Below are 277,738 nucleotides of genomic sequence, written 5' to 3' on the forward strand. Positions count from 1 at the left end.
AGGTCTGTTGTGCCAGTGATGGGGGAGGCCTCAGGGCAGCCCTGCTCATCCAGCCGGGTCCTGGGGTGCCTGTTCTGTCACTTTCCAGCAGGACTGGGATCCACGTGTAACCACAGAAACGCAAAACTGAAAGCGACTAGAGTCGATTTCAAACAACACCAGCAAAACACAAGGAAAGGGATTTAAACCACAGCCCTTCTGTGTGCATTTGGCTCTCTGGGGGCTAGTCCAGGACCTGGCTCCTGGGACTGGGGGGGGAACTTCTCTCCCCAAGCTTATAAAGATGAACCTTTTTATTTTCAAAGTCCTTTCCCCCCAGATTTCTGCCCGATCCTCTCCCTGCTCTTCACCAGCCCAGGGTATTGATCTCAGCAGGGTCACCAGTAAACTTCAAAGGGACTCACACTTGCGCTGCTCGTTTAGGACCATGAATAGCACCATCTGAGCCTTATCATTTCCCATCTGCCTCCACGGGAGATAAGGGCACGGCAGGAGCCCTCCGGCCATGGTGACAGTCACACCACCCGCCAGTTATCACCTTTTCCCGTAACCATTTCTGTTTCTTCAGAGCTCACCTGCAGCACCATCCTGCACCCACTGGCCACAGGAGAGGAGGGAAAGATCATTGAGAAGAGCACTCTTTTGTCTGGAAATACCCTGATTTCATCAGGGCACATAAAATCAGAATTACTGTGACTCACCACCACTACTATGCGATTTTTCATGATGTCGCGTCATATTTGAAGTGACAAGGGGATAAGTGAAACATTAACAAGACATTATATTTCAGGCTGGTGACACCACAGCTATAAGGCACCAGGGCAGCATTTAAACAGCTGGAAAACCGAGACCCACTTTCCACTGTAATTTTCCATGCGTTAGCAATAGGTTTGGTTACACCTACTTGGTTACGAGTACCTGCACTTAGGTAAAATTTCACTCCTGTAACAACCCAGCCTCTGACCCAAACCAAATCTCCTTCTTGCCAGGCGCTGGGCAAACACAGCCATTCCAACCTCCTCACCCTGCCAGCTGCACCGCTGGGCACCGGCCTGCTGGGTGGCAATGCCTGGGTCAGGGACAATTCCTGCTCACGAGGTGTAGGTGAGTGGATGAGGAGAAGAGGAGGCTGCCCGGAGCCGGCTGCCCTGCGCTGTTTCCATGACGCTGACGGCAGAGGGGACATTCCTTTGCTCAGATGTCCCATTCCTGCCTTTGCCAGCTCCTGTGTTAGGGGACCCTCCTCACAGACAGCACCTTGGGGGTCCTAAACCATTGTCCCACGAGGAGTTCCCCCAGTCCATAACCACCCCCTGGTGGTCTCTGGACCTCTGGTGACCCAACACGTGTCTCCTCAGGGGATCCCCATCCCAGAGCCGGTGAGCAGGAGAGCTCCAGACGTCGCTGAACAAACAGGGGGGGTCCCCTTCCCTTTGCACAGCAGATCCCCAAACCACCAACACCACAGGGGATCCCCAACCCCCAAAATCCCCGCGATGGCTCTGGCCTCCAACACGTGTGTGCGGGGAATGCCCGGCTGCCGACACGCGGCCGTGCGGGTCCCGCTCCCTCCGCCGCAGGCTCCCAGCCCCGGCCCGGAGCACGGAGCTGCCCGTGCCGTACCGAGCCGAGCCGTGCCGAGCCGTCCCGCCCCGCCCACAGCCCCGCGGCCCCGGGGGCGGAGGCGACCGGGCCGTGCCCATAAGGCGGGCGGAGGTGGCCGGGCGGTACCGGCGGCGATGGCGGCAGCGCGGTGCCTGCGGGGCGCCCGGCGCCTCCTGCCCGCGGGCGCACGGCAGGAGTGCTTCGAGCTGGCCCGGCTGGCGGGGCCCGTGGTGAGACCCTGGGCGGGGTGAGGCGGGGAGGGACACGGGGGACACCCGTGGGACGCGGTGCCCTCCTGCGGGAGCGCGGGGGACACCCGGGGATCGCGGCGGGGCTCGGCTATCCGCAGCCGGGCAGCGCTGCCCGGGCGCTCCGGGATGCCGAGGAGGGAGACCTCGGGCCCTGCTGGTCCCGTGCCTCGGGGCACGGCTCTGCCACCGGAGTCACAGCGCGGTCCCTCGGCCACTCGCCGCGCCTGGTTGGCGCCCGGATCCTTATTCTTGCCCCAGGCGCTCTTGCTGCTGCCCAGCGTGGTCCCTGCTTCCCTGCAGCACCGCAGTGCTGGGCTCGGGGAGGGCGACTAAGCCATTAAACTGCTCTGTGAAATAGGGCCTGAGCCCTGGCACTGCCACCGGCACTCACCCCTTGGGTGACAAGTGGCACTTTGCTTAGTGCCAGCTCCATATCCGGCCCTTCCAGCGGGCTCTGGGTGCCCTATGCCTCGCTGTCCTGAAATCCTCCCTGGACTGGAGCTGCCGTTTGTCATTTGTCTGGACCCTCTGGAGGGAAATGACCCTTTGGGAGTTGGCACAGACAGTGCTGAGCACGTTTTACAGAGGCTTCTGCAAAGGGGAACCATGCACCACAGCCCTGGTCCTAATCACTCGTGTGTGAACGTTTGCTCTGGTTAGAGCTAAACAGCTAAATTTGTGCTTTTAGTCTTCTGCTATATCTGGTGAATAAATACCAGCTGTTAAACTTCTCAGAGGCACCATCCCTGACATCAAATCCCTGACCTGCTGTGTTCAGTCAGCAGAAGAAGTCTAGACTGGTTTCAGTTTCTGTAGATGAGCACATCAAGCCCTCTCAGTCCCCTCTACTCTCCTGCCTGCAGCACAGCCTGCTCCTCCATGTGCACAGACACCTCCAACCCAAACCTCCAGCTGCTGCTTGATGATCATTCCATGATAAACGCTGTACTGGGATGATGCTGGGGGTACAGACCCCTCCTGTGGGGATTGCTCACAGCAGTGGGTTGAACATGCCTGGACCTGCATCTGCAGGCAGCACTGGGAGGTCTGTAGAGGAGAAGGGATTGTTCTGCTCTTCCTCTGACCCCTCAGAGCTGGTTTTCCAGCTGCTCTGGGCTCTTGTCTTGCCAACTGCTGTGTGAGGAGTGTGAACAGCTCCTGGGCATGGTTTCCAGCTGTGCCCACCCCTCAGTGGGTATAAATGTCCCCAGCTCCTGCCATCTGTTTCAAGCTGTGCCATGACTCCGTGCCCTGGATGCCTGTAAGGGAGACATCCTCCTGCCAAGGGAAAATGAGGTCTGGAGTGTAATCTCTGCTGCAGCATTGTTACACACTGCTGGCAAGGAGCTCACAGACTGGCCTTGGTGTCCCTCCAGGAGGAGAGGATGTTGTGGTTTTGGAGGATAGTTTTCCACAGATGCACGCAAATGTGGAAAAGCACTGGGATGTTTTATTTTCCCTTCTCTATGCAGCCTTCATCCTGGAAAAGAGGATTTCTAGCGAAGCCCTTAAGCCTCTCTTAAATGGGGTCATCTGGCAGATTGGCTGTATAACAGCAAAATACCACAGGGCAGGTAGATGTTGGCTTTGAAAGACAAAGCTACGGAGAGCCTGCTTGAGTCCTGGAGCTGCCTCCCCTGCCCAGCAGTGCTGGCAAGCAGGGACGAGTTCCCAGGACCTCAGCAGAGCCCTGGCCTCGAGGCATGGGCAGAAGCACAGGGAAACTTGAGTGTTCATAGTCCATCTCCTGGGGGAGGGGTGGTGTTCCACAAGCCCTAACAGCTCCTCATCTCACCATCTCCTTCTCCTCTCACCCTAGTTCTTTGCCCAGCTGCTGGGGTTCCTGATCAGCGTGGTCAGCTCCATCTTCTGTGGCCACCTGGGGAAAGCTGAGCTGGATGCTGTGACCCTGGCTGTGTCTGTACGTATTGCTCCAGTTCCCCTTGGATTTCAACCACGTGAATTATGTGTCTCCAAAAAGTGAAGAACCAAAAAACCCAGACCTGTAGGAATGTATATGTGAGGGCCCTGGGTTTTTTTTTCCCCCTGAGCACAGGCAGGAGAGGGGGAGCAGTCAGTGCAAGGCCAGCACCTGAGAGCCTCTGGCCAGCTCCCTGAAGCCAGCAGAGCTGGGCATGTAGCCAGGAGCAGCACTGTTTGTTGTGGTGCTTTAGATCTTCACCCCTTGCTAGAAGATCCTTTAGTTAATGAGACTGTGTTATTCTGAGAAATAGAGAAGGACTGGAAAACTTCCCAGAAACTTGCAGCAGAACTGTCTCCCCACCCAGCTGGGAGGGAGGCAGTGCTGTGGGCCAGCTTGCCCTGTCTCTCCTCCAGGTTATCAACGTGACAGGCATCTCCATCGGTGCTGGCTTAGCCTCAGCATGTGACACGCTGATGACCCAGGTCAGTAGCAGCTCCCCCTTCCCTGTGCCTGGGGGTGTTTCCTGGTGGTGTCTCACCTCCTGTGCAGCGTGATCTGAGCACAAAGGGCAGGGCTGTGGCAGCTGCCAGACAGAACAGGGTTGGAAGCGCTCTGGCTGGAGCCTGCTCCTTCCCCAGGTAGCCCTGGGTCATGCCTGGGTGCCAAAGGATTTGCAATCTGCAAATTACACCCAGCCAGCCTGGTATCTGCAGCTGCAAGGCATGGGAAAGGCATTCAGTTGTCCTGTTGTTGCCCAGCCCCTTTGGCTCCCTGTGATGCCCACCTTGGTCCTCTCTCCTGACCCAGACCTACGGCAGCAAGAACCTGAAGCAGGTGGGCACCATCCTGCAGCAGGGCATCCTCATCCTGCTGCTGTTCTGCTTCCCTTGCTGGGCCCTCTTCATCAACACCGAGAGGATCCTCCTGCTCATCCGACAGGACCCCGAGGTCTCCAGGTCAGGGGTGAGATCCAGCCCTTCTGGATCAGGCATTTGCCATGGGGTGTTGAAATCAAGGCTCTCTGGAGCTCGAGTGCAGCGCTGTTTGGCTTGGCTCTTGCTTTGCTGGATCATTAACTGGGGAAACAACTCTCTTTCCAGGTTAACTCAGCTCTACGTGATGATCTTTATTCCAGCACTTCCTGTAAGTCTCTGCTAAAGCTGTTAGGAGCTCTGTGTACCTTAGAACACCAGGGAAAGGAGGGAAGGCCTTTGCTGTGTGCCTCACAGGGCAGCTTTAGGGTTGTACAATGTGCCCCTTGACCTTGTGCCTTATAGGATGTGCACAGGCCAGCAGCTGCTGGACCAGCAAACAGGGGCTCTCTCATCTTCCTGTGCAAAGGCTTTTGCTGTGGCCACAAAACTTGTGATGGACATTGGAACCAGGGCCTCCAGGCTCACTCTTAGCCCCAGGATAAAGGCTGGAGCTGTTCCCACACTCACAGCTGACTCCTCTGAGGCAGGGAGCAGAACCCCAGTGGGATAAGGGTCTGTAGGTTTATCCTTCCAAGCTTTCTCACGCTGATGAGGAAGGATTGGAGATTTCCCATTTGGAGTCTGATCTGTCTTCCCAAGGGGAATGGGATGTGTTTTTTGTCTCTCTTGGTTTTGGGTGCTGGCAGTGCTTCAGCTGGAGCACAGGGGTTTTGGAGGGAGGTGGAGGGGGGGTTGATCTCTCAGTGTTCAGTGGTCACAGTGTGGTGATGAACTGAATCCTGGCTTTTGCAGGCGGCGTTTCTGTACCAGCTGCTGACAAGATATTTACTGAGTCAGGTATTGTATAATTGGCCAGCTTCTGGCCATGGACTAAAGGTATTCCCAGGAACATGGATGAACTTGGGGATCTCAGTTCATCGTGTTCCAGGGAGAGCTGGGCTGGGGAATGTGAGATGAGCCAGCTCTGGCTGAGCTCACGGGAACCACTCTTAGCTGGCTCTATTTCCTACCTCCCAACTCTGTTTTATGGGTTGCACCAGCTCCTGAGCTCTGCTTGTCTCCTCCTGCATGTCTCACACAGCCCAGCCTCACCTGGAACAGGAGCTGCCTTCTTGTCTTTCTCCTTGGGCATCGCTGGAGATCTCCCTTGTGCTCACTGGATGGGGCTTGGGCTGTGTTTTGGGGAAGCAAATTCCAAAGTTCCTCCTTGGCTTCCAGGAGATCATTATGCCTCAGGTGGTGACAGGGATTGCAGCCAACATCCTCAATGCAGCCATGAACGCCTTCCTCCTCTATGCTCTGAAGCTGGGCATGGTGTAAGTGTGAGCAGGGCTGGGGACAGGCTCTCCTGGGTGCAGGGTTTGCTCGGGGCATCAGGGGGTTCCCTGCGTGCCCAATTCTGCCACCCCCTCCCTCCAGCCCTCAGTCTGCAAAGCTGAGGCTGAGGGGTCTGTCCCATATCTGCAGCAAGGTTGCTGTGGGTGCCCTCGGCTCTGTCCTGCTGTGGCTGAGGAGGTGGGCAAGGATGTCACCTGTAACCTGCCTGTCTCTCCCCAGGGGCTCTGCCTGGGCCAACATGGTTTCTCAGTACACCCAGGTCATCCTCCTCGTCCTTTACATGTGGTGGAGGAAGATCCATGTGAAGACGTGGGGAGGTACTGTTCTACCTTAACCCTTCACAATACCAGAGCCTTGACATTGTCACCAGCACGTGACAAAGGGATTGCCATCCCCTCCCAGTGGGAAGATGCTGTAGCCGTGTCCTCAAGGCTTTTACTGTAGCTCCAAACACATTCTTGTCAAATATTCTGTCTCAGGAATGCAGCATGGCACAGCAGCAGTCCTGGGCTGATGTCCTGTGAGCTGCAGGGGGGTTGTCCTCAGAATTGGGGGGTTGTCCTCAGAGAGTGGATGTGGCTCCTCTTTAGGGGAGCAGGTGGATAACTCATGTTCATTCTGCTTCACCTCCTCCTGTCAGGCTGGAGCAGGGAGTGCCTCGTGAACTGGGGCTCCTTCATCTGGCTGGCAGTGCCTGGCATGGTCATGATGTGTATTGAGTGGTGGACCTTTGAGATTGGGAGCTTCTTGGCTGGTGAGTCCAAATCCTCTTTTCCCTCTGGTTCCTGGTGGCTGCTGCTTGAGTGTGTCCCCAGAGCCCCCCTGGCAGCAGCAGCCTCCTCACCTGCAGGGAGGGTCTGCAGGACACTGCAGGTGTTCCCATCTATTCCATGGGGACAGGGGCCTCCTTTTCAGCCAGTGAAAGAGGTGGCAAATCTTTTCCAGGGCTGATCAGTGTGGTGGAGCTGGGTGCACAATCTGTCATCTACGAGCTCGCCTGTGTGGCATACATGGTAAGGGCTGGGGGTGTGAAACCCTAAACCTGGGAAGAACCCCAAAACAGTGGCCCTGTGATCAGAGCTGAGCTGGGAAGCAGGGCTTGGTAGCAGGCAGGTGATGCCTCTCCAGCCTGCACATCCAGGGTGTGCTGCAGATGGAAAATCCCTTCACTGCAGCAATGCCAGTTTGTCCCCAATTTCCCACTGGGGAAGAAGAAAATCTCTGCAGGCTCTGCTGTCACTGCAGGCTCTGTCACTCACCCCCTCTTGTCTCCTGCTTCTCAGGTGCCTCTGGGCATCAGCGTGGCTGCCAGTGTCAGAGTGGGGAATGCCTTGGGAGCAGGGAATGTGCAGCAAGCCAAGACCTCCTGCATCACTGCACTGCTGTGCACAGGTCAGTGCAGTCCTGCAGAGCAGAATAAAGGGCAATTATCAGCAAATGGTTCAGTTTCCCTCCCCCAAGGCTGGGGACCTCCCACAGGAACCCAGTCCCACTTGTTTGGACCCTTTAGGCAAGGCAAGATCCTGACTGATCTTTTCTGTTATGGGCCTGGTACAAAGGCTTTGATACTTAAAAATGCAGCTTAGTGTTCTGTCCTCACACTCCAGAGGGAGAGGAAAACAGACTTGTCCTCTGCTGCAGTATCATTTGAGGTCAGTGAAGTCCAGTCCCCACCACATGGAGTCCCTGAGGTCTAGGCCTGGTTCAGGAGCAGGATGTGCTGCCCTAGGAGAAATTTGACTATTCCTTTTTCTTTCAGGAGTTTTCGCTGTGGTGGTTGCAGCATTACTGGGGAGCCTCAGGAACGTGGTGGGATACATCTTCACCAATGACACGTGGGTTAACAGCTTTCTTTTAAGTATTATTGCCTTCTTGGAGGCTGTTATTTATACCCCAGGAGCTGCTGACAGATAAGAGTTCATATACCCCTATCTGGCAAACATTTCTCAAAGGTTCCTTCCGATTTCCCAGCATCCCTGGGCAGCACAGCTGCTCCTAACACTGGGACACTACCATGGTAGCAGACTGGGATCAGGGAACTGGGATCAGGGAACTGGGATCAGCCTTTGTGGTTGATTGAGGAAGATATGTGAGAAGCAGGGACCAGGTGGTGCTGCTTGCCCCGATCAGTCCATCCATCCATCTTCCCAACAGGGAGATTGTCACCTTGGTGTCCAGAGTGATGCTCATCTTTGGTCCGTTCCACTTGCTGGATGCCACAGCAGTGAGTATTGCAGCACGTGGGGTGACTCCTCTCTGCAGCTTGGGGTGCAAAGCTGCCTGAAGCCACTCTGGACCTGTTAAAATGATCCAGAGGTGCCAACTGAGAAACTGTCAAAGCAGCTGCTAGTGTTACCTCTGTGCTTGTGGCTGCCTTTTGGCATTGCTGCAGGCACCCCAGTTTTTCCTCCTCTTTTTCCCTGGCCACAGCTCCAGCTTTTTACTGGTTTATCAAAGCAACACAAGTGAGCAGCTGGCTCTCCAGAGATACCAGGCTCTCCCAGCACACTGGGATACTCAATAGACAGTAATTCTGTCCTGTTTCCTCCTGTCCTGTCCTGTGGGAGGCACCTGGGCACTGTGAGGAATCTCTTTGGGATCAACTCGGTGTCTGTGTCACCCCCGGGAGCGAGACGAGCCCCACAATACACACTCCAGAACATGACTTGGCTCCCTCTTGGCTCGGTGGGGCAGTGCTGTGGGTTTCCCTGTCCCCAGGGCTGTGCCATGCCCGGGAGTCCCCTGGCAGTGGCCCTGTGCCCTCTCTCCTCAGGCGACGTGTGGCGGGGTGCTGCGGGGCACGGGCCGGCAGAAGCTGGGCGCCGTGGCCAACGCCGTGGGATATTACACCATCGGCTTCCCCATCGGCATCTCCCTGATGTTTGCAGCCAAGATGGGGGTGTTAGGTACGTGTGCCCTCCAGCTGGCGTGGTTTGAGGGGTGTTGAGCAAAGGCTCAGCCCTGGAACTCATGCCCGGATCTTCCTTTGGATCGGTGGGGTCGGATTGCGCACTGCTGTGGTTGGGGTGGGCACTGAGTTGGTCCCAGTAAATCCAGGCTTACTCCCAGCTTCCCCAGGACCTGTTTCTTCCAAAGTTCATGGGCTGAAGTCCTTGGGCATTCTGGCAAAGGCCAGGTTTTCCTCAAGCCCTCCCTGAAGTAACTTCCCACTGCTGCAGGTCTGTGGGTTGGGATGATCATTTGCATCTCCGTGCAAGCCCTTTCCTTCTTGGCTTTTGTCGTCCGCATGGATTGGAGGAAAGCTGCAGAGGAGGTGAGAGTTGTGCTTTTCCTCTGGTAGTTCTTGAAGGGTGCTGAGTTAACTCCTGTTTCAGTACAACACTACAGCCCTCTAGGAGGTGGCAGAAGTGACCTGGGGTCTGTCCTTCTGTAGCAGAGGAGCAATTTGGTACTGAGAATGCTTGTCTTGGGAGAGTGGAGGGTGTTTTGGGCTGGGCAGGACACTCTTGCCCTGAGAAGAGCAACTCTTCCCTGTGTTTTTAGGCTCAAGTCCGAGCTGGAATGAAAGAACAAGTGGAAGATGTGAACTCCAATGGCACAGCTGCTAACAAAACATCTGCTGTGGGTATGTAGCTGGGCCTGACACCAGACAGGGAGCCCAAATTCTCCACCCACCCCCTTCCTTTCCTTCCCTTCCCAATTGTGACAACCGTGTCTGTCCTGGAGGTTCAAAAGGCTGGAAGGAGCACAGTGCCTGCTGCTGGCCCTGGGGTACAAGACACATCTTGCAGCTGTGTGTCCCAGTGTCCCCAAGCCTTGGGAAAGGACCCTGAGGACTGTCACAGGGGCTCGTGCAGCCTCCCTGCAGCGCTGTCTGTCCCACAGGTTACACCTCCCTTGACACGGACACCGGGGACACCACGGTGCTGCCCGAGAGCATGGTGATGGCTGAGAGGCAGCCTGCCCACGAGCTCAGCACGCAGGAGGAGCCTGCTGTTGTCCCTCTCCTTCCCCCTGTGCCATGGAGAGCCGTGATCCTCCGCCGTGTGCTGGCTGCTGCTGCTGCCATCGCTGTCCTGCTGGTGGGAATCCTGGTCCGGCTCCTGACTGGCAATGGCTAAAGCCAGGGACACTGGGGAGCTGTGCACGGAGCAGGAGGGCACGTGGCAATGTCCCAGAGGATGGGGTGGGGGAGGAATTCCCCCACAGTGCCTTACAAAAAGTCCCCTTGCACGGTTTCTGGTTAGCTCACAATGTTTTATCCCACACGTAGAGTTCTTGAAGGGGGTGAGGATGTGGCACCTGGGGAAAAAAAAAGCTGGAGAGGTGGTTCCTCTCCTGCTCTGCACTGGGGTGTCGCTTGTGAGAGGTGGGAGCGTATCCTGGGGCTGAGCCTGGAAGGAGACAGGGTCCTGGTGCTGCTGTCCTGCTCTCTGGGGACATTGGACCGTGTCATTTGCTCATGGCAGAGGCTCCTGCTGCCCACAGCACATCTCCTCACACACCAGCCTGTCCCAGCATCTTGGGGTGGCAAATGCCACTCGCAGCCACTGTGGAACAAATGGATTTTGCTGGAAGATGTCAGACTCTGCTGTTGGGTGCTGGCTGCTGGCCCTGACCCTGCTCTCCCTCTGCAGGGCGGGCACAGGGCCTAAAGCAACTCTTCTTTGCACTTTTGTAAGGTGGGATTTTGATACAATAAAGTTTTCTGAGTAAATGTTGGGCTGTTTAATATGGTGTGAGCGTGACCCTGGTCATTGGCAGGACTGTGCTGTTAAGAGGAAAGATTGTGGGTCTGGTCCTGGCCCTGAGGTTTGGGGCTGGCTCCAGGCACAGTGTTATCACTCTTCCCCTCGAGTACAAAAGCAAGATTTGTTGTTGTCACTGTGGAAGAGGGAGGTTGTGTTGCTCAACCCTACAGGGCCATCAAAGAACTGTCCTGTGTCACAATGCAGACAGCCCAGCACTGAGTCCCTCTGGGCTGTCCCGGGCTCTCACCTGCACCTGTGTGACTGTGACATGTCAGCTGCTGGGCCCTGGAAGGTCAATACCTCACACACACGTGTGGCACCTCCCCTGTCACCCCTGTCTCCTGGTGCTGGTGGCCTGTGAATGAAAAAATGTGACACCAAATTTGAACCTGCCACCATCCCCAGCAGCAGCGGGAGGACGGGGCAGATCCTGCCCTGCTCAGAATCCCGGTAGGTTTGGGCCGGCAGTGAGGGGAGAGCAGGGAGGTGTCTCACTCTGTCCCATGAGTTATCCCAGCCCACTCCGAGCAGTGGGGGCTGCACTGGCAGCATCTCCCCTCCGCCCCGGGCCAAGGACTCTGCATTCGGCCTGGGGGAGCGCTGCCAGTGAAACCCGACACGGCGGGGCTGTGCCAGGACAGCAGGAGCCAAGGGGCCGGCTTGTCCCGGCCGCTGTGATGGGAGTGGGTGAGACACAGCCCCGCCACTGCCGGCAGCAGCTCAGCACAGCCGCACACCCCACAGCCCTCCGCCGCCGCTGAGAGAGCAGCAGCAGCCTCCAGCAGAGGTAGGAAGGCTCACAGGGTGGATTTTAGGATGGTTCAGCCCCAAACCTGGCTCAGGACAGGCAGCCAGCGCTGGGCACGGTGTGTCCGGGCTCCTGAGCGCTGCCAGGACCCCGCTGGGCTCCGTGCCCTGCCCTGACCCGGTGCCCACGCTTCCCCCGGGCAGCCCCGCCGGCCCCGGCTGAAGTTCAGCCCGCCGTGGTTACACATTGCTCGCCCCCGATGGGTTTAACAGAGCGCGGAGGAAGGGGCTCGCTGCACTCCCCCGGCAGGGCAGCATGAAGCCGGAGAGCTTCCCCGAGGAGAATGGCCAGGGTAACCTCACAGCCGAGAGCTGCCAGAAGAAACGCCGCTGGATTCCGGAGAACTTTTGGGAGGACGTGAGGCAGCTGCTGGTGCTGGCGGGGCCGCTGGTAAGAGACTGCCCCCGGCACGACCACCCCGCTCACCTCCATCCCTAACCTTCAGCTCTCCTCCCTGCTTAGATCCTGATCCAGCTGCTGATCTTCCTGATCCACCTCGTCAGTTCCATATTCTGTGGCCACCTGGGCAGGGTTGAGCTGGCCTCTGTCACGCTGGCCATCGCTGTAAGCATTCCCGGGGCCGGGCACCAGCTCCCTACCTGCTGACACGGGGATGAGATATGGCAGGGGAAAAGGACAGAGGAGGTTTCACACTCCCACTTTTCCTTTCAGCCCCTGTCCCTACCTGAATGTCTTAAATGCTCACCTTCACTCCTTGCTTTTTTAACTCCCAGGTTATAAATGTCACCGCCATCTCTGTAGGTTATGGTTTGACTTCAGCGTGTGACACCTTGATATCACAGGTGGGTAGGACATGCTGGCTTGTCCTGGGGACACGGGGGGTCTCCAGCATCAACTGATGATACCCAGGCACCACACGGAGCCCTGGCTGCTCCTGCGAGCTGGGGAAGCTTCTCCCCAGGTAACAATCCCATAACGAGGAGATCCGTGCTCCAAATCCCTCCCAGGAAGTGTTCAGGGTGGTCAGGGCTGCTCCACGCTCTCCAGGGCCCCTTTTCCCCCAGCACCAGCTGATTTCACCGCTGCCCTGTCACCCTGCAGACCTACGGCAGCAAGAACCTGCTGCGCGTGGGGGTGATCCTGCAGCGTGCCACCATCATCATCCTCCTCTGCTGCTTCCCTTGCTGCGCCATCCTCATCAACGTCGAGCCGCTCATGCTGCTCATGCATCAGGATCCCGATGTCTCCAGGTTGGGTGGCCCCCTCATCCCTCCCCAGGGTGGAGGGGCTGAGAGGAGGGTGGCCATGGCCATGTCCCCCCCTGACCCCCTCTCTGTGCCCCCAGGCTGACCCAGCACTACGTGGATGCGTTTCTCCCTGCCCTCCCGGTGAGTGCCCGTGGGCACCCTGGGTGCCACCTGCACGTGGGACAGGCTGTCCCCATCCTACAGCTCAGCACTGACTCATCTCATCCAAAATTTCCTTTGCAGGCGGTTTTTTTGTATAACCTGGAGACAAGATACCTGCAGAACCAGGTGGGTCCTGAAGTCCTCACACCCACCCTGGCTCAGGGCTCCCTTCCACAGTGCATCCAGGGTTTCCATGCTCACTGTTCCCAGTGACAAGGAGCCCAGGTGTCCCAAAACGGCTCTGACCCTGTAGATTGCCCCATTCCACAGCCAGCTGTATCCATCCACCTCCCTTCACACTTCCCCACATCAGGGATTTACCTCCCTCACACTCATTTTCCAAGCAGGCGACATCACTGAAAATTTGGGTTTTTTTCTGGGAAAGGCACTGAGAGTGGGGCTGAGGGCACCTTCACACCTCCCTCCCAAAACCTTTGGGAAGACCCTCCCATCTCCTCCTCTTTGCAGATGATCATGTGGCCCTTGGTGCTGAGTGGGGTCATCGGCAACATCACCAACGCGGCTGCAAACTACGTCCTCCTCTTCGTGTTCCACCTGGGCGTCACGTGAGTGGCATCTGTGTCCCCTGGAGAGCAGAACAGGGCACCTGGCAATGGCCAGGGAACACTGAGCTCCCAGGGGTACAGCAGGATGTCTTTTTTCCACCCTGAGGGAGGCATAAGCGGGATGCCAATGAACTTTCTCACTTCCTCTGCAGGGGCTCTGCCTGGGCCAACACCATCGCTCAGTACTCACAAACCATCTTCTTGTTCCTGTACATCATATGCAGGAAGCTGCACGTGAACACCTGGGGAGGTAAGGGCATCTCCCCTGCTCCCTCTGCCTCCTGCTTGATCCAGAAGTGTCCATAAAACTTCTATCAGGTGTTCTTGATAGTAGAGGAATTCTGCTCATCCTGATGGTGAAATATTAACCCCAGCCTGCAGTGCCCCGGCTACCACAGTGCTGCTTCAGTGGCACTCGTCACGCACCAGCACTGGCAGAGCTGTGTGATCAGCACTAAACATTAATTCTGCAGAAATGAAACTTTCTGCTGAGGCTTTGGAAGGTTCAGCCCCAAAGCTGGATGAGCACAGACATAAGCAGGAGGCTGTCCTTGGACACAGCTCCAGGAGGGAAGGCTGAGGATTGTGCTGCTCTGTGGCCCATGAGGCAGCAGCACAGAGGTTGTAGGCGGACACTGAGCTGCTGGAGATCCTGTGGAGTGCTGGCTCTGAGAACAGGCCCCTCCAGCTCCCCTGGGTGCTGTGCAGGACGTAACACTTGGCCAGTCTGGTCATCCATCAGGTGTTGTTCCTCCTCTCACCAGGCTGGTCCAGCGAGTGCCTGCTGGAGTGGGACAGCTTCACCTCCCTGGCCATCCCCAGCATGCTCATGATGTGCATCGAGTGGTGGACCTACGAGATTGGGAGCTTCTTGATAGGTCAGTGGAGAGGGGAGCTGCCAGGACACGGCCAGGCCTGACCCAGAGCAGCACCCACAGCCAGCACTGACCTCTCCTGTCCCACAGGGCTGCTGAGCGTTGTCGAGCTCTCCGTCCAGTCCATCATCTATGAGGTGTCTGTTGTGGCTTTCATGGTAAGGGCTGGGTTATCACTGTACATCAGGGCTCTGTGGGGGCTGTCCTGAGACAGGCACACAGCAAAAATCTGCTCCAGAAAACCCTCACCTTCCCCTCTTCACTCGAATCTCTCCCTGCTCCTGCCTATCCCTCCTTACGGAGATGCTTTAAATCAAATCCTGAACTCCATCCTGCTCTCTGCTGGGTGGGTATCCCCCTGTCACTGTGACAGCCCCATTGTCAGACACTCGTGAGCCCTGTGCTTGCAGATCCCCCTGGGGCTGGGCACGGCTGCCAGTGTGCAGGTGGGCAACGCGCTGGGCGCCGGCAACGTCGAGGTGGCCAAGAGATCCTCCTACACCAGCCTGATCTGCACAGGTCAGCCCACAACAGCCTGGAAAGCCTCTTCCTGGCCTCCTTCCCACGGAGCAGGGAGTGTTTGCAGTCCTCTGCCTGCCTCTTTTCCCCCTGCTCTCCGGCCAGGCTGGGCTCAGCTCTGTGCTCTCTTTTCAGGAGTGTCCTCTGTAATCGTGGTGTCCATTTTAGCTGCCACAAGGAACGTGCTGGGATACATCTTCACCACGGACAAGTGAGTGTCCCCAGCTCCTGGCCTCGGTGAGTGGAGGTCAGTTCCCAAAAGTGATCCTTGGCTTTCCTCCATCCCCAGGGAAATCGTTGACTTGGTGGCGTGGGTCATGCCTATCTACGTTGTCTTCCACTTATTTGAAGCTATGACTGTAAGTCCCAGGGAATGCTGCTATTTTCCACAGGGTGCTCAGCAGCAGTGTCATGGATCAGGCAGTTGAGGATCTCTCAGGCTGCAGCTGAGCACCAGTGCCCACACCAGGACCCTGCAGACCTCCTGGGACCATCCCTTAGAAAACATCGAGCGCATAAAAGGATGGTGACCCATAGGACTGGGCAGGGACACAGAAATAATGGGCAGAGGCAGGCAGCTGGGTCATCTCCTGAACTGGGCCAAGGTGATGCTCCCTGCCCCAGCCCCTCTCCCTCTCCTGGCAGGGTGCCTGCAGTGGGCTGCTCAGAGGCATTGGGAAGCAGAAATTCGGTGCCATCATGAACGCCGTGACTTACTACGGTGTGGGCATGCCCCTGGCAGCTGTGCTGCTCTTCGTGGTCAAGATTGGTGTCATGGGTACTGACCCCTGGGCACTGCACCCCCAAACCCCCCACGGGCAGCTGCAGCTCCACTGGGGGCTCACCACAAGCCCTGTGCCTGGCTCAGTCCCTCTGCGCTCACTGGGGTGGACTGGGATGGCTCCTGCAGCTGCTGGGAGCTTTTACTGGGAAAAAGTAACCCCAAAGCAAGCACCCATGAGCACCCTGTGCTCCCCACTGACCTGGGTGACATTCCCTTTCTGCACCTGCTGTCCTGGGATGCTGGGTTGGCTCTGGCTGACGCCGTGTGCCCTCTGCAGGCCTGTGGATCTCGATGCTCGTCTGCGTCTTCATCCTCTGCACCTGCTTCCTCACCTACATCTCCCGTGTGGACTGGGAGAAGGCAGCCAAGGAGGTAATCCAGGCACTGACAGCACATCCCTGCTCTGGGGAGGGCCGCAGTGCCCTGCTGGGATGAGACAGGCTCAATCTCATGTCCAGTGCTCCAGAGCAAAACCCAGCGCTGCCATGACATCCCTGATACTCAGCTTCCCCTGCACAAGCACTCGGTGGCCTCAAGGTTTCCCCCTGCACCTGGTTGGGGACACAAAGCTCAGAGCAGATGGGGTGACCTGGGCTACCTCAGCCCTGAGCATCACCTTGTGCCTCGGCAGCTCCAGGGTGGCCCCAAGAGAGGCAGCACAGCTTTGCCAGGTGGGAATTCCCAACTAAACCCGGCACATTCCCTCGCCAGGCTCAGCGCCGCGCGGGAGTGACCCCACAGGAGCTGCCGAGCCTGGGCCCCGAAGGCTCCTGCAAGGATCTGGATGTGGGACCAGCCCCGCCGCCCCACACTTACCTCCCTGCCAGGGCGGTGCTGGGCTCTGTCGGTACGGCACGAGAGGGTTTGGTGCAGGAAGGGTCCCAAAGGGTTCAGGAACGAGCCCACAAAATGGGGAAATGTCATGGTGGTGACACCCTCAGCTGCTGGGAGAGCAGCAATTAAAAGCGTGGGCTCAGGAGGGTGACAGAGGGACATCCTGTGGGCAGTCCTCACCGGGTCCCACCTCTGGGGGCAGGACCTGGCTGAGATCTCCACTGCTCCTAAGGTGCCTTCAGCCCTGTGACAAAACCCTCAGAAAGCCCTCAGTGCCCCGCAAACCCCTCAAGCCCCGTTCTCCTTGCAGCGGGATTAGAAGTGCAGAGCGATGTTGTGCTCACGGGCATCACCAGGACAGAGGGACCCAGGTACCACCTGGAGCTGCGGGAGGCCACCCCTGCTCCTGCCACCTCCGTGGTCACCAAGCAGCTGATCTTGCGGCGCGGGCTGGCCGTGGCCGCAGCCGTGGCCGCGCTGGCCCTCGGCATCACCGTGAAGCTGCTCACCAGCACGGACTGACTCGCACCGAGGACTTTGGGGACTTGTTTTTGGGGTGAAAGCCTTTCCTGAGGGACAGGAGTACCAAGCACGGACAAGCCAGCGAGAAGAGCGAGCGCACGCCTGTCCCGCAGGAGCCGAAGGGCCTCTGTCAGCGTTCAGCAGCGTTTGTGCAGAGTTTGGTTGGGAACGGGCCCCGAGGCTGCTCTGGCACCCAAAATGCTGCTCTGAGCTGCCCAACACATGCTGAGCGTGTGGGGACCCCCCAGCCCGCGCTGTCACCACCCACTGGAGCTGAGCTCAGCCCAGCTCCCCCTGCTGCTCCGTGACAAATGCCAATAAAGAATAAATCCAGCTGGAGTGGGACTGGCTCCTTGGGGTGCAGGCTGAGGGCAGGGCTGGGGACAGAGCAGGGAACATCCACACATGGGTCTTACCCTGCCCCAGGTGGCCTTTGCAGTAGAATAAAGGCTTTATTCAGCAAGGGTCAAGGGCAGCTCTCAGTTAAAAGTTTGGAGGTAAAAGACTATCAATAAATTAACAAACCCCTAAAATTCAGTTACAGAGGAGGTGGCTGTGGCTGCTCTGCCACTCTGGCCAAGGGTGCCCGAGACCTGGGACTCCAGTTGCAGCAGTGCTCCTCTCTTTGCCCCAGTAGCTCCAAATACAGCAGCACAACAGTCTCTGGCACTTCTCAAGTCCTTGGGACAGCATGGCCACAGCTCAGGTGGATTTTGCCACACCTTGGATGGCTAAAGGTGGTTTCCCTGCAAGGAGCATCACCCGTTCAGTCATGAGGCCCTTCAAGGACGAGATGCTGCAGGTTCTTCAAGGCTCCTTTCCTCTGCTCTGGGGACAACCAGCCCGGACTGTTCCCTGCAGGAGACCCTCATTTCCCAGGCTTATCGCTGTGATGAGCAGCTTTCTCTGGGGATCAGGTGAGGCGTTACAGAGATAACAGGCTCAGTAACGACTGGCTTTGTTTAGATACCCTTGTGACAAACACTCCCACGTTCCCAGGAGTTTTTAGAGGAGCTACTGTTTACAAAGCAGGGTGGATGCTGTTTCCTTCCCTCTGCCACTCACTGATCAGGCATGATCCACTGACTAGGTCTGGATAGATTCCTGTTTCAGCAGGAGCTGGAGCCTTTAACTTGGGGTGTCTCTGCTTTGGGTGCATTTTTTTTATCTTCTACCTCTTCAGTGTATTGGCTACCTTGGAGGAAATGAAATTGCAGCAAGGAAAAGTTCAGCAGTAGGACTGCAGGGAGGGAGCAGTGGGTCCAAGGGCTGGCTGCCCACCACCCCTCTCAGTGGGGGCACAACACCTGGAAAGGCACAGAAACAGGGATGAGTCCTCCAGGGAGGGAGCAGAGCTCAGAGGAACAGGGTGATGAAGGGTTAGGAGGGGCTCAGGGGACAGAGCTGGGAGCACACACCCACAGGGACAGCAGAGCCCCAAACTCACCTTTGCCACCACGGCTTTCACAGCCGCCAGCAGGGCCGAGATGAACTGTCCCACTCTGCTCCTGTTACACTGCTTCAGCAGGAAAATCTTGGCCAAATTCATCGTCTCCACACTGCCAGGTGGGTACCTCAGCTTGTTCACAACGTCCCACCTCAGGTCCTTGATCAGGCAGGCACGGTGGTGGGAGAAGGTCTCGAAGCTGTGCCTGCCGTGGTAGGCGCCCATCCCGCTGTGGCCTGAGGGACACAGCCAGGCAGCTCACACCAGGCACAGGGACACCTGCCTCTCTCACACTCAGTTTGGCAGCCCCCAGGACACAGGGAAAGCTTGGTCATGCTCCTCCTCAGGGCAGAGGAGCAAAGAGCAGCTTTTTTAACTTTGCAGAAATCAGCCAGGACCTCCCTTGAGCTGCCTGTGTGAACCCACCCTTAAAAAGTTAATGACCCCAATTATCTCCTCCCAGGGTCAGCCCTTGCTTTTCCCACAGAATTTTCACAGGGTTTGGGGACAGGAGGAGCTGAGCCTATGATTTCAAGGAGTGGGACATGAGGAGGACACTTAGCAACACCCAAGACTTCAGCCCTGTGCCCACAGCCGGGTGATCCCTGCTACAGGAGCCTGACAGCAGCTGTGGAATCTCAACATGGACAAATTCATCCCACACCCCAGCACAGGAGAACCAGAGCTCAATTGTGTGAGCCTGGGGGTTTTCCTCTCTCACTGAGAGGCCTAACAACCAAAACACCAATGAGCCTTTTTACAAAGCAACCCACCCACACCAGAAAATTACACTAACGGGAAATGCAGCTGGAATTGCCAAACGGGCAGACAGCTCCTGGGTGGGGTCAGAGGCTGCTGCTGATCGAATGCAGGTGTGTGGGCTGGAGCAGGGACTCACCCACACCGCCGAAGGGCAGCTCGGGGAGCACGGAGTGCATGATGACATCGTTGGCTGTCATGCCACCGCTGGAGGTCTCTGCTATCACCCGTCTGATCAGCTACACACAATGGCACAGACAAATCAGGAGGAGACACAGCACCATGTACCACAGCAGGGAGGGTTCAAGGTGATGCTTCCATCCCCCTTTGTGGGGGGCACAGGCTGTGCCTTGTTCCATGAGAGAGGCCAGTTACACCACTTAAGCATAGGATCTGCCCAGTTGGAACAGCCACAAAATGAAAAGGCTTCAGGCCAAGGTGCTCCTCAGCCCTCCCACCCAAAATGCCTGGGGCTGTTGTTGCAGGGCAAAGCCCTGACCTGAATTCCTGAGCTGGCACAACAGAGCCAGGAAACGGGGGCAGGAGACAGGGCAGGAAGCAGCAGCCACCTGTGTGGTGGAGATGTACAAACCTAGAACTCTTCAGCAGGAGACTGGGAGCTTCCAGCAGCTCTGGGGACTCTCATGACCCCCAAACGCTGCAATTTACATGGAAAAGGAACTGCCACAGACCCTGCAAAATGCTGTGTCTGGGATCAGCCATGGTCAGGATCCAGCTGTGCAGAGACACTTCCAGGAGGGAGCACAGCCCAGACCCACCTGCTTGTTGTTGGAGAAGACATACAGGGCAAGAGGCTTCTCCCGAAGGTTGATGAACTCAATGGCTTCCTCCACGCTCTTCACAGTCACAATGGGCAGCACTGGTCCAAAGATTTCCTCCTCCATCACCTTGGACTCCGGGGAAACATCCGTGAGGATGGTTGGTGCTGAGGCAAATGGGAGAATGAGAACAGCATGAGCAGGACACAGACCTGGCCCAGCACAGCACCTTGGGCTGTTCAACGTAGCCCAAGTGAGGCACAGACAAACAGACCCCACAAAGCACCCACCACCACCTCCCCTCCACAGCAGCTGCCTGGAGCACCTATGAAGCAGGAGGCCTCATCAGTCTCTCCCCCATAAGCGATCTTCTGCCCTTCCAGTAAGCCCAGGATCCTCTTGAAGTGACACTGGTTGATGATCCTTTCATAGTCTGGAGACAACTTCACGTCCTCCCCATAGAATTCCTGACAAAGGGAACAGCAGAAACAAAAGTGCTCAGCACATCTTCCAACAGCCACAGCTCCAGGAAATCACAGCTGCGACAATCTCCACAGCACGAGGGACTCCTCCCTCACCTTCAGAGTCGCCTTGATGTTCTCCACCACCTTGCTCTGGATGGATGGGTCACACAGGATGTAGTCTGGGGCGATGCAGGTTTGCCCACAGTTCATGTACTTGCCCCACGTTATCCGCCTGTGACAAGGAGAAAGGGACATGCTTGCTCCATGGTCAGTCCCTTCCCCACCCCTCAGCCCAGCTGCCAGCACCTGAGCTGGGAATGCTGGCCCAGAGATGTCCCTCTGCCCTGCTGCTGATGCCCCATGCAAGAACCTGACCTGCAGGCGACAGCCAGGTCACAGTCCTTGTCGATGTAGCAGGGGCTCTTCCCCCCCAGCTCCAGGGCGACCGGGGTCAGGAGCTTGGCAGCTGCTGCCATCACAATTTTGCCCACTGCAGAGTTGCCAGTGTAGAGGATGTGATCAAATCTCTGGGTCAGCAGCTCGGTTGTCTCAGGAACTCCTCCAGTGACCACAGCATACAGATCCTGCAGGACAGGAGTGTGAGGGTCACCACAACCCAGCTCATAACTGTGGCACAGAGAAATGAGGGGACCAACCTGGGGCCACACTCACCTTGTCCAGGTACTGTGGGAGGAGCTCAGCCACCAGCCGAGCCGTGTTCTCGCTCACCTCCGACGGCTTCACCACCACGGCATTACCTGCAGGCCACACACAGCTCGGACACTGAGCCCTCAATCCTGTCCCCACACCCAGCCACCACCCCAGCAAGGCCCTGCTGGGTCCCCACCTGCTGCAATGGCCCCGATCAGGGGCTGCATCACCAGCGCAAAGGGGTAGTTCCAGGCCCCGATGATCAGCACCACGCCCAGGGGCTCGTAGCCGATGTAGGCCTCGTCCCTCAGGGTCAGCAGGTCCTTTTTGACACGATGAGGGGCTGCCCAGGATGGCAGCTTCTCCATGGTGAGGGCCAGCTCACTCTGCACTCCCAGGATCTCTTGGGTGTAGGCGTTGGGCCCACTCTGTAACAACAGGGAGTTTGGGGAAGGGATGGAAAAGGCACCCACGTCCCACAGCCACCACGGCACCCTGGGGAGTCAGAGTCATGCAATTCCACGGTGGGGGACACAACAAAAACCATTTGTCACTGCAGAGGCAGCCCTTGGCCTGCCTGCTTTGCTCAGGGTTACCCACTGTCCTGCACAGCAAAAGGGAGGGACCCCCTGACAACACAGACCTTGTTGAGATCGGCCTTGAGGGCTGCCATGATCTCCTTCTCCTTCTCCTGCACCATCCTCTCCAGGGCCTTCAGCTGCTGGATCCTGAACTCCAGCGGGCGGCTCCGGCCCGACCTGAAGGCGGCCCTGGCCCGCCCCACGATCTGCTGCATCTTCTCCATGGCTGCTCAGCACTGAGGAGACACCGGCCACCCCCAGCTCACCACAGGGCCATGGAGGGCTGCTGAGCCCTGGGAACACCTCCATGAGTGTCCCACCCCGAGCGTGGCTGGGGGATGTTGTCCTTCTTGTGAGGAGCTCCCACTCTCAAGCTGAGTGCTGAGGGCTCACAGCACCCAAGCCCTGTTCCACCGGCACAGGGCACCTCTCAGAGCAATCTGGGGTTTGCTGATTGATCCTCTTCTGAGGGTGCTTTCTCCAAGACTCAAACCCACCAGCCACACCACCCTCTGCTCACAGGGATGTTCCCAAGGAGCCAAAACACAGAGATGACCGTGGCCTGGGTGGGCAGTCAGCTGGGAACAGAGCTGTGTGCCCGGAGCCTGCCTGCACCCATAACCCTGAGGCCCTCACACATCTTCACAGAAACACAACGAAACACTGCAAATATTTCACCCTGCTTCCCAGGAGCAGCATTTCACTCTTTAGTCAGGACCAGAGATCTGGTCCTTCTTCCCTGCCCAACCAACCAAGACACCGAGATCCCCTTACGACGATTAAATCCTGCCCTTCCCAACCCACTGCCACAGCTGCGTGACACAGCCTGAGAAAGCAAGTGACTCATTAAAAAACGAAGGAAAAAAGCAAGTTACCTTCAGAGAAGCTTCTCTCTCCACCAGCCTCCTGTGGGGAGTGCAAGCAGGCACAAGCCCTTCCCCTGCCATGGCCAGGGGTGATCTCCTCCCACGGGAGAGCTGGCCCTGGCCCAAGGCTCTTGCTGGGTATGAGATGCCCTTTACCCAACGCTGTCCTGGGCTGTGGTGCCCTGGGTGGCTGCTCCCAGCCAGGGCAGTGACTCAGCCCTGGCGTGGGATGGCAGAGACCATGTGGCTTTGCCCACGCTGGCCCACGTGCCACAGCTGCTGTCGGGAAGCAACGCTCAGGCTCGGGATCTAAAGACCCCAAGCAGGCAGGTGGCAGGAAATCCAGCATGGATTTGAGAGGGGGAAACAGGCCAGCTCCTCTACTGGCTCACCTCACTCCCTGCCTGGCTCCAGGAGTGTTTTCAGTGCCCAACAGAGCTCTGGGGGATCCTTGCTAGGGTGCCAGGGACACCTCACAACACCTGTGTGCCATTCAGCCAAGCCATGGCCAGAGCTGGGACCAGCAGAGCAGGATTCCTCAGGAGACTGCAAGGACTTACCACACTCGGTTTATTATTTAAATTCTCAGTGTTTATTTAGTGGCTTGCAAAGTGTATCATCAAAAAGGCTTAGCACATGGATTTTCACCAGACATGAAGAAATCCCACTTATTGCACAGTAAATATAATTTTCTACTCTCTATTAATTGCATTTAGTAATAATTTTTCAGTTCGCTTTAACATTAATAGTTCTAAGGCTCTTTCACCTTCAATTCCTTCAGCATCCTTTCCCCAAGCTAGAACAAGCCCCACATAATCCCCCAGTGCAAGATTATAGAATTCTGAGAAGCTCAAACACGAAGGAGCACACACACCTTCCAGTAATTGTTTTCTCTTGGAGGAACCTGACAGTAACAGCTTTGTACTGGCTTTGGCTGGGATTAAGTTAATTTTCGTGTTAAGTTTCTTCATAGAAGGATGGTGTTGTTTTGGGTTTGTGACACTGGGAGTTGTGGTGTTTGTCTTCCCAAGTCACCACCAGGTGTGATGACGCCCTGCTCTTCTGGGGATGGCTGAACACCTGCCTGATGAGGGGAATTAATGAACAAATTCCTTAATTTGCTTTGATCTGCCTGCAAGCCCAGTTTTCACTTCACCTATTAAACTATTTTTATCTCAACAAACAAGTTTTCTCACTTTCTTCCAATTCTCTTTCCCATCCCACAGGGAAAAAGCAAGTGGCTGTGTGGGACTGGGCTAATCCACAAGGTATTTGTAATTTCTACTTCTCTGAACAGGCCTGGAAGTTCTTTTGCTCCAACATGAGATACTCATCAGCACAATACAGGCAGCACAGGCATCACCTTTGGAATTTTCTAACTGCTAAATAACTGTTAAAGGCACATGATGAAACACAGAACCCAGCAAGCAGCCCCTGACCAGCTGGGGATGATTCTGGATTGCAGAGATGTGAGAATGTTTCACCTCAATTAAATAGCAAGGGGAACCTCACTGGGTTTGTTCACAGCCACCACTCTTGGCCAAATGCATCGGGCAGCACAGCCTGTCTCAGGCTTGTCACCAAGAGGTTGTGTGTTCAGAACATCCCCAAAACTGCAGGGAAAACACTGTCAACCCAAGGATTGCTGAAGCTTCAGCTCCTGTTGGTCAGTGAAGGAAGGTGAGTGGTTTGGTGCAGGACACTGTGTGTCCCTGGAAGCTCTGCATGGCACGGGGTGGAGGTAGGGACTGGAACTCCTTGCTCTGCAGTCCTCCTTCGGAGAGCTTGTCCCCACTGGTCCCTTTGTTCCAGCATGGCTTTTAAGTAAACAGGAATCTGAGCCTTCTCGTGGTTAGTGCCTCTCTAAGGCTACTCTGTGTGCTCGACAGCTCACTGAAATCACCCAGAACAAAAGAAAAGAATGACTTCCCAGCTTAAGGAAACAGACACAAAGCCAGCACCCAGAGTATGACGTGCACATGGTGCCTTCTCCTCTCTTCATCAGTTAACCACCTGTGAAAGCAAAACACAACACCAACGTCCTGTGAAGGATTTGCTGAGACAAAACCAATTCCCCTTCTAGAACAGCCTGAAGCAAAGCCCCTTCAGGCAGGGGGTTCCCCAACGTGCAGCTCTCCTGCCCCTCAGCATGCACTGGTTATCTCAGATGCCAGGGAAAACATCGTGCTCTGGCTCAGCCCCACATTCACTCATCTATAAAGCTTTTCCCAATCTCAAACTAGGTCTACACACAGGAGAAGAAAAAGGCTCCTACCTCACTTTGACAGCCACAGCAGTGCTCTGAAACCTGCTCCTCCTTACCACCCACTGGGCCAGCCCAGCCTCTGCACAGCCAGCACAACCAAGAGGGCTTTTCTCTTCAGCACAGACTGGTGGCTCTGAGAAACCCAAATGATTTCAAGACGCCGTGAGTTTCCCCCCTCATTGCCCTACACTGGGCCTGCCTCCCTGGCTGCTGCCTCGAGGCCTGAGCCAGTTCTTGGCTCTTACATCTCCTCCTGGGTTATGTGAGCAGGTTATTTCCCCATGGATGTTGGGCTCCTGAGTGCCTCCTTGCAGCAGCAACTACACAGACTGAAGGGCAGAGTCCTGATCCACCCTGCCTCCTCCTGTGCCCTCAGGAGCTGCTCCCTTAAGCTCAGTAAAGCCCACGGAGCAGTCAGTGAAGGCACATGCAGTGTCTGGTTTGTCAGACATGGACAACCAGCAGTGATCACACTTAAGAGATTCAGATCTTGCTTCTCCAGCTCAGGAGGCATCCTGAGCCTCCTGCAAGCCTCTGCCTCCTGCAGAGAGGAGAGGACATCCCACCCTTCCGCACTACCCCGCTGGAAACAAGGGAGGAAATGGGAATAATTGAGCTGAGGTCAGACAGGGGCTGCAATGGGCAAGGAGGAATAAAACTTTGTCACAGACTCCCGCTTTGGGACACAGCTTCCCTCCCCCAGGGTGCCACGGCACAGACTGCAGCTCTCTGGGCTGTGAGGCAGCTCAAACGCTGCTGAAGGAAGCCGTGGAATGGAAACCACGCCTAACCAGTCCAAAACTACCAACTTCTGCCTCTGGAGGGAGCATCCCACGGGTGTCACCTACCAGGGAAGAGCAACAAGGAGTACAGCAGCCTGGAGATCTCTCCGGGGATATTCCTATTCTACAGACGGCTTGCAAGAGTGAGAAGGTAAGAATTTAAGGTGGGACAGATATTATAAACCTCAAGACAGAAAAAGAGGCCAGGCTTTATAAAAGGGCTGCAGTTGCAAAGAACAGGTCAAGTAAATTGCACATGCACTGCCATAGACAGCAAAGACCCAAAACTCACCTTAATCATCACCGCTGCCACAACCCCCAGCAGGGCCAGGACAAAGAGCCCAATTCTGGCCTTGTTAAACCGCTTCAGGAGGAAGAACTTGGCCCAGTCCACCTTCTTCTGGCTGCCAGGTGGGTACCGCATTTTGTTGGTGCTCTCCATCTTGAGGTCCTTGATCAGGCAGGCGCGGCGGTGGGAGAAGGTCTCAAAGCTGTGCTTGCCGTGGTAGGCGCCCATCCCGCTGTGGCCTGAGGGACACAGCCAGGCAGCTCACTCCTCAGGCTCAGCCAGCCTAAACTCTGCCCTCCTGAGGACAACTGAGCCTTCCCCTGCAGCACTTCTCAGTCTCTAAGGTGTCCATCTGTACGCCAACCCTCTTCTTCCTCACCTCATTTATACCAGCCACTCTGATTGCAGCTAATGGTTTTAATGCACATTTCCCAGCAGGCTGCACTAAATGCTTCAGTTTTTCCAAAAATACACCCAAAGGTTTTTCCCTCCTGGCCCCTGTCCTATTGCACTCACAGAAATTATAATTATTATGAAGATCTGCTGCACAGAGACTCTGGAGCTGTAGGAATCACAGGGATACCCAGACACAAACCATGAGTTGTTCTCTGGGGCACACTGTGTATTAAGCCCCAACTCTTAAGGAGCTCCAGTAACTTACCAACACCACCAAAAGGCAAAGTTGACAGGAAGAAATGCATAATGACATCATTTCCAGTCACACCACCACTGGAGGTTTCTGAGATGACTCTCTTGATTAACTAAAAAAAGAAAATAAATAAAACCAAAATATTAAAAAGGCTCAAAGAAGAGACCAGACCATGTAACTAAGCATACTGGGAAGGGAGCTACATTTCAACAATGGTCAGCTGCTCTGGCACAGCCCAGACCCACCTGCTTGTTGTTGGAGAAGACATACAGGGCAAGAGGCTTCTCCCGAAGGTTGATGAACTCAATGGCTTCCTCCACGCTCTTCACAGTCACAATGGGCAGCACTGGTCCAAAGATTTCCTCCTCCATCACCTTGGACTCCGGGGAAACATCCGTGAGGATGGTTGGTGCTGAGGCAAATGGGAGAATGAGAACAGCATGAGCAGGACACAGACCTGGCCCAGCACAGCACCTTGGGCTGTTCAACGTAGCCCAAGTGAGGCACAGACAAACAGACCCCACAAAGCACCCACCACCACCTCCCCTCCACAGCAGCTGCCTGGAGCACCTATGAAGCAGGAGGCCTCATCAGTCTCTCCCCCATGAGCGATCTTCTGCCCTTCCAGCAGGCTCTTGACCCTCTTGAAGTGACACTGGTTGATGATCCTTTCATAGTCTGGAGATGACTTCACGTCCTCCCCATAGAATTCCTGACAAAGGGAACAGCAGAAACAAAAGTGCTCAGCACATCTTCCAACAGCCACAGCTCCAGGAAATCACAGCTGGGACAATCTCCACAGCATGAGGGACTCCCCCCTCACCTTCAGAGTCGCCTTGATGTTCTCCACCACCTTGCTCTGGATGGATGGGTCACACAGGATGTAGTCTGGGGCGATGCAGGTTTGCCCACAGTTCATGTACTTGCCCCACGTTATCCGCCTGTGACAAGGAGAAAGGGACATGCTTGCTCCATGGTCAGTCCCTTCCCCACCCCTCAGCCCAGCTGCCAGCACCTGAGCTGGGAATGCTGGCCCAGAGATGTCCCTCTGCCCTGCTGCTGATGCCCCATGCAAGAACCTGACCTGCAGGCGACAGCCAGGTCACAGTCCTTGTCGATGTAGCAGGGGCTCTTCCCCCCCAGCTCCAGGGTGACAGGGGTCAGGTGCTTGGCAGCTGCTGCCATCACAATTTTGCCCACTGCAGTGTTGCCAGTGTAGAGGATGTGATCAAATCTCTGGGTCAGCAGCTCGGTTGTCTCAGGAACTCCTCCAGTGACCACAGCATACAGATCCTGCAGGGCAAACAAGGGCCTGAGGGTCACCTTGATTCAAAGCACATCAAGGCAGCATCTCTGCATCTGCCAGAGGGCAGACTTATTTGTGTCCTACTTCATGATAGGGACAAAATATAGTGGTATCAGAGATATGCTCTGCTCCTTCCCCTGAAATGAAGATTCGTTTCCCACTTTGTGCCACATGAACTAAAAGAAACGAAGGCTGAGGCCAGGGCTGAGTCTGGCTGTGGAGCTGTTCCCACACAGGAAGACTCAGGGCACATATGACTGCCAGGCTCTCCCAAGGGCTGCCTCCTTCCCCTCCTCCTGCCTCCCACCTAGAGAAGGCGCTAATTCCCTGGAGCAAACTCCACAGGGCCCTGTGCACTGACAGCAACAGCCTGTCTCTGCGACACAGTGCAAGGGATGACAGAACTGCCAGGCAAGAGGAGGAGGAACAACACCTCCTCCTATGAGTGCAGTTCAGCAGGACATGAAAACCCAGGACATGCTGCCATGGAACACAGAGTGCCCAGTTCTCAGGAAGAGCCAAGCACCGCCAGCATCCCACAAAACCTGTGCTGACCTAAGGGCATCCCCAGCACAGCTCCAAAAGAGCAGCCCCTGCTGTGGGAAGTACATGCACACCTCTCCATATGGTCATGGGTGTCAAAAAGGCAGTCACACTGCAGCAGCGTTATGTAAGCTCATACACAAACACAGGGAGAATTTGTCAATGTACCTTTGGACTCTAACCGCAACTCAACCCTTTCAGTGCCTCCTGCTTATGCTCCTTTGAAGGGAGCAGGCAATGGATTTGGCTTAAACCTGCAGGAGCCCTTTGGAAGCAGGACAGAGCCAGACAGTCATGTCACGCAAAGGGCCACACTCACCTTGTCCAGGTACTGTGGGAGGAGCTCAGCCACCAGCCGAGCCGTGTTCTCGCTCACCTCCGACGGCTTCACCACCACGGCATTACCTGCAGGCCACACACAGCTCGGACACTGAGCCCTCAATCCTGTCCCCACACCCAGCCACCACCCCAGCAAGGCCCTGCTGGGTCCCCACCTGCTGCGATGGCCCCGATCAGGGGCTGCATCACCAGCGCAAAGGGGTAGTTCCAGGCCCCGATGATCAGCACCACGCCCAGGGGCTCGTAGCCGATGTAGGCCTCGTCCCTCATGGTCAGCAGGTTCTTCTTCACGGGCTGGGGGGCTGCCCAGGATGGCAGCTTCTCCATGGTGAGGGCCAGCTCACTCAGCACGCCCAGGATTTCATGGCTGTAGGCGTTGTGCCCACACTGAAACAACAGGGAGTTTGGGGAAGGGATGGAAAAGGCACCCACGTCCCACAGCCACCATCACAGCTCTGCTGCTTCAAAGTGTCTGTCACTGGCAGTGACAAAGGATCCCTGGCCAAAGACGGCTGGTCTGGGTGTGTGAGGCAGAACCCAAAACCTGACAGCCAGGACTGCCTTTGCAGTTCTGCCTTAGACTAACTCCTCAGAAATGCTGGCAGCAGAACTTTGCAGGCCACACTGGGACAAGGCCAAGGGGAACAAGAGCAAAAGTCATTTAACACAGCAAAGGCAGCCCCTGCCCTTCCCACTTTCCCTTCAGGGCCAACCATTGTCCCTGCACAGCTGATGAGAGAAACTCCCCGACCCAGACCTTGTTGAGATCGGCCTTGAGGGCTGCCAGGATCTCCTTCTCCTTCTCCTGCACCATCCTCTCCAGGGCCTTCAGCTGCTGGATCCTGAACTCCAGCGGGCGGCTCCGGCCCGACCTGAAGGCGGCCCTGGCCCGCCCCACGATCTGCTGCATCTTCTCCATGGCTGCTCAGCACTGAGGAGACACCGGCCACCCCCAGCTCACCACAGGGCCCTGCCCGGGCCGCACAGCCCGGCTTGTCCCCACAAGCCCCGGGCGCCCTCCCGCCGCTCCCCCCGCCCCATCGCCGGGCAGCGAGCCCTCCGCCGCTCGTCCCTAATTCCGCCGCATCTCCCTGAAGCCTTACGTAACTCCCGAGTTAGAAAAGTTTGAGAAGCAGCGCAGGGCGTTGGTGGCAGCGTGGGGATGCCACAGAGGAAGCGGGGGCTGCTCCCGGCGGGGCGGAGCGCGCCGCGGTACCGAGCGACACCCGGCGATGAGCCGGCGGGATGGGGACCCCCCTCTATCCCCCGGGGAACCGCGGGGACCCCCGAGCGTGAGGCAATGACAACCGTGGCAGCGGCTGCGGCACGAAGCCTGCGAGCCGCCGGTTCTCCCCCCGGCCGGTGTCCTCCGCCCCGGGCAGGACCCTCCGCCCCCGCGGCCCCGCCGCCCACCGGGGTCGCCGCCGCCGCAGCCGCTTCCTCTTTCCGCTCACATGACGGAAGCGGAACGGGCGAGGCCGCGGGGCAGCCGCTCCCCCTCCCTGCCCGGTGGTCCCGGTGGGAGAGAGGAGGAGGAGGAAGCAGGGCAGGGTGAAGGACGTGTCCCCGCCGTACCGCCGCTACCTTGGCCCGCGCTCGGGGATGCTCCTGCCGTGCTCCGCGGGCTCCGCGGGTGGCAGCGGGTCTGGCGCTGCCGGGCCGGTTGTGAAACGCTGCCGGGGCGTGGGGCTGCTCTGGGGGCGGAGGGCAGAGTCCCTGCGGAGCCTTATCGGGGCAGGGAGCGGGGAAAGAGCGGGGCAGCGGCGCCCGAGGGTGGCCCTGCCCTGCCCTGCCACGGAGGGCGAGCAGAACCGGGCTGGTGCTGCTTTGGGGGAGGCAGGAGGAGCCCGGCAGGACGGTCCAGTTAACCTTGATAGAGTCGTGGCGTGGGAAGCGAGCCAGAAAAAACGCGGAGAAAGGAGCTCGGGCAAGGTTGGGCACATTCCGGTTAAAAATAGACCTGCCACAACTCGTTCTGGGAAAAGCACGGTGATTATTTAAAAATTGTGTGCGGGTTGTTACACGCTGCCTCTCGTGACACGATTTACCCAGAGCCTTCACTGCTAAAGCTCCTCGGCTGCAGCTGTACCCCACTGAAGCCATGCCTGCTGCACCTCCTTGGCACACAGGGCTGGCACCTTTTCCTGCAAAGTTTAATCCCATTTTCCCACATCAACACGGCCCTCCGAAGCTGGGAGTGCCTTTTGGCCTCAGATTGTGCAGAACCACGACTGCCCCCAACACCAAGCTTGGCTTCTGTGGTCAGTTGGCTTCACTAACACGTCCTGGGCTGTGGCTCAGCAGGAACATTTCACAAGCTGTAGCACAAATTTTGGCAGTAAACACCCCGCTGTGGAGAAGAATGACATGAGCAACTGCTAAAACTTGTGTGCAGGAGGCAACATGAGAAGGAAAAACAGGCTGGGCTTGACAGGGCCCTTCCACGTGGTGCAAGAAAAGCTGGGTTTGCATTGAAATAAACATGGGTAGAAGCAGGAATGCTCCTCACAGGACCGTTGCCTGATGGAAATGCTCCCCGTTATCCTGTCAGCATCCTTGCAGGCAGGATGGAGCTCTGTGCAAGCCCAAGGGAATTTGGATAAGGATTAACAGTGCTGCAATCAGAGGAAAAGCCTGAGCTGTCAGCATGGAGCATTACATTGTGCCTGGGGAAACGGTGCTGCATGCACCCACCCAGGCTGCACCCTCCCAGCACCAGCAGGGAGGTGGATGGATTCTCCAGAGCTTGTAAAATTCTCACCCATCAGCCCAGAGGGTTTTCATGTCACAACAGTGCTGCTTGTACTTGGCAGCACACACTGGGAGCAAATATCCCAGCTCCCAGTGATCCCAGCGGTCAGTGGGGATAAACCTTTGCAGCATCCTGGGAGAGAGTCCCTCTTGGTCCTTGTCAGGGACATCTTTTGGCCAGCTGGGGACAGGGAACAAAGCTGAGGGCTTTTTTAGCATTGCAGAGTCTCAGCTGGGTGAGACACGAGGATTTCAGGGAAGTGTGGGATCTCGAGTGAGACAGAGGAATACCCCGTGCTCCCCACGCCTGGGAGCTGGCAGTGTTTTCTATTTTAATTCAATCACTAAGAAACAATAAAGGGAGCTATTTATGGGAAAGCAATGGAACTCCAGAGGAACTGGGAGGTGAGCAGTGCTGGGGGGCCTCTAATCTGTAGTTACAGCAGCAAAAGGTGTTTTATTGAGAAGCTGAGCTCAAGATTCCCCCCTACCCTCACTCCTTATAGCCCTCACTCCCCTCTTGGAATCAATTAACAGCAATCAGACAGGCTGCCCTGCCCTGGGGAGCAGCCCTTTGTGCTTCCAAAAGCACCCAGCAGAGCCTGGGGAAAGAGGACTTTGGTTTGGAAGATAAACTGTGCAGTATTTGGTTTCAAGAGTCCACCAAATGATGCAGCTGGTCAATAAATGTCCTTTTAGCTGACACACCACACTCACAGAACTTCAAGTTTTCAGCCACAATCCTCAGTCTCTGCTTAAATGTCTGCCTAGTCTCAAATCCCAAGTGTTTTCTGGAAGTCACATAACCCAGCCAGATCCCAAACCCAAACAGCACTCGACCATAAAAGAAGATGAACAACAGGGAGAGGATTTTGAGGAACCTACAGGAATCAATGCAGCTCAGTTCATTTATGGCATCACTTGTTTTGAAAGCTGGGGCTGATCTCACATTCCCAAGAAGGAGATACTGTGTCACACACAGCCCTGGTCTGTGGGCTGCATTGTGGACAAGAGTTCAGGCCATGGAAAATGTGAAAGGGACACAAAGAAACAATGGGAATGATTGGCACAAGGACTGCAACAAGACTCAGCAGCCCCACTGGCACTCGGCTGGCTTTCAGGCAGCGAGGAGGGGGGAGCCTGCCGTGCACAAAAGCCTATTGAAAAGGTGTTTGTCCCAAGGAGCAGTGCCAAGGCTTCCTTCAGCTGGGCTCCAGCTGACTTGGAGACCTCAGGAGAGGGGTTACCCTGATGGACTCCACTCCTCTGCAAAAAGGAGGAGCTGTGGGGGCACTCTGGGAAAAGCCACAGCCAGGACCATGGCTCAGGTCAGATGGGGAAGTTCAGGATGAAAAGAGATCTGCTTAAAGACTTAAAAGGCATCCTGGACTGTGAAAAAAGATAGTGGCAAGCAGAGCTCAGAGAAGACAAAAAAGTCAAAGGATCAAAATTTAAATTAAAAAGCCCCCCAAAATAGGAGAAGAAGCAGGAATCAAAAAGGAGGTGGGTCACAAGTCAGGTCACAAGCCAGCTTATCTGAATTGCAAAGCCTCAACAAGCTTTGGAAGCAGCAGGATCCAGCTTTCCCTGCTCCAGATGAAAAACAACTTTCCCTTTTTGGTGTAGCTGGGACATGGGTGAATCACAAGTTATTGCCTCTGAACCCTGAGATGATGTGATAATAACTGGATGTAGCTGTACAAGATAACATCAAGAACTATGCAAAACACAGGCAGTCCCAGGAACAGCTCCCTCCTCAAAATGCTCCTTGGAATAACTTGTAGCACCTTAGTTGCAAGTTAAATGTAATGCAACGTAAATTAACAGGAATTCCTCCTCTGTGTCAGAGGAAGGGTTGAGAGTTCAACGTCTTGCTTATGAAAAGCAGCAAATGTCAGAATCAAAAAGTGTTGTAGATTCCTCAGCTGACATTTTGTAAAGTGGACAGAGTGGAGCAAGTGCAGAACACTCAAGGAGATGCAGGAGAGCTGAGCTAGAAAAGCTCAGCAAATCTCTCAAGTTCTGTCTTTCAAAGGCTGGAGAAAAAGAAGTATTTATAAAAACAAGCACCTGCTGTTCAGCACGGAGAGCCAAAGACAGAGGACAGCTTCAGGATCTTTGGGGAATGAGTTTATGCAGAAAGACAGGCCATGAACATTGGTCTCCTCCTCCTGAAAACAGCCAGCAAGAATAGCCCTTTTCTTCTCCTCCTGTTTGTGCAGCTGTAGCCTTGCTGGCAAGAGGGGAAGGAGAATGAGCTTGAATCCTGAAAGGGAAGAAAGAAAACCAACAAAACCCAGTGAGTTCCTGAGAAAAGCAGCCTATCTCCTAGACTTGTGCATTAAAGCTGCTGCTTTGTTCCTAGATTCGGGCTCAGACATCATTAGCATTCCCAGCTCACTCCTTCCTCATCCTCTTTATGTGCCACTCACAAGTGGAGGGGTTTTTAATAATAAATTGGGGAAAATTTGATAGTATAACTCAAAAATACAATATCCACACAGCAGCTACCACAGCATATCTCAGCTGGGCAGAGGGTACAGGCTGTGAGGTGAACAAAGCCCATTTTTTGGATAGAAATTGTAACTTCCTGCCAGCTTTTGTCAATTAGCTCTGTATATGCTGTTCTGGCAGCCCCAACAGCTCCCCTTTGCTAGAGGCAACAAATAAGCACCTTGTTGAAAGATCATACAGCTGTTACCCAGGATCCTACTTAGCATTTTTGTCTTCCAATCCAAGTTTAAAAAAAATTGGGGAAAAAAAAAAAAAAGCAGCAGAGTAAATTGTCTTGCTAAAGCCAGGGAAAAACAAACTCAGGGACACTTTGTTCCAGAGCTATCCAGAGATCATGAACTCAAGGATGCTGCCCCATCCTGCCCTGCTGAGGGGAACATTCAGCAACTTCTTTACCCAGGCAAATAGAGAATTTTTCCTAAATTTAACACCTCTGATCACAGAGACACAGCAACTCAGTTGTACCATAGAAACACTTCTAGTGTCAGTATTTATTTTTACCTTAATATACATTTATACAGGCCATAATAAAAAGGCTATTACGCAACAGTTCAGTGAGTTATTACCTAGTTCCAAGAATAATGCATGCAATTACAAAGGAGAGGTAGAAACACCGTATTAAAGACCTAAAAATACAAACATTATATAAACAAACACTTTGAAATTAACTGTTGGAATTTCATACAGATAAATAAGGTAAAAAGTACATTACTCTGTCAAAGTAAAGGAAACACATGGTTATCCCAACACTGAAACAATATTTTGATGTGTAAGCCCTGTACAACTTTGTCAAATAGTTCAGACCACTGTGTTTAAGAGGATTAAAATGATTTTGTCCTGGAGAATGGTTTATTCAAGTATTCAAGCAGTTGAGTAACAAAAAAAGTCCCAAAAACAAAGTATAGGAACCATTTCCAGAGAAGCTGATCTGCCCAAATACTTTGCAAATTGCTGTCCTGATGATCTCATGGGATGCTTGAAATGACAATGCCTATAAGGCTAAATGAAGCTTCCCACCTCTCCCCCAAAATGCACACAAAATAATCCTGATTTTTCACACACTCTATATGTAGAGATTCTACATCATTTTATCAGCATCTCAAACCACAACATTATTTTCTGGTTTGTTTTTTTTAATTTTTTTTTTTTTTTGCATGGTTCCTTGCAGAACCTTTCAGTTTACAGTATTTATTGTAATACTGCCCAAGAAACAAACTACAGAGAACTGTCATTACACCCCTAAAGACTGCAGGCATTAATGCACATATTGCATGCACAACAAAAGATGCAACCAAATCTATAGAAAAAGCAAACAACCAGCAACTCAACATTGCTATTACTGAGAAAGTCCAGAGCAGTAGTTACTCAAGTATTAGACAAATAGGTATAAAATGGAAAGGTTCACATGAATACAAGTTTTTACACAGTTTGTTTGAAAGTCTTCTAGAAGCTACATTTGAAATTCTGAAAAGAATTTTATGTACACTGAAATGGAATTCAGCCAAGTCCATTGTGCCTTCTTTCTCTAGATTTTTTTTTTAATATAGTTCTTCAAAAATGAATATACAGTTGCTTTAGTAAATTAGTGCAAAACAAAATATTTTGGAAGAAGATCATCAAATAGTATCCACATCAGCTGAAAACCCCCTGGGGATTTTGCACAGATGGAGAGAATTTCTTCCATCCCCATTTCTCCCCTGGGGTCAGAGCGTGTTTGCCATCCCTTCATATGACAACCTGAGCCATGTGTACAACAGGTGAGCTCCAGACAAGGCAGCTGAGCCCCAAAAAGCTTCAAGCAGCACTTGCACATGGTTAGGGTTTCCCAAATTCACTCAGCCACATTTTACTGAACAGCTTAAAAACTCTTGAGGGAATCTTCTGAGGGAAATGTCTTTTTTGTACCTGATGCAGAAGGATCCGCTCTCTAAAAACCTCACGAGGGAAAAACAACAAACCCTGATCATTCGAGTTCAAAGCACACACACGGGGATCAGTTTGAAATGTGAAGAGAGATTCTTTTAAATTCTGTTGCTAGGAAGGAAAAGGAGCTGCTGGATTGGTAAGGCAAGTGTACTTTTGGAATTTCTCCTCTTTGAATATGCTGCTGTTTCTTTGGTAGTCACCACAGAAATGTAAGAATCATCTTCCACATGGGGCAGAACAAGGACAACAATGAAGCTGTAGTGAAAAAAGTGCAGTATCACTGATGTGGTCCCTTATGTTCACACCATCTGGTCCTCAGGATATTCCTACTGCTCATACACAGCCACTGTGCTGTAGCAGAGTGCAGAAAGCCTTCGCTCGATGCTGGATTTATCTGCAGAGAGAGGCACAGGACAGATGATGACCAGATTGATTTTACAATGAATTAATCCCATGTAATTTTCATTATTCAGCTGAACTTACACTTGTGTACATTTTCTATATCTGCAGGGTCTTGCAGTATTTTAGTCAGTCCCTCCAGCAGCAGGGCTGCCTTGTGGTATCGATATGTGATATCTTCAGTTTGCTGGAACATCTCATCCAGAGCTGCTGACTGCACCTGCAATCAGTCAGGTTCAGAAACTCCATTAGGCAAGTAGCAAAATGAAAAATTCAGAATTAATCACCTAAAGGTGTCGTTATGAAAGTCTTTTTCAGCTTTTATTTAGCTGATGTGTTGTTGTAACTAAGACAACAAAATGAAGGTGGAACTAGATGATCTTTAAGGTCTCTTCTAAATCATTCTGTGATTCTGAGAGGACAAAGCACCTGTACTATGAGAATATTCTGCATAAAAAAAATCTATAAAAGCATTTTTTTATATGAATAAATATGCTCATTCTTACACCTGCATTCTCTTGTAAAGAAACAAATTAATTGTGCACAACACCACAATTACCAGGGTTAAGCACAACATTTGCCAGAAACTTTTGTGTGACACAAGAATCCCCTCCCATCACTAAAGCAGTTAACCTTCTATCTCATCCAGAATCTTTTGTGTGACACAAGAATCCCCTCCCATCACTAAAGCAGTTAACTTTCCTTTGTGGTGACTGAAAATATCAATTCTATTTTTTGGTTATGTAGAAGAGATCTGTGAGAGAAGGCAGCAATTCCTACAGTTCAGGGAAGAGGAGGGACTCACCATTTCCACAGCACAGTTGTAGATGAGTTTCTCTGCAGTTACACTGTTGATTTCATCAATGAACCTCTGCTTGTCCAAAAAGAAACGATTCAACTTTTCTGTCAGTTTTTTGCACATTCCAATACAGAATTTGTATCTCTCATTGAGGCTTTTCACAACTGGGAGAAAGGTAAGAAAAAATTTTAAAAAAACCCCAACAAAACCCAAATAACTCAGCCTAAGTTCAGCTTTGCAAAGTAAACTTGTTTGAACTTGTAGTTTTAGTGTTTATTTACTCCACTACTTCTATGACTTGAGTATCTATCAAATAATTTCCATTTCAAGTTAATGAATACCCATTTCCCAACTGTTTCTGGCTGTTTACTATGAGAGTTGTGCAATTGTACATATCTACAGTTCTCCTGCAGAGAAGAAAAACAAAACAAAGGTTGCAACCTCAGCTTTCTGAGTGATGTATCAGCAAAGAAAATTCACAAGCAAAGCAAATTAGATGATGTTGCATCTACCTTGCTTAACAGCAGTGGATGGGTTCAGTTTGCCAGATTTGACCTGTGCTTTGGCAAGATGCAGAGAAGATGCCAGTAACTGGGCAGCTTTCATATACAACACCAGCTGCTCCACTTGTCTAGAGAGAAGAGGGGAAAAAAATGTAATTTATGCATCAAAATACTTTTTTTGAACAAATTCAAGTTGGGGCAGACATCACTTTTTAATCACAACAGCCCACAGGACCCAGCAACAGCAGAAAAGGAAGACAGATGTTTAAAATGCAGCTCCACCCCTCCCCTCCCTTCCCTTCACAAACATTCTGTCATGGGTGAGGGGACATCTGCTCATTTAGGAGCTGCAGCAGCAAAGACAAACTGCTTTAAATGCAGACATTTGAAAAAGGAGCACTTACTTGTGGGGACTCTCTGCCCGAGGTCAGTGTCTCACCACAAGTGACAGGGTGTACTTCTCATTTCCTATCCCCCTGCAATTCTCAGTTGTGAAAAGCAAACACTTTACAAGGGTTTTCTGTTGGGTTTTTATTACTTCAGGAAGAAGGCAGGAAGTAGAACTGCCCTTTCCCACCACTTCAAACTTCTCATATTTTTCCTTGCTTTTGATTTTATATTAGGGCTGATTGACTGTTTTTTCCAGTGAAACCAAATTTGGACACTTCTCCCCTCCCAACCTCCACCTCAGGGCTTCAGTCAACAGGAAGGGATGAGGGCTCAGGTCTGCCAGGAGCTGGTACACAAATTTCCATGCTCAGAAATGCACTGCTGCACCTCAAGCCTGAACTCAACACTTTCCTCAGAAAAGTGGCAGGCCAGAAAAAAAAAAAAAAAATCTTTTGTCTTTGCTCTTTCTGATCTGTCTTCAGTTGTTAAAAAAATAATTCCTATAAAGATTCTCTACAGGAAAAGAATGACTCCCAGCAAAAAGGGCAGAGTTGCAATACATTTTGATGTGTTGGATCTTGACTAATTCTCTCTCTGACTGCATACTCACCCCCACTCTTTGCTGAGCTGGCTGATCTGATCCACAACGATGCTCTCCTGGATCTGGTACAGTGACACAGCAGAAGTGCACAGGTCTGGGTTTCCTCCCCTCGCTGCTGTCAGATCCAGAACACACTCTGTGAATGTCAGCATCATGTTTAGGTGACGCAGTGTGTCTGTGTGCTCTCTCTGTCAGAGGGAAAGATAACAGCAATTTAAGCACTCTAAGCCATCAGCCACATTTAAAACTCTTGTTAATCACTTAAAGATTTCTTGCTATGTCAGTTCTGTGCAGGAATCACATTGTGGTAGAGGCAGCATTAGGAATGACAGAACCAAATGGGCCCCCACAGATCTGAACTCGTTCCCTTCTTTGTTAATGAATTCAAGATATTGTAGCTTATACTTAAGAGTCTTTCAACAAAGCCAAAGGAATTGGTACATGGAGTTCTGTGTTGAAACCTGAGGAACTAAAAATCACAAGTGGGACAAATTACTTATTTTATTATCAGCAACACAAAAGTATGTTTGGCACTTGTGTGAGGAGCCAGGAAGAACATTTGGCTTTTATTATGTAATAGACTTAATACCTACAAAAGAACTGATCTTCCTCACTCTAATTTACACTTGGTTCTGGAATTAAATTGTGTTAAAAGGTGGCTGTTACCAAAGTTTACACTTCAGACTAAAATCTTCAATTGGAGTGAACAACTCAGCGCTGCTCTGTCAGTAAAACACACAGTACACATGCAAAGTTTCTCCTCCAAAAGAATCCTTCAAAACTAATCAAACGTATCTTAGCAATGTTTATAATATTTTCATTAATAATACATGGTCTAAATACATTTAAAATTCTATTCTTCCTGTGGGAAGAATACAGTACTGGTAAGCATTCATGCTATAAGAGATATTCAATAGGGACCCAAATACCTTCCAGCAAGATGTGAATGAGAAACCAGAACAGCATCTGTCTTGACAAACGTACACTCCAAGAATAGCATTCTGGTGAAAGACCACCCCAATTTGTGTTTTTAAAGTGTCACTCCCCCACACATCTTAAAAAAATATAGGACAGTCTTCCCACAAGTAGGATTGGACGTCATTCCCTGACTGTGAGGAGCAATGAAATGCCCAGAGGGGCTTTGTTACTGTCAGCACCCACATCCACTGGCATGAACAGAGGCCTCTCTGCGAGGCTCTGGTGGGCAAAAGCAGTCATGTTCCTCTGGTTACCTATTCAAACATATGAAATGCCAGCAAGAACTATCAAAGAGAACCTGGCAACTACTGATACAGCAATATATTCAAGATCCTAAACAAAAAAAAAAAAAACCACAACAAGTGAGACAGCATAGAGGAAACTACAAAGCACACAGAGCAATCCTGCATTTACCACATCTGTACCAGCACCATCACACATTAGAAAACGTGAAATTATTGTTTTCATACCTCCATTAAAGTTTCCTCAGGCAATTCAGGAGCTTCAAAAGTGATAAAGCCCTCTAGGCTGGGAGGGGAAGTGCCATAAGGGATGTACTTGAGACTCGGAGCCGCCTCGGCCCCCGGAGGAGAGGAGCCCATGTAAATACCAGGAGGAGAGCCCATATAAACACGGCCACTGGTGGAGCACAGAGACCCTCCAGAGCTGTTTGATCCCACTACAAGACAAATAACACACACATTCAGTCTGATTCAGCACTGGGGCTGTGGGTGACAGCAAGTGACACGAGGAGCCAGCACAGAGAGCCCATGGCAGGCTCTCCCACTGCTCCTTGCGTGGCTCTGCAGGGAGTGCAGAGGCTGAACTGTAACAACAGTGACAATTCCTAAGAGTTCTGGGATTCATGGCTGACAAGGACTGCAGTTTGTGCTGTGATTCACACTGCCCACCTGAAGCCCTTAACCTTGGGGTCTTTGATATTTGGCAGCACAGCTGACTTTTGCCAAACTGCAGGCAGCTCCCAGCCCTGGTGTGCTGTTTCTGGGACAACGCATGGCAGCAGGCAAAAATCAGAATTCTGACTTCTCCTCTCCACCTTTGCCATAGAGATCACACTCCCAGTGAGGGAGTAAAGCTGTGTACACAGGAGTTACTCACTGCTGGGTTGTAAATCTGTGCCTCTGACCCTCTTTAGGGGGGAAAAGGCAGAAACCATCTGATATTTATCTCTACTTTCTCTACACTTTCACTGCAGACCCTGTGCAAGGCAGCAATCAGGCCCAAGAAGTGGACAAGCCCAAGTGCTCCCTTTGAGAAATGTCCACACAACTGCCAGGAAATTCTTACCTGAGGTGGTTCTGGTTCTGAGGACCATGTGGGTGCAGGTGGGAGGGGTGGCACTGCTTGGAGGGGACCCCACAGTGAACATGACAGCCCGAGAACTTGCCCCACTTGCCATGGATGGAGTTGCCATTGCAATTCCATAGGCTCCTGCTGGAGCTGAGAGAACATTTCAGCAGGTTAGTCCTTATTCCATATAATCACACCAAGAAGTAATTATATGCAGCAAATTGGAGCACTGCAACACAATGTGCTTTAATGTAAAATCCAAGCCCTGGACTAGTTAGAAGTTCTCACAGGATATAAAAGAAGCTGAGTGGACAGTCTTGGTGAGACACAAGCAGTCAAGGTGCAGCTTAATGTATATTTTTACTTTCAGTATCTTAATATTCTACTCTCATCCAGAAAAGAGCAACAGAGACTCCCTGAGAGCCTGAAGATGTCAGTTTTGCAGCAAAAGATACAGCAGAAAAATTCTAAAGGCAGATTGTGACAGGTCTGGAGGCTAAAGACCAGCCCTGTCTGCAGAACTCCTTCCAACTGCTCAGAAGGGAGAACTTCTGATGGCAAGGGACAAGCTCAGGGAGGAGGAGAAAAAAACCAAACCAACCAAACACCCAGAGTTAACCAGAGTTACATAGATTGGCTTTCATATAAAATCAAGGTGGAAAATGAAAAGCCACAAATGCTAAATTAAAAATAAAACCAAACCAGAAAATCCCAAACCCCTCCAGTCAGCACAGGCAGTCAAGATATTTCTGTGTTTAGCACAGAAATAAGCATTTTCCTGTCTCAGTTATTTTTAAAGCTATGCTAAAGAAATGGAACAGATCCCCTAAAACATTAAAAAAGCCTTCTGTGCTGAGGCTAAAAATTGTCAGAACCAATTCTCCAAGTTGGAAGCAGAACTGTGATCCAGCTGGCATTCCATAAAAACCCAGGCACGAGGAAACAGCTTGGATGTATCACTCTGATCCTCACCTGTATCCATTGGCCTCTCTGTGTTGAGACTGTCTGTACTGCCTTGGTACAACTGGCCCCCAAGGGTGGTCTTTACTTGTTGGTCTGACAGCTTCCCAGTACTAACAGACCTGGACAGGAAAACACATGAATTTCCCAAAAAAAAAGGTTATTCAGGGATATCATCCAACTTGCAATTAAGGATAACTAAAATTCTTGGTATTTACTACAGAGAATTTTTCAGAGAATTTTTGACATCTTGCTTGTTATCATGGATCTTTTAAAACAGAGCAAAACAAAAATAAAGAAACATTTTTCTCTTGAAAAATTTATGTTGCAAATTTTGTCATAGAGATTTTCAAGCAAAAACTCCACAGGTTCTACAGAGTCAATGAAATTCCAGATTCAGTTAATGAAAACAAAAGGGAACTAGACAGCAACACAAAGTGCTCCAGGAAGTCCCTGCTATATTTATAGCCAGTACAAAATGTTTCTGTTGCACACACCAAACCTCAGCATCCCCTCACAGCTTTTTCACCCTCTGAGAGTTGCTGTGTGCAGTTCTGCTGCCCAGCTGCCTCCCCCAGGGATGCAAAGTTTCTCCTAAAGCAAAGGGGAGACTCTCCAAGGGAGACCTCATCACTTAAACAGAGAGCTTTGGGGAAATATCTCCTATAAACACCTACTTGGGAGAGCTCCAAGTTATCACTTAAACAGAGAGCTTTGGGGAAATATCTCCTATAAACACCTACTCAAAGATGCCCCTTCCTCTTTCAAAATTAGGCCTGAAATTTGATGAAATGTTCTGTTCCTGGCAGTGCCTACCTGCCAAAGGTGGTTTTGCTGTGCTCTCCTGCCTGTTTGTCAGCTGCCTGGCTGGAGTGGAAGTGTGTGAAGTCCCTTGGGTCAGTGATATCTTTAGGCTGCAGCGGCGTTTCAGCCAAGCCCTGACGATTTGCCAGGGCCAGCAAGTTGGAGGATGCTTGAGTTTTAGGTATTTTGAAAGGAGCTGTTGCCTTTAAGAATCGAGAACACACAAAAAACCCAAGTTAGAACCCCAAATATTCTTGGTTTCAGGCACTGTGCTACTGAGAATTGCAAATTTAACACACCTTAGTGGGAGAGCCGATGATTGTTGGCAGAGGGGTTTTGAAGAGCCAGTCTGAGCTCCTGGGAGAGGATCCCATGTGCTTGGTAGGGGATGTTCCCAGGCTTCCTGGCCTGCTTGGCTGTGGAGAATGACTGTATCCATACCCAGCATAGGATGGGCAAACTGGGTCTGAATGCTGCTTTCTGAGCTTCTGCTTGTTTTGGTAGATATCTGTGAGAGTAGGAGCACTCTGCAACCTCGCTCCCATCAGAAGTGACTGTGGGGACTGAGATGGTGGTATAGGAGAACCTGTGGAGATGACAAATAAGGTAAAATTCTACTTGCAGTGCTTGCAAAATACATTGATAAAGCCCAAAATTCCAGAGAACAACATTACACTGCAAATATCGAGATGTGTTTGATCATTAGCTCACTAGACAGCAAGGAGAATGGATTTAACCCATGGATTATTTGAATTATTGCTACACCACACTGATAAGACCTGCAAGCTGCCAAACAGGCACCATTTCAGGCTGACAGCTGTCCTGGCAGCTGCAGTACAGCTGGCAACCTGCACCAGGACAAATAAAATGGTTGGATTCAGCAGGAATGGCACAACCAGCACTGAAATCCCAAGATGAATAGAGGTTCTCAAGACCTGGAATGATCTTCTTGCAAACAAGAGGACATTGCATGTTAATGACTTGTTCTGTGTGTAATGGCTTCATTTACAGACAAAGGCAGCTCATGTTCCTGCAAGAAAACTAGGAACTAAAAAGAACCAAATTATTCAGATGGAACACTTTGGGGACATGACTTTGAGCAGTTGTTTACTTTTTAGTCTGTCAGAATGAATCTTTTTTCAAAAGCTGACAGAGGAAGTCCACACTTAGGTATGAGTACAGCTTCTCCTAAAGCAAATGGGAGAGCTCTAAGTTAGCATTTAAACAGAGAGCTTTGGGGAAATAACTCTTATAAATACCTCACCTACTTAAAGATGAACCTTCTCTTTCAAAATTAGGTCTGAAATTTGATGAAATGTTCTGTTCCTGGTGTATGTTTTTATGTCTCATGATAAGGAACTGTGCAAAGTTACAAACAGTACATCAGACTTCAGCATTGTGGCCACAGCTTCCCAGAGAAAATGCCTGCCTGTAACCTCCAAGAACTGACACTGAAGTGAGTCTCACTCATGTTTTAATTAAAAAAAAAAAAAAAAAGAAAGAGGGAAAAACTGAACCATACAACTAGAGAAGGTTTTTAAAAGCTGGCCATGAGAATCTTCTGAGAGAGGCTTCATTTCATGAATGTCTGCTGAAAAAAACCACCCCAAACTTCTTGCAGCATGCTCAGCAAAGTGCCCAGCTGTTACAACACATCTTTCAGCCTTCTTGAGCCCATGTTTTTGCTAGCTGAATTTTGAATATGAGCTACTTCACCTTGATTTCATTCCACTCCATTAGGCAGTATGTTTCAGAACAGTCTGTCTGCCTGCAGCTCTAGCAGAGGGATCAAGTCTATTTCTCATTAATTTTCCAACCAAAAATTTGCTTGCCTGAAATCCCTCTGCTTGTCTCACAGCACTGGGAAGTCTTCACCTGTTGTTATAGAACCAGCCTGAAATCCCACTGGTTACTGTTCCAGTGTTGTTGCCACCCCAGGGAAGGCTTCTGAATTAAAAGTGTGTCCTCTGCTGCCACTGGCAGCAAGAACAGCTCAATTAGTTCAGAAGCTACATTACGAAAGACATCTTAGGTCCTTAGAAAAATCTCAGTTCAGATGACCTCACCTCACCCAAAGCAAAAAACTGCTTCCCATACCCACTGAAATGCTGAGAAGCAGACTTGCTGCAATTTGTGGTATTGTACAAACAGAAATACCACTGCAGACATTTCAAATTAAGAAGTGAAACTAAGGAGGAAAAGAATGCAGAAAACATATGAAGAAATGAAACATTAAAACCCCTGCCAGCCATAAAAACAGTGCTGTGGTGTGTTACAAGTCAGTTTGATACTGGCAAAAGGCACTAAACCAACAGCCTGGCAAAACTCTATCCAAAGTAAAGTTGCAACAAGAAAAGCAAACACAGTTCTTTGTATTCTCTTCACACACACCCCTTTTTACTTTTTAAGAGACCATTTCATATCTAAAGATTCACTCATTCCTTTTGTTGAGCCAGCCACTGGCATAGCAATTATCAAGGCAATTTTTGAAACACATCATAGAACTTATTTCATGTGGATGGAACCATTCCCAGACCTGGCTACTCCAAGAAGTGAAGGCTCTACCATGCCCAGATGGTTTTGGACAAGTGTTTAAATAGGAGAAAAACTCACAATGCAGTTTCAATATCACACCATAAAAAGCCAAAATAAAAAGCATAACTAGTATTTTAGCCAGAGAAGAAAATGCACCCAAAATGTGCACAGAGCAGAAGAAGTTGTTGCTGAATTGCATATTCTTATACCCAATCCTTCTGGCATTACAGTGCAATTCCATCTTTAACAGTCTCAGAACATCTTCAAGTCCTACTTCTTCCTGATCTTTTTTTTTTTCCCTGCTGGCATGCCATAATGATTTATGACTTGCAAAGCTTGCTGACTGCTTAGCAACAGGAACATCAGATCCCAGCTGATCTCCCAAGGGAATGACGAAAATGTGTTGCACGCTGTGCACTGGCAGCTCTGCCTCCCTTTTCTGAGAACTGGCATGACAGAGCTGGTCTATCAAAACCAGATTCTCAGAAGCATGTTACTACCATTCATTATAAACCAGCCCTGGTTAAAGACAGGCTTCATCAGAGTTGTTGTTCCATCTTGAGAACAAGCAATTTCTTGTTGCTGTCTTACTGTGTAGGGAATTAGTTATGGGCAAAGGTGTCACCCAGGCCACAAATGGGCTGTTTCTACAAAAACTCAGTGTCTCCTATTAACCCATTCTAATGTGTGTTGGCTCTCCTACCCCTTCACAAAATGCTCTAGAAGCTCTATCAAAATAATGCTGATTGCACAGTCCAAAGTCACTCACCTGAGAAGTTTCTACTCCTTGATTCATGTCCTTGGAGCTGTCCACAACAACAGTGCCCAAGCTGCTCAGGTATGGTTCCAACTATGCAAACAAAACCAAAACGTGGATTTACACTTCCTACTTCACTTACAAAGAGAAAACAAGTGAAAACCTAGTTAGTTTACTTCTGTGAGCCATTTAGCAGAAATTATTTCTGCACACGTGACCTGGCTGGGCAGGTTGTGGTTTAAGATTAATTTCAAGCAAGAATCAGATTTCTGAACGACTGCTCCAGATAAAGCTTGACTAACTGCTGAGCATTTCTGTGCTTACCTAGTGGTGAAGGAGAGTATGGTCTGGAAGATCCTGTGGACAGCCTGCGCCCCACGCCCTGGGCAGGGTCAGCTGGCACTGGAGAGCACGAGCCCATCTTCATGAACCCCATGGGGCTGGTGTTGGAGCGCCTCACAACCCCGGCTCTGCAAGGGAAAGGGATGGTCACACTCACTCTGTGCTCACTGGCTCCTTGAGATAAGCTTCAGAATCCCCCCTGAGGAGTCTGATCAGTTAAAGGAAATACTGCTGTTTCAAGAGAAAGCTAAGAACTTAAGATTTCTATACTGACAGTAATCAAGATTTAATTCCCTTTGTTATCACAGGCTTTTAAATGTTGAATGCTGTGGCAGTCATATTTTCTGGAAAAATCCCTTTGCCCAGGATTCTTTTCCTGGGAAGCTGAGAAGCCTCAGAGAAAAAAGGAAAACAGTATTATCTCATTTGCTTCTCCTGTGTTTTGCTGCTTTGGAATATGGTTGGAGATTGTTTATCCAACAGGTGATTGTTTCATTGGTTTCTTGTGAATTGTTTTGACTCATTGGCCAGTTATGGTCAAGCTGTGTTGGGGCTCTGGAAAGAGTCACGAGTTTTATTATCTTTTAGCCTTCTGTAAGTATCCTTTCTGTATTCTTTAGTATTCTTTAATATAATATAGTATCATAAAATAATAAATTAGCCTTCTAAGAACATGAAGTTAGATTGATCATTCCTGTCTTCATCTGGGAACCACACAAATACAAGAGAATGCCACAACAGTCTGTTAACTGGAGAGCATTAAAACAGACTTCCCTTAGTACACTCTAATCTTCAAAAAACTTGATCACAATTTTTATTTTATTTCACAACCAAGTATTGCTGTAAATGCCCATTTTTTAAACAGAAAAGATTCTGACAAAAATTTTCATATTGTGTCTGAAATACAGATCAGATAACTGAAAACAGATTATTTAAGGGAGTAATTTCCCTGAATGTAGCAACTATAATCAAATCAGGGATCCTGGAAAAAATGTGCAAGAAACCCTGGGTTTTGTTTTTGTAAAGATCTCCAGAGTTCTGAGTAGTCTATTTATGAGTCTTTGACCTTCACCAGCCTGATCCTGTAGACCACAAGGCAGAGAATAAGCCTGGCTCACTAGAGCCTTGTAATGAGACAAGCTGGTTAACTGGCATGCCAAAAATTGTTTCTTTGATATTCTACAGAACAAAGCATTCATCTCATCACTACATGTGTGAAAACAAAACAGAACTTATTACTGACATTTCAGTTCATGATGTAATGCCATGCAATACACAAAGAGCAGCAAAAAAGCAAGACTTCATCTTTTTACCTTCTTGGGTTGCATTTTGAGTGAAAGAACAAGCTCAATTTGTTTTCATGAAATATTTCAAGTGCCCATCCAACAATCTTGAGATTGTCAAGGGCTTTTATTTGTTATCATTGAAACGCCTCTTTAGTGTGGAAAAAAAATGACATTAGCAAGAAAGCGGGGACATCTGCCAGGGTACAAACACAAAGCAGAACCAAGAGAAAGGAGTTAAAAAGCCTAGGCTCACCTGGGTGATCCGTGGGGGTTTGACACAGGGCTGGCAGTGGAGGAGAGGTTCTGTTCGATGCGCTGGTAGTTCCGCAGCTGGGTGGGAACCGGGATCGGCGCCGTCTCGCTGCGGGGGGACACGGAAGGCTGACAGTGCCTGAAGTTGGGAGGTGTGGAGATAGGAGATGGAAACAGGAGATGAATACAGGTAGGTAGGTCTCACTCTGTCAGAATTGTACTGTAGGAATTTGGAGAAAATCTAGGAAACAGGCAAATGAACTTCTTCCGTGCTCCCTGGGCGCGCTGCGATCTCGGCTTGTCCTAACCCGGCTCCAACGCTGCACAGAGGAGGATCAGGAACTGCTCAGGACTCCCTGCCTTCCCTGCACTGGCTGGGATCACACAGAGCTGGGAGTCAGCCCTTGGTCACACATCACTGAGATCTCCAGATCCCTTTGACTCCCTGCCAAGCCGCCCGCTGTGTTTACCACACTTGAAAATAGTGTTCTAGGAAAACCCAGGGACAGGAAGTTCAGATCAGGGCTGGAATGTGGACAAAAGCCACCGAAGCACAGGCAGAGATATCCCCAGAGACATCATGAACTTGCAGGAGGAAAACATGTTATGTAATGTAAGAACCAACCCCTGGCAGGGGGAGCCAAATCACACACCTGAACATTAATCCACAGATTCCAACTGCAGATTGCCCAAGTTCAGCTGGAGTGCCAGTGACCTGCCTCAGGGTGGCTCCTGACAAGGGACTCAAACCACTGCATGTAATCAGTAACCAACACTTTTAAAGGAAAACAGAATTCAACTGAAAGAATTTCAAACAAATGGACTGTGTGGAAGATAATAATTTTACTATCTGGTCCTTTATTGACCACGTCTTTAAAGAAAGATTACAAATTCTTAGAAGAAATGTGAAAAAAATTCTCTAGAAGACAAGATTCACTGCCTGGCTCCAGATGAACTGAAATCTGGGATTTTTTACTGTAATTGTCCTATTCTCTTTGCTACCACTTAGAATGAAATATTACTTGCTAACAGGCACAGAACTTCCTTAGCAAAAGAAAGTAAGTTGGTCCTGCTGTTGCCACCCAGTTTCTGGATCCCACAGAGTAATTTGGAAGCTGGCTGTGGACACACAGTCAGCAGAAATCCTGCAAACTTCCAGGCAGGGAGAAGAAGTCCCAAGTGGAAACCACAGGAAGGCTGTGGGCAGCCTGCCATGACTGAGCACACTCAGGGAGCCTCTCCCCAGGAGAGAGAAGCAGATGTTATTGAAACTGTGGCAGTGACACTCAGGAGACCATGAAGGCACTTCAACTTTTAAAGAACTCAGCACAGAAAATGTCTTTTCCTGCTCTCACACAGCTCTGCAGGTAAGTCCAGGCAAGCTCTTGAGCTGTGAGCTGACAGGAGGCAGCAGTGCTGTGTGAGAGGGGGGCAGGGGCACAGTGCTGGGCTCCCCAGCTCAGGCTCAAAGCTGAGCTCTGACCAGGCATCCTCCAGTCTGATGTGGTTTGTTACCAGCCAGAGAAAATGCAATACAGATGTGTGCAGAGCTGCATGAAAATCTTGTTTCTCTAAGATCCAGAGGATAAAACTGATAATAAACCACAGGAGAGTGAACCACCTCGACCTAATCTGCCCATTCTGGCTGGAGACTCTGTGAAGGCACACAGCATAAAGCAGCATAACTATGGACACAATTAATTTAGTTTCATCAGTTAATCAGAAAGATTCACTGTTTCACAGGGCATAACCTTTTGTAAAACACCAAAAAATTAAGAGAAACAGCCTACAAACAATGAAAGAACATTTTTCAGGAAATACAAAAACAAATCCCAAAACCAGCATCTTGTAGAATATCAGAAACACACTCTGCTTTCTTCAGACCATGCCCCATGCAGCCCCAAATGCAGTTACTGAATTAACTCAGCCAGTAATTAAATCAAACTATTATAGTACAGAGTGTGAACAGTAGGCACCTGTTTCTAATCACATGACCATTTAGCTCTCAGTAATGTACAGATAACACAACTGGCAGATTTTCATAACATTTCTAACTCTAAAAACCCTGCCTGACCCAACTTAAAAAAGGAAAGAACAGTGTATTTATACTACATTGCAGATGGCCAGTTCAGAGCAAATGGTCTCTACAGGCAAACCATCCCCATTATCTGCCCTTAAACATAAAACATGAGGCTAAAAGCTGTATTGACAGGGCCTGTCAGCACATTTCCCCAACTGCACAAAGATCAGCACAAAGTAACAAACTTTTCTTGTGACAAGCATTTCTAAACAAATAATGCTGACTTGCAGCCCTCTAGCACTGGCACAAGCCAAAAATGCACCCAACATAATAGCTGTATTCCCCAGTTAGCCACTCATCCTCTTTCTGTTGTACTGAAAACATCATGAAATTCATCACTTGAACAAATTCTGCTTAGATATTCCATGAGTAGTTAAACACCATAATTAAGCTTGACATTTTCCAAAGTAACAGGAAAGATTTCAGGCCCCTCTGATAAAAATCAGTTCCATTTTAAACCAGCAGAAACTGAAGCCTACAGCCATGAGGAAGAAAGGGGACTAATTACCAGTCCTGCTGATGGAAAACCTGCAATACATGTTTAGCTCCTTCATGTGACTTTGGCATCTTGTGAGACACAGCCATGAAATTCACAATAATCACTTGCACAAAAGCCACACCCAGTGACCAGACAAACCAAGCCAACCACGAGACACAAATTCACTGCAATCTGGGCTTGCAAAGTTCCTCTTCTCTCACAACCACTTTGCAAAATGTATCTGCATTCAACATCTTGACTTACTACATGAAGGCTGTGCTGTGCTTCCCAACACCAAAAAAGACAAGTCAGTTATGTCCCTAAAGTTCTGCTTTTAAACAGCTCAAAATTTAGACAGAGAATGCTCTCAGCTCCTTAAGGAAATCTTTTGGGGATGCACCAGAGAAGGCATGAAGGGTAGAGAGCCTGGAGAAAAGAGGTCTGGCTTCTATTTTAGTCCAGTTTCACAATTAAAAAAAGAAAGAAATAAAGCCAAACCCATAAAATAGCAGAGAATTTAAGGCCACATCACACACCTGTTAGCTGTACCAGAGGCAGCACTTCGAGAAGAGGCTGTGGATGGTTTCTGTACAGTTCCTGAGCTTCCAGAAATAGTTAATGGTGACTGCCTGTGGAAACAAAAACCACTGTCAAAAGACAGGTCCTCACACCAGAGAAACTCTACTTGGCAGCAAAACTTCCTGAATTCAAACTGTTTAGATACTCAAATTCAATTCTTGTTTATCTTTCAGAAAGTCCACAGAGCTATGACAACCCAAAAGCCCAGAACCCCCTTCTGCAGCTGCAGAATCAATTTTAGAAGAAGAGGTTTCTTTTGGAAGAAGCTCAGCACACCTACCCTCCACACATCAAGAACTCACTGGAAGCCCGCCTGCCAGCTGCTCCCAAAGGCATATCATCTGCAGGAGGGAACACATGGAAAACCCACGTCAGCAAGCAGAATCAGAAAAAAAAATTACATCTTCCATATTGCTGTTGTAGAGAAAAACATTTCTGTGAATGTATGGAAGTTTCCCACAAAAGGTTTTGTGTAGGAAAATATCTCAAATGTGACCCTCCCTCCCAACAAAAATGGAACTGGGGAAGGGAGTTCTTCACCAAGTTATTTTGCTGTTTGTTTGTGGGTTGTTGCCATATTAATAAGAATTTTGAAATAAACTCCATTGTGTAGGAGTACAAGGTATCAGCACTGGGATGTTTACAACAATGGATGGCAGAAACCCTTCAGGCAGTCATTTAGTCAAATATTTACCACAACTGGTGGCATCATCCAGAAATCAGCTGACTTTGTGCACTTCAGGTTGGGACCACGTCATAAATGTGCTACATCCAAGTTTTTCCTTTCTATAAGCCCAGGCTGATGTTTTACCTTTCATGTTAGAAGTGTTTTATGTTTTTACCTACACCTGCTATTTAAAGCTCTAGAGCATGAGCTCCAAATGTTCAGTGAGTCTGGAGGAAACAAAGTGCCTGCTTCCACAAAGAACTCCAAGAGAATCCTTGGGTCTTTTATCAGCAGTTGTTTACAACTGAATCTCTTCTTCTACTGCCAAGCCCCACTATTTTCCATGACTTGAAACCACCCCTCTTGCATATTTGGCTGCTCAATTGAAGATAAAAATGTCCCAGATGGACGTGCAGTATTAAAAAGTTTCCTTCCAGACAGGAATCAAACTACATAAATTAATTTCAATTTGAATTCTGACACATTTAGAGCAAAGAGAGCCAAAGAACAACAGGAGGTAGAAGTGTGTTATGAATGAAAATTGGATGGAGATGTAAAAATAAGAAAGGTTCTTACATGAATGGTCTGAAGAGATATTGTGTGGGACAAGAACAAAGTCATCTGTGTCACAAGAGGAGTTCTTGCTACTGGTACTGGCAGAGTCTTTAGAGACTTGAAGATAGTTAGGAGGACCCAGTGGAGGGGAAGACAAATTTTCTTCTTGAATGTGCTGCATGTCTGGCAGAGACTGGAGGGGGGTGGTGGGAAAAACAAAGTTACAAAAACCCACTGTAAATCCAGTGATTCACAAAGTAGAAATGCTTTTGAACTATGACATTTCAAATACTGGATAACCCTGGAGTGTCAGTTTAGACAGTTCTATACTGATCAGGCTGTGAGTTTAAACAATTGGGATTTATTCAATCATTCCTGGTGATAAAGATGTACCTGTTCCAAATGTCACACAAAATTGAAGTTACTGGCTTGTAATAAGGGGCCTTAGCCAAAAGGGCCAATTCAAAATTTATCTCTAACACTCATTACATTAGCAGAATATCTAAAAATTTGCTGCTCTAGCATTTGATATCATCATATCTCATGATATTTGTATGGGTTTTTTTTTTTACCTTAACCAAAAAGAACAACAAAACCCCTACAAGATACAACACAAGGAACAAGAGAGCACCAAAGTGTCAATGGTATTTAAGGAAAAGACAGGGGTGTTCCTTGCTCTTTGCACCTAAACATGACAGTTTACAGTGTTCAAGTATTAAAAGGTTTTAAAAATTCATGAATTCTTGGCTAAACATTACAGAAAATATTTTCTGGAGATTGTTGTGTAACACAGAACTTACTGGAGGAGAAGCAAAGCGACAAGGAGAGCTACCACAGGAACTGCCAGAGACTGAGCCTGGGTATGTGGGCACTGGTACAGGACAAGCTAGAAGAGAAAAATCCATAGGGGGAAAAAAAAAAAAAAAGGGACTAAGACTTCAAAAGGCTGAATTTCAAACAAATTTCCTCACTGCTTCTCATTCATAAGCCCTTACACAGCTTTTAAGAACAGCACATCCTCAGTCACACGAGGGTATTTAAGTTCAGTGCAAACGTCAAAAGAACAAGTAAATAAGTATCACATTTCAGTCTGGCATAATACAAGAAAGGATTCAACACTCAGGCTCATAATAGAGCACAACAACAGGCAGGCTGAGGAAAATGTCTCATAAACACTTAGTGTGATATTTGGCAGATCTTTCTCCCTCCCAGCCTGTAACATTCATCATTCACACAAATAAGTGAAAAAAAAAATTCCTAACTACTTACATTTTTTCACTGTTGAAATGTGATCCAGGAAAGGGTGGTTGAAAAATGCTTCTGTAGAACAAGAAACAAGCACCATTGTGAGTAGATGTACCAATGACAGAATTTACAGACTGTATTGCAGATGGTGATAAATGGTTGCCTTCCCAGAATCAACACTGCAGAGCCAGAGGGTGAAGAGCTTATAAAAGATTAAAGCTTTCTATGGTATGTGCTGCTATAGAGTTTGGAAAGGAAACAAGAATCAATTTAATAACTTCAAACATCAGTCAGCAAGGCAAATCAGACTGAATCACTAGAAGAAATCTTGTGACTGCACTTAAAGCCATGTACACAAGAAACCTCCCTATACTGCTGAGGGAATTATGTTCTCTGTGGTAGTAATTCAGTTTTAGTCTGCTCTTCAATACAGTGAGCATTTTTCACATCAGACACTGAAAGTATTTTCAGTTCTGCCTTTCCCAAGGATTGACATTTATTTTGAAGCTATTAATGCTACACCTTAGGTGGCAAAAAAGATCATCACAGCAGAGCCATTCTCCTTTCCACTTCCCAACAGCAGAACATGACCTGTGCAGCCAGTTCATGGCAAAAAGCAGAATTAGACACTACTTCTTTAACAATTTCCTCAGTGAACTCGCTGTTGTTACATTAGAAATACTTTGCTTTTGTTGTAAATGGATATGCTGAGGCACTTTTAATTGAGCATAACCAGTTGGCCACCAGGTTACATGGAAAAGTTTTGTTCTGCAAGGAGCAGTGTTCAGCTGGTTCAGGGAATTTGAGGATTGGTGGGAGCCAGCTGCTGAGCTGGGTGAACTTTAATGTCCTAACACTGGAGGAAAAACAATGCTGTGCCTCAGACATAAGCAAATAACAAGGAAGAAAAAAAAAAAGAGAAAGAATCTGAGGCCTGGAGTATGTCCCTTCCTTCAGCAACACTTTTCCCCATGACCCGATAAGGGAAGGAATCCAGCTGTAATGCCTGAACAATGTAATTATTCACTTGAACACAGGGATCAGGTGCTCTCCAGCTTTGGTACAACACCTGCTGTTCTACTTCATATTACTGGAAGATCAACAACATTTCCAGTGCTATTTTTACTCTAACAACAGGCGACTGGGCTCTGCTATAAACTCTCCCTTTCACTCCCTTTGCTAAGCACATTCCAGAGCAGCCCCTTTGAGGCCCTTTAAGTGGCTCAGCCAAGGAAAACATGACTTTCAGCACTGCCACTCTGCTTTCTATTTTTCTTTCGAAGCACAAACGCTTTCTCCCACCACCACAAGTGATACAGTCAATTTCCCATCTTTGAAGAAACTGTAGGGATCAGCACACCCAGAGTGCACAGTGGAATCAATTACTCACAGTCCATGTTTGTGAGGTATTATTTCTCCTACATGTAGAGATTTATATACTGAGCAAAATAATCTGTGACATTCTACCCAATTATCATGAGCTTTTCCTGGATCTGAACTAAAATTTTAAGATTAATATTTCCTGGCAGCTATGAAAAAACTGCATTAACAAGTAGTGCTATGAAATTTAAATAAGCAGCATGAATATCATGACATGCAAGATGCAGCTAAGAAGAATTAATCAAGATGTAACTGTTCAATAGTGTGTTTCCAAAGTGGGTTCTTCCAGTACATGGAAATCAGAAATGTTTGCTCCCAGTCTGATGCTAAAACACCTATTAATAAGACTTCAACATGAAATTTAAGGTATAGCAGTAAATCCTTGAAAGAAAGGGCACAATTGAAGTAATTAAACTGATTTATATTTCACTACTCAAAAACAAAGTCATGATTTATGTGCATCACTTAATACTGACAGTAGTTATCCAGTGATTTGTTTTAGCTACTCTGCCTTCTTTATGAATACAGAGAAGAAAAAACCACTTCACTTCTCATGTAATTGGCTGTGGACAAAAGGTCAAGATGATTATTCTGGTCACATGAATACAACTAACAAGGAAAGTCAGAAGAGTAAGAGGAAAAAAGAAATACATACCAAAGTCCATTCTATCCTTTTGGTTTCTCTGTAGCAAACCCAACAGCAGGTCAGCCAGGTAAGCTGATGTTTCCCTAGGAATGCTGCAAGCAAGAGGAAGTAAAACATGCATTAAATGTAATGCATGCATTGAATAATGCATAGCACATTGAATTGCAGGAAATCAGCATTCTGCCACATCCCTAAGTCATCACTACCTGTGCTTTACAGCCTTAGTCCATTTAGTTTCAGCTAGGTACAAAGCAAAGTGCAACATGATTCACAGGTATCACACTACATCCTTGCAAAGACAGCAACAGCAAATATTTTTATGAATCCCAGGCATTCCCCAAGATGAAAAAGTGTTCAATCAACAAGTGCAAGTGACAGGAAAGGCCACAGTGACATACCTAGGAATCAAATTCCTGTTCTTTTCATAAAACATTCTCAAATCTTGAGGACTATTGGCCTGTCAAATAAAAATGTACATTAATTAAAGCTCAGTTTCATGGAGGAAATAGCTTTTGTTCCCAAGCACACATACACAAAAAGGAGACTTTGCATATGGGCATTAAAGGAGAAAACACCAAGCAGAGCAGTGCCTTCAGCTCCTTATTTATGTATTTCCTCTGGATTGAACACACTCATCATGCAGACTGAGCATAAACAACTTCTCCCTTGGTATTCTCAAGCCTTTGCAGCACCAACACTCAGACATCACTTTATTCTGCTTTCCTGACTAGAAGCAAGAACCCCAGGAATGTCCTTCAGACTGAGGGAAAAGCAAAGAAAGTGCTACCTGAAAAGGTGGTTTTCCAACAAGACACTGATAAATCACAGTTCCTATGCTCCACAGATCTGCTTTAGCATCATAGTGCTGAGACATAATCACTTCAGGGGCCTGGAAAGAACAGCAAATTCTCAGAAGGGAAAACAAAAAAAGGAAAGCCACAGCAATATGAATCTACTGTCAGAGCAGTATTAACAGAGACTACTTCATTGTAAGAGAAAATTAACATTTTCATGTGCATCACACGGCTTGAGAGCTACCAGCTCCATCTAAAATGAAAGTTTCAAAACCACAAAGAAACTAGAAATGCTGATGTTCTGAAGAAAGCATCCAGCATTTGGCATGTTTGAGAAGAAGAGGGATGTGTTATTTACTTGGCTTCAGCAGTTCTTCTTCTGGACAAAGAACCACTAAGAAATGATTGATGTCTCTCTGATTATAACAATCATAGTCTCCAAATCCCAAGGAAATTTAAAAAAAGGTAGTAAAACTATGGAAAGGGGAACTGCACTCTGTCCCTCATCCTTGTAAAGAAACATGAGGCATTTGCCAATCTGCAAGCAGTCAATTATTTTGTTTTGGCAGGAGAATGTTTGAGACAAGCAAGATAATGTGAAATATCCCTTACCATGTACATAGGGGAACCACACAGAGTTGCAGCCATCATGTTGCTGTGCAGATAACGAGCAAACCCAAAGTCAGCTGTGTAAAAAACAACCTTGGTCAATGAAGAGAAAGATAATTTTCAGTTTTTTACAGTCTAGAAATCACCTGCCTCTGACTGAAATCTGCTACAATTAACGGTGGGATTGAAAAAAAGACAGGTTTAATATCTAGCAAGCAGCATGGAATAGTAGAATCTTTGTCATGCTGAAAGAATAATGTATTATCTTTCAAATGAGCAAGCCAAGAAGCAGCAGTGACATCATTTGCACAAACTGCTGCTCAGGCACCTCCCCAGCTGCAGAACAGCCTGTCTGGCATCAGCAGGAAAGGATTAAAGTCACTGGCTAAATATAAATGGCTCATTAAGAATGATGAATATACAATCTGCCTGCAGTGAAATCACATCAGGTACAAGCTGAAGAAGTCAAGTTTCAGGTGCCTGAATTTTCCATGCAGGCAAAAGCATCTGAAGCTATCAAGTAAGGACAGCAAGGGAAGAAGTTTTGTCTTCCCTGTGCAGTTTTTGAGCAAAAGCACAGGAATGAACTTGTTTAAAACCAGGTAGCTTTAAACAGACACTTAACAGACAACAAGGAGTGATTAAAACTCCTGAAGTGGCCTCTGCAGAGGAGTTTGGTAGTATCATGAATATTTGACATCTCTCCCCTGTTACAAGGCCAAACCTCCCTTCTGCCATGCCAAAAACAGGTCATAACTTTCATTTCTAAACCTCTCAAATAACCCTCAGGAGGATCTACCACTGAAAAAGAAAACAGCTGGAAATGCAATTGGAGTCTTGCATACACAGAGTTTTGAAATGGGTTAAAGGCCACTCCAAGTTTCAAAAGTTAGATTTATACCTAATTAAAATAGTTTAGTACTAGAAACATCAGCTAAATAGATCTGTCCTGCAGATTTAATCAAACAGGTCTTTATGATTCAATCTTTTTTTTATCCTGAGAATACAGCACAGCACGAAGCTCATCGTTCTTGACTTGCTGTCTGATTTGCATCAATTGAATACACTCCACATCCAAGACTTGAACTGGAGAGACATTTCTGAGGGGGAAACAAGCCAACAGTGCTGATTTTCCCTTGCAGTGAGGGAGGATGTACCTATTTTGATGCGTATGCCGCTGACGCTGGATTTCCGGCGGCTGGCGTAGGACAGCAGGATGTTCTGGGGTTTGAGGTCCCTGTGGATGATGCCTTTGCTGTGCAGGATCCTCATGGCTGCTGCAATCTGCTGCAGGAACACTCGGATGGTGTCCTCACTCAGAGTCCCCTTAGCTGGCAGTGACACACACAGGAGCAGGGGGGAGAATAAATATCAGTATATTTAGGTAAAAGCAATCAACTTCACGGTGATCAGCTGAAAACATAGTGAGTTATAATCTAATCATCGTGAATTACAATCCAGTCTTCAGTGTTTTTCTACAAACGTAAATATTTTCAACAATACAGACATCACCATAGTTTTAGAGCAGCTACACAACTCTGAATCATCAGTTTTTCCAGTAGTTTATTCAACTTGGTAGCATCGTAATTATAAAACTTCTCAATTGCCATTAAATCTCAAATTAAATCTCATTAAGTCTCAAGCTGCGTCAAGGGAAATTTAGGTTGGATATTGGGAAAAAGTTTTTTACAGAAAGGGTGATAAAGTACTGGAATGTTCTTCCCAAGGAGGTGGTGGAGTCACCATCTCTGGGTGTGTTTAACAAAGCCTGGATGTGGCACTGGGGGCCAGGGTTTAGTTGAGCTGTTTGGGCTGGGGTGGACTCAATGATCTTTAAATCAATTCCAACCCAGTGATTCTGTGAAATCCTAAACTGGCTAAAAAGGCAAAGGAAGCAAGAAAATAAAAGAATTTCACATTAAATACATCCAAAAATCATGTTAAAACCTGAAGCCATAAAATTTGTTCTTTATGGGGATGCTGAGAACCACTCTGCTCAGAAATTTCATCCATGATAAAACTTATTTTGAAAGTAAAAAAATGAGATGTACTTTTGAAAGTCTCTTCTGAAGGTATTACCTCATTCTGCAGCCTAAAAAAGCACTGCACACAGGAGCTGGATTTCACTGTCTGAGTCTTTCCAAAGGTTTTAATGGCAAGTGAATTAGGCTTTTAATACACACAGTTACCATAACAATAGCTGTGCATAGAAAAGATTCCTTCAACAGGCTGAGATACAAGGTTAAGTAGAATATTTTCATCATGAAAAATATGAAGATTAACATCTCTGCTCAAAATTTTGGTTGGAATAAGAATCCATTTGTCATGATTTAGAAATTCTGTCCTCACTTTGGGCAGAGCCATGGAAAATCTCTCCTAAGCCAGCACTACCTTTTTCCTCTTTTTCAGAGCATTATTATATAAGTAAATCAGTGTTTTTAAGTTCACATGTCAGAAAAGAAAAACAGGTGGAATCAAAACACTGGGAACAGCCCTCAAAATGTAGTTTTAGAAATAGAAACCCACACATCTTTTCAGCATGCTGCTGATGGTTAACTACAGCTTCTCCCTCATTGACAAATAAGGGAATGTTACATTCAGCTGTGGCAAAAAAATAAAAAAGCATTTTCTGTCTGTGTATTATCACATTCATTTACCCATATTTAAAGCACAAGCCAAAAAATCCCACAGAAACACCAATGGATGTGAGGAATACAGAATATAAACACATAAAGCACAATAATAGGGAAATACAATAATCAATTACCTTGTAAGTAATCTGCCAAGTCCCCACCATTGCAGTACTGTTAAAAACAAAAGGTTTTATTTAAAATACAAGCACTGAAACACCTGCTACATCATTTCTACTTTGTAATCTTTTAATGAAAATTAGATCCCTTCCAGCTGTTTGCCTTAAAATTGTTTTGTCAATTATTTGTAATTAATAATTCGAGGTGTCACACTTCATCAATACTTACAGTTTCATAACATGAAACTGAATAATTTATGGAACAAACAGTGCTGATAAATTTAATGGGGCATAGGAAATTCATAATTTACTTTTCAAAATAGTTTGTGTTAGCAAGCCACGGTTAGTTTGCAGCTGAGCAAAGGAATAGTTTTGTCTAAAAGTCTTTAAAATCAACCAGAAACATATATGTTAACACATACCTCCATGACCAAAAAGACAGAATTGGGCATTTCCTAAAAGAGGAGAAGAAAAGTGATTTAAGAATGTGTGAATACAAAGTCTGTACCTGCCTAAACCAAGTGTAACATGGGATTTTCCCATCACTGAGCTTAATGTAAGTCACTGTTTAAGAGCACAGAAAAAGTGTAGATTCTCCACTATGAAATATTTTACATTCCCAAAAATATTTTCATATGCAAAACCATAAAACCACCAGGAAATACTTGCATGAAGTGTTTCCCTGAGTGAGCCCTTGGCAGAAGCACATCCCTGCCATGCTCCTCATGGCAGAGCTGGGAGCTGTGTCCATCCTCCTCAGATTTTCCAAAGCACTGACCTCCCATGACCTCCCTGCAACCTGAATTCCCTCTCTTGTAATTGGGAAAAAGTTCCTGAAAGACAGATTGCCTAACTTCTACTGTAAATTGCCTACACACTTCACAAATCCAGTTACAAAAATAAATCTGTGCTTAAACCCGACTGTAACAAAAACATTCATCCTGTTTCCAAATATTTATTTTGTGTGAGGGAAGAAAGACCTGACCTGTCTGTGCTAATAATCAACATTGTTTTCCACAGTCTCCTGCATAAGACAGTTCTGCTGGGCCTACAAAGTTGAAGATTCTGAGACTTTTTATAAAGCAAAAGTATTTTTTTTCTCCCTCTGAGCTTATTGAGATTGAAAGGAAAGAACACAAAGAGAACTGGAAGGAAACTAAAGGAAGTGTACAGTAAACAGGATGATGCTTTTAGTTACACAGTGTGTTACCTCCCTTTCCCTTTAAAAATAAACTTAAACAAGGGCTGACAGATTGAGGGAAAATATGGTTTTTTTAAGGCAGTTGAAGGAAGAAAAGTGAGATGGCACCAGACAAGGCCAGGCACATACCCCAGTGGGAAGTGGGACTGCAGACAGTCTGACTAAATTCTGCTAAAGTGTCACAAGGAAGTCAAAAGGGACATTGCACAGCAAAATAAATGCTGTGAACTCAGGCACCTTTCTGTGTGCTTGCAATGACACTTCAGCAGATGCTCAATTTGACCACTCTGGCAAGAATCACCACCAGGGTGCCATTGTCAAAGGCTCACTAACAGCTTCTGTTAGAAAGCTTGGAAAACAGAAATAAAAGCAAAAATGAGCCCAGGCTAGAGAAAGCAATGACCCTAAACACCACACACAGCACAGAGCTCAGGGATGGCACAGCCCATCACAGACACCGACATCCAGACAACTCCAAATAATGGAAATAATTACAGTAAAAGATGAACTGGCTGGTTTAAGGTTAATTTAAGGCTGTATTAGCCTGCTTCACTTTTGGGAAGCATTTAGTCACTCATGTCTGTGTTACAGAAATGCATTTGAGGGTCTTTCCAGCCCAAAACATCAAGCACATTTTGCAGATTTGTTTACATTTGGAAATTAGCTTTGAAGAAAGCAAGTTTCTAGGAGCATGAGTCAAATCTGTTGGGAATGGCAGGCAAACTCCAACCAACATAGAATATTAAAGCAGCAGCAGATCACATTTCAGGAAGTCTCAATTGTTCAATGTTTCTGCAATAGCTGTGGCCAACATGAACCATCATTTACATTCCTATAAACACCTCAAAACCTCAGTGCATAGCAAAACAAAAAGCCCATTAGTAATTACTTGCTTTGCAAATTACTGACAATATATAATTGTTCCTTTCTGCTTTGTTCCTTTGCAACAACACCTTCCAAGACAGAGGCTGTCTTTTAGGAATCCCAAAGATGCCAAAGAGCAACTCTGAGACCCCAATTTATCAAATTGAAAATTCTGCCAACTGAGGATCACTTCACTTAAAGGACAGCTGTGATGTGGAGCAGAAGAACCCAGCTAAGCAGCAGGAGAAGCCCATCCTCCAGTGCAAGAAAGCAGCTCAGCTCCTGGATTTCCACCCCAGCTTTGCAATCCCATGAATCACAAAGATGTTCCACGGTGTCAGAGCCTCCAGTGCACAAAACCAGCAGCTTATGGCAGCATGTAATGCTCAGCTCATGACAGATATTTATTCATCACAGAACTAAGAGGATGTGTTTGCTGGATTCCCTTGGAAACAAAGTCCTCTCAAATGAACTGCTCTCTTCAGAAACAGAAAGCTGATGATTTGCCCTGTTGTACCAGTCCTCACCTGTTTAGAAAGTCATTTCTGCAGACCATACTGCATTGCCCTCAAATGGAATTATTTATATTTTTTTTAAATTTATATTCTTGATGAAAAATAACAAATCAAGTCACCAAGTAAAGTCACACTAAAAAGCAGAGCATGTTTCCTTAATGTAGCTCAGAAAATCCTTTTTTAATAAATCAGCAGAGCAGATTAGAGATCCCACAAAGACATTTTCCCATACTCAAATGTCCTCTCCAATTCACAGTGAGGAAGTAATAATTTGCACAGAACTGATACCAACCTCCCCAACCACAACTTGTCCCAAGTTGAACTCATAACCAAACACTTTTCAATATCCCACCAACACAAACTTTAGCTCAAAACAGCTGAACTTGTTCAACCCTTCAGGGCTGCTCAAATTTTGCCTTACAGTTCTTGGCCAGCCTGATTGGGAATGTGATCTCCATTTTGGGAATACATTCAGAACAGACAAGACAGTTCTGGAGACATATTTTGCCCTTCTAAATTATTTTGCTGAACAATAAAGCTCTCCCTATCAACATTCCCCAGACTTGTGATTTCTGTTGACTGGCTAAGCAGAGCAAAGTGCTCAAAAAGGAAAGATTAGAAAACCAGCATGTTTCAGATCTAACATTCAGGAATAAAGCTGATCTAGCAAGTTATTTTGAACTGTCTCTTGAAACAGATAACAAAGCTTTCAGCAATTTGTATTGATGTACAGATCACAAAATTAGCGCAGCTGGAGTTGTTCTGACCTACACTTCTACCTAGATAAATAAGTAAAACAAATATCTGCTGTGTTGCAACAATTGCCAGTTCTGCCCAGCAACACTTGTTTTGCTGCTGAAAGTTTTCTTGATAAAAACCTACTTTTGTTCCTTTTTACTCTGAATCTAAGTTTTACTTGCAAGCAAAGGCTAATTGGAAACCAACTTACAATTCTGAAATGTAAACAGATAAACCTAAGAGAAAGAAGCTAAGAGGCAACATATTTGCCAAAACTTGCTATGTTTTAATCCAAGGCTTCCACCAGTTGTCTTGGGGGATGCTAAGTTCCAACTTGAATCAGTCTCAGCACAGTAGTTCCATTTAAAAAACATTAATTGAAAAAGAAGTCAAAACATCCATGGCTACTTCCAAGAGCTGTTGCTAGATCTCTGGAGTACTGGCAGAAACATTCCCTAGATGTCATTTTGGTTCACAAGTCCTCCTTTAGAACAAGCTGAAGGTCTGCAAGGAGCCGAGTGAGCTCCCAAAGCAGAAACTGTAGCAAATAGTTACTCTCTTTTCACTTCAAGTCTGTAGATTTTATTTAATTGCAGTTTATGATGGGAGTCCCCAAAGCAGGGGAGTTAACCTGACAGCTTGTGCACTGCTGTTATCTGATTAATTTTCTGCTATGTTCATTTGTGCTATATTGGATATAATTTTTTGGCCAGAAAGATGCTTTTTTTTTTTTTTTTTGGCTTTAAATACATTTGGCAAAAATTCCAATGATATAGTAAAAAAGGACAGGTCCAGATCTTTTAAAGGCTGTTTCTCTCTGTATTCCAGATATTCTTGGTTTATTTTGTGAGTGAAACACAGCAGCAACTTTTGTGTTCGGCTCCTATCACCCCAAGGACTGAGCATTTTGTTAATTTTGACAAAATATTAAATCTCAGACTAAATGTCACTTGACATGTGCCTGTAGGATTCAAACAGGGTGCATGCTGCCAATTATTCACATAAAAGAGCAATCAGCCATGGAGAAATGCACCACAAGAACTGGATCATCCATTTGCTGTCAGTGAAATGCTGTATTTAACCAATATATGGGAGGTGAGGAAAGAGGCTGCTCTGCTGCCCAGCACCAAGGAAAGGCATAGCTGCTCTCAGCACAAAGGTTCAGCACACTTTTCTACTAAAAAAATCATGTGAAACAGTTCTGAAATTCAATTTACAGCATCCAGGCCCAGCAGGTAAACACAAGACTATGTAGTAACTCTTCTGAAACAGATCTGAAATTCAAATTGCAGGATCCAGGCACAGCAGGTAAGCTAAGGCCCGTGTGGTAACTCCAACTCTTTGGTTCTGTGTGCCACAACAAATTCTAATCCTGGTTGTCTCCAGCATTTACACTGGCATCATTCCTGCACTGTCATAACCAGCCTTGCAGCTGGCATCAGCTGCCAGGTAGCGTTTCAAAACCTTTACAGCTGCTACAGGGCAGGATTTTTCTTTTATCTGAACAGCATGTTCTCATATGATTATTTCCACACAGACACAGGGGATGGATATTGACAAACACAAAGGCCTTAAGCAAGGAGCTGAGGGGACCAAAATAAAGATATTGAGACACCCCCTGTTCTGCTGGGAGTGTGGGGGCAATGAAAGCTGTGAGACACCGAGATCAGGAGCACACACAGGATGCCTGGAGCAAATATCTCAAGAAACACATGCAATAGTACCAGACCAAGTGGAGTCCTTGGGTAAACCAAGGTATTTAATTCCTGCTGCTAAAACAACAGTTCCTCCCCTCAGCACCCCTAGGAAGAACTCCTGGGCTCTCTGTGTACAACAAAGCTGAGCTGTAGGTCCCAGAAGGATTTCTGGCTCCATTCCCAATGGCTTTCTCTGCTTCCAAGGACAGCAGAAGCAGCTGCAGGTTTTTTGTCTGCTCTGTACCAACAAGCTAAGACAAGAAACAATTTTTATCCAGATACTGTTTCTCCAATAACACTCTAGAAATTAGTTCTCCCTAAACTACTGTTCAAATAGCAAACTTCAGACTCCATACAGTGAGGACATTAATTCACTCTCCTAAAATGCTATCTCCAAGATACATTACAGACTTTCATTCTGAGAGCTGACATTCTAGAGAGGTTTTGAATTAAATTATTTGCTAAAACAGGCACTGTCTGGCACTGTGGAAGAGATTAGTTCTACTCAGCACACACTTGGGATCATGAACTGCACAAAACTGTAAACTCATGTCCTAAATATAGAACATTCCAAATAACTTACTGATACCTTCATTCCACTTCAGTGGAATACTTTATCCAAGGATCTCAGTGTATTTTACACTGGTAAATTAGAGGCTATTTTAGACTCCTTTTGCTTTTGAGAAACAGTGGCTCCACTTCTCCAATTAACAGGATCCAAGACTGATTTTCTTTTGCAGGATGAATGACATCCCACAGCACCACCATGGGAAAAGAGTTGCATCCTTAAACCATTTTAGAGATTTGGGAGTTTTTTATTCTTGAATGACAGACAATCAAACACTTGCCCAAGAAGATAAGTGAAAAGTGTCTCTTTTGCTATCCATCTATCATATCTGAGGGTTTTTTTAAACATTTCACAAAAAAAATTCATTTCACTTGTAGAGGTGAGCTATTTTCCAGAGCCCTACTGCTGAGAAACACTTGTCTCTCACAGATGGAGGGTTTTTATTTAAATATCTCTACAAGTTCCCTCAGCCTTAGCACCATGGCCTCCACACCCTGGTGTGTGCAGCTCCCCAGCCCTGTGAGGTGGCACAGTGGAGTGCCCTGCTTACATAAAATGCTTATCTGCAGCTCAAACCTGCCAGAGCTGCACGTCCACCTCACGGAAATCAAGGGCAATTATCCTGCTGGCTGCACAACAAAACATTTTTATGCCACCATTAACACACAGCAGCTCACTGGGGTGTGGCTCCAGACGAATGGGCACTTCTAGTAATTGAACTCCAGACACACTAATAACATATCAAATGGTATTCCCAGGAGATGAAGGATGAGCAGTGTAGAAGGTCTGAAAATGTTCATGCACAATCAGCAGAATGGCCCACAAGTTCTTCTTGGATTTAATTAAAACCTCCATGGTGTATCTGTCTTTATTATGCTGACTTGTGTGAGTGGTCATGCAACAGGAACATAAATGAAGAGACATGAAGGAGAAGGAATCTAACTACTTCCTGAGAATCAATCCAAATGAAGCTTTTTGCAATACATAAAATAATAACTGTACATTCATTCTCAAAAGATACACTCCAAATTGCTATGCAGGGATACAGCTTTAATCTCAAAGTACTGCCATTGATTTAATATTATGAGATGTGGAAGTATTTATCCTTGATCACAATCAATTTACACTTTTTTCACTTAGTTTTGCCACTTTCATTGCACACCATCTTTTTCCATCTGAAAACTCAGAGCAACAATCAGCTCTTGGCTTATTCAGCTACATGATCTGTCAAACTGCATCTGAAACAGGAGCATTTTCTTATTTCAAACTGTCTAAGGTTAAGAAAAGCTTCAGCCCCACAGAACTACAAAAATAAAACAGACTCCCATTCACACTGAGAACTTCCTACTGTGACACAGACTCCACTGGCTCCAGCACTGAGGAAAAAAAATAGCTTCTGTAAACTTAGAAATAGCTTGAAATCCTGAAGTCTTATCTGCTGGACTGTATCACCATGCTCACAATACCCTGGCAAACAAAAAGGGCAGTACATGCTAGAACATGAAATGCTACAGAAAATTAGTAGGTGTAACAGCCTACTGACATGTGAATGCCTTGCATAGTGTTCATTCTTGCTGGGCTATAAATTAAATGTAATCACAGAAGTTAATGATGTCTGCCACTTCACAAACACAGCAGAAAGGGAAAAGCTTATTTGTGCAAGTGGCACACTCTTTATACCATATATTGCACAGCAGTTCCTTCTGTAGAAGCAGCATCCTGCTGCCAAGCTTTGTGTTTGCTATGAATGTATTTGAAATATATCAAGGTACAGGATGCAGGTTTGCCCTTCTCTTTGCTTTAACTGCTCATTTTAATTAAACACAAAAGCTGGTGACAAACAGCAACATCCCCTTCTCAAATGCAGTAGCACTGATCATTCAAGAAGTCCTGTCACCCTTTCCTGGGGCAGGACAGAAAAGCCTAAAAGTTATGTTTATAAAAACCCTTTAGGTAAAGAAACCATAGACAACTGTAGGACTCTGTAGTCTCTTTCCTTGTGCATAAATCAAAATAACAAGAGTTTTTCCAAAGCTCAGATGTTAAATCATCAAAATACCTAACTAGTCCACTACCCCCACACTGAGCTGCAGAGCTGACTAAGGAACCTTCATGTATAAACAACTGTAAATGATAAATCTCAAATTCAGCTGCTTACTCACACACCAACACCCTCAGTCAACAATTCCAGTTGCTTTTGAGATGTCTGGACATACTAAATTTAGGATGCTGAGAGATTATTTCCACTTAGCAATGCTCATGAAAACCTGGTCTCCTCAAGAAGCACAACAGACAACACTTTCCCTCTCAGAGCAGATAACATTACTCAAAATGAAGAATGGTGAAGTCAAGATTCAGGAAAAACAGTCTCTAGACTGAACCTAGAAGTTTTGATGCACAGTCAGCTGCTACATGAACATCTCAGCTTTGTACCAAAAGTCACTTGAGTCCTACAGCTCTAGAAATCCTGAGCCCACCTAATTTATGTCACATGAACACAGACTTCTATAGGAAAAGATACACATCCACACAAACTAAAAGCTTTTAGCATGTGAATGTGTAAAGACAGGAAAAACTGAATGTCACAATTTCTATTTTGTGTTGCTTTGACTATGCAATGCCCCAAAGGGGCTGATCAGTAATTTGTTTTTTTTTTTAACAGTGTAACTCTGTATTTAAAATCAGGACTGAGCCCAGGAGATAAATGTATAGTTCTTATTCCAGCAGAACAAATGGCTGCATGAGCTGCCTCGTGTCTTATTTAGCTTTGCTTTACACTGGCAGGCCTCAGGATACAAAAATGTACTTCCTGAGCAGAACACACTCCCCTAGACAGGCTGCAGAGCAACTCCTCCACCTCATCAGGCAGGACCCTGGCAATAAAGAGAGGAGGACAATCTGAAGGAATTTAATTGAAAAGATCTAAGTGTCTGCTTGGCTTTTCTCACTGTATCCTGTCCTTCTGGACACACAGGCAACAGATACATGTGACTGTGGTTTTCTGCTTCTTTCAGTTCCTCCTCACTGTGCCACAGGGCTGAACACCACATTTCTTTGTCACACAGATCCCCAAGATGCTGCTCTTGCTGCTATTTGTTTTTGCTGAATTCCAAACTGATGACAGCAACAAAACAGACCCATTCAAAATAAATCTATTCAAAATCTTCTACCTGACATACATTATATATACTCACTAGATCTTCATAAATTAATTTTAATGAGGGAAAAAAAAAAAAGGGATCAAAATATATTTTACCTGGACATCATAAAGAGCTACAATGTTCTCGTGCTGAAGTTCCTGTAAAACAAAAAATTTGTATTATGGAAAAAGGTTATTAGTATTACTACTACTATTATTAATTGAATTTGCTGATAATCCTGATTTGGTGATAATCAAAGAGAATCTTTTTAAGATGATCAGATAGAATTTAGAGAAAATCCCAGCTGTTTAGACAATATTTAAAGGATAAGGAAGTTAGGCAATATCTTGAGAGGTCATAAAAACATTTGGTTCCAGAACTTTATGTCAATGACTTGTTACAGAAAGTACCAGAGCACAAGATCCTCTAATGAGAGCTGAAAATTGACAAGATTTAATTTCCTATTCTTACACAATTTCGTGCTTAGTGAAGTAACCAACTTGACCATTCTCAAATCAGCCTTACTTTTCTAATACAAAGAAAATCAAACCAAATAACATTAAATAAAACTCATGGGACAGACCATGGATTATTTGTAGCTGCTCAAAAAACTTCTGTTTGTTAAGTACTTGCAGTACACTAATACACCCAACACTAATTCTGGTATATAATAGATAAATGAGAATATAATATGTATATAATAGCATATAAAGTAGTGATGTATCTCAAGCAGCTCAGAAACATGGGAAGAAAGCAGCACTCAGTATTACTGCAAAGCTGTGTGAAATGAGATGTGAAATTCAAAGAGCAGGGAATGCTAAATGACCACCCAAGGAGATGTTTCCATAAAATAAGACTGAAAAACTGAAAGATGCTCCATTACATTTCCTCTGCTAGAGCCACACTCCACATTTTAAGGCAATTATCACAAGTCAGAAGTGGGCAGCTGCTTCGGGAATTAAAGTCAGCTCGCTGGTTTCAGCTTTCAAGGCACCTTTGAGCAAAAAAGATGAAGAAAGATCAAAGACTGATGCTTCACCCTCAGCTATGATCTGCTGGGAAAAGGTGCCACACTGGCCATCCTGAAGGACAAAGTCTTCCACATGTGCAATAAGCAAAGCACAGAGACTGCTTCCACAACAATTTGCTACTTTTAACTACAAAAGCATGCTCACGACCTGTTCTGAGACATTTCCAGAACTAAAGATTTAAATTTTTTTTCCGTTTTTCTTGGAATTTTTATTTCTGGATCCCTAACAAAGAAACATCACAACAGCAGCTACTGTGACACCACCCATGACCTGGAATGAACTAGGTCAGAAGTCTCTTTTCTTTTTCAAGCCAAGCAGCTTTAAAAATCACTGCAACTTAACATACCTTTAAGATTTTTATTTCTTTTCCAAGTAGGATTTGTGACTTCGACAAGTTCTTTTTGTTAATACTCTTTATGGCTACTTCCCAATCAGTTTTCTGGAAGTGAACAAAAAAAGTACTGTTAGTTTACTTTTTTAAAAAAACTTTATCCTCTAACAACTATCTAGGAAAACACAGAGAAAAAGTTGCAAGATCACCCCTCTTCTACCCACCAGTTATTGCTACCTCACGTGACACCATCAAGAACTGTTTCATTCCACAATAGCTTAGACAGCTATTAAAATCCAGCTTTGGCTACACTGCATTTTAATGGACTCCAAAGCATTAAAAAAAAAAAAAAAAAAAAAAAAAACCACAACAAAACCTAAGTAATTATATCCCATTTATTTTTTGGTAGCAGTGCTATGTATCTGCTTTTTTAGACTTCTCACAATGATGAAGTTACTTTTACTGTCCTTTAAGGACTTCTCATTTTCAGCTTTTCTACACTCTGCAGATGAAAACTGCACAGATCCCCCTCTGTTTTAAACAAGCTTATATACTATTTATATATTATCCAAAAATAAACTATTTCTGAGGTGGGAGCACCTCCATTGGCCTTTAAAGTTTCCGTTTCCCTTTCTCCTTTTTTTTTTAACCCCAAAATCACTGCACCGTGCCTCTCCAAGCCATGAGCACTGCCTTAATCCTCCAAAATGCTAAATCTCAAGGGCTGTTTTCTGGAAAGCAAATCTCTTTAGGCACCAGAATAAACTCACAGCATCAAGAAACCATAACGTAACTATGAATATCCGGGGCGATGAGCAAGTCACGCCAGGAAACCAGACACCTCTGAATTTAAGAAATATTCAGCCAATCCCAAAGGAGACAATTTTCCATTAGAGCCCTCGTTATCCAGCGAGATAAACATGACCCTCCCGACAAACAAAGGGCTCAGCCTCCCCTAGAGCTGCAACTCTCCCCTCACCGCTATGGCAGGGAGAGAGGAGGAGCGGTGGGACCGCGGACAGGCCGGTGGGGCTGAGGGAAGGGGAAAAATGAAGGTTTTATAGATGCCGGGGCCGGATCCCGGCTCAGGGCCGCGGGGCAGCCGCGGGCCTCAGCCCAGCTCGCACCTCCCTTCGGCTCTTTTTTTCTCCCCGAACACCCAAACCACGTCAAAACTCCGCAGAGGACACAACCCCCCCGCCACCACCGCAGCTGTCACCCACCCGAGGGGCTCCTGTCGGCCCCGGGTTGTGTAACCAGCCCCGCTCCGTCGCTGTTTACCTTGCGGTGGCGACCTTTGAAGACCACAGCAAAGGCTCCGTGTCCTATCAGGTCCTTCTTGCTGTACTCAAAGTCCCCCACCACCTCCATCATCCCTCAGCGGGGCATGAAGCCCCCGGGAAGGACGGAGGGAAAACAAAGGGGCTCTTCCTCCAGCTACAGCCGCCTCACGGCAGCCGGCGGCGGGGTGGGAGCCTGCCCCGGTCCTGGCTGCCCCCGGCGGCGGGGGCAGCTCCTCTCATAGCGCCGCAGACCCCCGGGCCGGCGGGGCTGCTGCAGGGCGTCACCGAGGCGAGGGGCTCCGTCGGGCATGGGGAGGGGAAAGAAGGGAATCTCAGGGGTCGGGTGTGAGGGGACAGCGCGGCATCGGCGCCGGGACGAGGGGCCTTCTCAGCGGGGAAGGGGGCTCCGTGCCCTGCCGCTGCCCGGCCCCATGGCCCCGCCACAGCGGGGGCTGCCAGCGCCGCGGCCCCGCTCAGGGACCGAACCCCAGAGCATCCAGCGAAGCGGGGGGCGGCGCGGCCCACGGCTCCGGGGATGGCTGTCGCTGTCGCCGCCGCAGCCCTCGCGAGAGGGGAAGAAGCAGTGAGGGTGCGGACGGGGGTCTTTCAGGCCGCCAGCGCCTCCCGGGGCTCCTGCTGCTCGACCACTTCCTTCACAGAGATCCGCACTCCGCCAGCCGCGGCTGCGAGTGCCCAGCCCTCAGCACCGCCCCGCGGCTCTTATAAGCCGCAGTGCGCAGGCCCCGGTGCTCGGGTGCTTCCGCCGGCGGCCAAAGAGTGCCTCACCCCGAGTAACCTGGCGGTCCCTCCGCCGCCAGCGCCTCAGAGCGGGACCGGAGCGGGGCCATTGCCCCGAGCCCTCCCCGGCCCTGCACCCCTCCTGTCAGGGCTCCGGGGGCCGGTCTGGTCGTCCTCTCAGTGAGGACGGTGACCCAGGCCCCTGGGCCCGCCTTTGCCCTCACGCCCGGGCAGAGAGGCCAACCTCAGCCCTTTCCTCGGCCGCCTCAGGCGCGCCCGCCAGTGAGGACAACGCTGAGGGGCCACCAGGGGAAGAGAGAGGACTGGAGCTGCACAGGATAAGAGCTGGGACAGTCAGGTATTGGATCATCCCAGGTTTCTAAGGCAGTGGCACTGATTACATAGCACCTCCAGGTCACACACTCTCAGCCCTGTCCCTGCTCCAGGTCACACACTTTCAGCCTTGTCCCTGCTCCAGTAGTGAGCAAGACTCTCCCTCAAACCTGAAACAAGGAATTTCAATGAATGGAGAGGCAATGGAGGAACAGGCACACAAAGTGCTGTGAGCCAAAGACACTTCGAGTTGTTTGCTCCCTTTATAAGGGGAACAACGCCTGTAATTTACAGCCCCTGCCTCCCAGCACTTTTACATCAGCCTGGGGCTGTTTACAGCATGTACAAACATTAAAAAAAACCCAACCAGCCACGGAACAACAGTCACATGGAGCCTTTGACCTTCACCTCCACATTCACATAATTATGCTCCTTTCCTCTGTTCCATTCCTCACTGCTCTCTTCCCATGTTCTCCATCACACACACCACCTCCACATCCCAGTTCCAGACCCTTTCAGGCTTCCCCAGTATCCCCACGGGCCCCAGAGGATGCAGGATCCCCTCTGGCCCCACACAGCCATGCTGTGCCTTCCCTGACGTGACCCAGGCTCTGCTTTCAGTGTCACCAGATCAAAATAGAGACTGAGCAAAGAGTTCTGCAGTTGGGCCTCTCCCCATTCCTCACTTATCTCCCTTGGCTTTCCAACACTCCAAACCAGGAGCAGTGTGCCATGTCAGGACCTCCTCAGCTAAAGGCTTCTCCACAGACAATGAAATTAGATGTAAAAAATATCCAGCAAGAGTCTTAAGGAAAGATTGACAGCTTTATGAAGGACATTTTAAGCTATCAGAGGAATCCTGAGAAATCTCATTTGTGCCAAAGAGAACCAAAGGGCTTTAAAACCCCTCAAAACTGAATCCCCCCTTTATTTCAAGTTTTGAGTCCCCACCCAAAATCCTCACATGGCACTCCCCTAACAAACAACACCGAGAAAGTGGAGTTGGCCAATAATTTCAACAGCCCAGAACACCCCTGTGGAAAGAATAAATGAGATGTAAAAATATTCCAAGTTAATCATAAATTAAAATGTTGGTAGTAACAGACTTGGTGATATGCTTCACAGTGTCCCTTTAAACCAGGAAAAAGCCCACAAGCCTCCATGTGTTAAATATTCTGATTCATAAAAATAATTTCTCTCAGAACTGGTTGTTTATTGCCATCCACCAATTCTCACTTCAGTATTAATCCTCCCAGCATCAGCGTGTATCCTCACCCCAAAATCAATGTCACAAGCTACATTTTAGGGAAGCTGAAAAAACAAATTCATTCGCAAGACGCCTTTTGAGCAGATAAAAGTCACAACAGCCATTATTACCAAGCCACCCATTCTGCATCACACTTGCGAACCGAGACACATTTCCCGACACATTTCCCTTCGGCAGCAGCACTGCCTCACGTCCTTTTGTCCTCCTAATGGGGCTGGAGCCCTGGAGCAGGTTTGTTTCAGCACAGCAAGGACAAACGGGCAGGAGCGGCAGCGAGGTTTGACCGGAATAACTAAACACCCTGCGGGATCCGAGCGGGATCGCTGGAGGCTGCGGGATTTGCATGCGGGTCACTCCTCCCAGCTGGGTCCTTGACGGGCGGCTGCGGGAGCTTCTGGGCGTCGGTAACTCCAGCATCCGCACTACACCAAGAGCCTACAAACAGCACCGTCACTTGCTTGGGCTGCTGGAAGAGTTCTGAGGCAAAACGGACTGGATTCACCTTTCCCAAAGGGAGCCTCCTTGCCGGAGATGTTGGGAGAGGATGCAGGATAACCCCATGGGGCTCGTGCTGCTCCCACACACGGATATCCAGCATTTAGCCTGCACTACCCAGGGGGTGCTCTGCTCTGCTCTAACCATGCAGCAGGACACTAAAACACCCAGTGCAGCTGCCTGATCCAGCCCAGTGGTCCTCCAAAAACACGGAGCACTGTGTACTGAGTTGGTTCGTTTTTAACATCACGCTCTGCAGGAGAGACCACCAGCAACCCACAGTTCTGCACCCACCATTCACAGAGGGAAGAAAACAGAACAGCAGTACTGGAGATGGCTCTGGAGCTCCTTCCCAGCTGCACTACCTTGCTTCAAATTAGTCCCTCAGTTGTGAGCCAGGACTTCTGATCACAAGAGCAACACATCTAGGAAGGAATTAGCAAATTCCAGGTTGCTTGTCTGAGCGCAGAGAAGGATGCTTTCATCTGGCAGCAGCTCCACAGAACAGAGACATCACTGCCTTGAGTTTTTTTAACACCTTTCATCCTCAAAAGCACTAATGGACTTACAGCAAACCCTTCTCTGCCTTATCACGCCACCAAAATGCAGCCCTGAGGTAGAAACATCACCTGAATAACGGCAGGGCTGACCCAAAAAAAAAGCCGAACAAGGCTGCTTTTCCTACTTTTCATGCAGAACAATGAATGAAGTTCATTTTCTTCCTATTCATTGAAAAATTTTTCTTGTCTCTGTCTCTCCCCAGGCTATAAACTTGCACATGGAAATTAAATTACAGATCTGGGAAAATATTCAAGAGATCATCTGAGTTGAACAGGACAGGAACATGTGGCTCCAAGGACCCAGGGAACACAACACACACTCCACTTGCATGGATAAGCAGGACACAGCCCCAAGTAAGAGTTTTCACATGGATTTTAAGGCCTCATTTATCTAAATCAGTTCCCAAAGGTAGGAGTCTGACAGCATCCTGCTCACCTCAGAGCTATCAACTTCGCTCCAGGTGTTCTAATATCCTTCCATATCCTTCCTTCCCTCCCTCCATCACACTCAGGATTTCACTAGACAGGTAAACCTTCCTCAGAGGACTGGCACGCTTCCCAGTCCTTATCACTACTGTCCTCCCATTGGGATTTGTAACAAAATTGATGGTGGCACCAGCTGAGCTTTTAAAGGAGAAAGTGTCAGAGGGCTCTGCAGGACAGTTTCTGGCTATGCTTAAAATTTTTCTTGTATTGCCAGTAAAAAATAACGCCCTTGTGGTAAGAAAACCTGTGTGGGATGCTTAATGAGTAACTCAGGAGGAACTGGACTGAAACATGGAAGCAGATCCCAGGATTCCTATCAAACAGCACTGGAAAAGCTCAGGCATTTCAGTAGGTTTTCCAGAAAACCAATCACAAAGCTCCAGCCCACCTCCTAGATTTGTCCTTTAACACAAAGTAACATCTCCCCCATTAATAACGCCATCAACCCCAATTTGCATCTGCAATTGCCCAAATGAGCTAATTAAAGCTCCCATCCCCAGCGTGGCGGAGCGAGGGAGGTCACGCGCTCGCTGCGGCTCCTGCCAAGCAGGAGCCAGCTCTGGAGGGAAGGGCAGCAGCTCTTCCTTCCTTCCCCAGTGCCTGAGCAGGCACTGACTGCAGCCAGGCCCGGGAAATGCCGCATTCAAATAAAACTGGGAGGGAGGAGTGTCAGGGAATTGCTTGGGAATACAGCTGGAGCTGGGCCAGCTCTTAGTATGCATGGAGGCTGGTGCTGTATGAATGGTAAAAATAGCAGCAGATGCTTAGATAAGAAAATACAATTTGGTTTACATGCAAAGCTATCACAGAGCATGGTTCAAAAATCTACCTGCTATCAGATCACAGGAAGATTACGGCCGAGAGCTTTAAACTTAGTTGCAAGGCCCTCTCTTTCTTCAAGAGGTCTTGGAAAACCTTTCTGCTCCAGCATTAGAAAGGTGAGTTTTAATTAGGCTTTATGTCACAGAAGCAGAGTCTGAAGGGATGGCAAGAGCATGGTTAAAGTGCACAGTGATTGCTTTGGTTTGGAAATCAGTGGGCAAGGTACACTGATATTTTAGGTACACCTACACACATGCACAGCCAAGCCCAGTTCCCACAGGCAGGATCATGTCTCTGAGCTCTGATACATCCCTGCCTCCAACACAAAACACACCATGGATTGACAGGGCACAGTGACCCTGAGCAGCACTCCAGAGGAGGAAGCAGAGAATGATTCCTCACTCAGGAAGAGACACTTGCAACCAGGAGCTGCTGCTTGTAGCAAGTCAGACTTGGGGACAGAGCTGAACTCCCAAGGGTGGGTCATTCCCTTTAGCACAAGCACCCCAAAAGCTTGGAAACCAAGCAGGCTTCTTGGCTGTTACCAGTGACCTGCTCCTCTTCTCCCCAAGGGCAGACTTACCAGCTGGTTTTAAACCACCCTGTCCCACATTTACCTCAGCGAATTACAAAATATTTTCTTTATGCAGATGGATGCAACCTGGCCTATGCTGTCAGCAGGAACCAGCTGGAGGAAGCACCCTAATGAAAGAACAGGTATGGGATACTGAGCTCTTCCCAAAAGATCCCAGAGATAGATCCCTGCTGACTTGGCTGGCAGAAGGAGATACTCACAGGAACTACAAATTGTTTTCTCAGTCATATTAAAAATTTAACCCTTTGTTCCAGCCTTTGGCTCACCTGAACACTTGTAGACAAGCAAAAGGCCATTACTGCATAATCTTAATTCTCCAAAGCAATCCTGCCAGAAGGAATAAAGTCCTAAAATGCATCTTCTGCAGCTGAAAGCATCTGAGATCCAAACTCCTGTTCTGAGTTGTAGTAATCGCTGCATATGAGGGCTATGGAAAATGTTTTGACCTTCATGCTAACCTACTGCAACTAAATCTGACAGTGTAATTTCTGCTTCTTATTAATCACATCTTGATTTTCTCTGTTTCATAAGCATCCTGGAAATAAACACTTAGTCCAGGTCTATTCACCTCATGACGGCTGGAAGCCTGAACTGACTGATAAAAAGGCTCATAAGCAAACTTACAAATACCCAGCTGACAGTGTGAATCCCTCTCACCCACTGGGCAAGTAAATGCACTTGAGAAATTCCAGAAGGAGCCAGCCCTGTGCAATGGAAGTATTGCTATTTTCTGTGTGGGTCCCAGCCCTGATGTCAGCACGTATCCAGGGCAAGGGACAAGTGCCACACAGAATTCCTGCGCCATTCTTCCCCACCCTATCCTTCCTTCCCCCAAGCCAGTGGTGGATGGGAAATGGACACTCTCTCTCCTGTTCAGAGTCTCATTTTCCCATTCCCAAGAGCTGCTGAAACCTGAAAACTCAGCACAGCTCCAGCAGTCGCTTGAAGTCCAGGCCTGTTGCACCCTGAACAGATTAGCCAAGGAGTTCTGTGCTGTGGATGCAGGGGATCACTGGCAGATAATGCTCAGCACAGCCCACAAGGAAATGGGGCTGTGTGGAAAGGCAAAACCTTACTGGAATATTGAGTAGCCCCAAGTCCTCATTCTCAGATCTTTGTCCCAGACATGCAGCCAGGCACAATTCTGCAATGGAATAATGTGCTGAATTTTCCCATTTTTCTCTATCTCTGAAGGCCACACAAGGACAACCCTCTCTGTTCCCACTAAAACCCTCTTCTCCACAGGATTCTCCACAGAGCAAGAAAGGGCACGAGCAGACTCCGCCCTTTGCTTGCCCCTTTCAGGACAATGGCTACTGTGAGGCTGAAATTCCAATAAAAAGCCAGTTGAGATGGAGGCAGATGAGATATCCCTCCTGTGATGTTCAGAGGAAATCATCCTGCAAAGCACAGCTCTTATTAAGAACTAAAATTAAAATTTCCTTAAATAAATATAAGGAAAGAGTCCATGAGAGAGAGTTGCCAATGGGAACACGGAGCCATGTTTAGGTCAATCTCTTCGTCCATCACCTTGGAGATCTCCCAGGACTGTGCTGAGGGCAGGACCAGCAGCTCCATGTCACTGTTCCTATCGACGCCATCTGGAAAGGGAAAGAGCTGCTGTGTCCCTGTGGAGGGGCACAGCTCTGCCACAGGGCCCAGCAGGCAACAGCAGCACTGCAGGGACCTGGGGTCACCAGCCACAGTCAAATGGCAACCAGCTCCCAGGAATCTGTCTGCATAACTGGGAGAGGGAAGAAGGTCAGAAATGAAGACCTGACCAGCTGGTGCAACTGTTCCTTTCCCTCTCCAGGAGTCAAAATATCTGAGTCAAATTTCATCCTGACTGCTCAGCTGGAGAGGCTCTGCTTTCTAGTTATCTCCCAGCTACAGTTCCTGCCCTGAGAGAGGTCAGATCTCCAAGCTGGGATCTGACACAGTGCTCTCTGCAAGAGATCATGCCCTAACCACACAGGTCTCTGCAAGGGCACTGTGGCTCTGAGGGACACACGGAGCAGCTGCATCCCTCGTGGACAAACAGGTTACTCACATCCGCAAACACTTGTCCTTCCCTCCGCTCGCCACCCTCTGTCCGTCCGGGCTCCAATCCACGGCATACACCTGGTGGGATGGAAATCAGTCACCTGTGCTGGGAGGAGGGGTCACTCCTGCCTCCCAAACACCTCAGCTCCCACAGGCAGCTCACCTCATCCGCGTGGCCAGGTAAATCGATGGCCAGTTTCTTTGTCTTGGCATCCCAGACCTTGAGGGTGCTGTCGCTGCTGCCGCTCACCAGCAAGCGGCTGTCAGCTGACCAGGCGATCTGGTACACGGCTGAGACGTGGCCCCTCAGCGACGTCAGGTACCTGGGGACAAGGACAGGCTGTCAGAGCAGCAGGCTTTGTTCCAAACTTGCCCTTGTCTTCATGTTTCTTCCCCACCAGCACAGTCACAGGATGCCCAGCATGCTCCAGGCAGACAACTGCTAGACAGAGTCCATCCAAAAACTCTCCCAACTGGGCTCAGAACCTTCTAGAGGATGCCTCTTCATCTCACCCCCTCAGAAAAGAGACCCTTATCCAGCAGGCAACACTTCAGCCTCACTGCACAGGTGTGTCCTTCCCTCTCTAAATCTGAGCACCTCAGATTTAGAAGGACCTTTGAAATTGCTGACAAGAAAGCCAAGCTCATGAGTGTTAAGGTTGGTTTGCAGGGGAGGAGTGCTGCCTCCAAGAGCTCACCAGTACTGGAGCTGCAAGTTAAAAGCTGGATTACAGGAGCATCCAAAATACCAACAGCACTACTTCTAACTACAAGAATTTGCATCATCCAGAACAAGCTGTTCTCTGGCACAAGAACTGTTTAAACTGGGTCAGTCTCCAGTTCCCAACACACACATCTTCAGGAGATCACTGGAGTGGAACATCCCATCCCACCACAGCTGTGCCTGCCCCGGAGAACCGACTCTGCAGCAACAGGGTGTGCAAACAGGTGCCAGGCAGTGCTGGGGCTGAGTCACAGTGGGCCTGCACACACAGAGCCAAGCACAGACGCCCTGACACAAGAAAAGCCAGACAAGAGACTTCCCAAGGGCAGAAAATCGCAGAAGCAGCAGAGTGACTTTGCATGAGCTGAAGCTACAGAGATGCTGAACATGCCAGGAAGCTGCTGGCAATGAACTGGGGCCCAGCCCTGTGTGCCCTGAGCATTACATACAGACTCCAAACCAGCACCACCTCTAACAGAACAAACCAACTCACTTTCCTGTCCTACCATCCCAGAGCTTTATGGACTTGTCAAAGGAAGCACTAGCAATTATCCGGGTGTCTGGCGAGAACACGACTTGGTTAATCAATGCCTGGTGGCCTGTCATTCTCTCAAGTGGCTTCTTGTCTTCTGCTGGTCTCCAAAGAAACAGGGTGAAATCATCTGACCCTGAGACAAGTCTTTCTGGTTCCGGGCCCTGAAAAAGGGATGAAAGAGCCCAAGTTTTGTACAAGCCAGGTGTGGAGAGCTTGGAAGCACACCAGTGCTGGGGTGTCCACTGCTTTCACCAGTGACAGTGTTAGAAGTGACAGCAGGGACAAAAGGGACTTACCCGGACTTGGTTGTACCTCTGCAGTGCCCTGTCTTTCAGTTCTGACACTGAAAAAGGGAAAAGGAGGGTGAAAGAGAGATTGGCAATCCTTAGATTAAAATAAATTTTATAACCTTGTCATGCCAATTCCAATCCTGGCTCTGCGTATTTAGCAGGAGCATTTGTGACCGCTCAATTTACCAAAGACAACTTGGGAACAAAAGCCCTGGAAGGAAAACAGAGTGACCTCCCCATCCCCCAGACTGCTCCACCCTGGCATGGGCATGAAAAATCTTGACTTCCAGCATGACCAGTCCTCCCCCAGCCTCCAAGGTGGGTGCTGCACTCACAGGAGCCTCTGACATCCTGGGGGTTGATGGTGGCCTCGGCCGGCTCGAAGGCGCCGGTGCGCAGAACGTAGTCGGTGCTCAGGGCCATGGTGTTCACCCAGTGAGCGTGGCCCTGCAGCGTGCGGCACAGGACACCCTGGGGACAAAGCCACCCTCAGACAGGGACAGGACACAGCCAGGCTGCACAGCACCCACCGGGCTGCAGGGATACACCCCAAACTTTCCAAACCTGCTTGCCCCAGCTGCAGGCAGGCTAAGTAAGCAGGGAAGACACAACGCTGTTGAGCTTCAGGGAATCAGCTTCCCTTGCACAACACCCATCAGCTCAGGTTGCTGCAGGGATGTTTCAGCTTTTAGCCCCATTTAATGCTCTTAAGGATGAAAACATCACACAACAGATACCCTTTGCAAATGGTGCCAAGCAACAGGTCTGACAGGTCAGGAGGATACAGCAGCTCTGTTTTCCAGGGCACAAGCTGTGCCAGGAAGAGCAAAGCTACCCCACAGTGTGCCCAGCCCCCTTTGCCAGCAGCCCGAGGGCATCCCTCACTTACATCCTGGCTCCTCCAGACTTTGATGGTCCTGTCCTGGGAGGAGGAGTAGAGCAAGCCATCGCCCCCCCACTTCACACAGGTCACCGACTGCGTGTGGCTTGTGAGGATTTTGTCACACCTGCCCATCAGAGTGTCCCAGATGCGGATGCTGCAATCCTTGGAGGCACTGGCCAGGTAACGGCACTCTGGGTTTCTGGGCAAAGAGATCAAATCCATTTGTGCAGCTCCCCTGAGCTCCTTCCCCACCAGCCCCAAGGGATTCAAGGGTCCAGCAGGCAATAAAATGCAACTTTCTTCTGCCTTAAGATCAGAGAGAGGCCAGACAGGGGCAGAGCACTGACCTACAGAGAACAAGTTCACACAAGGCAGGGGAGAGGCAGACAAATGCCTCCTCCAAACCAACTCCTGGGCTGCACATTGGAGAAATCAATCCAGGATAAACCTGGAAGCTGAGGCCTTGGCAATGACCTTGCTTGCACAGCTTTAACCCACTGGCTAACAAGGTCACCACAAAGTGGCACCTTCCCTGGGCACAGGCTGGAGAGAGCCATGGGCAGGGGATAAGCCTCACACAGGGAGCACAGATCCATGGCACTGGGAATGTGTTGGATGTTCCCCTGCCTCTGCCATGCTTCATCTCCAGCCTGTGGACAGAGTGCTGTTGTGCTGACAGGGCTGAAAGGAACACTGTCCATCCACATCCATTGTGGCTTAGAGGGCAAATTGAACACATCTGGAAGTAGCTGGCCACAACCCAACAAGGACAGAGCTGCCACAACCCTCTGTCCTCTGCACATCTTTATCACTCTGCATGGTGGCACCAGCAGTGAGGAAGAGCACAGCCCCTCCCATTGCACTGGAACTGGCTGAAAAAAGAGAACTGCAGCCCTGGCAGGGTCATGTCTCTCCTCCCCATTTCCTCATCTTCCTTACAATCTTTTTTTTTTGCTAATCCAGTTAATTGTCTGCAAATAGCTGGAGCTTCCTACTGGCAAATTCAATTTGCAGGGCTCTGCTCTGAAGGGGCCCTTTTTCTTTCTTTTTTATTTATTTCTGTAACATCTTGGATTAATGGCTACAACTGTCCCCTTCCACCCACCTTTCCCAGAGGGAGCTTTAGCTGATCGAAGGGATAAGGGGATTGTACAGTTAATCATCCCTGATGATAAACAGGATGACAGAGGCCAGCAGGATCAGGAGAGCAGAAAGGAGTGCTCTGCCCTCGGACACCACCAGGCTTCCCTGCTTCCACCTCAGCATTGCTGGAGCCCATCAGTGTTTGTCCAGCACCACAAAAGCAGTGTTTTCCACAGGCAGGTGTATCTTTTTCCCAGGGGAAAGGAGACACAGCCTGGCAGTGATTCCCCAGCAACTCACAGGGACTGTGAGCAGCAGCTGGGACTCCTGGCTCCCAGCTGCACACATTTTTCCCAGCTCACCTTGAGAGCTGTTCTACATGGGCCTTTTCCCGTAACAGGACAAAGGTAAACAGGAGCAATGCCCTTCAGGTCAGGCTGCTCTTTTCCATAGGAGCAAAGGGAAGGGCTGAGCTGGCCCCTTCACTTACATGTGGAGGGGTTCCCAGCACAGACACGTGATCCATTTGGAGTGGCCAGAGAGCACCCGGCCGATCTGGCTGCCAGTGGCTGGGTCCCAGAGAAAGATCTGTCCAAGAGAGGAAGCACGAGGGTCACGTCAGGCCACAGACATCATGTGAATCCCACAGACGTTGGAGCTCCATTTAGAAAGCAGAGGTGTCCTTGGGATCGTGTTTGCACTCGCAGGCAGCAGCAGGGGAAGGGGGCTGGATGCCTTTCCAAATCCCTGCAGCAATCAGCTGACACCCAAAAGAATGAGACCTGACTGCCCTCCTGTCTGCCTACAACGCTGCTGCTGCAAAGTTATCTGCCTCAACTCAAAAAGGATACAGGTCCCCAAAAAGCCACCCTGTGCCAGAGGCTCAGGGAGTGTTTGCAGAGCACAGTGAAAGCCCCAGCTAAACGCTGCTGATTATCGGATGCTGTGGGTGGGACACATGCTGGTTTTCTCTTGTTGATTCTCTCTCTACATAAATGTTCATCTTGAGAGCCAAGGCATTAGTCATCTCCTACTTAAGAACTTGGGAGAAATAGGGAAAAAGAGGACAAGCAGCTCTCTGGGTTCAATTAAAGGCAGACCAGCACTAAACCATGGCTGAACCACCCTGGCCCAGGACATTTCCTTGGGACTGGCATCACAACTTTGGCAGCTCTGCGAGTGCTGTCATTGCTCCAGACCATTCAAAGGTCAGAGAGTAACTGCCCCATAGGAGCTCATCTCCTACTTAACTACACACTCCTGCTTCCCCAGGCATTTCTGCACTTCAAGCACACCAATTTTGCCCCACAGCGAGGGCCGAATTCCTTTCACACTTGTGCAAGAGGGAATTTGGCTGTGTCTGTGTGGGAACGCTGTGACCAGGCTGCTGCTGCATGGCTGGATCACGCTAAGAGCAGCCCTGACCCATCCTCACTCCAGACACCTCCCTCATGATGGAGCTGCCTGCCAACAACCACATCCAAAGCCTGGACTCTTTCCTGGACAGAGGGAAAAGCATCTGCACAGCAGGATTCAGAGCTCCCCGAGGTGACAATGCCAGAGCACTGCCTGGCACAGAGAGGCTTCTCACAATACTGTGACACAGCCACACACAAAGCTCCTCTGGAGAATGGAATCCTGCTCCAAACAACGGGATAGCCACCTGACACCCCTGAAGAAACAAGAAAACCCCTAATCCCCCCAGCCCCATGCTGAGGGAGCCCACGTGTACCTGGCTGTTCTTGCAGCCCGAGGCCAGTTTCTTGCCATCAGGTGACCAAGCAATGCTGAGCACCCAGTGCCGGTGACCTGGCAGAGAGAGCAGAGTGGGTGTGAGTGGAGAGCTGGGACTGTCCCTGGTGTCCCAGCAGGAAGCCACTCTCTGTTCCTCCTGGCCAGCCCCTCTTTCTCCACTTTGCCAAAGAGAGCTACTCGTTCTCCAGGTTGTGATCCCAGCCTGGACAGCTCAGACAGCACCAGGCTCTGCTCTGCTTGTCCCCAGGCAGACAGGGGGTCTGTGAGGGAGGGGGTCACAGGCTGCCCCCCTGGCACTCCCCAGCACCCACCTTTGGCTGTGAACTGTGGTGTTTCCGTGCTGAGGTCCCAGAAGCGGACAGTGGTGTCTCCAGAGCCGCTCGCCAGGTACCTGGGAGAGGGGGAACAGCTCAGCACGGTGTCCCCAGGACAGGACAACGGCAGCTGCCGCCTTGCCCCGACCCCCGCCTGCCTGCAGCCACACCCTCGTACTTTCCCGTGGGGCTGAAAGCCACGGAGATGACGGCCTCGGTGTGTCCCTCCAGGGAGCTGGTGCAGCGTGTCACCGCCCGCACCCTGAACACCGCCTGCGGCTGGTAGATGATGTCCAGAACCTTCTCTGTCTCCACGCTCTGCCCTGCCAGGGTCTTCTCCAGCGACGCCACGATCTCGGCATCGTGGATGAAGAAGACCAGAGGCAGCGGCTCATCCTGCGGGACGAAGGGCAGGTGAGACAGCGAGGGGCGGCGCCGGGTCGGGCTGGGGGTGCCGGGGAGTTCGGGAGGGTCTCACCTTCTGTAGGAGGGCGTTGCAGACGAGCTGCAGCTTGTCCGGAGTGATGGTGACCGGGACATCGAAGGGCGAGCCCAGGCACTCCCCTGCCTCATCGCGGAACTGGATCAGGAGCCGCTGCACATCCTCCCCGTCCGGCGACATGTTCTGCGGGACAGCGGGCTCAGCGGCGGGAATCCCACCGGGCAGCGGGCACAGCCCCCCGCCCCGGCAGCGACACCCGCCTGGAGAGAAGGAACCTCTACAGTGGGACCCCGCGTAGGGCCCGTGGGAGGGAGAAACACCCCGCACCGAGCAGGAGCCGCGCGGGGAAACCCCAGCAGAGGGCGAGGGGACCCCGCAGCGCCGCAGCACTCCCACCCCTGCAGCTTCCAGGCGCTGCCCACCCCGGTCCCGGTGCCGGTCCCGGTGCCGGTCCCGCTCACCGCGGCCATGTGCGCGCGTGCCCCACGTGGGCCGGAAGCTGCCGGGGAGCGCCCGAGCGCGGCGCTGCTGCCCCCTGGCGGCCGGCGGGGAGAGCCGCGCTCGCCCCAGGGCCGCGGGTTCGAGGCCGCGCAGGGACAACTTCCGCGGGTCCAAAACTTCGGGGGATTGATGCTAAAACGACCCAACATGGGCCGAGCCTTTCACGCTCAATCCGGCCCTTAGTTTAAGGAAATGCAGCCCTGAGTAATATCCATATCCAAATGTGGGAGCTGTAATCCCTGAACATGCCCAGGATTAGTCGGGATCCTACCCAGGAGGGAAACTGAGGCAGGGGTGCACTAAAACAGGTAAGAGTTTAGTGTGGTTCAATACTTCAGGACCAACCCTTGCCCCTTTACACCTTTCACAACCTAACTTCTGCCACGTCCTGTGACTGAACAACTTTAAGAATTAATCTTATTCACCACACTGCCATTAACATAATCCATTAAGAAACGTGGGCAAAATCACCCCTAAAACTCACATTAAAAAACCCATCCCATGTAACTTCAAACGCCGTGAGAACAGAAAATCGACACAAATTTTAATATTTATATATTTTAAATCAAAACACAATTAAATATAGTATGTTTTAAGTACATGAATGCTTGGGTATGAGAGAAATAAGAGGTGGTACATAGTACCAAAAACCTATACACAGCCTTTTTTGCTTTTTCATAACAATACAGTGTGTCTCTATACAATCAAATATTGCAACAGAATAACACTTTCTAGTCAATCAAGATATTCTGAACATTGGAAATGATTTGAGTTCTTCACGTAGTGATTCCTTTGCACAAGTTTGAGGAGAAAAGCAATCATTAGAGTAAAAAAAAAAAAAAAAAGACCCAAAATAAAAGTGTTGTATACTAAAAATGCAGCAGTAACATAACAGTGAGACACTGAGTACTTCTGCTACCCTGCAAAATTGATTTGCTGGGGAAAGAAAAAGAGGTGCTGTGTAACATGGTAAGTGTTGACAGTGTCAGGAAGAAGGCCAACGGTCATTAAAAACTGTTTTTCTTTGTAAACCAAACATCTGGAATTAGATCCTACGTTGGGTGGAGGACAACAAGCGATGGAGAATGGCAGCAATTCCTTTTTTCCTTGCTCGTGGGATGGTGAGGACAGGAAGTGGAGCAGTCTGCAGGGTCCAAGGTGGGAGCAGAGGGGCTGCAGGACCAGCCTTGGATCTGCTCCGTGCTGGAAGCAGGGAGATGTGTGTGTGTGTGCAGGTGTAGGAGCTCAGCAGGGAGGAGTTCCTGACCCTTTTACACTGCCTTCAAAGTTAATGCAGTTATGAAGTAAAATACATTTATCTTACAGTTGAATACTCATCTATTTCAAGTAACGGAAAATTAAACTTCGAACTTCCCAGGTCATTCACTGCCAATGGATTTGCCCCACAGCCCTTCCAATTCTGTGTTTAAAAATTACAAGCAGTAGAACCAGAAACTACAGCAAAACCTTCCCCTCTGTTGTGGCCTCTGTGTCCCATTGCAGATATTTTGCTTGAAAGTCTTTTTTTTGAGACAGGGTCAAGTATTTGTGAAGTCAATCACAGTTTCTCATTTGTAAACTGCATCTTCATCTCAGAACCATCATTACTGTGAATGCCACATACACCAGGCAGAAGTGTTTCTTCACTCTCTACAGTGGAGGTCCAGGATTGCTTCTTTTCCATTCTTCCTTGGAAATGAGGGGGATTCCAGTGCTTGGAGTAACAGTGCTTTGTTTTTATTGGCTGTGTTAAAGAATCCACCAATAGGGAAAGTTCACTCGTTCTCAAAGTGGAAAACCAGATTTCCTGTCCTGGAGTTTCTAAAATCATAGCTGGAAAAGGGAAAAACAGTTCATTTTACCCTAAAACATGCAAGGTAACTGTTCAATAGAAAGATATTTTGTGTTTAAAAACATTTTGTGTTGAAGCCAGGTTTGTTTGAGTTTGGGGGAGAAAAAAGCCCCAAACCCAATCCAAACACACTCAACCTTTTGATTACTTGCTTAATTGAATCCAGAGCATCTGCAGTCATTTGAGATTTCTAAATACTGTGCTGAGTGACCTTTTCATCCAGGCAGACTGGAATTGTATCATTTGCAGCCAAGCTATTAAGTGAAGTCATTATACAAGTCATTTAAATGTTACTGCTCTATTAGAAAGAAACCACTCCCACAGTGAAACTATGGATCCACCCATTTGGATGCAAAATCTGGGCTTTGGCATATGTTTACTTTCAATAACTGAACATAATGCAAGTTAATTTTTACAAACTCACCTGCCTGAAAGTCAGAAGTACTAGACATTAACTTGGTAACCTGCTGTCACCAATATTTCACAAAATCCAACTGCTGCCTCAGAGCTGGGGTTTTTTACACAGAGAGCACATGGGCTGTACAACAACACAGCCACTGGACAACAATACACAAACCTATGCACAGGGTTACTGTGTCTTTTTAAAGTCTGGAGACAGAATTGTGCAAGTGAGAGCAGCCCATGAGACAAATTCCCAGCTGCTGAGTTTCACTGACACTCAAGCAGAAATGCCACTACTGACTGAGAGGACACAGCAAGTGTGAGCTCAAGTCAGGAATTACACTTCATCCTGCAGCACAGATCACCCTTTTAACTAATTAGGCAGTTTGTAGACTCAAACTAGGACAAGTTTAATACTTGCACAGGAGAACCAGCACAGGCATCTGTAAAGAAATTCCTACACCACACGTAGGTCGAAACACTTCCAACCTTTCTTCCTCTCATGCTCTGGTTTGAACATTTTCCAGTGTGGGTTTCAGCCACAGGAGGAAGGCAAGTGAGAGCTCTGCTCCTCCCACAGCCTGGCTGGAGCCAGATGAAGGCAGCAGCCTTTCCACCCCCCTACCTTGGTGACCTTCTCCAAAGGCTGCTCACACTGCGCCTGCTGCATGACGTCGTTGACAATCATCTTTGCTATCCTCCAAGCCATCTCTTCTTGAGCCTGAAAAACACAGCCCCAAACACAGATAGCTTCAGGTTCTTAAAAGAAAAACACAGTGGTCTCAGCACAGCCTTGGAGTCAGGGTAACCTTCACAACTCCATAACCTGTATAAACATATCCTCCCTCAATGGAAATGCACTTGGTGTTCAAGTAGAGTGTTAATTCAATTATTGTACTTCAGGTTGATGTAATTTCCAAGAGAGCTAGTGCAGATTTTAGATTTATCTCTTGGGGATTTGTCCAAGCCAATCAGAGGGGGAAAAATGCAGCCTGGAATCCATGTGCAGTGGTCACTCCACCATAAAAATCAAATAGCACTTCCACCCCAAAAATCAAATAGCACTTCCACCCCTACTTATAGATATATAAAACCACAACAAGAAAAACCCTGACTGCAAGCACACACTTAATTAGTTCAACCAGCAAGCACTGGCAAAGAGCAAACTAGTTTCACACATACATGCAATCAAATTATATTTAGCACACACTCTCCCTGTTCTTGGTGCAGCAAAAAGATACTCAGAGATAACAGCCAGGATTAAGAACATCAATACTTTATTTCTCTGAAGTGTAAAGTCACAAGAAGAACATGAAAGGGGACACACCTCATCTGTATTTCCTTGAACCCATTTCTTCATTGCTTGTGAAAACATGGACCCTGGTTGAGATAAAAACAGCAAGCAAGGTATGTGAGCAAAGTGAGGCACAAAGCTGATTCCTGTCCCCTTCTGAAGGGTTTGCTCTGCTGGCATTCAGCACATGGAGGAGTGGCAGCAAAGACAAGGGACTGCCTGCAGCCATTTGGACACTGAGCCTTTCCCAGAGCTGAAAAGCAGCACCAGCAGCAGGTCCCAGCCTGGGTGGGAAGCATGTGGAGAGCTGCAGTTCTTTTTCATCTCAAGACCAAAGCTTTGAAGGTTTGATCACCAGCTCAGCTGCTGACACTTTCATCCCTGCCAGGTTCCACTGACAGCTCCAACTCCCACAGGCTGCTCATCCTTCCTGGAGTCCAGCTGGACCAGAAAAGCAGAATTTGGGTAGGAAACTGGGCCAGAGATGGGTTTTGCCTCAGTATAGGCCAATCCCCACAGCATCTCTATTTGGCTTAAAACAGATCTGGAAAGAGTCAAACACTTTGCCTATCTTAACTCCAGCAGGGAAGAGAGCAGCTCTGCAGACGTTTACAGAAATTGAGAGAAAGAGCAAAGCAAACCTTTTGATTTTTTGACATCAGGCTCTGGTTCAGATTCTCTGATGAACTGCCCCAGATCACTGACTCTTCCAAACGTCATCTTCCTGAGGAGAGAGGAACCACATGGGTGATCAAAAGAACTCTGGCATTATGGAAAGCTCTGTTTGGCTATATACTTGGCTACATTTTGGAATCAAAGAAGAACAATAACTAAGAGGAAGAGGAAAAACAATTAGAAATATTTTCCTGGCCAAAGAAATATTCACTGAGTGTTAAATCACACTATTGAAATAAAGTTACTGTCAAATATTAAGACATGGACTAAGATCTTGCATTTAGGCCTACTCTCCATGCAGGAGGACACAGCAAAAATGAAACAGAGGTGAAACATGTAACCAGAAAGGAAACAATACACTGAAATGAACCTTACCCTGCATATGTTCGTTGATACAAAGACTCTGGATCCAGACTTGCAGCATCTACAATTATTGCTTCATCAAAATTTTTCAGGATTTTAACATTAGCCTTTTTGACATTGGACTACAAATAAAAATTCTAAGTATTAGTGCCCAATGCAGATAACTACCAACTTCTTAACAAAACTGCAATTTTAGCGCTTTTAACACAGATAAACCTCCATCAAGTCTCTAAGCAAGAGTATAAAAGAATCAATGTGTCTACACAGCCTTGAATTCCCAACTCATAGGACATTGTTGTTAGCAGAGGATGATAAAATTCTGTGGACAAAGCCAAAGACACAAAGCCCAGGTCAGCACATGCTGCTCAATTATCAGCTCAACAGATCCGTGTGTGCTCACAAATCATTTGTTGTGAGTCTGGAACATCCCTCTCCTGCTCATGGTAAGCAATTCCCAAACACAGATGCCTCCCCCATGCACAGAGAACAAATTATTTATCTTCTGGCCTGGAGTATTTATATAAGATTATGAATAAAAAGCCAAGGAAACATCAGAGCAACAGCAGGGAGGGCACCACACACAGCAATCCATTATTGCCTCAGCACGGAACAGGAGCACCAATGGCAGCTCCTTTCCTGCTGCTCTTTATGCAAAAATATGCAGAGACCCAGAGATTCTCCTATTCAGACAAGCAGGAATGCACACCACAGAAAGCAGCACCTCATTTCCTAAATTGCCCAGCCAATTACCAGCAGTTCCTCCTGCTCAGAGGTTCAAGCAGCAGGAGGCTTCAAGAACACAGATTTTATTCCTCACTTCACAGCTAGGGGAGGAATATTCCCTCCTTGCAAATTAGGAGGTTTAAAAATAGTACAAGCAGGAGGTACAGCTTCCAAGTTGCTGGAAAGGCAGGACATGACTAACATTGGTGTGGATGCTGGGTTTGAAGCTCAGGGTAGCCCTGCAGAGTTCAATAAAAGCAGCAGTCGCTTGTCTCTTTGCTCTCAGCTGGGCTTGCAGTTTCCAAGCTGTCCTGGTTACAGGTTAGCCAGAATCTGCTCTGTGTTTGAGCAGATTGATGCCTTCAGCCCTGGAAATGAGTTTACTCTTCAGGACAGAAGATCTGGCACTTTAAAAGAAGCGAGCACACAAAGCTAGCATGTTTGTATTTAAATTTGATAGCATATTCACAAGAGTCAATTTTCATCTGAAGTTGTAACTATGGTATTGACAAAATAATGTTACTTCTAGTAACAGGCATTCTTAGATATTATGGCATCATGAAAAAGTCTTCAGTAAAGTAGCAACTTAATAAAGACATCACTGATGTAAAGAAATAACAGCAGCACAAGGCTTTGGGTACAACAAATAGCAGAGACACTTCTGACAGAACTGAGCTGCAGGTAGATTCAACACATCCTAACACAACACAGGTTTTAAATGAAAGTGGAATGGTGTTTCCTTACAGGGCAAAAACTTGGATATTGACACAGAAAACCCAAACTGGTACCTGGGAGGCAGAGCCATCCGTGCTCCCTATGGAATCACTGTCAGGAGAGCTACCAGGGCCATGAATATTCAGTGCAATGTTCCCTCCTGGGAATTCATCTCCTCGTACTGAATGGATGAGGTCATTCAAGTATTTGTAGTAAAGGTTGCTGGACAAGAAACCAGGTAGGAAAACCTGAGAGATGGAGAAAGTCTTCTTTAATTAAGGCTGGTCTGCATAGTTAGAGAAGAGCACACAAACATCTCAGTCCTTGTGTAGATGGAACACAAGTAAATGCATCCATGCATGGAATTGTTGTGGATTTACAACTGCATTGCTTTAAGTTTTAATCCTGCTGCAAAATGAACAAACCCAACTGCCTATTAATGAAATCCCCCAGTAACAAACTGAAGTTCAGGGGATTTTTTTCCCCTCTAGAAACTTAAGCTTGACAGCCCAACAGGCTTTACAGTTATTCTGTTTCACTGTGCACAATTCTCTGCAGCTCCAGAATCAAATAATTCATTTCTGGTATCCGGGTACCCCAGAGTTACATTATTAACCACAGCACTTGTATTAGACTTGCAAACAACTCCTACTAAGAGGAAGGAAAATTTTCTGAAGATACAAAATAAGCTGTTGACAGCAATTCACAGGGGAGGAAATTCTGTTACTTCCATTAAACTGCAATAATCACCAGAGACAAACAGAGCATTAACAGCAGCCAGTGGGTGGTATCTTCAAATCAGGTTGGGGAAGAGTCTGGCAGATTTTCCTGAAGCTGTTCTATTACCCAGGTAAACAGGAAATCAGTAAAGGAACAGGACAAATCAGGGCACACCATGGAACCCCCCATCACCCTCAGCAAGTGTGAAGCCCACTCTGAAGAAGGATCTCACCGTCTCCATGGTTGTCCACGCCTGCCTTAAGGGAGTGGTGAAGCAGTTGGGGAGAGGCCCCCCCTCCCTGCAGATGTTGGACTCAATCTCCAGCCTCACAGAGTCATCAAATCCCAGGGGGTGCGTGGCCTGCAGGGAGAAGTACCTGGGCAGGGCAAGGAAACAACACAAACAGGATTTGCAAAGCTCTGCAGGTGCTCAGAGCCCACCCCAGACTCTGCACACACTGACTACAGGTGAGACACCCCCTCCCAGAAACAGTCTGAGAGCCCTGCCCTGAAACACAGATGAAAAACAGAGAATGGAAACAAGAATGGGGCAGGAAACACCCAGAACTCCAAAGCAGCATTGGCTCTACTGCTCACATCCTTGCAAACTGAGTTTAAGGATGGGGGAATGATTGATGAACCTGAGTGAAGCATTTGCTTCCTCTCCAATTATGATTTCCTTCTTGGGTAATAACTCAAGTTGTGTTAGAGCCTCACACTTAAGCTTAAGAACAAACATTTCCTGGAAGCACTTGTGCTCTCTGTCTCCCAGCTGTCTTACTGCTGAAGTGAAGCACAAAGTACAGGAAGAAAGCTCCTCTCCTGAAAGTCTGATATTAAAAAGGATCTGATTGCTTCCTTAAAAAAGGAAATATTTCACAATACTAAGAACACTAGCTGGGTTTTATTACATGTGAGAAGAGTTTCTACAACCTACTTTATATGGATAACAGAATCTGAACATTAAGGTTCTTCTGCAGGGCTGTATCTGCACTAGGCTTAAACCCTTCCATTTTCAAATGACAACCCAACAACTTTGATACTTCCCAACCAAACAAACTCAAGCAATCAAGTCCTGAAAATCCTGAATTATGTTTAAGAATGGAATCCTTGTAAGGATTTCTCCTCATGTATATAAAAAAAATTCATTTCATGTGTGCAAACACAGCAAAAGCCACCTTGATAAAATGCACCTCAGCAGACCAGCCCAAGAGCGCAGAGAAGTTCCTTTTGCACAACAAACACAAAACCACAAGTACAGAAACAAAGATTGTTGAACTCCCTCACTTGTCATACAAAATCATGGCATCATTCTGTGCTTCTTGCCCATCATACTGGCCTTCTTTGGCAGCAAGCTGAGACTGGAAGTTATCTGCTGCCAACCAGAACTGCAATACATTAACTGCATCTTCCTTCTCCATGTACTGGAAGGGAAATCAGAAAAAGAGGAGATTAAACAAGTCTTAGCAAGAAACTTTTAATAATTTTTAACTTCCTTCTTTCCATTTAGAAGAAGAAACATAGGCCATATAGTAGTGGTGCAAAATTGTCTCCAGGACACAGTATTTTGAATTTCTGTTTCAGACAGATTTATCTTGCTTGGAGAAAAAAAAAGAAAAAAAAAAAAAAAAAAAAAAAAAAAAAAGAGAACTTCTGACATTTCTTTTCTATACTTATTTTCACACTTAGTTTCCAAAAAACTATTTGTCTTGTCCTAGGACAGGAAACACCACTGCCATGCTACATTTAGCTTATGCTGAGCTCAGTACATTGTCTCAGCTTCCCAAGCTGCAGTTTCAAACTACATCAGCTTGTCAGACTGTCAGGACAAGTATGTCAAGAGCTGATTCCCTAAAGGTGCAGGAGCCTGAAACTGGGAAATCTTTTATTTAACCTATCACATCACTAAAGGTGCCCTCTCCACACAGCACTGGTTATGAATTGTTATCTGTAACTCAGGTTTTTACAGCCACTACAATGTGAAGATCAAGATGATAATATCAAAGCTTCTACAAAGCAAAGAGACTCTGAGAAGCACTCACTAACTGAGAGGAAATCACAAATACTCATTCCACAACACAATGGACAGGTCTGAACACTTGAATTACTTCTACATGAGGGCAGGAAAAAGTTCAATGCATTTTCTCTTAGAAAAAATACACCTTGGATTTTTCATTATATTTAGAATTATAGAATTACAGAATTGTTTGAGTGGAATGAGACCTTAAAAACGATCCAGTTCCAACTCCCTGCCATGGGCAGGGACACATTGCACTGTCCCAAGCCTCAACCAGCCTGGCCTTGGGCACTGCCAGGGATCCAGGGGCAGCCACAGCTGCTCTGGGCAGCCTGTGCCAGGGCCTGCCCACCCTGCCAGGGAACAATTCCTGCCCAATATCCAACCCTAAGCCATCAAGGAATGAACAGATTATTTTCATCTGCTAGAAAGGGATATAAAAGCAAATCCAAATGTTTTCACTCACCTCAGAGAAGTAGAACAGGGCTGACTCACAGAACAGAATGTCAGCCAGATACACAGTCCCACTGGTCAGCACCTCGATCTGGTATTTACAGAAATGGTGGCTCCGCAAGAACTCACTAAAGTGCCTGCACAGACACAGGGACAATCAGTTACCAGGGTCAGCAGCACCCAGGGCACCCTCAGAGCCAACAGCTCTTGCCCAGAACTCTGATACTTTTGTTGGATAAAAGCCAAACAAGCAAGAAACAGGGCAGGTTTGTAAATGGCACAAGAAAGAGATAAAGAACACAACAGTGTGAACAGCCAAGTTCAGCAAGAATGGATTTGGAGGAGGGGATCTGAGCAGTTTCAAATATAAAATACAGCACAGAAAAGTGCTGATATGGTTATGTCTCCATAAACATTCTTAACAGAACCTTTAGGACAAGAGACACAGGAACCCAAACCATGGCATCAACTTACTCTTGTTCCATTGCATTGAACACTATGGACTGTGCTGTAACAAAGCAGTTGGGATCCACTTGGCCATCCTCCCCACAGATCTTTGCTGCAAAGAAAGACCAGGTTAATTTTAACATGGATTTGGCTGGTGGAGCTGAAAGGCAAGAGCAAGGACTGGTTAATGAAAAATTGCAGTTCAAATCCACCAGAATCAGCTGGTTCTGACTGAGCAAAGAGCTTTCAATGCTGGCCAAATAATAATAACATGGCTAAAGTATTTGGTTGAGACTCATCTGGATCCCCTCCATAACCACCAAGAATTCCTTCCCTAATTTAAACAAAATCTCTGAAAGTTTTTGTGAGGATATTCACAGCACTGCTGAAAGTCAGATCCACTGACACTTGTAATCTCCTATCTTTTTAAGGCTGCCTTTAAAATTGATAAAAATAAAGATAAATGCAAATGTGTGACATATTAGAGAGACATTTTTATGGGGACAGAGCAGCTCTGAAATGAGGAAGCAATTATTCATTCTTACCAACTATGTCATTTCTCATTGCTTCTGTGATAGGGATTGGTTTAGCAGCATCTGGAGAAATATATTTGGTAAAAGTACTAACTGCATCCCGTTCTATACCTGCAGGGAAGAAACACAGAATCAAACTTGGAATTCCTTGGCGTGAGTGAGTAACAAATGTTTGCTCTTCAGAAAAGCAGCTGTCTAATTCTCAGTGATGTTTTCACTGCAGGATATTCATATTCTGCTCCTGACCAGCTGCAGGGACTGTGTGATCTCCAGTCAGGTCACAGCAAACCCAGCATGGACTAAAATGGATTAAAACAACACAGCTCCAAATTTCTCCCTACCACCACACAAGGCAGAACCCACTTCCTCAGCTGCACACCATAGTCCCAGAAGCAACAGTTTTCAGGCAAGTGAAATTCCCAATTTTTAGCTCTCATCACAGAGAAATCACTTGCATTATATAGGAATTACTAGGAAAAAAAAATCTTAAAATGATATGCCTCAAACAAGTTGTGTTCTTTACACATCATCTTTTGAGACTTGGGACTCTGCTCTGGAAGAGAGGAAAAATTACATTCAAATTCTTTTCAGATTTCTCAGTAAAGACCCTGTGTTTTCAAATTCCTTTTAGACATCAGAAAGCAGAGGTGCTTTGATGACTAAAACATAATTTTCCTTGTTTAAGTGGCTTTGGGGCTGAGGTTATGTATTGTGGAGGCACATGATAAATAACTACATGAGAAAGACAAACAGCAAGAGAAAGGGATGCAACACGAGGAAACAGTTGGGCAAACAAAAGGAACCAATGTGAAGAAAGAAGTGTTTCCTTTTTGGCTGCAGACTTGCACAAATGAGGGAGGACTGAGTAGATGCAAAGTAGAGAAACATGTTACTGTGCATGTAGCTCACTACCAAAAGGAAATATTTGAATTTCATCCTTACTTCCAGCAGCCTCTGAAGAGGTGGAATCCAAATGACAACAAATCAGTTACAAGGGGAGGAACTCTATCAAATAAATCCAAGAACAAAAACAGTACATTCCACACATAAATCTCCACAAGTCTCTTGCAACCACTACTTATGTCATTTTATGTAATACAGTATATGTACCTTCCATGGCAAGTGAATTATCAATTCCCAGCCCCACCATCCAAACTTTCTGCAATTCTTTTAAGGTGGGATGGGACAAGTGAAGGAAGAACTGGACATAGCAATGTTCACTCAATTTCTTATGATTACACATGGAAGATCAGAAGCAACCTAAGCTCATTGAGTACACAATGATTTTGGAGTCTCTTCAGCAGTTTTTTTATTTTTAAACAGGTCAAACAATACACAGCTCAAACTGACCAGCATCAGTTAACATCAGTGGTACATAAAACTTTCTTCCTTGTAACATCACATCAGGCTTGCTAAGAACCTGACAACTGAGGCAGCTCCCTGCACAAAAACCTTCACTTCCCACCTTTTCAAGCAAAGGGAACACACAGCACTTACTTTTCATGAGTTTTCCTGACAAGTCCTTTAGTGCAGAGGAGGGGCTGTTTCTATTTGATACTGAAAGCTTGGAAGATTCTTGCTGATCAGCTGGAAGAGAGCGAGTCCCTGGCTCTGCTTTGCCCCGAGGCAGAGCCCTGCTGCTGTGGCTGTCCCGCCCTGGCAGCCGCACGTGGTTCTGGCTGCTGGCAGTTCTGTCAGGGCTGGAGCCCTCCAGCCTCTCCTCCAGCCAGGCAGCAGGAGGAGAGGAGGCCAATTCCTGCTGTTTGGAGGGGGACACTGGCTCTGCCAGGGAGCTCTGCTTCACCGTGTTCAGGCTGTGCGCGCGGATGCGGGACCAGGTGGTGGAGTGGAAGCTCTCGGCCTCCAACCAGAACTTCACCAAGTGCTCCATCCTGCGCAGCTCCATGAACTGGATGAAGTAAGGGAGGGCTACACTGTCCTGCAGGACTTGTTCAAGGGTCTTGGAAAGGCTTGATTTGGTCTCTTGAGCCTGGTAGTTCAGACACGATCTGCCTAAAGGAAAACACGAAAGGGAGTGAGTCCCTATTGTAGCACACACGTGGGGGTTGGATACAAAAGTGAAGAGGCAATTCCAGCACAGTGACCAAGTAAAGGAATTGTCTGCTCCCTTCAAATCCCTCCCAGGGTTACACAGCTGCTACTGTAACAGCAGCCACACTGTTATTACCTATTTGTTTATCTGAAAACCAAGGGATGGTGAGTGCACCAGGAACACACAGAGTAACAATAAAAGCTGACATTCTTACAGCCTTACCTAAGTCTCCAAAGTGAGCAGCTTCCATGTGACTTGGCTGCTTCTTGAGGGCAGCTGTGCGGCTGCTGGAGAAGGAGTCCATGTTGGCAGAGATGGCATTGATGGCCACATGGCTTGGTCCTGCAGCCTCCAGCAAGGCATGATTCCTGGTGCTTCTCTGAGGGGAATGTACTGGGACTGGAGCTGGAATCAAGACAGGAATTGTTAAAGCACAAGGACAACAAGACCTCTTCTAAACATTGCCCAATGCGAAGCACCCCAAAATATTCCAGGGAGTTTGCAAGAGTCAGTCTCATTAGAAGCTCACTGTACCACTGGGTGTCATCTTTGATCAAGGGTCTGATTAAAGACCACAAGTTTTATTACTGCAAGAATAAACTCACTTCCACCCAGCTTTATTTTCCTCATTCAGCAGTAAATCAAGAGATGCCACGTCTAGGTTTACATGTGAAATATTCCTCAGTCTTCCTGCTTCCTTGATAACCACTACTGTAACAACTTTATACTCTGTCAACAGTTTAGTTAAGTTCCAATGCTCCTGCCAATCCATCTCCATGCCTTTTTGAAAGCCAAATTGTAATAAAAAATCCTGAGCTACAAAGCTATCGGTGAGGTTTAATAAGAGTTATTTCTCAAAAATATTTTTGTTGCTTCTGCTTGGTTGCAAGAGGAAAAAAAAAAGCAATAAGGAAATACCTCTGATGAAACCCAGGTTATAAACTTAACCCCTTCAGCTGTTTTAGGACACAAGTGGCTACTGGAGCTCAAAAAGAACAAATAAGAACCTCCTCACACAAAACTCTGCTAATTGTTAATTGATGACAAGGCTGAAAAAAACCCCAAACATGCTCCCAGCAGATTCCAAAGCTCTCAGGAAGCTGCCATGCAGGGACATCTTACACCTCTGACTCAAAAATAAAGCACATCACATGAGCTGATTGGCTCAACACTTCCCAGGGATGTTCCATCAAGGTGTCAGGCAACTTGGGTTCATGACTTCCATGCTGCATCACTTTATTTTTACTCCCAATTTTATGACAGCAGATGACAATTTCACACTTATTTGTCACAGATACCTCAGGAGCAATGGAAACATTTAAATTAATGCCAAGTGTTTGTGCAGTTGCAGGATTGGACATCAAGACACCACTTGCTGCTCCTTACAAAGCCTCTGGGTGTTTCATACCAGCAATAATGGAGAGAATACCTTTTTTCCAAGGCCAAGGGATGGCAGCAGTGGGAAAATTGGTGGAGATCACTTGTGTAGAGCCAGAGCCACACTCCTCATGATGCTACAGGCTTTTGTCAATTAGATTTAAATTTAATTTTATATTTTGGACATTTGGGAAAAAAATGTTCTACTCTCTCCAAGGGTCAAACAAAGGTGCTCTCTGCTGCAGCAGCTCACAACGTGCAATCTTACAACTTTTCAAGTTTATTTTTATTTTCAGGGTCACCATAACTGGTAGTTGCACTGAAAGGTGAGGTGGGGCTATGAAATGGATGCAGCTCACTGCTTCCTGCATTTGATTTGAAAGACAGACCACCAAGAAAAAAGCCTGCAATTTTCTCCTGATGTGCAGATAACACATTACCTAGTACAGAAACAAGATTTTGTCTGAGGGTATGAAAGTAACAGATCAGATTCTGGCTTTTACCTCATCTCCTTTCAGTACTGCAAGAAAATCTGACAGATCAGCAAACTTGTTTTCCTACAGTTTATAAATCTCTTTTCCACCAACTTTCCTAAGAGATTTAGCAGCAAGACCTCTGCACAGAGCAGCAAGGAATGGCTCATTCAGGATTGGGATCTTCAACCTCACAAACCCCATCAAAGTTAAATCTGCAGCTTCTTCTGCACATCAGACACAGTGAAGCTGCACTTTCCAAACTCCAAAGGACAATGCACCTGAGCAAGGAGCTCCAGGAGCAATTTGTTGTGGATAAGGAACAACCACTGCAAGGTGACACTTTGAATTAAAGCTCATGCCTGACATAACTTAATAACCTTCTGCACCTACAGATTCAGCAAGAGGAGGAGGAAAGATTAGTTACTATAAATAGCCAGAAACAGAATTAATTCCTGGGTTTGGTTTGGGTTTGATGCACAGGTCAGATCTGTGCTCAGGAGTAAGGAATGATCCTGTTGGGGAAGATAAAAATGGTGGATGATGGCAGAGATCTGAATTTACAGACAAAAGTTTGATCTTACTTTTAATTGCTTTGACATCTGTGGTCTTTTCTTGTTCTTTGACTTTCACTGTAAAATACAAGGGAAAATGTTAATATGTTAATGCTATTTTGGGTCACTAATGGCATTCACCTGAGAATGGACATAGAATTCCCAACATCTGCAAGTATCAGAGGCACACAGAAACTGTAATTTTGTTAAAACTGATTTCTCATTTAAATTGCACACCCAGTAGCTGACAGAGGCTTTCAAAGCTTTTCTGTTGACTTGCTTTCAAAAGCAAAACCTTATCACCCATTAATTAAATTTCACGAAATACAGTCTGTTACATTTCCATGGAGGAAGATGTTTGCCATCCACAGATTAAAGCTACATTCAGGGTGACTTTAATGAACAGTTTGAACTGGGAAGGGTGGGAAAGGTGTGCTTTAAGTGTGGAGCACTGGCAGGTGCTCTCTGTGAACAAAAAAATCACCTTAAAAGAACATTTCCCTTGTGTTACAGGAAGAGCAGCACAACACCCAACACTGAGGAGATGTGGGCTGGCTCTGGCTCCACGGAGCTGCTTCCATGCACATGATGGGTACCACAGAAATGCTCTGGAAACTCCCTGCAAACAGTTCATTCTCACAAAGTCTTGCTTAATCATCATGAAACCCCGGGTGAGCAACTGATGGGGAGATAACAGTGTAAAAAGTAGTGATGGAAAAGCGCTTTGAGGATTTATTTTTTTTAAAAATGTTACTATTTTTTAAAGGAAGCTCCTAAAGGAAGTGAAGGAGGAGATCTGTTCAAAACAAAAACAAATAAGCCCAAGCAGCACATAAACAGGACGGCAGGGGTGATATTGGAGAATGTGATCCACCAGGAGGCTGCTCCAGGCAAGGATTATTACTACAAATAGGTCACCCCTGAACACGACTGTGGAGCCCTTCCTAAGGTAACCACCCGGCACAATCCCACATTTACACCACAAAACACATCCCAAAAACCCACCCGAAGCGTTCCCATGCCGAGCTAAGGACGGTAAATATTTCAGAGGAGAGCTCCGGTCTCCGGTTACATAATTGCCCTGCCCGGTGGCTGCAGCACTCCGCCAGCCTCCCCTGCGAGCACAAACGCTGCAGGGCTGCAAATCGGCAGCTCGGGCTCGAAAATTCCAGCTGCCAGGGAGCACACTGTGTGACAGAGGGCTTTGAGTGACCATTAAAAGAGGAGGATTGTCTCCAGGCTGACCTGCAGCCGGTGCAGCAGGAGGGCAACCGGCCTTTACATAACTGCAGCTGATGGACAGGAGAGAAATCAACCTCTGTGAACTCTCATCTCTCCCAAATCACTCCAATACTTCATCAAACCAGATCCTAGCTACCAACAGCAATTCCTGGGTTTCACATCAGCCCTCCATAAGCCTATTTTCGGTTTAAATACCTCTGTTCCTTCTTTCCAAGCTACTCAGTTCCTCCCTAAATACCTACTTACAACTGGAAATATGAACTCCAGGGCTGTGTCCCAACCCTTTCCACACAGGCTGCTTCTGTCCCCAGCAGCTCTGAGCACGACCAAGTGACAACAGTAACAGGAGGGGACAGAATCGGCTCGGATCCAGGACAAGCCCGAATTTCAGAGTGAAGTTTCACTGCATGAATTCACTTTCACTTCCCCCAGAAAGCGGATGCTGTGTGGTGCCTGTGTGAAACCAGAAGGAACCACAGCACAAGGGCTGAGGGTGAGATTTCCAGTGGCCAATCCCATTCCAAAGGGTGCCAAACAGCACGTGACGTTCCAGAGTTTCAATTCACTTCTTGAAATGCTCTGAACAAACTCAAAAAGCGTTCACAGTGTGTCAACAGCACACAAAAAACAACGAGATCCTGCTGAGGTCAGCCAGGCTGTGGGACTGCATGTTATTCCCAAGATATCCCCAGGGATGAGCTGTTCCACTGGCAGCAGTTTCATAACCTGCCCTCGAGCACCCAGCTCACCTGTTATACTTTGATTTCTCAACCCATTATCCAACCCAGCCTGCCAGACCTTTATTTTAAGGCCCAAGCTATAAAAACACTTCACCTTCAGTTTTGATTTTTCTACAGGTCAGTTGCTTTACGATCTTTGCTATGGTTTAATTTTAAATTAGTTTTCATTTTTACCTACTGCAATATCCTCATAAACAACAACAGCTCACCCCAGGATCATTGGTGTTTGTAGGATTTTGGCCTGCACGTGGCCAGAGTTTTATCCTAAGCCTTAATGTGCTGCTTTCCTCACAGCTTCAGCTCAAACCTTCTCTAAAAGCCACACCTAAAAACGGAGATCACACCGAGCAGTGCTTTATGCACAGCCCAGATGAAAGGTTGCTTTTCTCCTCTCCTTCACAGCGTCTCTCTTGGGCATTTAGTGCTGATTTGCCTCTCTGACCAAAGATCCTTTAATCAAAGGAACACAGATCCTCAATTACACTTCTCAGATAATCAGAGCTTTCATGGCTTTCTCCCTGAGAAAGTTTCCACACAGGCTGACCTTGTCCCTGTGATCCCACGTCAGGACAGAACCTCAGCTCCACAATTCTCAATGAAGCAGCAGGAGCGCTTTTTGAAGAGTTTATAACCACTATCAAAGCTTCATTCTGCAGCCCAACATTTGTACATAAACACCCCAAAAAGGATTATGGCACTTGCAAAGCCCTCAGTGGCTTCCAGGCTTTTCAGATCTGCTAAGCTCAGACTCATTTCTTGCAGAACTGCTGCACTAACCTCTCCAAAGAGTGACATTTTCAGTGCTGCTGCTCTGGCTGAGCAAGATCCAGAGGATGTGAGAGCCATCACCACCACCCAGGTACCACGTCCTTGCCTCCCAGGATGTGCATTTTGGGTTCAGTAACCCAGAGAGGCTTTAGGACAGTGCTGCATCAGAAGATCAGTGGTTGCACTGCTCGAGCTGCAGCATCACGAGGAAACAGAACTTTCCCAAGGGGCCCTTCCTAAAAGGTGCCACTTTCAAGAAAAAACACACAAATCACAGCAGGGCAGGTTGAGAGCACAGGGCCCTGCCTGCAGCACGAGCACAAAGTGCCTTCAGAACGCTGCACTCCCAGAGAGCACTTAAACTGCGCCCATTTGTGCTGCTGGAGTATTATAAATATTTCAGCAGCCCTGAATTTCCCAGCTTGTGCTCCATACCAAATCCATTGCAGAATAAATTTGCCACGGACTCCTCTGCTTTCGAGAGCTCCGTGCCATGAGGTCTCTTTTTCACTGACATTTTCAGCTGCTGCTGTACATTCTCAGCCCTTGACAATTTTTACAAAGCCGGCTATATCAGCATTGTGAAAAACCACCCGTAAAGGGCTCAGAGGCTCAAACCCTGCACGAAGCCCGGCAGGTGCCACAGCCCCCTCCCGCCCGGTCACCGCCCGGACCGCGGGCAGCCCGGGGGCCGCAGCCGAGCCCAGAGCCCCGCCACCCCCGCGGGAGGACAGCCCCGGCACTGACCGTCACTGGCGGGGAGGCCGCTCCTCAGGGCCCGCGCGTCCTCGCGGGGCGCGGTGGCGATGCCCGGAGGGGCAGGGCCGGGGCCCGGCAGCCGCGCGGGGGACGAGCCCGGCGGCCGCCCGCCCGCCGCCCCCCTACCTTTCCGCCTGAAGAAGGACATAGCGCCGGGGAGGGGGCGAGGCGGCCGCCGGGGCGGGGGAAGGCGGGAGGGAGGGAAGGCAGCGCGCCGGGTCCTATGAATGAGGCTGCTGCGCCCGCCCGCCGCCGCCGCTCCCTCCGCCTCTTCCTCCCGCGGCGGCGCCCGCGGCCGCCATGTTGTCAACAACGGCCCCGCGCCCGCTTCCGGCAGCGCCGCCCGCGCGGCACGGCGGGATGCGGCCGCACTCAACATGGCCGCCCCGGCCTCGCCCCCACCGGCCAATGGGGCCTGGCGGGGCCGCCATGTTGGGTGAGGGCAAGGAGCCCGCGGGGGGGCGGGGCGGCCATCTTTGATCAGGGCGGGGGGCGCCGGGCGGCGTGAGGCGCCGGCCGCCATCTTGGCTGAGGGCACGGGTGACCCGGGGACGCTGCGGCAGCGAGGGAGCGACCCGCGTGCAGGGGACAGGGCACGGAAAGCAGGGGACAGAGCCCTGAATGCAGGGGACAGGGCACCGAAAGCAGGGCACAGAGAGCCCCGAAAGCAGGGGACGGCGGGCGGCCGCCGTGCAGGGCCGTGAGAGCCGAGGCGCCCTGGAGAGAGACCTCAGGGACGTGTCCCAAAATGTCCCCTTCAGCCGTGGGGGCTCAGCAGAGGGGCGGACAGACAGACGGACACACGGACAGCCCTGCCCGGGGTGTGAGGGCTCTGCAGTGCCGGACCGGTCCTGCCGCCGTGTGGGGCCTGGCTGTGCAGGACACGCGGCCGGTGCCGGAATGCGGCGGCTCCTCCATCCCACGGCAGCTCCCTCATCCCACGGCAATTCCTCCATCCCACAGCAATTCCTCCATCCCACGGCAGCCCGGGTCCAGCACAGCCAGAAATCCCTGCCGGGCCGCTTGCCACCTGCGGGATTGCTGTCCCATAAGTCAGTTCCGTCTGCGCCCCGAATCCTGCCACAAAAATCCTCTTAATCACCCTCCCGAGGCAAATCTGCTCTTCCCTCACCTGCCAAGGATGTTTGTCACCATGACACGGTGCTTAGGTTGATATCTGATGAGGAGATCTCTGCTCTAAAAGCTTTACAAACACTTTGTAAACACTGTGATGATAAATTCTGGTTTGTGTGTGAGGAAACTGAGGCACAGAGCCAGAGGGCAGCTCTGTCACCCCGGATCGATGCAGTGTCACCCTGAGCCGTGTAACTGTCCTGCCCTTGCTCCTGAGCCGTGCCAAAATGATGTAATTAACAATCATTGCCTGAGTTTCTGAGCTGTCTTTCATCCGAGCATTCCAAAGCTCTTTACAAACACTCAGTAATTAAGACTCATAAATTGTAAATGGCATAAAAGGTACACGGGGATCTTCCAGGGCTGGGATGGAGCTGTCTCCTGGGCGGGATGGTGCCGCTGATCAACACCCTGTAGCAATTGCATTTTCTCTTTTGATATTATTTTTGTTAACTGGTGCTCTTTGATACAGTTTTGTACACATGCCCAGAGGCTGGCTGGAGCATAATGAACTATTCTATATGGTTTCTGCATAATGAATGGAATTATTTAATTGGCACATAACCTTAGAGACTGCTAATAGACTGAAACATTCTGAAGATGAGCAAACTGGAAAGAATGGGGTGACTCAGGGAACACTAAATTAACATATTCTGCCAAAAACTTTGCACCCAGGCCTCTGGGGTTTCAGAGCATACATGGGGGTTGAAGAAGGATGCAATGATTTACACAAGAGTTTGACATTATTACCTTCCCTGGACTGAAATTTTCTCTCACTTTTGGGATTCAGACGGGCTGAAGCTCCAATCCAGAGCTGCTCACTCAGCCTTGGACCTGGATGTGAACTGGAAGTGTGAGTGGAGGAAGGTGCTGGAGTCTTTAACAGAACATGACAGTTTAATTATCTGAGCAATCAGTTAAATATGACTTCAGGACATGGGTTGGCCAACGTCAGAGAAGCTGAGGAACTCCTCCCTAAATGAAAATATTCAAATTAAAAAAAAAAAAAAGCTGTCTCACTGCTTGATTTTTTCTGAGGGACTCCTCCCTAAATTAAAATATTCAAATTTAAAAAAAAAAAAAAAAAGCTGTCTCACTGCTTGATTTTTTTCCTCTCCACAGCTAGAAAAAGAAGTAAACTTTTAATATCTGAAAAGATCTGAATGGAATGCTCGTGTTTGGACAGATATAATAAAGCAGGACAAGACTTTGTTGCCTTTGATAATTAATCACAGGGCACTGCTCTGCTCAATTACAGCACAAAAGCACAAATGTAACACACATGAGAGGCCATTCCCATTTCTCCCATCTTTGGGACAGTCCATTTATTCCCATGATGCTGGGATTCTCTCTCATATATAGAATTCTAACTACTTTGGGAACACAAATACCAAAAATTATATGAGTAAGGATTTTAACAGCTGAGATCTTACTCTGGAATAAATAATAACGTCCTAAACACATCAGGAGTCAAAGATGCCTTTGCACAGAAACTCACATCACCTTAAATTAGAGATTTGTATTTTACTTTTTCTCTTCTTTTCTTTTTTAATGGGAAAGCAAGTGTCTGCATGCACACACAAAATTCCTGGCAGGTTTGGCTGTGGCTGACCTCAGTCCATGAACCTCATGGGAACAGGAGGGTTGGTACCTGTGCTGAGCATTTCAAAGAAGGGAATTCTCCCACGTCCCAGCCTGGTGAAAATTAACTGCTTTTATTAAAACACTGCAATTCCTCCCTGTCTCCTTCCACGGGGCACATTCCCAGGGAGGGAGGTTTGTTCAAGCACGGGGTGAAGAGTCTGCCTGACTCCCAGTGGTGAGTTAAAACTCGAGGTCTGAACTGTAAAATGGGGTAAAAAGGTAAAAAAAAAAAAGGTTCACTCCCAGCAGGAAGAGCGGTGTTGGTGACCTGCTGCTGCAGGTGTGCTGGACAGCAGAGCTTTAGGAAGCAGCACTGAGCAGCAGAAAGCAGAAAATCCCCTTCTCCAGGTCCTGAGCTCTTCCCAGCCCTGCCGCGGCTGCTCCTGCAGGAACGGAGCCTTTTCTGCAGGGCTGGAGCCACTCTGGGATGATCCTGACTTAGGGAAGGCAAAGGGGCTCGCTGGCACCTCCACCTGCCCAGGCGGCATCGCGGGGGACTCACCTCGGATGCCCTTTCTCCAATCCACAGTGCTTTCCCCAAGTTCTTGCCATTCTGTGGCATCATAAATACTTGGAAAATAATAATTTATTTTAACACCACCTTTTGTTTCTCCGTTCTTTCCCCCCATCCCACCGTTTGCTTTTCTAGATGCCTCAGGGAGTACAACAAGCGATGACAGCAGTCGGGTCTTTCTTCAAACCAGGGATATGGGGGGAAAAACAAGGCTGAGTGTGATTTTGTCCCTTCAGAACTTTCCTGAGGCCACAGGAGGAGCAGCATCCGCGGCATTTCTGAAATCAGGACACAGACACACGCCCGTGGAGCCCAGCGGCTGCATGCGGACAGAGCCGCAGCGCTGCCGCACACTTGGCCGGTGCGTTCAGCTGCAGGAGCGGATCTGCCATCGCTGCCGCAGCACTCCGGGCGCGCACCAGGAGAGGGTGCCAAGCCCCCGGCTTGTGCTGCCGGGATCCGCACGGGCTTCCCAGGACGCGGAGCCCTCTCCAAGCGCTGCGTTTAAAACACCAACCAACGCGCCCTGAAGCTAAAGGAAAATCTCTTTTTTTTGGACCAAAAGCTGCCCAAATGTCTTTACCTGTTTCAGCGCTATCGGCAGTAAGTGCCCGAAACCCGCCCGAGGACATTAGCGCAGGATAAAGGCTTTTTTTTGCTACATTTTGAAAAGGATCTGGTTCTTTATGCGGCTGATGGACGTGGGACCGCTGGAGGCCGAAAAAACCCGTAAGATCTGCGAGGCACGAACATAAAACATCAATCCGTGCTTCACAGGCACCGCGAGGTTTAGCAGGAATAAAACCTGATCCATGAAGTTTTTAGAATGACTGTTATAAAAATCCATCTGCACTGGGAGGCGCAGCTTTTACACCTCAAGCAAGCGCAGGCTCCCGGGCAGCCGCTCTGCCTCCAACACCTTGGAGAAACCTGCGGGATTAGAGGATAACACAGCCCGAGCCGGCAGACCCCGAGTCCGAGACCTCCCTGCCACGGAGGGTTCAAATCCCCCGCGCGGTGCTCCCGCGGAATTCCCGCACCCGCCTTCCCCACGCGTGTCCGGGAGAGCTGCCGGAGCGGAGCCGCAGCATCGCCGTCTGCGGGCACGGAGGGAGGGTTAAAAATACCGCCGCTAATTGACCGCAGCAACAACCCGACCCTTTCGGGGCCGCTGCAGCGGGCGGAGAATCGCCGTGAGCGCCCCGAGCAGCGGGCGCCAGGTGACCCCGCTCCCCCGCCCCGGATTCCCCCCGCCCGCCGCGGGTGTCGCAACCGCGCCCGTCCTCAGCCGCGCCCCGCGGGGGGGGCGGCGCGGGGAGCGCGCAGGGAGCGCGCAGGGAACGCGCAGGGAGCGCGCAGGGGCGCGGGCAGNCCGGTGGCGGGCGCGGGGGCGGCGCGGGGCGCGGGCTCCCTGCCCCGCCGGCGCACCATGTGCAGCGGCGTCGGCTGCTTCTGGGCGCTGCTCTCCGCCGGCCTCCTGGCCGCCTGCGCCGCCGCCTTCCTCTCGCCGGCCTGGCTGCTGCCGCCCGGCCGAGCCGCCGCCGGTTTCGGCTTGCTCTGGCGCTGCGCCGGGCCGCCCCGCGGCTGCCACGGCTCCGCCGGCCCCGGCGGCTTCGGAGACATCCCCTCCGGTTCCTGGCAGGTGAGCGCCTCCCCGCCGCGGCACCCCCCACAGCCTCTCCCGGGAATCTCCCGGCAGCTCCCCGACATGCCGCCTGCCCTTCCCTGGACTCCCCGGCGTCTCCCGTCACCTCCCCGACATCACCCGTGTTTGCTTCTGGCGCTCCGGCATCCCTCATCACCTCCCCGGCATCTCCCGTCACCTCCCCGGCATCCCCCCCTTGCCTGCTTTGGGTTCCTCGGGGTCACCCCATCACCTCCTGGCCTCCCCCCAGACCTGCTCCCGGCTCTCCAGTATCTCTCTGTCCTCCTCACGCCTCTAAGATCCTCCTGTCATCACCCCAGCTTCCCTTGTCCTGTCTCCCAGAGCTGCTCCAGCATCCCTATCCTGCCCGGATCATCCCAGGCATCCCCTGCATCCCGCAGCTGCCCTCGAGCATCCTCTGCATCTCCCCGTGCTCTCTCCAGCATCCCTTCCACCCTCTGCATCCCGCCCGTCCAGCCTCGAGCATCTCCTCAGCACCCCTCGGGTATCCCGAGATCCCTGTGGGGGTCTCATCCCTCTTTGGGATGCTGGGCTGTTCTCGGGGTGCTGCGTGGACCCAGCGTGGTGCTCAGGGGGGCCGACCGCGGGGCTGACCCGGCCACCCCGCCCTGCCGGGGCCCCAGATCCCCCCGCTCCTGCTGGGTGTGCAGGAGGGACTCGGGGAAGCCGGAGAGGTTTCTGTGCTTCCCAGCGGGGCGCTGAGCATCACTCCCGGCTGAGTTTGCTGTGCAAGGAGGTGGCTGAAACTGCTGCTCCTGGGACACGTGGATGCAGAAATCGAGCCTGGATGTGGGGGATCGGGGCTGTCCCCCTGCCCGGCCACCCGGGGTGATGCCCGTGCCAGGTTTTGGGAAGGAAGGAGGCCCAGACCCCCCCGCTCGCCCCATGGGGTCCGGGGCTGCTGTGGTGTCCCGAGGTGACAAAGAGCCGCCTGTCACGCTGGGTGTGTGCAGGGAGCGCACAAAGCCCGGCCCCGGCACCCACCGCCCGTTTGGCCCCGTCCTTCCTCTCTCCTCTCCCTCCATCCTTACCCCGAGGCTGTGAGTGTGAAATCCCTGCCTCTGCTCGGAACACACGGGCTTGGACTCGCTCCAGGTCACGGTGTGGCAGCATCCCCAACGCGGGGCTGCATCCCGGAGCTCGGGGCTGTGCCGGGCACAAAGGGTGTCTGACAGCAGCTGGATTTCTCAGCCTGCCATGGAGCTGCGCTGTTATCTCTCCCAGGACACCAGGTCTGCGTGTGATTGCTTAAATCCCATCACGGTCTTTAAAATTGGCATTAGAGACAAATATTGTGAATTGCAAAGAAAAGAACCAGCTGTATAAACTCCTAACTATTTATATAAAAAGGTGCAAAAATGCTCTTGTTTCCATGGGCTGGCCTTTGTTCAGATGTTTTTGCAAATGTGATGCAGATAAACACTTCCAAGTAATAACAAACTTTAAAGATAAGAAGGAAGCTCAGCAGTGACTCATTTGAACAAGCTTCAGCCTCTGAAAACACTGAGATCCAGAATAAAATGTCGCACGAAGTCTCTGAGTTCCTGAGCTTGGGCTAAGGAAGAGATGAATAATCACAGCACTGAGGGGAGTTTGCAGGGCATTTTGGTGACATGTCCGTGTCACCTCTATTAATACCACCCAAATAATTGATGAACAACCAGTGCAGACTCTTTCAGAGGAGAGTGTTCCCTCACCAGCTTTCTGCCACGAGGAGGGGCAGAATACCTGTTGTGATGGTTATTTGATGGGCTGGAATGTAATAAAATAGTCCTGACAGCTTTGCTGAGGCAGGCGACAGCTTTGGCTTTCTTGCTTGAGCAGCCTCCGAGCCCGCACGCCTCGGTGCTCAGCACAGCGGAGCCGAGTGCCGAGAACCCCGTCCGAGTGCAAGCAGGAGATTTCTCTCTGTTTTGGAGAGATGGGGAAATCGCGGCTCTTTTTTCTTTGCTTTCAGAGCCGTGACGTTCATTTCAATCTTTCCAGCGAACTGATGGGCAGCTCTCTCTTTAAATGAAAGCCGAACGTGGACAGGAATGCGGGAGCTCCTGAAGGAGCCTCCAGCGTTTGCTCAAGTGGAGTTTGCTGCAGGAGGGAGGGAGCTGCGGCTGCCGGGGGCAAAGGCGGCTCAAGCTGGTGCGGGGCTCAGGAGCTCTGCTAGAGTGGAGCTGGTGGCACATCTGGGGGTGCTGAGCACACTGGGTGGGTGCTGAGCACATCTGGGGATGCTGAGCACATCTGGAGAGGGTGCTGAGCACACCTGGGTGGATGCTGAGCTCACCTGGGTGCGTGCCCACCCTGGGGATGCTGAGCACCTGGGTGGGTGCTGAGCACATCTGGGGGTGCTGAACACACCTGGGTGGGTGCTGAGCACACTGGGAGGGTGCTGAGCACACCTGGGTGGGTGCTGAGCACATCTGGGGATGCTGAGCATATCTGGAGAGGGTGCTGAGCTCACCTGGGGATGATGCTGAGCGCACCGCACATCTGGGGGTGCTGAACACACCTGGGTGGGTGCTGAGCACACTGGGAGGGTGCTGAGCACACCTGGGTGGGTGCTGAGCACATCTGGGGATGCTGAGCATATCTGGAGAGGGTGCTGAGCTCACCTGGGGATGATGCTGAGCGCACCTGGGTGGATGCTGAGCACACCTGGGTGGATGCTGAGCACAGCTGGGTGGATGCTGAGCAAATCTGGGGGGGGTGCTGAGCACAGCTGGGTGGATGCTGAGCACATCTGGGGAGGGTGCTGAGCACAGCTGGGTGGATGCTGAGCTCACCTGGGTGCGTGCCCACCCTGGGGATGCCCGTCCCTGGGGATCGTGGCTCTTTCTGTCTCCTCGCTGCTGTTCGGTGCTTCCCCTCTCCGGTTTGTGGAAGGGTGGGGGAGCGTTCAGTCCGCAAATGATCGTTAATGCCAGTTGTGTGTGCACTTGGGGGATTATGTTAATCGTGCTACAAATGATGCTTTGAATCATGTCTGGAGGTTAATTAACATGCCTTTCTTCTCTTAAGAGGGCCTTCATGTCTGCTTAGAGTTGCTGGCTTTTTTCTGCTTCCTTTCATAATTACTTTGCAGCTCTCTAATATCATGGGTACCTTTAATTTAACCCTGTCAGTGCTGCTGGGCTTTGCACTGAGCTCAGCATCATGATGGTTATTTGATGGGGTGGAATATAATAAAATATCCCTGATGGCTGCAGATGGTGTGGACAGGCTGAGACCTTGCAGGAGCTGATGGAAACTGGAGAGGATTTGGCTGGACCAGAGAGAAGAAAGGATGGTGATGGTGATATTGCCCAGCCAATTTGTGAGTGAGGCCCTTAGGATCTGTTGTGGGATGACTTGGAGCTGTGAGGGCTGCAGAGGGACATCCCAAGGTGTGCAGGTACCCTGGGGAGAGGGGATTGCTCTTGGGAGGACAAATCACAAAAACAGGTGAACTTTTGAGCTTTGAGTGGTTTCATTGTCTCTCATGACTTTTCTTTTTCCTGGTGCCAGATCACTGTGTACGTGCAAAATAGTGCTTCATCCTCAGCTAATTTATTTTCTCTTTCAGTGGGAGCATTTGGCTCATGGGTTCCTGTCTCAGTGCTGCACTTGGGAAGCTACTGCTGCCACATTTCAGATTTCTATTTTTATTTTTCCAGATAGTCTCCAATTATTTTCAGGCTTTGCCAAGCATGTAATCTAAAATAACAAAGAAGCTGATCAGCCCATGATATTCAGGTTAAAGCCACATGGACCATTTCCCTATGGAGCCAGTGATGCCATGCTGGAGCAGAGCCCAGAATAACCTGCTCAGGACAGGGGAGAGGCTTTGCCCAACCCCAGCAGTTCCTTGAGTGGGTCTTTCCTGGGCTTTAAAGCAGGACTTGATTCAGCAAAGCTTAGTGAAAATGTACAATAAACCTGCTTACCCTTTTATTAAATCTTCACTGCTGGTTTCTCACTGCATCAGTTCAGCCCTGGGTCCCTGGTGTCATCTGGGGTTTGCCCACTGGGGCCAGGTTTGCAGATCAGCAGTCCTGATCCCACGAAAAAGCACGTGGGGTCTTCGTGGAGATGGGAAGAAATCTGTCACTCTGTGGAAAATCTGTCCCTCCTCTTCTAGCACAGGCTCTGGAATCAGGGAGAGAAGCAGTGTGACCCAAGCAGGGCCTCGGGTGCGTGCTGCCTCTCAGGCAGAGTCTGATCAGGCCAGCACATTAACTTGGGATTATCAGGAAATCAACTTTTAGCCCCTCATCCTAAGAACTTCCCAAGAGACCAGACTCTGTCTGCCAGTCCATTTGATTTTTAATTGCACTTACACAACCTTGGCGAGAGTTGTGAGCGCTGAGTGTCAGGAATTCTTGACATCACCACCTTCATGCACATTACCCCAGAGCAGATTTATCTGCTTTCATCAGCCACCCAGACTTTTCTGACCTACATTAACAGCACTGGTGTTGGGGAAACCTGTAATTCCTGGGCTGTGGCCCCACATTTCAGTGCCCAAATCACAAACCACCACTGGGACTCATCAGCCTGCTCTCAGCTAAGCTGGGCTGAAAGGGGAGCTGAGGCAGGACCAGCTTAAGGGTGGGCCCTGGGAGATCAGGTTGATTGGAAATGCAGCCAGGCTGCTCTCAGGATTAGTTCTGTCCCTGCTCTCAGAGGGAGAGGGAAGCTGCTTTGCTCCGACAAAGAGGTGGTGTCAGCCCGGGGCTGCAGGGCCAGCGGGCTCAGCTGAGCTGTGGCCACTCCTGACAGGGACAGTCAGGTCACAGGGGTCACCTGCCCACGTATCCCCCCTCAAAGAGCAAATCCCGAGCCCTGCACCTCGGGAAGGGCACAGCAGAGCCATTCTGATGCTGCATTCCCCCTTTGCAGGGCCCAGAGCAGAGTCTGGCTCAGGCTGGCAGGGACATTTGGCAGTGGGACACCCCCTGCTCCTCCCGAGGCTGCAGACCCCGCTCTGCCCGGGCTCCTCCGGCTTTGTGAGGAGCCAGATGGGCAAGGGGGTGACCCGAGGGGCATTCGCTGGCCACGGCGGTGAGCCCGGCTCGGCCAGGAAAGGGCTAATCCCAGGGAAGGATAATGACACAGGGAGGGGAAGAAGGGCTGGTCGGGTACCCGGCACAGTGCACTGCTTGCTGTCTAATTAAAATTTCATTAAGTTGGTTGGAATCCCTTGATGGAGGTCACAGGCACACCATTGATGTGCTAATGTCTTACTTTTCCCCTTTTTTCTGTCTTTCACTACTATCCATCATCCTCTTAGATAAAGCAGTGCCATTAGGAACTGCTTTCCAGCATCCCCAGATGCAAGGGCAGCTAAAGAGAGACAGCCATAATTCATCAGACATATTATCTGTCCCTTATTTTCTCTCTAATTAAAAAAATGCCTTCCTCCCCCCCACTTGGATCAGTTTGGGCATTAATCCCTCTGGTGTTCTGTTGAATATGCTGGTGAGCTGGGAATTAGAAAAGTTGCCTGGAAGGCCAGGACTGGCTGAGCTTTGTTTTAGTGGAGGTGGTGCAGCTAAATCTGGGCTGGGGAGAGATATCCCCTGTGCATGCTGTGCTGTGGGCACCAAAATCCACCAAATCCTGCAGCTGAAGGGGAAGAAACGAGGGCTGGAGCCTCCTGTGCACCCCTGTGGCTCAGCCCAAAACATCCCAAGCTCGGCGTTGGGACATCACCCCTGGGGCTCTGCGCTGCTGCCCGCTCCGGGGCCGGGCACAGCGGGCACTTCCCAGCGCCCCTGGGCACGGGTGGCATTTTCTGCGAGCAGCGTGGAGAGGGAAGATCAAACCGGGAGGAGAAAGCGCTCAGATGGCGCCCAAAGGAAGGGAACTGCCGCGGAGGAGAAGCCGAGGATGTGTGGGATCCTCTCCTGGCGGTCGCTCGAATGCCGCCCAGATGGCGAATGTTTGTTTCTGTGCCTCGAGTGGGGAAATAGGAGCGAGCTGCGAGGCTCCACCCGCCCACCCCGGCGGGTTCTGCTCCTGCCGAGCTCCCGGAGCCCTGCCCGGGACAAGGCACGGGAGGCACCGGCACCTGCATCCTCCGGCTGCTGCCAGCATTCCCAAACCCCAAAGCTCAGCTCCCCACTCAGCACCTCCGTCCTGATTTGGTTTTTAACAAGGTTAAAATCTCGGTGTCCGTTTGGTTTTTACCTCTGCAGGTGCAGCACTACTCGGTTTAACCCCAAAAGATTCCCATAAGGAATGTCTGATCACACAGAGCTCTGACGGGAAAGGGTTGCATTTAAAAATGAAAATGGTTGGATTCTTTTTGCCACCACTTCTCTTACAGTTGACTTTACATCTTTACTTTCTCCATTTGGGGTTTCATAGATATTTTCTCTCAACAGATACCCCCAAAAAGCCAGACACACTGTGACCTTCACTTCCTTTTCCTCACTGAGCCTGTGGCTTTATCCCCAGCTATTTAGGGCATTTATTTTCTGCCTCCACTTCCAAAGATGCTGAAGCATCTGAGCAGGGCTGGAACACCCCAGCAGTCTGTAACCTGGCCCTCAGCCTGCTGCTCTGGGTACCACAGACCCCATCCAGGATGGCAGCTGTTGGGGGATGGTCCAATTAATAAATTGCATTAGTAAACTAATGTGCATCATGACCCAGTTCATAGTGATGGCAGGAGCTTTGCTGGCTTGGTTTATCTCTGCTGAACCAAACACCAGGTAGTGTTTCTCAGCACTAAAAACTGGACTGGAGAGTTTATTTTTCCTTCCCCCTCCCTGCTTTAATGCTGGCTTTCAAAGATGAGTTAACTTTTACAAAGTTTTCATTAGGGAAATTAAGGAATTCTTCCCAGGATGGCCATTATGTGACATTTTAATTTTGATTTTTCTGGTGAATGAAACAACATCTTCAGCAGATTTATTGCTAAGTGAATGGCCCAGCCATGGAATGTGTCAGACCTGTAAAACACTAAAAAACAGGCAGGGGATTGTTGTTAATCAGAATTTATTACGCTACATAAAGGCATATTTACAGTCCCACCAGGGGACGATTAATTTGTTTGGGGATAAACAATTAATCTCCCTGGGAGTGGGAGCAGAAAATCTGACACGGTTTTATGTCTTTTCCCAGCATGGCAGAGGCAGGATTGCTCACAGCCTCCCTGGGGGCATCTCCCTGGCACTGCCAGGGGTCAGCAATGCCCAGGGCTGGGCAGCCAGCAGGGTTTGCACTGGGAGCTGTGCTCTTTACTGGGATAAATGGGTTTTTTCCTGCCCTGCCTGAGCCTCCTGCATCCCTGCTGTTCCTCCCCACCCCGTCTATTTTTGGGTTTCAGCCCTTGCATCTGTTTCCTGCATCCTCTCCTTTCTGCTCAAGATGCAACAGGCACAAACAGGGAGGAGAGAAGGAGGTGCTGCACAGTGGGAAGGAGAGAATTGCAGCTGCTATTCTTTGGTACCTTTGCTCCATGGACTTCTTCAAACTTAAGCCTTATTATTTCTCTTTGAAAGCAGCTTTTTGATCTTTGCAGGAGCAACTCCAGTACAGGGCAGGAGCACTTGGGAAATTCCCAGCTGAGGCCATGGGAAGGTTATGACAAAAGCAAAACTTCTGGTTTCCAAGAGCATATGCAGTGTTTTGGCAGGTAATGTCAGCACACAGCCAGCAGAATGTGGGAGCCAGGCAAAGAGCAGTGGTGTGCCCTTTTCTGCTGTCACCTGGTTTTGGGGCAGCTGTGCCCCTGCCACCCCTTTTGTCCCAAGAGCTGCCTGGCAGCTGTTGAGTGGCTCAGCATTCCTGGCCCACAAGGCAGAACCCAAACCTCACCATTTCCCTTCACCTATTGGCCCCATGAATCTTCTCCCATTTATTCCCAACAAGACCTTTGTTCCCTTTACCAGGGCCTGGCTGGATTTGTGGGGTTTTGGCCACCCCTGTGCACATCAGGATGCTCCCAGCCCTGAGACCCCTCAGTCTTGGCAGCTCCCAAACCAGACCAGCTCTTCTGCCAGTTTAACTCACCTGCACCCAGCCTGTTTGTGCCTCCTTCCTGTCACTCTGTCCTGAAAAAGACCTTCACACTTCTCCACAGGGATTAACAGTCGGAGCAGCTCATCACTTGTTTCCAGCAGGAACTATGAGTTTTTAGAGGATTTGAGCCACCACAATTAAGGAGAACCTAGATCATTAAAAATAATATGCTTCACACAAGAGAGGAACCAGCCTGCTTCACAAGACCCCTTTCTGCTGAAAAATTCATTGCTCTAAATAATTAATGGTCCTTGCAAAGGAGGATGGTTTTGCTGGGCGGAAGGTGAAATGCAGACGCCAGGCAGAGTAATCCTTTTTTTTTTTTTTGTTATGAATCCAGATTTCCTGGCCATGCTGCTGCCCTGGGAGCAGTGGGGGAGCAGGGCTGTGGCTGCTTTCCCCATGGGGCCCCAGGCTGGGGAAGTGTCTGTGCAATTGGGTCATCCACCCCATCCCATCCCATCCCATCCCATCCCATCCCATCCCATCCCATCCCATCCCAAATCCCATGGGTCCCTCCTGGTGTAGGGACAGGGCAGGGGGCCCTGCTGGGGGTGTCCCAACCTTGTACCTTAAGCTCTGAAGCAGCTCTTGCCTGTCCAGGTCTCAGTGCCTTGGAAGGCTCTGGAGAGGAGCAGATTTCCCTGCTGGAGCAGCCTCTCCATTTCAGCAGCTTTTGCACTGCTGCTCCTTTTGCATTGCATGTCAGGAATTCATTTATTGCTGGGACAGCATTTGCATTGCTCGGTGCATAAATAGGCTATAAATAAGATGCTGATTTCTAATCACTGCACAGCCCCAGGAGAAGCACTCACACCAGGGTGTCAGGGGGTGCCTGGCCTGTCCCTCTCCACACCAGTGTGTCCCTCCTTGGGGCAGTGGCAGCTGCTGGGACACAGCTGGCAGTGGCAGTGTCACCCAGCAGCAGCCAGTCCAGCTGAGCAGTCAGTAGCAGGGGTAGGTGTAGGGCAGTGGGACAGCACCACTCATGGGAGGGGGTTTTTAGCTGTTGGGACCCCCCATTGGCATCACAGAATAAATCCAATTCCTCTTCCCCTGCTCAGCCTGCCTGTGGTTCCTGCAGAGTAATTTACATTATTATTATAATAATTATATTATTACAAACAGAAGCAGACTGTTTGTGACCTCTTTGGGGAGGGGAGGTAAATGGAAAGCTGTACTGGGGTTGTTTCTGTAACAACCATGGCTGCCCAAAAGCTCAGGTAGAGGGGGGAAGATAAAAAAGGCAAACTGTGCACTGCTAACCAGAATGTCTCACCAGGACAAGAGGGCTGGACAAGGGTGGGAGTGGGACCTGCCCTCCTCAGAGCAGCTCCCACAAAGGTTATAAAAGGCAGGCTTTTCAGGGAGCTGGGAGTGAGAGCTGCTCTGGGAGCTGAGGGGGTGTCACTGCAGGGTGGCTCACCAGAGCCAGCAGCAGTCCCTGGAACGTGCTGGGAAGGGACAGGAGCTGACGTGGCTGGGCCTGAGGCGTCCTCACGCTGTTTGAGCGCTGTCACCAGCTGGGTGCTGCAGGAGGAAGGTCCCCTCTCTGCCCTGGCCATGCCCCTGGCTGGGCTGGCACGTGTCCCTGCTGGAACAGGCCACCCTGCTGCCAGTGCCACCCGCTGTCACCTGCAATGGGGACAGAAAGAGCAGCAGTGCAGTGATTGAACACCTGTACCCAAGGCCGAGCTGTTTTGCCACGAATTAATGCTCTTCCCTGTTTTTAGGCTGCTGGGGGTGGGAGCAGCCTGCCATGTCAGTGAGAGCAGCAGTGGGATCCCCAAAACGCCTGCTCATTGCCAGGCTGCTGGGGCAGGGCTGCCATGGATCCATCTCAGCGCTCAGCAGAGGCACTGACACATCACACACATCTAATGGCACTGGTTTAGGACAATTGTCACTGCAGCCCCAGTGCCAGCGAGCCCTGGGAGCAGGGCACGGCTGCACCTCGGGCTCAGGACCGAGCGGTGAATTGAAGCGACAAAAGGCGGAAGGGAAAAGGTGGGAGAACCACCCATGACAGGGTCCACTCCCCACCTCCAGAGGGGGATTTCTGGGTGGTGTGGCGGTGGGGTGACCTCTCTGACAGCCCCCTGTGTCCTTGCAGACGAGCGCTGTGCTGTGTGCGGGCGGCTGTGCCCTGCTGGCCCTCAGCTCCCTGCTGGCCATCGTCGCTGTCGTGCTGCCCGGCGGAGCCTGCGAGCGCCGAGTCTGCACCCTGGCTGGCTACATGCAGACAGCAGCAGGCAAGTGATGGGGCTTTGCTCTTTGGGGTGGAAAGGTGGGGTGTCCTGTCGTGCCATCTTGGAGCTCAGCAGCATGAGGAGCTTGCAAACCCTAACCAAGGGTGGGAGAAAAGCAAGTGGCCCTTCAGTTCAGTGATTGCGTCCTGCATTCAGCACTAAAGCTATTGAGCATCACCTCCAGCCACACACGGGTCTGGGGCTGCAGATCCCACTCACTGCCCCCAGCAGATCCCAGTCACTGCCCCCAGCTCAGGATGTTGTGCAGGACAGGGAGCTGTGGTGAGTGGTGGAGATCAGGCTTTCTGCTGGCAGGGTGCTGCTGCACCTCCTGGGGTGCAGCAGATGATCCCTGTGAAGTGTCCAGTTCCATCTTTGTGGTTAAGCCTCTGGAATGATTTCCCTCTCTGAGCTTTACACCTGACACAGAGGTTGCCCAGCCTGCCCTGTATCTCCCCAGGCAGCCCTGGTGATGCTGCATCCACTTAAAATTCCTTTGCAATTGCCTGTGCTTCTGCCTCGGGGGAGTGCAGAGGGAGAGGGCAGGAAGCTGGGGAGGGACAAACCCCACTGGAGACTTGTCACCCCTGCAGGGAGCCACGTCCCTGAGCGTTGGACCAAACCTCTCCAGCTGGCCACGAGCCACGACAGGAGATTAATGCCCCTTCGTGTCTGTGCCCGAGAATAAACTCCTTTGCTTGGAGAAATTCTCAGGGCCAGCCAGGCTTTGTTCTCTGCCTGGAAGCATTCAAGCTGCTTTGGGGGGAAATCCTGTTACACGCTCTCCTCTGCAGGGCTCATCCCGTGGGATCTGATTTGGGACAGATGGAGCAGGACAGATTTCAGCCGTGGCTGCTCCAGCTCAGCCAGGCTGTGGGGCCACACACAGCTCCTTGTGCTGTCCCCTTCTCCCAGTCTGGAGATTCCCATCTCTGCTGGCTGGTGGCCAGAGGGTCCCCTGGGTGTGGGACAGAGGCTGGAGGATCCCATGGCAGATCTCAGCTCAGGGATGGGTGCCTTGCAGGTGGTCTCCCCTGCAGGGGATAATTGGGGTGGAAAAGGGTAACCCCACATTACCTCTGCCTGGGGGGTGGCACATCCTTGCTGCATCTGGAGCAGATACAAAGCAAAGGATTAGGAAGAGTCCCTGGAAAGGAAACTGACTGTGGCAGATAAATACAAATGAGGAGCTGCCAGGGGTTCTGGTAATATTGAACAGGCTGTAAATAAACTGTAGGCTCTAAGCGTTATTGACAAATGAAAATTTACTGGGGACGTTTGAGCAAGCTAATGGGTTGCTTTAAACCCTGGCATTGCCTGCTAAGCATTTTGTCTTGTGCTTTTTAATTTTGTGCACTGTGGATTAATTCCCATTCAGAGCCAGGCAGCCCTGAGTCAACAGAATTAAATGGTTTAATGTATTTGGATTCAGAAATGCTGCCCCTCCATAATTTCTCTCCTTGTTTCCCCCTCCCTCCCTAGGAGGAAGCTTTTCAATAGAAATCAGCTGCAGTGAGGTGACAGGGAGAGAAACTCCTCCCCAAAAATCACATTATCTCAGAGAAAAACAGGGATTTTAGGAGAGATGAAATTATAGGGGAGGGAAGGAAAGCAGAGCAAGCTGGAGGTTTGGTAGAGAAGCTTTCTGATGGGGATGGGGGGCAGCTCTGCCAGGGGGTCCCCTTGAGATGCTGGCAGAGCAGTGGGGGTTTGTTTCTCCCAAATCCCAGGTTTCCAGGTCCCAAAGTCACCTTTCCTCTCTCTGAACAGACATTTTCCCACTGAAATCCGAATTTTGCTCTCCTTTTCCCATTTCACAAAGCCAACCTGAGGTATTCTTTTAGAGCACCAAAGGTATGAGTAAATCAGTTCAGTTCTATAAAACACTGAATCAGGAATCCAACATCCTGATAAAGAGCCAGGTGCATTCAGCCAGGAGCATGGAACATGCCAGAAATGCAGGAGCAGAGGTACCAGCAGAGCCAGAATCAGCCCCCACAGGCTCTGCACTGTCTCAGAAGGATGCCCTGAGCTGCACTCACATAAATCCAGGTGCAGAGGCCAAGGATTGATCCCTGAACCAAACAGGAACCAATCCTGAGAGCAGCCCCACAGCAAGGGCAGCCAGGCTCAAGCTGCAGCTTTAACACTTTCCTGCTGTACATTTGGAGAGTCAAGTTGTGCCTTTTGCAGCCCAGAAGGGAGGAAGATAAAAACCTCAGGCAGACAGAGCAGAGCTCTAATTGCAGATGCAGACAGGCCACCAGGGTTCAGAGCTGGGCTAATTGCCACCATACTTTGAAAACAGGAGTCCTGATGCCTGGCATCCACTCCTCAGGAAAAAACCCAACACCCCAACACAAAAGACAAGACGATGATCCCTAATGAAAGAGTTAATGAGCAACAGGGAGAGGAGGAAGGATAAAGGAACATTTGCTCAGCTCTCACACCCGATAAAGTCAAAGCTGCCTCTGAGATTAGAGATGAGGCTCACTCCCTGTTCACGGTGTCAGCTCACTAAAATGAAATTTCTGGGGGATCCTTCCTCCCAAACCTGCATGGCAGCACCTCCAAAGAGGCTGAGGTAGCCAAGCTGGCCCATTTATGTGTGGGGTGCCCCAATCCTCAGCTGCAACCCACTGCTGTTGCTGGAGAAGACTCTGACCCCAGGGACAGGGAGGGCAAATGGGGGCACAGCTGAAACCCTGCCAGTTGTCCTTCAGCAAAAGCCTCTTTGCTGGGGTTTTAAAAACAGGAGTTAATTCCAGGAAGAAATGTCTCCTGCTACATGGGGCTGAAAGGGAAGCACAGGAAATGCTCTCCAGGGCTGATTGTAGCTGTACAACCTCTCTGGGGGCTGCCAGGTGCTGCTCAGGGGCTCTGGTTCATTGCATTCATCCCTGCAAGGTCTCAGAGCAGTTTTTCAGTGTCTGGCAGTGGGGGAGCTGCTGGAAGGAGCACGGGGCTATCACAGTGTGTCAGGCAGTGCTTTCACCCACGGGATCTGTGGGTGATGCCCTGGGGAGCCCCAGGCTCTGCTCTGAGCTGTCCCAACCCACACAGCCCCCAGCAGTGGCACTGCCCCACAGGACAGCCTGAGCCTGGGGCAGCTGAGAGCCAGAGCAGCCTCTGGCAGGATTCCAGCAGGGACTGTGCTCCACAGCCCAGAGCATCCCCGTGGGAATGGCCTTCCCAGGGCAGTGAGGCTGATGAAAACTGAGATTGCCACTCAGTAAACCCCATCAAACAGAAAATCTGGGCACATTTCTGATCTGGGCGCTCGTGGTACTAAGGAAGGACTATGGGTGACCACGCTCCAGCACTGAGCTGGTTCCATCTGCTGCTTAGGAATGAGTCCTCACAGGCAGGGTGAGCAGCCTCCCTCATCCCTAAAAGTCTCAATAAAGTCAAGATTGTGTTGATTTTGGGAAGCTTTTCCCTGTGTGCTGTTCAGGGAAAGGGTTCTTGCTTTGCTGGCAAGGGGTGGCTGATCCAACCTGCCTGTGGCCCATGGCTGCTGATCCTTCTCCTGGTCTGGGGCCTGGCAGGAGGAGGCTGCAGAGCTTGGAACTTCACTCAAGGCACAGAGCACAAAAAGCCTCCAGGGAAAGTTTTGCTTTCACCCCACACTGCTCTCTGTCCAATCCTACCACCATCAACTCCCTGCTCAAGACAAACCCAGTGCTGAGGGAAATGATCCTGACCTGCCTGTGCCTTTCTAAGGTTCCTCTGGTTTTAAAGAGCAATTTCCCAGCATCGCCATGACAGAATCAGAACAGTCACAAGGCTCTAGCAAGACAGGCAGAAACCCCCAGTTATGCAATTTAGCCACACTGTAATCCCAGGTTTCATGGTAGTCCCAAGAGCTTCTTCCTGGAAAATCTGATTGCATTCTGCAGCCAAGATCCCTCTTACTGGCAGCAGCATGGTGGCATTACAGACATGGCTTCAGCTTTTGGTCAGTTAAGCAGCAGAGCAAAATACAGGAGACCTTGTGATTTTTGTCTGTTCTTTAGACACTGATCATCCAGTAAGAACACAGAAAGAGGGAGAAATGTTCACTTTCAGATCAGTGTGAACCTTCTAAATGTATCAATTCCCAAGGACTAAAAACCAACCTAGATTAAAATGTCTTGTGCCATTCCCAAGGGAGAGCAGCAGGATGGGTGGGATGTTTGGGGCAGCCTGGGGGCAGCAGGGCCACAGCAGCCCCTGGCCAGGACACTGTCCCAGTGTCACAAATGTTATTTAGGAAGGCAGCTCATCATCCTTCCCCTTCACTGCACCTCCCATCCCTCCCTGCATCCCAGCCCACCTCTGGGATCGATGGTGCCCTGTTTGTCCCAGCCTGTGCAGGCTCTGCATGGCAAACAGCACCATCATCTGCATCAGTATTGATCCCTCAGGCTCCCATCGATCAGCCTGGTGACATACAGGTAATGTGTAATTAGTAACTTAGATAAAAGCAGCACCAGGAGGGAGCTGCCAGGCTGGTGTGCCCAGGGAGCAGCAAACAGAGGGGTCGTGGCTGCCTGCTCATTGCTCACCTGCCTTTGAGTCACTGAAACTCTTCCCTGAGGTTTTGGGTCCCTCCCATCCTGCTCCTCTCCCAGAATCCCGACTGGAATACAGGCACGAGGAAGGCACTCTCCCTTCCCAATGCACTTGTGGGGATGCTGGAGAGCAGCATCCAAGGATGGTGCAGAGGCCACCGGGCAGCGGGGACACGCTCTGCTCCTGGTTCAGTGTCCCAGCACCGCTCTGGGGGGGACACAACTGGAGCAGGCACCTCCCCAAGGCAGGGGGAATTTGGGGCTGGGAGCGGACACTGAAAACGTTCGGGAAGGGCCAGGAGAGGAGGCTCGGAGCGCTGCCAGCCCCGCAGCCGGCGGGGCAGAGCCAGGCGCTCCTGCCGGGCGCTGGCGGCTGCGGCAGCCCCGGAGCCCCATCCTGTTGTTTGTCACAAACATCCTTGGGATTCGGAAGAGGAACTTGGCAGTGGAGGCAGGGGGGAAGCAGCACCCTGTTGTCCAGGCATTGATTTGATTTAAAATCACCCAAAGCTTCCCCCATCCCTGTTTAAAAATAGCAGCTTGGCTTTTATCACGGAGCCCACGCTGTCCCTCTTCTCGTGGCAGAAAAACATGCTCAGTCCTGATGCAGTGACATTGCTGGATGTGTTCAATCATCAGGGCAGCATTAAGGAAATGTTGCCATAAAGCTGTTTCCCCACTTAGGAAAGGTTCCTCAGAACTGCAAGAGAAGCTCTCAAAATAAGCAAAGTCCAGTCTTCCTGCAAGGTGCTTGGGCACAAAAGCAAAAAACAGCCAAATAAAACCTGAGTCTGGAGATGTGTCCAGCTCCTGAACTGCAAGGGCAGCTTGTTTGTCTTTTTCTGGAAAGAGCAAAGCTAAGATCAGCTGCATGATCCTCCTCACTGCCATCCTCATCCTCTCCCTCCACATTTCACATCCTGTCCTTGCCACAGAGACAGCACTCACACTGTTGGAAGCCCTGATTCCACCCCTGGTGCAAGGCTTTTTTCCCCCTGCTTTCTTTAATTACATTAGCAAAGTCAAAAAACTGCCTTTGGCATGTTATTATTCAGTCAGTGAACTCTCGCTAATTCCTGACACAACCAATAAATATCTGAGGTAGGAGCTCACTGCCAGGGAGCTGGAGAGGGGCTCGGTCACAGCCCAGCCCCACTGCTCACTCCACAGACACTGTTGCTCGTGCCTGACTTTCCTGTGCTCTCATTTTGTTCATTTGCACTGATGCAACTCCTCTTCTGTTAAATTTTTTGCTAATTTCCTCCAGAATTCAGCTCAGTAAAAGGCACAACCATCCTGAGCCTTGTGCTGGTTTGTCCTGGAGCAAGGACTGCTCTGAACCCTGTGGAGATGCTGGGCACCAGCACCAAGCCCAGGTGTTGTTATTCCATCAGTCTCTGTGTGCTTAAGAATTTGATGAACTCCTATGTTAGAAGGAACAATTGAGTTTTTTTCCCATTTCCCTCCCAGCTGGGAGGTGTTTTCTGGGAGGATGTTGCTGGGGGAAAATGAACTTGTCAGATCTGCAGATTGACAGGCATGAAAGTGGAACCACAAACATCAACTTCAGCCTTTCAGGAAATTTTTACTTCTGCTGAAACAGTAATTTCTCTGTGCTCACTCCAGTGCATACATTCGAGTGACAGATCATCTTGGTTTGAGAACAATTTCATGATTTTACTTCCAAAACCCAAAATCTTCATTGGAGAGCCAGGCCATTAAACACAGCAGTGACGGGAGAGGGGCTGGCAGCTCTGCTCACAGCCAGGCTCCCTGCCACAGGTTAAGTGCAGATCAGCCTTCCCAGGGCTCCAGCTTGTCTCACACAAGGTGCAGAGCTGCTGAAGGAGAAGGGGCCAGACCCTGGCTGTGCTGAGGAGCAGCTGAGCCCTGCTCCACCCCAGTGACAGATGACAGGGATTCATTTCCATCTGACATTTGGACACATTTCTTTCCTCTGCTCACTTCTCCAAGCGTGCTGTGATTCCCTGCAGGTGGGTTGTGCTGTTTGGCACAGGGCTGCTGCCTTGGTGCCTTTGGCCTCCCTTCAGGCCAGGTCCCAGCAGCAGCAGCAGTGTGCCTGGGCTAATGCCAGGAGCAGAGCATTTCTCAGCAGCCTCGTTTAGAGAATAAACCAGCCATGTCCTTTCACTGGCTTCTTGGAGAGGGGCAATACATTTCCAGTGGCATCAGTGACAGAAGCAATATTCTTTCATTGCTATCATCAGAAAAGAGCAGCTTTATACTGCAAGAAAGAACTATTTCACTTGTACAAAACATATTTTTTATTTCCTTAAACCTGGGGAAATCCTTGTCATATTAATATGTGTCTGAATTGCTTCTCTTTCAACAGTTCTCCCAGGGATTTGAGCTTAGACCAGTTATTGCACTTGGATGCAGTAACAGTCCATAAAAAAGTATATTCTGTAAATAATAACAGTGCTTTGTAATAAATGGAAACTACAAATAACAAGTGCCACTGGGACTCCAACACTGCTGCCCCTGAGGAAATACAAGGCCCAAGGAGCCCAGCACTGTGCCAGAGTAACGTGTTTCAGATGGGAAAATCCATATTTCATTTGATTCCCTCTGCCTGTGACTCTCCCTTCAGTTCCCAGGCAGATGTTCCTTCTACAAGGCAGGACATTTACCTGGATTCTAACATTTTCAAGGCACCAGGGTGGGACTCATGGGTGTTACCAAAGGCTCCTCAAGCCTCATCTCTCCAAGCAGGCTCCTCTTTGAATTGTTGGTGAGGGATGGCTTTGACAATGGCTTGTTTTTCATGAAGTTTAATTGATGCTGTTGGTTGTTGCTGCAGAGAACAACTGCAGCAGAGGGTCCCCCTTCCCATGCAAGTTCAGGTTGTGTAATAAACCAGATCCTGCAAAGCTTGAGAGCATTTATCATTTAACAGCTGTCATTAGTGGCTGCCCAGCCTGCTTGTTGCATGCCCACAGTGCTGAGCAGGATCACGTCCTCTTACTTCCTTGCTGTGTAATTTTGTGCTCAGTTGAGGTTTCTTTTCACAAACAATTTGACTTCTTCCATTCTCCCTCCTTGCTTAGCTCATGTTTGTTGGAGACAACCCTGCAATCCTCTCCTGGTCCACCTGAATGTCCTCCCTTGCTGTGGAGAAGGAGCTCATAGCTGAATTTCATGCATCCTGAAGCAATTGTGTAGACATCACATCATCTTTATTGACTCATCCATCTGCACTGAGTGCAGGGTGTAATGCTGAGAAAAAAACCCTCCCTGTCCCCTCTGATGCTGGCAGGGAGCTCAGTCTGTCAGGAGCAGTTTGCAGTTCAGTCTGCTCAGGGATGCATTTCAGGGAGTTTTGGTCAGCCCCAGTGCCCAGCCCTGGCTCTGGCAATGATGAAGTTTTTGCTAAAACCAGTATTAGCAGCATGGAGACATTCTCTGGCCTTGGGGGGAGAGGTAAGTGTTTGATGGGCTGGTTGGATGCTGGTTGTAATTTAAAAGGCATCTGAAAGTGGGGACAAGGACCTGTCAGGACACAGAGCAGGGCAGAGTATAGAGAAGCCTTCACCTGTCTGCCAACACCAGCATGCTGCCCCAAAACCTAAAGGTTGACATCAAATTTAGGGTGAAGCAGTGAGCCCCCCAGTGCCTCAAAAAACTCTGTTTTGCTGGGATTAGATGAAGCTCATGCTGTTTGTAGCTCCACCTTGGAGGTCACTACAGGTCCTGGCTGGCCCAGCCTTGGTGAACACAGTGATAAATCTGGGTGGCAGCTGCTGGCTGTCTTTAGTGTCACAGATTGCCCAGGCAGTTCAAAACCCTGCATCTGTGCACCACAGTCTGGCTTCAGGAGCAGGGGTGCAAAGAGAGGATTTCCCTGAGAAAGGAGCAATGAAGAGCTGACAATTGGATATTTCCACCTCCTGCAGTCCTTCTGACTGTGGCACAGACCCTTTGGTGGGACATTCAGTCTCACTTTGCTTGCTGTGACTTGGCTTCAGTGTCCTGGATAACTGGGAGGTGCTGCTGGCTGAGCTGGGGAGCCAGCCCTGGGAACAGCCACAGGAGCAGTGGCTCTGGGCCAGATCCACTTCCTTTTTGCACAGACAATGCAGGGAGTCTGGCAGAGGTCTCTGTCCTCCTGTGGGCACGTAGCACAGCTCCCAGGCGAGCTCTGCTTCGGAAATGTTTTGCTCTGCCTTCCTGTCTGAGCCTGTGCTGAGCTGGATTCCTTTGCTGGTAAGGAACAGATCTGCTCAGAGGAGAAATTTACCCTGCATCGAGTGTAAACACAGATGGAAACGTGGTGGAGCCCTTTCCAAAGTCAAGGGAATAAATCTGTTTATAAAAGGCTGAACACCTGGGGCAGTGAAAGAGCAGGTGGAGCAAGAACCCCAGAAAGGACAGTGGAGCTAAGGCAGAGGCAACAAACTGTACAATTAAGTGGAGAAATCACCCCAGAGAGCATAACAGAAAGGAGAGGAGACTCTTTTATGGATCTTTTTTGAGACTCCTGAGTTTTTTGAGGCCTGTGAGTTGCATCCCAGGCACTTTGGATGGAGCAAGCAGATAGCCTTTTCCCCTCGACTAAGCTCATCTGCCTTCTCTAGGGCAGCATGTGAGGGATGCAGCCCCACGTGTCCTCCAGCTGCTGGGAGGGATAAGCAGGATTTTCCTCCCTGGTTAGGCAGCTGTTGCTGTGCTGCAGGAACCCTGGAAGGACAGGGCATGTTCACACCAGTGGGAATCAGCATCACGATGGTTTGGTCAGCTCTGCTGCTCCAAACCAGTACATTTTCTACGTTCTACAGTAACAGCACACCTGAACAAAGCCTTGGTCCTGCAGGGCTTTATTCACTTGCCTAACCAAAAAGCTAAAAACATGGATAAGCATTGGATGGCTGAGAAAATGTGAAATTGGGTTCTCCTCCCAGCCGTAACCTTGGCAGAAGCAGAGCTCTGGCTGCTAAAGCCCATAAAATGAACAGCCCCTGTTGCTCCTGATAGGGGTATAAAATTATAATTACTTGAGGAGTGACTTATGATTCAGTGAAACAAGGATCTTCTCCTTTTTGATTGAATTACTCAGTGGTTATTCCTAGAAGACTGGAAGCAGATGGCAAGCTCTGGCCAGGCGTTTAACAGCCTGAGTTATGGCATGGAGGGGATGGAGCTGAGCTCCAACCTGCTGCTCCTGCCTTCCTGCTTGCCTTGGGTCCCATCCTGGGGTATTCCCAGGAAAGGAGAGGCTGGAGGCTGGGACAAGATTGTTTGCAGCAATGGCTGGAGATGTGGAGGATGTCCAGCAGCAGAGGGATTGTTTTGCAGCTCAGGTGGCAGCACAGAAATGCAAAAATGTTGTTTCTGTAAATCCAGTGCTGCTTTGGCCCAGGCAGGCACATCCTGACAGCAATCCCAGTGCACTGTGTCAGGAGCCTGTGGATCTGGGAGGTGACAACTGCCCTTGTGTCACACAGGAAAGCTCCCCATCCTTGCAGGCCCAGGAGGAGGAGGGATGGATGAAGGCAGTCAGTCCCCTGGGCTGGGGGGGAACAAACACAGCTGTATAATTTCTGCCTCACTGCTCCTCCTGCCCCCATGTATCTTGAGCACATCAATAAAATCAAACAGACTATTAGCAGCACGTCCTGTTATCAGCCATGGATGGGCATCAGGCAGCCATGCAACCTGCATTTTATGAAGTGCTGCTCCTACCACTGCTGGGGCTGCAGTAATTATCACAACTCCTCACAGCTGGGCCACACCACAGCTTTTATGAGCTACCCTACATCAAAGGCCCTTTCTTTTTAAAGATAAATTCACAATTCTCTCCCTTTCTTTTTATTTAATAGCATAACAGCCAGCTGATTATTAGGTGAGACACCAATCTTCTGCTAAGCTGTGCTTACTGCATTGTCTATTCGATTATTTTTATTGAATAAGCAAATGTTCTCTCGGAGCTCTGAAGTCCTTATGAGGGAGACTCATTTTCTGCTGCTGTGATCTCTTTGTCACGGGTGGGTGATGTATGAAAAGGAATTGCAAATAGCTGTTTACAGCAAGCAAAGTCACAGAACAGCCCACTTCAATTTCTGCTATCTGTCGGAGGCTGTTGTTGGCTATGGTCAAAATTAATTAAGCAGGAAGGAAGAGAGCAGAGAGGCACTGTGCATCCAGTTCTGCCATTGAAATATTAATGGTGAGCTAATCAAGAAAGAGTATCTATGAATATCTAATCAGCTCACAGTTTGCAGTTTTACTGAAGCACTGAACTTCTGGGCAGCAGCCCTTTGCAGGAGGTGTGGGAGGGGAGGTGGGCGGGCTGCTCCTGACCGCTCTATCTGGGAATAAACAAAGACCTGCCTGTCACAGGGCTCAGGGACCTTTTCCTTCCACATCTCGCATCCCTGCTGCCACTGGATGTGCTGCATCCTTCCTGCTGTCACCTACAGAGTGTCCAGCCCACAGCATTCCCAGTGCTGTGCTCCTTCCTCCCCAGTGCCAGAGGAGAGCTCAGCTCCTCCAGGACTGAGCTGCAGCCTCTGTCCACATCCAGGTCTTGGGAAAAGGCTCCAAATTGTACCTTGGACACACAGCCTGGCCCTCTCCCTCCATGCCTGGTACAGGCACCCCATGGGAGGCAGCAGCTGTGTCCCTGTCTCTCCTCCCTGTGTGTTCCCAAGCGGAGTTTCCAAGGTTTTTATGGGGGAACAGAAGGTGATGGTTGTTCACTGCAGACCCCCCAAGCCCAGTCCCTGCTCAGCTGCTTTCTCCCACCCACCACACAAGCAGGGAAAAACAAGAGGAAACAATCCCATGGCAAAGCTGGGCTGATTCCAATCAAAGCCACAAAAGTAAATGTCAGTTTTGGGTGCCAGGAGTCTTCAAGCATCATTTCTTTCTTCAGTGTCAGTGTAATGAGGGCTGTGGCTTTGGAGATTTCTATTGCTGTGTTTTCTGCAAACAGCTTCCTCCTCTAACCTCTTGGAAATTGGATTTTGTGGGGCTGAGCAGTTTGTGTGCAGCAGATAGCAGCAGGACTGATAAGCAGAAACCTGTTTACACACTCACTCTCATCTAATACTCCAACTGGACAGGCAGCTGCCTAGATTATTTTTTGAATTTCTTTCTTTTTTTTTTTTTTTAAGACTATCCAATGTAATCCTTGTTGGCTGAATGTTTTGCTGCTTAACTGGGAGAAATCTGAACTAGGCAGTTTTAACATGTAACAAACATGAAAATGATGTGAAGAAAAGGATAAAGGTAATAAGTAAATCTTAAATGCCACCAAGGAAGAGTCAAGTGGTGATCAGGAGGGAATAGAAAACCTGTGCTGTCCTGTGTGAGGCGGTATTTCATGTGCTGCCAAGGGAGTAGGGACTGGATACAACTCCAAATTCAGAGAGTCCTGGCACGTTGCTCTGACAGCCACAGGAACTTTCTGGGAAAGGAAAAGCAAAGCAGATGGCGTCAGTTAAGAATAGTGGAAGGTACCAGGGATGTCCAGGGAAATGATGGAGCCCAGTGGCTGCATCCATTGCCTGTGGGGGGGAGAAACCCCCTCACTGCAGGTGTGTGGTGCTGCAGTGCCAGCTCCAGCTCCTGGGGCTGCTGGGGGAGTGAGAGGATTTCTGCAGGAGGAGCTCTCTGCAACATGCTTCCCTCCACTGCTCCAATATAACCCAAATCTGCCAGCCTTTAGGGCTTGCTGAGAAGGTCATCTGTGAGCATGGCTAATTATTTCAAGCAAAGCAGCAGGCTAATGCCACTAACCTGCTCCCAGGGACTGAGCTCTGCCCTGTGCCTTGGCTCCATAGCTGCACACAAGCTGCAGGGAATTACAGATGCATGGGAGTGTGCGTAAAGCTCATGGATATAAACAGATCCCACTGGCATATACCTTGAGCACAGGGAGGAAAATTCACATTTTTCATAGCATGTTCATTCAGTTGTCGTGAAAGTGCTGTTCCAGCCAAAAGGCAGAATCTCTTCTTTCTGCCATTTAATTTTCTTTAATCTGCTCTTGACATTTATTGAAAGAAGTATTTTACCCACATCAAAGGCAAAGATTTCAAAACATCACATGGAAAAAAACTTAAGGTCAGTCCAAGTGAGGTTATGGTGGCTGACATGAGATGAAAGACTCTGGCTTCCACAAGGAAGGTCTGTGCAAAACAAGAGGCCTGTGCTCTAAGGGTGCTTCATTTGCACCCTGGCAGGAGCTGCAAGAGGTGGCCTTTGTGTGTCTGACACCTTCAGCAATTCAAGCAAGGCTGTCCTTAATATGAACAGGTTCAAAAATAGAAGATGCCTTGATAACACAAGTTTTCAGAAGGCTCTTCACTGGGGTGAAGTGTTTCCTGTGGCTCTGCCCAACGTTGGCCCAACTCTCTTTGCCTGGGGCAGAGCTGGGTCCTGCTTTGCCTTCACCCTCCATGAGGCAGTGGTGCTGCTCCTCACGTGGTTAAATGAGCCAGAACACCTGACAAACTGAACAAACTGCTGAAAGTGCATCCAGCAGAGGGGCCAAGCCTGCAAGATGCCTCTGGATGTGTGGAACATCCTGAATGCCAATTCTGAAGAAAGGTGTAAAATGTAAAAGACCCTCAGAAAACTTCTGCATTTAGTTCATTTTGCATGGGTAGAGGTAACAAGCTGACACAGGTTAAATTATAGCTTGGCTGTATGCTGATTGCAAAGTACACATTTCCACTCAGCCACCATGAGTAAATCACTTTCCCCCTGCTTCTCTTGGCATATAAAAGAAATTTCTCCCTTCCCGACATTTAAAAAAAATCCTAATATGTTATACACTCCATGACTTTATAGCATCTTTAATATTTAAAAGGCTAGAATCTATAACCTCAACCTTTAACAAATGTACAGTAACGTGATAACAAATTTGCCTGGAACAGCTGCTATCTTGGTACCAACTGGCACGAGGAGGAGGGAGGTAATTGGCTTGTTTTCAGATAATTACCATAATTGTAGTGACACCATTTGGATCACATCTAACTGTGTTCCTGCTGCAAGTTGGATAATTTAATAATTGGCAGAATTTAGACTGACAGTAAAGGTAAAGTCAGCATATGGTGGAGAATCAGCAGGCACCTCCCTGCACTGCTGGTACAGCCTCTGCTGCTGTTGCTGTGAATTTTAGCAAAATCTTTTGGTTTTGCTGCTTTTCTTGAGCTCTGTGACTGGGCCACATCTTTGCTCCTTTTCTGATGCTTGTCCTGATGAGACCACGTTTTGCACCTCTTGAACCTTTTGATTTGAGATCAATCAGTTCAGTTCACTCCTACCCAAATTACAACTTCCTTTGTGCTCTTGAGTATTTTTAGCTGTCCTAGTTCTGCTGGGGGCTCGTCAGAGCTCTGCACTGAAAGGGGATTAAACCATGGTCAGGTGCTTCCAGGCAGCAGTCAAATGCCTCTCCCAGACGTTGAAGCCAGGCTCACTGCCCTGGCTGAGCTGCAGGGGTGCTGGGCACTGCAGGGGACTTGTTCCTCTTGTTCCTTGCTGCTGGTGGCCAGCTGAAGGGGATTCAGCAGCTCCTGTGCTGCCTCAGAGCTGCCCAGCAGAGCCCAGGAGCTGCAAGGTAAGGCCAGGAGGTGGCTGAAGCTGCTGGGGGAAGGCAAGGAGGTTTCTCAGCTCAGCTCAGCTTCTTGGGCACTTCAGGAGGTGCAAAAGGAGCAGAGCACTGAGCTACTGCCCTGCAGTGCCTGTGCCTGGCCTTGCCCTGCCTTTTTCTGCAGGGCAGAGCTGAGCACAGCTGCCAACACCACTGACAGTGTCTGAGGAGAGGAGGCTGCTGGAGCTTCCCCAAATGAGAAATACTCCCAGGGTGCTTTTGCTTGTTTTGCTTGTGTGGCTCTTGGGCTTTCCTGGGCTGAACCCAGACACCAGGTGTACTTTCCATGGGTCCCAGTGGGTGAGGGGGCTGAGGATACACCCTTAGCTCAGGTCTGCAATGCAGCCCCGGCCTGGGAGCCTGGGGGATCCATCAGATGCTGGAGAGAACTCCGGCATGGAGCAGGGGAAGGGCTCATCTCTAACCAGACCCCTTTGCCAAGATGAGGTTGATGGCTCCATCCCAGTTTGGGCACACACAGCCTTGGCACAGGAGGGAGGGAAGGGGATGGCTAAAAAGTAAATCCCCAGGTTCTGGTGGGTGGTCTCCAGGGTAGTGCTGGGAAGGAGTGGGAGTTGTGCTGCACAAGGTTTGGGATGCCTGGAAGCAGCTGCTGATCCCCACACATCCCTTCTCCCTGCCCTGCACACAGAAACTGCAGGGTATCCCTTTCCTTGCAGCATTCCCTCCCCCTCTGTGATTTATTGCTGCCAGGAGGCTGTGCATGTGGAGGTGGCATAAATCTCACCCAAAAGAGAGAGAAGGAGGAAATTTGCATTTGCTTCCTCACTGGCATATTGAATTGCAGCTTTCCAGTTCACTGCTGAAAGCCTGGGCAAGTCCCAGGCTGAGGCATTTCCCTCAGGATAACACAGGGCCAGCACTGAGGCTTCCTTCCCTGCTGGAGCAGGCTCCCCCATTCCACCCAGTTATCCCCAGATTAATTTTGATCCACTCCTATTTATATTTTGTGGTATAAGCCTACATAATTCTGTAGTATTTGCAGGCTTCAAGCATTGACTGTGCTCCCCTGTGCTGATCTGCCAACAGCCACAAACCCTTCCCTCATTCAGACCTTCCAGTTCTCCAACTCCTTTCTGTGTCTCACCCACCTCCCTCCAAGCTGCTTCCATCCAGACTGACAGTCCCTGTGCTGGAGTTAAAATCCCCCAAGCTGCTCCTGGAGGCTGCAGAAAGCAATTAGGGAGATTACAGTCAGAGCATGGTCATGCTGCTGCAAGGGTCTGGATGTTCTGTCACAAGCAGGGAGCCTGGACTAAGAGGCTTTCAAATAACAGAGCACAAGCAAACAGTAAATCCTGGCAATTGCTATCTCCAAGACTGCATTTTGCCTGGAAGTCCATCAGTGTTTTCCTGTGTTAACACTAAACTGGATACAGAGCAAAGCAAGAGATGCAAAAGAGCAAGGAGAAAGCAAGGAGGATATAACACATTAATCAGAGGCAAAAGTTGGAGGCAGTCTGCAAACCTCTGCTCCTGCAGGGGCTGACAGCTGTAAATAGCATATTGAAGCCATGGAGGAAGTAAAGAATTAATTACAGTGCCAAGACCCAATCCCACTTCCAGCCACAGGCAGCATTTATTAAGATCTCACTGAGGCAGGAAAGATTGAACAAGGGACTCGGGGGACTACGAAGGGGAAAAGAATTAATCAGTTTGTCTCAGGAGACTGGAGAAGTCAGATTAAATAAAAACTGGAAGTAAAATGAAAGGGGGAACAAGATGCTTGGAAACCTGGACCTGTTTGAAGGAGAAACTCTGGAGTCACAGCTGGAAGCAGTCCCAGGGGCTCCACTCCCCCACTGCAGAAGCTGGAGAGCTTCGAGGACAAAGGCTGAGTTTGCCTTGACTTTCTAATAGGTTTAAAAATGTCACTTTGGGCCTCTTCCTTCCTTTGCCTGGCAGAAGGAGGCCAGGAAAGACATCCCCAGTTCCAGTGCATCACCAAGGAGCTCAGATTCCCCACATCCCACTTTAACTTGGACCTGAGAGTTATCCCCCAGCTATTTCCTGACAGCCAAGCAGGGCAGCGAGGGAAGCTGCACCCAGTTGAACAAATAGAAGTCCAAACCCCAGAACCAACACCCTTAAAGGAACATTTTTGTCCCTGCCCATTGTCAGCCTAGTGTTTTCCATCACAATAACATTCAGTTATTTATCTTCCAAAGTCTACAACATTTTCTTCCCTCTTTTGTGCTGTTGCTTTTCTGCCTGTCCCTCTGGGAAAGGTCACTGAGCTTCCACATTCCTGCTGTGTAATGAGCTGTGACAAACACTGCTGACCACGCTGGGGTCACAGAGTTTTAGAGGGCCTTGAACACCAACATCACAAGGAGGGAGCCTGTCCCCTGTTTGTCAATGGTGTCCCATTGCCAGGCTCCTTCCCGAGGCAGAAACTCCCTGGAAGTCAGATCAGAGACCTTTGTCTTATTCCTTCCCCTCAAAAATCCCAAGCCTGACATATCCAGACATAAAATAAAACTTTGCATGTAATCAAAGTAAAGAGTGAATGGAGGAGCACACTTTGTCCTCCTTGGTAAGTTTTCAGGAATCAGGAAAGCATTCCTACTTTCCTTGCATGTCCAGAAACAAGCTGTTTTGAGAAAGCCCTTATGGAAATGCAAAGTGCAGATCCTATAGCAAGGTTTCTCCAAAATCCAACAGCTTTTTTCAGAAGAGAGACACCAAAGCCCTGCTTGTTGCAACAGAAACACTTTCCAATAAAAGTGCAGTTTAGAAAGTTCCTGACTTTATCATATCAGTCTCTTTCACAGAAGTACAAGTCTGTGCCTACTTTATTAGCAAACTTCCAGATTACTGGAATTTACTGATTACATAAAGCACAGGAACAGACACTCCACTAACAGCTGCATTGGGTAATAACCCTGAACATCAGAAAATATCATAGCAGGATGGGTTTTGTCCCATGTTGTGCCAAAGAACAGTAAAAAAAAAGGTATTTTCTGCTGATTCTATGGTGGTATTTCCTGGAAAAACCACTAAACACTGTTTGCTGGAGCTTAATGTGCATGATTGATGGGAGGGAGGGATGTGCACTGTATCACAGCCCCTGGCTTATGAAAGCTGGTGCTCTAAAGCTGTGAAGCATGTGATGCATGCCCAGCATCCCAAGTCCCCTGTGTGCAGGGAGGAGCAGCAGTGCCTGTTCCTGCTCACTCTGACCCAGAGCAGGAGCAGCCTGGGTGCAGCCAGCCCCTTTCCCTGAGCTCAGATTTAAGGTGAACAAACCACCAAGCCACAGCTGCAGGCAAGACTTAAAAAACCCCACAAACCACCAAAAATAAAGATGTGTCTCTCTCAACACATGTGTAATGTTTCAAACCAAACCAGCCAAGGAACTGAATGTGAAACTGGTGCAGAAATAGATCCTCCCTCAGAAAATGAACAAAAAGAATGTTTGCTTGGGGATATAGATAAAAATTGGAGGTAAAATCTGAAAGCTGGAGGTGGAAAAGCCTCCCTGTACCAGCTGTGCTTCCTGGGGTCCCATGAGACCTCAGTTTCAGTTTTTGGGCTGTGCAGTCCCAACGGCAGCGTGTGCTTTCCAGAGCTGGTGCTGCCCAGTGACACCTCACAGCTCCCCTGTTACCTAACCCAGAAGGGACAAAACCCTCCCATCCCTCTCCAGTCAGCTTTTCCAGCGTGGTGGTGGTGAAAGCCTTGATGCATCTCACTTTAATGTCCCTAGGGCTTATCGATGGATCCCAAAATTAGATCAGCAGACCCCAGCAGGCTCAGGAGTCTTAGCCAGGCTTGTTACCTTAATGAAATGCTAATTGCTGCTTCTGCACACTAAAAAAGTGCCTTTGGTCCTACAGCAGCTTCAGTTAAGCAGTGTTAATTGCCAAAGCTAATTATGTTGCTGTTGCTCCTAGATACTGGTTCGGGTTAGGTGTGTAAACAATGAACCCAGTCAGTGCCCTGGGTGCTTTCTGTGACAGAGCAGGTGCTGGCAGGGAACAGGGGCCACATCCCAGCTGATGCCACACACATGGTACAGGACAGGACCAGGGAGGTGACAGCCTCTAGACAAGAGACCTCACAGCAAATCTTCTTCCTAAAATTTTTAGGATTTGTGTTTTGAGAGAAAACAGTGAAAAAAAAAAAAAAAGCTCATCTTTCCTCAGTTCCATAGGTAGAGGTTTTATTCATTTCTTTAACCAGCTGTCCTTAAAAAGCCTCAAATTTCTTCTGTGATGCAATTAGGGGAAGCCAAGGAGCAAACAGATTTGGGGTTCACCTACCCAAGGGAACAAAACCCCTTCAAATGCCTTTTTTGTTGTACATCCCACATCTGTTTCATTGATGAAATTCCCAGCTGAAAAGGTGCATCAAGTCAATTAAACCACCAGAATTTTCCAAGATCTTTATGAAAGACCATTAGGATAACATATTTGCTGGTTAGAACAGCCTTGGATAATTGCTCCAAAGGGGTTTCACTTTGCCAGGCCCTTTGGGAACCAGTGCTTTGGGACTGGAGGCAGAAGCAGCCCTGTGTCAGCAGCTGTGGGGTTGCAAAAACCAGGATGAACCTTCCTTGGGACACTCCCAGGGCAAACAGGAACAGCCTGGGAGAGCCACAAAGAAAATTCTGTTGAGTTTGGCTGTGCTGCTTTACTGTTCTCCTCCTTGTGCTGGGCAGGAGCAAAACAAAGCAGGCAGTGCAATAGGTTGTGATTCTGGAAAGAACTTTACAGAATCCTGCTTAGGGAACAGGCAGCAAAACAGCTTTTATCCCAGATCCAATTAACAGCTGAGTTACAGGACTCCAGTGGAATAAAGGGCAGTGAATCTCCCAGCCTATTTACATGATTTATTAGAACACTGCTGTCTGCAGGAGCTGCTTTATGTTTCATTTATGAGGACACAAGGGGGTGAAGGCTCAGTTACCAAGCTGTTGGGGTGTTCCTACCCCAGCAGTGCTGAAATTCTGCTACAACAAAGGCACTAACAGCCCCCCTTGCTGCAGCACTGCTGGCTGCCCATGGCATGTCAGCCATGGCTTCCTGACTGGGCTTGGCAGAACTGCTGCTGGAACAGCACCACTCATTTCCTCTCACTCCTTTCAAGGTTCATCTGGAGCAGAGAGACAAAGCTCAGACATCCAGAGGGAAAAAAAAGATGAGTTCCCAGCCTTGCAGCTGAACCAGCAGCAAGGGGCAATGCATGTAGTGGGAGTTTCTGTAACAAGCATGGAGAAGTTGGGACTGGTGTTTTCTCATCTCTGTTTCTGCAACTTCCCTTTCTAAGCATCTTCCAGGCCAGAAAATTATATTTGAGCTGACAGCCTTGGAAGGGTTTCACCATTTGATGTTTGTATGTTTGTAGAGGGAGCAGAGAAGGATTTTCAGAGACAGATGAAATCTGCAGTCCTTCTAACACACCAGAGATCTCTTCTAAAGAGATTTTGTCTCTTGAAAGCCAAACTCTAAGGTTTCTATTGCAGAGATGTTTGCTACCAGGAAACTGAGTCTTGTGATAAAATGGAAGTGTTCATGGTTTTCTCCCACTGCAATCAGTATTCCTATAAAATAGCTGCTTTCCCTGTCTTGAATAGCAGTGCAGCAGTGAGACCAGCTGCTTTTTCATTTTCCCCTTAATTTTCAGGAGTAGCTGATACACAGCGATAGGAAAATACAGTCACAAGTAATGTGACTTTCTCTAAGTGTCTGTTTTCAAGAAAAGTGTTTTTCTGTGTGTGGTGGGGTTTTTTTTTTAACACTTCAGTGGTATTCTGAATAGCTGTTAAGATGGGAGGCTCCAATGCCATGTTGTATCAATATCACAAAACTGGGTGCTCCTGAGGGAAGGAGCCTAATTAGGATTATTATTTATTGCTAGAGCAGCCTTAGATTTGGCAAGTCCTCTCCCAGCAAGACTGTGTTCACTCCTAGCATATGTTGTTTGGATCCATCATTTGAACTTAAAAGCTAAAAGTACTTTTTCTCTAATGGAGAGAGATGCAAGTTCTCCTCCAAATCTCTCCAGGAGGTGGAAGGCTCTCTCAAGGGGTTGCCTTTTTCTGTTAAGTGTTTCTCTAATGGGCTTAGAGAGAAGCAGCAATGACACAGAGCAGAAGGAGCAGAAATCAGCCTTACAGAGAATATAAAGCTCCTGTTCCCAACCACCTTCTCAGCTTCTCTGTTCACCTTATCCACTCAGTCTGATCTCTCATATAAGAAAACCAGGCAACTCTCATGCTTGCTCCCAAAAACTGACTTAAATAGTATTTTAATGCCCATAAATACAGGTAAACTATTATTTGCAGAGAAAGCTATCCATTAAAAATCAGGTTGCTACATTTAGTTTTCTACTCTCAGATAGAGAACCAGGCTGCTTGTAAGGCGAACTTCAAATGGGACCAAGTTTTAACAGAGTAATTTGTGCATCCTGCTCTCTAAGATGCAGGCACACAAGTGTTCCTAGGTTTTGGTATTCCTGAGTGACTGCAAACACAACTCTCAGGGGCACCTGAAACACCACAAAATAAGATGCCTGGGCCCCGTGGGGTGTTTTAAGACAATTGCTGTCAAAGGTTTTGTGATCTCTCATGCCCCAATTAAGAGAGCTCAAGAGAAATAGCAGAAAACATGGTTTTAAATGAAAGGTGAGAAGTGTGAGATTAATGCACCAGTAATTAAGTTTCTGCAACAGAAAGTGCTGTTTTTCTAACAGTATTTCATGCAGCTCCTAGGTGTGAGACAATAAACTCTGCACACTCATCTTAATAAGGGATCTGCCTTGGGAGTGCCAGGGATTGGCATGGGCTGCTTGTGTAGGAGCAGTTTGGGTTCCTCTAGAAATCAGGAGAGAATCCAGCTCTCAGGAGCACAGAGTCATATGAAGAATTAAAACCAGGTGTCCCAAGCCACAGACAGTGCCAGCCCAATCCTGTCTCCTGAATAGGAAGAGTAATTTTTCTCATTTCCCTCATTCGCACTCACACTGACAAGGGAGTTGATGCTTGCAAATTCAGCTAAAAGCTTTCAACCACATTTCCACCACACCAGTGCAAGAGCACACAGGTGCTAAAGAAAGCATTCTTTGAAATACAGAATATTTCCAGGGTGCAGCTCCTTTGCAGCAGAGTTCAGGTGGGGTTGTTGGAGCCACCTGGGATGCCCAGTCTCCCAGCAGGGCTCCCTGGGGTAGGAGCACTGCTCCTGCACAGTGAGGACTCAGCAAGGAGCTCCCTTCCATCCAACCTGACCAAGGCTGCCAGCAGGGAAGCATTAAGGGCAAAATGCTTCCTCTGGCTCTTTTTCAAAAGCCTGGAATGGACACAGCCCATTTTATCATATTATTGTAGGAAGAAATCAGCAGTCAGCCCAGAGCAAGTTCTAGAAAAGTCAGTGCAACATTTCAGGGTTTCAGTTTTACTGAGTTATCTAAAGTTTGGCAGCCAAGTAGCAAGTGTGAACAAACAGCCATTAACACTGTTGTTATTATTATTATTTACTGCCCTCAAGCATCCAGTACTGCAGGGGGGAGGAACAGGCTGGCACTTGTCCTCAGAAACCTGCAGCTTAGATTTAGTCACAGCAAAACAAAAGCTTCTATGTGCATGACATGTCCCTCCTCTCCATCACAGCCACTGTGAGCTCTCAGTTTGAGGACTCTCAGCCTTGTCCCCACCATTAATTAAAGCCATAACAAGAGGCACAGGTCTCTGTGCATAGGGCGAGGTTGAACCTGGCTCAGCCCCTCCTGGCAGCTGAATTTCCCTGTGTTTTGTGTCACGGCAGGTTTGGTCAGCACATACCTGGGCAGTTACTGGGCTCAGACAAGCAGTGCCATGAGCTGGCATGGTCTGATGACTTGTGATCACCACTCCAGACTTTAATAGTCACCTACAACTTTGATAACCAGCAATTGCTTGACTCAGCTCCTCTGCTTTCCCCCCCCAGGCACTCCCAGTTTGCTCCTGGGAGCTCCTGACTCTTCTTCCCCATCAAGCTCCCCCCACCCCTGCTGACAAACCCATCTTTAAAAACTGTGTCAGCTGCGAGGATGCAGATGGTCGCATTTGCATCAAACAACTTTTAAATTATCATTCAAATTAAATTAAATTGAAAATGCAATGAGCTGTTCCTGTAGAACTCCTTGCACAAAGATGAGTTAATGAAGGTCACATTTGTAACCAGTGAGGAACATTTAAAATGTATCACGTTTGGCATGGGATGCCATTGGAATAACATGCCTTTCTAAATAAGGATGAATTACTCTTAAAGGCCTTGTGCAGGATTGCTCCCTGCTCCAGCACAGGCTGGTCTTTGGGCCCTCTGTAGTCCAAAGAGGGAAGAGCTGTGCTGGGTGCAGCAGAGCACCAGCAAAACTCGTTGGCCACGAGGGTGAGGCCTCAGGCACCAGCCTGGGCCATCAGGTCCTGCCTGCCCTCCCTGCCTGGATGCAAAGGCAGGAACACCTGGAAAGGGCTGCCAAGAGAGCTGATGGAAAGGTGCAGTCCCCATGCCTCTGGTTGGAATTGCTTCATTTACACACACAGAACTGGGTGTCTATTGCCTTGCTCTGTGCTTACAGCCATTGAAAAACTGCCCTGTAATGATCTGGGTGACATCTGTCATCTTCATGGCTCTGTGCTGTCACAAGGATGTCACAGAAATGAGCCATGCCCAGTTCTGTGTGCTGAGATGACAAATGTCACCTGTTTGGCTCCTTGTGAGGCTTCCCAGGGAACAGCTCCTGCTCTGATGCCAGGCATCTGATGCCTTTTGCCTCTCCAATAAAACACAGGGTGAGTGCAGGAGCTGAGCCCTGACCAAGTGCCCCGAGTCCAGGCAACCACAGAGCAACAACCTGAGCAAGCCACACAAAGCAGAAATTTGTAGTTACTCTTCTTTCTCTCTGCTTTGCATGATCCTTCACCTCATCTGCACCTGCTGCAGGCCACATCACATGTTTCATCTCAGGAATTGAAGTGGCATTTTGTATAGGGAAATAAATAGCAATAGTACATCCCAAATGCTCCTTAGCAACAAAAGGAGAGGTTTTGCTCTTGTTTTTACATGGGCTCTGCTCCACACTCGGGTGCAAAGTCAGATGCTGAGAGATCAGAGAAACCTGTGAAACGGAGAGTAATAATTGGCACAATTTTTGTCATCTGCAAAGGCTTAAGAGCTGTTGGTTCACTACAGCAGTAGCCTGCTGTCTCAGAGAAGAGCTAACACTTGCCATCAAAAGGGGACTGAAGTGCTTTGCTTTAAATAGCTGCCGAGGTTTTAGTTGCTTTGAAGTGACTGAGTGCATCCAAAATCTTAGAAAGCAACTGTTCTAAAATCCACCCATCCCCATTTCTGCCATTACAACAAAAGCAGTCAAGTCACAGCTGAATGCAGCTCATAATGCCTTGCAGGAAGAATCACCAGCTTCAGTTTCTGAGCTGAGGACAGTGGCTCAGTGGGTTGGCCCTGTCTGCAGGACATTGCTGAAAGGCAGCAATGTGCCTTTGCTTACTCTGAGCAAAGCATTGCTCAAATGCTTTTCCTAAAAGCTCATAACAGTTGTAAATCTAAGGAAAACCCTTCTGATCCCTGTGGATGATGGTCTAATTTTCTATCAGCACAGCTGAGAACAAAATCTGGACCTGAGTCTTCTACTCAAAGCAAGCTTTTTTGTGATGACATCTGAGAAATTACAACAACTGGAATTAAACTATTTTACATAATCCATTCATAAGATAGAGCTCATAAATAATAGTAGGAAAACAAAATGTCAAGCCAAACTGATTTTAAAAAATGCTTGAAAGCTGCCTTACAAATGAGTGGCACAATAGCAGCTCAGCACTGAATGGTGATTTACTCTCTGCTTTGTAAATCAATTTATTTATCAATAGCTGAAGTTCAAAGATTATGCAAAACTAACAAAGTCAAGGATATGTGACTAGGAGGAATGTGTCACACTGCTGCCTATATGGATTCAACAAAGGAATTTAAGGCTTTGTCTCCCTGATAACTGCAGAACAACTCTCTGTCTAAAGCCACAGCTTCCCTCTGGCCATGGGAGCAGATTTCCAGCTCCACTTTCTGTGCCTTCTCTTCACCAGCTCTGGGGACTTGAGTTCAATGGTCCTGACCAAGGAGGTCACAGTTTTCTGCTGCCTTTTGCCTCTGCTAACTGCTGTGGTATGTGAGCAGCCTGTGGCTCAGCCACAGCTCAGCTCTGACCCTGGAGAACTCAGGGATGTTTCAGAAGAGATGAAGACTCTGGGTCTGGCCCCGAGTTCTCCTGCACAGCATCCTAGTGTTACAAAGAGGAGCCTTTGCACTGTCAGTTCATTTTCTCCTCAGAATCTCTATGGGAAGGGAATTTTCCCTCTTTGGATGTTCCATTAGAAACTGCTGATGCAGAATCCATCAAATGCATTAAAAGTCCATTAAGTCTGTAAGGCTGCTGTTTGTTTTCCTGTGCTGCTGAAGAATTTGGAAGGCCACAAGCTGTATGTTGCCTGTGGCAGATTATCCTGTGCTGGCTGGCTGTGTGCTCTGGCTGCAATATCCTGTGTGCAACAGGGATGTGTGGCTTCAAGAAATGAGAGGATACAAGGCCCTTTCAATCTGCCTGTGCCTTTGAACTCTGTCACACAAAAATGACAGCAGTGGGAGACACAGCAAATGATGCCCAAGAAGTTTGGCCCAAAATAACCTCATAATTTTGCATCAAATAATTCTGTCTGAGATATTTGCTCTTTAGTCAGTTCTGAAGTGCACATTCCCCCCTAATAACTGCAGTAGGTGACACTTTGCTCAAATTATAGCTAGATCTTCATTAAAGAAAGCTGAAGATGATGGTACTGAAAAATTCACCCAGAATAAACGTTCTGGAGCATTTAACAAACTTGTATTCATTCATCAATTCTAACTTACATGCAAAGGATAATTTCAGGTAACACTATGAAATAGTTATTTCTAAGATAAAACAAGGCACAACAATTCTGTGCAGCCCAGGATGATCAGGGGATTCAGACAGGGCAGGCTGACTGGGACACTGGATTAATCTTTGCAAACTGATGTCGAGCCAAGTGGGGAGTTCCAGCCAAAGCTTCTTCCAACAAGTGACGTGCAGTGATTTTGATGAATCCTCACGACACCCTGTTGAGAACTGGGGATGTTGTATAAACATGTAGCATCTTGGAATCTTGCAGAGAGCAGGGATACACCTGGTACAGCACAGAGGTCAGAGCTGAGTGTGTGAGATGCTTGTCTGGTTTGTTGCAGCCTCCTGGGAAATATGTTTGGGTTTGGTTAACTTGACTTTTAAATGCAGGCATCCTACGGAAGGAAACTTCCCTGAATGACAAGTCTGATGTAGTTAAACAAAACCATTTTTGAAATGCAGAACTCCAAACGTGATTAAAATGCAGGTTTTCCAATGTATATTTCATCAAGGCTAACCATGAACAATCCTTTTTAAGTATTTCCTTTGATGGCTGGCTGTTTATTTGGATTCAGTGAATGCAGGTTTGGTGAAAGAGGGTGTCAAACAGGTCAAGAGGCGAGACGGACACTGTGCCCTGGAAATTCAAGCCTTTATTATCTGGTCTCCACGGGATTTCCTTTCCTACATGGAAAAATGTGTGGTAATGCCATAGCAACAACAAAGGAACAAACATAGCAGGACATGTCTCTGCTGTTTAAGGCTTAGTAGACTGGATTTTGTAAATTACTGCATTTCCAGAACTGTTATTTTGCTTGGAATAATATAAACAATGAGGAGCTGAACTAAAGGCACATGAAATAAGCATGAACAGCTTTCCATCTTCTCCTTGAGGATTTTGTCTGTAAGGCAAAAGGAGCCTTATAAATATTAAGGACGAGTTGAAAAATCCTCATTTTAATTTCAAACTGATTCCTCTTCCTCATCTCATACCACACTTAGAAAGGAATCATCCTTAAGCCCCGCGATAAACTCCTCACCCTGTGTGGGTAAGCACAGATGCAGAATACTGCACGTATTCTCTGCCAGCCAGTTCCCACAGACAAAATCTGCTGCCTGCTTGTTAGGCAGAGAGGCTTTGCTGAAGGATTCAGGGGTTAAATGGCCCTTGGGGAGCTGGGATGTCTGTGGAGATTCACAAGATGGGAAGAGAGAGTGGCACTTGAAGGCTGGGCAGCGCCTGCTGTGGAGGTGCTGCTCCCAGATGGTGCTGCTGCCTTGTCCTGTGTGCCAGCAGGACACAGAGCAAGGCATAATCCACTTTTTTCCCCTATGGATTTGCTCTAGGATGCCACAGGAATGCATGGCTCACCACCAGCTCTCTTAAAGCCACATCCAAACAGTAGATCAACATGATTTATCAAAATCAGTTTATAACCAAGACACTGATCTGTCAGTGAGCAGCCCCAGAGGAAAGTTTTTGCAGCCCTCCCAGACCCTTTAAGAGCCTTGACATGAAATGCAAGGCTTTCTGAGCTGCCTCCTGACCCTTCCTGTGACCTCCCTCTCACAAGCCATTATTCTCCACAGCAGAGCCCATCAGCACCTGTCATGGAAGGGATGTTGGCTAAGAACTCACAGTCTGGCTGCTGTATTTCAAACCAGCTCTTTATCAGAGGAGACCAAAGTCATGCCAAGAAAAGATCTAAGGAGGTGTGTGTGAGAGAAGGAAAATAATCCCTCCAGTTTTCAGGACTAATGGGTAACTATAACCACCTTTCATGGTTACCTTGGTTTTGCTGGAGTAGATCTCAGCCTGGCTTGCAGTGCCTTCATTTGCAAATCTGCTTTCCATACCCATCACAGGCTCTAAAAAACTGCAGCTCTGACCTCAACCTCTGCCCACTTCCCCACTGTTATCCTGCCTCTGATTTCACTAGGAGTGTCTTTATAGAGAGGAGCCAAAGCTGGGCAGTATCCAGAGCCCATCAAAAAACCTCATGGGGAGAGGTCCCAACATGCCTCAATAATGAACATGAGCACATGGCTCACAAACACTGACAGGGCTTCGTCCAAGAAGCTCCTCCATAAATAAGAGCTGCTCTAATGATATGAATTCTCTAATAGTTCAATACATGCTGAAATCATTTCAGTAGGCATAAAAAGACATATCATGAGATTAACACTGAAACAGACTGGAAACATCTGGCTTTGGAAAGTGGATTGGTTAGACAGCAGCTTTTGCAGGGCTTTTCAGGGTTATTTTCCCCTTTGGATTAATCTGCTTGACTACAGAATAAGTATTTTTCTGACCTGCCAGCAGAGACAATATTAATAGTTTCTAATTCTTTAGTCAGCAGAACAGTAAGGTGAATGCATGCTTGGGATTGGATAGAGGGGAGTCTTTATGATCCTCCAGCATCCCTTTAAATTCTCCTTCTGTCACTTGCAACAAAACAGGCACTTTTGGTATGGAAAACACATGGCACACAAAGAAAAAGGAAAAATAAGCCTGCCACCTCTAAAGGCAGAACTGCACTCAGATTTATGGGGTTGTGGCTAAGGAACAGAATAACAGCTGATATCTTTTATGGGTGATTGGGAAAAAGAAAATGTATTTCATATACCATTATGTACTATTACACAATGGTTAGTCATCTCAAAGAGGTATTAGATGGACTTTTTTTTTCATTAAAATGCCATTAACAAATGAAATGGGTGGGAGGAGCCATTGGCTTGCTAGTGGTAAATGACCTGATCACAGGTGAGTAATAATAATTGTGCATCAGCAATGATCAGTGCCAGCTTGACAGATAGCTCAGATCTGACCAGTAATATTTGGCATCAAACCTCATTTCTATGCACCCAGCTTCCTGCCTTCTATCTTTATCACCCAGTGCATTTTCTTTTCTGAGAGCAGGCTGATTGCTGCTAATCTTCCAGCCTGTAACCTAATGCTCTCTCTTTAAATGAAGTCCCCATATTGTTGATAAAGAGTCATTGTGTTCACTTATCTCCCTCCTCTCCAGAAGTGATAGTAGTAAATCTGACTTCTCAATTAACCTGTGCTGAATTAGAATCTTTATGATCAAATTGGTTGATGTCAGTTTGGATTTTTTTCTTCTCTCTTTTTAAATCTGGACTGCTTGAAACTCAGTGGGAATTAGGATTTGTATAAGTCACCAGAGCCTCTTTCTGTGTGTCAGATTGCTGTGGTGTACACAGATGAGAAGCCATTTTCCTGTCATTCTTACAAATTGCTTCTCTTCCTGAAATTTTCGAAGGAGGAATGAACGTGGCATTGTGTTGCAGGGAAAGCAACAGAAATGGGATCATTTACACCATGGAAAAATAATGGATGTTTCACAGATGTAGCAAGGGAGAGCATGGCATAGATCTGTCTGTGAGACAGGAGCCAGACCCTCTACAAATTCATTACAATTATTATTTTAAATGTATTTTTCTGGGATGCCACATTATATGTTGGCATGTGAGAATGAAGACATTCAAAACTCAGTATATTTATGTCAGCTGTATATTTTCCAAACCATTCTTTTCAGATTAAAGTAATCTGTGGCTCACATATGCCACATCCCATATGGGAATCTCATCAAAGGTTGGGAAAAAATTGAATGAGTCAAGAGAGGCAAGAATTTCCAACCAAGCCATGGGAAGAGGCTCGTGGGTTGCTGGGCTGGGAGCACATCCAGCCCTCCAGCCCTGACACAGCACCATCAGCCTGGGCTTTCCTTGCTCTGCTCCACAGAGCAGGGATCTCTGCTGCAGGGACATCTTTCTGTCCTGCTTTAGAAACCTGGTGTTAGACACTGTCTTCCCTGAATGTCTTAAAGCAGGGCTTAACCTGGCTTCCTCAAATTCCTTGGCATTTGACATAGATAAACCAAGGTTAATTACAGAATGTTTAATTAGAGACTGTATCTAAGATCATCAAAACGTCTCCTACTTTAAAAAGCACGCAAATCTCATTAAAATATGGATACCTAAGAAAAGATATTTAGTGGCTAAATGGAAGCCCTGTCATTACTGCTTCATTTCCTTGCTGCTGTTTGAGTTTTGACGGGAAGGGCACTGGCAGATGATCCCAGTCTGATTAATACAGTTCTGTTGAAGATTTCACCTATAATTATCCCCTGTAGGCACACAAGGACCTGGCCAGGTTTAAATCAGCATGCCTCAGATATCTCCTTTATTCACCACTTCAAATATTTTTCTTGTTCAAACAGGGATGTGTAGCTGTAGTTCTTCTAGACTGTGTTTATCTGGCACAAGGAAGCCTGCACTGACACACAGAGAGGTTGGTACAAATGACATTTTAAATCTCTGTACTAGAGATTAAAGCACAAACCAAAACTAATGCCATAAAATAAAAACTGGTACAATGCAAAAGTTGTACCAGAATACACACTTGCACTAACTCACATGTGCAAGATGTGCTGTAAAACTCCAGCTCAGAAGTGCAGACTTTTCCTAAGAATACTCCTTTTGCCAAAGATTTCAACAAATGCTTTTTCTCTTTCCATCCAATATTTATGTTTTCCTTGTTAGATTCTGTTTAAATTCCCATTATTTCAGGACCATCTTGTAATATTTGTGCAGTATTTCAAAGCACCTCCCAGTTAAAAGACATTAAGGTAATCTATGTTACTATAAATAAGAGGCTTTTTTAAGGAAGTCCTTGAGTAATTTTGCTGTAATGACAGCAGGGCTCATTAAACAGCTGCATCTCCTGCCCAGATTGGGGACATTTGCAGCGCCTGCAGTTTGTGACATTCCCCAACGTGACCTCTGGGAGCACAGCAGGAGCAGAGCAGGGTTGTAAAAGGTAAACCGGGTTGCAAAAGGGGCAGAATGTCAAAGAGCAGCCCGGGCAGGGCCTGGGGATCTCCTTCCTTCGCCAGCTCCTGCCCACCTGTGGCATTGTCCTGGGCATGGCAGCCACTGGCACAGCTGATTTGTCCAGAGTGTCCCAGCACCTTTCACAGCCACATTTAGCTCTGGGTTTCAGCTGTGCTGCTTTGGGGGGTTTATCTCACCTGGGTATCAGGAGCAGGGAGATCAGACTTGCTTTGAAGGGCCCTTTCCTCCTCCTGCTGGGGATGCTCACAGCTGAGAGAATCCCACTGAGCACTTGTTCAAGCTGCTGAAAGTTCAACTCTTTATGCTACAGAAGCAAAACATTCCAGTGAATACATCCAGGCACACTAGGGTTTGATTAGAACTTTGTAATTTGCCACTGGACAATCTGGAGTGGGAATTTCACAAGGTCCAAGGGGTTATATCCTCCATGAGTCGCTGAACACAGGTGAACTTTTATAAAATATTGTTCTGTCAGCCCTTCCCTGTGTGTGTACAGAATACCAAGCTTCCAGGCTGCTGAATTAAAGCTGTAAATTTGACCTGTCAAAGCCAAAAGATGTTGGACCAGGCAGCAGGTACCTTTATGACATTTCCTTATTACAAGCACTGAGATGCAATTGTTCATGGAGGGCATTAAATCAAATTGTGGAAGGAAGCTGTGACAGAGCCCCCAGGCTCCTGCAAAGTACTCACAATTAACCTGCCTGGCTGGAGAGCTGCAGAGAGGAGATGCTTTCCTTTTGGATGGATTTTGCCATCCCAAATGTAACTGTGTACTGTGCCACAGAGCAGTTGCAATTACCTTAATGAACTGAAGCCTGTGGAGCAGCTATTCCATCAGGCTTTCAGGACAGCATCTGCTGCATTGCCCCCTTGGCAGTGGTGCTCCACTGAGCTGCATCCTCCTAAAATGGCATCAGGCTTGAAGGAGCAACCATTTGTCCAGAGACACAGGAGAAAGAATGGATTGATGGAATTAATGATGCTAGAAGGGTACTCCTGTGCAGAGCAGGTTATTTGGCTGTTGGTTGTATCTTACATGACCTACAATAGATCAGCAGGTGCAGTGACTCTGACAGGAGCTCACCTGTCTGCACTGAGTGAAAAGTTTGGGGTGGGCACATCCCTGGGGACAGCAGACGGAAATCTGAGCTGCCAGACCCGTTCAGCCAGGCCATGGCCCCCCATCAGAGCAGTTCACTTGGGCTTTGTTGTTAATTGTTTCACTTATTGCTTCTTTGTAGTCCATCAAATTTAATTCTGTCCGTGGATGCAGTAATTACACATTCCTGTTTTTATGAAGGGCTAATGGACCACCTAAGGCTTTGTGTAAATTAGTTAATGTTTCCTTCTGCAGTGCTGCTGCTTGTCCTGGGTTGTGCTGGCAGGTGCAAAATGTTCCTTGCAAAAGCATATGGAGAATCACTGAAGTACAGCAAATGCTGATGGGTTTTCCAAGGACAGGGTTAAAGGATCATGTTCTTTATGATATATATGAGCACAGAGTTTATTTTCTATTTCTTCTGTAGCCTGAAATGCCTTAAAATTGCTGCTGAGAAAGCAGATACCTCAGAGGAAAAATATTCTTGTAAGGGACGTGGAGGCAAAATAATAATTTCAGGAGGTGCTTAAGCCAAATGGGAATGGTGACAGTGAGCAAACAGCCTGAAAGGAGCAGGGAACATTGTCTGGTTTGCATTGAAACACAAACTTGTGGAGCAAAGTTTTTAGGCTGGCTGCATAAAAATTAAGGATTCTGCAGGGAAAGATAAACTGGTGTTGTCAGATATTAATCTGCTAGTCACACTGCAAGAGCATTGTGGTTCTTTGTAGATATCTGGAGCTAAAACGTGGCCTAATGAGGTCGGTGGCAACATTTCTGTTGACTCAGTACGTGCAGGATTTCATTCTAATTCTTTAACTGTTTTTATTTCCTGTAAATAATCCTGCCAGAGCTGAGGAACATTTTAAAGTGAGGGTTTATTCCTCAGTGATTAACTATAATACATTAATAAATCAGTAGCCAAACTAAATAACTACTGGTTTTTGATTATATTACAGCCTTCTCATTTATTTCTGGTCTTCCTCTTTCTCATGTTATGCGGAAAATAAGTCCAAAATCCACATTTTCTGGCAATTGTGAGATGCCCATAAGAAGGGGAGCAGATACTCAGTTCTCCACCAAGCAATCCCTGTTCAGACAGTGGTAGAGGCAAAAGCACAGCATTAGTTCAGCTTTGGTTCCCTTCCCTTTCTGCTGATCCCATGAAATTGAAAAAGCAAGAGAAAAAATATCAGAAGATCCCATCACATTTTCTCCAGTTTAAAGTACAAACTATCATGTTATGCAAAAGCCTGAGGTAAGCCTCAAAGCTGGATCTTTTACATGGCAATTTCCTTGAAGAGTTGTTGGATCACATTTTTGTAAGAGTTTCTTCTACACATGAGTATTTTATTGCATCTGTTTATCCCAGTAACCTGGAATTCATTTATCTGACAAAGATATTTCCATGAGTGAGCTTCCAAACACACAGAGGAAAAATATGACACATCTGCTTTTAGTTTGTCCTTTCTGTGGCTAATTTAAAAATGATCACCAAGGGAAATACGTGTCAGGCACAGAGGATTCACCTCATTACTAGCAAACTTCCAACTCAGAATAGAAAATAAAATCTGAAATAAAGATTTCAAATGCCACACTGCAAACTTCTAGATGGCAACAGCTGTGCCAAACCACTGAATTAATATGGCTGTGATGGAGTGGAGGAAGGATTGCAATCAGTGGGCAGCTTCTTGGGGACTAAAAAACAGGCAGGGATTTAGATCAGCTGGTGAAAAATGTTTTAAATCTTCCAACTTGTTCCCAAGTATCTTGCAGAGTGATCAGATAGAGCAGCTGAGGCCTTGTGTTCTCCCCTGAACAGGGTAACTGAGCAAGCAGCAGAAATGTCTTCATTTGGGAGCTCAATGCATTCAGAGTCCCTGAAATGGATGTGGGGCCTCCTTCTGCCTTTGTCAGACCAAACCCTAATGGAACTGGGACAAGAACAAGTGCTGAGACACGGAGTGTTATTTCTTAGAGGGAAAATGAGTTCAGTGAATGGAAACTTTTGGGCCTTGATGGCTGATGTGTGCACTTAGGGTTCATCATTTGCCCTGCCTAGATGCACATCACTTCTGCCAGAACAAATGAGCATTTTCCTGATTAATCAGGAGCCCTGAGGGAGCTGCTCTTTCTGTACATACATTATGATCATTAAGGAGCCTGACTGCCCTGTTCTTGTTGCAGGATGTGGGGAAATGCAAAGCAAATTGTGCAAACTATGCTCTGTTTATTGGACACATTTCTCTGTATCCCTTTCAGTAATGGTGTAATTCAGTATCCTGAGATGACAAATGATGTATTTAAGTTCTTTTTCCCATGCTGCCCCACACATGTTATTAACTCAAACATTTAAATGCAGGAAGATGTAGATGCTGTGGGGTTTTTTGGCAGTGCTGAAGGAAGCCCCTGTCACAGGGGTGTTTCTCACTGCTGGGTGTGGGGTTGGCAGCCTCAGCCCGTGGCAAGGGGGGTCCCAGCTCTCAGCAGGGCACAGCTGAGCAGGGCTGGCTGCTGGAGCCACACAAACCCAGCTGCAGGGCTGGCACTCCTCCCAGAGCATCCTCACACCCCACGGTTTGGACTGAGCAGCAGGACAGGGGACAGAGCCCTTTGCTCTGTTTGCAAGCACACCTTTCACTCTGCAAACAAATTACTGCCTCAACCACATCTGACAGGCTGCAGAGCAATTGCTGTGGGAGCAGTGCCTGAGTTTGGGAGGCAGGAGTGGCTGTGTCCACCTGACAGTCTGGGTCTCCTCCCACCCACACAGGTGTCTCACCATTGTTCTGTACTGGACACCTAATTAAACAGCAAATTAATTGCTACACCTTCTACTGGCACAACCATTCTGGTACTGCACAAAGCTCATGGAAGGTTTTCTACTAATGCTTTTCTCACATGAAAGAGAATTTTGCTGATATTGTCCTCTGCTGGATCTACACTAATTTCTTTTTTAAAGTTGAAAATATATGATGTATTGCTCTTGAAAAATCAGAAAAACAAATCATCCTGCAGCCCAATAGGTAACGTTTCAAATGCTGACTAAAGCCTATGTGAAAGGAGAGAGAAATATGCTTTTTTTTTTAAAAGACCTGAGCTTAGAAATTGGCTTCACTTCTCTGACACCCTGGACTGGAGGGCACCATTTTTCTGGCACTCTCACAACTTAACAAGGTCATTTGCAGTCCCAGAAGAAACTCAAAATTCATAACTGGAGTTTCACTTGATTAAAAAAAAAAAAAAAAAAAAAAAAAAAAAAAAAAAAGGAAAAAATAGTGATTTGCTGTTTCTTTATAAAAATATATTCAGCGAAATATTTGGATCTTATCGCTACAGTTGCAGTCTTAAGTACTTCATTTATTAAGAAGTTCAATGTTTATTTAAGCATTTCAGCACGCCTTTAAAAAGAAAATTAGAAAATAAATAAAGTTCAATGTCAAAAAATCCACAGCAGAGCTATTCTTGTATTAATAAAACAATGGGAATAATACAGATGTCCTTGAGAGTAACTCTTTCTTACAGAGATAAGGTGGTGATTAATGGGAAATTTGTTCTTGCCAGAGGTGGCTTTCAACAGTAAGTAAATAAATAGTATGATCCCATTCTTGCAGTCTACCTACCATAAATATTATTAATCTGGTAATAGGAAGCTGTAATACTGCTGGCCATTCAGAGGTTAGGATTCTGAAAACACCCTTGCCCCTAAGGTTATTTTGTTGATGATGTCATTTACTATAATGCCACAGGAAAAAAAAAAAATGGCATGGCAACCAATTCAATTCAGTTTTAAAATAATTTCCAGAATAGAATGCTTATTTCTGACAGTGTCACTGCACCTGGTCAAAATCAGCTAAAGAGCTTAGCCTCAAGGAATGGAACAGCCTTTATGAAGCTGGATTTTAAACCTGAGGGAGTGCTGGAGCAAATTAATGTGGGTTATGTCCAGTGGCACACGTGCTGCAGCAGCTGGGCTCCCCCTAAGCACTCAGTGGGAAGCAGGACATTGCCAAAAGGCACCACCCTCCTGCAGTTCTCCTTAGCCTGAAGTTATTGCACAAGAGACAGAGGATTTCCAATGGAACCTTAACCAGAAATAGGAAAAAACCCCTCCTCCACACAGACATTCAATTTTCCTCATAGTTTATTTATGAATTCTGGATTTCATGGGCCAAATGTATTAACTAAGTTATTTTGTCAAGAAATATAAATGATGATCATTTGTTAGCTGCACCTCTTGAATAACTGTATCAAAGTGTAATAAAATTATTGAGGGGATTTATTAACCTGATGAAGTAACTCATTAAATCCTTCAAAAGCACTAATGAAGGAGGAAGTGTGGGCCTTTTGGTATAATTGGAGATGGGAAATTGTGCAGCTGGGCCAACCTGATAAGAAGGATCAGATATCCCAAAACACTTTCATTTAGCTGGTAATTTGGGGCATTTCTATCACTACTCTGGATTTCAACATGATTTTTCTAATCTAGGTAGCTCTGCATCAGAACACAACTATATTTTTTTTGTTTTACTACTTTCTTCTAGCAGCTTCGCACTGAATTAAGCTCCTGTGTGAGACGTGGCTGGGGTTCTCTAAGGCTGATCTGTCTGCTGTTAACTGAGGGTGGCTGGATCAGCACAACCAGCCCAGGACATTTTTGACCACAGGTTTTAAGAGGACATTATTCAAAGTTGCTGTGTAAGACCTGGCTAAGGAACACAGGGGTCACACAAGGCTGAAGTCAAAACATCAGATGTGCTGTGCTGATTCATTTGCACAAACAGCCATCAGTGACAGCAAACCCTGCTCAGGGTTGGATATTAAAGCTGGATATTAGAAAGAGGGTGGGAGAGAAAGGATGAGAGTGCCTTGTGCACCTGAGGATCAGTGCTGGGATCACCTGCTGCATTTCCAGGTAGCTTTCAGTGAAGTAGCAGTTGCTATCCCATTTTCCATCTGCAGAGAGCATCTGGTTCAAGGCAGAGCTGACTCCATTTATAATGTTTTTAAAACCACTGCACTGTTCCAGTGTGCAGCATTAAAGATTTTCCAAGAACTCAGGGAGCATCACTGCTGGAGGTGCTGCTCTAACCCACTCCAGCAGGACAGGGCTGCATGTGGCTACAGCTGTGTGGCACCTGGGCTGGGAGAGAGGAGCTCTGGAGCAGACAATTATTTCCAACATTACAGTGGTGTGGCTGATTTATGGTGGGCTGGAATCAGCAGCATGAAATGAGGGTTGTTACAGAACTGTTCTTTATGATCAGGTGGTGGCACGTGGGCTTCTGCTGACTGATGACATTCACAGGACTAGGACATCTGAGAAACAGAAAAGTCTGCTTTCAACCCCCTGTCAAGCAGTTTTTATGAGGAGATTTGAAAACATGCAATTTGTGTCTTCCTGGTAGTTCCTGTGCCCTGGGAAAACTGAAGCTGGTCTTTGTAGCTTAAATCAATTAGGAGAAGGATGTAGAATGTCTTTTTTGTTTTAGGCATGTATTTTTCATGGTTGCATTCCAGATAAAACACTGTTGTGTCAGGGATTCTAATCACCTTTCAGCCATATATGTAAAATACATGTCTCTGAAAGAGGTAATGAATGTGATATCCCTGAGGCTTGGAGGCTGCTGGGATGTGAAGTGCAGCTGTAATGAAGAGAGACGTGGGCATTATTCTCAGACCTCCCACCACCACTGCCTTGGCTGCCAGTGTGCAAGATGAGGTAGAGAATGGGCAAAGTCAAAATAAATTCACTGTACAACACTTTACAATAAGGTCACCTCTGGTGGAAGGCTGATATTTAATGGCCACCAGCTTCATTATAAATCTGTTTTCGTCAGTGTCTGCTCTGCTTAAATTGTGAGTCTTGGGAGAGGTGAAAAGATTGATTTAAAACAGACCTGTGGGCTGAGCAGGTGGGGAGGAGAAGAGAGCAAACGTGTCATGTGGAATCATGACATTTCAGGTGATCTACACATCACTGCCTGTCTTTTGGACCTCAGCCCCTGCTCTAAATAGCTATTTAAGAACTTGGATTTGACAGGCAGAGCAGGAGCCAAGACCTGCTGCAGGCTGGGCAGCATGTCCCCTTCCCAGGTGAGCTGGCTCCAATGCAAAGACAATGCAAATGTGTCTGTTCCCTCACTCCCTGCAGCTGCACGTGGACCCAGGCTGACACTGCTTCTTTTGCTAGGGAATGCATCAGATGGTAGGTGGAAGCTGCTCTTGTTCTCAGCCAAAAGATCATAAGAAAAAGCATTAATTTAAATTTTCAGTCATCAGTTTCATTCCTTGCTCATGCTGAAGAACATAGCAGTTTTGGCAAGGATAGGTTAATTAAGAAGAGAAGCAAAGCGTTTGCCACCCTGATTTCTATTTGTAGAAATGTGCATTGCTTAGAAAATGTGAACCATGTTATGTTTACCTAAAATAGAACAACTGAAATATGCACTTTTTATTAGCACTTCTTGACTGTTGAATAAAATGTGACACAAAGATAAGGGAACACAGGCACATTGCAGGCATGATACATTCTGAACATGCTGCTCTCAGCTAAAGAATCCAACACTTAAATATGTCAATATTACATTATTAGTCTGTTTCTGTGTTTGCTGCTCTGAGAGAGATGAAGTGAGCACGACTTAAATAATTTCCAAAAAAAAAATAAATAGAAAATCTATGTAATTATTGAAGCAGTACAAAAGAGGAAAATCATAATGGTTTCCAATCTGACAGTCCCCATTTCTTAGCTCTCTGACTCTTGTAAAATTTCATGTAACACGCTGCTATTTTGAGAAACATTAGCTCTTGTCTCTCTTTTACAGTCTGCTAAAGAGGCTGTATTTCTCCTAACCTTGCAGATGACAAAATGCACTCCTTCACCATAGTCCACACAGTGCTAGATCATTTCAGGCTTTTTGAGTCAATGACACGCAGCTCTGTAACTGTATGATTAGCTCCATAGATTACCAGATTACAGCTATAAATCTTCACCATAGCTACCACTCACTTGGCAGAAATAGTCAAGTTTCATCATTTGTTCTCATGTAGAAAACATGCTGTGAAATGCAGCCTCAAAGGTCACCAGGATGGCATTTCCTTTTGTGGCCCTTAATAAACTTGCAGCTAATGCAGTAATTACCAAGCCCAATTACCTCTGTGATGGCTTCAGAGAATTTCTTTTCCAAAGTCTGGATAGTCAGATTCCACTCCCTCCAGTTAATAAGTAAGATAGATTCAGCTGTTCTTACAATTGTTAGACATTTCTGAAACAGGCTATTTGTAGAACGAGGGAGTTGTGCCAACAGAACCTGAGTGGGGTATTTTAGTGGCACTAAAAATATTTGTGTAAAAAAGGTGCATGGACACCTTTATTTCAGTGCTAGCTTTATTTAAGATAACATGTTCCTCCCTTACCTCAGCTAAATCCACATAAACTGAAATGGAAAGCATTGCCCAGCTTTTGATATACACATATTTCCCCATAATTTTGCATGTATGTACATACATAAAAATACAAGCTACTATATCTGATGCAGCTCCTTAGCTTGTGAGCTGGAGTCACAGACTCAGCATTTCCTTAAACACAGAGTTTGGAGACATTGTACAAACGAACCCATTCCCTTTGTTAGCTACAAAGGGGTTTGACAAGCTACACAGCTCTTGTTATAACTACATTTATATTACAGCTGCTAAGTGCTAACTTGTGAGTTGCACCATTTAGAAAAGCCAGAAAAGGAACTGCTATCATCTACTCCTTTGGCACCAGTCCAGCACTGATAGAAGCTCCTCAAATCACAACATTTTTGACTGAAATGACGCCACTGGAATAATTCTTTACAAAGAAGAGCTAAAGTGTGATATGTTAGAAGTGGCTGGGCCATTATTAGGAGTTCCAGCTCTTTATTCAGTTACAAAGAAAGGCAGCTACATCTTTATACCAAGTATATGGGCATTATTATCCCTTCTTCCTGCTCTTCCTTTTGGTTTCCTTGGAGGGAATAATTGCTAGGGCTGCTTCCAAGAGTTTGAACTCCAGGTACCTGACATGCACCTGCCATGAGTTCAGCAGAGCAGAATGGCATTTAACAGTGTTCCTGTTTGCCTCACCCTCCAAAGTTCAGCTGTTATAGCAGTAGGATTCTAGTCTGGTTTATTTTATCTTTGAGAGGTCACTTTCCTGTTTGTTTTATTTATATGTAATAGGCATTTAAAACTATGCCTGCTGATTTTAGATATATTTCAGCTCTCCCCAAATTACTCTGAGTCATTCCTCCTTTCCTGAAGTAGTCAAAAGGAAATCACTACTTTTCACATAAGCCCAGAATTCCATCTTGTTTCTATTTTTACACTGATGTGCAGCTATTACTGACAAAAACCTTGAATCTTACTTAGCACTGTCTTCAAGGGATAGATATAGAAGAGAAAGACAGATACCTCCTTCTTGTACAAGAGAATTTATCCAAAATACCCCAAATGTTGAAGCCCTTCAGGCATGCTACAAAAATATTTGCTTGGGAAAAGTGCTGGGAAGGACTGAGTGCAGGGCAGTAGGACAAGAGGTGATTTTTTGGAAGAAGTCTGGCTGTGTTTGGCTGCCAGGTTTTCCCTGTTACCTGTATTTCTGCTTGGTGTTAAGCTGTCTGTGGCTTTGGATCAGCACCTGCTTTCTCATTTAAGATCATGCAAGTAATGAAGAGCTGGAGAGCAGCTAATAAAATTATTAGGTGAATAAAATGTATGAACCTGAGAGGAAATGTGTTATTCCAAGTCAACTGATTGTGCTTAAGAAGAACTGCCAGGTTTAATAAGAGGGGTAATGGATTATATGTAAGAGGAAACTTCTTGATGAGATGAGTGAAAATTGCTTTGGTAGATTAAGCTCTGTCAATAAAGATCTTCCAAGAAGACATAAGACTGTGACAATCTGTAATAGGGTTGGAATAATAGCCATGCTTGCCTATGATTCAACCCTCATTCCAATGATTATCTGATATGTCCCACAAGCTTGCAATTAATCCATCATTGTCACAAGTATCAGGAATATAATACACTCCTAAAGTAAGCAAATTAAATTTCTGAGACAAACTAATCTTCTTACAGCAGGTAATTTCAGGAAGAGAATTCATGCACACAGCATATTTCACTACTACACATCACCTAAACATATTAACAAACACAATAAAAAAATAGGGGTTTTTTTTTGTTATTTATGTTTGTGAGCCATCTTTGGATTTCCATCGTTTTCAACATTAGTATGGAAGATAAACATCAGCTTAGGCCAGTTTAAACATTCCTGCTTCACAATACAGAAAATTATTCAATTATTGTGTTTCAGATGTTGGAAACTCCATCAGTCTTGCCAAAAGAAGTGGAAGGGAAACAGCCTTTTTTTCTTATGGTACCTGAGAGTGTTGTACATTGGTGCCCTCTGCACAAACTCCAGAGAACTGCACTGCTTTGCTTTGGTTTAAAATCAACTTGAAAATGGTGTGAGAAATTTAAATAATTAAACAGTTGTACAGGGGCTTAATGAAATGAATAAAACATTGCAATGACAAACAGTTATATATTACTAATTTTAAATTAGCAGAAACTGCTGTTTTTCTGACGTGTCATTGATTCAGTATTTTCACCAACAATTTACAATTTTTTCCTACAAAAAGCCCTGTTTTCCCTAAAGAGAAATGTCCTCCTTTCAAATAATACTTTATTCCTATTAAAGTTATTTAGAAAGCAACCATTCAAAAACCTACATTTAAAAATAAAACCAGGCCTTGGCTAGCAAACCCTTCAGAGGAGTAAGTGCCATTTACCATCTGGCTGTAGGACACCAGGGAAGCAAAGAGGATGAGACTGTAACTGTTTGGGATTGGAAAGTAGAAATAAAACATGACTTACTGTGGAAGCAATGTGCTTGGCCTTGTCGCTGGGCTGCCATCAGCAGTGGCTGTGAGTTACTGCAGAGGGCTCAGGTGGGGAGAACCCAGCAATAACAAACACCTATGTGGCACATGATAAACAAAACAAAACAAAAAAAAGAAAGCACTTTTTAACCAGTGTAACCATTTAACCATTCATAGCTGATGGGAGATGAATCAAATTATCAACCCACGTTAAAAAAGAACTCAAGTATGCATTTTTCCAGCAAGTCCTCTCACACCCCAGAGGTTTCATGTTGAAGAACAGACCCCAATATGTTGTGTGGCCTCATCACCTTGTGTGACAGCAGGATTACAGCACGCAGAACGGTGAGATGCACTCGCTGCTGTGTTCTGACACCTTTGAAAGTGATGTTTGTTGTTGGAAAGCCGTGCAGAGGCGTGAGTGTTACACGAGGAGCCTAAATGGAGCCCCACTGTTCCTTTGTGTGCTGTCCCAGCTCGCTGTGCTGCTGACAGACAGCACCATTAAGCAGTCATTAGCACCACGCCTGAAAGCTCGGCTTCTGCGGGTAATAACGGGGCTATTCAATATTTGGAGCCTTTGTAAGAAAGAGGGCACCTAAATGAGAATAATGAGGTCATTCTATGACATGCCTGAGGATATGAAACCATGGGTAACTTTTTAGCCCGTTTGATATGTGAACATATACGTTCAGCTGTGACAGATTATTTCTAGCCTTGGAAAAAAAAAATAAAGCTGCTTCCATTAAATCACACCACGCAACATCAGCACCAAGTGGTAATCAAAACACTGTAAAACACAGCCTTCAAAACAATTCTGTGTAACCCAATCAAAAAGAAAACATATATGGAACAGATATGTGAAACAGAGCAAGGGGTTGAGACAGTGTCAGAAAAACAGTGAAATTTAACAGTTAGGAAAGGATTTTATCACTGAAAGGATTGTTTCCAATTCTGCTTTTTTTTTTTTTTTTCATCGAATGAGATGCTATTTTGGCTTTGAAAAGATGAACAAACTGAAATTTTAATTTTAGACCTGTTTCTTGCTTAGAGCAGTGGCTGTTTCCTGTAAAACTGGCTCACTTTCCCAGCATTTCACAGAAGGTTTTGCACCCCGGGGCTATTTCAAGGTTCCTGGTGCAGTGGAGCAGCCTGGGTTGCAGGGGGGCTGTGCTGGGCACCCCCTGTGCACCACAGGCTCCTGGGCAGCCCCTGCTCCACATCCCAGCTGGGAACCTACAGCTGCACAGGTCCAGGGATTAACAGGGTTTAGTTAGTGGTTTAACCCTCTTGTAAACAGCAGTAGGAAAAATATCCCCTTTTTTGAGTTATTTCCCGTGTTTCTGCCACCAGAGGAGGTGTTCTGGAATTTTCCTGGGTGTGCAAGAGTGGCATGTGGCTCTCAGGCTGTGCTGGCCCCTCAGCTCTTTTGGGAAAGCTCAGTGACCTTTACTGAACAAGATGACAGAATCGTGGAATAGTTTGGGTTGGAAGTGACCTGCAGAGGTTCTCCTGGAGCAAACAGGGATGTCTTCAACTAGACAAGATAGCTCAGAGCCCTGTCCAACCTGAGCTTGGATGCTTCCAGGGATGGGACATCCACCACCTCTCTGGGCAGCCTGTGCTGGTGTTTTACCACACTCATCACGAAAGATTTCTTCCTTCTATCTACTCTGAGTCCACCCTGTTTTAATTTAAAACTATCACTCCTTGTCCTTGTCTGGTTTAGCCTCATTTTTACTGTATTTTCATTTTATGTTGTTTTTATGGGTGTCACACATGAGCAGTTAGGGAGATCTGCATAATACAACTTCTTTGTATTCAGGTTCAGCATGGCTGCAGCCTGTCAGCCCCAAAAGCAGGGACACAGCTGCTGAAATCTCAGCTCCAGGAGCTCCCCCTGCCCTGGGCACTCCCAGCAGGGGCAGCTGCTGGAGGATCAGGAATTGTGAGCCTGGCTCAGGATGCTGCCTGTGCTGGGAAAGGACTTTTCCCTTACTGGCTCTTGCAGCAGCAGCACCTTTCACCCACCTTGTGGGGGAGGTGGAAAGAGGAAAAGGCCACAGCAACCACTGCAAAATTCTTCCTGAGGTTTAAAGGAAGGAGGGTGGCTGCTGGAGCAGGTGAAACATTTGGTGTTCAGAAAGTTCCACCTCTTGGCAGGCAGCTTCTCTTTGTACCCAGATGTGAGATACCCAGAGGGAAGCAGACTTTGCTGCTGCTCCACTTTCTCTCCTTTTAATTTCCATATTCTTCACCTTACTGTTTTCTACAAGGGATTAACTCAGCAGTTCCATTTGGACTAGAAGGAAAGGTTTAATTCAAATTATTCAGGGACTTGACAGGCTGTGTGTTAAACTTTTGGACTTCATCTAGCCCTCAGCTAATTAAAGTGGTTTTTAATTAAAAAGATTAATGAGTGATTGCTCTTTTTTAGTGGATACTTTTAAGATTAAGCCTCTCCAATATTATAATTGGAATAATATGCACGTCCTACCTGAAAGGTAATCACAAACACAGAGAATAGCACACAGTGTTTGTTTTATACTCCTAATGTTTCATTAGATGTTTGCTGGTTATGAATTATCTATCAGCTCAAACATAACTGTTAATTCTGGTTGCTTCTTGAATCACTACCCTGAATCCTGAACAGAACACTGTCCTGGAAAAAGGGGAAGAGAGGAAAAGGAACTGCTGCATGGTATTTTTTTTAGTACATAAAATAAAGCCTTTTAAAATAGAGATTTGAAATACAGTGGTAATTGATTAGCAGAAGGGATAGAGAAGAAAACATGGTTTTCTCAGTGCTCTCTCAAACAAAAGGAGGTGTAACCCCTCTCACCAGCCTGGCTCAGCCCCTCTCCACTTCCAGCTGGGCAGAATCAGGTTCCAAGAGCTGTTCCTGGGGCATTTTCATGTATCTTTATCTTACTTATGAGTTATACCTTGGGCAGTCTTATTTTCAAAGTTGGAAAAGTGGTTCTGCTGTTGATTCAATTACCTGCATATAGTGATATTTGAGTATGACATGGATTCTTTAAAGACTAAAATCTGTGAAGTTCTATTAAAAGCCAATGGATAATGCAGGGTTATTGCAGGAGGCAAGCCTGGCTTTCCCATGTCAAGAGACATAAAATAAATAAATAAAAAGAAGATAGATGAAGATGGTGTTGTTTTTCATCAGTTGTTCAAATGCAGGATGTTTTAAACAATTTGAGTCGGTACTAATGAGTCTCACATTATCAGAACCTCATCAGCAGAATCTAAAAAATTGTATTTGAACTCTTTCATTGAAAGTTTCTATTTGGCAGAACAAAGTAATTGTTTGTCTCAAGCACAAAAATGCTGTTGAGAAGAAAGTGAAGCTGGTTTGGAATCTGCCAACTTAGGAATTCTTCTCCTCTGGATTCCATTATATCTGAACCACCTTACTTTTTACATGGCTACATAATTTGGATCACAGCGTTTCTGAAGTTATTTAATGGCAAGAGTTCTCATGAAAAAAATCCCAACTTGCTGCCTTGTCACACCACTGCTGTCTACAAGAGGTAATTATGAAAAGGAGGATAATCTGCCAGTCACAAGGGGGTTTTATAAGCTATGCCTTTTCCCATTGATTTTAATATTATATATATTTGCCTTTCTAAAATAAGGATTACTTTTTTCCTAAGGAATTAATGCTTGATAATAACTGGTGTGATTTTTTTTTTCTCCTCTCTAGTGTTCATAATGGCTTCTGGGCTTTTGGTTTACCCTTTTGGTTTCAACTCTGCTACTGTGAAGAGATTCTGTGAGAACTCAGACATCTACTATGCAGGAGACTGCCAGATTGGATGGGGGTACATGCTGGCAATTGTTGGGGTCATGTTGTCTGTCTTTTTACCATTCTTTGCAAAATATGCACCAAAAGAGCACATATCTCCAACTCCAATACCTACTATTTTATAGTATTTTATTACTGTCTAAGAACAGAACATTCCTGTCTACACTAATGGGCAGAAATTATTGAAGCACTTCCAGTTGGCTGTGTTGCTAAAGAGAGGAGAGGAGATGGGGAAGAGAAGGTCAGATTGACAAAGACTAAAAGTGCATTGAAAGTCTTCCGTAAGCACGAGCAGCGAACGCTCTGGAATTGAAATAGGATTGATCAGCAGCCTTTACACTGCTCTAAACAGATAATGGCATACTGCCTTAGACAAAAAAATAATCAGTTTATCCTCAAAACATCTGTCTACCTCCCAGTTTCTTTTGTGTTTCAAAATTGTGAGTCTTAAAAGCTTCAATTCACTTTTGATATATTGTGAAATGTCAGAACTTTTATGAACCCAGTAACTTTAAAATCAATAATGATATTTTGTTACAATCATTTTGATTAGTGAAAAAGCACCTACTAGTAGCCACAGCCTAAAATTAAGATTGATAGGTTGAAAACTGTATACAAGAAAAGTTTCTTTTTAATCTATATATATTAGCAGCACCTGCATATTTTAAAGTTCTGGGCACAGTTTTTACTTCTGCTCTAATTGCCAAGATATAGAGACATCTTCATGAAGTCTTGGGTAAAACTGAAATTTCTTTTTTTTCTGAGAGGTCAACTACTTCCAAAGGCTTCATGACGATTTAATACTTTAACAACAGGAAAAAAATCCTAAGAATTTGTTCTCAGTATTTTTTAAATTATCATTCTAAGTGGACTTTTAGAAAATGTTTTGAACTGTGACTGCTATAGATTGTGGGTTTTGTTGTTTAAGGCTGAAAAGAAAAAAAAATCTCTGTTTACAAAAATGTCTGTGCCCAATGGCCCTTATCTGTAGTGATAATACAAGCCAGAATGAACTAATTCCAGTATTTCCACTGCAATTCAGAGTCCAGATTTTAAAACAAAAAAGTGAAATGCTATTGAACATGACCAGCAAAAATCTGATGCTGTGTCAGAAGTACCATGTGTCAGATGCTGTGTCAGAAATGGCCATATTTCATCAGTCTGTATGGAAATTTTGTGAGGTCTGATTTCCACAATAGCACTGAATTCATTATTATCAAGCATTGAAATAAGTGCACTTGACTGCCTTAAGCAAAAGAAACATTGGGTTCTAATCTCACACCACTGTTGTGTTTTTTCATTTAAAATAAAATTTTAATTCTAATTCTATTCTCATCTTTTGTTTTCTATTATTTATTAAAAAGAAAAATCACATAGATTATATTTTATTCAGAGCTGTAGTTCTTAGTTTTGTATTTTGGCACAAACCAGGTGATCAAATTTATTATTCTTCACTTAGCTGAGTCCAACTGATTCCTGAATTTTTATTTTTTTTAATGGAAGGTGTACATGAAGGGACAGACAGAGACATGTTGAGGATGTATAAGAAAATGCAAACAGAACAATCACTGTGTTATTTTAATATACATCAAAGACTTCTGCAGTCTTGTTTACATTCCTCACCCTTCTAAACTTCAATGGAGCATTGCATTGTTTTCCAGAATAATTGTCCTGTTGTTACATTTCCATGCACTCTGAAAGCAATTTCTGCACATAAACTTAGCAAGTTCTTTGGAAATGCAGATTCCAATGCAGAATTAAGTACACTGAGAAACAGAGCATGAGTGCTCTGCACTTTTGCTCACGGGGACTGAGAAATTAAATCTTCCAAACATTTACCAAAATAGGCTGAAGGAATGCCCTAAAGTAAGAAGAATAAATTTCAGTCACTTCTGTATATTAATGTGCTTTTCAGTAATGTCTTACATTTTTTTTAATGAATGGCTGAGATTGATAATTTTCATGTAAGAATCAGAAAAGTGAGGAATAACAAACAACATGCAAAAAGAAAATAATCACCGTAAAGTAGAGAGACAGAGATGCAGGCTTTTCTTTCCTAACCAACCTGTGCCTTTACACTAGAACCATTATACAAGACAGGATCAATATGGTCAAGAAAAAAAATCACCCAACAACTGAAAAATGTTGAGTAGTGTGTATAAACTGTATTGAGTAGGGTTTTTTCTGTTTTGTGTAATGTTTACGACTGTTCACTTAATGTTTCACTAGAAAAAGTGATTTGTTAGTGTCAAATAGAAACTTCTTTTGCAAAGATCTAAACACTTTCTGAAAAATGAATTTAGATTTTTATTAACAGCCATAACGTACCTAGTAGACAAAGGACCTATTCCTGTCAATACTTATTAACACAAGTTTCACATGTGCAAAACTGGAAGCATCAATCACTTAACTGGAAGCAGTTTTAAATTACTGTTACAGCAGTCTCACAATTCACAACACTGCTGTACCAAATCCTATACTTCTTAAAGCTCAGCTTCTCTTGTGCAACTCATCAACCTCTGCATCCTGCAAAATTCTGCACCTTTTATGAGTCAAGCTAATGCTTCCATTAGGAGCTTCCTTTAACATTTTATAACATTTTTATAATATTTAAGTAAATCAAACACGTGTACATGACCTCTAAAACTGGATTGGCACAACCCTCCTTGAAGCATCCATGCTGTGAGCCCACCTCACACTGAAGTGTGGTGATAATTCCAGTGATCCTTGCAGTAGTTGGTAAAGCACATCCCTTAGATCTCACCTGTTGCTGACAATGCCTGTGCTCACACTGACAGATCACTTTTTAAAATAAAGACTGTCTGCGCGTTAAACTGTGTAAAAGCGTTTTCCTGTTACAATTTGCTGGACCAGGTTCAAGTTTTATTCTAAATATATAATTTTTTAAGTGTAACTAAAAGCTGTATTTTCCATTAATGTGTTTCTGCGTTGACTAGCTGGCTCCTTTTTAGAATATTAACTGTTTTCTGTATTTGACTTGTTGGATACAATATTTCAATTATTTTAAATGTGAAATTTCCAATTGCCAACACTGTATAATAAAATAATAAAAAAAATCCCCATACTGTTTGCTATTTTCTTGACAACTCTTTTGTTTTGCAATTCCCAAGAGATCTGCTACAAAGCTTCTGAAGCAGGGGAAAAGGAAACAGGAACAGCAGGAATAACCTATGAAAGGTAATGTTTGAAGGCAAAGGCACATAAACATGTACATGGTCCATCTGTCATGAAAAATATTTCTGTGGCAAAGGCAAGGAAGTTCTGTGTTCAAATAATTCTTTCTTTTCTACTTCCTCTGTGTCCTTGGGAATCTTCCTACAGCCTCAGTGTCTGTTGTTATTTTATAAAGGTATTATATTGACTATTTATTTAAAAAAAAAAACCACATTAATCAGGTAACACATAAATGGGAACCCAATGAACACCACACAGCATTTGTTGGATAACACAGCACAGTGATATTTTCAAATGTCTAACCAGATTTTCAGTGGTAGTTTGGGTAAATGTTGTAGCATGTGCAGCCTTTATGGGTAACAATTAGTTAAAACTGGGGCTTGGACAGCCATTTTGACTTTTACATTTCATTCATAGTTTTTACATATGCTGTCATCTCAGCATCTGCAATTTTAACAAAGTCTTGGAAAGTGTTCTGTTCTTGAGCAGTTGCTGGTCTTACAGAGACGCACTTGAAAATGTTCTTTTTTGCATCATAGGTTCCCATGCACCTGTGCACTCGACCTCTAATGAGTCGTGGAAGCTCACGGTCCTTCATCAAAGCATAATAAACACATGAAACAATTACATCACCTCACATAAAAGCTTTCCACATTGCTGGTTTCTGAGGGCTATGTAAAACAGAAGACGTTTACATCAGCTTTGTTCCTGTTACCAAGTACTTAAAAGCTAAACTCAAAGTCTCACCTGTTTTTCTCAAACAGAAGAGGATGCCTAAATAGTGACTATTGCTCTGAATTGGGAACAATATGATAAAAACATTCAGTCTGCCTTTTACACTGTAAATTTATATTTTCTTTTGCATTCATAAAAAGGGTTGGAGCTAGTGGTGACTGTGTTATGTGTGGACACAGAATACTCACAATTTCATAAAACACACAAGGCAGCGTCTCCTTTCCATCTCTCAGAAGAAAGTTCTTTGCCCCATATGCTCCAGGTGTGACTGCAGAATCCAGTGTGCCTGTCCCATTAAGCAAAAATTAATCATTCCAAGATTAATTATATTAAAAATATTGTAAAACTGTATCACTCTACAGAAGATCCCCACTAAACAGAAAATTAGCACGTTCTAAAAACAAGGAAAGAAAGAGGACAGAAAAACTTGATGTTGGAGGATGACTGAAGTGTTAATTTTGTACCTGTTTCAGTCACCTTTGATAGCTGAATGGAAGGGAAATTAGATGGTGTTCATGCCAGTATTGTGGGTTTAAGTATTTCAGCCATTGAAAAATTCTCACTCATTGTTGCCCTAGCATTATTATCAGATTATATTATTATAATCTATGATGCTTACCTAAAACTTCAAATAACAGTGCAGTTTTATAGGCATATTGGCTCCAGTGCCTCACACTCTGAATGACTGCAGACAGGATTCGCAAAGAATTCTTTTTCATTTTAGTTTTCACTTGAGATGATGAAATTTCCTTTCAGATGAAGACAAAAGCTTAAGTTAGACATACACACTTGTTATTTCAAAGGGCACATAGACATTTATTTATTATGTTAAATAGGCAATAATTACATTAAAATCAGAGCATTTGTTCAGAATATACAAACAACTCCCTGCCAGTTTACTGAGAATTTTAAATTATTACAGTATGAAAATCTCAATTCTAAATTTCCAGAAGCTCCAGGTTTTACTAACAGCTGATGAAAACCTCATCATCTTCCACCAGTTTTCTTTCCTTATTGTTTTCTTCATTGTGTCTTTCCTATAAACCCTGCCCATAAGTTTTACCTGACTTTTATCTTCTGGGACACAACCAAATTGGTTTTCATTCATTTTATTTTGCTGATTACTGTAGTTAAATTTATATGTTGGATTACGATCCTGGAGACTTCTTGCCACAGTGTTGGGTTTCACTGGCCACTGTCCTTTGGATGTGTCTGTTTTGATGAGCTGGGATGGGTTACGACTGTCAGGGTGTTTTTGCTGCTGGACAGTTTTCAAACTGCTGGAAAAGTTCTCAAACTTCTGAGAAGTTCCATTATCAGATCTTGAATTTGCTGTTTTACTTAAAGGAGTATATTCATTTCTGTTCCTGCAATACAACAGTTCAGTATCACAGTACCTCTTCTGAATACTGAGCTATGTGATTGAAGTACATAAAAGCAATCCATAAATTGTTGTTTTAGCTTTAAATATCTCCAAACTCACTTGAGTTTATACCAAATTTATCCATATACAGGGCAGTGATTACACCTGTGCATAAATCCATCTGTCTTCAACAGGCCTTAAAACCCTGCTCAGTTATTGTCCTGCCCTGTGTAATGGATCTTTCCTGATCCAAAATTCACATATTTTCATAACTCTAAAATAAAATAAACAAGGTTTCCTCTGAGAGTGAGATTAAAAGGGTTTATTTGACTGCTACAGGCATATGGGAAAATGTGAGATGCATTTTCACATAAGAACAAAAAGGAAGGGTAATAGACATTAAAGGCTTCACCAACCTGCAGGCAGACACGTTTTTTCCAGCATTTGCTAAATTAAACTTTGATGCATTTGGTGGTTTCATAAGGGAAGGAGCCATCGGATGTTCTGCTTGGCTTTCAAAGACAAGTTTAAAGTATCAGTGACACAGCAGCAGCTTTATTGTAAGACACACATGGATTGTTCATGAAACAATTAACATCCAAATAAAAATCAAAAAAGCAACAAATAACTCGCTCTTTACATACCCACTGTTTGCTGCTTTCTGCAGTTCATCCACTTCTGGGTTTGCAGTTCCCCAGCCTGATTTTCAAAAGACAAAGGATTAAATATTGATAAAAATGCAAAAGATTGAAAGGTAGCAAGTCTTTGTAGGCCTCCAACTCTGCTTAATGTCCCACAAACAGGCTCACATGGGAAGGAGGAAGAAAAAAGAAACAAGGGGAATGTGATCCTTTGATATTTGTAATTATAAGACAACTTCTAACAAGTAGATTGCTTCTCTAGACAATAGTTTAGTTACAAACATTAGACTTATTAGCAACAGAGACTTTACTGTAAGAAAACTTTTAAACTTTATTACAAGTAAAACATAATGAAAGCACTAAAAGCAGAATTCTGCACCGTTCTTTCCAAGCCCCATTCGAAGAACAGAAGTTCCTTTCTGAACTACAAGAAAGACATCTTACAAATGTTTCTTCTTGTAACACAGGACTTGAATGTTGATTGAAATCAACTGAAAACAAAAGGTCAGTTTCAAGAGACTCTATTTAAATGCCAGTGCTACTTCATTCTCCATCACACAAAGAGTCAAACTCCCTCAAGCAAGAAGTATAAACAGCTCAATTGTACAGAGGAGAAAGAAATTTCCTGGAGGACAATTTTTACATAATGAACTTTTCAGAAATAGATATAAAGGAAGCATATAGTTCTTGATAAAGACAATGTCTGATTTCACAGAATACAATCAGTAAATTAAGATTCATTTGGACTTAGAGGCAGTAAAAAAAAAAAAAAAAAAGTCTTATTTACCGAATGATGAGGGAGAGAAGTCATAACTACGAGTCCCAGAAACAGTATCTGGTTCATTTTTAAGTGGATTTGAAGTGAGGGGCTGTCTAGTTCTTTTTTTCTGATTGAACAGTGGTACAGGCAGACAACCTAAAATTAAAATTTAAGTAATGCTATATTAATAGCAAAAGAATACACAACCCACACTTAAAACAAGTAAATAAAATTACTTAATTATTTCACATTACACATAGGAATTGCATTTCATAACCACATAAAAGGCCATTCCCTCACAGAATTTATGTTCTCAGTCCTGCATATAATCCCATTAATGAAATGTTTCCCTCAGTGACCAGTTCCCTGAATCCATCTAAAATCTCGCCCTGTGCTGCAATAAACAGGTAACCCATGCAAGTCCACTCAGGAAATGGGGATTTAGGGCTAAATACTGAATATCTGTATGAATACGACATATATAAATGTATTTTATGTCTCTATAAAAGCATAGTGAGGTGTGAACAGGAAGGCACATAAGAAGGGCTGGTACCTGCTGTGCTGCGAGCTGAGGTGTCACCTAAACTCCTTTTCATTTCTTTGCTGAATCTTAACAGGCAGCAATGTAAGCAATGTATTGATTTCTCCAAATTTGCTGTATGGAAGTCAGATAAACAAAGCAAACTAATTAGTGCTGCAAAGACATCCAAATTTCTCATGATTTTATGGCAGTTTCTCTTAACAATGCAGCTCAAATAACTGGCATCATTTTGAACACAATCCTAAAACACAGAAGCAGCTGCAGTAAATTTAGAAAATCCACAGGTGCACGCCTAAGACGCAACTGCTCTTTGGAGATTCCAGGCCCTGAGGGTCAGGGCCATGTTGAGAGTCAGAGCTTACCAGGCTGAGGGTCAGTCCTGAGGGTCAGCCCTGAGGGTCAGCGCTGAGGGACAAGGCTGAGGGTCAGTCCTGAGGGACGAGGCTGAGGGTCAGTGCTGAGGGATGGGGCTGAGGGTCAGCCCTGAGGGACGGGGCTGAGGGTCAGTGCTGAAGGTCAGCGCTACGGGTCAGCCCTGAGGGATGGGGCTGAGGGTCAGCTCTGAGGGGTCAGCCCTGAGGGAGCGGGCTGAGGGTCAGCCCTGAGGGGTCAGCCCTGAGGGAGCGGGCTGAGGGTCAGCCCTGAGGGGTCAGTGCTGAGGGTCAGCCCTGAGGGGTCAGTCCTGAGGGTTCAGCCCTGAGGGACGAGGCTGAGGGTCAGTTCTGAAGGTCAGCGCTGAGGGTCAGCCCTGAGGGACGGGGCTGAGGGTCAGCCCTCAGGTGAAGCCCTCAGGTGAAGCCCTCAGGCGAAGCCCGCCAAAAATAACGGACACTCGTCCGCGCGCTCGCGCCTCAGCGGGTGCGAAAATGGCGGGAAGGTGAAGGCCCCTTCCCACCCGCTGAGGGCTCGGCGGGCGCGGCCGCGCCCGGCTGGGGACACAGGAACCCTTTAATCACCCCCTCGGTGAGATTTCATTAATTACCCCCGCCCCCGAGGAACCCGTGTAGTGTCATCCTCGGAAAGCAGGGCAGGAGCTGCATCTGCAGAAGTGTGTGGACGCAAACGTGGCTGTAAATAAAACTAAAAGCATTCTTCACTCTGTTTGTCTCTTCAGCTTTTACACATGGCTGAATCCTGTCTAAAATCTGAGTGCTTGGCACAACTAGATCTTGCCCTGTTTTAGTAAACTTTTTCCTTCAGAAGCACTCCCAAAGGTCTCTATGTAGCACATCAAACAAATTCGGATTCTTACTAAACTAAATATCCCACATCCTTTTTCAGAGTGTGAGTATTGGCAAAGCACGTTTCCCAGTGTTTAACCCTGAAGAGTGAAAACTTTCCATGTGAATTTCCATTCATTCTCAAATTGGCAGGTCCTGGGACGCCAGGAGTTAAAGGGTTTGGATGGGAACCGCTCTAAGGGGATAAAAGAAACTTCCATGGGTTTAGCTCCTAAACTCATGTTTGGGAATTCACTGTCTCTGTCCTGAAAACACTCTTAGGAGACAAACTTCTTGCATGTTAATTAAGTGCACAGACATCTCTGTGTTTCATTCAGCACTTTGGAAGGAATTACAGCCATTACAGTGCCAGCAGGAATAAAAGATAAACTGAATGTTCCAGTCCTGCACGTTTGCATTTTACTCTTTTACTGTTTACTCTTCAAACTTCTGCTGTGTTTAAATTCAACAAACCCAGATTCAGAGTGTGAGTTGTGTTTTTGGGTGTTGTGTCACGCCCCATTCTGGCACCACCACTGAAGAGAGACAGGGGTCAAAGGACAGTACAGACTGTCCAGTGCTGTAAAATGCACCTTTACTGCTTTGTTTAATAAATTACTCATTCTGATTAAATATCTGACAGCTGCTAAGTACAGAGTAATACAGTTGAGTATTTAAGCAAACAGTCTCTCTGTATTAACTCACTGTAAGCTGCAGCAAAATCTGAATGCGTGAACTGAAACAAAGAGAGCAACTTCTGTAGAAATTATACTCCTGGCAGAACTATCCTAGATAAATCCTGTGCTCAGCTTTTCCTAGACCTACAGTCTGTCAGCCTGGGATATAAAACCTTTCAGGCACTGGCCAAATATTCTCTCAGTCACTGGAGTATCATCTTAATAAAAAAGAATTGTTCAATAAACATTCTTTATTCTCTTGCAATCTAATATTTGTTATATTTATGTCATGAGTCATATACCAATTGCAAATACTTCTGTCATTTACAGCAATAAATCTTATTTTTCTGTTAATAAGTGTGTTTATTCTAAATGTTTTGATTCTCAGGATGGAAGTTACAGCTGCTCTTTGGCTTAAGCTTCAGAAGCCTTTCTGAATGTTTTTGGAAATGGAAGAAAAGTTGCTGACTAAAGTTTTTTGGGGAGAGAACAGAACTATTGTCCCATCGTGGTCTAGATCTGTTTCCTTTTTAATAAAAGACTGAAAAAGTTAAAGGGTTGTCCCTGGCAAAGTTGTTTCAATGTGTTAGAGGTCTGTGTTAGCAGATCCCAAGACAGAACTGGAGCCAGAACTCTCTGGGTAAGTCAGTCATGGATAAATTGCACTGTAATTTCGGCTCGTGTTCCTTCTAATCACTGTTCATAGGATTTCTAAAACAAAAAAGGTCGGACAAGCCACGACGTGCTTTGAGGAACTTGGCTGTTCTTTGGCTTTTTTTAGATGAAAATACTTGATGTTTCAGCATTGTGTGCTGGACTAGAGCCAAGATACAGTTCTTATTTTGCTGATTTTGCTCACTTTAAATCATTCTGCCCTTATAGAATATAACACTTCAGTAACTTCAAACATACATAAGAATACCTGTTGCACCTATTTACAGTGCAAAAATGCCTGATATTTAAGTATAAAACCAGTGTTTTCCACTGTTCATTAGCACAGCATTTCCCTATAGATCATACATTATAAAGACTGCCCAGAGTTAACTTTTGGACTGTGGAACAGTGCCATTAACAGCCTCGGAGATGTTACTAAATACAGAAACCGAAGGGGAGGCTCCTTGGGGAGGGAGGTTGGAAAATCCCGCCTCAAAACTCGGTTGAGAACTGTTGGGAGAAATGCACTCACTTTCTTTTTGCGTCTGACCTAACCAGAAGGAAGACTCTCCTACTGGAAAGAATTGATTATTATTTTTTTTCCCCCCTCAGAGAGAAAAAGTTTTGCTCGAGCATGAGCTCCCCGTGTGCTCGGGTGAGACGGGTCGGGCTCTTCGGGGGCACTCACGGCAATGAATTATCGGGGGTGCTCCTGGTCCGGCACTGGCAGCAGGATGGAGCCGAGATCCAGAGAGCAGGAGTGCAGGTGAAACCCTTCCTCACCAACCCCAGGGCTGTGGAGAGGTGCACCAGGTACATTGACTGTGATCTCAACCGGGTTTTTGACCCCGAGAGCCTTGGGTAAGAGCAGTTGTGCTTTCTGTTGTTCTGCTTTTCTGGGTTTTAAAATTCTTTCCAGATTAAAATGTTGAGCGCAAGTTCCCCTACTACTTTAACAGCGCAGTCACATAACTGAAATTACTGACCTTTAACCCAAAAAAAGAACAAATTGCATGTGTTAACAGACTCACTTCTGTTGCTGGTAGAATCAGTCTCAAACCAACACATTATCTTAAACATAATTTTAAATTAGCATTAGATGAGCTGCATTTGTGTGAATTGGAGTACCACTGTTCTGAGTCAGTCATCATTCTCATGTCTTGTGCAATTCAGTTTGGGAGCTCTTCTGAATACAATTAGATTTCCAAGAAATAGCAGATAAAAGCAATTAAACACGGACATCTGAGTGTCTGAAAGAATGGCACAGAAATCAGGGAAGTGTGTTTCATTCCAGTTATGTACAGTAAAAGGTGAAAACTTGAAATTAGAAAAATTTGAAGCTAGAAATAATCTATTCTAAGGCAAAAGCATAGCCAAAATCTGAATAATTTAACTGACTCATTACTTTAAAAGAAATACTGTCTATAATTACTGTAACATAGTAACTCATTTTACATTTTTAATAGGACTTGATATTTCTGTGCTTTTGAGACATCTATTCCAGAGGTGCACCTTGCTATATAAACATTCTTAGTATAGTTGCTAACCATGTAATTCTGTTTCAGAAGAGTTTTAATGGCAAAGGTGAATATCACAGAAAGGAATATACTTACTGTATATATTTTTACAGGCAGTTATTCTTGCCCTACACATCTTTCCATCTGGCTTTTCATCTTAGAATTTTGTTGTTGATTATTGCATCTAAGATAAGCAGATGTTAACATAGGTATTGAGGCCATTCTTATAATTGTTTATTTTGGAAAAACATACTAAAAAAAAAAAAAAAAGGTGGTTTTGTTTGGTTGCAGCTGCTTTGAGCACAGAACACTTGAAAAAAACACCAGGTTAAGACACCTGCAGGTTTCCTTCATATTTAGCTACTATTTCTCAGTAAATACTATGAAGTTGCTTGGTTCTATTTCAGCACTACTGAGTGTTTGAAGTACCTGCCCCTGGTCCCTTAAGTGCAGAAGCTTCAAAATCATAAATTATTTTACAAAATAAGAAAAAGGAGAGTGAAATTTTGATGCTGCTGAAAGCAATGGTGTAAATCTCATTGGCTTCAATAAAAAGTATTAATTAACAGTTTTATTTGAAGAAATGTTGAATTTCAAAGGCAGAGCTAAAGAATAGAAAGGTGGATTATGTGATACACAGAGTCTCCTCAAATTACAAATATTAAAACTTTGGAGGAACAGATTTGAGGTAGCAAGACCTTCACTGAGCTTTAAGGATCCTACAGGAATAGACTGTAAAAGTCTGCTCAGATCGTGAGAAGACAAGAAATAAAACAGGTTAGAAAAAATTTTGAGGGTGATGTCCAAGGCAAAACATCACGGACTGATGTCTGAATATGGTCTCCAGCAGGAGGGGGATCCAGTCTTGGAAGTGCTCTATGTTTTTGCTAAATTTTTAGTTCATTTTATTATGCATAGGGGGAAATTTTGGGATGTAAGGAGAAATAGTTTCCAGCCAAAATTTGATTAAATAATTATACCCTTCTGCACAAGACACAGAATAATAAAACAATTACTAAACAATCATACTTGATTTCTTCAACAAATTCAGCCAATTTGAAGTTTGGTAATTAAACAGGTGATTTCAACACCAGTCAATTTTGGATTTAAGGTGAAAAGAAAAGGCTAATACATATTTTGTTGACTGTAAAGCCATGGAATGAGCTCACTAATTTCTTTGTGCTGATATTAACAGCAGGCCAGTGGTGGAAGATATTCCATATGAAGTGAGGAGGGCTCAGGAAATCAATCATATATTTGGTCCCAAAGGTAGTGATGATGCCTATGACCTTATTTTTGACCTTCACAACACCACTTCTAACATGGGTGGTACCATTATTCTTGAAAACTCCAGGGATGACTTTACAATTCAAATGGTTCATTATATCAAGGTAAAACTAATTTAAATGAACTATTAAAATACATTATTAGTTGTAATGTTGTATTCCTATATATTATTTTGTAGTTTATTTAAATATACTATTTTTTCTTCTGCAAAACTGTTTAAAATATTTCATTACTCAGGATGAATTGTTTTAATCAGAGGCAACTATTAATTTGATTATAATGTCAGGTAATTCAGATTTAAACTCATCATATCTTCATGTATTAAAATGAGCATTATTAAGACTGATGGGCAAAGAGGAATACGTAGAATAACATCTATGAAAATTAATGCAGTTTAATCTGCTTTCACACTGATCTGTCAGGAACTTGGATACATTTGGGTTACACATGCTAAATAGTTAAACATTAATTTCATTAAATAAAGAGATGGAACAAATAATGGAAGTAGGTACTGACAATGTTCCCTCATCAGTGATGTGTCTTTAGAAGATGTTTGATTCTTCTGTTCCTGAAGCTGATAAGTTTTGGTAGAGTGAGGTTTGCAGAAGTGCTGCTTTGTGCACAATTTCCTTGAATTCTGGTGGCCTGGACAGTGACTGATGGAATCCAGGTTGGGCCAATGGTGTGGAATTTTAATTTTGTTTTGTTTTTTTTTTTTTTTTTCCTGAGAAACAAAGTATTTTCTGATTTTTTTCTTATTACATGTATTATTTTTAAATGCTTATAAAATATATGAAGATCTAAAAAGCTTTTGACAAAAATTATATGAAGGGTAATGGTGGACAGTCATTAAGAAAGAAGCCTCAAGTAGCAAAAATGCCAATAAAGAACATTAAAACGAGGCTTAATTCACAATCTGTGTCCCCATAAGAGAATTGGAGTCTAACCCCAAATACAATAGTTGAAATCTGCTTTATGGTATTTGAGTTCTCTCTTTTGAACCATGCTGAGGAGATTTTTTTTCTCTGCTGGCAGTTCAGGACTAGAACTGTGCTCAGTTCTGGTTCAGCAGAGCTGCCTGGCATCAGTTAATGGGACAGACACCAACAAACACAGCTTTGTGCATTTTCTAAAGATGTCCTACTTCCTCGAGGGCCCTGAAATAAAGGCAACATATTGAAGACATTGTGTAAATCACTTCTGCATCAGTGATCTTTTGTGGCACAACGTTTGAAGCCGTTTTGCATGACAAAGGCGTTTTTAAACCATCTCCACAGAACGCTTTGGCTCCAGAACCTTGTCCTGCTCTGCTGATTGAACATCCCAGCCTCAAATATGCAACAACTCGCTCTGTGGCAAAACATCCTGTTGGTAAATATCAAACCTAAAGGCTTTTTCAACCCAGCAGCAAAGATTTGGAAATATGGCTCTTTTCAGGTGTGTTCAGTGCCTTACACAGAGTGCTCTGAGCACCAGGAGCTGCTTGTGTGACAATATTACCAAAATGAATGGATGTGATTCTCCATTCTTCTCAAGGGCTCTGATCTACACAATCATTACATAACACAGAAACCCTTAAACTCAATTAACCCACTTTTTGGAGAAAATATTTATAATATATGACAAGGACTTGCTTGCCTTAAAAACCCACATAATTCTGTGCCTTACAACCCCTCCTAAACATTAAATACTGACCCAGCAGACATTTATTTTTGCTCTGCATGTGATGTGTGATGGTGGCATTAAGTGACACATTAAGTGACATTAATGATCTCCCTCATCTCCAAACAGGTGTCGAGGTGGGGCCCCAGCCACAAGGTGTTGCTAGAGCTGATGTTTTGGACAAAATGAGGAAGATTGTCAAACATGGCCTTGATTTTGTGCAACTTTTTAATGAAGGTAATGAGAGGTTACAGCATCCTGTGTCATGGCAGTGGACTGTTTTAGGAGAATGTTTTAAAAATATGGTTGGGCTATGACACTTTACAGTTAAACAGATAAAGGTGGGAGGAGAATTAAAAAATTAAAGTCAGACCTGTGCACTACCTAAAATACACTCTGACAAAATAAGTGTTTTTAATTATTTCAGAGTATATTTTGTCACTGGATTGCTGTTTTTTTTTTTTATAGAAAGAAAATAATACAGTTATGCATGTCAGAATTTCTATTATTGTGCTGGAATAGTAAAGATTAAATACCCCTGATATCACTCTGTGCTGTGCAACACTGATAAACAGACCTTTCATTGATTTTCCCATCTACAAAAAAGGTCTTTTTATGTGAAAAATAACATTTCAGTAACAAATTTAGACTTGAACTTCATATGCCCCAATACATGACTGGACCATCTTTCTACAACTTGGCTTTGAGGGGACAACCTGATGATTTGAGCCATTCTGCAGAGAATAAATAATGCAATGTTCTTTTTAACAGGCAGTTTTTCATCTTGACATTAAATTACATTTATTCTTTCTAGGCAAGGAATTTCCACCATGCACAATCGAGGTTTTTAAAATAATGGAGAAAGTAGATTATCCGAGGAATAAGAATGGTGAAATTATTGCAATAATTCATCCTCAACTACAGGTAAATTCTAAAATAGTTTTCTTTTGTGACATTTTCTACTTATTCCTGTGTTGCTTCTGCTATATTGTTGTATATTTTAGTAATAAATATTTAAAATTCCAATATTGCCAAAGGGTTTTATTGAATACTTTAGACTTCCCCTAGGGTTAAGTTCTCTCACTAAGGTCATGCATTCATTATTTCAGGAACTGTCTTGGGAATCACTGCATCTAAAATCACTACAAAGAAAAAGCCAATAGGATAGCTTATATTTTAAAATATAAACCTAATTTTTAATTCTAAAATGAGTGTCTGTTTTCAATTTTCAATCAATTGTGAGCATCTGCAGTTTCCTTCTAGTTCACTTGAGCAGTGAATTCTGAAAATGAGGGCCAGACACACAAAATTATTTATTCAGATTAAACAGAATTTTTTTTAAAAGCTTTTGCCATAAACTGCAGAAATTTGCATAATTAGCATTAACTCAAGAATCACATAAAATACACAAAAACCTGAAAGTGGATATATTCTATTTATTTTCTTTCCCTAAGGATCAAGACTGGCAGCCACTGAAGAATGGTGATCCTCAATTTTTGACTCTTGATGGAGAAGTAATTCCATATCAGGGGAACTGTACTGTCTATCCAACATTTATTAATGAAGCTGCATATTATGAAAAGAAGCAAGCTTTTGTAAAAACAGAGAAAACCAAACTCACTGCAAAACACCTCAGGTTGTCAGTCTCAGAGTAGAGCATTTCTTAAGAGCTTTTTTTCATATAAAAAATGGTTTCCTTGTGAAGTCCAGGGTCATTCAGTAGTAACTTGTGGGATACATAAATGCAGAATCTAATTTTAAATTGTAATTTAATTAACCTTGCTGAGCACTTTGAGATCTGTTGTCATAATGCTGATTATGAGTCTGTTTATTGTTCTAATAGACTCCTATAGATGCAAAGAATTTAGAAATATTTTTGTGAAGTTTTTATGAAGAAGCTCATCCACAGTACTACATTATATACAAAATTTACAGCTTTTCTACTTCATAACCCCAAACCTCAATAACCAACACTTTTTACAATGGGTTAATCCTTTAAATTAATTCCTCAGGTAAACATACAAAATGTGAGACAAAGGAGAAGCTGGGCAGAGAGAAACAGGGGGAGGGTGTGTGTAATAAATGACTTTATCTGCATATGTGACTGACCCCCACTGTGCTGAAGTGGAAGCCTTGGGGTTTATTTTGTTTTTATACTTAAAAACATAAAAATAAGCTAAAAAAGGATTTCAGAGAAATATGCTCTAAAGAGCTTTACATTTCATTTTAGTGTATTTTCACTATTAATTCAGGCTGTTTCTGATTTAAGGCAAGATCTAGGCAGTTATTCTGGTTTTGATGAAGAGCAATACACGAAGCATACCTGAGTATTCCAGAATGGAAATTAAGAAGAATTCCATATGGGGAGACTTGTTCTATGTCTGTTGAGACAAAGCCTGTCATAACATCTTAAAAAGATTTAAAAATGGGGGTTTAATTAATTTTCTAATGTTGTTTCTTACATATTTGACAAGTAGGTGATAAACATGAAGAATTTTGCATAAGGACACATTAATTATTTACTGAAAGATTAATTATCCAGATAACTCCTATATTCTACCTTTGAAAAGTGATGTCACCCTCATTTACTACTAAATTTAAAGTATTTTTTCCTTGCCTTTGTGTAACTCCTATGGCAATAAAATAAAAAAAAACAAAGGACAATATTGATTGAACGACAAGTTTTATTTCCTTAATTTAAAAGAAACCTGGTATAAAAAGCACAGCATTACCTGCTCCAGTCATTTTTCAGAGTGTCCTGGAGCCAGCACGTGGCTGGTGTGAGGTGGCCAAGCTCCTTGGCCACACGAAGAGGGATTTCCTCAGTGAGAGCTTTTAGGAGCAGCCCTCAGCTGGTTCCTGAATTCACCCACGGGTTTTGTGCCTGGGCAGGGGCACAGCGTGTTCTTGTAGGGATTTTTGTGTTTGTTGTAGGGTTTTTTGTGCTTTTTTCACAGCCCAGAGCAGCCTCAGCACGGCGCAGAGGCCTCGTTGTGTTTCCAGTGGCCTCACGGCCCAGCCTGGTTCCTGAGTGTGTGTGAAGAGGTATTTTTTTTCCCTTTGTACAAAAACTGGCACAGAAAGGATCCAGGCAGAGCTGAGCAGCCCTGAGGCAATGTCCTTCCTTGGCAGCTTTGGTGCAAAATCAACGATCAAAGATTCCCAGACCGCAGGAACTTTTCTTCTCATCCTCACGTCTCCTGCTGAGAAAGCCAAACAGCGCTGGGGTGTGACGTGGTCTGTGGGTACACAAATGTCCTTCCCCTGCAATTCCTGTGCCCAGAACACAGCCCAAGGTTCCTGTGGATCCCATCCATCCATGCAGGCCGTGGTTGGAATCTCAGGGCACGGTGTCTGTCAGGGGTGGTTGGGCAGCAGGACCCACGCTCACCATCCCTGTAAATATTTTGCATTATCCTTCCCACTGCTGGCTTCCCTCACGCTCTCTTCTGTCTTAAGAAAGTCTTTTGGATCATTTTGCCCACAGCTGCAAAATCCAATGCAATTCTTATTATCATTCAAACACAGAACTGAGTTCCCCTGAGTCTCACCTAAAATAGCACCTTTAAAACAGGCACCACATGAATAATTCTGATGAAAAGCCGTGACACTGGAGATACATGTTAATTGAAATTTAAAAGTACACAGAACAAATATTTATATATATTTGTCCTTATATATACACACATAAAATAGAAAACTAAAAATATAATTCATAGTACTTGGTCATCACAGGTAATTAAATAAGAGCTACAGAAATGCATTACAGAGTCCTCTGAATAAAAAATAAAGTCTGGAATTGCATTGCATTGAACTAATTTTGTTCACCTGGGGAAGAAATATTGACTTCTGATTTTTCTAAAGTGGTTAAATGCAAAAATTAATTCAGAAAAACTTCCAGTGTGGTAACTCTTTATGTAGGAAGATGCAACAGCATGGAAAAGCCAAGGAGGAAAGGTAATGTTGTGACTGGAGCAAAAATCCTCCATCAGGAATTCTATTTCTGCCCTGTTAGTTCATGGGGAGGCACAGACACACAGTAATAAATACACAGCAATAAACTCCAATTACACCCTGGGACTGCACAGAGGAAAACAGACCAGCAAAGCCACTGGGATCTGATTTTCCAGCTGATGGGACCAAGCCCCCAGTAACACTGACAGTCAATGCAAGAGCTGCAAATGTACCCAGAACCTTGTGACTTCAAAATGACATACTTCATTTAGTCATCTTCAGAACTGAAATGCTTTTCTTTTCTCCACAAGAACTTTTTTTGTTTCAGTCTACAAAATGCGTTTCTCATGAGTTAAGGATTCCAAAAACCAGCAGATTGGGATCACAATGACCTTAATTTTCCACAAAAGGAAGAAATATCTCACATTTGACCTTTTTTATCCAGTTAAACGTCTCGAGCCAAGTTTGAGGAGCATCAGGCAAACTTGGACAGCAACAGTTTGAGAGGCTCAGAACTGACCCAGTGAAATAATCCCATTTATTTCAGCTCAGCTGCTCTGAATAAATGGGTGCAAGCCATCAGACTGTGTCACTGAAAGTTTGTGTTCCAGCTGGCTACAGCTGTCCAAAACAGCCACAAAGCTTTCAGCCTCCACTGCTGATGCTTTTAACCTTCAGAAGAGCCACACGTCAAGCACAGCACAACTAAACAGAAGTTTCAGGCAAATCATCCATTTCTTCAAACGTATTCAGGGTGTTTTTGCTATTAGTTCTTGAATTATCTTGAATTTTGCTTGGATCTGCAAAAAAATGCATTGTAAACAAAACAGGATATGGTAGAAACTGTATTGCTAAGATCAGAATTTTGCACCTTTTTTTTTTCTTTTTTGTTAAAAACATGTATTATTTAAACAGCAAGCTCTCAGTTTGCTACCATATCTTCTACAGAAATTTTTCACCCCAGAGGGAGCTCATTTCTCCAGGACACTCCTGTCCTGGCAGCAGATGGATGTCTTGGATTTCCTGGGCAACATTTATGTCACCCAATATATATGTTACAAAACTTGTTTGTCACCAACCCTCTCTCCAAGTCTTTAAAAGTAATTTAACACCACTGCCATATTAACCATTAGTTTCTCTAGCAATAATATGTGGTTTAATATAAGAGCTTATATTTTAAAGGTATAAAACTCTATCAAAAACATTTCTAATAAGAAAAGATTCTGCAAATAGGTGTCATAAAATTCCACAGTACCTGTTGGCCCTGGATCTTCATTAATAAATGAAACATGGGTTTTCCACTCGGTCCATTTCACTTCATTAATCCTGTTTACATTGTACATAAATTGTGTTATCACCATGAATTATCCCCCAGTTAACATTGTACATAAATTGTGTTATCACCATGAATTATCCCCCAGCTACATCCCTGACCTTCCCCCTTTGTTCCTTCCTGGGATTGTCACACTTGACCACCTGCTTTGCTGGCACTAAAGCCTGAATGTCTTTTGCACTATATGAAGGTGAGAATAATACCAAGACTGCTTCATAATTTCACACACTGTTAGCACAGCCTTGAAATATTAAAGTCTTTTTCATTAAACAGCACAGTTCTTTAATATGGTAATCATCAATTACCAATCAACTTAACTGTGATTGCTTTTAAGCTGACATTCAAAGGAGATTATGATAAAGTGACATTTACTGCAAACAGATTTGATGCTTCTACAGTCAAAACATATGAAGATGAAAATAATTTCTTACCAAAAGATTGCCTACATAAAAATTTATACATTTTCCCTATTCAAACAACTGGTTACAACTGAAAAAAAAAATCCAAATTATGTTTCTGTACACCTAGTATAATTTGTAGAGATAATAGACATATTTTAAAGAGGGTTTTGAGGAAAAATAACCTTGAAGCAGCACAAAGAGAGCAGAAATGATAGCACATGATTCCAGCTTTGCTTTACCTTAAACACACCCTGGTGTCGTTTTCAGCCACTTTACACCGTTCTCCCAGCTGGAATTTTTTCCTCAGGCATTTTGGTAAGAATTTTTCAAATTCCAAAATAGTCCTGGCTCTCTATTGGCAGTAAATAGTAAAATGAGTATGGTTAGCCATGGTCTGATTTCACAGCATGCAGTTTGCAACAGGTCAAACCTCCACCCACAGCCAACACCAAAACCAGCAAATCAGTGATAATTTGTGAAATAGGAATTCAGATTCCTGGAAAAATAGTGAATATGTCATTCTGTGATATATCCTGGGGAAAGAAAGTCATGACAGTGCATGGGTTGGAAATCCAAACCTTTAGGATTGTTAATTCCAAAGTTCCTACAATTCTCTAATACTGGACTTATTTATGTCTATTATTCATGCAAAACCAGATGAGGATTATCTTTAACACTTAACCTGCTGTGTCAGTGGAATTACTTATTTTTATTATTTACACACAAAACCAGATGAGGATTATCTTTAACACTTAACCTGCTGTGTCAGCATGAGGGTTTTAGCCCAAGCATCTCCCAATCTCCCAAACAAACCTGGAGTTTCCAGATGTGCTCACTCTCCTTAGAAATATCCTCCACAGTTTCTCCCATTAATGCAATCAGCATGTTCAAGAGAAGAACAAAAGTCAGCACAACGAAAGTAATGAGGAGCAGGAGGAACAGGACAGGGTACTTGGAGTTCTGCTGGATCTCCAGGTCACCCAGCCCCAGGGTGAGCTTGAACAGATCCATCAGGACAGGCCCCAGGCTGCTGTTGGAGTGGCATTCCCCACCCTCCTGGCACGTCTCAATCAGGGCAGCCAGAGCTGAGAAGGAAGCACAAGGAAGTTTCAGTCACAATCATTATTTAGGAATACAGGCACTTCATCCCAAAGAATTCAAACTGCTGAAGAGAGCCAGAGCTGCCCGGCCACACAGAGCAGCCAGGTGACAGCTCCAGGAAAGAGCCCACATCAAATGAGATTCCAGGGATTTGAGACCAAGGCAAATCTGTTCACGCCTAAACTTAACATCCAGAAGAAACCCCAACATGAGCTCTCATGAAAACAGGGTTCTTATTCATAATAATGCTAAAATTTTTACTCACACAGAGCATCAGTGCTTTTCTCCAGTGATATTTACCTACGCCAAATCCCAGCAAAAACACCATGTACACAACTAAAAACTTGATCACATCGTGCAGGATGACCTGAAAATGGAATGAAACAATTGACAGAAATTAAAATTCAGAGCTAGCTTTGTGCTTTTGAATTCTGCAGGGGTACAGGTGAGGCACACACTAAAGCATCAGACTGCCTTCCTTGAGCAAACAAATCCAAAGGTCTGATTTTTTATCTCAAGCCTGATGTGCTCTCTAGTGAGAGTGACTAATTCTGTACAATACAGACATTACAGATTATGATGCAATTAAATTGCAGAACTACTTTAGCTGGAAAAAACACAAGCTACTCACATATTTAATGTAATAAAAATGTCAATATTAAGATACACACTAGTTCCTGCTGTTGAAGAAGAACAAATATTGTGTTCTGCTGAAATAATGCAGACAAACTGGAAAGAAGGCATTTCAAAATGAACTATAAAATACATATAATTGCTAAATATACTTGATTTGGATTGTAGAACAATGGAGTGTTATCAGGCAGGTAAAAGAAAAGAAAAACTTGCCTTTTGTATCATCACACTGTAAATGCCCATGGACTGGAAACCTCTGGTGAAATAGAGCATATTGGCCCAGCCAAGGGCCATTGCCAAAACAAGACACACCAGGTGTTCTTTGTAGGAAAACAAGTACAAAAAGACAGAGAAGATCACAAGCAAAGCTTGTATAAAACTGTTAAAAAACAAACATATACGTAAAAGAGAAATTACTAGCACAAAACCAACAACAGAATGGAAAAATATGAAAACAAGATTTCTTTGCTCTTTAGGCTTAATTTCTAATTTCATGCTGCTTTTTTATTCTCCCCATGAAATTGGCATTATAGTTTAATGATAAAATAGGTCAGTGCAAGCAGTATAAGTATATTAACATATAAGGATTCTATTTATTAAAGCTTAATTTAGGTAAACTATTCTCCCCAAAACAGCTGCTCAATGCAGATATTGCTGACAGAATTGTAAGAATCCTTACAATATCTCAGAAGCCATTTAATTGCAGCTTTAGCTTAAAGAATTGATAGAATCATTACAGATTTTCCACAAATAGGGAAGACACTGGCACGAGGGAAAAATCCACTCCATGCACATCAACCCTGGCATTGTCACTGACAGTGGAACCCAGAGTTTGTGTTACAGAAAAGCTGCAGGCAAACTTACATCCTTCCCTCTAAAACTGATAATTTTGAGGGGGAAAAGTGAAAATCTGCTACAGGAGCACATTCTCTGTGACCATGAGATAGACAATTTTATATACAGTAGGAACAAAATATATATATACATGTCAGACTTACAATGCAAAGTGGAACCAGGCATCAGAGAGGATGGACTGCAGGTCTGAGGGCCTGAGCAGGAAGATGGCCACACTCTGAGCAGGCAGAAACAGAAAATGTAGGCATGGTAAAGAGAAAACAGACCTCAAAATCTGTTTTTCAAAATAATTTAACTGGTGTTCTGAACTATTCCATCTACTGATAAGATGGGGTAACTTTTAGAGTTAATTTTTTATAGGGCTGTAAATTCAAAGGTTAAAATTCTGTCATCTGTGGCACAATTTAAGTTACTGTTTTTAATTACTTACATGGCAAAGTTATACCATGGGATTTGTTTTTCATTACAACTTGCAATTCTTTTGTCCTTAAAGCCAATAATTTGACAATACTGATATAATACAAATATCAGATCTCTGCATTGACAATTTGAAAAGCAAACATCCTTATATTTGTTTCACAGTTGTAATCACATTTATAACCAGGGTCATTCTGAATAAGTGATTGTGCCAAAGATTTGACAATTACACATATCAAAAATACTCCATGTGTGATACCAATATCAGCAACAGCATATTCATAAATTTAGAGAAGTTCTTTACAAATTAGCTGTATGTTTTTTACAAAAAAAAAAAAAAAAAAGAAAATCTTACCTCTTTTATGGCTAAAAATATTGCTCCTAACATGACCATCACCTGTCCTGACAACTGCAGCCACCCCACCCCTCGGGTCAGAGCCAGGGGATAAGGAGGAGCCTGCAGAACAAATCCAGAAGGAAAATCTCAGTTCCATCCCTGAAGGGTGAAAGGCAAAGCAACAGAAACTCTCCCACCTGTAACTCTCTGGGTTCACAATTTCTCCCCTTCCAGGGAGAATTGTCTTGATGTATTTACACATTCAACCCCCTAAGAGTGGTGTTTCAAGTATCAGATGTTTCTTTCTTAAAGGAAAACCAAAATACCCTCTTTCCTTCAGAAATTTCACTGAGTCTTTGTATCATTTATTTGTATTTTAGGTCACTTCCACAAAATGCAATTCTGATGTTCCTACACTAATGTGGGGATGTGGTCTCTCTATATCCAGATATTCCAATATCTGTCCTTGTTTTAGCATTTCAAACCCAATTCAGGAAATACTATTGCTTTTAAGTCAGTAAATTTGGTGAGGTTCAGCTGCTGTACTCACTTCATTTTCATTGGGCCTGTGGTAGGAAACCAACGTTAATGTTACATTGTACAGGAAATAAAACCAGCAGGACATGAAGAACATGTGCCGTGCAAACTTCTTCCACTTCATCCTCAGCAGTGAGTTCAGAGGCTCCAAAGTCAGCATCTCATGACGATTCTGAGGAGGGGAAAAAAATAAATAAATAAATTAAATATTTCAACTCATTGCCTGTAAGGAAACTGAATTTTAGGTGTGAATTTTGTGTATTTCACTCCATGCTATCCTTGCTGCCCTAGAAACACCTCTGTGCTCAGGGATGTGCCAGACCTCCCTGGGATGGAAAAGACACTTCCAAAATCACTAACCTGTGTTGCAGGAGCTGAATGCATATTTGCTTACAGCTGACATTATGCAGCAGCATAAATTTCATCTTGCTCCTGATACAAAAACTGAGAATCAAAAATTACTGTTCACAAGTAATTCAGTTGTTTGCAAGGCTGACAATTCTAATATGGGGATACTGTTAGAAAAAAAATATTTAATATATATTCTAGCAGTTTATTATTAGATTAATCTTATTATAGTATTATAATAGTATTCTTATATATTTAATAATGTAATATTTTATTATAATAATACTTCATTATATTTTTATAATATAATAAATATTTTATATAATAGGCAACTTACCCCAATATTTGTATTATAGACAATGATTTCCAGCACTGAGTTGTCAGCAGTGGTGTCCAGCTCTGTCAGGTCATACAGAGAAGACTGAACAGGACCATAAGCCCAGTCTGTGAATTTTCTTGACAGGCTCCTGTTTGCCTTCTCTCTGATCTCTCTGCTCAGGATGTACTTCAGAATCTAAAACATGAACAAATGATTTGTCAGCAGCTGTTCAGGGAAAGGACAAACACATTAATACATGAATTGCCCAAACTCTCACCTTTTATCTGCAACATTTTGTACAGTTGTTCAATTTAATGTATTTGTAATTTTGTTATTCAGTGAGGGGTGCTGGAGGTGAAAAACCTCTAAGAAATAAGTTCAGTGGTTTTAATGCCTTCAGATTTTCTGTCAGAGAGATTTTTCTAAAGAATGAAAGCACAGTTTTCCCTGTGTTCATTTATGCCTTCCTTGAACTTAATTCTTTTCTAAATCATCCCAGTGCCAATTCTTTACACTGCAGTGGATTTATGCAAACCAAACTCTACAGCAGTACAACAGAGCAGTTCTAATGAGATTTCTGAAATTGTTTGGTGGTAAATGCAGAATTTCTGTACAACAGAAGGCTGGTTCTAAACAGCTTGTGTAGGTTGTACAGAGAGAGGGAGTTACAGAGAAACCTTGAAGCATTAAAACAACACTGCAGTGGAAATATTTGTGTTTTGAACAAAATTAGCTCACTAATACTGACAGAAAACAGCACAACCAGCCTGGAAAGAGATCTGTCAGAGCACAAGTTTCTCTTAGATGCTGCTAAAATCACACCCACCTCTAATTTCCCAGTTTTTGCAGCTAATTGCAGCGGTGTCAAACCCTCCCTATTCTTGGTTGTTTCCAGATTCCTGTCTTTACTTTTCAGCAGGATCATGTCATACATTCTGATCACAAAGTCATTCTGTGTTTTGGAGTCCTCTGCCACGGTCACTAATGCATGGAGGATGTTGTTTCCTCTGGAATCCTGAGAGGAAATATTGGTCCTGGCATTGTCCATTAACAGCTCAATTATGTCTGGCTGGTTGGTACATGCTGCCAAAGCCAGTGCAGTCTCACCTGCAGAATCACAAAATGCAACAAGTGGTCGTGGTTTATTTCATCAGAATAAAAAATATTGTGTTAAACATCTTAATATATGAAAGCTCATTTATACATTGATTGTACTGGATTAAGCTCTTGTTTTATGGAAGTTTTGGGTATTCCTTGTTAACTTTTCCAGAAATATCTCAATTCCACTTACCAAAATAAAAGCCTTCATGCTTGTGTTTGGGATTAAAGAAAATACCCTGGGCATGAGCATTGACATCAGCTCCTTTCTCTATGAGGCTCTGAGTGATTTCATACTGTCTCCTCTCAATGGCAATATTTAGAGCTGTCTGGCCTGAAAAAGCAGACACAGGAATTTAGGGCTGAGTCTCTCAAGCACACTCTGAAACATTAATGATGTTTCACAAAGGATGGCACCAGTGGTAATGAATAAAAGTTGGTTGAAGGGATTTAAACCATTATTATTTTATGGAGGTTATGTTTAACCATATACCTGAAACTGCTATCAGATGGCAATACCTTTATATGCCTCTTCTGTGTATGCTGCATTGATAAATCTCTCCAAAATGCCATTTTCCTCTGCAAAGGACAGGAGCATGTTCACTATCTCGTTTGTGTTCTGGTTGATGTTCAGCAGAGCTTTCATCAGACAAGTTTTGCCAGTGTCTGAAGCCGTGAACTTCTTCATCAGGTAATCTACAAGAGTGAATTTTGAGATTAGATAATTGTTATTTATTAAACTTCTGCTCATTAGGGGTGAAACCTGATGGATATAGATGAACACAAACTATTTCCCAAACCATGACTCCATCCTGTTCACTTAGTTCTTGAGCACCAAGGCAACCTTGGTGTTCCTGTTGGACATCCTGGTGCCATAACTCTCAAATTCCCAGGGAAATAAAGATAATTCCTAGGGGAAAAAAGATAATTCACAGGGAAATAAAGACATTCCCAGGGAAATAAAGACCATTCCCAGATTTAGGCTGCCCCTGAGCTTCCAGGAAAGCTGGCAGCCCTCCCCTGGTGCCTTGTGAAGGCTGACCTAGAACAGAGGCTAGATGGAGTTAAAGAATAAAATAGGGATTTATTAAAAGGATCTCCTCCATGGATGCACCTTGGGCAGCACAAGAGCCCAGCCAGGGCTGCACCCAAGATGAACCAAAATGGTCCCAAAATGCACGAGCGCTCACGGGGTCTCTCACTTTCACCAGTTCTGCTCCATTTGCATATTGGATTTAATTATCCAATTACAGCTTTAGTTATGAAGTCCCATCCTTCTTGTTTTTCTCTCTTCAGCCCACGTTGTTTGTGCTCTTGGGACTGAGATTTGGATCATTTGTCCTTGGTCCCCAGCTGGAGAAGGAATTGTCTCATCTCCCTGCTCTGTGAAGAGACCTCACCATCCCCTAATACAAAGCTCAGAACTGCACACTAAATCAGTAGAGAATCTAAAAAAACACAAAATGTAGCAGCTGAGGCAGCAGCCCGGGTGCCTGCAGGGCTCACCTGGCACGGGCAGGGAGGTGCAGGCCCCCGAGCGCTCCCTGAGCTCGGCCAGCAGCCGCTGCAGCTCCTCCGCGTTGCCCTCGGACACTGCCCGGAACAGGTTCCTCTTCAGCTTCTTCCTGGCACTCCTCAGCTCAGGGCCTGGGCATGTGGTAGCACTGAATTGTAAGAAATCATCATGAAGTTGCTGGTGTAATTTATCCTGGTTTATTTTATTTTTAAGAAGGGTAAAAGCAAATGCAATTGTTGGCCCCAGACTGGATGAACTTGCCCCGCTGCCATGGATAGCTCAGAATATTTCTCACATTGCTCATTTGCAGGTGAGTGGGCTGTTGAGAGGCTGCTTTATTATAAACAGCACATTTTTCAAGTATTTTATGTTTTATTCAGTTTATGCATTCTTCTAGAATAAAGGCTAAGGAGCTCTTCTTTGCTCTGCCACAGTGCTGAGGTTAGCTGGGGCTGCTCTCACAGCTGAAGAGAGATCTTAACCTCACAACTTACACCACTTTCTGATCATCCTTTCTTCTGGAAAAAGAATTATTTAATATTTCCCCCAAGCAGAAATACTCCATGCCTGGTTGTGGTGTGTGGGTCCTGTGTTGCCATCTAAAAAAACACCCATTTTATATGAAGAATCCTCACACTAAATATGAAAATTGAGAGATTAGAGTTGTTTATTTCAATATTTAATTATTAAAGGATCAGAAAGGCATGCACACATGACCTTTTTTTTCTAAAACATGCCAGGAAAAATAGGTAATATCTACCCTTCCACAGACTGAATCAATTGAAAATGTGCTGAGAAATATTTGTGTCTCCACTCACCCACAGCTGTCCACATTAGGGCTGTACTCAGTGGCATCATCCTGAAGGGACTGGGGGGAATCCATGTCTTCCCCATTTGCAGATGCACTGCAGAGAAAGAAAAGCAAATGTGCCAAGATATTAGCAGGTATTTTGGCAAATTGCACGAAGAACCAGTCAATGGTAGGTTAGAGTATCTGCACTAGAGCTTAAATTAGTCCAATTTGACATTGGCCTTTTAATTCTATCATTTTATCTCCCACATGGATTTTAAAGTGAGTGATAAAAATGAAGAGACTCACAGGATTTTATTATATTTTAAAAAAGACCACATTAGGAAAGCAATCTGCTTTGTGTTTTATTATTTCACTACACATCCTTAAACCGTGGGAACTTTTTTTTTTTTCCTTTTTAATAATCACTGCTTTTTATGCATCACCCTGAATGCTTGAAGCCTGCATTCTTCCTTTTCACATGCTTAATTTGTCATCTGGCACAAAACAAGTGCTAAATCAGTAGCAGTGAGGGGGTTGCAAGCCCACAATGAAAGATTTACCTAAAGATTTACTACACAGAACACTGGAGGCAATTCAGGAGTGTTTTGTGACTGACTTGACTGAAAGAAATTGAGGACTGGGCCCTAAATAGATGTGTAGGTGATATATTTAAAGGATTTTCAATGGCATTGATATTTTGTAATTGCTGTACATAATTTCCACACAGTCCTAAAAGCAGATCTGACTTAGAAAAATTAAGATAAATGAGTTTCTTACTTGTATTATTGTTTTCTCTAAGGTTCAGATTGGATGAACTACCTCAGGTTAATAATTTAGGGAACCTGAGCTATTAATTATTGGCAAAACAGATGCATGGACAGCACTGCTCTGCAGGTATTCCCTTCTCTTTGAATTAAATCTGGGAGCTCTGAGTCCATTCCTAATCCATCTGTGTCTCCTCTGCAGAAAGCTGAGTAATGTGGTGACAAAGCACATGTGCAGGTCACTTCCTGAATGACAGGGGGAAATTTGGACACCTCTCCTCTGAAACCAAAATCAGCCTGTCAGTCAATTCCTAAAAGCTGACCAGACACCCTCAGCCACAAAAACCTTTGGCCATTCTGGGCCTGTGCCTGATTTGTGACATATTTCCCTTACTCATAATTATTGGTTGTTAGCACCCCACACATTTTTTAAAATTAAATGTATTCTTCTCAGTCATAATTTTTCTCTATTCATTCAGCATAAATGGCTGCTTTAGATATTTCAAATTCAGCATTTCCACGTTTGATTGTTAATGAGCAATAGAGGGAAGACGTCAGCAACCAGCTGGGAACAGCTAAATTAGGCTGTGGTCTTCACACAGCAGAAAACACCCAAATGAGAGCATGGAGTTTGTTCTAATAAGAGGCTAAGATTTAAAAAAAAATGACTGATTTTAGATTTATTCAGATCTGAAGCCTGATTTATTCCATAGAAATGACAGCAGTAGATAAAACCAGAGATAAATCTCCAGTGAAGTTCTGTCTTTGAAGTGACCAAAAGCTGTAAAAAGTCATGTGAAATCCTGGCACTGAGGCCCAAGGAGAATTAAGGGGAAGGTGCTGGAAGAAAATGGATATATTTGCAGCAGGATCATTGCTTGTGCATCTGGAACTTACCACGGGCGAATGTTGGAATCCATGGGTTTGGAAAACACAGGGGGAGAGGTGTTATTGGGACTGGCATTGCTTTCAAAACCATCAATCTCCAGGAAAAAGTGGGAACTGTTGAAGACAGTGCATTTTAAAAAGTATCAGTGATAAAAGGCAAGCCCAACCATGAACCAAGAAAAGAACTACCAAGGACAAGCTTGATAATTTATCTCTCCTGGCATTAAAGCTGAGCTGGAGCTGAGGCTTATCTGCTTTCCCTGAGGGGATCCCAGCCTGTGCCCAGCTCTTCCAGGCTGGCAGATGGGCAAAATTCCCAAGGTATTTTTGGAACACATGGCATCAGATCCTGACATGTGTGAGCAGCAGTCTCTAAACCAGCCTTGCACCCAGTTCCTGTCACTGCCCAGCCACACAAAAATTATTTTTTTAAATCCCAGTAGTCCCTGCTCTTCCAGCCAGGAGCCATCAGGATGGATCATTTCAAATAGTGATTGTGATTAAATCAGAAAGTTTGAAAGGTCACACATTGAGTGACATCAGGCATTTCCACCAGCCAGGGCTGAATGTGTCCCCTTGCCTGCATGACATTTAATTGTTCTCCCTATAAATAATTATATAAATATCGATAGTGAAAAGAAATAAAATTTGGAACGACACAGACAAAGTGATATGAAAAGAAAGATTTCACCTTTTAAAAGCCTGCAGAGTTGAGAGGCAAAAATCAATGGCTTGGTTTTACTGGATCTCAGTAAAACATTGCTACAGCTCCCACAGACTGAGGAGTTTCAGGGGTGGATGCAGCAACTCCCACAGGAGCTGTTGTTCAGAAACTGCCTTACATCTCTAAAATGTTGCAGTAGTCACCTGGAAAACCTTTCCAATTCACCCAATATTTATGGGTTTGTCCATAGGGCATTTCTTATCTAACTGCACTTCCAACAAGATTTTTTTGGGGAAGATGAAGTAGTTGCATTGATGGTAAAATGAAAAAAAAAAATAAAAAAAAGAGGTATTATTTAAAATGGTATTATTAGGACACCAGTGAATAAGCTGCTGATATTTGCTAAAACCAGCAGTATCTAGTTGACCTCCTTTTCCAGTGGCTCCATGATCCAGGTGTTAATTCTGGCACCCAACAGCTGTGCAGACCCTGGGAAGGGAACCCTGCTTTGGGGGCTGACAGAGCTCACCTCTCCTGGCTTTGGGTTACCTGGGCATGTCATGGGAGGGAAATGACACCCCAAAGCCACCATGCAAAGCAGGGTGCCATCAAATAGCCGGGTGCTGACGTGGCTGGGTGCTCTGCCCATCAGCAGCTCTGCCAGCCTCTCCCCACCCTGCCTCCCCTCGCATTTCCTGTGCTTAATTACAGCCCCAGAACACCCCAGTTCCAGGGGCTTCCAGCAGGGAATGGCACTGCCTGTAAGAAAGTGAATATTGAGAGTGAGAAATGCCACCCTGGGAGTGCAGCAGCTCTGCTGGGGCAGGGGAGGGAGAGTTTTGAAGGAATAGCATGAAGCAGCATTGGAACACATAATTAATAGAATGTGTTAAAGCCCTGCATTAAAATCCACGTGATGTGGGTGCTGTGTGGTGCAGGAATGCTGCCAGCCACACCCTGAGCTCTGGCTTGAGAGGTGGGAAAAACCCCAGGGTTCCTGTTCCTGAGGCCACAAGGAGTGTGAGATTGGGGTTCAGTAATTGAGGCTTGGCTTTGGCAGTGTTCCTGTAACTCCACAATCTGCCAGGGAATTGCCCCTTTTGAAGTGCTGGGTGTATCATGAGCTGTTCAGACATTTAGTCTCTCCCCATATGCCACCAAAGAGCTTCTCTTCTTGAATTTAATGACAAAAAGAGAAACTGGACCACCCAGGCAGTGGATCTCAAATAACTAATGGCACCATTCCTGTGAAAAGTGATTCCTCTGATTATTGAGAATTACAAATGTCAGAACAGCCACAATTGGCCAGGTCTTCAGAGTTTCAGAAATTGCCATAATAACCAGTAATCATTCAGAATGAAAAGTTTATGAATGAAAATTTATCCTCACTCTACAGTAACTTAGTTGTTTTCATAGTATCAGGCAGGAATTACAGCTCATATTTCCCCATTCATATTAAATACAAACCCTCAATCCCTTTATTAATTCTCTAACATCAATTATGAATGAAAGTGAATATTTTATAAAACAAAAAAAAAGTCTCATTAATCAGACTAATGAAAAAGAGAGTGAATTTAGGTTTCTGTTTGTGATAGGATTTTTCAAACCTCCTGCCCTCAGCCTTTCCATAGCCTCACATGGAAATGTGACAGATTAAGTTTAAAATGCTCCCTTTTTTCAGGCCAGCCTTTTACATAAAACCTGGTGTGTTCTTCCATGTGCTCTCTTAAAAAGATCACTTTATACCAAACATTAACCATCATTAGATCAGGTCCTTGTGAGGTTGCACAGAACAAAGGTGTTGGTGGTATTTCAGTGCAAAGATCTCCTAAAGAAGATAAAGCAGGGAGTTTTAGTGGTTTGGGCTGAGCTCAGTCCTACCTTTTCTTGGTGGGAGTGCCTTCAGTCACTTTTTTCTCTTGCTGGTTTGCAGGGGGATTTCCAGGTGGGTTTGTTTTCTTGCCCATTAGTGGAACAATTTCGTTGTTATCTTTAATCATGTCTCTGCAGTAGAGAGACATCGGTTACTTGGGTCCTGTTCCTTTGAAGGAAGTTTTACCTGTTTACAGTCTCTTCAGTGTAAACACACAAATATTGATTCTTTTTCCCCCCAAGTTTCTCTTTTTCAGCTGTTAAGGTCACACCTCCACTCTTTCATGTGTCAAATCTGGAGGGTTCCACACATGACTCATTAAATTTCAGTCTATGACAAGTCACATTAAAAGTGGTACCAGGAGAACCATAAATTCAAGCCTGTGCCTAAATTAAACTGAAGGCAGCCTGTCAGTCCCAGTGACAGTGTGTGTTATAAAGAGAAAAAGAAAGATGACTTTTTAAAGTAGCCCTAAAGTCGGGCATCTTTTCAGTTAATCTGAGCAGTCTGCTCTTGACCAAGAAAATTTCAGAAAAGTGGTAAATCCCAGGAAGATCTGTGCAACAGCAAACAGATGAAGGAATGTTCCAGATGTGAAAAGAACAGAGAAAAATCCCTGGAAGTTTTCACTGCATTGGAACAGCAAAAGCAGCAGACTGAAAATGATGCCCAAGGTGAGCTCAGCTAAATTATCACATGGATAACATCCAGGATTTGTGTCCTGGTGATTTCCCAATATTTCCCCAGGAAAAATAAAAAAACCCCATGATTTTGCTGGAGGGAATGACCACCAGCACATGACACAAAAGGATCTCGATGCAGTTACCTGCCTAGGAACACCCACAGCATGAATTCTCTAAGGAATAATGAATAACTATCTCCCTGTTTCTCAATCTAATACTCAAGGGCATCATTTTAAATGGCCCAGGATAATTTGAAAGCAAGAAGGTGAATTCAGGATACATTAAAATTCACTGAAGGTACACTCAAGGAGATTTATGAGGTCAGGGATCCATTCCCAAGGAAATCAGGGGAGTGGCCTCCATACCCAAGGACAAATGGTAAAAATAATTTGCCTGCAAAGTTTGAGCAAAATCAACCACACATTTTTCCCCCTCCTACTCCACTTTCCTTGATGTGACAAATGTACACACACATATTTTCTGCTCCTGTCACAATGCTGTCACTGTGCCTTAGCACCAGGATCCCTTCATTCTGGGAATATCAAGACACAGAAAGCAGATTGTTCAGAGTGTTTGAAAAGACATGACACCTGGTGTGAGAGAGGAGCCAGGAATATCAAATACACTGGTATTGGAGTGAAAGTCTATTAATGCATAAACAACAAATGTTTAATTATGGCAATTTTCAATCCCAAGTACAGAGAGCTGAGAATTTACAGGGTCCAAACACTCCTAAGTGCAGCTGTAATCTCTTGGCACTCTGTGGAATAGGAACTTGAAATATTGGAAAGGACTCCTTACCTTCCAAAGGCTGGCTGAAGAAACAGGCATGAAAATAAATTTTTATTGTGTTTTCTACCATTGGCAGGTGTGTTCACACTAGGAAACATTCCTAGTTTGGATGAATTCCCTAAGAATTCATATCACAGCTTTCATAGAAGTAATTTATAAAGGGAAAAATATTTTTGCGTACAAAGTACACCACAGCTTCTAGTAAATGCAGAGAAGAGCTGAATTTGGAGATGACACTGGAGGTGGGAAGAGGGGCTTTGTCTGTGCCACTGGAAATGCCACTCACGTAGTCCCCAGGACATGTTGTGTCACTGAACACACTGATAAACATTTACTCTAAACACAGCTAAAACAAATGACTGTTATCCTGCTTAGTTCGTAAATAATTCTGCTATTTACTCCTCACCAAGTACTTAAAGAATACAAAGCAGAGTGTGGGGAAATACATCTTCCATCCCAGGGAAGAGGCAAATGGGATACTTGACATAAATCAAATCATAGGAGACCATGGTGGGCATGGACATTAAATAGCTTCACAAAATAAGTGACTTTAAAGGAGGAGAACAGTTGAGAACAGATTAAAGAAGTCCAAAAGCCAACAAAAGGAGTTGCCAAGTTGAGAAGGGCTCAGTTGGGTGGGGTGTGAAGTCAGAGGGATGAGAGAGTAGAAGGAAGAGCTGGAGGAATAAAGATCAAGTTCAATTCCTAAATTCCTCTTGTTTGTGAGTGATGCTGGAGCTGCTCAGAGATGGCAACACCTCCCTGCAAGGGCAGCAGCTCCAGCCCCATTTTCAGAGATTTTAGCAGTGACTCAAGAACAGGCTGCACCTCTGAGGAGAGGTGGGAAATAACCAAACATAGCCCTGGAGTTGTGTTGGATGGTGAAGGACTGCTGAACCACAGTGATGTAAGGAAGCAGTTTGGGTAGGAAAAAGAGGACAGATTTCCTAAGTACAGAGGGACTATGCTTTCAAAAGCACAGAGATGTGACTGTATGCCAGCCAAAAACTCTATTTAAAATGAGATTTTAATCAGCCTGCCCAAGTAAATAACTGCAGGCACTGTAGCAGAAGTACCTTGCTACAGTGCTGAGGCAGCGTCTGCCTCATTTTTAATCACAATTAATTGTGTGCTGAGATGAAAACTAAGCTGGGCTTTCAGCAGCAGCTTCCAGTGCACTGTCATTTTCTGTAATCTCTGACAGAAAGAGTAAAATAGTGCAGCAGCCTGAACAGTGTCAGATCTAAGCAGTGTAGCTTATGTAACCTGATACAGAGTGTTGTCTTTGGTTGTAACTATTTTCTATTCCTATCTCCTTAATTGTCACTTCCAGGCCACCAGAGAAGTGCCTTGTTTGAAGTGGCCAGCAAGACAAAACCCCTGCATTGATTTATAGTATCAAGAATGACTTTGAAAGGGATCTGAGGAGTTGGTATCTGACCTCCAGTGTGCTGGGGGTAAGAAAAGGGAATTTATCTGTGATGGTGAATGGGATTCTGCCATTGCTACACATTATCACAGACTCATCTTCTGCTTATCTGAGAACAAGAAGAATCACACATATCTGTATCTTTACATCTCAGTAACAGTTTATAGGACATGGCTAAAGAGAGAATCCTACAAATCAGAAAAACACTCAGCTGTGATGTTGTGGCACAAAGGTCTCCCCTTCCCTGGGGGCAGAGGAGGGGAAGTGACTTTCAGGCGCTGTTTCATTCACAGGCTGCTCAGAACAGACCATGGCACTTCCAGCACCTACAACCTAATTCTTACTGGCCCATAGAAAAATAATACCCCTTCCCGAGGGGAAAGCTGATAAAACTTCATTCTGACTTTTCTGCATTATTTATGAGTCATATCAGCAGAAAGTTACACTTGGTAGGAAGAGCTTCATCTTAAAAACCTGTAAAGTTTTTAAACTTTTGAGGGGCATTCATAGACTTCAGGTGCTACCAAGAATGCTCTTCTTTGGTGAGAAATTTTCACTTTCCTATGAAAGTTATTCCTAACGGAAAATTTTTAAGAACTCTGAAAAGCAACATTATGCTTTGAGATTATTTACCTGCCTATTTCTGAATTAAATAAAAAGAAGGGTTTTTCTGAGTTGAAATAACTTATTCTATACCTTATATTTGATTTTCAGTGGTCACTACAGTAGCTGAAATTTTTGGTGGAAGATGATGAATGTATTAAAGTTATGATATTAAATTTTGGATCCCCTTGGCACAGGAATTAGGAAGTGCAACAGTGTTCCAGGCTGACAAACACAAATTAAATCAGGCCTGTCCTTCTTCACTCCTGAATGCCCAAGGAAATAGCACAGCTCAGGAGAGCCATTTACAGACTAGAAGAACAGAAAGAAGCACAACAGAAACACATGCTCAGTGTGAAGGATGGGTTCCACCTCTCTCTGGAAGATTTCACCCCCAAACACCCTCGGAGCACTCACCCTGCTCACAGCACCTCCATGTCGGCGTGGACGGATCCGGGCGGTGAAAAGCGAAGCAATGCCCTGCTGACAACATCCAAAACTCATCTGCCAAAGGAGCAAAACCTCAGTCAGGCTCCAGACTACCCCAAAAACACAAAAGCACCCTGCTCCAGGCATCCAGTGTGCTCAGCTGGGGAGCAGAGCCGGGAGAGCGCCGAGGAACCGCGGCCGCGCCGAGTTTGCTCCATCTGAAATTAGGGAGCAGGGAGAAACTGGCCAGGCAACAACTCCTGACTCCAGAGCTGCTAAAATGGGATGACACACAGGCAGTAATTACATGCTGGAGTGTTACTAAAGCTGGGTTGCTCACAGGTGACTTCATGGCAGCAGTGGAGTATCTCAGGTGATTGCTGCTCTGCAGTTTACAAAGGAAAATGGTTGTGCAGCTGCATTTGGGTTGTAAATGACACCTTTATGTCATGCTCAGTTTATTACAGAGCATGGACCTACTCAAGGCAGAAAGCAAAAACAAGGAAATGATCCTAAGTGCTACAGCAAGCAAAAATTTTTGCTGTTGCTTCAGAATTTTACAAACTACGTTAGAAAATCTTGTAATTGCACAGCGCTGTCAGGGAAAATGTGGTGGGTGTGTTTAAATTTTTCCCTACCTGTAAAAGTTTTTAATGAATTTGTCTCCACAGGGACTGTGGGAACACAACCAGTTGGGTTTCACATCCCTGTGACAGGCAATGGCTTTTCTACTTTGGAGTTGTTGAGCAATGGTGAATGCAGAATTCTGGTCTGGTACATGCCAGAAGAGTGACCATGAGTTCCTCTGCTCTTTTTATAGAATCTTTGCATTGTCACCAGAAATAGGATGTGAAAAACTCCTATGTCTTTGCAGTCAGACCTGCAAGGTGTATTTACAGCTGCTGGTCTTGAGTTAATTATTAGATAGGATTTTAAGAATAACTATGCAGGCAGCAAAACAGGAATCTTTTTTTTTTCAGCTGTAGACAAGGGCAAAAAGAAGTCAAGTTTGGGTGGAGGAGTTTTGTTAGGAGGTAGGTCAAAATTTGGAAGTAAAACCAAAATAACGTTGGCTACTATAACACAGACATTTTAATCCAAAGACTATGGCATTAAAATACACCTACAAACTGAAGGTAAGCTCCTCCTGTTCATAAATTATCTTTAAAAACAGGTCTGCTGAGTGTTACATTTGCCTCAGACCTTGTGTGAAATGCCAGGAGCACTGCACAGCTCCTGCTCATGAATCAGCTCCCAGGAGCTGCGTGGGGAGAGGGGCTGTGCCCAGGCTGGTTGGGTTTGGCACTGGGGATCCCTTTGCTTGGAGGGGCTGAGCACACATCCAGCTCTGCCTGACAAATTCCTGCTCTGCTCCAAAGCCTGTGCCAGGAAATGTTGTTCACATCTTGCCAAATGCCTGAGCTAAGCTGTGACAACCCAGAGGCAGCTGCTTTGATGGTCTTTTAGTGCAAGAACCTGGAATAAGGACTGGATCCTGCCATTCCCTCCTGCCTGGGACAGCACCAGCTTGGTTCTCAACACAAACTGCAAGGAACTGTTTAATTGAAGTCACTCTGAGGGTGGAAATAGGCAAAGCCACATGAAATCTGGGTGAAGGTGCATTTGAGGACTCTTGCTTTACCTCTGATCAACCACAGGAACAGAAATCCTTTTGCTAAGGAGGGAAAATGAGTTTGGCAGCAAGCAGGACTTTGAACTTGGAAAGCAGCTATATCTGAAAGCCCCCAGATCTGTGGGGTTTAGCAGAACACAGCACCCAGCAGCAAGGTCTATTTATAATGTTGTGGCAGTTTTCCAGAGAGGGAAAACTGGGACAAGCAGCAGCAGGAGAGGCAGAGCCCTGCTGCCCAGGAAAGGTGCAGGGACTGCAGGAGCTGTGAGCAGCTCACAGCAGCTCCACTCCATCCTGCCTGTGAGTAGCTCTCCCTGCACTGTCAGGGCAGCCTTGACCCCCTGAACCCCAGTGTGGCCTTTCCTCTCAGATTTGGGGAGCAGGAGCCCTGCCTGGTTCTGGCTGATCTCCCTGAAAACAGAATTTTGGGGTGCTGTGAGCCTGAGCTGGGCTGCTTGTGAGGACAGACTCGAAGGGCAGGAAATGAGAGGCAGAGCTACAGCCAGTCACATCTGTGCAAACATTTTCTTCCAGTTTTAATCATTAAAAAAGCCTTTAAAAAGGCTCAGCCTTTTTGTTCCCTGCTCCACCCTGATGTTTCTGACAAGGGCAGCATTTTTCAGGAGCTGTGGAGGGTTTTGCAAGAGGATCTGTCATGACCATTTTATAGAGTTTTACAGCAGTCACCAGCTGCTCCAGCTACTGAAGAGATGCCATAAGGGCCAAGAACATTAATAACATGCATCTCCTATTAAAAATTACTTGAAAATTCCAGCTTTGGACAGTCTGTGCAGCACAAATAAGCAGCAGAAGCCCTATGTGGCATTATTTTGTTTTCCTAGCAAGTGTTAGACTCAGTAGAAACCAAAATGAACAAGATGAAGGAAAGCCCAGATGGGAGGGAATGAGCATTTGGAGATCTTCCATCTGACATCAGCGAGTCAGAGCAGCATTTTCTCTTCTGCTGATACAGGACACCATCCCAGGCAAACTCACATTAGAAGTTATTCAGATTTTATATTTAATTCTGTGATTTTCAGTACCCCAACAGAGTCACTTAGGGGAAAAGCCACTCTAAATGCATTTTTGACCTTGGGTAACATCAAGAATAATTGCAAATTACTTATTGTCATCATTCCATTCCCCAAGCTCCTTAAAAATAATCCAAAATATGAGAATTGAAACACTGAGCATACCAGTAGCAGCCTACTTTCCCTGAGCATAGTGTTTAATTGATTCACAGGAGTCTCCCATGATTTTTCACTGTGCTTTCCTCACCCCTCCCCTCAGAGTTAAACTTGTCCTGGGATCACCTCTGTGTGCTGCTACACAAACAGCTTTTCACACCTCTCCAGACAACTGAGTAGCACTTGCAAATATTTATACATGATGCTCACAAATTGCAAGATAAGAGGCTGCTTTATGCAGCTGAGCAACAGGAAAATGAATTAGCCTGCAAGTGTGTGACTGTCACCTACCAGGAGACAGCCTTGTGGGAAGTCATTCCAGGAAAATACATTCCAGGGATGTCACTTACCAGTTGGTGCAGTCTGGGTGCAGGGACAATCAGCCTCTTTAGCAATGCTGGGATGCATTTTTGCACTGGAGATCTGATTCCCAAAGATCCCTGCCAGAAAAGAGCAGTCCCATGCATAAGGGGAAGGAGAAGGGTTGCTGGAGCCTCCATCACAAATATATTCCCTGCAACTGTGGCACTGTGTGGTTTATTCTTTCTGCTTGGGGAAAAAAATTGTTATTCTAATTACTTTCTATTTTTCCACACTACACATCCTGGACCCAATTGCAGCTGCTGCCCTCAGAGTCCTGCTCAGCACAGGGAGGAGCTCCACTCACAGCACTCCTCAGTCTGTCCCTGCTGTTTTCTTCCTTTTTGCAGCAGGGAAAAGGAACATTTTTATTCTGCATTTGAGCAGTGCCCTGCTGCATCATAGCCAGGGCTCACATGCAGAGCAGAGCCTGATCCTATATCTCAGCTTCTACCCACTCCCTCCAGCCAAAAACCCCAACGCTGCCTCCCTTCCCCCCTTATTACCCCCTCTCCCCACCTGACAGAGTGCTCACTTCCACCTGCAGCTCCCTAATTCCCACATCTGTGCCAATTCCCAATGCAGGCATGGGCTCAGTAATTATGAAGTTGAAATAAATGCAGTAAAACCCCACTTTATGTTAGTGGCATCAATATTTGTCTTCAGGCCACAGTTATCCCTTCTCCTGGCAAAGTGTCAGGGCTACCTAAGCATGAGATCATGACAAGCAATGGCAAGAATGGATTTGTTACTTTTTCCCAATGTGTTTTCCTGCATTTGTGCTGTTCTCAGTCTCCCTGCCACTCTTGAGGCAAAACCTAACAGCCCAAACCTACAGATTCATTTGCCAGCCCTCACTGGACAGATGTGCAGATCCAGATGTGCAGGGTGGTGGCTGCTCCTCTTGCCCCTGTCCTGTGAGCATGTCCTGCTGCTGGTGCTGTGGGTCACAGTCTGGGCACACAGGGGAGAGGCTCACCAGGCCATAAAACCTTTGGAGGAAAAAATAAAACCAGTTTTAAAAGCAGGAGAGAGGCAATTTTCCTGCAATTGGCTCTTGGCTGAGAGAGCCAAGCCTCCTGTGTGACACATCCCAGCTCAGAGAGGTCTCCCAAAGCACAGACCTCTCTTGGCTGCTGAGTCTCACTCTCCCAACTAGGTCAGGGTTGTTCTGCAGCTGTTTCAGGCTGAGTTTGGGACTCTTCAGTTGTGGTGCAGAGTTTCTGGTAACACTGGGGAATGAGGCAACATGAACATGCCTCAAGGAATGCACAGTGAGGAAAGCGTGGCCCCACCTAAATGCTGCATTTTTTTTGGCTCAGGTTTGTGCTGCCACTGCTTGACTCAAGCAGTTTTTGGAGGGTGAGCACCAAAACTGGGGAGGAGCTTTCATGTTCTAAGAAATTCAGGTTGAACCAATGGTTCAGTCATTTGATTTTTTAAAAACATCAAACCTCCCTTCTTAGAATGGGGATATTTTTATCTGTCTCATCCATCTAAATCTGGGGAATGGTTCATTTCCATTCCCTCTCCAAAGATCTGTTTAGACCTGTAAAACACAGGAGGGGAACAAAAATTCACTCACTGTCAAGCCTTAAACGGAGAGCTAAACTTTGTATCAGCTGCAGCAGCATATGAAATACTCAGGAGACTGAAGTCCCTACAGGCCCCTTCCACTTTTTGTCAAGTTCTTTCTGGAAAATAAATGAAGAATTGAAGGTGAACATCTTCCAGTTGAAATAAACCCTCAGATGCTTTGTGTCCCCAAAACAAGAGCTCCAAAACCGGCAGGTCCCTCATTGCTGCAGTCAGGAGGGCACTGGATAAATCTGCTGTTTGAAACTTCCAGTGATTCCAAAGGGAATTCTTTGGGTAGACATGTATCATATGTGCCCCAGCATCTTTCCAGGATACATTTTCCCTAGCTGTTTTAATCCATTATTCTAACTAAAACCTCTTTCATTATGCAAACAATCTCCTCTCAGTTTTCAGTTATTCTGTGCATATTTCAAAACCAGCTGTTTCTATCTTTCCCTGCAAATCATCCTCTAGAGAAAACTTCACCTATTTCCACCCTAAACCCCTGTGATGAGGGATGTTGAGTTCATTGTGTGCTCCTCTTTGCCCCTAAAGCCCTGCAGGCTTTCCCCCTCTAACAGGAGCTGAGGCTCCCACTTCCCTGGGTGGTTCATTACCCACATTCTCCTCTGGAAAAAGAGGAACTGCCTGGCTTAAACCTCCTCTGTCAGCTTGGAGAGAAGTGACTTGGACTTGGTGACATGGCTGGAAACTGCTCTTTCTGGCCCACTGAGTCAGACACTTCCTCCAGTTCCTGGAACTGGGAGCTGCTCCTGCTGCCAGACACGGCAAATCCACCTTTCATACCAACATCCAGGTGACTAAAATGTTGATTTTAGAGGCTGATTATAGCAATGACTGAGGAAAACAGCTCTGGGTGATGATGGAGCCTGAAAAATCTCGATGATCCTGTGAGTGTTGGCATCTCCTCGTGCCCACTCATGCCCTGCCCACAGGAACAGGGAATGTTTCAAACGGAGATGGAGCCACAGCATCACCAGCACAGCACAGTGCAGTCCAGTGAGCTCAGCTGGTTGATTTCTCCTCCTTCCCAGAGAAATAAGTGCTCCCCACCACGTGTTTTGAAGATTAACATCTCCTGTAGGAGAAACTGGATCCATATTTCCTCTGTGGAAGCTATTCCAGAGTGAGAAGGAATCCCAGCCTGCATGGTGTGGCTGATGGGAAGCACTTCAGAGCCCTAGAACCACATCAAGAAGAGCCAGGGTGTCTGTGCTGACTCTGGCAGCATCAATTAAATCCTCTTCCTCCCCAGGCCTGGTAAATCCATGCCTGTGCTCAATGGAGCAGACAGGGAGACTTGTAGGAAGCATCTTTCACTGCAAGAGGGTTTTCTCTGAGCCTGCAAGTTGGTCTCAAATCAGCCTGATCAAAATCAAAATCCTGATCCCCGGATTGCCTGGGATTTTTAATGGATTTTTTTTTAATTTGGAATATTTACCATAACAGTTTGAACAAAAACACCATAAAATTCCTATTAATATGATTCTGAAAACTTGAAGCCTCAGGAGCTGAGAGCACTGGCTTTATCCCTTAAAGCTTTATCCCCTGTGTTTTGTAGCACAGCAGCACCTGCTGAGCACACACCCTGTGGGGTTTTGAGTGTTGAGTATTTGAGGGCTCCAGCAAAGATCCTTGAGTGAGTCTGATATCCAGGCCACAGAAGAGTGACAGAATGAGCTCGCATGTGACAAATAAATCTGATTGTGTGCCATGAATTTGAGGAGAGCAGCAAAGCAGGACAGTGGCACCAGAGGGAGAGGGGCTGCACTGGGGACAGGGGAACAGCAGCAACCCCACCCATGGTGTGGAACCCCTCCTGTGGGCCCTGCCCTGCCACAGACCCCACTAAAAACTGCTTCAGAAGGGATTAACACTGGTGTTTAATTAGGACAGGGGATATTCACACTCCAGTGTAGCTGTGGCAGAGGGCACATGAACAACAGGATGTGTGGCTCCAAGGTTTTCAGGCAGGGTGTGTGCTTTTCTCAATAATTCAGGAATTACTGGAGTTTGAAAGGCAGCTCAGTTTTCATGGCTGACTCGACCATTTGCATCTCAGGTATGGAAATGCTGTCAACACTGAGATTGTGGTTTTGTTTTTCCACATGTTCATGGGTCCCTTCTCACCTCCCAGGGAAGCTGAGCCCAGCTCACCCCTTCCTGCTATCTCCATCCACACACATTTACAGTCATGCTTAATTACAGCTGCCACTCTCTAATGGGAGGTGAACACATCAACAGCCTCCATTTCTTTTGCTCCAGTTCCACTGTGGATATTTGGAGCTGGGGGTTATATATATATATATACAATTGTCCAACCTGATCATGTCCTATTAAGTGTAGACACAAATGAATGTAATTAATAACTGTGAGAAGACAGATTTTTACCCCCTGCAAGCCTCAAAGAACAGCACAGGAGCCATGTGCTGCTTCTAACCCTGTTCAGTGTGAAATAATTACACAAACTTCAAACTAAAAGACTTTTTCAAGACCTGCAAAATCTGTCAAGGTGAGCAGAACCTCCACAAAACAACCCAAATAAAGATCATTTATTGCAGGGCCATGCTCCTCCTCAGTGGAGGTGTCAGCAGTAGGAACAGAAAGATGTTATTCCTAAAGGACAAACACTTCCTGAACTGGAGTCACTGCCAAGCTGAACCTCCCCATCTGTGGGAAATAAATATAAATCTGTGCCCATTGCAGGAACTGAAGTCATGATTTAGCTGGAAATTTTGAGAGCTTGGTAATAACTCGGTCTAGAAAAGTGGGATAACTTTGTTTGCTTCCCAGAGAAGATTAAGGGATTTTAGAAATGCAACCAAAAACCCCACCAGCACCACCCTATCCCACAAATATAGGGCATTTACATTCTTAAGCACAGCATCATTCTGATGTATGTTTTCAGCCTGAATTTCAGCATTTCTGGTTTTAAGGAGTCCCTTGCAGTCTTTGTGGTCTTTTGGAGCAGGAAGGGACAGGAAGCAGAGGTGTAGGATGTGTTCAGCTTACCCAGGGCAGGGACCAACCCTTCTGGACAGGCTCTTGATGGAAATCAGGGTGGATTTTGAGCAATGAATTCGGTCTCTACCCAGGCTGATAATTATGAAAAATGGATTCCTCCCAGGGAAAACAAATTTCATGAATGCTTTCCAGCTATATCATAATCCTGGTGTCCCTCCAAGCATAAATTTGCTGGGGCACACAAAGCATGGAGACAACCAACCATGTTTTTCTGGTCAGCTCCTTTCTATGTTTATTCTTAGCAGTTTAAATAATAAATTATTTCACTGTCTCAGCTTGTCTGGCCTACTCAGCTGTGCTTGTTTTACATGTGGATTCTCTTGCCATGCTCAGAGTGGAACATAATGAAGCCCTAGTGGCATCTAGAGACTGCTACCAAGGGTTTAGAGATATGAAACTGAACACACCTACTTTAACATCTTCTGTGGCTTCCTTGTCCACCAAAGACTCTGAATTCTGATTATTTCCAGTTCAAATTCTGACTTTCTTCAAGTAATTCTTTGAAATCCTTTGTCAGTTTTCTCTGGTTATACCCTATAAACTCTGTGAAAATAAAATTACATTTGTCCTGAGTGATGTTAACCAAAGAAACAAGAATTATTAGTCCTCTAGATGGTGCTACTATTTCAAATAAAGCAGCTGGATGTTTAAAGATTTCCTTGAAATATATTCTGTAGTGCCCCATGAGGAAGGACCACAGTGAGAAATCCTGACCCCAGTAAGAGAAGTGATGTCACACAGCCCAAAATTTCACCTCAGAGGGCAGCCTGTGCACAAACACATTGGCTGCTTCTCTTTAAAAGCAGTGGGTGTCCCAGTATTTTAGTAAATGCAGCAAAATTACAAGATTTACTGATGAAAATGATCTGCACTTCAGTGAAACCCCAGGACCAGCTGAAGGCCCTGGTTAAACACTTGGTTGACTCAGGGAGTTGTGTGTGCATTCCTTGAAGGCTGTTTACTCCAAGTGCTTTAGGGATATAAGGAAAGAAGGTAAAACCATTTACCTTTTCTTGCCTTCACTGTGGCCCAGCACTCAAATATGGGGCCAGCTGTCAATAAATCAGATTTTCTTGTCCTTAGCTCCTCTATGCCCACTCACTTTTCAAGAAGATGCCAAAGTTCCTCCTATTCTTTCCTCTCTTTCCAAGGCTCCCGTCTCTATTTTCAGAACATCTGCCTATTCTCTCTCTGACATTTTTTGTTATTCTCTTTATAGATCCTGCCAGATGGATTTTCAGCACCAGATTTTTTCCTTATTGCTGTCAAAGTCAAGAACAAAACTTTCTAATTTCAAGATTATTATTGTTGTACATTGTTATACATCTGACCTTTGAAACATATATTCTCTATAACCACTATCTCTTACTTTGTGCAAAGTTCATCTGTTATCTAAATAAATGTCAAATTTGGGATCTTGTTAAGCTTTTACCTTCAGTAAAATAACTGTGAATTTCTGGAGTTTACTCAGACAGTGTAAAAGAAACATTTATTTCATTGATTTTGACTATTCAACCTTTAAAATTTCAGAGTGTATTTGTTCTTGTGTTATGAAAAAATTATTTTGTATTCTTCCCATGTCCCCATTTATTTATCTGCTTTCCAAAAAACTTTCCCCACAGGAACATCTTGGTGACTTTTACTGCTCTTTTATGAGTGCTTTTCCAGTATCATAATAATTTGGTTGGTTGAGTTTTGAGGCAGCAAAGTCACAAAATCAGGGCCTGTGCGTGCTCACAAAAATGATTTTTTAATACAAGAGACTCTAAAAACAGACAGAAGTTTGTATTAAAAATAACCATGAAGACATGAGCTTAAACAACAAATAGTTTATTTAGCACACTTAGTGTAATAAATAAATCCTTGCACATGGTAATTCCCTAAGTCCTCTGACCTTTTTCCAGAAGTCCCTGTTCCTGCAAATGAAGTGCTCCATTGTCCTGCTTGTGAGGAGCAGCACAGGCAATCAGAATTAGGCTGACTTTGGAATTGACTCTTTCAACTCCTCAGAATCTTCTGGCTCAAAATAAGGTTCCAAAACAGGTTTTAATTTGACTTCTTCTGGTGCCTTCTGAGGCTCTTCTCTCCTCTTCTCTCCATCTTTTAGAAGTGGAACCAATGTTTTCCAGTGCTTCCCTGAAACTAAAAAGGAAAGGAATGGTTAATTTTTTTCCCCTCCACAGAAACAGAAGAAAATATTCAAGAGGTTTGAATAGGAAGCTGCTGAAAGAAGAAGAAAGAAGCAGGAAGAAAGGACTTTGTGGTTTTCTTCCCCATCCTGCTCTACAAGTTTTCCATATTTCAGGTGGTAAGTACTGACTGCACAGTGAAATGCTTTGGTGCTGGATGCTGAACTCCCAAATCCTGGGGTTTGGGGTCTCCAAGGCAGCTCCTTGGTTTTTACTCCAGAGAGTCAAACTGTGAGCAAAGAGCCCATTTCATTCTTTGCCTTTTGTGCTGGCTGAAAATGCCATCAACTCAGTCACTGCACTGTCAGTAAGTGCTAAGCACTGACTGCCCTCCAACAGTTAATCCATCACCAGAATGCAGGATTTGGGTCCCTGAAAGCCTCACCTCTGCCAGGCTTAATGGAGAAACTGAGATTTCTTCTGAGGTCCCCAGAGTAGCCAGGGTCTTCATTGATGATGCCCAGATTAGTGTTCCACGTGGACCAGTTCACTTCATCAACCCTGGGGAGACAACAAACCCAAGATCTATTCTAAGGATCACCAGACAGCTCCAGAATCAGTTTATACCACAAAATGTTACCTCTCAAGCCTGAGATCTGACCCAAACCCCAGATTAAACTGACCACTGCAGACACTATTAGTGCTCTATTCTTCAGAGTGCTCCAGGGGGAAAGTTCTGCTTCCCACCACCAGATACTTGAAGTTGTTTGTCTACAAAAGCTTGTTGGCTTGATACACAAACAAGCAGGTTACCTGAAGCACCATCTGTAATCATCTTGGCCATCAGGGGTGACCCCCACCAGGACTTGCTTCCCAGAGCGGAACGAGTGCCTCAGACAGTTCAAGTAGCTGTTCTCAATGTCCAGGATTGTGATGGCTCTCTGCCAGGTAAAAGAAAGCAGAGCACTGAGGGACCCAAACACAAACAAACCCTGAATTCTGTCTTTGTTTTGAAAGCCAAGAGTTTTTATCATTGTTAACATCTTAGAGCAGACACTGTAACACTGCAGCATTACCCTTTGTTAATATGTCACTGAAAATGCTGAATTACTGCCAGTGAATAAAACTGTGAAGTTCCTTTCTTACCTCCAACAAAAACTGATTCTGATAAAGATTGGTTTTCCCCTTATATAATCTTTCTCTTCATAGTCTAATCAGGATTTTCCATCATACAAAGCCCAAACAATTTTGTCCAATTACAAAAACACTTATTTTCTTACGTTCTGAAAATCTGTGGAACACTGGCAACATCTGCTTAGTCAAAACATCAAATATACATGGAAAAGGAGCTAACACACTTTTTTTTAGGAGTTGTTCAGGTGAATCAGAAAGAAGCAGTGACCTGCTATTTAGATACATGTCAGCTCCTAAGGATTCTTTCTGAAATCTCTTATAATTCCCCACACCTTTCTTTTGGACAGCAGCCTGACAGCACCAACACACCTGGAGTTTCCAGATGCTCTTGCTCTCCTGTGCAATTTTGTTGACAGTCTCCCCCATCAGTGCAATGAGCATGTTGAGCAGGAGGATGTAGGTGAGGATGACATAGAGCACCAGCAGGATGACAAACACAGACTTGAACCTGTAATTCTCTGTGAACTCCAGGTCCCCCATGCCAATGGTGAACTTGAAGAGCTCCAGGCAGGTGTAGTAGAGGCTGTTGTAGGAGGTGCGGCCCCGTTTCACGTGGCAGCACCTGGCATAGTCAGAGATATTTATTTCCTGCCCCTCGTTGTCATCTTCAATCAAAGTCACCACAGCTGTGGCAAAAAGAGAATTACAGTCACACAATGGAAACACAGTTTGAGATCACAACTTCATTGCAAGCAGTGAAAACGAGCAGAGAGGTAACACACATTCCCTCCACGGCACACTGACCCCAGGAAAATTGCCTTATAAAATATTCCCCAGAACTGACACCCTCTTAGCAGGTGCTGCCTCAGTTTTCTCCACATAGTGGATGACTGGTTTTCTATTCAGCTTTACAACTTTGAAAAGCTGTTTGAAATTATTACAAATAATCATTATTCTGAAGAATTTTTTTTAAATTAGGTTAATTTGTTCGTTTTTTGTTGGGATCAAAATGCCTAAGCAACTTAAAAAAAAATTTTCTGAGATTGTTTAAGGTAAAAAAAAAGGAACTCCAAGTAGAATATTACCTGTAGAAAATCCCAAGAGGAATACGAGATAGACAAACATGAAGCGACATAAATCTCTAAGGATCATCTGTAGCATGGAAACAGATGAAAGATTTTAAAACTTGAATGTAAACTGCAACAAAAACTGGTAGAAAATACTACTTTAGCTCAAGAATGTATTTGCTCTGAACTGGCTGTCCATGCATTGAACTGTTGTTTATCCAGCTGAGATAATAAACTTTAATACAGAAAACATTTTTCTCTTGTCCATGCAACAGTTTACACACAAATGCAACACACACATGGGAACATGTGTGTTTTCCTCTTTGTGAGCACAAACCACATAAAGGCAGTTGCATCTTTCTTCCCATCTTGGGCTGGCTGGCTACATCACAGAGAGGTTTATTAGCCAGCTACTGCCTCTTAGCTAATTGCTCTGTTTGGCAACATTTTATCTATAGCTGGAGAAATTTCCAGCTGGTAGAAAGCTGCGCCATCTCACTCCAGAGCAGCCTGCACTGTTCTCAGTCTCCTTGCATCCATGCTTTCCCAATTATAGTTATTTTGAAGCATGGCAGGTAATAAAAATAATAATAATCATCATCATGCTATCAAGACTGCTATAAAACATATGGGTGAAAGGCAGGGGTTTTTTTTTACATCACTTCCATTATATCACTTCGCTCAGAAAATAATAACGAAGGCTAGCAGAGTCATGAGAGGCAGGCATGGCCAGGTGTGCCCTGGAAACGGGGCTGTTGGCAGAACTTCCTGCCGTGAGGCTCCGCTGCCCCCTCAGGCGCTCCCTGCACTGACCTTGGCGATCATGACCGAGTAAATCCCCATCTGCTGGAAGCCCCGGGTGTAGTAGAGCATGTTGGCCCAGCCCAGGGCCAAGGAGAACACCATGGAGGCCACGTAGAGCTCCTGGCCACAGAAGTACAGCACCACAGAGCTCAGCAGGAGCAGGGAGTGGACAAAGCTGGAAGACAAGAGTGGTGTGAATGCAGAGGGCTGAGCTGGCCACAGGGGCTGGGAGCAGAGCAGCCCAAGGGATTGTCCAGTTGGGAAGAGAAAGGGCCTTGGTGAGGCAAAGCTCCCTTAACAATGGGAGGATTTCTGCATAAACAATGTGTAAATCCCACCAAACAATGTGTAAATCTATTCCTAACTCCTGCTTGACAACTGAACATTCAGACACTTAATTTGCTTTATCTCCACAGGAGGTCACTGATCCAGACCCATCTGTTCAAGGATATCCACTGGCAACTCTGTAGTAAAGACTCAAGGAATTATAGCAAAGCTCCTATCACAGGTGGCTTCAGCCTCAACTACAGATCCCAAACACTGAGATAAAATCAAACATATTGGAGCTTACAAAAGAACCTCACTGTAGCCATCAACTATCAGTGTCCTGAGTGATGGGCGCCTCTGCACGAAATACTGGATCTGAAAAGGGAACAAAGACCAGGTTTGCATCAAGCAAATATTAATATTCCCTGTGAAATAATTAACTAAGCACTGACCCCTGTATCAGGGAGCTGGTACCCATAATACACCAAATAAAAACATCTCAAAACCAACACTGGTGCAAGAGCTAGGGAGGACCTTTCCAGTAACATCAGGTCAAGGAGAATGATTTGTACCTCTTGACTAAAGAATGGATTATCTAAGCAGCCAATGCTCATGAACAGGAAAAGTTTGTTTGATTCTCTCCTACACCTACCCAAACAGCAAAAGGAAAATTTTCAAATATCTTACCCCTCTGAAAAAAAAATAGAGGCCTCCCAGTACACTCAGGATCTCTCCAGTTACTCGAAAATATTCCCCAGTGCTGTAACCAAAGGTGAAGGGGGGCTGTAGAAGACACGAAAATAGATATGTTCAGCAGAACTGCTGGCCTTGCAGCTGCTGGAAGCAACTCCATTTCTGGGGGGAACAGGGAGTGGTTAACTTTCTCAATGTGCTGCAGCAAGGGGGTAAGACTGGGAAACAAGCAGGGTCTAATCCCTCTCCTGCCTTTAGGAAAGGGGAAAATTTGGATGCTAAGGGCACGCATTCAAATTGGGATATCATGCAGTGGGTGGTTCCCCTGACACATGACAGGAGTGATGCACCTTTTCATTCTTCTGTACAGGTCTGTAGTAAGCAGCTGCAGTGAGGATGGTGATGTGCATGGTGTAGACAAAGAAGTTGAAGTAAAACAAGTGCTTGACAAAGCGGTCCCACTTGTCTTGCAGCAGCCTGTTAAGGGGTTCCACCAGCAGCATCTCGTGACGGTTCTGTGCAGGAGCAAAAGGAGAATTTTGCTAGGACCAGAATATACTGGACTTTGGAAAAAACTCATATTCTATAAATCTTCAGCAAATGATCCTTCTAGTTCCCTTAAGGTCAGTATGGAGGTTGCTGTTTCATGGAAATGAGGGAAAAGATGTTCTGTGTGGATCATGAAGCTCTCCCCAGCCAAGGAGGTGCAGTACTCACTGGTGTCTCACTGCTGTAGGCAAGGATCTCAAGCACTGAGTTTTTCTCACAGGTGTCAATACAGGACAGGTCATAAAGAGAGGAGTGGACAGGTCCATATGCCCATTCAGTGAACTTCCTGGACAAGTGTCTGCACTCAGGGTCTTTGATCTCCCGTCTGAGGATGTAAGCGAAAATCTAATTGCAAAAGAACAATACAACCAACTTTCAGTGCTAATGGACTTGTCATTCCTCAGCCTCTCCACAACACAGGAAGGGTCCCTAGTTTCTCCCTAGTTCAACTGAGCTGAAGCCAAACCACTGGAGCACTGCAGAGATCACAGTCTGAAATAAACACAGTTAATTTTCTCACTGTGTGATGGGAGATGGGAAATACAAACATCTCTTACAACTTGGAATTATCTGTCTCAAAGCTGCAAGAGAAAAGCAGAGATGTTACACATCTCTGAGTAGTCACTTTGAATGGGAACTGCCAAAGATGAGTTACATCAGCCAGTGTGAAATAAAAGCACCAGTGGTTCAGATGATATCAGAGACCCACTTTGTTTCCTCTGGGGCTGCCTTGCATACCAGTGGGGTGTGAATAAACCAGCTGGGCACAGACACACTCACTCTTTGTAACCTTTAGGGCTACAAAGGGCTGTGCAGTTAAACTACAGCATCAGTTCCTCTTAACTAAAAGGTCTCAATAAGGAAGTTCTAAAATCCATTCTGCATAAATGTTTTACACATTCTCTCTATAATGTGATACAGCAATGGGACAGTCAAACACCTTTGTTCACCTACCCCTATCTTCCCTGTTTTGGCTGCCAGAGTTAAAGGAGTCAGCCCTTTCTTGTTGGTGAGCTCTTCCAGCTTGAGGATGGGATTAATTTTGGCACCAAGGATCAGTATGTTATTATACATCTTGGTTACAAACTTGGTGTTATCCTTGGTGTTATCTGCAATCTCCACCAGTGTGTGCAGGACCATGTTGCCCATGGAGTCCTCAGCAGCAATGTTGGCTGCCTGGTAGGGATTCTCCAGGAGGAATTTCACAATGCAGAGCTGGTTGGTGCAGGCAGCCAGGGACAAAGGCAGCTCTCCTATGGCAAGCAATGGGAAGGAGTGGTCAGAAAGCCCAGTACTAGAGGTGCATAAACAGAAACATCACATTGTTTTCATTTTTCACCATGAGAAAAGATTAATTTCTCTGTCTGGAACAGCACCAATTCTTGTGATAGCTGTTAAAATAGATTTTCTTTGGTTTAACTACATCACAGAAACAGAGCTGCTTTAAAAAACCCTGCCAGGACAGGAGCAGGTTACAAAGGATACAGTGCTCAGAGAACAAAGGAAAGCTGACACCAGGCTCACACTGAACACCATCAGCTACCAAGGGTGTTTCTTTATAAGCTCAGTCTTTGGGAGGAAATGTTTGGCCCAAAGGTGGAACAGCCCATTTGGTACTTCTGAGCCTTCAGTCCCACATAAACAGGATTATTTAACAGCTTGCACATGGGATGCTGCTAGGACAACTCCATCAATAAAGACATTACTGTGCTCACTCCTACCAAAATAAAAGCCTGATTTTCCTTTGATTTTCCTGAAGAACTCCCCACAGGCTCTGGCATGAACATCTGCTCCGTTCTGGACCAGGAGCTTCACCAGGTACATGTTCCTCCTCTCAATGGCAATGTGAAGAGCAGTCTGGCCTGCAGAGACACCCATCAGACAGAAATCCTCAGCATTTAGTACAGACTGAGAGCTTTCAGCATTGCAATTCCCTCAGCTCCATGTAAGATGCTGGAACTGAGAGCTCTGCAGGCTAAAAAGCTCTATAACTGAACAGGAAAAAACCCACACAAACAGCAAATGCAAGTAATTAAATCACTGTATATCAAAAAAGGCAGAATATTGCACCTAACAGGGCACAGCCCCAGCACAAATGCACAGATTGTCAATCACACACCAGAACTTTGGGGTGCATAAGGCCTCGTGCACAAGACTTTGAGAGCCCTGCCTGACCCCATTTCAGTCTGAGCACCCTAAGCATTCACTGCAGCAGCTGTTTCTCTTACCCTTGTAGTAGTTGTCAGTATATTCTGCATTAACAAACTCTTTCAGGGTTCCAGTTTTCCTTGCAATATCCAGCAGCAAGGGAATGGTATCATTTTTCCCATCATGTAGATTCAGCATGGCTTTCAGTAAACAGGTTTTGCCAGTTTCAGGCTCTGCAAAACAAAAAATTGCAGGTATATAGAAGTGACTACAAACCCACCAGGCAAGCAGGAATTAATGAGGTTCTTTTCAAAAGACAAGAAACCTCATTTAGTGTTTCACAGAAAATTTCAGCTCCTGTAACTCCAATCAATGGGTTGCCCAATCAATAGGGCTATTAAAGGACCTCCTGCAGACATGTAACATAACTATCTTTTTTATTTTCATCTCAAGAGCACTACTGGAAGAAGAAGAAGGCAACTCGAGGTATGTGACACTAAAGGGTACCTTTGAACTCCTCATCTGTGAGATGCTTGAAGGTTCTGTTAAGGTACAGTAGCAGGTCACTGAGGTCCTTTGTGTTGCCTTGGGCTACAGCATCAAAGATCCTTCTGCGGTCATAAAATCTGAAAGCTTTTTCTGAGCAGCCTGTGATGGAATCTGTAGATAGGAGCCTAACAAGGGGAAATGTCAGTTACCTAAAGTCAGATATTTAGCAGTTTTTTATCAACTACCAGAACACTGTCCTTCATTTACTCAGGTGAAGTAGTAAACACTGCAGATTAGCACAGGTACCTCTGCAAAGACTAAAAGAACAAAGTCTGCAAGCAACTCTCCTGATAAAATTACAATTCTGTTGCTGAAAAGCTGAGAACAAGTGATCAAAGAGGCATTGGAGCTTGGCAGTGTAACTGCAAGCCTGGAGCCAGGCAATCCCTTGTTCTCACTCTGTACCATGTCCATTCACTGAGTAGCCTCAAGCAAGTGAACTGAGGCCTACTGCCAATTTTGGGCACAGTATCCATGGAGATAGAGATTTTTAGAGATGCCAAGAGACAACAGTTATTGTCACTTTCAGTTGCAACACTCCTTCATTTGGCATAGAAAATAGTGAAACTGAAAAAATGGTCATGCTCAAGTGGAGAGAACAAATGCTGCTCTAAGAACCATGGCCTGCAGCTGTCAAACTACTCATTACAACCAAATCTCACCAGGCAAACTTACTTGTGAAATTTGCCCCTCTCCAAATTCACATGGAATTTGATGACAGAAGGTGCCGTCAGGTGATCCATCTGGCAGAAGGAGTCCATGGGAGCCATGTCCTTGTCACTGTCCCCCATCACAAAGCGGCCCCGTCTTGCAAAAATGTTGCTTTTGGGTGGCTGCACCCTGGAGCTGAGTGGGCCCTGGGGGTTGTCAGAGGTTTCCTGGACAGAGTCCTCCCCATCTGTCACTGTGTGTTCATCTGTCACTTCAGATTCCTCCATGTCAAAACTGCCAAACTTCTTCATCTTGCCAAGAATGGAGGACATGATGAGCCAGCAGTCTGTGAGGAAGGACACAAACACCTCAAGTCAGCACTTACAGGGCCATGAGTCTCTCTTGCCCAGGAATGTTTTCCAGAAAGAGCAGGGAGTGGATTGGTTGCTCTCATCCCAGAAATGAGGCAGATGGACACATTCTCACTGTGCTCACAGGCAGAACAGTTCAGTAGGGTCTTTACCTCTATTCCATTTGTTCCTGTTCTCACTGCCCTTACCCATTCCAGAATGCAGAAAGCAAACCTGAGCATCCCAGAGCTTCCTGTCCATTTTACTGCAGAGCTCAGCCTCAGCTACCTCTGCCTAAAACCACTGCCTCATCCTCCAGTCATTGCTAAAGCCTGAACAACCTCAAACCCCAAAAAGTCTCTGCTTTTCTTCTCTACTTTCTGACTGGTTTGTGCCACAAACCATTCTCATGATTCTATCAGGGATGTGAAAAGCCCTGTTTGTGCTATAACCTGATCTCTGGGATGCTGAGCACAGAGGGCTTCCTGCGGCCAGAAAAAATGATCCCTTAAGGGCTTTGCCAGAGTCGTGGCAGTGCCTGATGGAAATGGGAGTGTGTGATCCTTGAGAGGTGAGTGTCACCTCAGCCACGAGGCACGGAAACACAGAGGAGAGGTTACCACAGATAAGAACAACCACACAGCTGATCTTGTCTGATTCACAACCACACAGAACCTGACACAAGCAACAAATAGACAATCAGAGAATGCTTTGGGTGGGAAGAGACCTTAAAGCTCATCTCATTCCACCCCTCTGCCATGGGCAAGGACACCTTCCACTATCCAAGGTTGCTCCAGGCTCTGTCCAAGCTGGCCTTGGACATTTCCAGGGATGGGACAGCCACAGCTTCTCTGGGCAGCCTGTGCCAGGGCCTGCCCACCCCCACAGATAACACACTCTGCTGAAGATAGAACGGGGTGCCTTTTTTTCCTTTGGTTTCTTATCAACCCATTTTAATCAGACAAATATTGTCCTTGTGCCACTGAATGCAAAATATCCTGAATTCCAGCAGTGGAGACAGTGGAACACATCATATCTGAACTGATATCTGAGCAGGATTAGAGACATGCTCTGAAACCCCACAGCTTTGAGCACAGGAATGTCAGAAAATCTTTAAAAAGCCTCAAATTGTAAACCACATTAGTGTGGTCAGTAATTTTCTCTGTACAGTCAGGGTGAAAACAACATGAACACACTTCAAGGTTGTTTCTCTTCACAAGAGAAACATTCTGAGGATTGTGTGCAAACCTGCATTGAAGCTGGATTTTCAGTTCTGTGGGAATAACTCATATTTACATCAAGGGTCACTTACATTTTTCTGTGAAAGCAGGACAGGGAAGAAAATTTTGTCATTTGCATTTTCTATAATTTTGTACCATATACACATAAAATATCAATTTGCAAACTTGCACATTTAGGGTTACTGGAAGCAAACCAGCATAGCAGAGATAAAATACTAATGACTACAATTTAAATTGCTCACCTTTCAAGTCCTTTGTCTCCTTAGAATCACTCTGAAAAAATAACATAATATCTTATTAACTGAATTGTCCTATAAATAAGAAATAAAAATATTTCTATTTGGAACAAGAATCTGAAATTACAGAAGAACTATTAATCCAGTGAAAAAGAAATAAAAACAGTTCTATAAAATATAGAAAAAATACAGTGGGAATTTAGTAATGTATAATTTTAATTTTTTGTCTTATTTAAACTCATGCAGATTGAGCCAAAAACATCAGTGAGTGGCTACAGAACACACAATCAATTATTTTCCACAAAACAAATATAAATGTGCAGAATAGGCTACATTATACATGCTTTCCTTTCTAAACCCTAGTAATATATTTGATAATGAAGACAAAGCTGCATTTCCTCATGAGTATAAGTTTGCAAGGGAAATAACCCTCACAAATCTGTGGAAGGATTATAAAAAAAAAAACCCCAATAAGCATTATCTAGTTTAAAAAATACAAAATGTACTTGACCTTCTTGAAACCCATGTACACAGAAGTTTGATACAATGAATAAGGAAATATTTTGGCTAGAATGCCTTGCCACATCACAGATAATAGAGTTTAAAAATAACCAACCATGCTATTCAAATATACATGCAGAACTTACAAATATTGACAAAAATCCTGTCTTCTGAAAAATGGTCCAGTCTCAGTAAACACCCACTGATCTACAGGAATTTGGTGCCAGATATTCCTCCTCCAAGGTGCCTGGACTGCAAATCCCTCAGAGTTTGCTTCTCCACTTCATTTGTCTGCAAAATGTGATGATTTTTAGAACCCAGGGAAGTTCACTGGAAAAACAGAGAATAGAGCAATAAGATAATGAAGAACAATTCTGGAACCAGAAGCATCAGTGGCTTCTATTCCCAGAGGTTTAGCAGAGCTCTTTACAAGAATTGCAGTAAGTTGCTGTTGTTTTTCCCTCCCCTTTAATTGCATTTAGTAATGGATATTGTTCTCCAGATTTCCTGTTCGTAAATACACTCAAGTTTGCAGGAAAAAACCAGCACCCAAACCACCAGACAGCAGTTGTTTCTGGGGGGTCACTGTTTCAATTCTTGAATTTCAATTCAATTTACAAAACTTTGTAAAATATGCCACAATACCTTTCTGGACACCTTTCTTGGCTGGCTGATTTAAAAATAAATATTTTAATGATAAGCTAATTCAGAACAGAGTTGAGGAAGAAGCAGTAAGTCCAAACCCCTTTTTTATTATTTCATGTTTCTCCTATGTTTTATTTAAATTTTATATACATGTATGTAAGAGTCAGCCTCTAAATATTAAAGTTATAAGGAAAAGAAACCAAACTTATCTAATCCTGGATGGATCTAACACCCTCAAAAATTCAGAGCTGTGTCATATATTGCTAAATATATAATTTACATAAGATCTTTTTGACAGAAACTAGTCTGGAGAAAAAGCTTTTCCAGAGGCTATTAGGCTGGGAGCAACCCCCCAACTTCCTGAGATTTTTAATAGAATATGAAATTATCTGTCTCTTGTTTTGCAAAAGGTAGCTGTCTCTCTAGTCTTGCCATCTATCCATGAATATATAAAAGAATTATGTATTTACCTATTTAATAGCAAACTAATTACACTCCTTAGATCTGTGGCACTCAGAGTAACAAGGCTCTTTATTAATGCATAAATATAGATTACCAATAGGCAGGGCCTCAGCAGCATCCAAAATGCTGCAAAGGCTTTTGATGCAACAGCATCAACAGCTCTTGCCTGTTATTCAATAAAAATGAAAGCAGACTTGCTGATAAAAATGTATTTATAATAATGTAAGAGGGAAAAAAACATATAACAAATTCAGATGTTTTCCAACATCTTTAGTCTACATTTTCTCTGTAACATGCCAACAGTTTCTTAAACATGACATGGAATGGAAATGGAGCTATCTCTGTGATTAAGATCTCAGAACTCAGCACAGCTTTCTCACCATAAAAATGTCAGAGGTTGCTAATGAGCAAGAGAGGATTCCATGTCCATATTCCAGTGGAAACATGTGCTTCCTAGGAATGAAACTGTATGCAGGTAACATGAAACATCTTACTTGTTTCCCAATGTCACTTGAGCAAAAGAAACGTACATGTAGACAGAAAAGTATAAATGTTTTAACATTAAAATAAAGACTAGGAGAAGAAATAATTTCTAAGAGCATAAGATAGGGGATAAAATTTGGAAATTTTAAGGGGGTACACAAAAGCATCAGACCAAGTTACAGGCAGCAGTTCATCTCTCCCAGCCCTTTCCAACATATTTCCTACCAGGAAAATGAGCCTCACAAGTGTCTTTTTATGAAGAAAGTTAATGGATCTTTCCCAGTCACTCAGATAAATTTAATGTGATAATTACTTCTCATTTCACAAATGGGAATGACAGAGCAACAAAATGTGCAGACCCAGGAGAAGCAGACATTAAATGCAGGGTTTTGTCCCACTGTAACGAGTGAGAGTGCATGTGGAATAAAGTGAAAAAAACCACTGTAGAGTCAGGAAAAAAAACAGAAGCTGCATCTCAGGCCATTCCAAATAATGACTTTATTTACTATGGAACATCACCATAGCTGCCCCCACAGCAGCATCCACATCCTTCCCATAAACCACGGGGAATGGAAAAATCCTCTCCACTTCCTGCCTCAGCACCTCGTTCCTGGCAAGGGCACTGCCACTGCCCAGGATCCTCCTGACCCCCACCTCCTCCAGGTGCTGCACAGGTAGCATGGAGCACAGGTTCTCCACGAGGCCACGGCACAGGGCTCTGGTGACATGGCCCAGGGACAGCTCAGAGGCACCAATGCTGCTCACTGATGCCAGCAGCTCAGGAAGGTGTCTCTCTCCAAATAGGGTTGGGTGGACTGAGAGCTTGCTGTGCTTTTGGGCCAAGGCTGCTTGGATTATCCTTGGGTAGATGGCAGATTCCTGAACCTGAAATCCTGCAGATGGGAAATATCTTGTTACCAGTTGAAAGGGTTTGGTGTATCTCACACATGGACAATTACAATAGACACTGATGCACCTTTTGTTCAGCAAAATATTGGATATCCTTTTCTGTGCCCCAAAGGTAATTGTGTCCAAGATTATGAACTATAATTCTCCCATCCAACTGTACCCAGAATGTGCAATAGCAGAAACCTTTTTCTGATTACAGCAACTGCCTTTCCTGACAACAACAGCTGCTCCTCATTGCCTGTACTGTTCCACAAAACAATATCTTTAAAGGGACAAACAGCAGGGTTCAGCTTCGGTGGCTGGATTCCACATGAAAGCAGCATTCACCTTGAGTACTTACTGAAAGAACAATTTCAGAGCTGATTTCTGTAGTGCAAAACCCAAGAGATGATTAAAAAACCTGTCAACACCATGCTTAAAGCACTTAGAAGATATTCCATGAGTTTGAGTCTTAAAATCCATTAGTGCTGCAAAATATGCACCAAAAGGACTCCTTTGGACTACAGTCACACAAAATTACAGGCTGTTGTCCTCAAATCTGCCAACCTTGCCTTTCGAAAATCAACTTGCACAAAATAACTCTGTGCTTGAAACAAAAGAAGGCCTAGAGGGAATATGAATGTAGAGTCCAAGTACAACTGTCCCAGCATGTTCAAAAGCTTCAGCAGGAAATTCCAGAGATCTGGGAAGCATGACCCAGGAATTACATCCTTGTTCCCTTTATGGCATGATGGAACAGCTCTAGGCTTGTCCCTTTGCTTCAGCTTCCTTTCACCTTGATGAGCAACCTCAGTTTTGTGCTTCAACTCTCCTTGAAATGACTCACCCAGCTCTTGTGCCCACTGTGCCACCATTCCCACAAACGTTGCAAGCACATTCCCTCCATTGAGTGATGCTGCCACTGCCAAGTAGTCACCATTGAAGTAGGGAAAATAAGTGACAGCTGAGGAAGGATCTGGTGCCTCTGGAGGCTGGAAACCCAGGGGCATTGAGATGGTCAGCTGAGCAGAGGTGCTGATATTAAGAACTAAAACGTGCACAAAAAAAAAAAAAAAAAAAAAAAAATCAGTGTTTTTCTAAGCTACCCTGAAGGAGAACAATGAGAAAAACAAATTAGATACCAAAATGACCATACCTGCATCAGTCCTCTCAGTCAGACAGGAATAAACAGAGCACTGGAAATCTCCCAGAGCAATTCCCACTTTTGCTCCTTTGGGTATTCCATGCCATGCACAGGTTGTCCTGCCTGCAATACTGCCAGGGTCTCCCACCTCTGGAAGCAAGTGGACAGGAAAGCCAGATTTTTTCAGTCTGGAAGTAGAACAACATTATTGGAATAAAGCAGTTTGGGAATGTGTGGCATTACTACAAAAAACTCTTTGAAGTCACAGATGAACCTGGCCACACATTTGTGGCTGCTGGATTTATGGATGCTTTCACCAGTTTAGAAAGCTTTGTCTTGGACAGCGGGGCAGCATTCCAGTCCAGTGGGCTGGGTAAACCAGTCTGGAAGAATAAAGAGTTTTCCTTTCTATGCAATCTGAGCACCTGAGATTATACACTGCATGTTCAGCAAGTTTAACCTACTGATGTCATATGGACCAGCAGATCCAGGGTGAAGGGACAATCACAAAACCAGCAAAAAACGCAGCTAAGTGTCAAAGAACTTCAGTTGTCATGCAATTAGTAGTTCAGAACAAAATCATGAAGAGTTAAGTCAAACAAACTCCTTATACAATCAGCTGCAGGTGCTACAGCAACACCACCACATTAGTAATAGTTCAGTCAGCAGAATGCAAATTTCTGTCACTCTTTCATACCTTGATGAGAAGATCTTTCACCTTGAGGTCCTGGCCTAACCTAAGCCCTGAAATATATAAGGCCTTAGCACTCAGCCCTGAAAGAGCAAATCATTAAAATAAATAAGTAAATAAATAAACTGATTCCTTCTAAGATTTCCTGTAGCTTAATAGCTCTTAAGTATTATCACAAGTAAGTCTTAGAAGTTAGGAAGCTCAGCTCAAAGAACTAGAGAGTGGTAACTGTTTACCATGGCACAGGTAACCCTGTGGTTGCACTTGTCCACCCCACCCCACCACAGAAAGGGAGAAAACAGCTTGGAATTCCTGATAAGTCTCTCAGCTCTGCTGTTTGTAGGTATTTTTAAAATTACCAGGCCAGATTTTATCAGATTAAAGAGAGCAAACTCTCAATAGCTCTTCAGTACAGGCCACAATTGATTAGGAATAACTTTCAATCCCTTTTTATCTGTAGCACATCAACAGTCAGGGCCCAAAGGGGTGCTCACACTGCCTGGCACAAGCAGTGCACAAACCCCACTGAGTGGCCTTAGCACTTACATGTCAGTATTCCAGCTCTTGTTTCTGCAGTTAAAATATCCCCAGCTGGCAGCATTCTGGACAGACATCAGTGGCTTCTTCAGGTCACACAGCATGGCAACCACATAGTCCTGGATGGTGCCAGCTGCATCATAAGCCTTCAGAAAATCTGGACTTTTAAACAAGATGTTTGAAAACAAACAAACAAACAAAAAAGAGGGGTTTTTGCTTTAAGGCAGTGAGAGAAGACAATTTTCATTGTTAGGGGGAACTTCAGACATGTGGATCCATTAAAATATCAAAGAGCCACCTCAGTGATCAACCTGAATGTTATTGTTTTGGTTTGGTTTTTTAAAAAGGGATTTGTTATCCAAGCTGCAGCAATACTTATCTGCAGGTGGAAGATGGAGAGAGGGCAGCTTTAAGGAATGGGTTGTCTAGGTTGAAAAGCACAGCATTGAAAAAATTATGAGGAAAGTAGTAATTGCTTGTGTGAAATAAACAGCACTTTGTTGATCCTGGAGCATTACTGAAAAATAGGTAAATCCCACTTGCTCTGGGATCCACAAATTATATGAATGGAAATGTACCAAATGTGAAGCAAAACAAAGCAGCTGGACTCATGACTTATGCAGCTCTAAAGATCACACCATGCTCCATATATTTGCTGGACACACAGTGGAAAAAAAAAAGATCTAATAAAATTTTCCCCATTTATTGAACCTGAACTCATTGCAGACAAAGAGCCTGGCTCTTTGAGAAAGATGAAACTGAAGAGCAAATCTCTCTGATGCCAAATCATAAGTGAAAAATTGTATCTCTGCAAACACACCACAACAAAGCAGAGCATTTGTGTCACCCCATGAGGATCTGTCACAGTGTCTGAGGAAGGAAGGAACTGAAATTAATTTAGAGGCTGTGTTTTGGCATCTGGCAGCAACCAGACCAAGTAACTCTGTTACTGTTTTAGAATGTCTGTACTTTCCACAAAGCACAAGGCAAAATGAGTGTTCAAACTGCACTAGCAGAGCTCCTCTGAGCCATGGTACATACCAGAATTATTCTATGGTACTTTAAAGCTTCTGTTCCTATATGGTCAAAAGCTTATCCTTTTATTAGTGATCTGTAGTATTTTTATGAGATCAGACTCTTGCACGCTTAATTGCACATATTTTATATTAAATACTGCCATTTTAAATATTCTTTGACTGCTTAATTAAGATTATGATTACAGAGAAGCACAGTCCTCAGCCTGTAGCAGCATTAACGTGCTACAGGAATACTAATTGTCACATCAATTCAAGATGAGAAACAGCCTTTGGAGCAGCAATGTACCTGTTCTTTGAATACCAGAAGACTGTGGCACATCCAAATCCTGTAGCCAGGCTCACGTGTGACTGAGGCAGAGGAAGGGAAGTGAGGAAGGTGGGGCTGCAGCGCCCGTCCTGCCAGGTGACCAGGTGGCTGACCTTGTCTGGCTCAAAGGCAGGGCCTGTGCCACTCTCTGACCACTTGCACCCTGGAAATAAAACAGAATCCAAGAAATCCAGTGACTCCCTGCAGCACAGCCTGCCTGGCATTCCTTATTTCTGGACACACCTGATAATTTGTTAAATATATCAGAAACAGAGCCAGTAGAGACTGTAATGAAATTAGTCTTAGTTTCCAGCCCTAGATAACATCATAATGCAAATTATCCTTTGTAACACAGAGAACAGTATCCAAAGCCTTCCTTCTCTTGAAGAGGGATATTAAAGATACAACTTAAATAACAGGTGAGCCTCAAAAAAACCCAACCACAGTCTGCTATGGGAGGTGAGAAGCTGGCATGGCAGCTCTCACATGAAAACCTCAGCTGGGATGTGCCACATCACCACCTGGAGAATGCTGCCTCAGAAATGCACTGCCCAGGATGGACAGCACAAAGCTGCATCACCTCTGGAGCCCAAGCAACAAGAAACCTGGATCTGGGAGGTTAAACAGTGCACTGCAAAGTGCTTCAGAGTAAAATCCTCACAGACTACACAAGAAAGGTAGGACAGGGTTTAATTCAGGGTTTAATTCAGTTTCCTAGTCCAGCACATTCCTTTTGAGCAGAGAACACCACACCTTTGAGGAAACCTTCACATTCTTCCATTGAAGAGGAGAGGCTGGGCTCAAGCATTGTTTGCCTGCACATTCCAGGGCACAGCTCTGATCCCTCCCAAGCCATCCCTGGACACAGGGCAGGGACAGGACAGGTCACTCACTCTGGAACTGAGGCAAACTCTTGAGTTTTGGCCAGGGAGCAGAGAGTCAAGAGAAAATACTCAGCTTCCTGACTTGCACAAGTATGGCTGAAAAATGTAATTCTTGGGTTGGATACAGGGCTTGGAAGTCACACTCACACAGTAAAAAGCAGCCCTGAAGGCTGGGAGGTGCCATGAGAAACATGCAAAATAAAACACATACTTTTTCTTGTTTCCTCAATTCCCTGTTCTATCAAATCTAGTTGAACTGAATTTCCAATTGGCTTTCTTTTCTCATTTTAAATGGATTCTAAGAAATATTATTAGTCATAAATCTAACCCTAAAGGACGCTATTAAAATTTTTATTTGTGTCCCAAAGGTCCTGGATTCACTTAGTCCACTCAAAACAAATGAAAGCAAACACCCTCTTTCACTTGATAGAAATGAAACTAAAGTGGCATGTGGCTTTAGGACATAAAATATTTACCAATATGACATAAGAATCTGTGCCTATGAATACACAAGGCTTTGTTATGCAGCTCCTGGGACAGCTGGAAAGCAACAACAGCTCCTCCAGTCCATCAGCCTTGGACTTCTTTCTTTCTAATCATTTTTAGTATTTAATGTAAAATTACAGCCAGTAATGAATAGTACAGTGCCTCTTCAAGCAATTAAGGCCCTGACAACTTCTGACAGGCAGTGACCAGCACTTTTGGGAAATCTGCTCTGTGGTTTACAACACATTTTTACTTCATCTGCATAATTCCTGTTATAAGACTTGGATAATTGTCCAGATGAGCACATTACAGGGTTAAGTGAAAGAAGTCATGCCTTAGACTTCAGTAGGTCTATAAGGCATTAGCCAAGAAGATGATCCACGCCTATCTCATAGGATTGGCAATCCAAGGCCTGGATTCTTCAAATATCCTCCCTATCACAAGGATTATCTGGGTACTTGCACAACCAAGCCCCACATGACTACCTCACTGCAGCTGACTTTGTCTCTGAGGTCTTGGCAAGCAGCTGAGCATCCACAATCCTGACCACAGTCCTTTCCCAGCTCCTACTAACAGAAGCATAAGCAACAAAATGAATGCAACATGACATTTATGTATGATTTGCTAGGAAAAAAAGTCTTGGGATTTTAGGGGAGAAAACAGAGTTATTGAGATGCTGGACAGCATCTAGGTAGGGGGTTTATGAGGTGAATAAAAGCCCCCTGCAAGTTATTCACGTGATACAGAAGTTTTTCAAAGGGCAGCAGATAGCATGTGATGGAGAAACAATTAACAAGGCACAAATATACTCTGCTATTCCTCCTTTATATTAATAATTGTGCTGAATCTGCAGGGATGTCATTAGGCTAAATCCTTTATCATTAAATATAGTGAGTAGCTGAAATTTCAGTATAAAAAGCAAAATTCCCATAAGAGATCTTCTGTTAATTCTGTTTTAGAGAAGACCAAAGTGATGGAGTTTAATCACAGAATCACTTCCCTGTTACAATTTGATTTTCTGCATCAAAATACTCTGAGCAGGAATGTTAAAGAATGACTGTTACCTTTATCACTTTTCCAAAACACAACCCCATGCATTTGTCCAGAAATACCAATGTGGGTGACTTGCTGAAGCTGCTGCTGAGGCAGAGCAGCAAGGCATTCATTCAATGCTCTTATGATTTTCTGGACATGCTGCTCCATTCCCTGCAATCACAAAGCATTATCCTGAGCACGAAGCCATTAGGAATCATTCAGTGTATTTATTAAACAAGGCTGCTTTAGTCAGAAGTGAAGGACAGAATTCATTTAGTTTAATAGCATTTATTAGAGTAATATCCACTACTAAGCTGTAACACGAAAAGAAAAATTGAAAAAAAACCCACAAACCCTCAAAAACTAAAAATCAATATTAACACTGAAGGCCAAATAATTTTTAATTTCCTAAATAACCACACTCAACCATAACTTTAAAAAAAAATCCATGGTCACTGACTACAAGTTTTCATTAATTCACTTTATCTATTGCTCTTCATTTTCCTCACAAAGAGAATTATCCATGTGTTCTGGCAGGTTTTTAGTCTCCTCTGCCTCTTCCTAAAGCTCCTTCCTGTTTACTCAGTGATGATTTTGATGATGGATATTCAGTTTCTGCATATTCTATTCCTAGAACAACCCAGGAAACCGAGCAAACTGTTCCCCAGGAGAAGCTTTCACACTTTCAAAGGTTCAGGTTACTTTGTGACAGACCAGTATGAAGATTACAAAACTATTGCAACAAAGTCTACAAATAGATGTGAACTTTGTGCATAGGTACTTTAGGCTGCATAAATTGGCAGGAGGAGGGTTGGCCTGTTTGTTATCCTTGGTATCAGAAACAGTGCACATTTTTTATGATTCTGATTAATCGTTTTTTTAGATTGACCAGCACAATGGATGTAAAGATCTTTAACAGGAGCACTTGTTCCTGGTTATTTCCACAGGGAGTTTCCAGTTATGATTCCACCTCATATTGAAGTGCAAAATAAAATACCCTTCCAGTTGGCAAGTGGTTGCTGTTTCCTTACTGGGAGTGTCAAAGATAAGGTGGTGGCTCATGGGAGAACAGTTTTACAGTGTCTTAGGCAAATTTTCAAAACCTGGGTCCTTCTTAAGTCGAGCAGCGCTGCTTGACTTCCTTGAACGGTGAGCAGGAGGTGTTTTAATTCTGCTTTTTAACACCCAGACACATGCTGCCAACCTAGGCACCAAAACAATCCAGGAAAGCCACCGCACTCTGCCCAACGTACCAAACAACCCAACCACTGCCAGGCAAGGCCTGTGCCCTGCAATGTCCCTCAGCACTCCCTGGCAGCCCTTACCTGCGCTGCAGCTCCCGGGCTATCGCTGTGTGCCTGCGTCTCCCTGGAGCAGCTCTGTGCCAGCGCCAGCCCTCGCTCTGTCCCTGTCACCAGCGCTGCCTTCACCGACGTCGTGCCCAGGTCAATGCCCAGCACACAGGTGGGCCCAGGCCCGCCCGCCGCAGCCATGAGGGGACTGCTGTCACCTTGCCCAGCACAGACAGGCGGAACAACACCCACCAAGCTGAGCCTAACACGGCTCCTGTGCCGCCCGAGCCCCACACGGCTCCCGGTGCCGCACTGCGGGCTCCCAGGGACGGGGCAGGAGCGCGACCCGGACTTCGCCCTCAGGCTGAAGGTGCTTCCCTGCCCTCAGCGCTCCCCGGCCACTACCCCTGTTCACTGTGACAATGACAAACCTCCCCTTCCCCAGCTGACCTGCGCTGCTTTAAACCACGCTTTTTATCAAAACCAAACCACCACGGCTCCGTGCCCGCGCTGTCCCCCCGCTCACAGCTCTGCCCCCCTCATGGACCCGCTCCGCCACACCCAAGATGGCCCCCGGGGGCGGCCGCAGCGACGCGGTGGGCGCTGGGCGGGGAGTCCACAGGCGATCGCCTCACGTGAGAGCTGAAAAGGGAAGAACCGGGACAGCGCGGGGCACTGAAGCCGGTGGGTTGCCGCCAGCTCCCCGGTACCGCTGCCTCGGCAGCGGCGCGTTCCAAAGCACCAGGTACCCCGATCCACCGGAGCGCAGAGGAAAGGGAGGCAGGACTACAAGTCCCAGCGTGCACCGCGGCGCGCCGCCAGCGCCGAGGGTCTGGCGGGGGCGCGGGGGCTGCCGAGATTTGTAGTCCCGCGGGTCGGGGTGGGGTGGGTCCGTCACGGGAGCAGCGCTGAGGTAAAGATGTGCCCGGGACGGGGAGATCGGTGCCCTCCGAGGGGAGCTGAGGGTCCCTCGGCCGGGCTGGGGGCCGTGGTGCTGCGCTGGGAGCTGCTTGCCGCGGCTTCCAGCGGAGGGGATGGGCTGTGTGGCCGTGTGGGTGCTGAGGGAAGCTTCTCCCTGCTTTTTCTGCAGCTTTTCCACCATGAGGACGCGATGCCTGCTCCCCGCTCTGCTGAGCCTCTCGCTGGCGCTGCTGGGGCCTGGCGGTGAGTGTTTGGTCAGCCCAGCTTGGGCCCACAGCGCTCCAGACCAGTAAGAGATGGAAAAGAGCAGCCCTTTAGTTATCCCTTTACATCTCTCCAGGGATACCTGTGCCACGCTTCACGTCAGCTCTTCTGTCACGCCTTACCTCGGCTTCTTGTGCTCCTACACTGTACTGAGGCTGTGCACCTCATGCTCCAAAATCACTTCTGCAGATTGAACAGCGCCTGGGGTGCAGTCTGCAGTCTGAACCTCTGCACATAACTTCTTACAGACACTGTGCAATATGTGGCAATAGAAAAAAAAAGTGTCCAGGCCAACCTGTACAACCTGTGTCTCTCTCTGTTTCTGTACATGTATATTCTCTTGGACGTCTGGGTACTTGGATTGAGTTTGTGGCCCAAGAAACAATTTTATATTAAATTTGGGGCTTTTATGAGTCCTAGATCACCAGGATCACATCAAGAACCAGGGTGGGTTTGCAGTACCCTATAACCTTCCCTTGGGATGAACTTTTGTTACACTTCAAGCATTTAAATTACTTCCTTGCAACATGTTCAAGTGACAGTTATTTGCTTCTCTTTTTAAGTTTGATTGCCTTGAAATAAGAAGAGAGAACTCCCCCTTTGCTTTTTATCATGTGTACTTATCTGATTGTTCTGACAGTGCAGGGACCAATGAGTAAAATATCTATGGCACAAAAAAAAAGTAGGTTGTTCTTCTGAAGGAGCTGTTCATACTAATTGAGATTTGTGTGGGTGTTTTTTCCCCCCCACAGATGGAGCCATTGTGTTGTCAGTCCCTGAAGTGGTTTCTCTAGAAAGTGGAAGTTCAACAAATGTCACTATCTCTCTGAGGTAAAATCATGATTGTAGCCTTACTTTCCCTTTGGAACATGGGCTGTCCTTCATAAGTGAATTTACACTTCCTCCCTTTCTAAAAGTTGATGCTTAAGAGAAACTTGCATTTCCTAGAAGGAGCACGTCCTGGACAAATGCTCAGTGGAGTTCTTTAGGAAAGCTGTGCAGGACTGTATCACTTGGAAAGGTTTTATTTGTTTTGTTTTATCTTTCTGCTGTAATTTCTGTCCTTCATCACCCCAAGTACATGTGCCTTGTTTCAGCAAAGGGTAATGAGCACCAGGACAGGATAGGACAGGACAGGACAGAATCTTTTGGTGACTTTGCCACTTGTGTGGAGAAGAGGGAGTTAAAATATGGCCATAACTGGATCAGATAAAAGAACCAGTGCAATACTCACACAGTTTGGTGCTGGTTCCTCTAGTATGAGGCAGGTTGTGTTGTGTGTGGGCTGCTCATTGCTGAGAGGATTGAGCAGATGCTCCCCTGCAGCCCCAAAGCAACCCCTGAGCTCAGATACCAGCCTAACTTGTTTTTTCTGCCTTCTCAGGGCTCCACTAAATGAGACACTGATAATAACTCTTAATATTACACACTCCTCAAAGCACAGCACCATTGTTGAACTTCCTGATGAGGTAAGTGAGAGCACAGACTTGTAACCTTATGCAAAAAGCTCCTGCTATTATGGTGCAACTCCTCTTTCTTCCCTCTGCTCTGCCTTGCAGGTACAGTTCCCTGCAGGTCACACTAAAGCAGACTTCCAAGTGAAAGCAGATGATGTGGGACAAGTAACAGTTTACCTTTATCCCAATAATTCCAATATAACTGGGTGAGAAACTGTTTTGGGTTTTTTTTTGTTTGTTTTTTTTTTTTTTTTTTTTTGTTCTACTTACTAAAAAGTTGGGGTAACTATTCCTAGGAGTTAAATGGGACATGGGTGGGATGCAGTTAAGAAGATTGGTAACCCTGCAGCAAATCCCCAAGTACTGAGATAAATAGAGGGCACAGAAGCAGAGTGGTGTCTTAGATTTAATTACAAGATAACTGAGTTCTCATGGCTCCTTAGTCTTGTTTTAATAATGCCTCCCAAATGTATGAAGATCACATGTCAGCTTTTCTGCTCTGGGAAGCATTTGGCTGTCAGTGTCCAGTGGGGTGCTGTCCTTACTGTGCAGGATTTGTTCTGGAGTTCCTGGGGTGTGTCACTTAGGGGAGCCCTCTCCTCACAGATGCCACTTCTCCCTTCTGGGAAAAGGCTGTCCAGATGGAGAAAGCTGGATTGTATTTGCCTGTGGCTCAGATATTAGTGAGCCACAGGGTGCTCCTGTTTTACTTCCTTGTTTTGCTTCTGCTTTTGAAACTCAAGGCGAGCACGTGGAACGCTCACAGGGCAGCACAATCACGAGGGTGAGGAGTGCAGCTCTGCTCTTGCCTAACAGACCCTGTGCTGAGAGAGTGGAAGCCACAGGCACAAAGTGACCTTTGGGAGCATTCCCATGGTAAAAGGATGGAAAGGAAAGACTCAGGGAGTGCGAGGTGTCCCAAACATAACAAGGTGACAAATGAAAAGGGGAGCAACTCAGCTGAACCCAACAGAATCTTTATTGTCTTGTCTCAACACCTGGACTCTATTTCCTCTCTGAAAGCAGAACAAGATAAAATCTCCTGAAAAAAACATGAATTAACTGATTCTTCTTGCATTAACCACCAGGCCTAGGATTCAATTTCAAGTGATTCACAGCATCATAGTGAGATATGCTGATGAGGTGATTGGCTGGATCTATTTTGTTGCCTGGTCCATCTCCTTTTATCCTCAACTCTTTGAGAACTGGCGACGGAAAAGGTAAAGAGATGTGTTTGCAAGTCACTAAAGCACTTCTGCAAATTGTGTTCATAGCTTCAGCTACATCTGTCTTGGTTATTGGGAATTATCTGTGGAAAAGTGGGGGAAAAGGCAAAGGTAGGATCTGTGGAAAAGTGGGGGAAAAGGCAAAGGTAGGGTCTGAATAACTGCAGCCCCAGTGAGATTTTATATATTCAGGTTAGAGGGAAAGCAAGTGCATTCTATAAACACCTAATCCTAAGATTTGGCATCCAGTACGAATTTGTGATAGAGGAGACTTCCCCATTTCTTTTGGTGTCATGTTGTAAACCATCTGGCTGAGGCAGCTGTGATGATCACTGTCAAAGATTACCAGCCTTGAGAGCTGTTTCTCAGACACCTCCTTGTAGTGTCATCATTAGCTAAGTGACTCGAATTAGGAACATTATCATATATGAGAATGAAACTATTTGATCTGGCAATGATGTACTTGTTCTTTATGGATTCAGGCTGGAATGGCTTTATCAGACAGGCTGAGCTCATGGAGGGGTGCAGTTAAAGAGCAGAGACACCAATTGATCCATGAGAGCTCTGTTATTTCACCCAGCTTCCTGATGAACTCACAGCATTGTGTGGTCACAATGTCTGAAGCTTTTGCTTACACCAGAAACTGCTATAAATCAATACATTCCAAGGTCAATTTGGCCCTGAAACTGCCTGTAACTCTCTAATGCATGTTTCTCTTTTTTTTTTTTTCTTTTTTTTTCCCTCTTCTCTAGTGTTGTTGGACTAAGCTTTGACTTCATAGCATTAAACCTTACTGGCTTTATAGCATACAGCGTGTTTAATGTTGGGCTCTTCTGGATTCCCTTGATTAAGGTGAGCACGATTCTCTCCTAACATGTGCTGGGGGGTGGGTATGTGCAGAAGGGAGTTAAGACACGTGGCTGGTTTTGCTTTCTCTTACCTTTAGGAGGAATTCCTGGTCAGTTATCCCAGCGGGGTGAACCCTGTGGCCATCAATGATGTTTTCTTCAGTCTCCACGCAGTAGCCCTGACCCTCTTCACCATCATTCAGTGCTGCATCTACGAGGTGGGTCTGGGTGCTGGGCTCACCTGTGGGCTCTGCCAGAGCTCCCTCTGCCGGGCACCTCCCTGCTCTATTTGGGCTCCAAAATCCCAAATTCCCTGCACTTCCACCGGCCTTTCCAGGAGCCAGGCTTCACAGTCCAGCTGCTTTTCTGAGCTAACCTTATCTGCTTCAGCGTCAGGGATGTTCCAAACTCATAAGTAAACTCCTTAGGGAGTCAAAATAACTGAGGCAAACAGCCAAGTTCATAAAGTTCCCAAACAGATCTCTAGCCAGCACATAGATTACAGCTCTTCACAGCACAAATGCTTTGCTGTTTCTTTGGAGCATTCTTCAGGTTATGATAGCACTTTAGATACTCCCTGCAATTCAAACACAGTTTTTTCAGCTGCTTTCCTAAAACAGCTGTAAATGCCTTTTCATAATTCACACCTTTTCAAGTGAGACTGATTGTTACAGTCAAGTGATTCTTACTTAATCCCATTGATTGTTCCAGTCAGGTGGTTCTTTGTTTGATTGTCATTGTAAAAACCTCTCATCTGAACAGGCCAATTTTCTCTAGACAGTAACTGTTTCTCTCTTGGGGTTCTTCCTCTGGTCATGCTAAACCTAAAACTGTAACAGCCCATCTGTCATCATTGCCAGGTACTACAGAATTTTCTAGGGAAGAATTAGAAAGCAACCATAAATATTTTACCATAATGATATCATCAGCCTTTTGCACATACAGCAACTCTTGATCTCATCAGGTTGAATTTTGGAGATTTGTTGTAGTGTATGCACCATAAATACTCAAGAATACTGTTCCCCCTTGCTCAGGGACAGCAGTGTTTTAAATTATTTATATGAATATTGCTCATCAGCTCTTGCAAACCTCCAGCTGGTTGCTGTGGCACTTGCTTAATTTTACAGTTCTCCTGTGAAACCAGCCTGACTGGTAAAACAGGTTTGGACTGTAGCATTGCAGGGTCCTGAGCAAACTGTATCTTTGTGTCTGGGGATGTGTGACCTGGCCAAAATGTATCTGAGAAATAGAAAATGTATTTCTGTTTCAGAGAGCAGGTCAGAAAGTATCCAAAGTTGTTGTTGGACTCCTGGCACTTGCATGGATCTTCACCTTCACAACGCTGTTCCTGGCTGCAGCTGAGGTGATGACATGGCTGCAGTTCTTGTTCTGCTTCTCCTACATTAAGTTAGCAGTCACACTGATCAAATACTTCCCACAGGTAAATCTGAATTATTCTGCTTGCATTCCATATCCCTGCCACCCTAAGCCTGCAGTGTGTGCTCTTGAAAGTCTGAAGAGACTAAACCACCACTGATTACTTATTAATAGAGACAAACCCGTGGAATTGTACTGAAAGCAGCTTGAAAGTCAATGCCAAATGCCTGTGCATGACACTCTGACTTCTTATCACACTCCCAGGCCTACATGAACTTCCGTCGGAAGAGCACTGAGGGATGGAGTATTGGAAATGTGTTACTGGACTTCACTGGGGGAAGCTTCAGCCTTCTCCAGATGTTTCTGCAGTCATACAACAATGGTAAGCCTGGATCTGAGATGCTGGAGCCTGTCTTTATGTGGTGGGAAGTCCCACTACATAGCAGATATAAAGCAGGTTATCTCAGAATGTTTGTGCTCTGTTGTGGAGAGCTGTCCTTATAGGAAGGATAAGGAATCTGTTCATATTCCCTCAAGATATAAAATGAAGTAGCCATCCTGAAGAAACCACAGGAACAGTTATTAATTAGCTTTGCATAAGATGTGCACTGCAGTCTGTCTTAGGTGTGTCTGAGCAGTCCAGGTAATAGACATGAACTTCTCTAAAGGGTCTTAAGACAAGACTACACTTAAGGGGTCAGACTTAACTCTAATTTTGTGTTTGACAGATGAGTGGAGGTTAATCTTTGGAGATCCAACCAAGTTTGGCCTGGGTGTCTTCTCCATCATCTTTGATATTGTTTTCATGGCCCAGCACTACTGCCTGTACAGGAGACGAGGGTATGAACCTTGTGAATAACCAACCTCACTTGTGGAGACCCAAACTTTAAACTGAACTTGGCCCTACCCTGTCTGAGGGGTTTCAAGATTCTTGCTGCCAGTTACCAGAAACACTGATTCTGATCTCTGTCTGTGACTTGATCCTCTCTGGGCTGGAACACAAACTGTTGCCTTGCCAAGCACTGGCTGCCAGATGCCTTAAGGACAGCAAGCTCCCAGCTGCACATGGGGGACTTGTGCCTGTTGGAGCTGCACACACAGCTCAGAGGGAGCTGTCCAAGCAACACATGGCTCTTTTTTCACCAACCATAGGGAAGAGAAAGACCAAAGTGATGTCCTTCTGATTGGAGGTGAAGCACAAAGAGCAGAGTTCTGTCTTCCAAAAATCTGAGATCCTGTTTAAGCAACCACTTAATACCTTTAAGTAATGACTGAAGACTGTCTGTGGATCCAAGTGCTGCTGCTGACTTTCCCAGACAGCTCACAGTCCACCACCACTCAGGCTGGCCACAGTGGTACATCACAGTAATGGAGTTGGTAACAAATGCACAAATATTACAATTTGAACTCTTTATTAAAAAAATTTCCTAAAAAACAGAAGCTGTCTTCTTATTTCACTGAAAGCTCTTTCAAAGGTGCTAAGACAAGTAATTAGAAGGGAATCTGTGCATTTATGCTTCAATGCTTAGAACCTAATGTGTCTTTCTAGGTGTCAACACAAAGAAAACTAGATCCCAGGTGAGGTTTGACAGTTCCCCACCAGTGAAACCAGACCTTACTGACCTCAGTCATTCCAAAATGTACCCTTGAGCCAAAAATGGTCACAGCACCCAAGTGATGTAGCACTATTAAATATAAGGAGAAACAGCTCAGGAAAACCAACTTTGTTTTATTGTGTGTAAAATCAAGTGAAAAAAGCAGTACAAATAGCAGTGTATCTTTATAGTAACAAAAATAACTCCAACTTGAAAGACTTATAATTTACTACTGAATTCTTAAGTAACAAAATTCTAAAGCAGGACTGTAGTAATTCCAGAGATATAAAATTGGTAAGTAGGCATCTGCTGGTGTGCACAGAACAGTCTGAGATGCATCAATCACAAGGTACATGGCACAGCAGTAAGGTACTGAATAAATTAGTCTGCCACCTCCTCGTGCTCTATTTACAACAGCTTACCCCAAGGCTGCTTAAGGAAACTATAGATATGTATAGATCAACTGAGGAGGATTAAAAACTTCAGGTTTTGGATAATTGTAAAGCTAACTGGCTAACAAACCACAGGATACTAGATCATGGACTTAGGGTTGCAGGAAGAATCTTCAGTCCTGTGGCAAGCTGATTTAAACCACTTAGCATCCTACTAGAAGTTTAAATTTGGTCAAGAGGCACTTCTGCAAAATTACTGGCATATTCGTCTCTTCCATCCAATAAATCACTGATTTAAGCAAAGTCTTCTACAAGACAAACCAAAATCCCTCCCATTTCAAGTCTGATAGAAGTGGAATGAAGGACTGAAAACTCTACAGCTACAAGCAGCATTTCTGGTAAGTTCAGGAACATTGTTTTGTTTCCTGCTCAGTATTCCTTTCAATTAAACTCAATTCATCCAATGGTCCAAACTGGGAACAAGGAGAAGTCAGATTTTACCCTGCCACTGAGGTTGATCTGTAGTGTCCATGAAGTTGTAGTGTATTTCACAGGCATTGATCTAACACTTGTGTGCTCCTCAGTTGTTCCTTGCCTGAAGAGGCTGCTTTGTCCAGGGAATCTTTGCAGGAAACTGTAATGCCCCAAACCCTTCAGCCACTCTCTATCTTGCACACAGTGAAGGATTAGTACAGTGCTCCTCCCCACAGCACTGTGCAGCTCTTAACTCTAGCATTTAAATTTGGTAGTGGGGGGGGAAAGGACAGCTCCCTTCTAAAAGCTTAGGCACAGCAAACCCTCTGGTCTCCCATAGCAGAAACCACATTTCCTCCTAAAATAGGAAGCTTTTGTGCTACAGAAGAATCCTGAGCAAGTTAAGGCTTTTCCAGTTGCTCTTAGATAACTTGGGTCTGTCCTGTCCTGAAAGCCATGTCTATAGAAGTCTTGCCATGTACCTGCAGGGCAGACTTTAGAGAAGCACTGCTGAGGGGAGTGTTGTTTCACTACTGCCAGTTACACCAGAAGAAAATAAAATAAAAAAGTAGCGTTTACCACAGGTAGGAATATGCACTCCTTCCAGACAACCTGTTCCAGTCTAATAATTGCTTCTTTCTTTGATACCAATCTATACATCTCCCTTCCCACCCCCTCCCCAGCTGGATGATGGATTAGGACATCATGGATTGCTGCACAGCCTTCTGCAGGGACTGCCTGGTCACCAGCAGCCGGACCACCTCCTCATTCCTTTTGGTCAGCCTCTTCCTGGCCTGGTCATGGGTCACCATTGTCATATCCCAGCCATTCACCTGGAAAAAAAACCCCAAAAAATAAGGTAAGTGCAGGGACTCACAGGTGTCCTGTAACTGTTCCATCAGAACCACATAGTGGATACGGTTATGCCACAGCTCAGTTTATTTATAAACCTCACAAACTTTCCTGGGAAGTACCCAGAAGATTATTTTCCCCAGCAGATGCTTCTCTGCACTGTGCAGCTGGTACTACATCACTACTGTCTTATTTTGGTGCTTACCTGCATGATCTTATCTCCAATCTGGAGTCCTGCAACTTCTGCTGGGCCTCCTGCTGTCACCCTTGTTACATAGATACCCTGGGAAAAAAATTGAGTGTTCATTTACTAAATGTGGGAGGATCCAAGGCCATTTGGCTGAAAACACAACAAACCTCTGTAGTGTATTATGAGATTTTAGTTAAAAACAGGCTTGTGCAATGCTGGAAAATAGAGAAGGTGGAGAAGTCACTTGAATAACTCAGTATGCAAGTTATAATGGAGCAAGAGATGAGCTGTGGCAGAGGGCAGATGATGATTTGGGTAGCTCAGCCTTTGGGAGAGGGAATTGCTACAGAAGAAGATTGTCTGACCTTGTCAGTCTTGTCTTCAGAGAAAGGATTCTGAGTAGGGTCCTGATCAATGCCACCCCCAATGCTGAATCCCAGAATCAAATTGTCACCTTGACGAAGCTTATGTATTTCAATTCTTTGCTGGAAAGAGAAAGAGATCAAATAGCTGAGCATTGTGACGAGTGCATTTCAGACACTGATACTTCAGATCCAGTTAGACTGTCTTTCACAGAGATCCCACGACACAGCCCAGCCCCTCAATTACTCAGAGCTCTCCTGCCTGCCCAGAAATAGAAAGGAACAGCACTAAAACCAGAGCAGCTCTCTGTAAACATGACTCATGCCTTGATAAGCAGCAGTCACTCATGACCAGCCTCATCTTGCTTGTTATCCACATGCCTTATGTTCCTGCTAGTCCTATCAGCACAAATAACAACCTATTATTAGGATGGTTCTTTTTCAGGATAACTTTTGTATCCCGGGGCAGGTTCCTCACTGCCCGATGCACAAAGGCATCTGAGCAGCTTTGTGCATTATGTCAGCATTGTAGAAATGCCAGCTGGTGCAATTCCTGAGCCAGGGTGAAAAGCCACGGTCTTAACTGACACAATAACCTCTCAAAAGGTGCTTCCACCCTATCTAATGGAAGATGTTCCTGCTCACTGCAGAGGGGTGGATGAGATGACCTTCACGGGTGCCTTCCAACCCAAACAATTCAGCGATTTTCCTCTCGCAGCCCTGTCACACAGACCTTGAACTTCCCCGCTGAATTCCAACATCCCTGGATTCCAAACACCCGCGTCCTCAGCTGGGGCCACCCAGCCAAGCACACCCCCAGTCACAGCCAGGGGAAAGCACAAACCCTCACTCGCACTGCGTGCTGATTAAAGCCATTATCTCATTTAAAAGCTCTGCTTCCTAAACCCCACCCAGACGAGCAGGTGCTTATCCCGCCGCTGCCCTCAGAGGGGGATCCGCACGGTCCCGGTACCGGGAGAACGCGCATCTCGGCGGCTCCGCTCCCTCTTCTCTCAAGCAGCCCCGGCCGGGGGTCGTTCCCTCCGCCCGGCGGAGTTTCCCCTCTGTTCTCCCACCCGGTATCGCGGACGGAGAATCTGACAGCGGGGAGCGGCAACCGGGGCCGGCGGCGCTGCGGACCGAGCGGCCGCGCCCTTCGCCGGCGGACCGGAGCTGCCCGGGGACCTCCGCCCTCCGACAGCCCGCAGGGCGCTACCGGGCGGCACCGGCACCCGCGTCCCCGTCCGCACCCTTTGCCCGCGAACCGGAGCTGCCCCGGGGCGGCACCTCCGCCCGCTGACAGCGCCCGGGCAGCACCGGCATCCCGCTCTTCATCCCCGCCAGCAGCCCCCGGCACGGTATCCCCGGAATAACGGTGACCGGCTGCCCCGGTAGGAGCGCCGTGCCCGCCCCTCCCGTGCCCGCTCACCACCACGGCGGTGACCGGCTGCCCCGGTACGAACGCCATGTCCGCCCCGTCGCCGCCGCCGCCACCCGAACAAAAGCGCCTCGCCCGGCCCCGCCCCCTGCTCCCCGCCAGCCAATCCGACCCCGCCCCTCTCTCCCCACCAGCCAATCCGAAACCGCCCCGCCCACGGCGCGCCCCCCCCCCGCAGGCCGGGCCCGGCGGGCGGCCCGCGGTGACGGGCGCTGCGCGGGGTCCCTTGGCGCGGTGCGAGGCCTGACGGAGCGGCGGGGCTGCGCGCCGCCGTGGATGAGAGGTATGGAGGAAGGGGAGGACGGGTGGGAGGACGGGTGGGAGGGCCCGCGGGGCTCTCCCGGTGGCCTGAGGGCGGGCGGGCTCGTACAGCGCGTGTTTGCTTCACCTCAGTGTCGGTGCGAGCGAGGAGGTGCCCGAGCCCGGCGCGGAGCCATGGCCGCCGTGGTGGCCAAGCGCGAGGGGCCGCAGTTCATCAGCGAGGCGGCGGTGCGGGGCAACGCGGCCATCCTGGACTATTGCCGCACCTCGGTGTCCGCCCTGTCGGGCGCCACGGCCGGCATCCTCGGCCTCACCGGCCTGCACGGCTTCATCTTCTACTTCCTGGCCTCCGTCCTCCTCTCCGTGCTGCTGGTGCTGAAAGCCGGGCGGCGGTGGAACAAGTACTTCAAGTCGCGGAGGCCGCTGTTCACGGGGGGGCTCGTGGGAGGGCTCTTCACCTACGTCCTGTTCTGGACTTTCCTGTACGGGATGGTTCACGTGTACTGAGCGGCTCCGCCGCTACCGGAGCTGCGGGACTGTTGCCAAAAGTCACTACACAATAGGCCGGCTCACTTTCCAAACTGTCGTCCGTGGCTCGTGTCGTTAATGCTGTTGGTAAATTATGTCCAAGTACGAATTAATCACTAGCACTGTTCTAATTAAACTGAATGTGAAGCACCGTTTGGATGCCTCCTGTATTTGTATCCTTGTTAAGGGGTAATTTCTGTCCTAAGAGCAGGCACATCTGTGGGGTTTGATTCATATAGTCCCTTGTATCCTTTGTGGTTTGGATACACACACCAGTTACAGTCCCCTCTGGATGTGCTGCCTGTCCCTACACACAAATACTGGAGCACTAACACAGCACCCTGAAATAATGAAATTATTTTAAAATAATTCTGCTGGCAAAAGAAAATAATTAAGTGGATGTAAAGGTTTGGAACAGAAGCATACATGCAAATGTTCTCTTCCCTGACTGCCATCAGTAAATGGCACTGTCACAGGTGCTTGTCACTGGTCTCCAGAAAAGCCACAAAAGGGGGATAAATCCATCACCCACCATCCAGGTAGTGCCTTTCCTATAGCCCTGTTCCTGCAAAAATAAGTGATTCATTGATGTGCTCACATCACTATCTCCAAGAGAAGGTGATATGACCTGAAAAAAACACTTACAGGACACTCCCAGGGAGCACTGGCCTAAAGTGACACATTTTATTGCTGAACATGAAACACAAGGAGGAAAAAAAAAAAAAGTCAAAGTCAAGAAATGAGCTCCTGAGAAGGAATCTGGTTATGTTTTATTAACAGCGGGGGTTGTAGGAGTTGTGTTACAGAGTCTAAAGAAAGGAAACCTTCTAGGGGGTCTGGGAGGCCTGGAGTCTTAGATTCAGGAAATAGCTTTGGTCCTCTCACAGGAGGATGTTTTGGCAAGTTGAAACAATGGTTTCAGCAGAGCCCAGTCAGCTTTGCACATCAGGAGGAGCTGCTTGCTTGCCAGCAGTTGTGCCAGGCCCTGATGTCGCACAGGGGTTCACTGTGTGTTTCACCATCTAGAAATTACTCAACTCCAATTAAACCCTGACAGTCAAAAGCCTGGTGGGAACTCTTGTGCAGTGACTTGTGTTTGCCTTGAGGGGAGACTTCTGACATGGAGAGAAGGCTTTGGATGAGATCAGAGCACCGAAGGTACACAGCTTATCCTAAATGAGCTCCAGTGTTTAATTCTATTTTCTAGCCCCATTTTTAGCTCACTACACAGAAGCAGAGGGGGAGAGCTAGACTGGGTGGGGTTTGCTGTCAGTGACTGGGTTCAGAGTTTGCCACTGCTAACAGGAGGTGAATTTTAATTTAGGATGAAGCTGTACCTCACAGTAACAACCTTAAAGAAGTTAAAGCAGAGGTGGGTGCAGCTGCTGGTGCCATTTGTGCAGCCACTCAATGGCAGCAGCTCCCTGATGCCACCCTCAGATGCTGCAGCAGGAGCCCTTTAACTTTTGGTATTCAAAGCATGCACAGAAACATTTAATCTTCATCAGGACAGCTCCCAGTCAGGGTGATGGGGCAGCACGTACAGAACACAATGATACTCCTTAAGCCCTTTTCTGAGATTAGTTACATCCTCACATGAGATAAATGGACCAAATGGGCTGCAGGGAGAGACTGATTCTGCTGAGAGACAAGCACTTGTATTTCCTGGAGGTCACTGGTGCTGAAGTAGCAGGCAGATACGTTCTAACTTTCCTTGCTGTTGTATTTGGAGGAGGCTGGCCCAGCCCGTGGCCCTGGCAGAGCTGCCCTCTCAGTCTGCAGCACAGCCCACGGTGCTGTGAGAAACAGAGGCTCTGAGTGCCCATCCAGACCTGCCCACCACGAGAAATCAGGCAGTGATGCACCAAGGACAGTCCTGAGCAAATGAAAGCAGGCACTGAAGGAAGGAGGCAGAAGCTGTGCAGGTGCTCCCAGGGCCACGCTGCTTCTCAGTGCATCAGCCCCCACAAGAGTGACTGTCCCCCCCTGCCTCACCCCTGCAGGATCACAGCCCCTTCCCCAGCCCCAAGAGCTGCTCCAGAGTGCCACATTTCCCTGCATTTCCTGAGCAGAGCAGTCCTGCTGCTTCACAGCTGATGTCACATCACCCAGGCAGGAGCTGGAGGCGGTGGCTGCCACGGCAGCAGAGCAGGAGACAGGTTGGGTTTCAGCTTCAGCCCTTCCCAAAGTGCTCCCACCACAGCTTTTCTCCACGTGGAAGCAAAGCACAGTCACAGGACAGCACTGGCTATTGGCATAAGTACAGATATATCTATCAGTGGATATAAAAACATTCTTTTTGTGCCTTCTTTGTCCTTTTATAAAAATCCTTTTATAAATCCATAGTGACGACACACGTTGCAAGCTCAGGATCCCAGAGAAATCTCAGGGAAGAAATGCAGTCTTTAGAGAAGGTTTCTTCCTCTGGAAATCCTGATCTTAGTAGGTCTGATCTGGGGTATGTCCACCTCCCAGTGCTGGTGTGATGCCACACCTGTGTGGATTTCCTGGAGCAGGAGTCCAGCTGTGCCTAGAGCCCATCGAGCTGCTCCGGGCTCTGATTCCCGTTCAGCGTAGGGCTTGACAAGGATTTCCTGGAGGTGGACCTGAGGAAACAGGCACAGGGACAGGATGAGCAGCCTGGATTTGTTTCAGGAGGCAAAAATGTTCCCAGCCAGGCCTGTGTCACCTTACCCAAAGGCCCCTCCACATCTCAGTTCCACGAGGCTCTTGGAGCTGCCCCAATTCCACCCTCAGTCATTAGCACAAAGCCATTGCCAGTGCAGCCACGACACAGCAGCTGCCTTTGCTCCCCAGCTCACTGTAGCAAGGAATTGCAGAGGAAGCCAATAACTTGGCCAAAATCATTTGGAAGAATATATTTCCATGGAACTGTGCTCCTCTATCTCCTCCTATTTCTAGCACTCTTAACAAAAAGCCATGATTTTTAACACAAAGCCAGGCCCACTTACTTGACTTCCTCATACTTTTTGCCTCGATAAAAGTTGCTCTTCTTGATCAGATATAGCAGCACCAGGTCACAAAAGAAAGCTCCCTGCAAAAGGAAAGAACTTGGGTTTTATCTTTGAAATGGAAGAGGAAGTGTTCTGATCTCATTAGAAATGAACATTAATGAAAGGATAACTTGTAGAAACTGTGTTTGCCTTCATTCTCCATGCATTTTCCAGGGTAGGTATATATAATATACAGGCTGTGGGGGTGTTTAGAGTACCAGGTTTATTAACAAATGGTTTTAAGACAGGACACAGACACACCTGGCTGAGTAGTCAGAGTAGTAAAGATTCTGCTGGAGAAGATTTAAGCCCCCCATCCCATTCTCATCCCATTTGGGGTCTGGGTCCCCTGGGGTTACTTTAACACAAAACATTCACTTACAGCTCCCATGAGTGCCAGCCCCGAGCTGATATTGATAATGGTGGGAATGATGTTAAATTTCCCTGCCTGGAAGAACAAAGGTCATGAAGTCACTACTGAGAGAACAACCCACAAAACAAACTCAAGGGTGTGGTACTGCCCTGGGGAAGCTGCTGCTGGTGCCCCTGGGTGTATTTTGTTCCCAGGCACAACCACGGGGGATTTGCAGTGAGCAATCTTGGAGGCTGAAGGTCTCTGTGTCTTAGATCTGACTGTCCCTGGCTGCATTTCTGAGTTTGCATCATCCCTGGATTAGGCTTCTTTTCTCTCTGCAGTGCTTGCACGTGGAAAAAGTCTCTAGGGCACATTTATTTCTGTTGGGCTTTACACGAGCCTGGTTTTAATAGAGGAGGTGCAGGCTCAGCTGCACTGCAGGTGATCTCTCTTACACGGAGATTAGCTCCACATGGATGGATGGGAAAAGCCCTTCCCTACAACAAACCAGAGAGGCTGTCCTCACCTCAGAGCTGCCTCCCCCCACTTCCTTTCTCTGCAGGCTCTGGGACACCCTGGCTGCCCTCACCTTGCCGTTCACCATCACATCGAAGCGGATTCCGTAGGCTTTAATGAGCGTCCGGTAGTCGACCCCCTGAGCATCCCGGTAGTACTTGGCAAACCTGGGAGACAGCAATGCTGGCCTTAATTCCACCTGCCCCTCTGAAGTCTCTCATCCCTTCCAGGAGATCTGTTCCCTTATCAAAGCCAGCTTTAGCCTGCCAGGAGCACTGCCTACCTCCCTCCCTCCTCTGCAGCGCTCTGTGCTCGGCTGCAGCAGTGCCTGGCACAGGCTGGTGCCACTCCACTGGCAACCTCCAGCACCTGCAAGCCCAAGCAGCCCAGCCCAGCTTGTACTGCATCGTGGCCTCCTCTGTACCCACCTGAAGTTGTACCCAGAAGAGATGGAGGTTTCTGCAGACTTGTTATCCAGCCGGCTAAAAGAATAGTGAGGATTACATTCAGAAGGGGCTTTATCAAGATCACAGTTCCATTCAATCTGAATTCCTATCACACCACCCTTAAAAGAGAGAGACAGGGTGAGTTGTTTAAGCTTAGTTCAGTTAAAGTGTCTTCAAATTTGTCAGACCCTTGGGCAGGTTTTCCCCAGGGGCAAGAAGCAGCTGCACTTCTGGTCAAACAAGGGGACACACAATCCTGCCTGGGATTCAGGTGTGTGACATTAATCCCATTATTACTCTACAACCCCACTTCTCCCTGTGCTGGTATCCTGAGGTTTCTCATCCCAGGACATTGATTTCATTCCATTCCACACTTCAGTGGGGAAGATGATCTTTTATGCAGGGGTGGATTTCCAGAGTTCTGGGTTTAAACCAACGCTGTAGTAATGTTGAAATTAAACAAAGAATCCCTGCTGGCATAGCAGCACTTTGGGCAGCCCTGAATAGAAATCACTGACCCAACCAGCTGTTTTAGAGAACCCCCATTCCCTGGGGACAGGATAAATGGGACCAGCTTGACTTTAAGCACTGGCACCTCTGCAGTGCAGTGCAGGAGGCAGCTCCCTGGGCAGTGACTCCTCACAGCCTCCCAGTGAGCCAGCTGGGAGCACCCACGAGCCCCGGGGCACTCCTACCTCCGAGGCCATCTCCTGGAAGTTGCCCCCAGCCCAGCGGACGATGTTGCCCAGCACAAAGATGGGGCAGTAGGGATGCTCCTGGCTGTACCGACAGCTCTTCAGGTAGGACTCGTTGTTAGTTGCCAGCACATTCATCCTGCACGTAGAAAACAGGGAAATCCACCTTGGCTCCTTTTTTTTTCCTTCAGAGCCTGCAGCAGGACTGCAGAAACAAGAGGCTGCTCCAACACCCTCTGTGCACATGAGGGTCACCATGAGGGTGTCTCTGCTGCTGGCCTGAGGAAAGCAGTCTGTCCCCCAAAAATTACATCCTGGCAAGGAAATTACTAGGCCAGCTGAATCTGGGCTCAAGAAAGGACTCACACAGAACAGATTGCCAGGCTGCTCCAGGGCCACCTGTTTTTCTCAAGGGAAAACAATACAATTCTAGAAATCTGAGCCCAGGACATGCACTTTTCTACACTGCTTTAGTCTTTTCACATTGCAGCAGCAAAGGCAAACTAATATTTTTTTTAATTTGCATTTTTTTGCCAACCTTGTCCAGGCACTTTATTTTTGTGGAGGAGGGGGAGTATCTATTGAGCAGGAGCAGCTCAGGAACCTGTGGCACTTACTTGGAGAACTTAAACTTGGGGAAGCGAATGGAGTTCTTGATGTAAACAGTGAAGTTTTCTGCACTGCCCAGAAGTGGTTTCCTGGAAGAGAAGGGTTTGTTCTCTGTCTTTGTCCCCTGCCCACATGTGAAATCTTGAATTGCCATTTCAGAAGCAGCTTTATCCAATAGGTTGGATGGCACCAGGCCAGCTGTGCCACTTCCCCCACAGTGCCAGCAAGGGGTTGGTGAGGAGCGTGCAGGTCCAGGGGACACCCCGAGAGCTGGGAGCAGCCAGGGAGAGAAGCAGGGGGAGCAGAGGGCCAGTCCTGCTGGGGGGACCTTGCAGAGCCCCCTCCTGCACTGAACAGCCAACATTCCAGCAAGCACCCAAGCAGAGGGGACACGGGAACTGCCCTGGGTGACAGACAAGCCAAGCAACCCAAGCTTGGAAACCAGACACGTACTTGGGCTTGGATCTTTTCTCCACTGGGCACCAGGCCAGTATCTCACAAGTCCCTCTGGTGCTGCCCCTGTCTTTCAAACAACGGCCAGTCTTAACCCCTGTGAGCAGACAGCACAGAAAAGGTCACACCAAGCAGTCACCTCCTCTCCTTGCCTACAGGGCACGTGAAAATAGAGGATTTTCCCTCTCCTCCCTGCTGTGAAAGGGCCTCTCAGCTGGAACAAACACCCTCTTGTTGTGCCTCTGAGCAGCCCAGGGTTCCCTGGCCCAGCCAGCACAGAGCTGTAAGCAAGGCAGGGATCTTAATAAACGAGAAGAAAGGAAAGAAAGGCCTTGGTGCTCTCTGGAATCCGAGATTTGGAGGGTGTACCCAGGCTGAGGGCTCTGAGGGACACCAGACACAGCTCAGACAGGGACATGTCCCTTACCATTGCCAGCCACCACTGCTTCCCCTTCCAGGCAGTCCATGTCCTTGTCACACAGGGCATCAGGAATGCTGGCACTCTGCAGAGGGGAAAAGGACACAAGTGACAGTGAGACAGGACACCAGAGCCAGGGAAAGTGGGGTGGATTTGTGTGAGCACTAAAACCACACAGCTGAAGCGGTAACTGGGGGTCATGCAAACATATCCCACCACTAGGATTCAGCCACACCCTCCCAATTTGGGTTCTGCTCAGTCTGGAGAGGGGCAGACTGAAAAAAAAAACCAACATCAGTACTCACCAAAACCAGGCAGGAGGCCACTTTGCTTTAAGATAACCCTACCTTGGATCTAAGCCACAAAGTTCTCTGGCCCAAATGTGCCCCTGTCCTGGCTGCAGGGCCACCAGAGGACAGCAGTGCCCTGACCAAGCCAGCTGTGTCCCCGGTGTGACATGGAAAATCCATCTGCTCCATGGACAAAAATCCATCTGCTCCATGCACAGCACTCCTGCACAGCCACACTCCTCCTCCCCGGGCTCCAGCCCACTCCAAACACCTCCACAGAGGATATTCCACATGACACAAGCACCTCATGCCTTTGGCCTTCAGGGCATGTTCTGGAAGGTGCTGGGAGGTAACCAGAGCCTGAATGTTCAGCACTTTCCAGGATGGGGCTCTTAAAAAGGCTCTTCTCCCCATAACTACCATGAGTAACATCAAAGTTGTCTTGCCAGGGCCTTTTCTAACCCTGAGCAATCACTGCCTGGTCTCATCTCCAGCTGGGCAGAAATTCAACACCACCTAAAGTCAGGAAGGCTCTGCGTGATCAATGCCTCTGGAAATTCAGACAGCTGAGCCTCCCAGGTTTACAGTCATTTCCCACAATGAGCTTTTACACTACAGGAAAAAATACTTGTCTTTCATCCTTCCTTTCTTTGTTGCTCCAGAAGTGTCCTCTGTCAGTTCTTACCCCCGGTTTTGCAGGGGTCTGGGGATCAAGGGGCTCAGTTCTTCCTACCTCAGCACACGTGGCTTGTCTCTGGTTTGGGGTCACAATCAGATTTGTCATGACAAAGAAGACACTTTCACCCTGCAGTAAACAAAGAGTTAGAAAAATTGGTTTAGTTTTCAAGTATTTGTACTAAGGAGCATGAGGCTCTCTTCAGAAGAGAGCAACCCCCTCTCCCCACGGCTTTTCAGGCTGAGATACAACATCACCCTTTGTGTGGATATTTGTTTGGATGAATTCCCTCACACTGTGGGTGCACACACAACCATGAGAGCCAGCCCACGGTCCTGGGGGGAGGCAAAGCACCCCCAGCATCTCAAATAAAAAACTAAAACCAGAAAACCCCTTCCAGCATCACTTTCTTGTATCCCAGCTCCTGCTAATTCACAGGGAAGACCTGGACAGATCACTTCAGCACCCACAGGGGGTGATGCCAACCTGGGGAGGGATGACATAGTCTGCAACATCCCAAATCCTCTCCCCCAGCTCCGAGGTGTTGGTGAAGGCCACCCCTTTCAGCTTGGTGATGACAGAGCTCTGGAGGGACGTGTCTGTGTCCTGGTAGCCTTTCTTGACCACAAACACCCACCTGTGTGAACACAGCAGCGTTAGGGGCGGTCAGGGAACGAGTCAGACAGAGAAATTCACACCGAGGTCAAATCAAAACATGCCACTGACACCAAACCCTCTGCAATTGCTACTGCAAATAAAGGATAAACTCCTGGACATGAGCTGTGCTTGCCAACAGTGGAGGAATGTGTAATAACAGGTCATGAGGTAAGAAACCAAAGCCTCCATCTGTGCTACACTCAGCAACCTCAGAAAGGGAAAGGAAGAGCAGGGCTGTGTCGTTCTCAAGATGGAAAACAAGAGAGGCTTTTGCAGGTTCACAGGTGCAGAACTCTCACTTTAGCACACAGACACCGAGCAACAGAGCAGGCTGGGAGATGGAGCCCCTGCAGCTGAGCTGGGGATGCCTGGCAGAACCCTGCAGGGGATATTCCCAGCTGGATCCAGCTCCTTTGTGAGCCAGGGTGATGGGAACAGCCTGGCTGCACCCTGGGAGAGCTCCTGAGCCATCCAGGGACAGGCTTTGCTTCCTCCTCTCCACTGGAAGCAGCAGGAGTTCCATTTCCCTGGCTGAAAACCTCTGGCTCAAATGAAACACTTCCAGCTCTCCCACAATACTGCTAACATCACCTGCCAGGACAATAAGTCACCCTTGAAGAAGCTGAGGGTTGGGAGAGGGAGAGAGGCTGAATCTGTGGCACAGCTCCCCTTCTCAGGCTCTTCTGCCCACAGGGAGGGGAAGGGGATGAGCAGCACTGGTGGCACACAGCCCTTCACCTGCCACGTGTGACAAACCTGCACATGAACACTGCACACTGCTATAAATACAACTTATAACATTGCCTTTTCACAAATATCAAAATGGATGCTATGTGTATAATGTCAAAGTAACTTTGCTATAAAGATATCGTTTTTATTCCTGTTTAGGAACTGGGGTTTATAGTTTATATTTCTGTTAGGGTAGTGAAATAGATGATATAAGCATTCTTGTGTTAAACTGCCTGCTTGGTTGGGATAACTTTCAGTGAACACAAGAAGAAGACCCCTGCTATTGATATGCCAACTGACAAAATTTGCCATCAGCAGAAAGTATGGACCAAAGCCCAAACTGGAGGTGATGATAAGAATGGACTAAAACCACCACCAAGAAATGCAGATGCTCTAAAAAGGCAGCCCTGAGGATGGGCCATGCCAAACAATTCTTGGAACATGTTAACTGGTTTGGGGGGAAAGTTTCAATATGCATAGTTTTTTATTAGCATGCAACAGGCTGATGCAATAGAAATGGCAAATAAAGGTTGTTTCTGAAATGGCCAGGGTGCTCCTGGTGGGATGCCAAGAGGCACCTGGCCGTTGAACTGTTTGCTTTATTTTCTTTGTCTCCTGCTGTCCATTATTAAACTTTTACATTTCTACAGGAGAGTGAACCTTGTTTTTCACCCCCACCCTGGGAAGTTTCCTACTCTCCCCTTTTCCCAAGAACACGGATTTCCTCTCCCAGGAGGGCTCAAAAGCAGATCCTTGCAGATTTCCTGCAGTGAATCAATGAAGCAATGGCAGCTGCATCCCAGAAATAGTCCAGAAGTGTTGGATGATCCCCACCCCAAGCCAGCCTGTGAACAGGGACGAGATCCTGCAAGCCCCAAGCACAAAGGGGTCACTGCAGGGACCACCAGTGACAGTGCCAGGGGTTTGCAGGAGGCCATAGATGCCAAAGGAGGAAAACCAGCCTGCCCTGTCCGTGCTGTATCCCTGCTCTCTCAGGATTCCTCCTTCAGCCAGCCCGTGCCAGACTGCTGGGGAGCTGCTCTGCTCCCTGGAGCAGGCTCTGGGGCTGCACAGCTTTCTATAAATACACCCAGCACGTAAAAATGACTCTGCTATATTTAATCAGTGGAAACACGAGGTGTGGGAAAGGTGAAGGGACCAGAGGCACAGACAGTGAGGGGACAGTTGGGTGTCACAATCTAAAACGCCTCAGAAACTCAAGAATCGACAGCACAGGCTGGATAATTCCAGGTCTGAGCCTGCAGGAGCCATCCCTGTGCCCAGTACACACCAGTGTGACCAGTGTGCTGCAGAACTGGGCCTTTCCCAGGCTGTTCCTGAGCCAAGCTGCCCTGCTCTGGAATGAATGCAAAGCAGCTGACATTGCTGCTGCCTCAGCCCCCACAGCCCGGCTGCTGCAGCCCACTCCAGCACAGAAATCTCCCATTTTCTACTTGCTTCCCTCCCATCTGCACCTGAGCAGGTCATGATGCTGTGCAGAAAACACAGGTGTGCCCCAAGGCTCAGCACCAGGGATGATAATGCTCATTTTTCCTAAGGAGTCAAGCAGTAGGGTTTGGCACCATTCCCACAAAATATAGAAATAAAGGCATGAATAATGCAGTACAAAGCCATAGTCACTGGGTCTATTTTTAACCCGACCTTAATCTGAAAGGTAGAGCTGAATCTAGCCATCCCTAGCAGACGAAAAATCAGATATAACCTATTAGACACTATAAAATGCAGCTGTATAAACCTGTCTGATGATCTGCATTGAAATCAGGAGGCACAGCAGGCTGTCACTGCATGCAGAGTACCCTAATTTATCTCTATCACAGCAAAACCCATCCTTATCACAACAAAACCCATCCTTATCATAGCAAAACATGAAGCAGAGGGTGATCCTTACCCCACCAGGTAAGCCAGGATGGAGAGCTGCACCACTCGGTAGAGGACCCCGACCTTCTTGTTCTTGGCAATGACGTATTTCTCCGTTTTATAATCAAAAAGAGACAGAAATAAAGCCTTCCAAGCCACCTGCCCCATGCTCCCAGCTCGCTCGGTGGCTGGAGCAGGCAGAGCTCGCACCACCCACACGTGCAGTGCATGGAAACCTGACACACCAGCCCTGCTCTCCTCCTCCTCCTCCTCCCTCAGCTGCTCTCCGGCAGCAGCTCAGTCAGGAGGCAGCAGCTGCACTAAGTCACATCCTTCCTGAGCTGATTCATCCCTGGGGATAGCCCCTGTACCCCCCAGGTTTCATTCTCTCCCCCCAGAAAATGTTTGGAATGAAATATGTTATAGCACAAAGCCGCGCTCACACGGCCACAGAATGTGCTGGGCTGGAAGTGAGCCACAAGAACCATCCAGTCCAACCCTCAGCCCTGCACAGACACCCCCAAAATATGTCACCCCCTGTGCCTGGCAGTGTTTCCAAACGCTCCTGGAGCTGTGGCAGGCTGTGCCCATTCCCTGGGCAGCCTGGCAGTGCCCAGCCTTTCCTGATGCCCACCCTGACCCTCGCTGAGCCAGCTGCAGCCCTTCCCTGGCTCCTGGCACTGTCACAGAGGGCAGAGCTCAGCTGCAGCATCCCAGGGCACACAGGGACAGCCTCTCACCATTTCTCAGTGATTAAAGCCTTTCTTCAGCCTTTACAGGATGACAACCCACTGGGGTAAATTTTTGATTTCTTAAACGTTTGCCTGAGCAGTGAGAGCCAGGGTCCTTGAGAGTCAGCCAAAACACCTGCCTGGTCCCCACTCCTTCCCAGCAAAACCCAAATTAAGAAAACTAACAAATTCTGCATGTGCCTAAGGATAAATCAATGCTTTCCAGGAAAGCAGAGGTGACAAAGATGAGCAGCCTGGGTTTGCTTCAGGGAGCAATGTGGGCAAGAAGCTGCCAGCCCAGCCTGTCTCACCTTACCCCAAATGCCCTCCCAGTGCAGCAAGAGCTCCAGATCCCAGTTCCATGAGGTTTCATGAGGCTTCAGGAGCTGCCCCAGTCCCATCCTGGGTCATGAGGGAGCACCAGGCCAGGGCAGTGACACAGCAGCTGCCTCTGCTCCCCAGCTCTCTGCAGAATGAATAACAGAGGCAGCCAGGAACTGCTAAACTCGTTTCAAGAAATATAATTTCCTGTAATTGACCTCTGCTTGCCAATAACAATTACTGTGCTCCTGTATCTCTTTTTATTTCTATTAGGCAGAAAAATGAAGAAACTGCCCTGCACAAATCCCTTCCCTGGGAAAATAATTTTAAGATCTCAGGCTTTATGAAAATGTTGTCCTTCATCCTCCTTAAATTCCACATCAAATTTAAGCAGATGGATCTGGTTTTTAATGAAGTTGCTCCAAATCACAGGAGAATCACAACCAGCATCATAAGGAACTAAGAACTCATTTTATCCCTCATCCAGGAGCCATCCCTGGAGTTCCTCTGCAAAGGGAAAGAAACCTTTCTCCAGAAACCTTCTCCCTGCAAAGGGAAAGAAACTTTTCTCTTCTTTCTCTTTGTTCTCTGCAAAACTAGAACACAAACCTGCCTGTGGCCTCGTGGTAACCTGCTGGCTGCCCTGAGACTTTGCAGTTATTTTCCAGGTCAATTAATCTGAGACAGGTTAAAAAAAAATCCCTAAAAGGAGAAATGTTCTGCTCTAGGCGAGGCCTGAAGGTGTAAACCAGGTTTGATCACTGAAATGAAAATAAAATGAGAATGCAAAACCGATATTTTCTTGCGGTTTTGGAGGCATCAGCAGAGGCACAGGTGGAATAGCTGTTTTGGAATAAAAAGTTTCCATTTGCATCAAATGTGCCTCAGAGCACTGCTCAGCACAAGCTCAATTTTTGCTGACAATGCTCTTGCTGCAGAAGTTTGGCTTGTACTGAGCTGCAAAAACAATTTAACTGGGACTTTGTGGCATGCTCTTGGGTGTTGTTTTTATCACCTGGTTTTCACAAGCTTGGGTTTTGGGATTTTTTCCCCTGGTCTGGAAATCAAGTCTACTGCTGGGTTTGTCAAAGTATTTGTGGATGTTCAAACAAAAGCAGATTCATTCATAGCAGGGGACTAAATAACCCAACAAAGTCTGATTGTCACCAGTTAAAGATGCAAATAATGTAGAATCTCTCAGTTCTTCTCAAGGGACAGAGGCTGAATCTTCACTGCAAGGTATTTCCCTTTTTTGAGTTCCACATCTTGGATTTCCCATGAAGGAAAAAAAGAAGAAAACAAAAAAAAAAAAAAACCCAAACCCAGTCCTGCTCCATTCCCACGAGGGCTGTTTGCTGAGTCTGGGAATTCTCCCAGGGAGGATTTCTCCTCCACAACGGAAACTTCTCCTTTCTACTTTTCCCCCCTTCAATTTCTGCCATGTCACCCCTGTATTTAATTCCTCACACTGCTGACAGTGATTGCCTCCTCATAATCCACAAATACTCACAGGATGCCCAGACTGCTCCTCATCTACTTTCCCTCCACCTGTCACTGCCCAGCTGCCCCAGAGCTGACCTCAGCCTCCAAATGCCACCTGAAGGGGCTGTGAAAATCAAATTTTCAACCTCTGCCCTGATCCAGGGACATTTGAAATGCTGCAAGGTCACATCTGACACTGGGAAGATTTCAAGATCAGCCCAATAATATCTTGAAATCACACCCAAACAGAGCATGTGCTTTGCAGGCAGCCCTGGTCAGGACAGTTGTGATTCACCATGGGTTTTTTTTGGGTTTTTGGGCACTCATCCTGGTCATTCTCAGTGCCAAATGCTCCCTCCAGGCACCAGCTGAACCCCACCCTGCTCCCAAAGGCTGGCTCAGAAATGCTGAGATGTTTCTCCAGCACGGAAATGCTCCTGCAGCAAATGTTTGAGTGGTGCAGATCCATCTTCTGTCAGAAACAGGCGCCAGAGCAGAGCCTGAAATAGCAGAGACAGGGAGGAAGGAAAGAGGGGATTTGGCAAGGAAATGATCAGAGAAAAGGCAGAGGTCAGCTCTCCACATTAGTCATTCAGTTTCTACATTTCTTGTCATGCTTGTAAACCAACATCTGCAAAAAAACAAGGTGAAGAGTCAAAGTTGAGAGAGGAAGTTGCTTCAAAGCTCAGCTCATGCCCCCAGAAATCAGTAACATCAGGCAGGAGCTGCTCTCTGAAGGTGATGGGTTTGGAGGCAAGAACAAAGAAATTAAATGTGTGGAGCCCATGGAGAAAAATGCCCTGTTCAGCTCCTCTTGTCATCCTTGGCTGGGTCAATTAGCCACTCTTTATCCTCCTAACCAGCACAGCTGCACAGCCAGCCTCAGTGGAAATGGAATTGTGGGGAGAGTTTCTGTCCCACTCCACAGAACTGTCTGAAGGAAGAGAAGGGAGATGGGAGAGTGCTGATGTTGCAGAACAGATTCTGTCTTTGATTCAGCTCTCCACTTCCAGCAGAGCCATTTTCAGCCTTTGAATGTGCTCCATGTTCCTCCCCAGGTCCTGAATCTCCCATGCAGAGTGCAGGAATGTTGTTATTATTAGCTGGAACATTTACCCACTGCTCTGCCCCAACCCAGGAAGGGAAAGTGCTTGAGGAAGAGGATCAGAGAAGGAAAAATAGTGCACATCTAATGAAACCAAGCCATCAGGCCCTGTTCTGTGAGGGAGCTGGCACTGAATCAGGTAAGAGAAATTAATAAAAGTGCACATAAAACACTGCTGAGAGACAAGGATAGCTGTGCTGTGTTGCAGTGAATTCACCTCCTAAGGTCAGACAATAAAAGCATCACTGGGAAATAAAAGAATGTTGAATCAAAGCCTGAAAGCTGAAGGGGTTTAATACAAAGTGTATTCACATTAAGCACTGATTTAAAGGTGAAACCCTGCTCTTGAATACACCCAAAAGAACAGCATTTACTTCTTTGGTGACACAGAGACATGAAATTGGTCCTGGCTTGATACCTCTGCCAGCTCTTACCTGGCTGCAAGTCCTGAGGAGAACCCTTCCTCCCCTTCCTTCACCTTCCTCACAGACACAGCTGGGAAGTCTGGAATGTGCCCCCACCCTGGAAACTCCTTGCAGCCCCAGGAAAACACAGGAGCTACTCAGACCTGACCCCAGAGGGAAAAGTGTCAGCCTGGCACCTGAGCTCTCCTCAGGAGTGCTCTGAACCAGCGTGACCCACTGCTGTAACCAGTTGTTCCCAGTTCAGCAGGAGGCTGATGTGTCCCAGCTGTGCTGCACAGACCAGCTGGGTCCAGCTTAGCCAGGCTGGGGGAGCCAAAGAAATCTGTTTGTGGCTCTGCAGCATCACTCAGCTCGTGGAGCCCGCTGTAACGAGGACAGGAAATGTCTCTTTAGAGCTACAATTCAATTACCCTCCAAACAAAGCTGCCCCAAAGGCCCTGAAGCCCAGCAAGGCTCTGCATGGCTCCTCTCTGACGCCTTCACCTTGATGCCTTGTGAAGGCTGACCTAGAACGGAGGTTGGAGAGAGCTAAAGAATAAAGCTGGGATTTCTTAAAAGGATCTCCTCCATGGATCCACCTGGGGCAGCACAAGGGCCCAGCCAGGGCTGCACCCCAGGTGAACCCAAAATGGTCCCAAAATGAACCCAAGATGAACCAAAATGGTCCCAAAATGCACGAGCACTCACGGGGTGTCTCACTTTGATCAGCTCTGCTCCATTTGCAGATTGGAGTTAATTATCCAATTACAGCTTTAGCCCATGCAGTCACACCCTTCTTGTTTTTCTCTCTTCAGCCCACTTTGTGCTCTTGGGCTGAGATTTGGATCATTTGTCCTTGGTCCCCAGCTGGAGAAGGAATTGTTTTGTCTCCCCGCTCTGTGCAGAGAGCTCACCATCCCATAATGTGAAACTCAGAACTGCACACTAGAGCAGTAGAGAATCTGAAAAATACAAAAGCTAAAACCTGAAGCATCGATGCCAGTGCCCTGTGTTTTATAATGAAGTACTGATGGGCTTCTCCTGCTGAGCTGGGCTCCCCTTCCCCTGCAAACACCCAGCTCGCTGCATTCCACAGCTCTGCCCACAAACCTGGCAGCTCCTGAGCACACCCAGGGAAACCCAAGATTTGGGGACCTTCCTGCTGGGTGACAAAGCCATAAGGAGCTGGTGACATCCCCGACTGAAGCAGCATCACAAAACACAACCTGTCCTCCTGTGGGAGGCACAAAACCGTGAAGAAATGCAAAGTTGGACAAGTGAGGGGGCCCACAGAGATGAAAGCAGGAAATTGTGGCTCTGCAAACCCTCTGCCACCTTTGCATGAGGCAGAAAGAAAGGTCATGAACCGTGCTGGCAGCTCCAAAGCCTCTGGGAGATCTGCAGCAGCTGCTCTCCCACAACACCTGGCCCAAAATTCTGCCAGCTCCTTCACCTGGTGGGGACAGGTGGCTCCTGACCCTGAAGGAGGCATTTGCCAATTTTCTGTCCCACAGGGAGATGCCACAACCACGCCACAAAGCCAGGGCCATGCAGGCAGGCTCCTGCACAGGGCACTTTATTCAAAACGTGGACTGCAAATAAATTTAGCAGCAGACACGGCCAGGCTCCCATGGAAACCTCACAAAAAGCCAGCTGAGGTTTGGATGAGTTGAGTCTTGGCAGTCTTGGCTAATCCCTTAAGTGCCATCCAATTACTGCAAATGTGTTTGGCATCTGCTGCAGTGATTGCAAAGAATTAAATGGTCGATGGCACTCGCAGGAAATTACAAGTCACAGAGCCCTGTAATGCATTTAGGAGAAAAAAAAACATCTAAAAAGGAAAATAGCATTACCCACTGCAAGAGCTGACCTCCTTGAGAGCCATGAGGGACAAGAAAAGGCATTCAAATGATGAAGGAAGCTTAATTCAGAGAAGAAACTAGAAAAATAAAGGAGAGAAGGATTGTTTGTTATTTTTTCCACCAGGCAATATTGGTTAGGCCAGAGGAGACAGGAACTATTTTGTCTTCTGAAGGTCTGAACGAGAAATCTTTGTTTATTCTGCTGCTGTCCACAAACACACATTAGATCTGTGGGGTTATGGTCAACCAAACATGACAGAAATAAATAAAACCACCACAAAAATAGGAGACAGAGAAAGGAACATTACTATTTGTCCATCCTTGACTTCCTTTGGAATCCACAAAGGGGGGCCTGAGATCATTTCAGTGGAAGAACACAAGGACTGGCCAGGCATCTTCTTTCTCCAAACCCTCCAAATTGCAATTACTGATAACCTGCAGCTGCTAAATCACCAGGGTCAGTCTCTCAGATTAAAGAATTAAAGATTTCCCTGTGTCCAGCAGGGAAAGGGGAGCATTCCCTAGGATGAAATCCCTGAAAGAACAGGAGGCCTCTGCTTTAACTGCACCAGTACAAGAGTTCCACACAGAACCCTGAATATTCTCTGCTCTGCAGTGGCAAATATCCTCCCTCTGCTTCTGTCCCACAGTCAAACCCTGATTTCACTAAACTCAGAGGCAGAACAAAAGGTGCAGAATTTAACTCTGGGACTTGATTTCTTCTCTGTGCTCAGCAAACCCATCAGGATGTCTCATTTGTTGCTGCCCCAGGGAAGGTCCAGGCTGCCTGTGTGACCCAGGAGAACCTGAGGGTTCAGGTGGAACTCTCTGCTGGAGATATTTCCCCCTGGTTTTTGGAATTTTTTTTTGTTGTTTTGTTTTTTTGTTGTGGTTTTTTTTTTTTTTTTTTTTGAGGTTTTTTTTTTTTTTTTTTTTGAGGTTTTTTTTTTTTTTTTTTTTGAGGTTTTTTTTTTTTTTTTTTTTGAGGTTTTTTTTTTTTTTTTTTTTGAGGTTTTTTTTTTTTTTTTTTTTGAGGTTTTTTTTTTTTTTTTTTTTGAGGTTTTTTTTTTTTTTTTTTTTGAGGTTTTTTTTTTTTTTTTTTTTGAGGTTTTTTTTTTTTTTTTTTTTGGTTTTTTTTTTTTTTTCCCAGGGATCAGCAGAACAGCTCTTTAAGCTTTTTAAGAACAACGGGAAACACGAAAGGAACAAAACGCCCGCTGCTTTCCAGCAACTTTCTCAGGCTGCAGGAACCCAGTGCTGTGCTGCCACCAAGCTGCGTGCCCTGTCCCCAAGCCGAGTGACAGCTGCCACAGCCACACCGAAACCTGCCAAGCAGCGGCTGGAGCGGGCAGGAGAGCCGCGGGCACGGCAGCTGGATGTGCCCTGGGAATACCCGAAATAAATCCTCTTTTTACACGTGTATGGAATACATGAATGTAGCCGTGATATTTTATGAAAAATGCTTTTTTTTGTATTCCCTGCAGAGCTACACAACACAGGTGTATAAATTAATTTATTCTGCTGTCACAGCAACAACACAGGTGTATAAATTAAATTTCAGCTCACACAGGTGTAACACACACAGAGGGCTGTATTCTGTGCAGAATTACACAGCACAGGTGTATAAATTAATTTATTCTGCTGTCACAGTGACAACACAGGTGTAACACACACACAGCTGTATTCCCTGCAGAGTTACACAACACAGGTGTATAAATTAATTTATTCTGCTGTCGCAGTGACAACACAGGTATATAAATTAATTTTCAGTGTACACAGGTGTAACACACACAGCTTTATTCCCTGCAGAGTTACACAACACAGGTGTATAAATTAATTTTCAGTGTACACAGGTGTAACACACACAGCAGTATTCTCTGCAGAGCTACACAACACAGGTGTATAAATTAAATTTCAGCTCACACAGGTGTAACACACACAGAGGGCTGTATTCTGTGCAGAATTACACAGCACAGGTGTATAAATTAATTTATTCTGCTGTCGCAGTGACAACGCAGGTATATAAATTAATTTTCAGCGCACACAGGTGTAACATGGATGGCTGTATTCTGTGCAGAATTACACAGCACAGGTGTATAAATTAATTTATTCTGCTGTCGCAGTGACAACGCAGGTATATAAATTAATTTTCAGCGCACACAGGTGTAACATACAGGGCTGTATTCTGTGCAGAATTACACAGCACAGGTGTATAAATTAATTTATTCTGCTGTCGCAGCAACAACACAGGTGTATAAATTAATTTTCAGTGTACACAGGTGTAACACACACAGGGCTGTATTCCCTGCAGAGTTACACAACACAGGTGTATAAATTCATTTTCAGTGTACACAGGTGTAACACACACAGCTTTATATTCCCTGCAGTTACACAACACAGGTGTATAAATTAATTTATTCTGCCGTCGCAGCGATGTGTCTCAGTGTGGATGGAGCAGCGCCGGCACCAGACTCACAGAATCACGAGGCTGGAAGAGACCTCTAAGGCCATCGAGTCCACCCTGTGCCCCCACACCTCAACCGGACCACAGCACCCCGTGCCACATCCAGTCCTTTTTTAAACACACCCCGAGATGCTGATTCCACGCCTCCCTGGGAAGAGCATTCCAGTGCTGTATTATTCTTTCGGTGAATTTTTTTTTCCCTAACATCCAGCCTATGCTTTCCCTGCCGCAGCTGAGGCCGTGTCCTCTGGCTCTGTCGGTGCTGGAACACACCGAGCCCCGGCTCCCCCGGGAGCTGCGGGGTCCCCGCCGAGCGCCCCCGGCTCCCGGGGACCCCCGGGCAGGGTTTGTGCTCCAGCCCCGCACCGGCCACACCGAAACGCCCCGGGGCGGCTGAGTCCCGCACCAGCACCGCCGGGACACCGGGAATGACACCACCGGGAGCGACACCGGGACACGGCAGGACACCGGGAACGGGACACCGGGAGCGACAAAGGGACACGGCAGGACACCGGGAACGGGACATAGGGACACGGCGGGACACCGGGAACAGGACACAGGGAACGACACAGGGACACAGCAGGACACGGGGAGCGACAACACGGGGAGCGACAACACCGGGAGCGACAACACCGGGAGCGACATAGGGACACGGCGGGACACCGGGAACGCGACACCGGGAACGGGACACCGGGAGCGACAACACCGGGAGCGACATAGAGACATGGCGGGACACCGGGAACGGGACACCGGGAGCGACAACACCGGGAGCGACATAGAGACACGGCGGGACACGGGGAACGACACAGGGACACGGTGGGATACCGGGAACGGGACACCGGGACACCAGGAATGACAACACCGGGAGCGACACCGGGCAGGGGGCGTGTCCCGTGGGCGTGTCCTGTCAGTTGTCCCCGCCCTCGCGGTGCGGGCGCTCTCGCGCGCTCTCGCGACACCCGTTCGAACGGGCGGCGGGCGGGCTCCCTCAGAGGGCCCGGCCCGCCCGGCCCCGCCATGCCGCTGCGGCCGCGGCTGCTCCGCACCTACTCGCGGCGCGCCGGCTACCTGCGCATGCTGCCGCCGCCCGACCGATGGATCTCGCCGCCGCAGGACCGCAGGCGCCTCTTCAGCTCGACCTCCGCCGCCTCCAGCACCGCCTCCAGCGCGCTCTCCGCTTCCAGCGCCTGCTCCACCCCCTCGGACGACCCCGACTTCTCGCCGCCCGGCAAGCGCCTCCCGCAGGCCCTGGGTAAGCGCCCCGGCTGGGCCGCGCGGCTGCGGACCCGCAGGAAGGAGAACCGGGGCCCGGCCGGGAAGGAGAACCAGAAACCGGCCGGGAAGGAGAACCGGAAACCGGAGACCCGGGGGAGAGGGCAGGAGACCCGGGGCCGGGCAAAGGAGAAGCGGGAGGCGGCGGGGAAGAACCACCGCCGACAGCGGCTCGGCGCCCGGGGACAGCCCCCCGCCCCGCCGCCGCCGCCGCCGCCGCTCGCCCGTGAGCCTCAGCTCGCTCCTGCTCAGCACCACCATCGAGGGCGGCTCGGCGCTGGGCGACTCCTGCTCGCAGCACCGGCTGCCCCACGGCTCGCCCGAGGGCTGCTCCGGGCAGCGGCCGTCGCTGCTGGGTGCTGGTGAGGAGGTGCCTGAGTGGTTCCGGGCACAAGGCTTGGCTCGGAGCTGTGAGCCCCAGCCCGGGCTGCGGGGGTCCCGCCGTGTTCTGAGGTCGGCGGTGCGGGGACCCTGCCCGGCACAAGCTGCCCCGTCCCCAGTGAAAGCCCCAAGCAGTCCCCAGGGAGCGCTGCCGCCACTGGAGGGTGAGCCACAGCCCCCTGTGCCCTGTGACAGCGGCACTCGTGAGGTTCCCTCTCATCTCACGAGAGATTTGGCCAAAAGAGGCTCCAGCTGTCAGAGAGACTTAGTCAAGGAGTACCAGCTTGTGCCAGTGGTGGTCCTGGACCCTCTGGAAGTGCCAATGAGATTGAAGAGCATGAAACTCAACAAAAAGGCCGATGTTCAACCTGCCTGCTTGCAGCCAGGATCTCCCGTGGGCCACCAAGGAATCTTGGAGAAAAAGCACAAAAGGACCAAGGGTGTCCCTGGGGAGGGCAGCACCTGCAGGAAAGCTTGTATCAGTGGCTTCAGTGCCAGCCGCTGGGGCAGGCACACCCAGCTCAGGCCAAGAAGGCGCAAGAACAAAAGGCAGCAGCAGCCCAATAACTCCCTTTTCAGACTCCAGACAAGGCAAAAACGAGCTCGGAAGGGAGCTCTGGAGATGTCTGTAGGTGTCAGAAACAATGACTCTTCACTCCTCAATAACTCTTATTCCTGGGCTAGAGTTCGAGCCTCTCTGTCCTTCCATAAAAAGAAGAAAGTGACCACAGATGAGAGTTTCTGCAGCAGCATCCTCTGCACCCCTTCAGGGAAATCCCAGCTTTCGGGGTACCAAGCCAGCCTGTCTGCTGGGAAAGCTCAGGGCTGCTCCTGGTTTGCTTCCTCCATGGTCCTGCTGGCTCCCAGGGATTCCTCCTCTGTCCTGGAGCTGCTCCTTACAGATGCTGAGAAAGTGTTTGGAGAATGCAACCAGGAGGGGCCTATTGCTTTTGAGGAATGCATTCCTTTAAATAAGATGAAAGACTGCAAGAAAATTGGAGAAGGGGTGTTTGGAGAGGTGTTCCAGATTGACAGCGAGAGAGGACCTGTGGCCTTAAAAATAATTCCCATTGAGGGGACTGAAAAAGTAAATGGTGAAGCTCAGAAGAGCTTTGGGGAGATTCTGCCTGAGGTAATAATCTCAAAAGAGCTCAGTCTTCTGTCTGAGGGCTCTGTGAACAGAACTGTGGGGTTCATCAGCCTCTACTCTGTGCACTGTGTCCAGGGGGCCTATCCCAGGTATCTCCTGGAAGCCTGGGACAAATTCCACAAAGAAACAGGCTCAGAAAACGACCGGCCAGACTTTTTTGGGGCTCAGCAGCTCTTCATGGTGCTGGAGTTTGAGTTTGGAGGCCAGGACCTGGAGCGCATGAGGAGCAGCTTCTCCTCGGTGACATCAGCCAGGAGCATTCTGCACCAGGTGACCGCGTCCCTGGCCGTGGCAGAGCAGGAGCTGCACTTCGAGCACAGGGACCTGCACTGGGGGAACGTGCTGGTCAAAAGCACAGAGCTGAGAGAGCTGCACTACGTGCTGAATGGAGAAACACACTCCATCCCCACGGCTGGCATCCACGTCAACATCATCGACTACACCCTGTCCCGCCTGGAGAAGGACGGGCTCACCGTCTTCTGCGACCTCTCCACGGACCTGGAGCTCTTCCAAGGCACTGGGGACCACCAGTTTGACATCTACAGGCAGATGAAAGAGGAGAACTCCAACAGCTGGACTGACTACCACCCACACAGCAACGTCCTCTGGCTGCACTACCTGGCTGATAAACTTTTGAAAGCCATGAGCTACAAGAAGAAGGCATCAACTCCTGCCCTGAAGAAAATCAAGACGCAGCTCAGCAAGTTCCACAAGGAAGTGCTGACCTTTGGGTCTGCCCATGATGTTCTGCACCACAGCAGCCTCTTCCAGTGAGCAGGAGTCCAAAGACTGAGCCACTGGTGCTGCCTTTCTCCTCTGCTTTTTGTATGTGTTGGCACAATGAAGTGTTTTGATTGGCTCCCAATATTTTTTAATGTCCTAAAAAATCCCCTCCAATGTCTTCTGCTCTAAGATGTTTCCATACCTGCTGGTTTTGAGGGGTGCTGGAGAGGAGACAACAGATCTGACTTTGGAGAAGGGAGGGGAAAAGAGACTTCTTCAGGCTCAGTTAATGCTCTGAATTTTACATAAATTTTCTTACCATTTTAGCCTTAGATTATTAAAAGTTCTTTTCTTACTGTATTGTTTTTTTTACAGATTCTTTTCTTAAAGGTAAAAACTCTTCAGTTCTGGACAGTGAGGACAAGGGTGGAATCTTGTTGGCTCACTGGAGACAGAAGGGAAAATCCATCCTTTGATTTCATTTTGGCAAAATTTATACCTGGAATAAAAGTATAAAATGTAAATATGTGAAGTTTCTGTAAAGGGTTTTAAACCCACTAATCTGCACTAATCTTTTTTTTTTTTCCCCCTTTCTTAAGGACCAAGGAAGAGGTACCTGATTGTGGAAAAAAAGAAGACAAAGTACCTGTGTTCCTGATTTTTAATGGTTATATATAGCTGGTTGCTATCAGTTATAACTGATAGCAACTCAAATCTGTAACCTAGTGGTAGCACTGAAGCAATTCCATCCTTTATCTACAGAAGAAAATGCCCAAGGTAATAAATGTTCTTTAGCCCTGACTGCAGGTGGATCAGGTTGTTGCCATCTTGTTGCAGGGGTTTCGTACCTTCTTGGTGACTGCTCATGGACAGCTCTTCACAGCACTGACTCCTTCTTCTTCTCAGCACAGCCAGCAAACTCCATCCAACCTTCTGGACCAGCCAACTTACTCTTTTACTATACCTATTCTAATTGGATCCAGTTGTGGCTTATTAAGGGCAGCTCTGTTCCTAATTCTTGATAATTAGTGCAGCTGTAACTCCTTACCTTCACCACTATCTTTATTCTCTTACATTCTGTCTATCCACACCAGGTGCCCTAAACTGGAGGCTCCTACATTAAATCCCAATTCCCTGTTTTCAGGAAGTCTTTTGCTAACATTCTTGTTTATTAAAGAAACTGGGCCAAAGAGAACAATAAATCAAACTGAAGTGAAAGGTGAATTAAATTCTGATCCAATGACACAGATGCATTAAGAAATTGAGAGGCAGCATCATCAAATTCATTATAACTGCAATGTTCTCCATGCAGTCCAGTGAATAAATGTTAAATATTGCATCTCCAAGATTCATCTTGGACCCTCTCTTGGAGTCTCCTTTTTACAAACCCAGCGAGGAGACCCTGGGGTGGTTTTATTGTTCTGCCTTCCAGACACTGCAGAAAGTGACCTGACAATCTGCAGTGCTGCAAATTATTAAGATGGAAATTGTGCTGGAATGTTCCCAGGCATCCTCTCAACCTTTTTTTTTCCCCCTCTAATTGAATAAAGTCATGCTATGTAATTGAATGGTCTTAAAACCCACTTGGTAAGGCCTGCAGTGAATGCTTATCTGACATCAAGGAGTGTTCCTCAGTCACAATGGTGCTAATTTCATTTATGCTTTAAAAGAGAAAAAAAAAGATGGATGAAACCACGTTATTTTTGCCTGCCTTGGTGTTTTGTTTCTGATTTGAGAACTGATTTTGGCTGTACAGGAGGGGTGGGGCATTGGCAGGAATTAATGCCAGGAGAGGGGACAGCCCCCAGGGGGACCTGGTGCAGTAATTTGGAGATTCTGAAAGCTGAAACCTCAGAATGTTTCCCTGCAAACCAATTTGCTGATTTGTGAACATGTAGTAATTTTCATTAGTCAAAATGTAAAGCTTCTACCTCCCCCCAAAACTGGACATGAAATTGATATAAAAACCTTTGCTTTAAACTGTGCTTGCAAGGAAGTGCAGCTGCCAGAGCTGAGTCCTCATTTCCTTTTTTAAAGATGCTCTTTGATTAAAAAAAACACAGAAAAAAATATCATGTACTAATCAGCCCTCATAAATTTTAATGGGAGGATGGTGACAAAAAAGGAATTGGAATAGTAAATTTCCCCTAATCAAGTTAAATGCCCTGAACATGTTTTCATCTGAGTGAAAGCTTTACTTGGAACAGAGCTGGATTATATATTTCAGAGATCTGCTCTCCCTGCTGAGGAAAGAGGATTCCAGAACCCAGTTTGCCCCTTCAGAAAACACAAGTTTTTTAATAATCACCACACTGAAATCAGAGCCTTAAAGGGTGCTCCGTCTTTTACTGAAATAAGGAAGTTTGAGCAAAGCTAAAATTATCCTGAGAGAGGGAAAGATTTTTCACGTGGATCCAAAGGCTTTAGGAGAGTGAAAAGAAGAAGCCTGCTTTTGTGTAACTGGTAAATCAGATGGATTCCAGGCAGGAATTCTGGTGTTTCCAGGTCAAAGTGGATTTTGTGCTGAAGCCAGCAACCCTCATGTGCCAAATCTCTGAAAAATTTGCCTATTTTGATGGAGAAGACAGATAAAATATGGATTGCCCCGTGAATATTCTGTAACTCACCAGGGTGCTGTTAAAACATGTATTTTTTGATCATTCTTTTCTGGAAAAATCAGACATGAAGTGCAGGAATATGAAAATGATCTCTTGCCTTGTGAAGCTGAATGAGAAGGAAGAACAGCTCTGGCCTCAGTGTAGAGAGGATGCTCAGAGTATCATTCAGAGGCAGGAAAAAAGGGAAAATTGTAATTTCTGCCCAATTCTACAGTTCCAGACTGCAGCAGTTAATGGTGCTGCTGGTGCCCAGCAGGAGAGGAGGCTGCCAAGGGAGAAGGAATTCTCCTCAGAGCTGAATAAAAACACTGGGAAATTCAACTCGGCCTGGGACTGCTCCCATAAAACAAATTAGGTACAAATAGCCCAATAAAAGCTTGGGAGTCTTGAATCAGATAAATCCAGTATTTAGGCTCTCCTCCTAACAAGTGAAATGCTCCTTCCCCTCCCTGGAGCTCGTGGCAAGGTTTGTTTGGGTAGTAAATCACTTGGTGGCTGAGCTGGGTTTCCTCTCAGCACTTTGCTGAGAGCTCTGGGGCTGTTCTCCAAGCTCACCTCGACTGGCACCTTCCTAAAATTCAGATTTTTGGGGTGGTCTGGGAGCAGAGTTGTCACACAGAGTCATCTCCGCTGTCAGTGGCACTTTCGTGGTCACTTCAGTGTGGCCCCCACTGATCCTTCCTTGGTGCAGACCGAAAATGGGGTTGTATTTAATGAGAGCATGGAGCATCCTGCTTCTTGGAATTTGGGGGAATTGCTCCCTCCAAATTCTTTCACACACAGGACAATGCAGCAGCCCAATTAATTATGCAATATTCTTTAGGGTGTGTAGGAAAATGGTTCCTTTTGAGTCTCAAAGGAGACCCCTCCATGCTTTATGTAACATTTATCATTCAGGGGTGACTTTAGGCACTGTGGCACTTGTTCAGCTCCTCAGCCAGTCTGCAGGGTGGATTTTCACCATGATGCCTTCTGTCAAACTGAGCAGCTCTTTGCTGCAGTGCTCTGCTGTTCATCTGTTCCTCATGAAATGCCAGAACTGGGATTTTTAGGATGTTTATTGTTGTTTAAACCTCGGTCTGTGCTCTGGGATCTCCTGGGACAGCCCCAGCGATGAAGCACTCTATGAATGGGAGGTTGTTGAAGGATGAATTGCAGGGAAAGTCAAAAAACACCACTGAGGGATTGAAGAAAACGCCTTTTGCACAAAGAGGATGTTTTATATAAACTCTAAATGCAAAATCTGGAGAGTACAACTCCTCTGAGTCTCTGAATGTGATTGTCAAGGCAGATGAGCAGTGCAGATGGGCTTGTGGCTGCAGCCCCTGTGAGGGCACTGAGAGCAAACACAGATTAAACCATCCTCATTTTCCTAAGGTAGCAGGTTCAGAATGTCTTTACATGCACACAAACAAAATTCCCAACACCTCAATGGAGAATTGAAACTAAAAGACACTCTAGTGATGAGTTCAGCTCCCAGGAAAGGGTTTATAAGCAACAACAACAAAAAAAAATCTTCATTGTGGACGAGGTCTTGGTAAAGAAACTCCAGTTCTTTACCCCTGGATTGCCACAGGACAGTATTATTCTTTTTTTCTCCAGTGATAAGAAGTTTTTCTTGATTAAATATTCAAGCTGAGGAGCACAGCTTTGCAGAGATAAGGTTTATTCCTTTTTCTACTCAGCAGTAAATATCTCCTGCCTGTGGCTGATGTTCCTGGAGAAGTTCAACGATAATTAACAATTAGATGTTGTGTGCAGAGGTACTCAGCAATGCTGACCGACACTCCAGAATCTCATGAATTATTCTTAGGAAATAAATGTACAACAACATCAGAATCCCTGAGGCACTGCAGCCACAGTCATTAGTGCTCATTACTGCTCGGGGCTGAATGCTGCCCCCCCTTCTGTGTCCTCTGCTTTATGAACACCTAATTAAATATTTAATTGTGGTAAGGACTCCTAATTGCTACTAAAGCAGCAACACATCTCAACTTGACCAGAATTCCCAGTTTTTACCTTGCCAAGGCACTGTAATACTCAGATTATTGTATCAAAACACAATTTTGCTGTTTTGGAAAATGAGGATTCTCTCAGGGTTGAATCTCATGCTGGCGAGACAGGGGACAGCTGGTCTTGAGTTGGTGAAGAGCAGATCAGGAACAGAATCAAATATAAATTTGGGGCTGAAATATTACAGGAAAAATGTTTTAAGGAAGCCTGGCAGCAAGAACAAGAACTGCTCAGTGTTTCCATGCTGTGTCACCTGGAGCAGGCTGGCCTATTTACAGAAGTTTCTGCTGGGAATGTTCAGAACACACAAAATCCCAAGAGCCTGAAGGAGCAGACAGCCAAAATACACCAATATGGGCAGAGCTTCAGGATTAAACGTGGTATTTATGTTTCCATGAGATAAACGCATTATCTAGCAGTTCCAATTCTTTATCTAGAGTTTGTTTTCAAATCCAAAATGCAAAGAGAAAATCAAACCCATCTTCCCTGCCTCTGTCTGTGTGAACTCCACAGGTCACTCAGCTGACAGGGGTGTGATTGAAAATGAGGGACAGTATGTAAATAAATTAAATTTTGTATAAATAAGCTAAATTATCTGTGCTGAACTCCAGACATCAAGGTCTTCTCAGATCTTCATCTGTGTTAATTCATGTTCACTATCTCGTGCTTGTCCAAGTCTTTTAGACATACAAGGCAAAACCCTTTGTAACTTGGACTGAAGGGTTTATATTTTAGATAATTTCTATCACTGGGAAATATTTGTTTTTTTTAATGTCCCTCTGATGCTGAATTAAAAATAGAATAATGACACATTGCATGGAACACAGATTCTATATTTGTCTTTGAAGCATTTCCCCAGCACACTAAAAAACAACATTTATTACCTACCAGAGCACAATCACGTCCTCCAGAGATCCTGCAATGTCCTGGAGACCATCAGGGAAATCACAGATTGTGCCAAGGAGAGGTCACCTGCACCTTGAAGTGGCTTTTCAAGGTGCATGAACCAGCCTAGAAAACATCAGAGAAGGATTTATAGCAAAAGTAGCACTCTTGCATTAAAAAAAAAAAAAAATACATCTTACTGTATGGTCTTTTCTTAAATGAGCAGGAACTGAGGGGGTTCCCAGCCTGCTCCAGAGCAGGATCCACCCCTGTCCTCACCCTGTGACAGGACAAAGCCACGAGAGGGTGCCCGTTGTGTGAGCCCTGGTGTGCCCAGGCTGCTGCTTCTGCTCCCAAGCACCCTGAGCAAATTCCAGCAGAGCACCAAAGGGTTTCCTGCTGGGCTGTCCAGAGTGACACAATTCACTTTTATCCTGGATATTGTCACGGGTCCTGTAGGATCTCTTGTTTTCTGCCTGGCCCCAGGAGCAAAGGGGACATGCAGAAAACTCCCCAGGCACATTTGTGCCAAGGGCTGCACCAACAAATCCCTGCACACAGCTAAAAATCAGGATTTTACCTCACTGGGACAAAAGGGACAGAATAACTTTATTTCTTTATTTCTCTCCTATTTTCTACTGACCAAGCCAGGAGCTCTGGCTGCAGCCTGCAGTCCTCTACCATACAGGGAGAGCACATCCAGCAGGGAGCACAAAGCAGGAATGTTTTAAATGTTTTATTTGTCACTGCTCAGGCATGGTTGGAAAATCCCCAGCACGGAGTGTTTACGCTGCCAGTGTTTTCACCTCTGTCTCCAGGCAATGGACGTAAACCCTTCCCTGTCCCCCCAACCTGCACCCAACAGCTCCAGCAAGGAGAGCATCTGTCAGCCCAGCAGATGGGCACAGCTCAGATCCCAAATAAAACCCAACCTGTGCTCCAGAAGGAGACAAGCAGCCCTTTCCCTGGAATTCTCTATATATAGCTTTGTAGAATTAGTGTCCTTTGCAGCAGTAAGGGCAATTTTTAGAACAAAACATCACATATCTACTTATATGTGGATCGTTTCCTATTATTTATTTTATTCCAGCCATCCTCAGGGACAGATCCTGTAACCAGTTTAGCAGCAGCAAAATCATTATTCAACAATCTGACAGCAGAAAAAGTAATAGCACAGCTGGTAACCTCCCTCCCTGTGACCCCTGAGAGTGGAACAGAAACACAGCACAGCCCAGTTGGCTGAATTTTTTCCCACTCTTTTTCCAAATTCCATGATTCCTTCCAGGGTATTTGCTGCAGAGGTAAAGCACTGCAAGCTTGGGATGAACAAAAGGAAATGGCTCTGGCACTCTGCAGACTCATTCTTGTCCTAATGGATGAAGGTTTTCATCCAGAGGATTCCAAAATAGCAGAATTATTTTTTTCTGCAATGATGGAGTTCCTGACTTCAGTGCTGGAGACGTGAACAACAACAAAACCAACACTGTCAGCTGGGGATGGCTCTTCTGCCCAGTGAAACAGAGACATGGTTCTCTTTGCCCAGAAAATCTACATTTTCCAAGGATTCTCAGAAAAGAGGACAACAAATTCCACGGGCACTTTCCAGCTACCTCCAACTCTCCTCTCTGTGTGTTCAACATTTGACAACCGTGCTCACAGACCAGACATGCTGTAACACTCCACATGCCACAAATCTGAGCTGAAAAAAAAAAATATTATGGCAAAAGAGGAAGCAAGAAAAACCCCTTTGCACTCAGATTTAGTTCTGTTCCACCCCCAAGGCAGCCACAGCCACATTTTCTGAGCCTTTGCCCGCTCCTGTCTGGCCCCAGGTTTGGGGGTTTTTTTGTGCTGCAGAAGCAAATGTGAGGCTGCAAAGTGCAAGTTTTCTCTTTTTTTTAATGAAAAAAATTAAAATTCTTGGTTTAGTTTTTTTATTTTAATTTTTCTTTTAGTCCCAGAGCAAGAAATGAAATTTCTTGAGAACAGCAAAGCCCAAAAAGTGAGAGGCAGCCCCAGGCAGAGTCCAGCTGCAAACTCCACCAGCTGCAGCCCTTCAGCCCCAGCCCTGGGCAGCTCCTGGGATTCACACAAAGCATCTGGTCTTTGTCGGGGCCCTGGGGCTGTCACAGTTCAAAGGCTCCCTCTGCGAGCTCCAGAGGCAATGGAAAATATGTTCAGTTGCAAGTGGGGTCACAGGGAGATGGAGAGGGAGGACTCAGCTCGTGGATCCTGCTCCCTGTGCTGGCTCCAGCTTCAGAGCAGCCTTTGGAAAAACAGGGGGGGGAAACTCCCCAGAATGTGCAAAGCATCTGAAGAACAAGGGAGGTTTGATTCCACCTCTGCCCCTGAGGAAAACAGGGAATTGGGAACCACAGAGAGCAGAGATGGAGTTCCTTTTGAGGAAAATTGCTCTGTGAGGTGGGGAGAACACAAAGCTTTCCACAGAGGGCACGGGGGGCAAGGAGCAGGCAAAGTGTGCTGGGGTAAAGGAGGGCTTTGGATGCCCAGGGTTCATCTCTCACCTGCCAGGAGCTGAGGAATTCTGAGCAAAGCACACCCAGAGGGTTTGAACAGCCCCAGAGCTGCACTGGGAGCTGCTGGTGGCTTTTCATGGCAGGGCTGGGCCCCCAGAGCCTCTGTGCTTCAGAGAGAAGAGGGAAACTGCAGCTGCTCCTCCACTGCCATTGGTGAGAGGTTTTTTAGTTTATCCCTAAAAACCTCCCCTGTGCACAGGAAAGGTTCTCAGTGGGGTTCACCTGTCAGGGGGAGAAGGGAGAGGACAGCTCAGCTGTTGAGAAGTTCTTGTGTAAGTGACTGAAGGATTTCCTGACAAAACATTGTCATCTCTTAAGAGTGGACCCCAAAATTCTCTGGGGCCTCTTAACCATTATCATCCCTGACATTGCTGGGCTGGGGTGTGACTGGGGAGCTCTGGGGTTGCCAAAGCCCTGCCTCACAGCAGAACATGCCTGGTGCAGATCAAAAGACAAATGAGCACTGCCAAGCTACAAAAGAGAAGCAGGACCAAGGAAGGGCTGAAGGGGAAGGTGATGCTGAAAGCTGCCAGTGCCCACAGCTTCCCCAAACTACCAGCAAGGTTATTTATTGAGAGTCCAGACAGGGATGGCAGATCTGATCCTGCCTTTCTTTACAATCTCCAAGTGTCCCAGCAGAGCACCAAGCACAGCAACAGATTTATCATGGGCCAGAGGAGCCTCTGCACTATGAGCACCTTGCCAGATCTTGGGAACACTTAGGACAAAGCCATAGATGGACAAAGCAGCTGAAGGCTTCACAAAGCAAGAAAACAACAGAAGGTGGAGCAAGAAAAGTCAGTTCCCACTCAGAGTCCCAGAGCAGTGAGGCTGGAGGGGGAATTGCCCAGCACAGGGGGAAGAACTCACTGAAGTGCAGGGAATGAGCTTTAAAACAAAATTTTGCTGCCTGTCCCATGCATGCAGTGAGGATTAAGATGGTGTCCAAAAGGAAAAGCTCCAAGGCTCACTCTGAGTGGAATTGAGACAGAGCTCAGGTTGCATGGCTCATCTCACTGAAGGGAGGGTGCTGCAGCTTTCCTGGGATTCTCACCTACCTTGCCCTGGGCTGGAAGGTGCATCCAGGGCAGCAGCAGCTGCTCCAGGCTCAGGTGTGGCTGCACAAACTGACATGAGGCCACGAAAAACAAGAGTGAACTCCCACAGCAGTAATCAGGAATCTGATAAGAACTTACAGCCCACACTGATAACACCTTCTCTCCCTTGCTGAGAAAGGAAGAAGCTCTAAAAGCACATCCAAAAATGAACATTTTCAATTAAGTACACTTGCTGTATTGTTTACAGAAAATTTCCATGTTATTACTGTTAAATAGAGTGAAAAGTGAGACAGCTCATTTTTATCTCTTTTCCCACAGTTTGCAGCAGGCTGCCCCTCCTGCCTGAAGCTGGGTGCAAGTCACAAAGTCACAAAAAGGAGCAAGGTCCTCGCAGATATTTGCAGCAAGACAGGATGCCCATCATGAGCAACAGGAAGCAAAAACCACACACAAAGTGTTGGCCCATCAGTCTCTCAGGGGCCACGAGCAGGATTCTGCTGCTGTTTATTACAGACAAAGCAACCCATGAAATGTCCCAGAAATCCACCAGCGAAGCTTCAGCTCCAGGAAATCCACACCACTTTCTGTGCTTTTAGGGAAAGAATTTCACTCTGGAAGTGTGAAATGGGGATCCTGCTGTGGATTAACCTCGGAGCCCTGCAGGTGCTGCACAGGGTGAGGGTTTGTCCACTCACATCTCACACCAGCACAGAGACAACTCCACCCTCAGCAACTTTTAGGACTCTACAACACTCTTTATTCCAAAGCACTTCAGTGCAGTCCCTTGTGACAAGAGAACAGGCTGGGCCATCCTCAGCCAGGTGATTCCATGAGCATTATCCATGAGCATCATCCATGAGCACCATCCCTGCTCAGCTCAGAGAGCTCTGCCTCCCCCACTGCCCCAGGAGCACAGCAAGAAGAAAGTGTCAGGCGGAGAAAAGTCAAGTAAAAACAGTTTCTTCAGAGGAAATGAATCATTGAAGTGCACGACAAGGCTGGAAGCCACAGGCTGAACCACAGTCCTCCACGAAATGCACTTTGCTGCTGACAATGCCTTCAGTTCTTCCAGCTGCTGGGGGAGAGCAGCTCCCCTGAAGAGGAGGCAGGTTCAGAGAGCTGTCAAAGCTGCCGGGGCTGTGCCTGCAGAGGCAGCATCTCTGTGCCTGCTGCCTGGGGCTGCAGCAGGGCCAGCTGCTCCGGGGCAGCTGCTCGGGCTGCTTTTTGGGCTGGCTGTCTCCAGGAGCTGGTGTCTGCAGCAGGGACACAGGAACAGCCCCTCATCAGCAGGAAGCTGACAAAGGGACCCGGCTTTAGAAGGGGGAAGGCTCAGGGAGCACCCAACACACACACACACACACCACAGAATGTTTTAAGCACTGCAGCCTCCCCAGCCCTGGGAAACTGGCACCCAGGAGGAATCTACACTGGAGGTTGTGCCCAAACCCACTGGAGCTCCTGACCAGGCTGTGCCAGGCTGAACAAAACATTTCTAACAGGGAAACAGCTCTGGTTTCCAGAGAGATCCTTCCCAGCTCTACCAAGGGAAGCAAACAAAGGTGTCAGGCAGAATCTGACAGCATTGCCAGAGTTAATGCCCAAATTCAGGCTCTGAAAGCCCTGTGATTTTAACATCTGAGCCTAAATTTTACTTTTCTTAGGAAAAGCATCACATATTTGGGCTACTGAGCCAAAAATAAGAGCAGCCCTTGCTTTTCCTCAGCAGCATTTCCTGCCCATTTCTCCCAGAGCTGAATAGGAATGGCATCTCCTTCATCCTCAGTTTGTTCCCAAAGTCTGGCCAGCCCCAGACCTAGACTAAATCTTTATTTTCTCAGCTCACAGGGGATGCTGCTGTGGGGAAGCAATTTCAAGCTGGCCTGCCTGGAATGCCAAAGACATAACAACATGCCAAGAGCAGTTTGCTGAGCAGGAAGCTAAAAGGATACTGCAGACTTTTCTTCATGATTTAATTTACCTTCTGGATTTATTTCTGAATCACTGGTGTTCCCAGGTTCTTCCTTCAGAACTCCCACATCCTTTGCCCAATCTGCCCATTTAATTTCCTCTACTCTGGAGAGACAAAATGCAAGAAGACACTGATGCCTGGAATGCAGCAGCTCAAGCCAGATCTCTTTGTTCTGCAGCCTCCCAGCCCAGCTCATCCTGCCAACACCACCCTGATGGTTTGGCTGCAGCAGCAGCACCTTACTGAGCTTTTTTTTTTTTTTTAGCAAAGATCATCTGTAATCAAAGCTCCATGAGGTAAAATATCCTCTCCCCCTGCATATTGTCCACTGGTCTGGTTGGTTTCAAATTCTCCAGCTCAGGGAATGGTTTTTAATGGATCAGTTAATTCTCAAACCTCCAGCATGGCAATCACCAACAAATTTGGATGTAGCCAGGAGTGTGAGGCTGAGCCAGTGCTGAAATTCCCTCCAGGGTTCCCAGGCTGTGACCCCACTGGGGCTGGAGTGTGAGGGGGGAATGGTGACCTGTCTTACCTGAAACACCACCTCTCATCTTTCTTATTGAGCCCCACTGACATGAAGCAGCCAGACCTCCTCTTCCCACCCTGGCGCCACAGCCAGGCCTTCTCGATCTCCAGAATAGCAATTGCCCTCTGGAAGAGCAAAACCCACGTCAGAGAGGAACCAGGCACACACAGAGCCCATTCCCCTCAGAAACTGCTTGGGAATGGAGAATCCCCAGGGAACCCAACCCCAAAATGCTCCTGAAGGACTGCCTCAGGTTACCTGTGCAGAGAGCTGTAAGTACACCTCAAATACACCTAAAATACACCTAAAAATGCACCTAAAATTTGGGTGCAAATACACCTAAAATGCCACCTAAACTTTGGGTGCAAATACACCTAAAAATGCAGCTAAACTTTGGGTGCAAATACACCTAAAAATGCACTGCCAGGGTGACAGCTTCATGTGAAAGGCACAATAACAGCTGAGCTAAGGACAGACATGTGGCATTCACATTTTCTGGAAAAATCCCTTCACCCAGGATTCTTCTCCTGGGAAGCTGAGAAGCCTCAGAGAAAAAGGAAAACAATAATTATCTCATTTGCTTCTCCTGTGTTTTGCTCCTTTGGAACATATTTGGAGATCATTTATCCAACAGGTGACTGTTCCCTTGGTTTCTGCTGAATAATTTCTGTGAATTATTTTGTCTCTTTGGCCAACCAGTGCCAAGCTGTGTCAGACTCTGGAAAGAGTCACGAGTTTTCATTGTTATCTTTTTAGCCTTCTGTCTGTATCCTTTCTGTATTCTTTAGTATAGCATAGTTTAGTATTCTTTAATATAATATAGCATCATAAAATTATAAATCAAGCTTCTGAGAACATGGAGCCAGACTCATCATTCCTTCTTCTGTATCATTTCTGTATTCTTTAGTATAACATAGTTTAGTATTCTTTGATATAATATAGCATCATAAAATAATAAATCAGCCTTCTGAGAACATGGAGCCAGACTCATCATTCCTCCCTGCCACGAGGGCACCCTGCAAACACCACACAGGCAGGCACTGGCAGCTCTGCCCTGAGAGCCCAGCAGGGCTGTGGGCCTCACCTGCAGCTTCCAGACGCTCTTGCTGTAGCCAGAAATATCCGTGACAGTCTCGCTCATGAGGGCGATCAGCATGTTCAGCAGCAGGATGTAGGTGAGGATGACGAACAGCAGCAGCAGCAGCATGACAAAGTACCTGAACCTGGCGTGCTCCTGGAAATCCAGGTCCCCCATGCCGATGGTGATCTTGAAGAGCTCCAGGGAGACGCTGAGCAGCCCCCCGTACATGGCGTGGCTGCCCGAGCTCTCCAGGTGAGCCAGGGACTTGTTCTGGGACACCGAGGGGGCATCGCCCATCAGCGTCACCAGGGCTGCGAGGAAAACACGAGCTGAGTCCCCGGGACAGGGATTTTTGCAGCTCAGCCCACAGATAACCCAGAGAGGGCTCACCTGCAGCGAAGCCGAAGAGGAAGATCATGTAAACCAGGAGGAAGCGCAGCAGGTCTCTCATGATGGTCTGAAACACAAACAGGGGAAGTGCTGTGCTTCGTCTCACATGAAATCACCGGGGTGAGCTCACACATCACAAACCAGCCCTCAGGAACACTGACTGCAAGGTTTCCTCCTTTTATCCAGAGTAAAAAGCTGCTAATATATGTTAAATTACTTCCACAGGTAAATAACATCGTTGGCAGGTTAATCTGACAGTTTTTAGTTCTTTGAAGCAAATAAATATCCTGTTGGCTCCCACTATGACTGTTTCCAAATTGTTTCAACACACACACCCCTCTCCTTTCCACCTCCACTGGCTTTACACAAATGGTGACCAGAATTCTTCCCTGGCACCTCATTTCACCCCTGCTTTGCCTTTCCAGTCCCAGGTTCCTCTGTGGATCTGGAAACACTTCTCAGGCCCAGCTGAGCATCTCCAGGGAGCCCACACTGGTTTCCAGTGATGTTTGGAGTGGTTTTTGGCACACAGGCATCAGCTGCTGCCACCTGGGATGCTCAGCGCTGCCAAACGAGTGATTTCCTGCAGCTGCAGATGAAGACACTCACCTAACCTCATCCTGCAGCACCTGTGCTTCCACAGGACACCAATCCCAGCTCCTCCCAGCCCAAAGCCTTTCCCTGCAGAGGCTTTTGCCCAGCCCTGACCTTCTGGATCATGACGCTGTAGATGCCGG

At 46.4% G+C, this 277,738-nt stretch overlaps 19 protein-coding genes and 1 long non-coding RNA gene across 39 annotated transcripts in view; 7 read left to right on the top strand and 13 right to left on the bottom strand.

The window, feature by feature from the left end:
* The first annotated feature begins 1,711 nt into the window (after positions 1 to 1,711).
* Positions 1,712 to 10,746, top strand: LOC121361813 (multidrug and toxin extrusion protein 2-like). The gene is made up of 17 exons (XM_041482856.1): positions 1,712 to 1,835; positions 3,676 to 3,777; positions 4,194 to 4,262; positions 4,588 to 4,736; positions 4,881 to 4,923; positions 5,508 to 5,552; positions 5,934 to 6,031; positions 6,273 to 6,370; positions 6,694 to 6,807; positions 6,999 to 7,066; positions 7,337 to 7,445; positions 7,813 to 7,888; positions 8,208 to 8,277; positions 8,827 to 8,959; positions 9,233 to 9,327; positions 9,558 to 9,639; positions 9,900 to 10,746. The coding sequence occupies exons 1-17, from the start codon at positions 1,740 to 1,742 to the stop codon at positions 10,133 to 10,135; spliced, it is 1,683 nt and encodes a 560-aa protein (XP_041338790.1). The 5' UTR covers positions 1,712 to 1,739; the 3' UTR covers positions 10,136 to 10,746.
* A 691-nt stretch (positions 10,747 to 11,437) lies between these two features.
* Positions 11,438 to 17,371, top strand: LOC121361615 (multidrug and toxin extrusion protein 2-like). 3 transcript variants are annotated; one of them, XM_041482475.1, is made up of 18 exons: positions 11,438 to 11,552; positions 11,786 to 11,963; positions 12,036 to 12,137; positions 12,308 to 12,376; positions 12,636 to 12,784; positions 12,880 to 12,922; positions 13,025 to 13,069; positions 13,412 to 13,509; positions 13,662 to 13,759; positions 14,274 to 14,387; positions 14,475 to 14,542; positions 14,795 to 14,903; positions 15,039 to 15,114; positions 15,193 to 15,262; positions 15,549 to 15,681; positions 15,965 to 16,059; positions 16,399 to 16,534; positions 16,832 to 17,371. In XM_041482475.1, the coding sequence occupies exons 2-18, from the start codon at positions 11,829 to 11,831 to the stop codon at positions 17,041 to 17,043; spliced, it is 1,752 nt and encodes a 583-aa protein (XP_041338409.1). In that variant the 5' UTR covers positions 11,438 to 11,552; positions 11,786 to 11,828; the 3' UTR covers positions 17,044 to 17,371. The 3 variants fall into 3 exon arrangements, with proteins under 3 accessions (XP_041338409.1, XP_041338408.1, XP_041338410.1); XM_041482474.1 differs by having other exon boundaries at positions 11,450 to 11,552; positions 11,717 to 11,963; XM_041482476.1 differs by having other exon boundaries at positions 11,450 to 11,552; positions 11,823 to 11,963.
* Positions 17,372 to 17,499: 128 nt separating this feature from the next.
* Positions 17,500 to 29,810, bottom strand: LOC121361618 (aldehyde dehydrogenase family 3 member A2-like). The gene is made up of 11 exons (XM_041482485.1): positions 29,726 to 29,810; positions 21,787 to 21,990; positions 21,340 to 21,571; positions 21,165 to 21,250; positions 20,868 to 21,076; positions 20,607 to 20,724; positions 20,354 to 20,495; positions 20,029 to 20,195; positions 19,389 to 19,488; positions 18,491 to 18,726; positions 17,500 to 18,350 (listed from the first exon to the last, which is right to left on the bottom strand). The coding sequence occupies exons 2-11, from the start codon at positions 21,946 to 21,948 to the stop codon at positions 18,333 to 18,335; spliced, it is 1,470 nt and encodes a 489-aa protein (XP_041338419.1). The 5' UTR covers positions 21,949 to 21,990; positions 29,726 to 29,810; the 3' UTR covers positions 17,500 to 18,332.
* LOC121361616 (aldehyde dehydrogenase family 3 member A2-like) lies at positions 23,160 to 30,617 on the bottom strand. 7 transcript variants are annotated; one of them, XM_041482478.1, is made up of 12 exons: positions 30,349 to 30,617; positions 29,522 to 29,695; positions 28,920 to 29,151; positions 28,745 to 28,830; positions 27,661 to 27,869; positions 27,400 to 27,517; positions 27,147 to 27,288; positions 26,822 to 26,988; positions 26,589 to 26,688; positions 25,931 to 26,166; positions 24,866 to 24,989; positions 23,160 to 24,603 (listed from the first exon to the last, which is right to left on the bottom strand). In XM_041482478.1, the coding sequence occupies exons 2-11, from the start codon at positions 29,681 to 29,683 to the stop codon at positions 24,909 to 24,911; spliced, it is 1,533 nt and encodes a 510-aa protein (XP_041338412.1). In that variant the 5' UTR covers positions 29,684 to 29,695; positions 30,349 to 30,617; the 3' UTR covers positions 23,160 to 24,603; positions 24,866 to 24,908. The 7 variants fall into 7 exon arrangements, with proteins under 7 accessions (XP_041338412.1, XP_041338413.1, XP_041338414.1 ...); XM_041482479.1 differs by lacking the exon at positions 30,349 to 30,617 and adding an exon at positions 30,178 to 30,204; XM_041482480.1 differs by lacking the exon at positions 30,349 to 30,617 and adding an exon at positions 29,868 to 30,171 and having other exon boundaries at positions 23,160 to 24,483.
* A 3,874-nt stretch (positions 30,618 to 34,491) lies between these two features.
* On the bottom strand, positions 34,492 to 71,805 carry ULK2 (unc-51 like autophagy activating kinase 2). Its single transcript, XM_041482356.1, has 28 exons — positions 71,021 to 71,805; positions 69,755 to 69,847; positions 68,494 to 68,535; positions 60,077 to 60,109; positions 59,673 to 59,709; positions 58,063 to 58,236; positions 56,909 to 56,982; positions 56,290 to 56,391; positions 55,901 to 55,959; positions 55,512 to 55,594; positions 53,501 to 53,551; positions 53,032 to 53,117; positions 52,253 to 52,424; positions 51,290 to 51,350; positions 50,967 to 51,059; positions 47,874 to 48,011; positions 46,317 to 46,462; positions 46,005 to 46,085; positions 43,000 to 43,286; positions 42,713 to 42,903; positions 41,909 to 42,018; positions 40,934 to 41,086; positions 40,096 to 40,304; positions 38,657 to 38,835; positions 37,666 to 37,784; positions 37,160 to 37,317; positions 36,439 to 36,574; positions 34,492 to 36,349 (listed from the first exon to the last, which is right to left on the bottom strand). The coding sequence occupies exons 1-28, from the start codon at positions 71,111 to 71,113 to the stop codon at positions 36,282 to 36,284; spliced, it is 3,228 nt and encodes a 1,075-aa protein (XP_041338290.1). The 5' UTR covers positions 71,114 to 71,805; the 3' UTR covers positions 34,492 to 36,281.
* A 5,614-nt stretch (positions 71,806 to 77,419) lies between these two features.
* NLE1 (notchless homolog 1) lies at positions 77,420 to 85,282 on the bottom strand. Of its 2 annotated transcripts, none has more exons than XM_041482367.1 (13): positions 84,849 to 85,282; positions 84,424 to 84,570; positions 84,124 to 84,341; positions 83,943 to 84,022; positions 83,609 to 83,685; positions 82,367 to 82,464; positions 80,800 to 80,992; positions 80,246 to 80,381; positions 79,917 to 79,963; positions 79,579 to 79,781; positions 78,525 to 78,684; positions 78,369 to 78,439; positions 77,420 to 77,919 (listed from the first exon to the last, which is right to left on the bottom strand). In XM_041482367.1, the coding sequence occupies exons 1-13, from the start codon at positions 85,035 to 85,037 to the stop codon at positions 77,907 to 77,909; spliced, it is 1,632 nt and encodes a 543-aa protein (XP_041338301.1). In that variant the 5' UTR covers positions 85,038 to 85,282; the 3' UTR covers positions 77,420 to 77,906. The 2 variants fall into 2 exon arrangements, with proteins under 2 accessions (XP_041338301.1, XP_041338300.1); XM_041482366.1 differs by having other exon boundaries at positions 84,810 to 85,282.
* Positions 85,283 to 85,430: 148 nt separating this feature from the next.
* AKAP10 (A-kinase anchoring protein 10) lies at positions 85,431 to 103,383 on the bottom strand. Of its 4 annotated transcripts, none has more exons than XM_041482365.1 (15): positions 103,036 to 103,383; positions 99,569 to 99,616; positions 97,357 to 97,539; positions 96,579 to 97,094; positions 95,094 to 95,192; positions 94,576 to 94,660; positions 94,115 to 94,238; positions 92,919 to 93,055; positions 91,864 to 92,008; positions 90,986 to 91,159; positions 89,487 to 89,596; positions 89,078 to 89,160; positions 88,470 to 88,522; positions 87,768 to 87,863; positions 85,431 to 86,721 (listed from the first exon to the last, which is right to left on the bottom strand). In XM_041482365.1, the coding sequence occupies exons 1-15, from the start codon at positions 103,193 to 103,195 to the stop codon at positions 86,716 to 86,718; spliced, it is 2,019 nt and encodes a 672-aa protein (XP_041338299.1). In that variant the 5' UTR covers positions 103,196 to 103,383; the 3' UTR covers positions 85,431 to 86,715. The 4 variants fall into 4 exon arrangements, with proteins under 4 accessions (XP_041338299.1, XP_041338298.1, XP_041338295.1 ...); XM_041482364.1 differs by having other exon boundaries at positions 90,980 to 91,159; XM_041482361.1 differs by lacking the exon at positions 85,431 to 86,721 and having other exon boundaries at positions 87,532 to 87,863.
* Positions 103,384 to 106,662: 3,279 nt separating this feature from the next.
* On the top strand, positions 106,663 to 163,888 carry TMEM211 (transmembrane protein 211). Its single transcript, XM_041482730.1, has 4 exons — positions 106,663 to 106,767; positions 107,406 to 107,981; positions 118,123 to 118,261; positions 162,972 to 163,888. Exons 1-4 carry the CDS (start codon positions 106,663 to 106,665, stop codon positions 163,196 to 163,198), a joined length of 1,047 nt encoding a protein of 348 aa, XP_041338664.1. The 3' UTR covers positions 163,199 to 163,888.
* A 2,780-nt stretch (positions 163,889 to 166,668) lies between these two features.
* On the bottom strand, positions 166,669 to 170,363 carry SPATA22 (spermatogenesis associated 22). Its single transcript, XM_041482874.1, has 8 exons — positions 170,321 to 170,363; positions 169,795 to 169,923; positions 169,011 to 169,065; positions 168,783 to 168,878; positions 168,067 to 168,370; positions 167,623 to 167,752; positions 167,192 to 167,289; positions 166,669 to 166,860 (listed from the first exon to the last, which is right to left on the bottom strand). Exons 1-8 carry the CDS (start codon positions 170,361 to 170,363, stop codon positions 166,669 to 166,671), a joined length of 1,047 nt encoding a protein of 348 aa, XP_041338808.1.
* A 2,973-nt stretch (positions 170,364 to 173,336) lies between these two features.
* On the top strand, positions 173,337 to 179,979 carry ASPA (aspartoacylase). Of its 2 annotated transcripts, none has more exons than XM_041482840.1 (6): positions 173,337 to 173,720; positions 175,572 to 175,767; positions 176,941 to 177,034; positions 177,455 to 177,562; positions 178,140 to 178,249; positions 178,780 to 179,979. In XM_041482840.1, the coding sequence occupies exons 1-6, from the start codon at positions 173,494 to 173,496 to the stop codon at positions 178,978 to 178,980; spliced, it is 936 nt and encodes a 311-aa protein (XP_041338774.1). In that variant the 5' UTR covers positions 173,337 to 173,493; the 3' UTR covers positions 178,981 to 179,979. The 2 variants fall into 2 exon arrangements, with proteins under 2 accessions (XP_041338774.1, XP_041338775.1); XM_041482841.1 differs by having other exon boundaries at positions 173,345 to 173,672.
* Positions 179,980 to 181,625: 1,646 nt separating this feature from the next.
* Positions 181,626 to 195,283, bottom strand: TRPV3 (transient receptor potential cation channel subfamily V member 3). The gene is made up of 17 exons (XM_041482839.1): positions 195,165 to 195,283; positions 192,629 to 192,733; positions 190,993 to 191,079; positions 190,165 to 190,322; positions 189,178 to 189,354; positions 188,852 to 188,992; positions 188,387 to 188,667; positions 187,579 to 187,755; positions 186,907 to 187,065; positions 186,375 to 186,476; positions 185,746 to 185,819; positions 184,961 to 185,126; positions 184,415 to 184,481; positions 183,827 to 184,098; positions 183,253 to 183,365; positions 182,535 to 182,605; positions 181,626 to 182,079 (listed from the first exon to the last, which is right to left on the bottom strand). Exons 1-17 carry the CDS (start codon positions 195,281 to 195,283, stop codon positions 181,985 to 181,987), a joined length of 2,364 nt encoding a protein of 787 aa, XP_041338773.1. The 3' UTR covers positions 181,626 to 181,984.
* Positions 195,284 to 208,626: 13,343 nt separating this feature from the next.
* On the bottom strand, positions 208,627 to 219,436 carry TRPV1 (transient receptor potential cation channel subfamily V member 1). Its single transcript, XM_041482427.1, has 17 exons — positions 219,361 to 219,436; positions 218,720 to 218,750; positions 216,911 to 217,232; positions 216,194 to 216,360; positions 215,767 to 215,919; positions 215,260 to 215,400; positions 214,493 to 214,791; positions 213,707 to 213,883; positions 213,340 to 213,504; positions 212,984 to 213,079; positions 212,601 to 212,671; positions 212,039 to 212,204; positions 211,244 to 211,310; positions 210,528 to 210,844; positions 209,838 to 209,965; positions 209,470 to 209,585; positions 208,627 to 209,037 (listed from the first exon to the last, which is right to left on the bottom strand). The coding sequence occupies exons 3-17, from the start codon at positions 217,216 to 217,218 to the stop codon at positions 208,868 to 208,870; spliced, it is 2,541 nt and encodes an 846-aa protein (XP_041338361.1). The 5' UTR covers positions 217,219 to 217,232; positions 218,720 to 218,750; positions 219,361 to 219,436; the 3' UTR covers positions 208,627 to 208,867.
* On the bottom strand, positions 219,422 to 229,317 carry SHPK (sedoheptulokinase). Of its 2 annotated transcripts, XM_041482429.1 has the most exons (8): positions 229,139 to 229,317; positions 227,843 to 227,984; positions 225,388 to 225,571; positions 224,074 to 224,226; positions 222,849 to 223,024; positions 222,540 to 222,740; positions 221,459 to 221,697; positions 219,422 to 219,544 (listed from the first exon to the last, which is right to left on the bottom strand). In XM_041482429.1, the coding sequence occupies exons 1-8, from the start codon at positions 229,304 to 229,306 to the stop codon at positions 219,542 to 219,544; spliced, it is 1,266 nt and encodes a 421-aa protein (XP_041338363.1). In that variant the 5' UTR covers positions 229,307 to 229,317; the 3' UTR covers positions 219,422 to 219,541. The 2 variants fall into 2 exon arrangements, with proteins under 2 accessions (XP_041338363.1, XP_041338362.1); XM_041482428.1 differs by lacking the exon at positions 219,422 to 219,544 and having other exon boundaries at positions 221,280 to 221,697.
* Positions 229,318 to 229,664: 347 nt separating this feature from the next.
* CTNS (cystinosin, lysosomal cystine transporter) lies at positions 229,665 to 237,230 on the top strand. Of its 2 annotated transcripts, none has more exons than XM_041482430.1 (11): positions 229,665 to 229,850; positions 230,196 to 230,269; positions 231,043 to 231,121; positions 231,675 to 231,759; positions 231,850 to 231,953; positions 232,836 to 232,967; positions 233,726 to 233,825; positions 233,920 to 234,039; positions 235,092 to 235,262; positions 235,463 to 235,580; positions 235,927 to 237,230. In XM_041482430.1, exons 1-11 carry the CDS (start codon positions 229,672 to 229,674, stop codon positions 236,055 to 236,057), a joined length of 1,293 nt encoding a protein of 430 aa, XP_041338364.1. In that variant the 5' UTR covers positions 229,665 to 229,671; the 3' UTR covers positions 236,058 to 237,230. The 2 variants fall into 2 exon arrangements, with proteins under 2 accessions (XP_041338364.1, XP_041338365.1); XM_041482431.1 differs by lacking the exon at positions 229,665 to 229,850 and adding an exon at positions 229,975 to 230,018.
* LOC121361592 lies at positions 232,709 to 233,979 on the bottom strand. The gene is made up of 2 exons (XR_005956360.1): positions 233,914 to 233,979; positions 232,709 to 233,056 (listed from the first exon to the last, which is right to left on the bottom strand). It is a non-coding gene; the product is annotated as an uncharacterized LOC121361592 (long non-coding RNA).
* TAX1BP3 (Tax1 binding protein 3) lies at positions 236,908 to 240,584 on the bottom strand. The gene is made up of 4 exons (XM_041482433.1): positions 240,493 to 240,584; positions 239,067 to 239,186; positions 238,717 to 238,794; positions 236,908 to 238,492 (listed from the first exon to the last, which is right to left on the bottom strand). The coding sequence occupies exons 1-4, from the start codon at positions 240,529 to 240,531 to the stop codon at positions 238,355 to 238,357; spliced, it is 375 nt and encodes a 124-aa protein (XP_041338367.1). The 5' UTR covers positions 240,532 to 240,584; the 3' UTR covers positions 236,908 to 238,354.
* Positions 240,585 to 240,660: 76 nt separating this feature from the next.
* EMC6 (ER membrane protein complex subunit 6) lies at positions 240,661 to 241,445 on the top strand. Its single transcript, XM_041482572.1, has 2 exons — positions 240,661 to 240,784; positions 240,895 to 241,445. The coding sequence occupies exon 2, from the start codon at positions 240,937 to 240,939 to the stop codon at positions 241,267 to 241,269; it is 333 nt and encodes a 110-aa protein (XP_041338506.1). The 5' UTR covers positions 240,661 to 240,784; positions 240,895 to 240,936; the 3' UTR covers positions 241,270 to 241,445.
* Positions 241,446 to 242,035: 590 nt separating this feature from the next.
* Positions 242,036 to 252,243, bottom strand: P2RX5 (purinergic receptor P2X 5). 4 transcript variants are annotated; one of them, XM_041482791.1, is made up of 12 exons: positions 252,058 to 252,243; positions 249,249 to 249,399; positions 248,820 to 248,891; positions 247,806 to 247,881; positions 247,379 to 247,475; positions 246,934 to 247,014; positions 246,317 to 246,455; positions 245,604 to 245,740; positions 245,249 to 245,342; positions 244,687 to 244,752; positions 244,263 to 244,345; positions 242,036 to 243,896 (listed from the first exon to the last, which is right to left on the bottom strand). In XM_041482791.1, exons 1-12 carry the CDS (start codon positions 252,192 to 252,194, stop codon positions 243,821 to 243,823), a joined length of 1,209 nt encoding a protein of 402 aa, XP_041338725.1. In that variant the 5' UTR covers positions 252,195 to 252,243; the 3' UTR covers positions 242,036 to 243,820. The 4 variants fall into 4 exon arrangements, with proteins under 4 accessions (XP_041338725.1, XP_041338723.1, XP_041338722.1 ...); XM_041482789.1 differs by having other exon boundaries at positions 248,772 to 248,891; XM_041482788.1 differs by having other exon boundaries at positions 248,715 to 248,891.
* A 7,847-nt stretch (positions 252,244 to 260,090) lies between these two features.
* HASPIN (histone H3 associated protein kinase) lies at positions 260,091 to 268,921 on the top strand. Its single transcript, XM_041482426.1, is given in 2 exon segments — positions 260,091 to 261,821; positions 261,823 to 268,921. Coding segments are annotated over 2 exon segments (2,559 nt in total). The 5' UTR covers positions 260,091 to 261,412; the 3' UTR covers positions 263,973 to 268,921.
* A 4,584-nt stretch (positions 268,922 to 273,505) lies between these two features.
* LOC121361585 (transient receptor potential cation channel subfamily V member 2-like) overlaps positions 273,506 to 277,738 on the bottom strand; it is an 11,802-nt gene continuing 7,569 nt past the window's right edge. Inside the window, exons 13-18 of one of the 2 annotated variants that reach the window (XM_041482424.1) lie at positions 277,710 to 277,738; positions 277,002 to 277,068; positions 276,615 to 276,922; positions 275,537 to 275,655; positions 275,011 to 275,105; positions 273,506 to 274,285 (exon numbers count right to left, since the gene is read on the bottom strand). The exon at positions 277,710 to 277,738 is cut by the window's right edge and continues 137 nt beyond it. In XM_041482424.1, the coding sequence (XP_041338358.1) occupies positions 274,155 to 274,285; positions 275,011 to 275,105; positions 275,537 to 275,655; positions 276,615 to 276,922; positions 277,002 to 277,068; positions 277,710 to 277,738 (749 nt within the window). In that variant the 3' untranslated portion in view covers positions 273,506 to 274,154. Of the gene's footprint in view, positions 274,327 to 275,010; positions 275,106 to 275,536; positions 275,656 to 276,614; positions 276,923 to 277,001; positions 277,069 to 277,709 lie in introns of both variants that reach the window. The other variant, XM_041482425.1, reaches the window with a different exon arrangement.

This window comes from Pyrgilauda ruficollis, unplaced genomic scaffold (genome assembly GCF_017590135.1).
Source record: "Pyrgilauda ruficollis isolate IOZ18807 unplaced genomic scaffold, ASM1759013v1 scaffold59, whole genome shotgun sequence".
Classification (NCBI taxonomy): domain Eukaryota; kingdom Metazoa; phylum Chordata; class Aves; order Passeriformes; family Passeridae; genus Pyrgilauda; species Pyrgilauda ruficollis.

Coding starts and splice junctions, on each gene's coding strand:
- LOC121361813 (XM_041482856.1), top strand. CDS start 1,740: ATGGCGGCAGCGCGGTGCCTGCGGGGCGCCCGGCGCCTCCTGCCCGCG. Junction 4,924..5,507: donor TCTTTATTCCAGCACTTCCT/GTAAGTCTCTGC, acceptor TGGCTTTTGCAG/GCGGCGTTTCTGTACCAGCT. Junction 8,278..8,826: donor ACTTGCTGGATGCCACAGCA/GTGAGTATTGCA, acceptor CTCTCTCCTCAG/GCGACGTGTGGCGGGGTGCT.
- LOC121361615 (XM_041482475.1), top strand. CDS start 11,829: ATGAAGCCGGAGAGCTTCCCCGAGGAGAATGGCCAGGGTAACCTCACA. Junction 12,785..12,879: donor CAGGATCCCGATGTCTCCAG/GTTGGGTGGCCC, acceptor CTGTGCCCCCAG/GCTGACCCAGCACTACGTGG. Junction 15,682..15,964: donor GGTCAAGATTGGTGTCATGG/GTACTGACCCCT, acceptor TGCCCTCTGCAG/GCCTGTGGATCTCGATGCTC.
- LOC121361618 (XM_041482485.1), bottom strand. CDS start 21,948: ATGGAGAAGATGCAGCAGATCGTGGGGCGGGCCAGGGCCGCCTTCAGG. Junction 21,572..21,786: donor TCAAGGCCGATCTCAACAAG/GTCTGTGTTGTC, acceptor CTGTTGTTACAG/AGTGGGCCCAACGCCTACAC. Junction 21,077..21,164: donor TCCCACAGTACCTGGACAAG/GTGAGTGTGGCC, acceptor CCTGTCCTGCAG/GATCTGTATGCTGTGGTCAC.
- LOC121361616 (XM_041482478.1), bottom strand. CDS start 29,683: ATGGAGAAGATGCAGCAGATCGTGGGGCGGGCCAGGGCCGCCTTCAGG. Junction 29,152..29,521: donor TCAAGGCCGATCTCAACAAG/GTCTGGGTCGGG, acceptor CTGTTGTTTCAG/TGTGGGCACAACGCCTACAG. Junction 28,831..28,919: donor GATCGGGGCCATCGCAGCAG/GTGGGGACCCAG, acceptor TGTGGCCTGCAG/GTAATGCCGTGGTGGTGAAG.
- ULK2 (XM_041482356.1), bottom strand. CDS start 71,113: ATGATGGAGGTGGTGGGGGACTTTGAGTACAGCAAGAAGGACCTGATA. Junction 51,060..51,289: donor GAGTTCTTGATGTGTGGAGG/GTAGGTGTGCTG, acceptor TTGTTTCCACAG/GCAGTCACCATTAACTATTT. Junction 46,463..47,873: donor AACCCCCACGGATCACCCAG/GTGAGCCTAGGC, acceptor TTTCCCTTGCAG/AGCCGGGGTTGTGAGGCGCT.
- NLE1 (XM_041482366.1), bottom strand. CDS start 85,037: ATGTTGGGTCGTTTTAGCATCAATCCCCCGAAGTTTTGGACCCGCGGA. Junction 79,964..80,245: donor CCAGGATGTCAGAGGCTCCT/GTGAGTGCAGCA, acceptor TCCCTTTTTCAG/TGTCAGAACTGAAAGACAGG. Junction 79,782..79,916: donor AGAGGTACAACCAAGTCCGG/GTAAGTCCCTTT, acceptor TCCCTTTTTCAG/GGCCCGGAACCAGAAAGACT.
- AKAP10 (XM_041482361.1), bottom strand. CDS start 103,195: ATGTCCTTCTTCAGGCGGAAAGGTAGGGGGGCGGCGGGCGGGCGGCCG. Junction 93,056..94,114: donor CCCTGTTCTACTTCTCTGAG/GTGAGTGAAAAC, acceptor TTTCCCTTCCAG/TACATGGAGAAGGAAGATGC. Junction 91,160..91,863: donor CGTGGACAACCATGGAGACG/GTGAGATCCTTC, acceptor TCCATCTCTCAG/GTTTTCCTACCTGGTTTCTT.
- SPATA22 (XM_041482874.1), bottom strand. CDS start 170,363: ATGAAAAGGAGTTTAGGTGACACCTCAGCTCGCAGCACAGCAG. Junction 169,924..170,320: donor CTCAGCTCGCAGCACAGCAG/GTACCAGCCCTT, acceptor TTTTAATTTTAG/GTTGTCTGCCTGTACCACTG. Junction 168,879..169,010: donor CAGAAAGCAGCAAACAGTGG/GTATGTAAAGAG, acceptor TGTCTTTGAAAG/CCAAGCAGAACATCCGATGG.
- ASPA (XM_041482840.1), top strand. CDS start 173,494: ATGAGCTCCCCGTGTGCTCGGGTGAGACGGGTCGGGCTCTTCGGGGGC. Junction 173,721..175,571: donor TTTGACCCCGAGAGCCTTGG/GTAAGAGCAGTT, acceptor TGATATTAACAG/CAGGCCAGTGGTGGAAGATA. Junction 177,563..178,139: donor TGTGCAACTTTTTAATGAAG/GTAATGAGAGGT, acceptor TATTCTTTCTAG/GCAAGGAATTTCCACCATGC.
- TRPV3 (XM_041482839.1), bottom strand. CDS start 195,283: ATGATTAAAGATAACAACGAAATTGTTCCACTAATGGGCAAGAAAACA. Junction 187,066..187,578: donor TCTATAATACAAATATTGGG/GTAAGTTGCCTA, acceptor TCCCCTCCTCAG/AATCGTCATGAGATGCTGAC. Junction 184,482..184,960: donor ACAGTGTGATGATACAAAAG/GCAAGTTTTTCT, acceptor TTCCATTTTCAG/GTCATCCTGCACGATGTGAT.
- TRPV1 (XM_041482427.1), bottom strand. CDS start 217,218: ATGTCCTCCATTCTTGGCAAGATGAAGAAGTTTGGCAGTTTTGACATG. Junction 216,361..216,910: donor GAGAGGGGCAAATTTCACAA/GTAAGTTTGCCT, acceptor TCCCCTTGTTAG/GCTCCTATCTACAGATTCCA. Junction 212,205..212,600: donor GGCTACAGTGAGGTTCTTTT/GTAAGCTCCAAT, acceptor CTTGTCTTCCAG/CTTTGTCCACTCCCTGCTCC.
- SHPK (XM_041482428.1), bottom strand. CDS start 229,306: ATGGCTGCGGCGGGCGGGCCTGGGCCCACCTGTGTGCTGGGCATTGAC. Junction 223,025..224,073: donor AAGAGCTGGAATACTGACAT/GTAAGTGCTAAG, acceptor TTCTACTTCCAG/ACTGAAAAAATCTGGCTTTC. Junction 222,741..222,848: donor GACTGAGAGGACTGATGCAG/GTATGGTCATTT, acceptor TGCACGTTTTAG/TTCTTAATATCAGCACCTCT.
- CTNS (XM_041482430.1), top strand. CDS start 229,672: ATGGCCCCCGGGGGCGGCCGCAGCGACGCGGTGGGCGCTGGGCGGGGA. Junction 232,968..233,725: donor GAGAACTGGCGACGGAAAAG/GTAAAGAGATGT, acceptor CCTCTTCTCTAG/TGTTGTTGGACTAAGCTTTG. Junction 235,263..235,462: donor TGATCAAATACTTCCCACAG/GTAAATCTGAAT, acceptor TCACACTCCCAG/GCCTACATGAACTTCCGTCG.
- TAX1BP3 (XM_041482433.1), bottom strand. CDS start 240,531: ATGGCGTTCGTACCGGGGCAGCCGGTCACCGCCGTGGTG. Junction 239,187..240,492: donor AGCCGGTCACCGCCGTGGTG/GTGAGCGGGCAC, acceptor TTCTCTTTCCAG/CAAAGAATTGAAATACATAA. Junction 238,795..239,066: donor CTGAAGACAAGACTGACAAG/GTCAGACAATCT, acceptor TTTTTTTCCCAG/GGTATCTATGTAACAAGGGT.
- EMC6 (XM_041482572.1), top strand. CDS start 240,937: ATGGCCGCCGTGGTGGCCAAGCGCGAGGGGCCGCAGTTCATCAGCGAG.
- P2RX5 (XM_041482788.1), bottom strand. CDS start 252,194: ATGGGGCAGGTGGCTTGGAAGGCTTTATTTCTGTCTCTTTTTGATTAT. Junction 249,400..252,057: donor ATCCTGGCTTACCTGGTGGG/GTAAGGATCACC, acceptor GTGTTCACACAG/GTGGGTGTTTGTGGTCAAGA. Junction 246,456..246,933: donor CCCAAGTTTAAGTTCTCCAA/GTAAGTGCCACA, acceptor TTCTACGTGCAG/GATGAATGTGCTGGCAACTA.